At 38.2% G+C, this 288358-nt stretch overlaps 1 protein-coding gene and 1 pseudogene across 2 annotated transcripts in view; both read right to left on the bottom strand.

Moving 5' to 3' along the window:
• The window catches only part of LOC306654757 (large ribosomal subunit protein eL32-like), a 465-nt gene extending 105 nt beyond the window's left edge, over positions 1–360 (bottom strand). The window contains exon 1 of the mRNA XM_079128616.1: positions 1–360. This exon is cut by the window's left edge and continues 105 nt beyond it. Coding sequence (XP_078984742.1) covers positions 1–345 — 345 coding nt within the window. The 5' untranslated portion in view covers positions 346–360.
• A 140849-nt stretch (positions 361–141209) lies between these two features.
• On the bottom strand, positions 141210–142130 carry LOC306651753 (olfactory receptor 7D4-like; annotated as a pseudogene). The gene has a single exon. The product of its transcript is annotated as an olfactory receptor 7D4-like (transcript).
• Positions 142131–288358: the final 146228 nt, after the last annotated feature.

The raw sequence follows: 288358 nt of genomic DNA, 5'->3' as shown, positions 1-288358 counted from the left end.
TGTTCTTTCCACGATGGCTTTGCAATTCTTGGAGAAAACGTTGTGAGCAATCTCAGCACAGTAAGATTTGTTGCACATGAGCAGCACTTCCAGCTCCTTGACGTTATGGACCAGGAACTTCCAGAAGCCACTGGGCAGCATATGCTTTGTCTTCTTGTTGCTCCCATAACCAATGCTGGGCATCAAGATCTGACCCTTGAATCTTCTCCGCACCCTGTTGTCAATACCTCTGGGTTTCTGCCAGTTGCACTTAATTTTGATGTATCGGTCTGACTGGTGCCGGATGAACTTCTTGGTCCTCTTTTTGACGATTTTGGGCTTCACGAGAGGTCTGAGAGCAGCCATGATGCTGAATACTGATGGCTGCCACCTCCGTAGGCAGCACCGAGGAAGAGAGCGCAATATTTTTCATTTTATGCACTTATTCATCCAATCAGCAAAGATTATTGAACCCTTATGAGGCATATGGACAGCCCAGAGCAAACACTCTGTGGTGGGTGTGGTGGCCAAAGCCATAAAGTCACCCATCGCCTGCTTATGCTTCAGGGTTGGGGAGGACGGGGGATGCACAGTTTGCTATGTGGGGCCATTCGTGTGCTAACCCTAAGAAGCACTTTTCCCCTCAGGCATGTCCCAGGTTCTCATCCTTGTTTTTTGTTTCTCTGTTGTCCTAGAAATGGCTTTACAAAGGGCATGTGAGCCTTGTGCTCCTCAGGGAAGTCCCAACGTTGCTTTACTTTTGGGAAGATTTACCCAGCTGATCCCAATTTGGGCATTGGTTTGTTTGTTTTTTACCTTAGAGTTTATTTTTTGTTTTAGGTATATATGTCTCACTATAAACTAGATCAAGACTTCCCAATCGTTTCCTTGTCCTGGCACATATGGATAATAGATTAGAAGTATGAAAGAGGGAACAAAGGGAAATCATTTAAAAATGTTCCCCTTCCCTGACAGTCAATCAGAAGCCATGGAATAAATTTGAACTTGTTGATTCTCTCCTGCACCTTGGGTGGGAGCTCCTGGGACATAATGATAAAAACCAAACCAAACTGTCTTTGCAAAATCAGAACATTTGGTTGTTTACATGCCCAGCATCTTCTGCTCTTGGTTCAAAGCTCTTTTTTGATCATTCTCATTTTTGTGAAATGGTGATGTTCCTGCATCAACTGTTGTCACTGTCATGGCTACATACCATTAAGCTGGACCAGAAAACCTGCTGATGTGACTGTGTTGGTGAAATAAAATGCTCTCAGCAGAACATCTGTGGGGAGAAGCATCTGTGGATTTCAGTCTTCAAGTTTGGAAGCTAAAGTACTTTGCGATCCAGGGGTTAAAACAACACAGTTGATGGCTACAAGTATGATGGTAGGGACTCAGGAACCTGCTCAGTGAAGACCAGACAGAGAAGCAGCTGAGGTCTGAGTTTGCCTGATGATGCTGATAAATGAGTGTCTTACTTGATCTCAGTGAAGATGAAATATGGCATATAGCTATAGGAATATGGTTTTGAAAAGCCTTAAGATTATTTAAACAAGAGGGACCATTTTTAGTTACTTTTCCCTTTTTATTGGTGCATATGAATTATACAGAATAGCGAACAGCGGGTTTCACTGTGGCATATTCATACGTGCACATAACAGTTTGATCAGTTTCACTCCCCAGTACTTCCCCTGGGACTCTCCTCCTCACTCCCCTAGCTCCTTTTCTCTACCCTAGGGTCTGCCTTCGATTTTCATGGGGACCCTTATTTTGAGGGGCCACTTTTTGAAACATCAGGGTTGAGTGTTCCCTGGAGAGAGCTGGTACACTGTTGTGAGCTCTAGGGGAGAGGATAGCATTTAATGACTATTTAGAAATCATCAGCACATAGGCAGAAAATGAAGATATAAACATGAGTATAATCATCCAGAGAAGGTGAGAGGTATGAGAGATTTTCAACGTCTGTCTTAGGTTGGGTTCCCCAGGAATAGTTATGGAGACAAGGTTTTATTATGTAAAAGTGAGTTAATTGCAAGACAAGTAAAGAAGGTGGAAAGTGGGTCAGGAAAAGGGAGGAAGTCAAACAAAGAGTGTAATATTAATCAGGGTTCCAAGGAGGTTCACCTTCTTGACGCAGACCTCAGGAGAGCTCTGGAGACAGGGTGTGTTCCACTTAAGCTCTGTCCTGGGTGCAACCAAGGGATTGGCGTATGTACGATCCTGCACGGCCTGATTTTAGGAGGTGTGAATTGCCAAGCACTTCCAGGTGTTACTACAGACAAGGCAAAGGGGACTTGTGCCCTCGGCAGTCCCCTGTCAAAGAGAAGCAGAGCACTTGTTGGGAGTGTGCATGGAAATAGCAGAGCGAATGTGGTGGGTCACTGTTTCAGTCAGCTTTGTTGTGCTGTGTCTAAAAGATACGACTGGCACAATTGTAGAGGAGGAAAAGTTTATTTGAGGGCTCATGGTTACAGAAGTCTTAGTCCATAGAAGACCGACTCCATTCCTCAGGGCTCGAGTTGAGGCAGAACATTATGTAAAAGAGTGTGGCAGAGGGAAGCATCTCAAATCATCAGGAAGCAGAGAGAGACTGCACTCTCCAGATACAAAATACATACCCCAAAGCCACGCCCCAATTCCAATCTCCTCCAGTCACACATTATGGGCCTCCAGTTACCACTAAGTCAATCCCATCAGGGATCAATTCACTGATTAGGTTAAGACTTTCAAAATCCAATTATTTCTCCTCTGAACATTTCACATGTGAGCTTTTGTAGACACCTCACATCCAAACTGTCACAGTCACCAAGGAAACACAGGAAGAGTCACCATTTAATGCAGGTCAGAGGCAGGGGAGTTGAGGCAGCAAATGAAATTGAGAAGGATCAGTTAGCAAAATGGAAGGAGAAAGCAGAGACAGAGGATTCATAAGAACTGCAAGTAAAATGAGGTATCTAGTGGGTGGCATCATGTGCAGCAAAGAGGTCCAGAATCTTAGCATGTCAGGAGATTTGACATGGGGGCCACCAGTGGCCTTTGCTGAGTGATGTGGAAGTGTCAGGGATGGGGTATTTAAAGTCTTGGTGTAGTGAGTTTCAGAGCGAATTGGCATAAGAAAGTAGAGATAATTTAATTCTTTTAAAGTTGGCAGTGATAGGGTGGAGCTATAGGGAGGTAGCCTGAGAGGGTTACATGGCTCAAGGAGAGGTTTTTTTTTTTTTTTTTTTTTTTTTTTAAAGACTTGAAAGAGATAAGAGGAAAGATAACTAAGAAAATGGAAAATGGAGGATAATTCATAAAGTCAAGTTGCAGTCTTACAGAAAAAGCAAAATATGGGAAGAGAGCCAACTTCCATTGGCAGTGAGGGAAGGCTGGGGAGTGGAGCCGATGCTGGTACCTCTGCAGCTATAGGGACAAGAAGATGAAGGAATTCATTTCTTGCATTTCAATTTTTCTCTGTGTCTTCTGCTGGCATTTGAGTTATGCTGTTTGGGGCTTTATTTTTCACACCATGGATTTTTGTTGTACTTGAGTTGGGATTATGATTTAGGAAACAGAGTGTTTCCAAAAATTTTATTTTGTGTAATGATCTTCTGGTAAAAATTCAATAAATGTCAGAAGAAGCATAGAGTTGTAACACTCAATTATTATTAATGGGGTTCATTATATGGTGCAAGATTGTTTTACTAAAACATTTTCATTTCAAGGCCCTTTCTATTTGATTTGTAAAGGTATTCATACACTTGCAAAAATAAATGACAACCTGCAATATTATTTCAATAAAAGTTTAAATTTTGAATCCTTGGTATTAGAAAACATCATAAATCCAACTAGTAGGCTCTGATCATACAGCATTTACTGTGCTAAGTGTGGTGTGAGGTGCTTTAAATAACTTGCATAATTTTCCTCATAAACTGTGTGTATGTACCCTTTCCACCCCCTGGGAAGAAAATTGCCATAGATGATGTGCTAGCAAGGCTCAGAAACAGATTTTTAAAAATTTCTTTAGCGGTGCTGGGGATTGAACCCAGGGCCTTATGATGTTATGCAAATGCTCTACCACTGAGCTGCACCCCAACCCTACAATGCAGATTTTAAAAGAAGTATTCTCATTGGTTTGAAAATTGAAAACAACAACAATACTGCTTATTTTTTAAAAAGGCATAAAATACAAGCAATGTGGGTGTACACAGTTGAGGTGACCTTATACGTTTAGTAAGGCCTGGTGCAGGGGTGCACACCTGTAATTCCAGCGGCTCAGGAGGCTAAGGCAGGAGGATAGTGAGTTCAAAGCCAGCCTCAGCAATATAGCAAGTTCTTAGGCAACTCAGTGAGACCCTTTCTCTAAATAAAGTATAAAAAAGGTCTGGGGATATAACTCAGTGGTTAAGTGCCCTTGGGTTCAATCTCTGGTACCAAAAAAAAATTTAGTAAGTATTTTTCCAGGCAATTATCGGTCTCTCTCTTTCTCCGTGCATGTGCGCATACACACACACACACACACACACACACACACACACAGATATGTGTCTTTGAGGAGTCCAGGTTCAAGGGCAATAGCCTGGTGTTTGGAGGCATTGTCCAGGCATGGTTTACATCGTCCAGGTGGCCTCGTCCTGGATGGAGCTGGAGAGGCTGCTCTTGGCCTTGTCAGGTGTTGTCAGGTTGCTCAGCACAAGTGCCTTTGCTCCCTTTGCCTTCTACACAGGCCTCTTGATACCTGTTTCTGCAGAGTTAGTCAATTCCAGAGTGGGGCTGGCCTGGCTGGCGGTGGGCAGCACCTGCCTCTTCATCCCTGGCTCCTTGTGTCAGAGATCTTCCCTCTGCTGCTGTGGCTACTGGCATCTGCATTCTGGCTCATGGCCTTTCTGATGACAAGAGTTCAGCAGCCTCCTGGGGTCCTCAGACCCTGGGAAGCTTTCTGGTTGCCTCTGCTTCTATATCTTCAGCGTCCTTTTCACTTTGTTCTGTGCTTGAAACCAAAGAAAGAATTTGGAATGGATCACAGCCCATTTAAGGGGTGATGAAAGCCCCTTTATGTGAGTGGTTGCCCCTTCTAGCTGGGTTGGCTTAGGGATTTGGAAGGGAGATCTATGTATATATGTGTATATTTTTTATATATATATATGTTATATACATATTATATATATACATTATGCTATAATAGTATGATTTTACATTATAGTGTATAATTATATAATTTTATGTAATCAATATATTATATATCCTATATAATATTATATATTATAATTTATAATATAATATATTTATATATAAATTATTAATATATTGACATATATTATGTCAATTATATATGATGTATTGATTATATATAAACTTATTAAACAGTAATCTCACTGTATATTCAATTCTGCAATTTGCTCACCCAGACAATATTAATAATCTTTTCCCTTTTTTCTACTTGGACAGTTTAAAATAGAAAATAATTTTACCTATTACTATTCCCTCCAATCAGTCCCTTATCTTTTTGTGCATAGGTCAATTAACAGGATCAAGGACCAACTTCATAAAATATTTTAATAATAAACTGGTGCTTTGATAAACAATATTTGTTATTGGGAGCAGTGAGGTTTTTGTCACCTTTTTTGAGTGCTATTCCAGAGTTGAGTTTCAGCTCTTAAGTAACCAGGTATGTCAAACTTGCCTTTGCCCAAATTGAAACCATAATGGAGAGGTGCCTAGGAGATGATCTAAAAATAAAATAGTGTATGTAGAAGTAGTCCCTTGGTTTTGTTCTGAAGGCCATAAATTTTCATAACTTCGTGCTTTTTCACTGTTCATAGCTCCCTGGCCTGTGATTTATACTCTGTTTAGTAGACAAGGTAAGGGTGGTCAGATGTCCCAGATTTAGATGTAGATAAATGGTAAGGTTTGCCCATCATCATAACAAAGAACTACTCTATGATGTGCAAAATAATTATCGGGGTCATGAGATTAGAGATTTTTCTGTAGTGCAGTCAGAAACATGTCTCTCCTACTGGCCACATTGATCAGCCTCAGAGATGTTATTTGTTTGAATACTGTCAACAGCTTTGAGCTAACATTTCCTTATGGCTTATTTTTAATGGATAAGGAACAGCTGATAAATGGCAAAAAGTGTGATCTAATGGTTCATTTGAATTTTAGGAGGAAAGGATGACAAGTATTCAGAATCTTCATAGAGTATCACAGTTGTTTGCTTATATTCTAGAATTTACAATTTACTTTCTAAAGATCTTTGCCTTTGTATCTATCTTATTTTCTCTTCTTCCACTAAACATTCTGCAAGTTGTTATTTTTTACTTCTCTGCTTTTGCCTCTTAGGACTCTTGTTTCTTTGCTCTTTCTGTTCTCACCATGGAAGGTCATCCATACTTTTCCCTCTGGTTTTGTGGCCTGGTGTGAAAAAGTTTTCTTTCACATTTCTTTTCTCTCCCTTTTTGAACCTGAAAGCCTCGTCCTGGGGAAATGCCCTAATGCTTGATCATTTACCATGGAAGAACATTTGAGAATTTCTCACTCTGATGCCTGAGGAGGAAGAAGCAGGCTCTTCCCTGGAGCCTGTGGAGGAGCTCAATGTCTGGGGACCTTGGCCAAATGGGAGACCAACTTTCTTTACCTGGGCTTGCTATGCCCATTCTGTACTTGTTTTGGTTTCTGCCACCTCCTCTTATATCCATTTTCTATGTATTGAGGTGGTCATGAGCACCATTAAGTTAGACAAGTGACAGTTTAAATCTTTTTTTTTTAAATATATTTTTTAGTTGTAGGTGGATACAACACCTTTATTTTTTTATTTTTATGTGGTGCTGAGGATTGACTCAGGGTCTCACAGGCTAGGTGAGCACACTACCACTGAGCCACAACCCCAGCCTCTTAAATCTCTCTTTAACATCAAAAAGAAAGTGGAATTTAGAAAATTTAGAGTTGAAACTCAGCTACCCTCCATAATATTTTGATAGCAATTATTTCTGTAATTTTTAGAAGTGCAGGAGAATGTCAGTGTGAATTTTGAGGTTGATATGTAACTGGTAAATTGAACTGGCATGATGTGTGGGATGCAGCCTATGACTGACACACCTTTACTGTAGTCTCCCATCTTACTTATAAAAGGTACCAAGTGGGAGTAATCTTTGCTGCTGCTGGATGAAAACTCTGGCCGACCCATGACTCGGTCATGGTAATAACAGGTAATAACGGTGGCACAGTTGCTACCACATTCTCAATTCAGCAGTTAAAATGCTTAGTGCGAGGCAATAAATCAAAACTCTGACAAATTAAAATATAAAATAATTTTACTAGAACCATTGCATTATTGCTAGCGCATTACATTTTCTCTTCCTGCTTGGCTACTTGTCGAGGGAAACGTGGATAGGGCTCTTCACTTTTCTTCTGCTTTGCATTTCCCCCTAGCCGTAGCTTACTAAGTGAGTTTTCTGATCTCTCCTAGATGAGATATGGAGGTGGGGTGGGGTGGAAAAGAGACTCAGGGACTGTAGTCATCTTGGGCTGAACTGTTTGGTGCCAGGTGTTTAAACCCTGGGGCCTCTGAGGGTCCTTTCACTGGATTCAGCCTACTGTTGTTTTCAGCCCTTGGACCCATCCAGACATCTCTAGTTCCTTCTTCCAATTCCTTTAAGAAATCCATATGCATTCTGGCTTCTGGCTGCACAGTTTCCTCTGCCACTCTTGTGACATGACCCAAGATGGAGCCATCTCTGCTCTCTTCCACACACGAACTACCCCGGCCCATGGGATATAGTAATTTATTTTTGGGGGTGTACACATTCAATTAGCAAAGAAACATCACCTTGTGTCTTGTTTAGGTTTCCAGGTAGGAGTCAGACCCTTCTTTGTTCTGCTGTTTCTCAGCAGGGAACACATGCAGATCTTCAAGTGGTCCTGTGAAACCTTCTGCTTTAACACGTCTGTGGTTAGCTGACCACTAGCACCCTACTTGCTAGGGTGGAGGAAAGGGTTTTATAGGATAGTTTTCTCTTACCAAACCTTTACTTATAATGCTGCCTGTATTTTTAAACTCTGCTAAAATGAATATCAGAACTTTTGAATTGGCTTTCCATTGTTTTCTTTGGAAAATCTGCCTTTTGGTGTTTTCTTCACTTTGATACATTTTGGTGCCTCTTTAAAAACATAAATGTAAAATTTGATTACAAATACCTTCAAATAGACTGTTGATTATCCATGGACTATTTCCCAAAGCTCTTGCTTACTTGTGCTATTTCACTAATGTAAAACCTGTAAGTATTCCTGTAGTTGATGTTTTGAGGTGTGTATTGATATATGGTGTGATCTACTTTAACTTCATGGTAAGATTTCAAAACAAAATAAACTAACAAACACAGCAGCCCAATACCTAGCCCCACAAAGGTGAGGGGTGAACTTTGTGCCTAGTGTTTTTTGTGTCCATGACTCATGACACAAGTTTATTTTCTGGGAAATCTATTTATTTCTTGCTCCTGTAGAGGTAGAATAGTTGTAGTCTGGTTAAGAATATGGACACCAGTGTTCCATTTGGGATTAAGTTACTAATTTGGAGAAGTTCCCCCCTTCAAAACTGCAATTTCTCATGTGTTGGGCAGAAATAATTCACAGAATTGTTGTGAAGATTAAATGAGTTATTGAGTGAGACCAGCTAAGTAGGGAATTTATAGATATTATTCACTCAGTGAGTGTTCACTATATGGCGATTCTTAGTGTTCCACACCCCAAACTCTTTCTGATGTGGTAAGCATTTCTAATTCTTGCTCATATACGTTTCTCCTTTTCTTCTGGGGCTCTTGGCATTATTAGTCTGGGAGGATGATTCCTGTCAGGCCTAAATTGGAGCAGCTGGCTAGAGGCAGATCTCATCAGGGCCTACCCATGTTCACGGGCACGTCTCATTTCCATGTACTCCAGTCCAACTCTCAACCACCAACTCCATGACTCTGCCTGAAGATGTTTTCTGGCAGTTTCAGCCTGCTCTGCCTGTGCCTGGCTATGAGCCAACTGTGCAAAGTAATTATGTCTGTAATGGATCAATAGCTCTGCATCTTTACCCTTGGTGTAGGATAATTCTGAGGCACATGTTCTACTTGATTTCTCAAAGCTTACTGGCGGAACTGAGTGTCAGTTACCCATAGTGGTAAGTTGCTTAGTAACACCCTGTGTTTGCTTCTTTCTCTTCCCTGTTGTTGCCGGAAGGGTTTACCAGGAGGCAATATGCAGGATATTTATCCAGGTGCTCTCTTGGGATCAATACCTGTGAAGGAAGAGGGAGGAAGCAGAGTGGGAGGGAGAAGGTGACCTGCAACGTGGTCCAAACAATGACCTTGGCTAACCTAGGTAGCTCCAGAGCTGAAGTGGCCCTTCAGAGTGGCCCTGAGCTGGGGTGAGAGTGGTGGGTGTTTATAATCCCACAATGAGTAGTCGCTGCATGTGGACTGTACCTGAAGGGAGGCTTGACTATGGGAGAGGCAGTAGTCTTCAGCCAAGGTGGTTTCCGAAGAAGGTTGACAGCTGAGGCCCTTCTGTAACACTCTAGCCTTCCTTCCCAAGGAGCCTGGGCAGATCATCACAGCTTTTACCATACCCGGGCTTCGCTTCCCACTCTTCCCCCAGTGTTCCTGAGATCATCCCCTAAATCAGCTTGCCTTTGAGTCTGTATCAACATCTGCATCTAGGGGAAAAAAGCTAAAGCCAAACTTTAACTGCCCAACTTGGGAGCTTGCTTTGTGCTCCCTCATACTGCCAGGTGTAAGAGACAGGGATGTGACGCCTGCCAGGGAATCTGAAAAGAGACTGGAGGCAGCAGAGGGATTACTCATTGCCTAGGGATGAGTCTGTACCTCAGAGACTTTTGGGGCAAAGGAGAGATCTGTCTTGGGTGAGAGAAGTCTATATGGGCTTTGCCCAGCTGGTAAAGGAACCCTGCATCAAGAAGCTGGGAATGGACACCAGTTAACTGGGGGCTATGGAAGAACGCACATGTGAATACTCACTTTAATAAATCCAAGAAGATTTTGTTTTAAAAGGCCAAATTCAATTCTTCCTACCTATATTAATTATAGAAAATCTAATTTATTCGCACTATAAACTAACAGTGACCAGGGGTTTATCTGGACTGCTAATGTTTTTCACATACTAGCTCTTTGTATTGTACCAGCCAAACCAGACTTGTTATGGGGAGGATTAGCTCTTCCCTTTCAGAGTTACGCTTCTTCCTAATTTTACACTCTTTTGATTGAATCTACCATAGAGAATAATAGGATAATCAAAGCTGTGCTACCTCTGGTCATGATTGTACTATAATCTTAAATCAGGGCATCACAAAAGTCCATGTTAATAACTTATGTTCTCTACCGTCAATATCACCAAACAACAAATTCCCTAATAATTCAGTATCTCTAATTATATGATGTTCAATCAGATATTTGGCAGGTTATCACTTGACTTGGTCAAGTCAGCTTAATTGGATCCTCAATGTATTCAACCCTTGTGCACCAGTATCTAAGCTGGTTGGGATGCCATTTGCCAAGAGTGCAAATATTGTGTCAATTTGGGACATCATATACAAAATAAATTCAGTAATGCCACAGAAAGAGTTTTTTTAAAATAAAGATTTATTTCCCATCTGTACAACTTTGGTAGTAATAGTAATGATTTCTAGAGATTTTAATTTCTATGTAAAGTTATTAGTAATCTCCAAATGTATCATAAATTTTTAAATAATTTAAAAGATTCAGTTTAACCCGAATTTTCCATTATATTTTTAATGAATGAATTAAATTTTGGTGAGTTACTAAGGAAATGAATTCAGATGTCTGATTATACAATACCTTTAACACAAAACAAAAAGGGTTGAAGTGCTTCTCAGATTTGAGTGTTTATATTACCTAGGGGTCGTGTGATAATGAGGGTTCTGATATGAGAGGTCTGGGGTGGGGACTGGAATTTTGCATTTCTAATGAGCTCCCAGGTGATGCTGAGGTTGCAGATTTGTGGACTGTATTAAGTAGTAAGAACTCAGAAGACTTTTTGAAATTCATGTGATTGCAAGCAAAACATACACTTTAACGTGTCTTCATAAGCCAATTTGTATAAAGCCCGGCCATTTAGTTGCTCCAGGCTAGGGACTAGCTCATTAACCTAAGATGTCGTTATTGTTAGATGAGTCATTGTTTTATGCTACTAAGAAGGGAAAACTATGATGCAACCTGATTTCAGAAACGTTAAAATAAGAGTTTTAGGATGGAGAAATAAGGTGCTTTCTCAGATTTCTTCCCAGTTTCTACGCTGAGTATTTACTCTATGCTAGGTACTTTTTCTACAAGGTAGGTACTATGATTGTCCCATTTTACAGAGGCTTGGAGTTACCTTCAGTGACACCGTTGAACTTTGAACCCCATGTCCAAGACTGGAAGGGCCCACTCTGCCAGGGGAAGGGCTCTCACCTCTCAGGAGTGTGCTCCCCTGTGCCTTCTCCCCTGGTGTCCATTTAAACTAAGTGCATATAATAGTATCTGTGCTTGCTGTGTTATTTCCTTTCAACACCTATTTTCTTTCAGTCTGGCTTTTTGTATTTGTCACTGTATTGAAGTGGCTGTCTTGATTCAGTGTGACCTTTCTACTGCCAAATGCAGCCGTCTAGTGGTCTGAATTTTCCTTGACCTCACCTCTCTCTGACATATCTACTATGCTCTTTTTGAAAGTCCCTCTGTGTTTCTGAGTAGACTTTTATATTCAATGCTTGTTTGATTGTAAATCATGCTTTAGTTAGGAAATTTATCACCAGCTCTGTCCTTCCCAACCAAGTATCAGAAGCGTATTAGAGGAATCCAGGCAGTATCTAAATTCTCACTGAATGAAAGTGAGGAATTTGGGAGTGCAATGCAAATGACTGCTTTGGAATCAAGGGTCTTGCTAGAATCTTCACTGCTCCCACTCTGCATATTTTTATCATTGAGTTTACAGCATTATATTCTAATTTTGTTCACTTGTCTTTGTGTCCTATTAGACTGAATATCTTGTGGAAAGGGACCGTGTTTTTTATTTTTGTTCCTCCAACTCCTGTCCAATGCCTTGCACATAAATGATTCAGCACATCTGAGGCAAGACCACGAGTCACTATTTTGGTGCTGTGAGGAGTCATTTTCTGATATTTGTCTTGTGTTACTGAGGAATCTCACCTACAAAGTCTCTAGCCCGAGGAGCGGACCAGTGGGAAGAGGGGTGGGGAGGCTGTGGTGATGGGTGGTGCTCTTTGTCTGTTTTACATGGAGACTAACCTGGTCCCGGACTGAAGTTACTCTTGAATTATTTACTTATTTTTTCTTGCAGAAAATTTGTAAATTCTGATTTTTCATGTGTTAGATGTCTATTTCCATGACAAAGCTCCTGAGATAAAAACTAGAAAGGAGGAAAAGTTTATTTTGGCTCAGGGTTTCAGAGGTTTCAATCCATGATCACAGGGCCCTGTTGCCTTTGGGCCTGTGGCAAGACAGCATACGCTGGTGGGAAACATGTCCACTGGTAGAGGAGAAGATTCACCTCATGGTGGCCCAGATGCATGTTTATATAGAGAGGGGTGGGGGTCCCCATGTCCCCTTTAAAGGGGACAGGAACTTTCCTTCAGCTAGTCCCCACTTATCCTAAAGACTCCACACCTGCCAATAGTGCCATAGGCTGGTGACCATGCTTTCAACAGTAGGGCTTTGGGGGACATTTAAAATCTAAATCATAACATCACTTGGGGGTAAAATGAACCTTTGTATGGAGGACTATGTCTTATATTAAAAAAACATAAAATCCAACAAGAATTATCCTATATTGTCATATAAAAAACAATCCTAATGGCCTAGGACTGATGGGTTAGAGGTTCTCTAACCAGTTGAACCAGTTTACCTCTGAAATGCCCTCTTGTTCTCCTTGAGGAGCTTTCCCCCTTGCCCAGTGACAACTCAGCCTGTTCTCAATCAGCCCTCAGGGACATAAGCCTGGAGAGTTAGGTTTTCCCCTTGTTGGCTAGCGTGACTATCTCCCATCCAGAGTCTGTGGTCGCTTCCCTGTTTGCTGGATCATTTTGCCTAGAATTGAGTCAGTGTACATTCTGTTCCTGAAGGAATTCATGAGAAGTCACAGTGATGGTTAATTCAGCCATGCAGCAAAGCAGTTTTTAAGAAAAATCAAATCGAAAGAACAAAATGACATAGTCATTGACCCAGCCATAAGTAACATTACTGCTTGATTTTAGAGTTCATTATACCTGTTTTTCCTTTTGTTTATCAAATGATTTGTGTTCAATGAAAACAGCACTTTTCTTAAGCCACTAATTTATCACTTTGGCAGAGCTGTGGCTGCAGAATGTTTGAAAGAACCCAGGTGGCTGCAGAGGCCACCGGGAGGCAGTGTGGCAGGAAGGCCGGCAGAGGGCACTGGGCTATTTGGGATAGATTTGAAAGGGCTAGAGAAGCCTGTTTACCACCCTTTAGGTGGAAAAAATAAGTAAATAAAACTGCAAATGAGCACAGCATTTTTTATCTCACTAATTCTGTTAGAGGCACAATGAAATTTTAAAGAATGAAAATGGAAAAAATTCATCAGCTTTCTCTTTAGGCCTGAATTCTATGCAAAGACAGTTTTCTGCATTGGCTGTTGATCATTTACAAAGGGCTCATACAGCCTAATGCGCATGCACTCTCCATCTTCCTGATGTATTTCAGCTAGCCCCTGGGGGGAATGGTGAAAGTACTTAAATTATCCAAAGACTGGGTTTGAAAGTGATATGGCTCTTTTAACTCTGTGGAAGACTTCAAAAATAAAAGAACTGCTGATGATACCAAATCTAGTTTCTAATGAACATTTTGATTTTCCCTCTGGATTTCTGATTCACTCTTTCCCTCCTTCCTTCTTCACTCCCCATCTTCCATCTCTCTCTTATACTTCCTGGGTTCCTCCATGCTTGGTTTTTAGTCCTTCAGTATTGTGTTGTCTCCTGAAATTGTTTCAGATTTATCTCCGCAGGTTCTGCCTCACTTTTATGGCTGGCTGTAAGAAGGTAATTTTTGTTGTTACAGGTATAAACAATCTCATAAGAACAACTTATATTATTTAAGAGAAGCAAAAACTAGCAGTTATCTCAGGGCTTTCAAATTTGCAATAGCAATATTAAAGTACTCTTAAACACAGTGCTCAAACTTTTCCCTCTGAATTAATTTTTGTTTTATTTTTATTAAACCAAACTCACCGGTTTTAATAGTCAAGAGCATTTTAAACCCTTCCTCAAATTATTACTCTAGTGGATCCTGAACTTTTTAGAGTAATAACTTGTCTGTAATTTTGAAAAGGTTCACATGACTTAAAACAGGGAGGTTGTTAATTTATTCATGTGAAACTGGTGGCAGAAACAGGGTAAGCCAGCGGAAACAGGCAAAGGATTTCGGTGAAGGAAAGGTTGAGGAAGGCGAGACTCACAGAGGAACAGGCAGAAAGAAGGCACAAGAATGGGGGAAGCAAATAAAACAGATTTGTTTGTTTTAAAGAATTTATCCTAGTGCATAGTGAAATCATTAAAAGAAAGATCATTTGTACAATGTGTAAATGAATTTAAAAGGTCAAGGAAAGATGGTGATTATTTTTCCTTAAGGGAATAAGGTAGTGTTAAACTTAGACCTCTTTGTAATTGCCTTCACTCCTAAAGCACACCTGCACTTTGATCTGAAAACCTAACATGTTTCAACTCTCTGTCTATAAATGCATTAATATAGATTGTTTTATTATTATTTTTAAATCTTTGGTACTGGGAATTGAATCCAGGGTTGTTTAACCATTGAGTCACATCTCCAGCCCTTTTTAAAATGTTTTTTAATTTTTTAAAATTTTGAGACAGGGCTTCCCTAAGTCTACTTAGGGGCTTGCTAAGTTGCTGAGGCTGGCTTTGAACTTGTGAACCTCCTGCCTTAGCTCCGGAATCAGTGGGATATCCGGAATCACTGTGCCCAGTCGGATTGTTTTATAATGAATTTCCAAAAGATGCCCTTTACTAGGCTTCATAGAGCGGCTGCATTCAATAGACAATCAGATCATCGCTGGTTAAGGTCAACGTACAGAAGAGACTCTCCCTAATGGATTACATGTGATTGAGGTTTGTTATAAATTCTTAAACTGTGCCTGCTCTTCTTCAATAGAAGTCCATTTTGTTACCTTTGTACTATTAATCACCGGGTGTGGGTTGAGTCAGAGTTTGGTATGTGACCTAGTCTATGCAGTAGAAGGACAGCCATAGAAAGGACAGGGAGCCTCAGGATGCCCTGCTGCCTTATCGTGGGGCCCCTATGCCTGTCTTAGACATGGTTATTGCAGATGTTAGTGTCTTACAGATAGATGGCAGGGGAGGAGTACTGCCCTGTACATAGTGGCCCGTGGTAAGAGCTGTGTCCTAGGATGTGTATGCTCACTGAGAGCCATACCACTGTTTAGAGCCTTAGGAGAACCGACCCAAAGCCACGGTAGTTGCCATCGGTAAGTGGCTCAGGGAAGCTGTGTATTTTCTTTAGGAGGCTGAAATACAGAGCAGTGGTTGAAAGGTAGAGACAGCGGAATGATCATTATAAAGTCAGAGAGAGGGACTTTCCCTCCTGATAGCAGCCTGAAAGATTTGGAGGATACGGCAGATGGCAGATGCTGTAGTTTTAGAAATAAGGCCTTTGGTCTCGTTGGAGTTGACTGTAATCCTTCTATTATGAAAGCTGAGCTCTGAGGATGAGGGTCATTTAGGTGGTATTTTTACAGGAGTGCAGGGAAAGGAAGGGCAGGAACATTAATAATTTTGTTCTTTAGCTCTTTCCTTCTCCTCAAGTTTGAGGAGGGATGCCTTCAAAGTGTGCCAAAAGATGAGTAGAGCCGACAGTTCTTCTGCCACAGGTGGGAAAGAAGTCTTGCTGAGGAGTTACCACCATTTCCAGGGCATTCATGAGTGGCAGAAGGATAGTTGTGGTGTGGGGCCCTCTAGGGAAACAGAATCAATAGAATATTTCTAAGAGGGAATTTATTGGATTGCTTACGTGATCAGAGGCTGGTCACAGTGGCCATCAGCTTGCTGGAGAGTTGGGAAAACTAGTGGCTGCTCAGTCCAAGAAACTGAAGCCTCAGAACAAGAGATGGACCAGTGGGGCAGCCCCAGGACCCTGGAAAGCCACTAATGCAACGTAGTATCCTAAAAAGAACCTGGATTCTACCAACCACAGGTAACAGGGGCAGGAAAAGGAGCCTGCTCAGGAAGGGTTGAGCAAAGGGGAGCAAACTTCTTCCTTTTTGCTCCACTTGGGCCCTTGGGCTCTTGGATAGTGCCATCCACGTTCAGGTCTTCCCCACACAGTGTGTTGAATCACGCGCTGATCATCTCAGGAAGAATCCTCACTGACACTCCCAGAAATTTACTAATTTTCTAGGCATCCCTCAATCCAGTCAAATTGACAACCAAAATTAACCATCACAGTAGTGAAATGCATGAGACTAGGACTGCCAGAAGATGCCCGAAAATAGTGATGGATGTCTTTGGGGGGCCGCTGTTATTGGTGGTGGTGACCCCTACCCTTTGGCAGAGTGTGTCTGACTTTGGTTGGTTGCAGCCCTGACTAGTGGACAGTGAAGAAGCCCTAGAACATCCCTGGGCAACTCTGGCAAGAAACAACTTTTTCAGCTGGAGACCCTGACCTTTAATTATTCTTGGGTGCTTAACTTCCAGCCAGATGGCGAAGCCACTTTACGATGACCTCTGCATAAGTGTGATACTATGGTACATATTTTAAGGATTTTTAAGGGATTTCATAATCAAAATACATAAATCTATTTCTATCTGCTAAGTACCCAAACTATTTGGTATATGGAATGAAAGATAAATTTGACACAATCAAAAGAAATGCATATTTGATTTCAGATTAATTGAATGGAAGGTAGAAAAATGAAAATGCTCTAATAGTAGCTTTAAACAGAATAAACTATGGACTTTTCAAAGGCTTATGATTATCCTTAATCGTGCCAAAATGAAGCTTGAAGCAATTATGGGTAATACAGATGTATGATTAATACCAGCTGTACCCTGGTTTTGATTATATAAGAAAACAGGCTTAAACTTTTGGCAGATGGTGAACCTAAAAGTTCAAGTAAATCCAAGTTTTTAAATACTCAAGATGTAGGGAGCACTTCTATTTGAAGAATTTATACTTTCTCTCTCTACAGGGAATGCATTGAAACTGGCAATCTCCAATTGTGCCTTTGTTTTTCTGAATCCTCGAGCTTATCATTTCCCCAGTGCATTGAGTTTGTCAAACTGTGACCTGAAAGCCATTTTTTTTGATATGTACAGACTTCCATTAGCTTTTCTTCACTTTCCTCAAGCTTTCTTGACTCTCCTGTGGGAAGTTTTTCAGTTGCTATAGTGCAAAAGGGCAGCATGGTTGGTGGGAGACTCCTTGGTACAGAAATGTGATCTCTCTCTTGATCCATCAGGGGTACAGAAGCAAGGGGCAAATTAAAATGCTGTCATTTCCAGGCATAGTGGTGCTTGCCTGTTATCCCAGCTATCTGGGAGGCTGAAGTGGGAGGATTACAAGTTTGAGGCCAGCCTCAGCAGCTTGGTGAAACTGTATCAAAATAAAAAGTAAAAAGGGCTAGGTGTGTAGTGCTGGGGGTGTAGTGCCCAATTCCCAGACCCAGGGTGGGGTGGTGGTGGTTGAAGTAGACAGGGCTGAGAGAATTGTTACTTATAGCTTCAATAAGGGAAATAAGGCTTGTCAAAATCTCTCAGCAGGACTGTAGACAAGGTCAAGGACATCAGCACTGCTGTCTCACCACCAGCCCCAGAATTCCAGGGCAGGGTTCCACAGTGCTTGGTTTCATTCCCTGATAAAAGCAGCAGCTTCTCTCCTCTTCAGGAGGTGGGTGGGGGAGATACCAGGGCCCTTACCTCATTATCCTTCATCAGTTAGGCATTTGTGTTTTATGGGAGAATGTGATTTGGGTTTCAGGAGACCACCCCCAAACCAGTGGAAATGGTTTGGCTGTAAATCTCCAAGGTAACTTTTGGAGTAGGGGAAACGAAATCAGAGATGTTAGCAAGGTGGAGAAAAATAGAGAGACGAATGTTAGGGATCAGAATATTACCCGAAAACACATGCGGGTGCACACTCAACCACCTGCAGCCCACGAGTCCTTTCTGGTGGTGCTGCAACTGGACGTCCAGAGAATGCTAAGTGGAGATTACCAACCACAGATGGGCAGAATGGCTTGAAGGGAGTACCCTTTTCAGAACATTCTGTTAGTTAAAAGGAATCATTATCAAGGAAAGTAAAGACATGGTTTCTTCCTTTAAGGGATTTCTCTTGTCAAAGGATCAAAAAGGACAAATGCAAATAAATCAGGAAAACTGTACATTCATTAAACACATCATTCGCTAGGAATTATATTGAATACTTTGTGTCATATTCATTTCATCACTATGAGCGAGGTGTTCTTATACATATTTTTCTGATAAAAATAAAAATTTCAGAGATTCAATAGCAGAGTCAAAGTCACACAGAAATTAAAAAAACAGATCCCAGATCTGAATCCTGGGATCTGACTTCAGATCACCAGCTCTTAGCCACTGTGCTTTGCCAGCTCATGGATACCCTCAGTGCCCCTCTGTTCATGAGGCAGTAAACCCGTCTCCACAGGTACCTAATGGTTGAACAGCTGGAACACCAAGGCTAGGCAGCATGGCTTGTCTGATAAGATATTTAAAAGATATTTAAAGAGGAGGGGAGAAAATATGCATTCATCCTATGCAAAGGCAGTTGAATAATTTCCTGGATAGATTCCACCTCTTTATTTCCTCTTTTAAAACAAGCAATTTTCTTAATTTGCTAGACCATCTCTAATTATGGGGCTCAAAGACATTTATTCATTATATTAAAAATGCAAGTTCTAATGGTGCACTCTTAAGAGGCTCAAACAACAAGAAACAATTAGCTCTGTGGCTCTTGGCCAAGCAATGCTAAGGCCTAATTTCATCTAATATTTCATTTGGCCATAATGTAGGATGGAGTTCTCTTAGAGTAATTTTCCTTGCTTTTTGACTCTCAGCAGTAAATCGTTCTACCAAGGAAATGAGCAACTATCTGGGCCTCTTCTTCCTCGCACCAGTTGGTTTTAATGACACTTGCAGTCTTCCCATAAATTCCCAAGGTGACAGGTTGCATCTGTAGAGCCTGTTCATCTATCCACTCTTCACTTAGTTTTTCGTTTTCCCTCCTTCCTCTCTCCTTTCCTTCCACTCATCCTCTTTTCTTCCTCTTTCATTCTCTATTACCTCTTTTCCTTTCCTCCCTTCAAGCAAATAATTGCTAGGTTCTCAAAAATGCCAGGCTCCATACTACGTACTGTGGGGATACATGCACAGATGGATGAATAAATACATTTTTTTTTTTTTTGGCAGTTGAAAAACAAAATTTAATTTTAAGAAGACAGATTCTTACGTTCTTCCATGGAATGGCACTTCTTCTGGGAAAATAAGTTCACTAAACATTAAATACTGTCATCAGCCTGCACTGTTCATTCAATGTTTCAATGAATAGAGTTGAAAGGCCTCAAGGGAAGTTCCTCTTCAATAAAATAACTCTTTTTTTTTTTTGTATTTTTTTTTTGTATTTTTTTTTTTTATTGTAAACAAATGGGATACATGTTGTTTCTCTGTACATGGCGTAAAGGCATACCATTTGTGTAATCATAAATTTACATAGAGTAATGTTGTTTGATTCATTCTGTTATTTTTTCCCTTCCCCCCACCCCTCCCACCCCTCTTTACCCTCTATACAGTACTTCCTTCCTCCATTCTTGCCCCCCTCCCTAACCCTAACTCTAACCCTAACACTAACCCTTCCCTCCCCCCCAATTATGTGTCATCCTCCACTTATCAGCGATATCATTCGTCCTTTGGCTTTTTGAGATTGGCTTATCTCACTTAGCATGATAGTCTCCAATTTCATCCATTTGCCTGCAAATGCCATAATTTTATCATTCTTCATGGCTGAGTAATATTCCATTGTATATATATACCACAGTTTCTTTATCCACTCATCAATTGAAGGGCATCTAGGTTGGTTCCACAGTCTGGCTATTGTGAATTGAGCAGCTATGAACATTGATGTGGCTGTATCTCTGTAGTATGCTGATTTTAAGTCCTTTGGGTATAGGCCAAGGAGTGGGATAGCTGGGTCAAATGGAGGGTCCATTCCAAGTTTTCTAAGGAATCTCCACACTGCTTTCCAGAGTGGCTGCACTAATTTGCAGCCCCACCAGCAGTGTATGAGTGTACCTTTCTCCCCACATCCTCGCCAACACCTGTTGTTGCTCGTATTCTTGATAATTGCCATTCTAATTGGGGTGAGATGGAATATTAGGGTGGTTTTGATTTGCATTTCTCTTATTACTAGAGATAATGAGCATTTTTCCATATGTTTGTTGATTGCTTGTAGATCTTCTTCTGTGAAGTGTCTGTTCATTTCCTTAGCCCATTTGTTGACTGGATTATTTGAATTCTTGGAGTAGAGTTTTTTGAGTTCTTTATAGATTCTGGAGATTAGTGCTCTATCTGAAGTATGATTGGCAAAGATATTCTCCCACTCTGTAGGCTCTTTCTTCGCATTGCTGATAGTTTCCTTTGCTGAGAGAAAGCTTTTTAGTTTGAATCTATCCCAGTGGTTGATTCTAGCTTTTATTTCTTGTGCTATGGGAGTCCTGTTAAGGAAGTCTGGTCCTAGACCAACAAGGTGAAGATTTGGACCTACTTTTTCTTCTATAATCTGCAGGGTCTCTGGTCTGATTCCGAGGTCCTTAATCCATTTTGAGTTTAGTTTCGTGCATGGTGAGAGATATGGGTTTAGTTTCATTCTGTTGCATATGGATTTCCAATTCTCCCAGCACCATTTGTTGAAGAGGCTATCTTTTCTCCATTGCATATTTTTGGCACCTTTGTCTAGTATGAGAAAATTGTATTTATTTGGGTTTGTGTCCGTGTCCTCTATTCTGTACCATTGATCTACCTTTCTATTTTGGTACCAATACCATGCCGTTTTTGTTACTATTGCTTTGTAGTAGAGTTGAAGATCTGGTATTGCAATACCCCCTGTTTCACTCTTCCTGCTAAGGATTGCTTTAGCTATTCTGGGTTTCTTATTCTTCCAGATGAATTTCATAATTGCTTGCTCTATTTCTGTAAGGTACACAATTGGGATTTTAATTGGAATTGCATTGAATTTGTATAGCACTTTAGGTAGTATGGCCATTTTGACAATATTAATTCTTCCTATCCAAGAACATGGAAGATCTTTCCATCTTCTAAGGTGTTCTTTAATTTCTTTCTTTAGTGTTGTATAGTTCTCATTGTAGAGGTCTTTCACCTCTTTTGTGAGATTGATTCCCAAGTATTTTATTTTTTTCGAGGCTATTGTGAATGGGGTAGTTTTCCTAATTTCTCTTTCTGAAGATTCATCACTTATGTATAAAAATGCGTTGGATTTATGGGCATTGATCTTGTAACCTGCTACTTTACTGAATTCACTTATGAGTTCTAAGAGTTTTCCAGTGGAATTTCCAGGTTCCTCTAAATATATAATCATGTCATCAGCGAACAGGGATAGTTTGAGTTCTTCTTTTCCAATTCGTATCCCTTTAATTTCTTTGGTTTGTCTAATTGCTCTGGCCAGAGTCTCAAGAACAATGTTGAATAGAAGTGGTGAAAGAGGGCATCCCTGCCTTGTTCCAGTTTTTAGGGGGAATGCTTTCAGTTTTTCACCATTTAGAATGATATTAGCCATGGGCTTAGCATAAATGGCCTTTACAATATTAAGGAATGTTCCCACTATCCCTATTTTTTCTAGTGTTCTGAGCATGAAGGGGTGCTGTATTTTATCAAATGCTTTTTCTGCATCTATTGAAATAATCATGTGATTCTTGACTTTAAGTCTATTAATATGGTGAATTACGTTTATTGATTTCCTGATGTTGAACCAACCTTGCATCCCTGGGATGAAACCCACTTGATCATGGTGCACTATCTTTTTAATATGTTTTTGTATGCGATTTGCTAAAATTTTGTTGAGAATTTTTGCGTCGATGTTCATTAAGGATATTGGTCTGAAATTTTCTTTCCTTGATGAGTCTCTGTCTGGTTTAGGTATCAGTGTGATATTGGCTTCATAGAATGAGTTTGGGAGGGTTCCCTCCTCTTCTATTTTATGGAATACTTTGAGAAGTATTGGAATGAGCTCTTCTTTAAAGGTTTTGTAGAACTCGGCTGAGAACCCATCTGGTCCCGGACTTTTCTTTGTTGGTAGGCTTTTGATGACTTCTTCTATTTCAGTACTTGAAATTGGTCTATTTAAATTGTTTATGTCCTCCTCGTTCAGTTTAGGAAATTCATATGTCTCTAGAAACCTGTTGATGTCTTCGAAATTTTCTATTTTGTTGGAGTATAGATTTTCAAAATAGCTTCTAATTATGTTTTGTATTTCAATCGTGTCTGTTGTGATATTTCCTTGTTCATTCCGAATTTTGGTGATTTGGGTTTTCTCTCGTCTTCTCTTTGTTAGTGTGCCTAAAGGTTTATCAATTTTGTTTATTTTTTCAAAGAACCAACTATTTATTTTGTCAATTTTTTGTATTGTTTCTTTTGTTTCAATTTCATTGATTTCAGCTCTGAGTTTAACTATTTCCTGTCTTCTACTACTTTTGGTGCTGTTCTGTTCTTCTTTTTCTAGGGCTTTGAGCTGTAGTGTTAGGTTGTTTATTTGTTGAGTTTTACTTCTTTTATTAAATGCGCTCCATGAAATAAATTTCCCTCTAAGTACTGCTTTCATAGTGTCCCAGAGATTTTGATATGATGTTTCTTTGTTCTCATTGACCTCTAAGAATTTTTTAATTTCCTTCCTAATATCTTCTGTTATCCATTCATCATATAATAGCATATTGTTTAATCTCCAGATGTTGGAATAGTTTCTGTGTTTTACTCTTTCATTTATTTCTAACTTCAATCCATTATGATCTGATAGAATACATGGTAGTGTCTCTATCTTCTTGTATTTGCTAACATTAGCTTTGTGGCATAATATATGGTCTATTTTAGAGAAGGATCCATGTGCTGCTGAGAAGAAAGTGTATTCACTCTTGGTTGGATGGTATATTCTATAAATGTCCGTTAAGTCTAAATTATTGATTGTGTTATTGAGATCTATGGTTTCTTTGTTCAATTTTTGTTTGGAAGATCTGTCCAGTGGTGAGAGAGGCGTGTTAAAATCACCTAGTATTATTGTGTTGTGGTCTATTTGGTTTCTGAAATTGAGAAGGATTTGTTTGACATACATGGATGAGCCACTGTTTGGGGCATAGATGTTTATGATTGTTATATCTTGCTGATTTATGCTTCCCTTAAGCAGTATGAAATGACCTTCTTTATCCCTTCTGACTAACTTTGGCTTGAAGTCCACATTATCGGAAATGAGGATGGATACTCCAGCTTTTTTGCTGAGTCCATGTGCATGGTATGTTTTTCCCCATCCTTTCACCTTTAGTCTATGGGTATCTTTTTCTATGAGGTGAGTCTCTTGCAGGCAACATATTGTTGGATCTTTCTTTTTAATCCAGTCTGCCAGTCTATGTCTTTTGATTGATGAATTCAGGCCATTAACATTCAGGGTTATTATAGAGAAATGATTTGGTTTCCCGGTCATTTGGTTCATTTTTAAAATTTTGTTTATTTATTTTTTTGACACAACTTGTTTCCTCCTTTATTTGACAATTCCTTTAGGATAATTCCTCCCTTTGCTGATTTGCTTCTTTGTTTTTCATCTCTTCCTCATGGAATATTTTGTTGAGAATGTTCTGTAATGCTGGCTTTCTTTTTGTAAATTCTTTTAGCTTTTGTTTATCATGGAAGGATTTTATTTCATCGTCAAATTTGAAGGTAAGTTTTGCTGGGTATAAGATGGTTGGCATCCATTTTCTTTCAGGGCTTGAAAAATGTTGTTCCAGGACCTTCTAGCTTTTAGAGTCTGGATTGAAAAATCTGCTGATATGCGTATTGGTTTCCCCCTGAATGTAATTTGATTCTTTTCTCTCACAGCCTTTAAAATTCTGTCTTTATTTTGTATGTTAGGTATTTTCATTATAATGTGCCTTGGTGTGGGTCTGTTGTAATTTTGTGTATTTGGAGTCCTATAAGCCTCTTGAACTTGATTTTCCATTTCATTCTTCAGATTTGGGAAATTTTCTGATATTATTTCATTGAATAAATTGTTCATTCCTTTGGCTTGTTTCTCTAGGCCTTCCTCAATCCCAATAATTCTTAAATTTGGCCTTTTCATGATATCCCATAGTTCTTGTAGATTCTGTTCATGATTTCTTACCATCTTCTCTGTTTGTTTAACTTTGTTTTCAAGGTTAAATATTTTGTCTTCAATGTCTGAGGTTCTGTCTTCCAGGTGTTCTATCCTATTGGATATGCTTTCTATGGAGTTCTTAATTTGGTTTATTGTTTCCTTCATGTCAAGGATTTCTGTTTGGTTTTTTTTCAATATCTCTAACTCTTTATTGAAATGATCTTTTGCTTCCTGTATTTGCTCTTTTAACTGTCGATTGGTACGATCATTCAATGCTTGCATTTGCTCTTTCATCTCATCGTTTGCTTCTCTGATCATTTTAATTATGTACATTCTGAACTCCTTTTCTGTCATTTCTTCTGCCATGCTGTCATTGGGTTTTATTGATGTAACATCTAGATTTGTTTGCAGCATTTTCTTTCCTTGTTTTCTCATATTGTTCAGGTATCAGTGGACCGCTGAGATATTGCAGATTTCCTCTATTGACTTACAATGTCCCTGAAGATTTCTATATATATCCCCCCTTTGCCTTCAGTAGGCTGAAGTCATGGAGGAAGTTGATAATGCGGTGCTCCACAAGGAAGCTGCCTCTCTAGGAGTGGTGGCCTTCAGGTGGGGTATAATCCCTGCTAGTGGGCAGAGGTGCCTCCACTTGTTTACCAATGGTCATCCAAAGGGGACCTAGGCTGCCGGCTGAGGCAAGGCCTGTTTGGGCCTGAGTCTCTGGTTTTACCGTCCTTGTGGGGAAACCTCACCCAGCAGGGAAGACTCACCCGGTGGGGAGGTCTCACTGGTCAGTTCCCTCCTAGAGGTTCCCCTCAATTTACAGCTACCGCCTGGGCTGGGCTGCCTTCCTCTGCAAAGTTCCCAGGGGCCCGGCCCTACCTCCTGGGCCTGGGAGCCTCACCCTTCGCAGATGAATCTCCTTAGGCTGCCCCTCCTCAGAGAATTTGCCCGCAGGCCTGGAACCTTCCCTCCGCCCTAAGCCTGTCTCTGTGCGGCTCTTCCACCCAGAAGCCTCCTAGATCCTGGGACCCTGCTCTGCACCTAATCGCCTGGCTGTGTGGCCCCTCCTCTGAGCCGCCACCTGGGGCCCCGAACAATCGCTCTGAGTCTCAGAGACCCGCCACAGGCCTCTTCCTCCAGACAGCCGCCCAGTATTCTGGTGCGGTCACTAGGAGTCCAAGAAACTCACTTCGTGCCTCCTCCTCCCACCAACCACCCGTAGCCCTGGGCAATCAATCACTCCGAGTCGAAGTGACCCTCCCCGTTCCTCCTCCTTCTCCAGATAACCCCCCGGGTGTTCAGGAGCGGTCGCTCTGAGTGGCTCTGAATCCACGTGACCCGCTGCACGGGTCCTCTGGGCAACTGCCCGGAGCTCTGGTGCGGCCACTTAAGACCAAGCGTCCCACCACGCTTCTCCTCCAGGCAGCCCCCCTGTGTTCAGGAGCTGTCACTTTAAGTCCAAACAACTCACCACTTGCCTTCTCCTCTGAGCAGCCGCCTGGAGTGCTAATGCAGTCACTGCAAGTCCAAACGACCCGCTGCGCTCCTCGTCCTCCTCCTCCTACTCCTCTGGGCAGGCCCCGGGGTTCAGACGTGGTCAGAGTCCAAACAGCTTGCCACGCAGCCCCTTCTCTGGCAACCGCCTGTAGCTCTGGTGTAGTCACCCGAATCAAAGCGGCCGCACTCCTCTTCCTCCTCCTTGTCCTCAGGGCAGGCCCCGGTGTTCAGAAGCGTCGTTCTGAGTCCAAACAGCTCGCCGCACAGCTTCTCCTCTGGCAACCGCCTGCAGCTCTGTTGCAGTCACTCTGAATCCAAGTGGCCACGTTCCTCCTCCTCCTCCTCAGGGCAGGCCCCGGTGTTCTGAGTCCACACAGCTCTCCTCGCCACTCCTCCCCTGGGCAGCCGCCGGAGCCCCAGTGGTTGCTCTGAGTCCCAGCGCTGTGCCGAGCGGCCTCCTAAAATAACTCTTGACCAACAGCCCTTGTATGGTCCTCAAATGTCTTCTCATATAATATGATTTTTTTTTCATGTAAATGTCACAATTTTTGGTGACTATTTTTGTCTTATAACAAAACTTAATAACAAATGTATGTGCCATATTCAAATCACTGTATTATTGAAACACAAGATGCTGAACACTTCTTAGTGAATAAATGTTATAATTGATTTGTTTCATTCATTGAGTGAACATTTATTGAGTACTGTGTTCCAAGCTTTAATTTGCAAGACAGAAACCAAGTAGGGTACTGAATAAAGTCTCTTTTCTCAGGGAATTGTATTCTTGGGTATGCACTGGGGAGGCATTAAAAAAGAATCCCAACCCAAACAAATAAATACATGTCAAGCAGTAGTAAGGGCTAGGAATGAAACCAAAGCAAGGAGTGGGAAGAAGTGCTGGGGAGAGAGAGTGTATTGCTTTTATATAGGCTGGTTAGGGAAGGCCTCTCTCGGAAGATGACATTTGAGCAGAGAGACATTTATCTGAGGGATAAATGTATCAGGTACCAAGGGAACTCACTTCTAACAAAGTGTGGACAGGTAAATAACTAAGGGTAGAAAGAGGTAAAATATGGAAGTAAGGTAAAGATGAAGAGCTCTGGGTGAGTTTAGAGGAAGAGTCTTTCCTTCTTCTGTCTCCTAGGGATGGGATACTATGCAGAGCGAGCTCTACTTCTTAGGGGTAGCCTGCACACTTTGTCACCTCATAGCAAAGCCGGTCCCTTCAGACCCTCTTCTGAAGAGCAATTGATCTCCTCCATTATGAGATAGTTGGAAAGCATGCCTTAATCATGAGGCTGAGATTCTAACAGAATGGGAAATAGTTCAGACCATGCACCTATTTGTTCTTCTGGTGTTAGACTCCTCTAAATCATATTTTGTATTTAGAAAAAGAGCAACTTTCTGGTCTTACCCAATGTTGAGCACCAAAGACAGGGAGGAAAAGCGAGTGCTCTTGTTATTAGGTAAGTGGGCCTCCTGCTCAGGTGTGGGGTGCCTCCATTTTTACGGGGTTTGGTCAGTGTGTCAGGGCCCTTGCTCTTCCTCTAGAGTGCAGTACCCCAGGGGAAAAGGAAATGCCTCAACACAGTGTTGGTTTACATTTGACTGTTAGCCAGAAAGCAAGCAAGGCACCATGAAGATGAAACATAAAAGATCACATAATTATTTTTAAATGGGATGATGACAAGGAGGGGTTATAGGACAGTAAATGGAGAGGTAACCAATGGAAAGAGTACATGCAGGGCAGAGGAAAGGATGAAAAAAAAAAAGGAGGATATTATTTAATTTCACGGAAGAAATGCATCCAAATCTTAAAATGGATTCAAGGGTGATCTCTTGAGATATGGCTGTAGATATGTTTAGAAAGAGAAGAAATATGTAGATAGCTGCTGGAAGCAGAGAGAGGTGCATGGGAGTCGGTAGGAGCTGAATCAAACTCATGACAGTGGAGCTAGTGTGCTCTGGAGACAAGCATGATTTAAAGGAGACTGAAGGTGGAGGGAGATTCAAAACAGAAGGGGGAAAGAGGAGAGAGGCAAATCAATAACAGGAGGAAGATGGGTGCCCACGTTGAGGAAATGGCCAAGGGACCTTCAGCGATACAAATGTTTGTTGTTGAATTTTAAATTATTTAGGTTGCTGCAACGTAGATTTTTCTTTTCAAAATCTTCAGTAATATTTTCTGTTCCCTTATGTGTCTTGATTGGAAGTTGTTTTGGATAGAAGTTAGAGATAAGAATAACCCAGGAAAGAGCAGGGTTGAGACAGATGGAAGTGGGTGGTGAGAAGATCCCGGATGTCAAGCATTTATTCAGCAGAGGCAGAAGTAGAGGCAGCCATTAGGGAGACCGAAATGGGCAGAGATCCTGAGGATGCCACTGTTCTTTCCTAAGATCCATAAAACAGAGACTTTAATCTACCTCTATCTAGATACCAGGGGATAGGTCAATGCCAGCTGATATTTGAATTACATGTATTTAAAAAACTATTATGAATTTTCATTAGGTGAACCAGAACTTTAGAAGTGGGGATGAAAGCTGGAACTCCTGTGTTCAACATGAAGGGGAAGTCATTGTTTGAAGTACTGCACTAAAGCGGCTCATCCTTTTAATAGATGGGAATAAAGTTGTCTTTAGTTGAGAATTATCTTATTTTTCTGTATCTCAGGAGGGTCTTTTATAAAATTGGGTCTTTGCTATGGGGACTCTGGAAGTGGAGGGATTCTATGCTATTATTTCTTTTCATAGCTTCGAGTGTACATTTGCCACCTTTAAATGTCCTTCTCAATTTCCCTGCTTTTGAAGCAATGGAAAACCCCAACTATCAACAGAAGAAAACTTGTGTGAGACTGAGCCAGGAGATAACTACTTTTTACAATGCTTGCCCTTTGATTTTAATACCGACTGACTAAGAACAGTGTGTGTTCAGAAACTCCCTAGTTTCATTTGGAGACTTCTGATTTTTGATAAGATGATTAACTGAGCTAGTTTGCTGTTTTTCTCTAATCCAATACTAAAATGCTGCCGAAGTGAGAAGAAAGTCAGTGGGGCTGGGAGACCACAAAAACAAAAAATCAAGCAAACAAGCAAACTCTTAGGGGACCCAGGCAAAGAGCAGGTCTGGGTTCCAGGATCTGGGAAATGGCAGCCTGCTTTGGAAGAGGGCTGGATGCCAAATCACCTCTGTGCACTATGTTGCCAGTAGCCTCAGAGGTTTATCATGCTCTCACAGAATGGCTCATCCAAATTCAGATGTTCTGTAAGTGTACAATACATTCCCTCATTTTGAAGACTTAATCTAAAAAAGGAAGATTAAATATCTCAATGTGATATTGCTTACATATTAAAATGATATCGTCTTGGTTATATTGGCCTAAATAAAGCATATTATATGGTTTAGCTCACTAGGGCTGTCATAACAAAGCACCATTAAGTTTCTCAGAATTCTGGAGGCCAGAAGTCCAAGATCTAGGTGTCAGGAGGGTTGGTTTCTTCTGAGGCCTCCTTACTTGGCTTGTTGATGACCGTCTATTGCCTGTCTTCATATAGCCTTCCTCTGTACATGTCTGTGTTCCAAATTTTTCTTATAAGGACACCATTCATATTGGAGGAAGTCTTACCCCAGTGACATCATTTTGACTTAATTACCTCCTTACCTGCCTTCCTTCTTTCTTTTCTTCCTTCTCTCTCTATTTTTACAGTACTAGGGGTTGAACAATGGCTACTCTATCACTGAGTTATATCCCCAGTCCTTAAAAAAAAAATTTTTTTTTAAACAGGGTCTGATTAAGTTGCCAAGGCTGACCTGGAACTTGTGATACTCCTGCCTCAGACTCTCAAGTAGCTGGGATTACAGGCATGCGCCATAGCATCGAGTCTTAAAGGCCCTCTATCTAAATATGATTGGTCTTTCATATCCATGGGTTTCTATTTATGGATTCATCCAACTGAGACCAGAAAATATTTGCAAAAAGTATGTTTGTACTGGAAATGTACAGGCTTTTTTTTTTTTTTTTGGCAATTATTCCCTAAACAATACAGAATGACAAGTACTTATGTAGTATTTATATTGTAGTATAAGTAATCTAAAGATGATTTAAAGTATAAGCAAGGATATGTGTTGATCTTATGCAAATAATTACCAACTTGACACCATTTTGTTAAAGGGACTTAAGCCTCTGTGTGTTTTGGCACTTGAGGGGGATCATGGAGCCAATCCTCCACAGACACCAAGGGACAACTGTGCAGTCATGTTGTGGGTTAGAACTTCAACCTATGAATTTTGGGGGAACATAATTCGTAGAATTACTAAAATTAATTTCATCTGTTTCAGTTTATTTTTTAACACATGATTACCAGAAAATTTAAGATTACATGTGTGGCTTGCATTTTATTTCTATTAGGGCTGCACTTGACCATAACTCCAAAAGGTCATGTTCCTTTGGATGTTGTCCATGGCTAGATTTCCTGGTACTTTGAACAGTGCCTGCCATAGATGCATGCTCAACATTATTTGTTGAATGTAGAAGTAATGGACACTATGGGCAGTAGGTGTTCTAGGAGAGAATTTTAGGTGTGAGTCGTTAGGTATGATTCCTTGCCCTGGTGTTAACCTGAGTGGCTCATTGTTGGCCCTATTGCCACTAAGAAGAAAAAAAACAGTAGCCATCTTGGCAGCTGCATAACATCTGTGGAGGTGAGTCTGGCCAGGCCCTGTGGAGTTCACAATAGGTGGGACACATCCACACTGGTCTTCAGGCCCTTGCTCCCTCCTAAGCACCTACTCTGTCTTGATGGGTAGGTGCTAGACAGGCAGGTCTGGGAGAAGATTCATGCCAAGAGGGGCATAGACTATCATCCAAGGACTTCTGAAGGTCCCTGGAGAGCTGTAACTTAAGTCTTTACAAAATGATTTTAAAAGATGATTAACATATATCTTGAAAAATTAGATGAGTTAGAGTTCTTGAGATATATAAAATTATAAAATTAGTAAAAGAAGAAAGATAACATTTGAATTTGGAATGGTAATCAAAGATCCTCACTTCTATCCCCACTCCCTCAAAGCCCTGGACAAAGATGGCTTTATGGGAAAGTTCTACCACATTTTCAAGAAAAGAAAATTACCATTTTATGTAAATTTTAGAAATAAAAAAAGAGAGAAAGTTTCCCAACTCATCTTATAAAGAAGAATTACCTTAAAGCCAGATAAAGATGGCCCAAGGAAAGGTAATTACAGGCTCATTTTACTTATGAACTGCCTGCAAAAATCCTAAATAACATATTATATAACTAAATCCATTAGTGTATTACAAATAAGTAAGAATGATTTAGCTTCAGAATTTTATCAATGTAATTTACTATATTAATTGACTAAAAATTAAACTTTCCATGTCTTGATAAATGCAGTGAAAGCTTTTGATAAATTTCAACCTCTATTGATTAAAAAAAACACTGTATACTCATTCCTGCTAGTTGGGTTATATGCTTCCCAGGACTTGGCTGTGTTTGTTCCCAGAGCTCTTTTCATCAATTGTACTTGCTGTTGTGATTATGTAATTTAGTTAAATATCATGTGAACTAAAGAATCCTAAGTGTGAGAAAAGAATTATTTCTCCAAGAGTTCAATTGAACGTTCTGAAAATACTTGCTAAAGGCAATCCACTAATAAATACTGCTATTGGTTCAGTAGAGATGCCCATCATATTAAAAGCAAAGACCTTTGTCCTGTATAAAAAGATTGGTGAATGATTACAGATACATGTATTCCAGTTAAGATAAATTTTAATGATTGCATCCCTTTATGTGATTCCCTTTTTTACTGACTTTTGTTGTGTTAATTTGCCAATTGGTTCCAGTTATGTCAGATAAGAAATCTCCCATTATATGTTTTGAAAAAATTCCCAGGGCCCTTTTATTATTTTTAACCTCTCATTTGATTGTGAAGAGGACTTGTAAGTCCTCCTCACAGTTGTATCACAGGTTGGAGGAGAAATGGGCTAGGCTGCCTGTGGAAGTCTTGGCCTCTGTCTCTCTTGCCCTCTTATGCTATCTGCCTCAATTTTGCTTAATCACCCTTCTCCCTCCCTCGATTAATTAAATCTACAAAAGTTCGTAGATTTAGGGATCCTAAACCAATTCCCTTGTGGACACATAATGTTGGAGTCCTTCTGCCTATTCCCTGTTTTTGTGGATTTATGTGAAAATTTGTACATTTTCACCCCTTACAGTATAAATCAGAAGTAGAGAGTTAAAGTAGAAAATGGAGAAAATCAGAAATGGAGAGTCAAAGATGGTCTTACAGGGTCTTTCCTGTTTCCTCTTAATATAAAAAATATGCTAAGAAATTACTATATATATAATAAAAATTTTATGCAGGGTTATTTTCATTTTAGAGTTGAGCATAATATATGTACAACAAATATCACTATGCTTAATGTATAGTTTAATGAGTTTTACCAAATTTATGTTGTCATGTAACAATCACCATAATGAAAACAGAAAACATTTCTACTCTATCACAAAGTTTTCTCTTGCTCCTTTGCGATCAAGCCTCCCTCTCTCCTAGTTCCCATCAACCACCGGTCTGATTTCTGTCCCTAAAACTATACAGGTTTTTGTGTGAACAAATATTTTTCTTGTTTTTTTTTTAGGGATAAATAATATTTCACTTTGTACATATACCATACTTTATAATCCATTCATCTGTTAGAGGTGTGTTGATTGATTCCATCTCTTGACTATTACAAATAATGCTGCAATGAACAAGGGAGTCTGGACATATTTGTAACATACCGATTTTAATTCCTTCAAATATATGCCTAGTAGTATAAATGCTGGATCATATGAAAATTCTATTTTTAGTTTTCTGAGAAAACTCCATATATTTTAGAATGGTGATACCAATTTATAAGACTAGGAGTATATAAGAATTTTTCCCTCTCCATATCCTCACCAACACTTGCTAACTTTCACCTGTTTGGTAATGGCTATTTTAATAGGTGTGAAGTGATATCTCAATGTGATTTTACTTTTCATCCTTTTCACTGCTGTGACCAAAAGACCTGGCAAAACAATTAGAGGAGGAAAAGTTTATTTTGGGCCCGATGGTTTGGAAGGTCTCAGTCCATAGATGGCTGACTCCATTGCTCTGTGCCTGAGGTGAGGCTGAACATCAACGTGGAAGAGTGCAATGGAGGATAGTGGCTCAGGAAATCACACTAGGAAGGAGAGAGAGAGGGAGGGAGGGGGAGAAGGAGGGAGAGAGAGAGAGAGGGAGGGGGAGAGGGAGAGGGAGGGAGGGGGAGAGGGAGAGGGAAGGAGGGAGAGAGAGGGAGGGGGAGAGGGAGGGAGGGAGGGAGAGAAAGAGATATTAAGCTCAGCTAAAAAAATATACACTTCCAAAAGGCACACCTGCCCCCCATGGCCCACTTCCTCCAGCCACACTGTACCTGCCTATAGTCTTCACTCAATCCCCTGATAGGGATTAACACACTGATTAGGTTAAGATTCTCACAACCCAATAATTTCACCTCTAAACCTTGTATTGTCACACACATGAGCTTTTGGGGAACACCTCACATCTAAACCATTACGAGTAGTTTGAGTGGCTTAAGTATTTTGAATATTATTAGCCCTTTAATGGATGTTTAATTTGCAAATATTTTCTTCCAGTCTTTGGGATGTCTCTCTTTTGTTTCCTTTGCTGTGCAGAAGCCTTTCATTTTGGTGCCATCCTTTAGTCTCTTCTGGCTTTTGTTGCCTGTGCTCTTGGAGTCATATTCAAGAGAATTGCCTAGTCCAAGGTCATGGAGTTTCCCCCTATATTTTCTTCTAGTAGTTTCACAGTTTTAGGTCTTATGTTTAAGATTTTAATTCACTTGAGTTAATTTTATATGTGATATGAGATGTATTCTCCTGCATGTGGAACCAGTTTTCCTAGCACCATTTATAGAAGAGACTGTCCTTTCCCCCTTTTGGGTCCTTGGCTCCTTTGTTGAAAATCAGTTGACTGCAGGTATGGCTTTATTTGTGGATCTCTATGCTGTCCCACTGGTACATGAGTACTGTACCAGTGCTGTACCAGTGCTGTTTTGATTAGCATAGGTTCATATTGTGATGCCTGCACCTTTGTTCTATTTGCTCAGGGGTGCTTTGGCTATTTGAAATTCCGTGTGAATTAGGATTTTTTTTTTTTTTTTTGTTTCTGCAAAGAATGTCTCGCTAGGACTTGATTTTTATAATATGGATGTTTTCATAATACTAATTCTTCTGATCCATGAACACAGGATATATTTCCATTTATTTGTATCTTCTTCAATTTCTGTCACCAGTGTTTTATTCTTTTCAGTATTCAACTCTTTAATTCCTTTGGTTAATATATTCCTAAGTGTTTTGTTTATTTACTGCAGTTATTGTAAATAGAATTGCTTTCCTAATTTTTTTTCAGAAGGCTCACTGTTAGAATATGGACACGTTATTGATTTTTTTTTTTTTATTTTATTGTAAACAAATGGGATACATGTTGCCTCTCTCTTTGTACATGGCGCAAAGGCATACCATTTGTGTAATCATAAATCCACATACAATAATGTTGTTTGATTCATTCTGTTATTTTTTCCCCTTCCCCCCACCCCTCCCATCCCTCTTTACCCTCTATACAGTACTTTCTTCCTCCATACTTGCCCCCCTCCCTAACCCTAACTCTAACCCTAACACTAACCCTCCCCTCCCCCCCATTATGTGTCATCCTCCACTTATTAGCGATATCATTCGTCCCTTGTCTTTTTGAGATTGGCTTATCTCACTTAGCATGATATTCTCCAATTTCATCCATTTGCCTGCAAATGCCATAATTTTGTCATTCTTTATGGCTGAGTAATATTCCATTGTGTATATATACCACAGTTTCTTTATCCACTCATCAATTGAAGGGCATCTAGGTTGGTTCCATAGTCTGGCTATTGTGAATTGAGCAGCTATGAACATTGATGTGGCTGTATCTCTGTAGTATGCTGATTTTAGATCCTTTGGGTATAGGCCAAGGAGTGGGATAGCTGGGTCAAATGGAGGGTCCATTCCAAGTTTTCTAAGGAATCTCCACACTGCTTTCCAGAGTGGCTGCACTAATTTGCAGCCCCACCAGCAATGTATGAGTGTACCTTTCTCCCCACATCCTCGCCAACACCTGTTGCTTGTATTTTTGATAATCGCCATTCTAATTGGGGTGAGATGGAATCTTAGGGTGGTTTTGATTTGCATTTCTCTTATTACTAGAGATGTTGAACATTTTTTCATATGTTTATTGATTGCTTGTACATCTTCTTCTGTGAAGTGTCTGTTCATTTCCTTAGCCCATTTGTCGATTGGATTATTTGTATTCTTGGTGTAGAGTTTTTTGAGTTCTTTATAGATTCTGGAGATTAGTGCTCCAGAAGTATGATTGGCAAAGATATTCTCCCACTCTGTAGGCTCTTTCTTCACATTACTGATAGTTTCCTTTGCTGAGAGAAAGCTTTTTAGTTTGAATCTATCCCAGTTATTGATTCTTGCTTTTATTTCTTGTGCTATGGGAGTCCTGTTGAGGAAGTCTGGTCCTAGGCCGACATGTTGAAGATCGGGACCTACTTTTTCTTCTATAATCTGCAGAGTCTCTGGTCTGATTCCAAGGTCCTTAATCCATTTTGAGTTGAGTTTTGTGCAGGGTGAGAGATATGGGTTTAGTTTCATTCTGTTGCATATGGATTTCCAATTCTCCCAGCACCATTTGTTGAAGAGGCTATCTTTTCTACATTGCATATTTTTGGCACCTTTGTCTAGTATTAGAAAGTTGTATTTATTTGGGTTTGTGTCCGTGTCCTCTATTCTGTACCATTGATCTACCTGTCTATTTTGGTACCAGTACCATGCCGTCTTTGTTACTATTGCTTTGTAATAAAGTTGAAGTTCGGGTATTGCGATACCCCCTGCTTCATTTTTCCTGCAAAGGATTGCTTTAGCTATTCTGGGTTTCTTATTCTTCCAGATGAATTTCATGATTGCTTGCTCTATTTCTGTAAGGTACGTCATTGGGATTTTAATTGGGATTGCATTGAATCTGTATAGCACTTTTGGAAGTATGGCCATTTTGACAATATTAATTCGGCCTATCCAAGAACATGGGAGATCTTTCCATCTTCTAAGGTTTTCTTCGATTTCTTTCTTTAGTGTTCTGTAGTTCTCATTGTAGAGGTCTTTTACCTCTTTTGTGAGATTGATTCCCAAGTATTTTATTTTTTTCGATGCTATGGTGAATGGGGTGGTTTTCATAATTTCTCTTTCTGAGGATTCCTCACTTATGTATAAAAATGCATTGGATTTATGAGCATTGATCTTGTAACCTGCCACTTTACTGAATTCACTTATGAGTTCTAACAGTTTTCTGGTGGAATTTCCTGGTTCCTCTAAATATATAATCATATCATCCGCAAATAGGGATAGTTTGAGTTCTTCTTTTCCTATTCGTATTCCTTTAATTTCCTTGGTCTGTCTAATTGCTCTGGCTAGAGTCTCAAGAACGATATTGAATAGAAGTGGTGAAAGAGGGCATCCCTGTCTTGTTCCAGTTTTTAGGGGGAATGCTTTCAGTTTTTCACCGTTTAGAATGATATTAGCCATGGGCTTAGCATAGATGGCCTTTACAATGTTAAGGAATGTTCCCACTATCCCTATTTTTTCTAGTGTTTTGAGCATGAAGGGGTGTTGTATTTTATCAAATGCTTTTTCTGCATCTATTGAAATAATCATGTGGTTCTTGACTTTAAGTCTATTAATACGGTGAATTACATTTATTGATTTCCTGATGTTGAACCAACCTTGCATCCCTGGGATAAAACCCACTTGATCGTGGTGCACTATCTTTTTAATATATTTTTGTATGTGATTTGCTAAAATTTTATTGAGAATTTTTGCGTCAATGTTCATTAATGATATTGGTCTGAAATTTTCTTTCCTCGATTTATCTCTGTCTGGCTTGGGTATCAAGGTAATATTGGTTTCATAGAATGAGTTTGGGAGGGTACCCTCCTCTTCTATTTCATGGAATACTTTGAGAAGTATTGGAATGAGCTCTTCTTTAAAGATTTTGTAGAACTCAGCTGAGAACCCGTCTGGTCCTGGACTTTTCTTTGGTGGTAGGCTTTTGATGACCTCTTCTACTTCATTACTTGAAATTGATCTATTTAAATTTTGTATGTCCTCCTCGCTCAATTTAGGCAATTCATATGTCTCTAGAAACCTGTTGATGTCTTCGAAATTTTCTATTTGTTTAGAATATAGATTTTCAAAATAGCTTCTAATTATGTTTTGTATTTCACTCGTGTCTGTTGTGATATTTCCTTGTTCATTCTGAATTTTGGTGATTTGGGTTTTCTCTCGTCTTCTCTTTGTTAGAGTGGCTAAGGGTTTATCAATTTTGTTTATTTTTTCAAAGAACCAACTATTTATTTTGTCAATTTTTTGTATAGTTTCTTTTGTTTCAATTTCGTTGATTTCAGCTCTGAGTTTAACTATTTCCTGTCTTCTACTACTTTTGGTGTTGGTCTGTTCTTCTTTTTCTAGGGCTTTGAGCTGAAGTGTTAGGTTGTTTATTTGTTGATTTTTACTTCTTTTATTGAATGCGCTCCATGAAATAAATTTTCCTCTAAGTACTGCTTTCATAGTGTGTCCCAAAGATTTTGATATGATGTTTCTTTGTTCTCATTTATCTCTAGGAATTTTTTAATTTCCTTCCTAATATCTTCTGTTATCCATTCATCATGTAATAGCATATTGTTTAATCTCCAGGTGTTGGAGTAGCTTCTGTTTTTTACTCTTTCATTTATTTCTAACTTCAAACCATTATGATCTGATAGAATACAAGGTAGTGTCTCTATCTTCTTGTATTTGCTTACATTAGCTTTGTGGCCTAATATATGGTCTATTTTAGAGAAGGATCCATGTGCTGCTGAGAAGAAAGTGTATTCGCTCTTGGTTGGATGGTATATTCTATAAATGTCCGTTAATTCTAAATTATTGATTGTGTTGTTGAGATCTATGGTTTCTTTGTTCAATTTTTGTTTGGAAGATCTGTCCAGTGGTGAGAGAGGCGTGTTAAAATCACCTAGTATTATTGTGTTATGGTCTATTTGGTTTCTGAAATTGAGAAGGATTTGTTTGACATACATGGATGAGCCACTGTTTGGGGCATAGATGTTTATGATTGTTATGTCTTGCTGATTTATGGTTCCCTTAAGCAGTATGTAATGTCCTTCTTTATCCCTTTTGACTAGTTTTGACTTGAAGTCCACCTCATCTGTAATGAGGATGGATACCCCAGCTTTTTTGCTGAGTCCATGTGCATGATATGTTTTCCCCCATCCTTTCACCTTTAGTCTATGTGTATCTCTTTCTACGAGGTGAGTCTCTTGCAGGCAACATATTGTTGGATCTTTCTTTTTGATCCAATCTGCCAGTCTATGTCTTTTGATTGATGAGTTCAGGCCATTAATATTCAGGGTTATTATTGAGATATGATTAGTATTCCCGGTCATTTGGTTCATTTTATTTATTTATTTATTTATTTATTTATTTATTTATTTATTTTGAGACGACTTGGTTCTTCCTTTATTTGACAATTCCTTTAGGATGGTTCCTCCCATTGCTGATTTGTTTCTTTGTTTTTCATCTCTTCCTCATGGAATATTTTGCTGAGAATGTTCTGTAATGCTGGCTTTCTTTTTGTAAATTCTTTTAGCTTTTGTTTATCATGGAAGGATTTTATTTCATCATCAAATTTGAAGGTAAGTTTTGCTGGGTATAAGATTCTTGGTTGGCATCCATTTTCTTTCAGGGCTTGAAAAATGTTGTTCCAGGCCCTTCTAGCTTTTAGGGTCTGGATTGAAAAATCTGCTGATATCCGTATTGGTTTCCCCCTGAATGTAATTTGATTCCTCTCTCTTGCGGCCTTTAAAATTCTGTCTTTATTTTGTATGTTGTGCATTTTCATTATAATGTGCCTTGGTGTGGGTCTGTTGTAATTTTGTATATTTGGAGTCCTATAAGCCTCTTGTACTTGATCTTCCATTTCATTCTTCAGATTTGGGAAATTTTCTGATAGTATTTCATTGAATAGATTGTTCATTCCTTTGGTCTGTTTCTCTAAGCCTTGCTCAATTCCAATAATTCTCAAATTTGGTCTCTTCATGATATCCCATAGTTCTTGGAGATTCTGTTCATGATTTCTTACCATCTTCTCTGTTTGTTCAACTTTGTTTTCAAGGTTAAATATTTTATCTTCAATGTCTGATGTTCTGTCTTCCAGGTGTTCTATTCTATTGGTTATGCTTTCTATGGAGTTCTTAATTTGGTTTATTGTTTCCTTCATTTCAAGGATTTCTGTTTGGTTTTTTTTCAATATCTCTAACTCTTTATTGAAGTGATCTTTTGCTTCCTGTATTTGCTCTTTTAACTGTCGATTGGTGCAATCATTCAGTGCCTGCATTTGCTCTTGCATCTCGTCATTTGCTTCCCTGAGCATTTTAATTATGTACATTCTGAACTCCCTTTCTGTCATTTCTTCTGCCATGCTGTCGTTGGGTTTCATTGATGTAACATCTAGATTTGTTTGCAGCATTTTCTTTCCTTGTTTTCTCATATTGTTCAGGTATCAGTTGACCGCTGTGATATTGCAGATTTCCTCTATTGTCTTATAATATCCCTGAAGATTTCTATTATATCCCCTCTTAGTCTTCAGTAGCCTGAAATCTTGGAGGAAGTTGATAATGCAGTGCTCCACAAGGGAGCTGACTCCCTAGGGGTGGTGGCCTTCTGGTGGGGTATATTCCCTGCTAGTGGGCAGAGGTACCTTCACTTGCTGATGAATGGTCATCCAGAAGGGAAGTAGGTTGTGGGCTGATGCAAGACCAGTTTGGGCCTGTGTCTCTGATTTTATGGTCCTTTTGGGAGAACCTCACCCAATAGGGAGGAGTCACCCGGTGGGGAGGTCTCGCTGGTCGGTTTTCCTCCCAGAGGTTCCGTTCAATTCACAACTACCGCCTGGGCTGGGCAGCCTTCTTCTGCAATGATCCCAGGGACCCGGACCTACCTCCTGGGCCTGGAAGCCTCACCCTTCACAAACGAATCTCCTTCGGCTGCCTCTCCTCAGAGAAGCTGCCTGCAGTCCTGGAGCCTTCGCTCCGCCCCTCAGTTTGTCTGTGGGGCCCTTCCACCAAGAAGCCGTCTAGGACCCTGCTCTGCACTTTTCCCCTGGCTATGCGGCCCCTCCTCTGAGCAGCCACCTGGAGCCCCTTACAATCGCTCAGAGTCCCAGTGACCCGCCACACGCCTTTTCCTCCGGCAGCCACCTGTTGTTCCGTGCCGTCGCTCTAAGACCAAGTGACCCACCACGCACCACTTTCTCCACCAGGCAGTTACCCAGAGATCTGGTGCGTCACGAGTCCCAAGAACTCACTGTGCACCTTCTTGTCCCGACTGCCTCCTGTAGCCCTGGTGCAGTCACTTCGAGCCCAAGCACCCCGCCGCGCTCCTCCTCCTTCTCCAGACAACCCCCCTATGTTCAGGAGCGGATGCTCTGGGACCAAACCACTCACCACGCTGTTCCACCGGATAGCCGCCCAGAGCCCTGGCGCAGCTGTTCCAATTCCAAGCGATGTGCCGAGCCCGTATTTCTCCTTCTCCTCTGGGCAGCCCCCTGTGTTCAGGGGTGGTCACGTTCAGTCCAAACAGCTCACCAAGCACCTTCTCCTTTGGGCAGCCTCCCAGAGCGCGGGTGGGTTGCGCTGAGTCTAAGCGCTGTGGTGAACAGCCACCTCTCCAATGCTCCCAGCTGTCTGCGGTCACCGGCTTCTTTGAGTTGGTCCCAAGTCTCTCAATATCTCCTTTTCTTGAGTCCTGAACCCACGCTGCTCCTCCGGATAGCCGCCCGGAGCCCTGGCGCAGCTGATCCAATTCCAAGCGACGTGCCGAGCCCGTATTTCTCCTTCTCCTCTGGGCAGCCCCCTCTTCAATGCTCCCAGCTGTCTGCGATCACTGCTCCGGCGGGGGGAGGGGCGCCTCGCCTGCCGGCAGTTCTACTTTGCAAAGATCCCTGCTTTTGGGGCTACCGCCCCGTCCAGGACTCCTGCCCCGTCCGGGACGCCTGCCCAGTGGGAGACTCTCGCCCGGCTGCTTTGAGTTGGTCCCAAGGCTCTCTATATCTCCTCTTCTTGAGTCCTGAGTCCTGGAGCAACACGAAACGCAGCCACCCTCTAGTCCGCCATCTTGAATCCTCCACGTTATTGATTTTTGTATGGTGATCCTGTATCCTGAAACTTTACTGAATTCATTTATTAGTTTTCTGGTTGGGTTTTTAGGGGTTTCTGTATATAAAATCATGTCATCTGCAAACAGGAGCAATTTTAACTCCTTCCTTTACAATTTGGATATACTGTCTTTCTTTCTTTTGTCTAATTACTCTAGCTAAGAGTTCCAGTACTACTTTGAGTAGAAGTGGTGACAGTGTGAGTCCATGTATTGCTCTTGATCTTAGAAGAAAAGCTTTGAACTCCCTGTCTCCCTTGAATATGTTGTTAGCTGGGGGTTTGTCCTATGTGGTCATCATTGGGCTAAGGTTCATTCCTTCTATATCTATTTTTTTTTTTTTTTTGATGACTGTTCTTATTTATTTGGTACTGGGAATTGAACCCTGGGTTCTTTACCACTGAATTACATTCCCAATCCATTTATTTTATTTTATTTTTAAATTTATTTTTATTGTAAACAAATGGGATACATGTTGTTTCTGTTTGTACATGGAGTAACAGCATACCATTTGCATATTCATAAATTTACATTATATCTATTTTTATAGAATATTTTTTATCATGAGAAGGAGGTAGAACATTTCCTGCATCTATTAGGTGATCATATGGATTTTGGTATCAATTCTGTGGTGTTTCACATTTATAGATTTGCATATGTTGAGCCATGCTTGTATCTCTGGGATAAATCCCACTTGATCATCATGGTAAATGATCTTTTTAATGTGCTGTTGAATTTGATTTTAGTATTAGTATTAGTATTAGTATTAGTATTTTGTTGAGGATTTTTGCATCTATACTTTTCATCTGTTGCTGAGACTGTCCCTTTCCCTTTATGTGTCCTATGCACCTATGCTTTGTTGAAAATTAGTTCGGCATTATAGATTTTGCATATCTCTGCAATTTTCTTTTTGTAGTGTTCTTGTCTGGCTATGGTATTAGGGTAATTCAGGCTTTACAAAATGAGTTATGAAGTATTCCCACTTTAATTTTGGAAAGAGTTTGAGAAGGAATAGTATTAGTTCTTTAAATGTTTGGTAGAATTCTCTGTGGACATGTGTTTTCAGTTTCTTGCTTAATATCCAAGAGTGGAATTTTCTGGACTGCATGGTAAGCATATATTTAACTTTACAAGAACTACCAAACTATTTTCCAAAGTTCTATCATCTTGTACTCCTGTTGGCAATGCATAAGAATTTTAAATTTGTGCTATTTTGGTGCCTGTGTTCACGAGGGATATTTGTAGCTACTTTTCTTATGTCATTGTCTGATTTTTGCTATAAAGGTAACACTGGGTTCATAAAATGTTTTGGGAAGGAGTTCCTTTTCTTCTATGTTATGAAAGAAACTTTTCTTCTTTTTGGGGTAAAATTATAAACTATGAATTTAAACTCAACCAAAGGATTTAAAACTATCAAAATAATCTATTTGTTTTTGAGTGGGCTTGAGTGATTTGTAGGTTTCAAGAGATTTTTTACCATTTTATTGAATTTGTCAATTTTTTGGCATGAAGTTCTTCATTTCATCCTCCCGTTTTCATTTTACCATTTGTAGAATCTTTTAAAATTTTTTTATTTGTTCTAATTTTTTGTACAGTAGAATACATTATGATAGATACATTTATACATTTTGATAGATATACATAAATGGAGTGTAATCTTTCCTCTGATTATACATATCATAGGATCACATTGGTCATGCAGTCATATAGGGACATGGATAATAATGTCTGTTTCACTCTACTACCCTTCCTACCCTATACCCCTTCCCCTCCCTTCACTCTTCCTCTCTAATATAAAGTAACTCTATTCTTCCCTACTGGTGCCCCTGCCCATTGTGAATTAGCATCCACATACCAGAGAAAACATTCAGCCTTTGGTTTTTTTGTGTTTGGCTTATTTTTCTTAGCATGATATTCTCTAACTCCATCCATTTACCAACAAATGCCATCATCTCATTCTTCTTTAGAGCTAAGTAATATTCCATTGTGTGTGTGTATATATATATATGTTATATGCGTGTGTGTGTGTGTGTGTGTGTGTATACCACATTTTCTTCATCCATTCCTCTGTTGAAAGGCATCTAGTTTGATTCCATTGTTTAGCTATGGTGAATTGAGCTACTAAAGACATTGATGTGACAGCATCACTGTAGTATGCTGATTTTAAGTCCTTTGAGTAAAACTGAGGAGTGGGATAGCTGAATCAAATGGTGGTTTCATTCCAAGTTTTCTGTGGAATCTCACTGCTTTCCATAGTGGTTGCACCAATTTGCATCCCCACCAGCAATGTATGAGTGTACCTTTTCCCCCACATGCTCGTCCACATTTATTGTTGCTTGTATTCTTGATAATTGCTATTCTGATTGGCATGAGATAAAATCTTAGTGCAAATTTGATTTGCATTTCTCTAATTGCTAGAGATATTGAACATTTTTTTATATATCTGTTGATTGATTGTATATCTTCTTCTGTGAAGAGGCTCTTTAGTTCCTAAGCCCATTTATTGATTGGGTTATTTGTTTTTTTTGGTGTTAAGTTTTTTGAGTTCTTTATATATGCTAGAGATTAATGCTTTATCTGAGGTACATGTGGTAAAGTTTTTCTCCCAATATTTAGGCTCTCTCTTCACATTATTTATTGTTTCTTTTGCTGAGAAGAAGCTTTTTAGTTTGAATTCAGCCATTTATTGATTCTTGATTTATCTTCTTGTGCTTTAGGGGTCTTGTTAATTAAACAAGTCAGTCAGATCCTAGACTGACAGGTTGAAGATTTGGGCCTACTTTTTTCTTCTAGTAGGCACAGGGTCTTTGTTCTAGTGTCTAAGTCTTTGATCCACTCTGAGTTGAGTTTCATGCAGGGTGAGAGATAGAGGTTTAATTTTATTTTGTTACATGTTGCTTTCCATTTTTCCCAGCATCATTGGTTGAGTAGGCTATCTGTTCTTCAGTGAATGTTCTTGGCTCCTTTGTCTAGTATGAGACAACCATATTTATGTGGGTTTGTTTCTGTGTCTTCTGTTCTGTACCACTGGTCTGTGTGCCTGTTTTGGTGCCAAGACCATGCTGTTTTTATTACTATAACTCTGTAGTATAGTTTGAAGTCTGGTATTGTGATACTTCCTGCTTCATTATTCTTAGTAAGAATTGCATTGTCTATTCTGGGTCTCTTATTTTTCCAAATGAATTTTCATGATTGCTTTTTTCTAGTTCTATAAAGAATGTCATTGGGATTTTAATAGGAATTGCATTAAATTTGTATAACACCTTTGGTAGTATGGCCATTTTGACAATATTAATTCTGCCTATCAAAGAGCATGGGAGGTCTTTCCATTTTCTAAGGTCTTTTTCAATTTCTTTCTTTAGTGTCCTGTAGTTTTCATTGTAGAGGTCTTTATCTCTTTTGTTAGATTGATTCCCAAGTACTTTAATTTTTTTTGAGGCAATTGTGAATGCAGTAGTGTTCTTCATTCCTCTTTTAGTTGATTCATTACTGATCTATAGGAATGCATTTGTTTTATGGGAATTGATTTAATATCCTGCTACTTTATTGAATTCATTTATTAGTTCTAGAAGTCTTTGGGTGAAACTTTTTGTATCTTCTAAATATAAATCATGTCATTGGTAAATAGTGACAGTTTGAGGAAATAAAGAATTAAATAATATAGTCAATAATTTAGACTTAACAGACATATATAGAATATTTCATCTATCAACAAGTGAATACACTTTTTTTTCAGCAGCACATGAATCCTTCTCTAAAGTAGATCATATCTGATGCCACAAAGCAACTCTTAGTAAATACAAAAAAAAAAAAAAAAAAATGGAGATAATACCCTGCATTCTCTCAGATCATAATGGACTGAAATTAGAAATCAATGATAAAATAAAAAATAGAGATATTCTAACACATGGAGACTAAATAATACATTCTTAAATGATGAATGGATAGTAGAAGAAATCAAGGATGAAATGAAAAAACATTTAGAGATAAATGAGAATACTGATACAGCATACCAAAATCTCTGGGACACTGTGAAAGCAGTACTAAGAGGAAGGTTAATTGCATTGAGCCATTTATTAAAAGAATAAAAAATCAACAAATAAATGACCCAAAATTACATCTGAAAGCCCTAGAAAAAGAAGAACAAATCATCACCACAAACAGAAGACAGGAAATAATTAAAATCAGTGCCAAAATCAATGAAATTGAAACCAAAGAAACAACTGAAAAAATTGTTAAAATAAAAAGTTGTTTCTTTGACAAAATAAATAAAATTGATAAATCCCTGGCCACACTAAGGAAGAGAAAAAGAGAGAAAACCCAAATTACTAAAATATATGATGAAAAAGGAAAAATCACAATGGACACAACTGAAATACTGAAGATAATTAGAAGCTGTTTTGAAAATTTATATTCTAACAAAATAGAAAATACTGAAGACATTGACAAATTTCTAGATACATATGAACTACCTAAACTGAATCAGGAGGTCATACATGATTTAAATAGAACAATTTCAAGTAATGAAATAGAAAATGCCATTAAAACCTACCAATTAAGAAAAGCCCAGGACCAGATGGATTCTCAGCTGAGTTCTACAAGACCTTCAAAGAAGAATTAACACCAATACTTCTCAAATTATTCTATGAAAATAGAAAAGGAGGGAACCCTTCCAAACTCATTCTGTGAGGCTAATATCACTCTGATACCAAAACCACAGAATGACACATCTAGGAAAGAAAATTTCAGACCAATATCCCTGATGAATGTAGATGCAAAAATTCTCAATAAAATGCTTGCAAATCAACCAAAGGCCGGATGTTTTTCCTGATAAGTGGATGATGATATATAATGGGAGTGTGTGCGTGGGGGTGGGGAGTGAGAGAAGAATGAAGGAACTTTAGATTATGTAGAAGGAAATGAGGGGGGGTATGAAAAATCATGGAATGAGGCAGACATCATTACCCTATGTACATGTATGATTACACGAATGGTATAAATCTACATCGTACAACGATAAAAACGAAATGATGTACCCCATTTGTGTACAATGAATCAAAATGCAGTCTGTAAAAATTTAAAAAATAAATAAATAATTAGAAAAAAAGAAGAAAAAAATTCTTGCAAATCACATACAAAAACATATTAAAAAGCTAGTGCACCATGATCAAGTGGGGTTCATCTAAGGGATTCAGGGTTGGTTTGACATATGAGAAACAATAAACATAATTCATCATATCAATAGCTTAAAGACTAGAATCATGGTCATCTCAATAGATGCATAGAGGGAAGTGAGAGGAAGGAGGCGGGTATGAAAAATGGTGGAATGGGACAGACATCACTACTCTATGTATATGTATGATTACACAAATGGTATGGATCTATATCATGCACAACCACAGAAATGAAAAGATGTACCCCATTTGTGTACAATGAATCAAAATGCAGTCTGTAAAAATTAAAAAAAATTTTAAAAATAGAATGATGTTGGCTTTGGGCTTAACATATATAGCTTTGACAATGTTGAGGTATGTTCCTACTATTCCTAGTTTTTCTAGTGTTTCGAACATGAAGGGATGCTGTATTTTGTCAAATGCTTTTTCTGTATCAGGAGAAGCAAATAAAATTTTAATTCAGAAGAACAACATACTTTTTCCAGGCCTGCTACTTTCTAAGTCATTCTTTCTCCCAAGGTCTGTCACTCTCAAATTTCTGAGGAATCTTTAAGTCTACCTGTGAACTATTAATTAGCTCTCAATAAACAGATTAAGTAGAGAAATGTGATATTTTAAGAAACCTACAACTTAGGAGGACTTTCCAGTGCTGTCTCTTGATTAGATAACGAAGAATACATCAGTCTAAAGATCTTGAGATTGACCAGACCACCATAGACCATCTTGTAATCACCACACTGATGTTATTCCTACATCTCTTCTCATATCTACCTCTCTGCAAGTTTCCTTAAATAGAGGAAATCCCCCAAATATGTTTCTTAACTCCAGATGGCCTAAATTCCCCCTTGAATATTCCTTGCTTTACCCCCAAAGGCATCTCTCCCTGGAGATGGCTGGTATTTTCCCTTGAATGTGCACCTACTTTCCCAAGTAAGCCTTTGTCCATGCCTCAGACTGGCTCTTGCTGAAATTCTTTTTCATCACATAAGTTAAGGTCCCCACTGGTTATGAGTGTCATTCCCTCTTTTCTCTGGGAATTTCTTGGACCCTTCTCTAGAGACACCTCTTCTCCCATGACAAGAACATTACCCATCTCCTTCCCAGGAGAAGGGGGAAGAAATACACAATTGTACCTCTTTTTCAGCAAAGCCTTGGTTACAGATCTTGAAGAGAGGTGGAATTTTTGGCCTTGGTCTCATATGCATAAAGGGTTTCATATGTAGACTTTTGATGGTATTTTCAAATAAATTTATTCTTTTAGTTTCAAAAACATTTGGAGAGGATTGAACCAAGATGCTCATCCGTGTGTGGCTTTAAACATGTGGGATCACATTTTTTTTTAAAGTTTAAAGTGTACATTTTATTTTAAAATTTTGATTCGTTGTACACAAATGGGGTATAACTTTTCATTTCTATGGTTGTGCATGATGCAGATTCATACCATTCATGTAATCATACATGTACATAGGGTAATGATGTCTGTCTCATTCCACCATCTTTCATACCCCTGCCCCCTCCCCCATCTCATTTCCCTCTACATAATCTAAATCCTCCATTCTTCTCTTACCCCCAACTCCCCCACCCCCCATTATGTATCATCATCCACTTATGGGGAAAACATTCAGCCTTTGGTTTTTTGGGATTGGCTTATTTCACTTAGCATGATATTCTTCAGTTCCATCCATTTACCTGCAAATGCCATAATATTATTCTTCTTTGTGGCTGAATAATATTCCATTGTGTATATATACCACAGTTTCTTTATCCACTCAGCTTTTGAAGGGCATCAAGGTTTGTTCCACAATCTAGTTATTGTGAATTGAGCTGCTATAATAATAGATGTTGGTGTGGATGTGAGGAAAAAGGCACACTTGTACATTGCTGGTGGAATTGCAAATTGGTGCAGCCACTCTGGAAAGCAGTATGGAGATTCCTCAGAAAAATCAGAATGGACCCACCATTTGACCCAGCTATCCCACTCCTTGGTTTATACCAAAGGACTTAAAATTAGCATACTACAGTAACGCAGCCACATCAATGTTTACAGCAGCTCAATTCACAATAGCTAGAGTGTGGAACCAAACTAGATGCCCTTTAACAGAAGAATGGATAAAGAAACTGTGGTATATATGCACAATTTGTATTATACACTACCAAGTGACCTTTAAAAAATACTTCTGTAACTCTATGAATTGCATTTTTGTCATTGATGCCTTCAGTTTAAACATTTAATATATGACTGTTTTTATAATTTGTTTTACAACTTATTCATTTTGTAATAAATCTCAAAAATATAAGTGGCCAGGCCTGGCTTGACTTTTAAGAGCATCTCCTTTCCCTGGTATTTGAGGAGGAAAAAGAGGGAGGGAGGAAGAAATATAAAGAGCCTGCCTGCAGTGAATGTCTGAGGGAGAAAGCTGTCAGCATAAGGTGACCTTGAACTCACAGGAGTGTACCTCACAGCTGCTTCTGAAATCAGAGGTTGGCTAAGGGACCGTGATGCTGATACCCGAGTAGCAGCTATGATATTACCTCCAAGGGTTAGAGGGGCTTAGCATTTTGCCTAAGATCACACAGTAAATACGCATAGAGAAATCTTTGTATATCATTTGCTGCAGTCAAAAGGCTTGACGCAGTCCTAACTAGTAGTTAGCTATGTGATCCTGTACAAGTCATTTAAGCCCTGCAAATCTTTATTTGTAAAATGTGAAGTGGGGATCTTCAGGGTCCTTTGCATGAGACACATGCATTTCATATTAAAAGTAGCAGAATCCAGAAAACTAAATAAGCAGATGAGACGCTTGTTTCTTACTTGAATAGAAAGAATATTTTCTCTTCTCGTAGAGTCCAAATGATTTTCCATTTTAAATAGAGAAAGAAGATCTTATTAAGTATTTATAGCAACTGCAAATTGCTTAGATACAATTCAATATCTCATTTGATTCTGGCAAGAGGCAAATGATGCCTCAAAATTTAACAAATGCTTTAGCCAGTTCAATGAACAAAGGGATATCTGATAGCAGTTCAAGATTAAAGAAAACTGTACATTTCTTAAATGTTATAGCTTTGAGGTCTACTTGAGAAAATTTGTACATTTTCCTAAAATCTTCATAGTTAGGCTCTAAACCATGCATCTTTCTAAAGTAATTTTTCTTAGTCATCAGTGCTGCATCTTGGATTTATAACAACTACAGAAGGAAGAGAAATAGTCACCTGGGTATTGTTGCTATTACCCCTTGGTGAGGACACATGGTGAGCATCATGGAGGCCCATTTCTTTATTTTGAAAAATTTCAAACACAGAAAGGTTGTAAGACTAGTGCAGGAATATCTGTATATCTTCCACCTGTATTTAACAATTTTCTTTGCCATAGCTGTTTTATCTTTGTGTCTAATATTTGGTAGAACCATTTGAAAGTAAGATTCCTATATGCATCAGAGTGTGTCATTCTCCTACACACATATAATACTTTTAACTAAAGTAGCAGTAGGTCTACAATTTGATGTTCAAATTTGTTACTATCCATTCCATACTCAAATGTCTGTAGTTGTTAAAGGTATTTAGTGTCTCTTAATCTAGAATATTAACACTCCCCCCTTGCCCCTGGCATTGGCTTTGAAACAGTTCTAGGCAGTTGACAGGTAAAATGTACCCAATTCTGAATTTTTCTGATTGCTTCCTCATTGTGTTATTGAACTTGTACTGCTATTTCCTTGTTGCCTGTAAATCAAAAGTTAGGTTAAGATGCTTGATTAGATTCAGGTTAAACCTTTTAGCAAAAACATTTCATACTCAGTCATGCATCAGGTATGAGAAACATAAGTTTAGGTTTGTCCAACTCAAAGTTGGACACTTGATTATTAAGGTGGTGACTACCATATTGCTCCATTAGAAAGGTATATTTTTCCCTTTGTGAAGTTTGTAAGTAATCTTGGCATAGAGTGAGGCTAAAATGTTCTCCATTTCAGCTGAGAGTCCTGCGACTTGGGTTCCTCAGGGACTCTAAGGTTTGGACACACAAACAATCAACCAACTTGAGTGGACTCTGCTGTTTACCTGGCGACTTCACAGCAGCTGATGTAGCTCGAATGAAAACTATTTTTCACCCAATGATTTTAGCATCCACTAAGGATCCTTGTCTAAATAGGTGTTAATAGTAAGGTAGCAATGTGGTGATTTTCTAATATCCATTTTTACTTTTGCATTAACTTTGAAATAAGAGTTGCTTTTTTTCCCCTTTCCTCTCCTCTGTTTATTTTTCTTTTTTGAATTTAATTTTGGGTTCATGGATATTTGTTTGTTCAGTTCATTGCAACGATTATAGTCATTTTTCTTTTTGATACTCGCATTTGCTTCAAAGGTCAGTTGAAGCCCCTGCAATCTAGCTTCTGGTTCTTTGGATATGACACTATTAGTTTTTGAGTGCTTTCTTGTTTTTGGCATAACAAAATATCCTTGGTGCATCTTGTACTTTTCCTAAAATTTACTTTTTTTTTTTTAAAGGGACCTCAGTATATATATTAGTGGGGACTAAATTAGGATCCAGGGACTAGATGTCCTTGTTCTTACTGGACTGTTAATCCTTTTTGACACTATTCAGTGGACACAGATAAGAACATATATATTAGAATCACAAGTTCATATTGATGTTTATAATTAAAATACAACATTGATGCATTTTTATTTATTTCTTTTATCATGTTTTTGTCTTTGAAAATTCTCATTCCTAATAACATTAACATTTTCTTGTTTGGTTTACTTAAAACATACATAAAATAGTTTCAAGATTACAATTCAAATATATTTACTAACAATAAGTCTACTTGACTTATTAACAATAAGATACTTGAAATAACTATTTTCTCAGGGTAGAAATTTTATCAACTTGAAATAAAAGTCAGATCATTTGTTTCCACTTGAGTTCTGTTTTAGGGAGTGCCTTGTTCTTTTTAATTTATTTTGAAAATGTAAAACACATTTTTTTCCCCTGGTGCTGGGGATTGAAACCAGGGCTTCATGCATGCTAGGCAAGTAAGTACTCTACCTCTGAACTACATCCCTAGATCAAACATTTACATGTCTTAAAAGTAAAAACTGGGTAAGTTATACTCAGAAATATTATTCCCCCCTCTCTCTCTTCTTTCTCTGTATTTTAATTCTTTTCTTTCTCCTTATTTTTATTCTTTTCTTTTTATAAAAATAAGGAGTATATATTTATTTATGTATTATAAGATCTTAGTGTGTAATATGTGCATATGTGTGTATATATGTACATATATTTATATAATCTACCTTTCTTTTTTCACACAAAACATGGCACAGAGTAAGGCTAGAATGTTCTTTATTTCAGCGGAGAGCCCTGCTGCTTGGGTTCCTCGAGGACTGAAAGTTTTGGACACACAGACCATTAGCCAACTTGGGTGAACTCTGCTTTTCTCCTGGGTCACTTCATAGAAGCTGATGTAGCTCAAAGTTGGCCCCAAATGTCTCAGGAGCTGGAGCCCCAAACTTGACTGTGAAGTCTTGAAGGGAGCTATTATCTGGCCCTGAGGCCAGTGATTAAACTCTACAAAGACAGAAACTATGTTTTGTTTGCTTCTCTATCCCCAGCTCTCAGTATAGAGCATCTGTCAAACGAATAAAACAATAAAAACAGGCATATGGTGTAATTTTTGTGATACAAAAAGGGAGTGTAAATTTATTTTGTGATCTATAAGCTACTGAGACCTGGGACATTTAGGGTACAACTGTCTTAAGTCAGGTTCCCTAGAAGCTGATTCAGGAATCAAGTTTGCTTGCAAGGGAAGATTGACAAAGGAGTGGGGAAAGGACAGGGAAGTGGGGAGCCAAATGAGGGCATGATTTTTGCAAAGTCTACAGAGGGAAGCATCTGTCTAATCCTGCAGGGGTCTCTGGAGGTTAAGTTAATCCTGAGGTGGGCTGTGATCAGCTCGTATTCACATACCCAGGCACAGGAGCTAGACTCTTATACGTTACACTTGCCAGTTATTGGACAAGGGCCATGCCACAGAAAAGTAAATTTTTGGGTGCATCTGGCTTTCTCTGAGTGCAAGTTGAGTGATATCATCTGCTACAAATTACAGCTCTGGTTTAAATAGGAGTTATTTGCTGACAAACATTTTATAAAATTGACCATAGACATTGACTATAATCAATTAACATGGTATCTCTATATTAAATACAACTTTCTAAAATGTGTTTGAACCAAATCATCAAGTAATCACACGACTGTGTATTTTCAGATGCTGTCCATCATTGTGTGCGATATACAGTGCTTCTTTCTATTCCTGCTTTATTGTTACCACAACACATCAGAATTCACTTCCAATGAGGTAATGATATTCATACGGGCTTCTCTCTAAGCAGAATTCTTTTTTTGGCAGGAGTTGGGTAGATTAGGTGTGGTCTGAAAACAGATTTAGAAATTTGTTTGGTTGTCCTATTCTCATTGTTGATTTCCCTATAGAAGAGATGCAGCTAATGTCACTCACTGGTTTTTCTACATTGCCCTGAAAATAGGATCTGCATTTCCTTGAAATGCCCTCTTATCCGCGATGGCAGCTTTACCTCCTTCCTTGAGATGGTACAAGAGATCCATCTTCAATTTGCATGAGTTGAATGATTTGCATTGATTTTTCTTATTCTTTGCTCCTACCATAAACTTATGGCAAATTTAGCTCATAAGTCTCCGAATCAAAACCTTTCCTTTTCAACTGCAAATTATGTCTGTTGCCCAAACAGAAGATTGGCATCAATTCTTTAAAAGACTAAAATGCCTAAAATATTGAAGCTTTGTTCTTTTTTCTCTCAAATGACATAAATAGGGCTTTCTTATCCTAGTAAGCCATTTTCTTCTAAACAGACCTTTTGTGAGGCCATTTATTCCAAATAATTTAGGGATGGACCTTCTTGAAAATTGTCATATAAAATGTCTCAGTTGGGTTCTCTGTGAGCAGATGCTTCTGGCACAGTTTTGGGCAGCAGATGTTCATTAGGGCTCACCCAGGAAACGGGTATGCAGGTTTGGGCAAAGGGAGAAGTTGAACAGGGATGCAGTCCTGATAAAGCCTCCACCAACCTGGGGTGGGCAGCCGTGGGAAAATAAGGCTCTTTAGGGTGCTCTGCTTCACAGTGGCTGTGCCTGAATAGCCCTCCGTGCTCCTTCACGAGAAGCTCGCTGTCCCTGGAAGGACATGACCTTGAGTGAGGCAGCTCTCTGCAGCTGAACTGGACCTGAAGCAGCTGGCAGCTAGAAGCTGTCCTGCTGGTCACAGTCCCCAGGCTGGATGGCAAGTCCTTCCATGAAAGGGAGGGTGTGGGTGGGGGATGTGTCTTCATGCCTAGCACATAGAACCAAGGGAAAACCATCTTACACATCATGGCTATGTGGCATGGTCAGCTTTACAGAGTATTAGGACTGGGAGATTTATAGAGATTTTGTTCGACCCCTCCCCTCAAAAACATCTTTTACAGATGTCTGATCATGCCCACCTGAACCACTGCAGGGAAAGACAGAAGGTGGCTGACGTTTTCCCCATCTCCCTCTCCCACCAACCACAACACCTCCTACATTCCTCCAAAGAACAGAAATGGCTTCACTGTCTCACAGGTTTCTCTCACTTAGTCTGAATAAGAAAGGACAATAATTTGAGGAAAAGAAAGAAGAAGGATGGTGAAAAATCTGGAGGAAAAGCCTTCCCTAGGTTGGTAACTATGATGTGTGAGAACAGTCCAGAAAAGGCTGATCATCCCTACATAGCTGCTGAGTAGAGGGAAAGGTCTATTGAAAAGTCCCCTGCAATCTTTCCCTGGTGAAACTCTTGCAAGGGTCATGTAGAGACTTGATTGGGAGACCAAGGGAAAATGTCTTAAAGGGCCTCCTTAACTCATCTTTATGGCCAGATGTGTGAGTAGGCCGTTTCCAGTACCATTCCCCCAACAGTGTCTGTGTGACAACTCATTCATTCATTCATCATTTTAATTATTATTATTATTGTTTTGGGTATGTTCAACCCCAGGACTGCAAAGACCCCAATGGACTGTTTACTATTCCCAAAGAAAGAACTTGGATGACTCAGTGGAGAGGATTTGGGTATTTTATTGCTCATGTGTGCCTTGGTGGCAGGTCAGGAAAAAATGGAGGGTTGATCATCACCTACAAGCAGGGGAAATATATAGGATGGCTTGGATGCCTGCTGCATAGATGGATTTCCTCAGATGTTTTCTGAGTGTATTCTTTTACTTTACAGGCAAGGTCACACTGGTTTGGTCCCCATCTCAAGATTGGAGACAAGGGAAATGGCCAGTGTCCCTCCTCCTTACCTATGTTCTCAACCCTTCCTATCTCACTGCTAGGAATGAGTCTTCCTAGGCACTTCCTGGGTGAAATGTGACAAGCCCCATGCCTGGCATGGGGTGGGCAAAAGGGAACTGTAACATGGCATGAAGTACTTTACAGTAAAAGCTGGCCGAAGACTTCAGCCACTGCTCCTTGCTATTTCCCTCTGATTTTGACATCTCTTTCTAGATCATGCTAAACTTATTAATTCACATAAAGGTGTTCTAAAGCCTAATGTGGTGGTTTATTTTCTTTTTTAAACATTTTGCTTTTCCTACTCCAACATCTCTCCTTCTGGGTCTGAGGAAAGCTAAGGATTGGCTTCCACTGTTGATTTTCTTTCTTTCTTTTTTTTTTTTTTCTTCCCTGTCTGATCCTCTCTCCTTCCTTTGCTGTTTGGGCTCCGAAGCCAGGATTCATAGGAGGGACTGCAGGATGTGTGCTCTGTAGAAGGTGAGTGGTGGGGAAGGAAGGGAGCCTTCCATTAGGAAGCTGGTGGACTGATGAAGCCCATCAGGTCCATTCATCATAATTGCTAATGTTTGTGTAGCACCGACCACATGCCCAGCACTTACATCCAACCTCAGGCCAGCTTGCTGTCAGGAGAGGCACTTAGGGCGGGTTTGTGTTGATACAGGCTGAGGGTTAACCAAAGTTTGGTTAACAAGCATTTTGTTCTGATTGCTCAGTGGGGATGAACAGTTCACGTAATCATTCTTTTTGAGGCAAAGGATGGAAAATTTGAGGGTCTCTGTCTGGCCTTGTCATGGCCGGATGAGGGAGTACTCTTATGTTTTATCTCAAGCATTTGGGGAAGGTTGTTTCTTTGCAGTAAGATATTTTCAGAACACAAAAGAGTGGGGGATATAATCCTTAATTGCCTCTGTTTTCTAGGAGCACAGAGCTCAGATAAAAATTAGCATTACAATTTTAGTAGACATTGGAACTGTGTTATATAGTAACAGTATTTATTTTAACTAACAATCCCTAGACAGGTCATGCACATTTAAAGTTTATTTCTCATGTATAAAGTCCAAATTAGTGTTTCCAATTGATCGTTCTCCAAATGCTAATTCAGAAATTCATTTAGAAATTCAGGATTCTTCTCTCTCTCTTTCTCTCCTCTCTCTTTCTCTCTGTCTCTCTTTCTCTTGTGGTGCTGGGGATTTAGCTCACAGCATCATGCGTGCTAGGCAATCACTTTACCACTGAACCATATCCCCAACCTAGGATTCTTATGTCTTGTGGTTCTATCCTCTTCTGCATGAACTGTCTAGGCTTATCCTGCTCATTTGCATACAATTGGTAGAAGGGACAAGAGCATGAAGAATCAGGTGTTCATGGATCAGGCGTGGAAAAGGCATCCATCATTTCTATTCTCATTTGACTGGTCACTGGAAATCCAGGCCCATGGTTACACCTATGTGTCCAGGAAGCTGGGAAATGAGGTCTAACTTTGTGACCAGGAAGAGGAAATAGTTTTGGTGAACAGAGGGTCAATTCAGGACACAACCTTAAAGTCTATCATTTATAGTACAAAGTTAACAGTTAAATAAAAATGGATGAACATGTAGCATTTAAAAAATATTTTTGTACTAATATACAATAATTTCTAAGTGTTTTAAATATGAATGAATTATCACAGTGTAGGTTCCTTAGGATCTGGCCCCTGTACCCCTCGCACACACACACACACACACAAAAAAAAAAAACCAAAAAACTAAAAAAAACAAAAAATAAAAAAAACCAAAAAAACCCCCAGACATTCCAAGCATCCATCTCATACACAGAATATCCCTGGAAGCACACCCCGAAACTTGCACCAGTGATTGCTTGTTCACTTGTGCAGGGTTAAACACACCCCGAAACTTGCACCAGTGATTGCCTGTTTACTTGTGCAGGGTTAAGTGTTCATTCTTCTGGAACTGTTTCCTGTGTTCTCCCAAGAATAATGAGTGGGCATATTCTCCATTGTGAAGTTTTTTTTTTTTTTTTTTTTTTTAAATCTCTGTGATTCAGCCATGTGAGTTCACATAGCTTTATATTAATATCAAGGTATTTTTCTAACTCCCTTTTGATTTTTAATAGCAAATGCTTTTAATCATGTTATTAAGTTTTTTGCTAAATATTCTTCAGTCTTTGTGAGATGCCCTTTGGTAAGCAGCATTGAAATGGACAAAATCAGTACTCAAATTCTATTCTTTGGCACTAGATTCTTCCTGACCATACAGCCTAAAATAGCTCTTACCACATTACCTTGTTTTGTTTTCATTATGGTACTTACCACTACCTGATATTTAAAAGTACATTTGATAATCTTCTGTCTCCCCCAGGGGAATGTAAGATACCTGTGCAAATGGCCAAAGATTCCATCTATTCTGATGGTGTTTTGTGCCTAAGATATTGCCTTGCATCTAATGGGAGATCAATAAAAGTTTTCTGCATGTGTGTGAATCCTCATAGCTTGACGCTTATTTGATATTTACCTTCCTTCTTTGCTAAACTCATAGCCCTTTGTATTTCAAATGCTCAGGTTTCCTAACAAGAATTTCAAGGTACTTTTCCCACAACTGAACAATGGGCAATGACCACTTTGTACTGAAATTGATAGCGGGCACTTTGGTCCCTTAGATGTGAGCATCTCCAGGGCAGAGATCATCTGATCAATCATTATATCTCCAGTTCTTTGTACCCAATAGACAAATGAAAATTCTGAAGAAATGTTGCAGATTTATTGGTAAAATTATAAGAAATGATGACCCTGAAGAATCTCCATGCTTTATACAGTTCAAAAGACAATCTTTATTACTTGTTAATTTGTTATTCAGCTTTAAATCAAGGAACAAGGGTTACTCTTCAAGGCTACAGAGATAGTGAAGATGCAGATATGGTCAGTGACAAACCAGAGAGAAAGAAAAACTTCAGAGAATCAAGGAAGTGGGATTAAGGGGAATTTTTTTTTTTTAAATTGAACCAAGAAGAGGGAGTTCTAGGTCATAATTGGAATCGAAGAAGAACACAGACCTAGTTGGTGAGTGGAAAAACTTTTGAATAGGCTACAACAAATTCCAGTATTAAAAATTCATTATTAGGCCCTCTGCCTAGCAAATGTGAACACAGGTGAACTCAACTCTTGCTGCAATGTAAGATGACCATCAGGATGTAACTCCAGAAGAATTTATAATGCTTTGATAAAAAACCTACTTACAGAGAAGGAAGATTTTTAGTTTTTAGTTTGATCTTATCTCTAAAAGCTTAGCTGGGGAGGTCAACTAAAAGCAATTCCAGCATTTCTTTGGGAAATTTTTTTTTTTTTTTAGCTTTGCCCAGCTATCCTGTGGCACTGAAGTTGTTTAAAAACAACAACAACAACAACAACAACAACAACAACAACAACAAAAACCAAAAAAACAAAACTCAGTGATTCACTTAGGAGAAAGTATAGGTATAATGATTATATTCTAGATTCGTAGCATTTCTCAGAATGATAGAACATCAGCTAATTGAATTTAATTTTATTGCCTTTAAATTTTATCCAATTAGGTAAGACAACAAAGGAGGAAATTGATTTTGAAAACCCTTCATCAACTAAAAACAATGCTAAGTCCAGCAGTTTTTGTAATTATGATTACTGTTGTTCTGCTGGTGAACTTAGGGAAGGCAGTAGGGAGCCTGGAAAAACAAACTTTTCTTTGAAATCAAGTTGACTGACTTGTCTCAAGTTCATGTCCAACTAAACCTGGTTGGTCCCTGGATTAGTGGAGCCTGGCCCTGAGATCACCCCTGAAGAGACTCCTGCAGAGCCTATGGACTGTCACACCATGGATGACAGTCAGGCTGCTGGATCCATTTCAAAGTGACTCAGCACGTAGGGAACTATTAATACATTTATCACCACAGGTTTTAGTTTTATGTCATTATTGAGAAACTGCTACAGAGCATTTGTCCTTTTCTTTGTTTAATCATATATAGCCTATAAAAATTTTATTTGTATTCATGTGTTTGTTTTGATCATAGATGTTTTTATATCTGAGAATCTTCCAAATTTGACAATTTGGAAAATAGGTAGTAAGAAAAAATTCAATTAGAAAATAAGTGAAAGATACAAAGAGACATTTCACCAAAGAGTATGGATATAAGCTTGCAAGTAAGCACGTGAGATTTTCAACATCATTAGTCCCAAGGGAAATAACTATTAAAGCCATAGTGAGCTATTACTATACACCTCTTCAAGTGGTGAAAATAAAAAAAATAGTGACAACTCTAAAATGCAGGAGAAGATGCAGAGAAATTGGATTATTTATTGCTGGTAGGAATATAAAAGGGTACAGGAAATTGAACTTACAGTGCTACAGAAACCTATATAATAGATACCCAACAGACATGAATGGTGGAAACAGCAGATTAAAGGGATAATTCTATAGATTGACCTACTGTGATGACCCCTACATGCTTTCTTTTGAAGGGCAATTTGCCTGAGGCTGCTCTGGCCTTGCCTAACTTAAGTCAATAGAATATGTTATATTTCCCAGCAAACAACCTGTTATCTGCAAGAGAAATGCAGACCTAAAAGGCTTCTCCCTGCTGCTAGGAAAGGAAGTTACCTGGGGAGAGGGTAAGGTTTGTGACCTTTACACAGACCAGATTCCAGAACTCAGGGATACAGGATAATTAAAAGTAACTCCCATAAAATCTGGAAGAACATGTTCCAATTAGAACTGGTTAGTGTGGGCCAAGGTGATTCAGAATTATCTTGGATCTTTATCATGTAATTATAGTAGCAAAATTTCCCCTACATGGGTAAGACCACGTGTAGTGGGGACTTGGAAGTCTGATGCAATCCTACTGTCAGTCAAAAGTCAAAAGATGGGCCTGGACAGGACTCCCTGGAAATTTCCCTGGAAACTTCCCCGGGATCCCCAAGGGCCGGAGAGATATGTTGTCCACTCTCTACCTTTTTCCCTCGAGAGTGTTCCCTTTTTCTCTTTTCCTATCCCTTCTAATAAATTCATGCCTGCTACCATATGTGGCTTATCTGAAATCCTTCTGGTGTGGTTGCAAGAACTGGTGACTGAGGACATCTGCTGTTGCTTCTGCTCTGAGGATGGCTTTGCTCTGCCACACTTTATGTGAATGTTTATGGCAGCCATCAGTTAAAATAAAAAAAAAAATTGTGGTAAAAATACACATAACAGAATTTACACCTTAACCACTTTTAAATGTGAGGTTCAGTAGTGTTAAGTATATTTGAATTAATTTTGCCTTTCTATTCTGTTTCATTGATCATTTTGTCTGTGACACTAAGACCACACTGTCTTGATTATTATAGGTCCATAATAAGTCTTAAAGACAAGTAATGGAAGTTTACCAACTTTGTTCTTTTTCTCTTTTTTTTTCACTTTTTAAAAATTTTTATTTATTGTACACAAATGGGGTATGACTATCATTTCTCTGGTTGTACACAAAGTAGAGTCACACTATTTGCATAATCATACATGTACATAGGGTAGAATGTTAGTCTCATCCTATTATTTTCCCCTTTTTATTTTTCTACAGTAGCAATTAAGTTGATCTTAAAATTTGCATTATAAAGGACAAGAATAGCAAAAATAATTGAAAATGAGCAGAGTAGGAGGATGTCTTAACAATATTTAATTTTTCATACTTGATCACAGAGTATCTTTCAGTTTATTTTGTTCTCTAGTTTCTCTCAGCAAAATTTTGTAATTTGTCTAGGATTTATTCATGATTTGTCAAATTTGTCCTATTCCATATTTTTGGTGCTATTTTATTTATTTGTTTATTTTTTCCAGTAGAATGAGGATTATTTTAAAATTTATTTATTTTTAAATTTTTTACAGACTGCATTTTGATTCATTGTACACAAATGGGGTACATCATTTTGTTTCTATGGTTGTACACGATGTAGATTCATATCATTCGTGTAATCATATGTGTACATAGGGTAATGATGTCTGTCTCATTCTGCCATTTTTTCATACCCCACCTCCCTCTCATTTCCTTCTACATAATCTAAAGTTCCTCCATTTTTCTGGAGGATTTTTTAATTTGTTCTAATTAGTTATACATGATGGTAGTTTGGTGCTATTTTAAATGGTATTGCTTTTTAAAATTTCAACTTCCAATTATATTACTTATAATTATTATAACAATAATATAATGTCATTGATTTTTGTTTGTGTTCTTCAATATTGACAAATTCCTTTTTAGCAATATTGAGCTACAGATTCCTTCCTTCTTTCCTTCTCTCCTTCCTGCTGGGGATTGAACCCAGGGCCTCATGCATGCTTAGCATGTTTTCTATCACTGAGCTACACACCCAGCCCCTCTCCCCTCTTTCCTTCCTTCCTTTTTTCTTTTCTTTTCTTCTTTTTTTTTTTGTATACCTTTGTCTCATTTTTTCATCAGAGTAAAAATTCTTCTATTTGTCTGAAAATATCATTCTCCTTCATCTCTGAAAGATAATTTTGCAAAGCAAAGAATTCTAGGTTAATAACTTCTTTCAGTTACTTTAAATAAGTTATTCTACTATCTCGTAGGTTGTAGTTATTGCAATGAGAACTCTGCTGTTACTTTTTTGTTCATTTGTACATACTTATCTTTTTTCTCTTTTTTTTCTGGATACTTTAAAGTCTTTCTTTTTATGGTAGTTTTAAGCAATTTGAGTAAGACTTACCATGGTACAATTTTTCTCTTTTTTTTTTTGTTGCTTATATTTTTTTAAACTTACTGAATCCATGGATGTTTGTTTTATTTTAAATTTGGAAACTTTTGGCTATAATTTCTCCAAATATTCTGTCTCCCTTCTCTCTTTTGTTGATGTTAGTTTTGGTTTATTCACCTTTTTTTTTTTTCTCATTATAGGAGTGCATTTTCTCCTTCCTTCCTTCCTTCCTTCCTTCCTTCCTTCCTTCCTTCCTTCCTTCCTTCCTTCCTTCCTTCCCCTCTCTCTCTCTCTCTCTCTTTCTTTCTTTCTTTCTGATGCCAGACATTATGAATGCTAACTTTTCAGTGATGGATATTTTTGTACTTTTATAAATATTCCTGTGCTTTTTTTTCCCTAGGGGGCGAATCAGTCATTTGGAAGTAGTTTGATATTCTTGGGACTTTAAAACAAGTTTTGTTAGGTAAAACCAGGACTGCATCAGTCTTGGATTAATATTCTCTCCATGGAAGTGACACTTTTCTTTGTATCCTGTCTGATGCAATGTAGATTAGGAAACATGCTCACTCCAGGTTCGTGAGCAGACATTTTTCCATCTCTCTCTGAACCACAGAGCACTGTATCCTCTACTCTGCTCATGTGACTCTTTGCCCAGTAGTTCACCTGTGGGCTTGTTGGCAGGCAGGTGATGTGTTGGATGACACCCTCTGCGTATTTCTGGTCTCGATTTTCTGTGCAATTCTCTCTTTTATGATAGTCTGTCCTGTGAACGCTAGTTGTTGTGAGTTCCCCAGACTTCCAGCTTTGTCTCCTCAATTCAGTGAGACTTCTGATTCACTTCTGAGTGAATCTCCTCTCCCTGTGCCATTATCTGGAAACGTTCCCCAGGCAGTCAAGATGGGGCAGTGGTATTTCTCACCATGTTTATTTCCTGTCTCTTTGAAATCATGGTGTTTTGCTCTCTGGTATCAGTGTCTTGACATTTGCTTCATATATTTTGTCTATTTTTTAATTGTCCAGCAATAGGGTAAATTCACTCCTGCTACTCCTTCTGAGTTGGAACCAGAAGTTCTTCTGTTTCACTTTATGCAACAGTTTTATAAACATTGCCTGGCAAACTGAGCACAGTGGTACATATATATAATCCCAGTTACTTGGGAGGCTGAGGCAGGAGTTCTCTGCCTGGACAACTTAGGGAAACCCTATTTCAAAATAAAAAGAAAAAGGGATAGGGAAATAGCCCAGTGATAGAGCAACAAAACCCTGTTTAAAGCTCATCCTGTTGACCTCATACACTATTTTACTGATAAGCATTGAATTCTTTGGTTAATGCACAGGCTTCATTCACATTCAGTATCTTACACAGATTTTCCTGGAAGCCCTGTGAGGCTGGTTGGGACAAGTAGGGGTGATTTCTTTGATAGATGAGGAGACTAAGGCACAGCTAAATTAAGTGAATTGCTCAAAAATTTACAATTACTTTAAGAATTGAGATTAGATCCTCAAAATCCAAAATCAGAGTCTCTGGACTTTGTACTTTATCAGGCTGTTGCAGTGATATTTTAAGAATAGAGTTAGGTTCTGGATCATTTAGTTCTTTAATTTTTTTAAAATTTATTGTAGTCATTTAAATCTTTTACTTCATTAGTATATAAATCTTCTGTGGGTAGGGTTGAGTCATCAAGTGGGGTCAATCAGTTCCATTCTGTGGAGAATTCATTCATTCATTTATTCAATAAAGATGTACAAAGCACTGTGATATGCAGCCATTTGAGAAACTGGCCAGCCTGACATAAGTTGGAGAAAACTTCTGTTTTCGTTTCCTGTTTCCCCTCTCAATTCTCACTCCATTCAGCTCTAGAAATAGTTCAAGTTTAAATCTATTGGACATATATGGCCTCTTGTTACTCTATTTAAAGGTTGTAAGGAAATGCATTTCTGACATGCATAAGGAAAGACATGAAACCTTAAAAATCCCTCTCTAAATGTCTATGGAAACATTATTTGAGAATGATTTAGATTCTGTCCTTCCCAGAGGGGATGTAAAACAGAAGGAAGAGCAGGTTCTTTCTATATTTTGAATTCTATTTGTGTCCATTTTATAATCTATTTTTATGGCAGCCATCCAATTTTTGTCTCTCTAGTTTAGGTTGTACCTAATAGTATCTTGGCTTCGAGTCAGGCAGGGTAGGAAGAGCTTGCTGTGGGATGAACTGACCTGGCCAAACACAGACTCCTCTGCCATTTAAGACATTGTGAGGAAGGGATGAGGGGATTTTGTACTGGTGTTGCATACGTGGAACGTATGCGTGTGCACACACACATGTGCACACACACAGAATAAATTCTAACCCATCAGTTGGAGTCCTGGGGCATGTAAACAGGCATAAGGAAATCTCCCATAGGCTTATGGGGTGGGGAGAGCTACCCGTCTCCCATGTATTAGCAGAAGTGACAGATGGCAGCTTTCGCCCTTAATAATCACCAGATGGCATGAAGTTATGTCCTGTGGTGCAGTAAGGAGGAAACTGGGTTGATCATGTATTTTCTACACTTAAGCACTTCTTACTTGATTGAGATTTGTCTGTGCTATTGGTCATATGTTTACATTAGAAGAATTTAAAGAAAGGTACTAGAACTCTACTGTGGCTGCAGAGGGCATTAATTTGAATTTTATGAAGTTTAGTACATTTTACCACCTCGTAAAGCAGATTCACAGATTTCTATTCACTTGTCTCCTGACCAATAAATGATCTGTTTGTACTTTGCTCTAATCCATTCTAAGCCTTCTTGTCCTATCATTTTTCAGGACTTCTACATTGTCTGAAGAATTGAAGTTTAATCTTTTGTGTAGCAGAAGCTTTATTGTAGAATTGAAAATAAACCATTCTGGCTGGGTGTGGTGACAGGCTGCAGGCCGAGGCAGGAGGATCGCCTGCAGTTATGGTGCAGCTGCAGCTGATATAGAAACAAATGAGATTAGAAGTAGAATGGCTGTTAATCTTAGGGTTGTAGTTTGGATCTTCAATGTCCCCCAAAGCTTATGTGTTGAAGTGGTGGGAACTTTAGGCGGGGTCTATTTGAAGGAAGTAGGTCAAATTGGGAGTGTGTCCTTGAAAGGGTATATTGGGACCCTGGCGCCTTCTCTTTCTGCTTCCCTGCTGCCCAGAAACAATGAAGCCAAGTATCCACAGACTGAAATCTCTGAAAACATGGCCAAATTAAATCTTTTCTCTTCTAAGTTGTTTTTCTTGGATATTTGTCACAGTGACAGAGAGCTAACAGAGTTGTCATTCCAGAACAAAAGTTCCCTGCAATTATTAAAGAAGTTGTAAGTAGGTAGTCTTTTAACCAACATACTATAATGATATATTAGGAATGAGGCACCTAACTAAACCAAAACCAAACTATAAAAATATGTATCTGATGTTTCAGTGGGTTCCAAAATCATTGAGGTCCTCAATGATAATTAGACATCAAGACACATCTTTTCTTGTCTTTATTTGACTGGAGGGTTTAATCTCCCTTTGACTAATATATAGTGTTTTTAACATATAGAGATGAAATATGGGATAGTGAGAGATCACTGTGTGACTGGCAAGTCTTTTTGAGCTGCTTTTATGTAAAGACTGACCTTTTATTCTGTGGTTACATTTCCTGATTAGCATATTTGCCTTGTGGGCTGGCCCCAGCTTTTTCTTCTCATTAGGAACTCATTTGTCTTATAGCTGCATCATCTTGATTTTTTAATGGTTATGTATTTTAATGCACATCAAGGTGCTTTTTATCTTTGTATGTCAGGTAGGTTACATAGGCAAAAAATGGCATGTAAATGAAATACTGGAATGTTCAACAAGTAGGAAAACTGGATACAAATATGCAAAAGAGTGCAGTTGGACCCTTAGCTTATACTACATGTAAAAATTAACTGAAAATGAATAAAAGACCTAAAACTATGAAAATCTTGGAGGAAATCATAGGCAAAATTTCATAACATTGGATTTGCAATGAATTCTTGGACAGCACACCAATAGCAGAGGCAATAAAAGTAAAAATAGATAAACTGGATGTGTTAGTCATTCTGTCACTATGACAAAACTGCTCAATTTAAAAGGAGTTGAGTAGACATTTCTTCAAAGATGATATACAGAGTCAACAAGCACACGAAAAGATGCTCAGCAGCAATCATCACTAGGGAAATGTAAACCAAAACCACTGAGATCTCCTCACAACCCACTTCAGGATGAGTGGCCACTATCCAAAATGTATAAAGAAATAAAACAAAGGAAAATAATAAGTGTTGGAAAAGATATGGAGAAGAATCAGAGAGAAAAGGATAATAAACCCCTAATTATTTTAGGTTGCAAAAGCAAGGAACTGAATAAATCTGTATATGTAAAGACTGTGCAACCCACGTTTACCTCTTGCTTTTTATATTGGTTAAACTTTCCTCAATTCATTCTATCATCACCCTTTCATCAGTTGGTAGTGTGAACTGTGATTCTTGAAATATCCCTGATTGTTCACAGTCTCTCCACTGGTGGGACCTCACACACCAGTCCTTGCCAGGCCATGAAGTATCTGAAGAGTTCCTATTGCCTGCCTTCCTTTCACCACCCGACTTTTGGAAAGAGTAATCACTTAGCAATCTCAGAGGTAGCAATCTCTGTTTAGCTAGCTACCATTCACAGTTCTACCTGGGGAAGGCCAGCTCTTCTCTGGGCCTGATCCAGGTTCCTTATTCTTGAGATACCTTCCCCCAGTTTTAAAATCCCTTGACTCCATGCTACTTCTTCTCCTCAATCAGGCAGCATCCTGAGTGGGCTGATTCCCTCGAATCTCAGTCTGTAATCAATTACATTTTTTCCTAGCATCCTAAACAAAACTCTCAGTCTAGTCATTGTGTTGTGACAAAAAAATTCCAGTAAAACCTTTTTATGTTGCTATTATAGAATTCAATTAAGAAACAATTTAAGCTGGGAATGAAGGCTGCCTCTGCATCCCAGGGTGACTTGTCTCCCAATGTTGGACTGCATACCGATACTCTTCTGACTAGAGGTTGCTCCATACTAATGGAGTAAATGTTACCCCCTCAGGATGGAAGGTGATAGGAACCCCAGAACAGATGTGCTCATGGCATTCTAACTTCTCAGGGTTTCAAGTTGTGAATAACTTTCACTCTTAGTTATGTATTTATATATTATTTTCATATCGATTACCTCTTTTGAACTGAAGAGAAACCACACATCATATAACCAGACAAGCCTATTAAATATTTGAATTACTTTGTAAAATATTTCAGGCAAGATTTTCTATAATTTAATGTATAAAAACCACTGAGGGGATGGGACTACAGTAGATTGGGCTCCAAAATCTTTTCCTGACTATTTCAGAAAGACCTGCTTATCTCCTGTTCTGGGGGAGAAGGTTTAATGGAAGAATGCTAAAATAAGGTATGCACAGGGAAGGGTTGCCTAAGGTCTTGTATTAACTGGTAATAAGTGAACAGCTAATACAACTTTATTTATTTCTGCATTTCCCAATATTTTGTACCAGTGTCTGCACCAATCTCTCAGTAGGGATATAAATTAAATACAACTTTGTTTTCAAAGGGCTTCAAGTCTAGGAGCATAGAAAGATGTGTAAATATCATGTAAACTAATAGTGTATGTGTAACAGAGAGTCATGGATGCTGTCTAATCTGTTTGTGTTACTGTAAGAGAGTACTTGTGAATGGGTAATTTATAAAGAAAAAAATTCAAGATCAAGTTGCTGACATCTGGCAAGGGCCTTATATGGCAGAAGTCAACAGATCTGAAAGCTGCACAAAGTTCTTTTATAAGGGCTTTAATTCCACTCACGAGGGGAGGAATAACCTCTTAAAAGCTCCACCTTCTAATATTATCACATTCCTAACCTGTTTTGAAGGGGATTCATGCAAACCATAGCAGATCCTATTGAAGCACCTACCTGGTACACAATAAGGGGCAAATCCATGATTTCATCATCAGGAAATGAAAGCATGACTTGTCCTTGTAAGTTCTCACCCAGGGTAGCAGAAGTATGGATGAAAGGCATTCTGAAGAAGGTCTGGTATTATCCAGACATTGACTCAACAACCCCCAAAGTATTTAGAGAGTAACTACCATCAGCTAAGAACTTCTTGATGGTCAAGAATTGATGATAGAATGATCGAACAAAGATGAGAGCAATTAGAGACCTGAAGAATAGTTTTCTTTCTAAAAGAAGAAAGAATAGGGATATGAAGAAGTAGTAGAAATCCAAGGGAGTTTACTTTAATATTAAATATTATGGGCTGAAAAATTTTCCATACTCTGGTCCAACTTATCAAGTTTGAAACAGTAACTAGATAAATGCAAAAGTGTACAATATTTTTTGTGGTCTTTTTTTGTGGTGGTGAAAATAGGATGTGTGACTTTATTTTTTATAATAGAGGCTTTAGAAATCCATGGGGAAAAACTTGAATTCTCAAGTGGTTCCTATATCTCCTGCAAAAGAAATTTTTTTCTATTAGTCATTTCAAGCCAAAACAGCATCTGATGATTTAATAAGGGGAAAACGACAACTCAGTAGAAATACAGGCAAAGGAATAGAAACAAGCAGTTCACAGGGAAAGAAATATAAAATGGATTATACAAATGTAAAAAATATTCAAGAGTATGTAAAGACTTGCAAATCCAAACAAGGAGCTACCAATCAGATTTTTGATATTCATATGTCTCAGAATATCCAGCTTTGGAAGGGAAAGAAATTGTTAATTTCAAACAATATGAATGAGAGAATAATGGGTGCATCTGTTTTGGAGAGGAAATGGATGCTTTTTAACAAAACCAAAAATGCATGTGTCTCTGGACCTAGTGACTCCATACCTGGAAATTTATCCTAAGATAAGCAATTAGAGAAATCATATACAAAGATGTTTCTGAAGCTTTATTTCAAAGAGCAATAGCAAATTTGTCTATCAACTGGAGACCGATTAAGTAAGTTATAGTGGATTTATAATTTCAATCATATTTAAATACAGTTGATTTTATGGAATTCTATGTTACTGTTAAAGAGAAAGATAAAAATACATTTATGCTAACAGAGTTCTGTCATTAAGAAGCACAATACACAAGAGTGTGTATTATGCTTATAAATAGAAAATGTTTTAAAATGTATACCTACAAGGAGCTTCTAATAGTGGTTTTCTGGGCAGTGGAATTGGAAGGATTTGGAGTAAGAAAGAGTTTTAAATTTTATTGTATACATTGAGTTGTTTTACAAAGTACATGTGTTAATTTTTCCAATTAAAAACTGAAACTAGTATCCAAAAATCAGAGAAAACCTCATGTACATATAGACTGCATGACTAATGGGATATTATAATACATACGATCAGAAAAATTAGAAATTATACTCCATTCATGTATAATTTATCAAAATGTATAAATGCATTCTACTATCTTGTAAACTAATTAGAATACATAAAAAATTTTAAAAAAACCAATACCCGCCCCCCCCCAAACTGAAACTAGATAGCAAGGTAGAGGAACTCGGTGGCCTGCTAATACTGCATCAGAAGCCTCTTTGTAGTCCTGAAATAGCAAAAACAATTCTTACTTTGGGAATCTTCAGCTCCATCAATATTTCTAGTTCTTTCTCTGGAGCTGCCAGTGAATGAGGGAGAATTTACCAATGTCTACCATATTCCAACCATGGCCAGGATGGGAATGTTTTGTTGAGTGACTAAATGAAAAGCTAGGGTGGGGTTCCAAGATGGGGAGGGATAGATTAGGATCACCTAGTTAGTGGTGGAAAATTCAGTCATGAGGACACAATCGTGCAAATCTGAATTGAGGGTTACTCTGAGTAACAACAGACCTGGCCTCTTAAAAAACATGAGTGTCATGATAGTGAAAAAAGACAAAAGAGGGGACAGAACAATAAGGCAACTAAATGTAGTGTGTGATGCTTGATTGAGTCTTGATTTGAAAAAAGCCAGCTTTAATAACTTTTTGGGACAATTTTTTGGGGGTACTAGGAATTCAACACAGGGGCACTGTACCATTGAGTTACATACTCAGCCCTTTTTAGTTTTTATTTCAAGACAAAAATCTCACTAAATTGCCCAGACTGGACTTGAACTTGCAGTTCTGCAAGGGATTACAGGTGGGTGCCATTGCGCCTGGCCAATTGACTAAATATATGGATTATATATGAGATAATCATGTTGTACTTATAAAAATTTCTTGAGTCTGACTGTTATATTCTAGTTATGTAGGAGAATGCCTTATTCACAGGAGATACATATTTAATTATTTATGGGTAAAAAATGAGGTCTGCAATTTACTCAAGTGAGTTAACAAGAAGTGTATACGCATGTACATCTATGCAAATAGCAAAAGGGGGGAGCTGAAGGAAATGTGGCAAAATGTTAAGAATAAGAGGATCTAGATTAGGGAAATGTGGATGTTCGTTATTTTTCATTAATTTTCTGTAGATGTGAGAAATTGCAAAATAAAAAGTTGGGGGAAAAGAGAAGCAACCAGATAAATGTAAATGTTTATGATTTAAATGACAGAGGAGGTAGAAACACACTTTTTCATTCATTCCCTTAACACTCATTTCCAATGAGATGAGTCATTGGAAGACTGAGTGAAGTCACTGGATCTGAGACTTTAAAAGGATCATTCTGATTACCATGTTGAGAATTGACCTTAGGTGGCCAAGGGTGGATGTAGCCAGCCCAATTAGGAGGTGACTACATCTAAGCAAGAGATCAGCATAGTGGTTCACACCAAGGAAGTAGAAGTGGAGATGGCAAAAGTCACATGATTCTGGAAATATCTTAAAGTTAGAAACAACAGAATTTACTAATTGATTAGGTTAAGGATAAGAAATAAATGAATGATGACTCCAATGTTTTCGTCTTGAGCAAACAGAAGGATAAAAATATCTTCAATTGAATTTGGAAATATTCTGAAAGTCTAGGTTTCATAGGATAGGGGGAAACTCAGGAGTCATTTTTGGATATGCTAGATTTGAACTGTTAAACCTCTGCGTAGATATGTAAAGTGGGCCGTTGTATGTTTTGGTCTAGAATCCATTGGTATTGAGGTACAGGTTAGAGAGGTAAATTGGAGGTTGTCATTGAGGGAGTGAATCTACTTAGGGAAGAGAGCTGAGCTCTGGGGATTTCAGCACTAAGAAATCAAGGGGCTGAGGAGGAACCAACATGGGAGACTGAGAATGAGCAGCCAGTGAGCTGGTGGGAAACCAGGAGAGTGTTTTCTCCCAGAAGCCAAGTGAAGAGAGTATTCCAAAGAGGAGGAAGGATTTCACTATGCTGAATGCTGCTGTTGGCCAATGAAGATAAGGCTTCAGAACTGACTATTGTATTTAGCAACACGGAAGTCATTGGTGACCTCACCCTGCAAGCAGAGTCACCATGTTTGGAAGATTTTGGCTGTAAATACAGAATCATTCAACCAAATAATGTTGATTTTAACAGAGAGGAATTTTTTTTCCACATAAGAAGAAATCTAGGATACTTGTTGCTGGAATATTTTAATCAAATTAATGATGTCAGAGCCATCCTCTCTAATTCTCTTGGCCTTTTCTCATGGTTTCAGAAAAATTGTTTGCATTCCCACTCAGGGAAGGAAGAGAGAAGAATAATATCATAAAGAATGTAATTTTCTCAAAAAAATTGGAAATGAAACTGCCATTTGGTTCAGCAATCCCACTATTAGGCAAATATCTAAAGAAAATGAAACCAGTATGTCTAAGAGACATCTGCACTTACATACTAAATCATAATAACCAAGATAAGGAATCAACCCACATGTCCATTGATGGACGATTGGATAAAGAAAATGTGGTATACATATAAAATGGAATATTATTCAGTCATAAATAGAATGGCATTTGCAGCAACATGGATAGAACTGGAAGACATTACGTTAAGTGAAATAAGATAGGCACAGGACGACAAATATTGTATGTTATTGCTTACATACAATATAATATATTGTATACAATATAATATACAAGCTAAATGTTGATCTCATAGAAGTAGAGAATATAATAATGACTACCAGAGGCTGGGAAGGGTCTGGGAGAGTCAGGAATGGAGAGATGATGGTCAGTGGGCACAGGTGTGCAACTGGATAGGTGAAATAACTTCTAATGTTCTATAGTGCAGTAGAATCACTATGGTTGACAACAATTAATTGAATATTTCAAAAGAGGAGAATCAGGGATTCTAAGGACATATTGCCCTTAGAAGCATGAGCTCTGGTAGGAAGCTCTGAAGTGAACTTGAGCTCTTTCTTTGGGTGGATGTTTCATTAATGGTGCAAAGCAATATCAAGTAAGCAAACATTTCTAATTAAAGTGACTTAGTCTGTGGCTGTAAGGCCATTACTAAATCAAAGTGGAAATAAAATTAGTCAGTCTAAATTGCCATAAGCCCTTTTAATAATGACAGGATTGGTGCTTCTGAGTATCTCAAGCGTGGTTTGGCTGTATTTATGAGCCAGTCTCTTTCAAAGCAGCGTAATTTTACTTTATTCCAATTAGCATAAAATTTAGAATAGAATTGGAATACCCAGTCACCTACTCCTCTTTTCCTCAAGTGTGGCCAACTGACAGGGATCCTACAAGGTGTGTGAAGTAAGTTCAAGGGATGAACTTATCTACAGGTCAGAACAAAGCATGGATATTTACTGGAGCTACTCCTGTGCTCACAGCATGGGGAAGCCAGAGAATGAGTTCAGAAGGAAGTTAGGAGGACTGACTTTATTGAGTTCGGCAGTACTCTGAATATCAGAATAAGGGACTGAAGGTCAAATGGAAGTTTTGGATGGGATAATTTTAAACATCTAATCCAACATTGGCATTTTGTTTCTGAAGGAACATGAAAAGAATTTCCTGGAGGAACACATCATCTTTTTGTACCACTGCCAGTGGCTTTGTGGTTGTTTTGCTGTAGGCAAGACATTTTATTTTTGTATCTATTAGTTCTTTTGATCTTCTCAAGAATTCTTTGAGACAGACATTTTTACCTCCATTTTACTGATAAGGAAACTGAGTCTCAGACAGAGGAAATGATTTGCACATGTTCCCACAGGGATGTGTGGAAGAGCCAACATTTAACATAGTTTGGAAAAACAAACACAATTTAGAAAAAGAACTTGCTGGACATAGTTATTCATAGATATCCATTGCATAATGTTAAAGTCTGTTAGTGATCTGAAGTAGTTATTGTAAAATGCTATGGCTGATGTGAAAAAAACCTGCTTTTACCCCCTTGCCCCAGCTATCAGAGCTGGCTGACCCAGGGAACTAGTGATCTCTATCAAAATTTATTTACCTAGGTCACTCATTTGAATTTCTTTTTTTCAGCACTCCAGTTTGAACCAAGAGATTCACACAAGCTTGCCAGTGTTCTACCACTGAGCTACATTTCCAGCCCTGAAGGAAGATACTTTATTGTGAAATTGCTAAGCAGGTTGCTTGTTTTCTGTAGTGTTAGAGAGCAAACCCAGGGTGCCTCGGTATATGCTAGGTACTTGCTCTACCTTTCATCTGAGTCTTTTTGAGAAAACTGGATTCATTAAATCCTTATGATTGATTAGATCTTGAATATCCATGACTCAGATTGCTTTTCCTTTTAATTAACTGATGAGACATTTTTTCAATCTTCCTGGAACTCAATAGTTCTCTTGAACTGGGGGAATAATATGTTCATCTGGAAGTTTAATCTCCTTGATTTAGGGATCTTTGTAATAGGAAAAGGAGTTTCCTGACCCTCTGGGTATCTCTGTATCTATCTTTGTATCATATGTTAGGCAGACAAATGAGCAATTCTGGATGAATCAAACTAAAGTAAGTCTTAACTGACTTAGGTAAATAATTAACCATCAGGTATAGACATCTGTGAGGCTAAAGAGATCACTGTCAGATGTGCAATGCAATTCATAGAGGAACTAAGGGAATCGTAATGTTTTGGGAGTGGTGTTATGTTTGGATGTGAGGTGTCCCCCCAAAGCTCCTGTATTAATGCAGAGTGTTCAGAGGTGAAGTGATTGGATTGTAAGAGCTATAACCTAATCAGTCTATACTCCTTTGAATGGATAACTGAGTGGTAACTGTAGGCAGGTGGGGTGTGGCTGGAGAAGGTAGGTTACCTGGGTTGTGTGCTCTGGAGGGGTTCATCTTCCTGGAAGCCTCTTCCCTTTCCTCTTTCTCTGCTTCCTAGTTGCCATGAGCTGAACAACTTTCCTCTGCCAGGCCCTTCTACCACGATTTTCTGTCTCACCTTGGGCCCAGAGCAAAGGAGTTAGACGACCATGGACTTAACTGCTGAAAACATGGGCCAAAATAAACATTTCTTCCTCTGAGTAGTTCTTGTTGGATATTTTAGTCACACCTAACTACCACAGTAATTGCTACAGAGAGTGGGGTTGTCACTGTACCTGAACTGATCATGTGGTTCAAAGGCTTTTGAAACTGGCTTGTGGAGGAGTTTGGAAGAGTTTGGAGATTCAGTCTGAGAGAGGTTGTGTGGACTGTAACCAGCAAGGTCACAGGGGTCTGAGATGCTGAAGTCCTTTGGAGAGCACATCTCATGAACAGCTCTCTGGGTGCTGGATGTGAAGTTACAGAATCTAATGTTTGCCCAGTTGAGTATCAGCCTTTCTTTGATCCCATCCCTTCTTTCTAGGTTCCTACTCCTCCGTTTTGGAATGGGACTGTTTATTCCTTCTGAAATGAAAACTAAGTGTATAGAATGTATAGAGATATTCAACTCATTAAAATGGATATATTGTGAGTTCTAGCAACGGGTGCTGTAATACAAGGAAGGTCAGAGCCTGATGAGTAGGGATGGGCTTGTCTGCTTCACATTTGATGGGCAGGGAGAGGTAAGATCCTTTAGGGCCTTTGGACTTTAATAAAGACTTTTCATTTGTGAAATAAATAGGAAGCATTGAGGGTTGTAAAGTAAAATTCTGAGATGATATTTACAATAAAAAAGATTGCTTTGGTTGATGAACTGAGAATGTTTTGAAGGGCAGCATAAGTTGAAATGCAGAAGCCAGTTTGAAAGCAATTGCAGTGTCCAGGCAAGATATAATGAAAGCTGCTTGTATTTGGTGAGGATAGAGGTGGTTAAAGATAGATGGATTTGAAATATGTTTTGGAACTGAAATCACCAAGACATGATGAAGGGTAGGTATGGGACATCTATGCAAATATCAAGGGTGATTCCCAAATTTGTGGGTTGAGGAGCCAATGCCATTAACCGAGTTGGAGAAGAAAGGAGGGTAAGCAGATTGGGAATGCTTCCAATATATACTGTGGATCATTATAATCTTGTCCAAGAGTTACCTCCTTCTTAGAGCTCAGAATACAAAGTGGATTCTTTTGCTACTGCATGAGTAACACAGGTAAACCCCACTCTAGTTGCAGACATTCAGGATGATTCTGTTGAACTATGTTACATAAAATATTGTACAGGCTAAATTAAATTCATTTAATTACATTTGGTTTTGTGTTTCTTTTTGGCTGGACTGAGCTCTTTGAAGACTGCATCTCTTTACTCCTTATCTTTGAGATCCTAATGCATAGTGTGGAATTTGAAAACAAACAAATGACTTATGTGTCGAATGAATGCATGGAGAGGATATATAGCAAAATGTCAAAGCTTGTATGTTGATGTGGAAAAGGAAGGGGGGGGATTTATGGGCAACAACTCAGAGGTGCAGGGGGAGGACGGGATCAAAGTATAGGTCAAAAGAATGGTAATGGGTAAAAGAAGGACTCCCTCTTCTTTTGAGGAAGGATGAAGGACTGCAAAGGTGAGGCATGGACACAGGTGTTCTTGGAGGTGCATAGTTCTGCAAGGTGAAGGCTTGTGGGTTGGATATGGAAGTTGTTACAGAAGGTAGCAGACTTTGAGATGCAGGGAATTATTGGGAGAGCACAAGTAATCGTTCAATCGAAAGGTCAGTAGCCTTCCCAGGCCCAAGAATGAAAGGCCCTTTATGAGAAAGACCCTGCCCGTATTTCAGCTCAATGTTTCACCATTTTCAGTTCCCTAAGCATTTCATGTTACCTTCGACTTCACGTACTTGATGGTGCTATTCCCTTTGCCTGGAATTCCTTTTTCATTTAGTCCTTTTAGAAAATTCTTACTCATTATTCTGGACTCATCTCCCATCTCATATCTATTTGAAAACCTGTCTGCTCTGCAAACATAGCTTAATGTTCTTTCTGTGAGATCCAACGGATCCCAAATTTATCTTTATTATAGGCTTAGTCAACTTCTACTGCATTTTCTTTCTAACCAATTCCATTTTCTTCTGTAGACTTTGAGTTCTTTGAGGGCAGGACCTGTGCTTTTCTCACCCCTCTGCTTTTAACACCTAACCTTATACAGTAGGTACTCAACAAATATTTGATGAGTGAATTGTAGGCATCTACTCTTATGCAGGAAATATGCATAGAACATTTCCAAAAGAGTTAATTTGTGCATTGGTCATCTCCCTATACCATCATTTGGACATATGATTCAGTGTTCGTTAGCTTTATAAGTGACTCTAATATTTCAGGAGAAGCGGGGGTAGAAAAGGACACATGTTCTTTATTTAAAAGAAACAAGAGCAGCCTATAGTTTGGTCTGGTTAAATTCTTTCAAAAAAGAGCAACATACGCAAAAACACACAAGGTCTCTCCCATGTGAAGAGTTAATTGGTATGTGGGGAGACAACATTCATCTTCAGAGTTTCATGTACTCTTTTTTTAAATTTTAAAATTAGAGCTTTATGGTTATACATAATAGTTGGGTTTCTTCTGACAAACTCATAACATGCATGGAATTTGATTTCAGTTCATGTCTTCCCCTCCCCATTATGTACTCTTAAGGTTGTATGTGACTTGGGAGGACACAGTGGTAAGATTTTGAACTCTTCTCTGCTATGTTATACAGAAATCTTTTAATGGGATTTTACCAGTGTCTCTAAAATATTGATGAATGTATTAAAAAATCATTTATAGCTCTAAACTACTTGGTAATCCCGAACTGTGGGAGGCAGCATGAATAGGAAGCTCCCAGTTTTGCCTCCAACTGGATCTGTGACTGCAGGCAAGACTCTGAATCTGTTTAACCATCTATGAGTCATAAAGGATTTGGAGTGGATGCTCCCTAAGAGGTTTCATCAGCAGAAGCCTGCAGTGACTGGCACTGGCTATTTGCTTCTGTGTGTGTTTCTGCAATAGAAAAAAGATCTCTGTAAACGACAAAGGTTTACATTTCTTTACAGATTAGAGTTATAAATTATCAATTCAAGATCCAGTTATTCCGATTCTGAAAAATATGAATGTGAATCAGTCCTCAGCAGAATAGCTATTCATTTGAGCTTCTAAACATGAAGAGGAATAAAATTGAATAGTGGGCTCTGGAACCAGCCAGATCTGGGTTGAATCTAGGTTCTGTCACCTACTGTGCCATCTTGGGAAATTTTCTAATCTCTTTGAATCTGATTCCTCATCTGCAAATGGGATCAATCAGAGTTATCTGTCCCTATAGGTGATGAAATGTTAAAAAATATTTAAAAATACTAGCACAGTTCCTGGTCCATTATAAATTATTAGTAATGCTAATACTTATACTTTAGTTTGGTCTTGTAAATGTGAAATATAGTTATAACTGGTTTGCATTGCCATAATTTGGATCAGGAGGGAATCTTTAGAGGATATATGAGGATATAAGAAGGGATTATATATAAATTCAGATTCAGAATAATCCAAGTTTTTCGTTTTTACAGATGAGGAAAGACCATCCCAGGGTAGTTTCGACACATCCAGGGTCACAGAGATAAAGTTACAGCAAAAGTGCAATAGAAAATAAAAGCATGGTATGAATCTACATGAGGCCACCCCTGTCACATCACAGTGTCTGGGGCTGAGATCCTTCCTACCCCTACCTGAGTTTGGGAATCTTAGCTGGAGAGTGGTGGCTGCAGAGAAGTTTCTGGATTGTGTTGTTTTTTAGAAGCGGGGTACTGAAGAGCTTACTCATCTCATGCTCTGGGGCAGCAGCTACAAAAGGCTAAGACTCTCAACCTAGATGGGCGTTGGGATTGCCTGGGAAGGCTTAAAAAGTACCAAATTAATAGAGATCATTAATAGAGTCCCTGATATTTAGGTTGGGGGAGAAGATGGGGTGTCAGCACATTTTTTTGGTCTCACATTTTCTTAAAAGTTATACATGTGAAAAATAGGTTGAATAAAAATTAGCATTTAAAAATGATTCTATAAAATTTCAGGACTGGACTTCAAACCCTCTGTATTACATTTTTTGAATAAAAATTCCCTAGTTAGAGGACAGTTCTTGATAAAACCAAAACAAAACAAAGCCCCCCAAACAAAAACTATTAATGTATTCTAATATCTTAAGAGATACTTGTATGATGTCAAATTCCCTAACTCAGAGAATAAAATGCCTTCTTTTTAGTCCCCTGTGGGTGACAATTGTGAGTGAATGACTGACTGTCCAGGGGAGGTGATATGGTATTAAACTTGGAGTCAGGAGGTCAGGAGCCCTGGGATCTGATTCCACTCCTGTTGCTCAATGAACTCTGTGATCTTTTCAATTTATTTTAATTTGTTTTCTGTTCCCTCATTTACAAATTGAGGGGGACTTGAACTAGATTATTTCCCAGATTCAATCAATCAAAATTCTATTTATTTAATGACAAATTTTGGTAGGTGCAACTGAAAGCTTAAGTTCTTATTTTGCACTTTAGAATCAGGTTCCTGAATACTTGAGAGTAAAACGGTTGCACAGATTGATCAGGGCATGGTGTAGGCAGTAAGTCTGTTAACCATGTCATTCTTAGGACAGTTCATGCCCAGTGGGGTCCAGCCTGAGTAGTGTAGTCTCTGAATCTAGATGGTTGTTAGTTGGGAAAAACTGAAGGGTTCAATGTAGTAGATTGTGGTACAGTTGAAAATAAGTGTGATAGGGGAAAAGGTGATAAGACATTGGAGAGGAGCAGAGGTTTTGGTTGGAGAATGGAATAAAGGAGTCTGATTTTAGAAGTAGAACAATAATAAATGATGACCAGGAAGGCCCAGGGTTGGCTACAGGAATGAGTTCTGGTGTAGAAATGAGGTCAATATCATTGGTACTGGGGAGAACAAGGAACTGTGTGACTAAGACCTGGATAGGTCTATACCAATTTTGGGATGTACCAGAATGGTGGTATTATTAGGAGTGGAGAAGAAACTTGTAAGCCAGATGGCAAAATTCTCAGTGAAGGCAATGTCATAATCAGAGGGTCTCAGTCCATTCAAACTGTGTAACGAAATGCAGTAGACCCTTTCCCACTGTTTCACTTTCCATAGTTTTAGTTATCTCTGATCAAGAAGAAGCAGAGTGAGTACCATATAATATATTTAGTGACAATGTAAGCAAGAAAGACTTATGCATAATTTTTATAATATATTGTTATATTTGTTTTATTATTATTGTTGCTATTCTCTTATGGTGCTTAATTTACAAATTAAACTTGATCATAGGTGTGTATGTATAGAGAAAACAATATTAGAATATATAGAATTTGGTACTATCTGGTTTAAGGCATCTACTGGGGTTCCTGGGATGTATCCCCCATGGATGAAGGTGTTGTGAGATAGGGAAGGAATATTCAGAGGCAAAATGTTTAGGTTACAAAAGCCTTAATTAATCTACTGATAGGATTAACTTGGGTGGTAACTCTGGGCAGGTAGGTGTGGCTGCAGGAAGTAGGTCACTGGGAGTGTGTGAGGTTTACATTTGGTCCCTGGTGCATGAAGGTCTCTCTGTTTCCTGGTTGTCATGTCCTGGGCTGCTTTCCTTCCTTGTGCCCTTCTGCCATAATGTTCTGCTTGGCCTCAGACCCAGAGCTAAGGAGTTGGCCAATGGTGACTGGATTTATGACATTGTGAACCAAAATAAACTTTTTCTTCTCTACATTGTTTTTTTCAGGTCTTTTGGTCACAGTGGCAATATAGCTAACTAAAACAACTGGGTAACTAATAGACAACAGAAATGTATTACTCACATTTTATTACTCACATTGGCCAGGTATACCAAGATCGAGGCACTGAAAGATTCAGAGTCTGATGAGGTCTTTGAATGTTAAAGATGGTGACTTGTGGCTAAATCCTCCCATGGCCTGTGGGCAAAAAGTTTTATCAAGCTTCCTCAGACCTCTTTTATGAGAGTATTAATCTTGTCTATGAGGATAGAGCCCTCCTGGTCTAATTACCAGGAGCACATTAAGGGCACATTTCTTAATACCATCACATTGGGGATTACGTTTCAATGTATGGATTTTGTGGGACACAAATATTCAGACCATTGCAGGACAGTGATGCTTCTTAGGGGAAGAATGAGATGATCTGAAGGATTTTTACATGAGAATGGAAGAGTAAGTCTAGAAGTGAAAGGGAAATGAGGTGGTACTTATATTACATTCCCACTGGGTAGTAGTTTGGGAGAAAAGCAGCTCCCAATTGAGAGCTGGTTTTACACTGTGATGTGGTTCTATCAGAGACCATCACTTCCACTTAGGGGTCTGCCAGCACAGGTAGAATTTACTTTGAATTTTTCAAATACCTTGGTTGCCCCACTTTTAAAGAATCTTTTTTCAACCTAATTTCCCCAACATTGACTTCCTTTGAGACTTGCATAGCCTCTCCAATCCTCAAACTTTTTTTGGAGAGTGGTAGATATTTGGTTCCTTAGTCTAAATAGAAGCTGATTTCTTAGAATGGGAAGTTCAGCAAATCATTGCAGTAATGTGTATTGATTCCTTCTGCTTCAGCAGCTAGATCAATGTGAGGAGTGAATGTCATTATATTTTGTGCTGTCTACAGTCTCAGATGTATTCATGGAGAAGTCACTGGAAAAAACTCTGAAATTTTACTTGGAATAATTGTGAAAAACTCTGTATTACTTCTGGAAAACTCAGGGAAGTAATCTGGTTATGCCCATTTGTATGCAATATCAGAAAGTCTAGGGTCTTTGATTCTATTTGGGGAATAAGAATTGGTGGCTTTTGGTTCTTTTTCCTTAGTGCTGCTGGATTACGGGCCAAAATTCTAAAAAAAAAAAAAAAAAAAATCTAGGCCCCTTAAGTAGTTTATCTGTGAATATGCAGAATCAATCCCTATGTTTCCTGAAGAGACTATAACCACCTTACATTGGGAAAGAGGTAAATATTAACAAAGTGCTTAGTTTTGTAGTAAATAATATACTACAGAAACAAAGCAGTTGAAATCTTAGTTTAGCCTCAATATTTTACAACTAAGTAAATAGCTCAGAGAAGTAAAGAGGCTTCCCCTAAATTATCATCCAGTTAGAGCTCAGCCGAGCACAGGACCCAGGAATACAAGCTTTGGTTGTTAATGATTCTCAGTGGGGTGTGTATCTGTCAGTGGAAAATGTGTAGTTTAAAAACCAAGTAGTGCTTTGTACTGTGTTTCAATCTTTCTTTAAACATGGGTTTTGATCTCTTTTGAATTTTAGATAATATTTAAGGAAGACTCAAAAATGTTCAAAAGATACAATTTTTTCAGGGAAGACTTCAAACTTATTTTGGTAAGGGTGAAGGTATTGATAACAGAGGCCTTGCTCTGGGAGACTAAACAGACATGATCATTTCCAACCCAGGAAAATGTTGTTGGAAGATGAAATTGAGAAAGTATGCTAAATTGAGAAACAGAGTCTAAGGGTGGGGTTTCCAAAGTGTCTTGGGCTTCCTTGACATGATGATGTAATGTCATGAAATTTCTGATTAGGCCTAACAACTGTCATATGGAATTTTTACTTCCTTTTGTGCACATTTTTAAAAAGAGAAAATTGCCAAGGAATTTGGGGAGAGGGCTAGAATTAACTTTCTCAGTATTTTTAAATGGTGTCACTAAAATGTGGTTTGTTTTGCCCAAAGAGCTAGTATGATGTTGATGGAAAGAGTCTTCCAATCATCCTCTCAGGGAAAAGGTTACTGTTCAAAATTCTGCACATTTTTCATATCATGGGGAAATTACATTTTCAGTGACCAACTATATTTTAGGGATATGTATTTTCTTAGTGCTGTTTGAAAAATAAAAAAATAATTGGAGGAATATGTTGGTCATAAACTGTGGAATCAATGAACTTATTTTTACTGATTTTCCCCCACGTTGAGTTGACTGATTTCAGAACAGAAGTGGTCAGCTACTTTGGCACCATTTGCTCAGTCACAGGCCTTTCCAGCTTCGTAGTCCATTTTCTGTTGATAATCACATACTGCCACAGACTGGGTAAGTCATAGAGAAAAGAGGTTCATTTTGGCTCCTGGTTCTGTTGCAAGGTGGAGGGGCCACATCTGGTGAAGTCCTGCCAGCAGGAAGGTGGTACATGGCATCGGGTGTGAGAGAGGAGAGTGAGAGACCCAGTAATTCTCCATTAATCCATTAATCACACTGAATTAACCAATTCATGAGGGCAGAACCTAAACACCTCTTAAAGTTTCCTCTGCTTAATATAATAATGAGGATTGAATTTCAACAGGAGTTTCAAAGGGGACAAACTATAGTCAAACAATAAGCACCAACACAAAGTAAATTAGAATAAATTCTTACTTTATTTGAAATTATTCAGGAATGCTATATTCTTGTGAGCTATGAGTTATTACTGAGATCATAAAAAGATAATCTCCTTTGAGGAAAAATCAGACATTGGAATTTACCTGGCATAAACTTTATGTTGATAGTAGTGTAACTTTTCTAGGTTCAGGTACTGGTTCAGTCTGTCAAGGTGCTTGGAAGCATGCACCGGAAGCTGAGGCTGACTAAGCAGAAAAAGAGTATTAAAAAGGTTAATGGGAATCTCATAGAATTATTGGCCTGAAGGGAGAAGCTGTGCTGAGGTTAACTATGTGCAAAACCATACCTGTAGGACCACTGGTACTTTCCTGAGTACCAGCCCTACTTATGCGCTAGAAATTTGGCATGGCAATAGTTCCCAACACCCAAATCTGGACACCTCTGCTGTGCTCCATGAAATAAGAAATAGGTTCCTCACAGAGTATCCTTTATATCAAGTTTCTCACTTTGAATCTTTGAATTTCACATGGAGTCCAGGGCATATATCCACATGTTAGTTTCAAAGGACATTGGAGTGGTGTAGAAATCTAGGAAGATTCTACCTTGGGAGTTATGACTTCGAAGATTTTCTAAACACAGCAAATGTGTTCAAAATGTGCTGGGTTCTGGAAAACATTTAAAATACCTACTATTTGTATGTTCTTGAGCAGATCATATAATCTCATTAATCCTCAGTTTTTCCACCGTAGGCTGGATTTCATTATTCTTCCACTAAGCAGGCAAATGAACTATTACACAAATGAAATTCCAGGGTCCAAAGTATGTTCTTACTTCTGGGAACTAATGAATAGCCATGACAGATCCAATTCTCATATGGACTTCCAAACTTTTGGGAAGGTAGCAATGATATCTGTGGGGAAATTTATAACTTATTCTGTGCCCCACTTATCATCAGGGTTCCCCCTGTAGAGCAGTAACCTACTAGAACAAAGGACCTGGATAATTCCTCTTTGTTTATTATAGTGAGGTTCTTTCAAAAGAGTATGTCTTCCCCAACTTAGAAGTATTCTGTAGATACGAGTCCCACTTCATGAATACTGGGAAGTGGAAGTTTTAGCTAGTCACATTATAGAGCTTCATGTAAAATAAATAGATTCTCCCAAACTGTTTGAGGGAAATTTAATTCTGAGTGTGGGGAAATGTAATCAGTAAGGCTTGGGATATTTTATAGCTGTATTGAGCATTTACTGTATGCTAGAAACTGTGCTTCCCATGCAGTCTCATTAAATTCTTACTATAATTCCTTGATGTATACGCTATTGTTATCTCCATTTCATAGATGAGGAAATTGAAACTCATAAAGTAATTATTCAGAAGTGACAGGATGTAAGGGTACATCTAGGATTGATACTGTCACTGGTGCTCTTAACCATTATATCTAGTGTGCTATGAAGTACTTCATTCACACAAAGGTCTGGTCTGCCCTGGAGTGCAAAGCATCACTATACATTTCATCTCCAACAGTGTTTGGTTCCAGTAGCCTCGACCCCAATCTTTACTTTTTGGGGTCTTCTGTTTTAAGGGTCATCTTTATTTCACATTTGACTTTTCCTGTGACTTAATTCAGACTTGGGGCATATTCTTCTTCCTCCCTTTCTTCTTCTCTCCTTTCTGGCGCTTGTCTTGGGTTGAGATTTTTTTCTCACACCTCATTAACTTTTGACCATGAGTCTACTGGGACTGCACTCACGTAACTTCAGGAACTGACCTGGTAGGAGTTCTTTGTAACTTATGTATGAATAGGTAATGATAATCCCATAAAAAAAGAATTAGGTGGGTGAAGCAGAACATTCCTCAGTCATGGGAAACACTGTCTCTGCTTCATCAGCATCATGGCAGCATGAGCTCCCCTCTCTCCACCTCCTACCTGCATTCTCCATGGCCCAATTGAAGATCTCATATTCTTTATATTATATCATCTCTGCACAGGAAATACTATTCATTCTTAGGACTTCAAGCAGTCTATACAGAGGACTTTCAAATCAGGACTTTTGGTTTCAGTCTCTTTTGCAAACCCTATTCATATATTTCCAGTTGCTAGTGGATATTTTCTTTTTCGCATTTTTATTGGTTCTTTTTAGTTGTACACGACAGTAGAATCTGATTTGACATAATAATAAAAGCATGGAATATATCATATTCTATCCAATTCATATCATATCCAATACCTCTCCTTCCCAGATATTTTCAGTTCTCTCATGCAGCATGATGGAAGCAAAACTCTGTATCTTTTCTTTCCCTTCTACTTCATTTTCTCTTTTCCAATTAATTTTCAACTACCTTTACCAATTATTGGAACATCTATTATTTCTATTAGCATGTTAGGTACAGATATTTTGAACCTGAATAGTTAAGTATTTTTCACAAAAGGATAATAAATTCCTATCTAATAAGTTCCATTTCCATCCTTTTCTTTTAAATTTTAGTAAACAAGGGAGTTTACAAACAAAGGTAGAGTTTATCTTGGGCAATGTTGATAGGTGAAATCTGAAGTTTTCATCACATCCATGAAACACACTAGGGTGGAACAACAAGATAACAATGCAGAACATTATTGGTATTATTTAAGGTGTGCTGATGATATAATTCCCCTGAATTGATATAAATGAAATGATGTACCCCATTTGTGTACAATGAATCAAAATGCAATCTGTAAAAAAAGTAATAATAATTTAAAAAAATCCTCCTGAAATGACTTTGGCCAATGCATTTGGTCCATTCTTATCATCCCATGTGATTAAAGAGCATACTTTTCTCTTGTCTCCCCAATTCTGTTTTCTTTCATTTTAATGTATCTTTCATCCAGAAAGTAAACATGCAGGGCCATTTCTGGTAGAAGCTATAGAGGTTACATCAACTCGTTAGCTATAAAAACTACTGAATTGACTGTTAGATTTTAAATGAATTTGTCACCCACCTTGACAGATCCAAAAGCAGACTTTATGACTTGCTTTAAAATAAAGTTAAACTTAATTCTTTCATCATATCCCAAGAGACTTGTCCTTCAGAATTATTTAAGTCTTGCTAACAATCCCATGACATATTATCCCTTAGTTGTAATGGATTGAGATAGAATAGATCTGCTCTTAGTGCCAAAGAATCCTCAAGACACCGCTTTAGATCAAGTTCATGAATTATTTTCTCCTCTTTGAGTCCATCATATTATTAATTAGAATCAGAAATAATTCAGCTATCTATTCTGAAATCAAGAGTTGTCTCCTCTATGTTGAGAATTATTATATATATATATGCATATATATATATATGTGATCATATTGTGTGATATAGGGTCAAGTGTTTATGGTAATATAAATACGTGGGAGTTGTATTTCTAATGTTTAGAGCTGTTCAAATCTCTAAGAATCCTTACTGAGTGTGGAAAGGACACATTTTGTTATTCTTATAGGTGAAAATTACCAGGGTATACCCAAAATTTGTGTGTAACTTGAATATTCATGTCCTTATGTGATGACAAAATGAGATCATATTTGTATTTATATTGCATATGCATAATGTATTATATAACGTATAGTATAATTTGCAATTATAATTAAGTACAATTAATATAAGTATACATTTACATTAATTCCCAAATCACAATGACTTTTGAAAATTTTCCTGACATTAACTTAAACCCTTCAAGTGATCCCACAGATATTTATGACTCCCAAAGACATATCACACATGCACACACAAACTAGTCCATCAAATGCAGTGACCAGCTGATAATTGCTCCAGTCCCCTCTACTGATCATACATGCAAAGTTGCTTGAGAAAACTTTGCCATTCTCCATGTTGCTAGTGCCATAGTGAACAAGCCATTGTCCCCTCCAAAGATGTTTACTCCTTATGCTACCCAAAATATCGGTGCTCAGAATACCATATTGTTGTCACTTCCCCTACACCATCTTCAGGTTATTTTGCTTATGTTCTGTCTCTCCAAATACACTTGTTTCTGATCATCAGTCCTTGAACAGAGTCTCATAAAGATCCTCATGAAAAGCAGTTGCATCAGTTACAGGGATTTACCCCTGTAATTATAGGATTCAAATGCAGTAGAAGTGCTTTCCAGTTAGAAATCCTGAGATTTTATATGTGTGTGTGTGTGTGTGTGTGTGTGTGTGTGTGTGTGTGATACACCATAAACTTTAACCCAATTGGAGAGGTTGCATGCTCAAGAAATATGTGCAACCATAATAAATATGAATATAAATATATTTCCTGAGCTGTGAATCTCTCCAAGGGGTTATATTTAATGGTAGAAACAGTGTGAGCTTCAGGAAGAGAGAGGGTTGACATCTCTTATTCCTATGCAGCACTGTCTAACTTGAAAGGATCAGGAGAGATTGTGCCATGGAGAAGGAACCCAAGAAGGCTGGAAAACCCTACATGCTCCCGAGAAATCCAAAGTCTAAATATAAGCAATTCAGTGGATTTCTTTTTGGTCAACTTGATGCTTTCAGATGTCTATATATTGGAATGTTTCTTTGCAGGTTTAAGTATTTCTTGGGCAAGAAAAAGTCTGACATACGTTGAAATAAATGCAAATTTCTTAAGTGCTCTTGAATGATGAAATCCTGCAAGGCTCATGGACCTGGCCACTGTTTTGAAATAAGAAGTGGGACTTGGAGGAATAGAGGTTCACTCTCCCCTTCATGTCCTGGGTCTCCCTGACATTCTCTGGGCATGTCTACTGGCTGGGAACATGTAGGCTGGAACCAAAGGATGCTAGTGCCTAGACATGTTCCCCAAGGAGGCAATGGGAGCCCAGCAGAGTTTGGGAAGTGACTATTTCTGAAACTAATGAAGGTAGAGATGATTGCTTTCCTGGCTTGCTGTCTTAGAGCATTCCATACCCCATTCCTGCACATTTAAGCCAGGTTGTTTTTAGGATATGAAATGTGTATTTTTAACTTCTTTGTTAAATGTCAAGATATTCCCTTTTTTCCCTTCATGTAGGTACAGGAATGCATTTCTGCTTGGGAACCTGGATCAGGTTTATAATTCATCTAAATATGATTTGGTTCTCTGGATGAGAAATGTTGAAAATGTATTGTTCCTTCCAGAGTAACTTTTCAAAGACTAGTTCCCCAGAATTGAATTGAGAAGGAAAGGCAATACATTCATTGCAACAGAAAGTTGATGCAGTTAAAAGCATAATATATTGGACATCTGACTGGTAGTGGAAAGAGAAATTTAATTCTTCCACAATTAAAAATAAGTCATTGTGGATACTGGTTTGATGCATGTAATTCATTTCTTCTACCATTTTCTTATGCACAATTGATTTGAAGGAAAAAATGAAGTCACCACAAATATCCAACAATTTTCTCACTAGAAATAAAGCCACCAAACTATTGCATTTCAGTGACAAAGAATGTTCAGACATGCTAACAGGAAACTAATGGAAAATAAATGGCTTCTTTTCCAATTGAAGTTGAGTTCTGATAGTGTTTGCATTCATTCCTCATATACCATATACTGGGTACATCTCAATTATTCCAGGTGATTCCACTAGCAAAGGTTACAACACGTTGACTATCATAGCTGAGAAGCAGAGCAGCCAAAGATTTAATTCAAAATGAACAAGTTTGGAAAGGTCAAAGTCTGCATCATGCTTTAGAAATGGTGGTTCTTTCTGTCCAGATTAATCCAAAGAACATTTTTTTGAGTTCCTCTTGTATGCTACATCCTGTGCCAGGCACTGGGGAAATGAAAACAAATGAGAATATTCTCAGAAAATATTCCTTTGAGAAACACCAAGTGTTAGCAGAGAAACATACATGGATAGTAAAGATTGTATTAGTAAGGATAAACATAATGCTAGGTAGTAACTATATGACTTACCATATCTCAGCACTATTCTAAGAACTTTATATATATATCTTTTTATGTATCAATTTTTACTTTATTTTAGTTTGCTTGATTTTTAAAAATTTGAGTGTATTTATGTGTGTGGAGGTTGTGTTACAATAAACATATCAAAAGGAAAAAATATTGAAGTTTTTTTAACATACATTGTATATTTGTTTTTTTAATTACTTATTTTTAAAAATTTTTATAGACTGCATTTTGATTCATTGTACACAAATGGGGTACACTATTTGGTTTCTATGGTTGTACACAATGTAGATTCATACCATTCGTGTAATCATACATGTACATAGGGTAATGATGTCTGTCTCATTCCACCATTTTTTCATACCCCCTTTATATATATTAACTTATCTAATTTAAACAATCAGCAAACATTCAGTGTAATAAATAGAGGAATATATAAAGCATGGGGGTGCAAAAGTGAAGGATCAATTACTGCTGTCTGTGTGGATGAGAAGATGAGGCAAAACTGCATAGCAGTTGAGCTGGGCTTTGATGAGTGGCTGAGAGAGCTGGTTGATAAAAGGTGAAGTGGATGTGTGGGATGAGGACTTTCAAACCAAGGCAGAACTCAAGAAAAGGCTTGAGGTTACGTGGGGATTGAGAGGGAGGTTAGGATATGGTAGACCTGTTGCCTAGTGTTGTAAATAATTGTTAGGAAACTTTTCAAGGAAGTACTCTGTATGATTTATAATACTGAGACTGGAGTGGGTGGGGCAAGAGGGGAAGGAAGGGTATATCTCTCCCGCCACTCAGTAATGGCATAAGTTCTAGAATTCTGAGCATTTCAGAAAGTGAGTTCTCCTTCCCTCATTAGCCACAGCATGATCACATTCTTAGCAGGGAGGGATGCTATTTCTAAAGCCCTCTTTCATTGGTGACAGTTGTTCTTTGTAAGCAGCAGGTTCTCTTGCAGCTCTGGTTCCAGAGCCATAGAAACCAGTTTTCCTCAGGTGAATACGGTCCTGGAGTGCTCTCCTATTTCTATAATACTTGTTTGACTGACTCAGACCACAGGATCCTGATATATAAAACCCACTACTCTGACAACAGAAGAGAGCACATGCTATCAGATGGCAAGAGTTTCCTCTGTGACATTGATCCTACTCTGCCACACCCTTGGTTTCTCTTGGCCGGCTATGGGATGATCATTCTAACTTATTTATATATCAAAAATTACTCTCTCTTGCAAATAATGAGCTTTGTTAGTTTATCAGATATTCGAAAAGCACACTAGAGGAATATATTATTAAATCCTTTTTTTTAGGTATGGTTTCTTTTATTTTTAAATTTTAGCATCCAATTTTTATTAACATATATTTTAATTGACACATAATAATTGTACCCAGCACAACATACACAGTATCCAATTTGTATATACACAATTGTGTACATATCCAAAGGAAATGGTGACCTAACCACCATCGTTACAGTAATACAGAGTTTTTTTTTAAACTCAAAGCATCATACTTGAGGTCCAAAAATTAAAAATACCACAGTTTTAACAGTATACCTTTGTGGTTTTAGTTTCCTACTTTAGACATTTTTTTAGACCCTTCATAAGATGCAGGAATACATATAATAGATTGATTCAGATGGTGGAGTTTTGTGGATGGGTAGAATATTTTATTATATTTAAGCATTTTCCAATTTTTCTCAATATTTTCTTGGCCTTTTTATCAAGACAACTTTATTGAATTGCTGTTCTTAGAAATATTTTTTGTCTGTAATGATTCTGGGAATTTTTTCTTATCTAGCCACAACTTGGAGTTCATCAACTTATAGTCACATTTTCTTTAAACAAATATCTTTAATACTGATCTGTATTGAAGTTCACATGTCAATTTTCATCCAGCTCACACAATTTATTGCTGTTGGCTTAGCATTTTACTACCTGGAAGAACTTAATATCATCTGCAAATTTTTCTAAATTGCCTTTCTGAATTCCTTATAAAAATGCTAAATAATACCATTTCATGGGAACTCTATTGTTAATTTTCCTCTCTAGAGAAGTGTCTATTTTTTCTCTTTCCTTCTTTTTAATGTTCTGTTCAAGTAGAGTCTGCCAGAAAACATTCCTCTGTCTATCCTGCCTGGACTCATGGTATATTTTGTTGTTGCTTTATGTAGTCTGTGCTATTGAGCCCTTTCAGATTTATCTTTAAAACTAAATAAGGCAGACTCAGGAAGCCAAAGGTCGAATATTTTCTCTGCTATGTGGAAGTTATTTCAGAAGAAGAACGAGGGAGGAGGAGAAGGGAAAAAAGTGGGGTGGGATTCCATCCAAGTAAAAGTAAGACTGGTGGACTAGATCAAGGAGACTAAGGTGGCAGGGTGGGGGCCGGGGAGAAGAGACTGGGTAAGGGAAGAAAAGAATAAATCTAACTTGATTTTCTAGGTACATATTCAAATATAGCGTAGTGAATCTCACCATTGTGTATATCCATAAGACACTAAACAAAGAGAAAAAATATATAAAAGCAAATAGCAGAAAAATCAGTAGAGTAGAGGGAAGGGAACAGGAAGAGGGTAGTGGGGAGGGAAAGGGGAAATACTGAGCAAATATTGAGCAAATTATATTACACACACGCACACATCTTTTTAAATTATGTCAAAATGAATTCTAATATTACATGTAACTAAAAAGTACTTCTGTTAAAAAAAAAAAAAACTAAGCTTCAGTTGTTGCTTTCTTTGGGGTTTGTGGATATTTACTCATTCAAGGGAACCTTGGTAGACATTTTAAAAATAACTGTGTTAGTTCTTGTTTCTCTCTAGCCCCTATGATGCTTCACTGTGTTTACCATCAGTTTAAGTTTCTTATATAATTTGCATGTGAAAACAGCGTGGCTTAACGTCAGTGGTCACTTTCAGATTGCAAAGCTGATACCTTAACCAGTGTACCAGCATCATATGTCATTATGACTGTGTCTGAGCTGATTGGTCAGGGCCTGAGCCTGCTGGTGGGTTATTATTTCGAATATTGCCCGGGCATATACAAATATACCTTATCTTGTGAGGGAGACCAGCTGAAGAAGTAGAAATTTAATGGCAAAACAATGATAATAGTATTAATAGTACTGAATACTTATTGAGTGACCCTTGCTAAATGAGATGTGCACTCACATCCTTAAAGCAACATTATGAATAGACAGCGGGGATGTGAGACTCACCCGGCTTCACATAGCAGGTAAATGGTAGAGAGCAGATAGGAATCCAGACTCTTTGGAGCCTGAGTCTGTGCTCTTAAACTACAGGCTGTACTGCCAGTTATCCCACATGCCCTGCTCCAGTTAAAGAAATGAAGGCACAAAGAGTTGGGAAGTGAATGTTCCCCCTCTCTTAGAGAGATCAGAACAGAAAAATTCTCTCCACTTTGGCTGACTGGGGAGTCATGTTCTGATTTTTTCCAGAATGCAAACAAAGGAGAAGAGATCTAATCTTAACCTACATCTCACCTTAACCTCTATTTCAACCTACTTCCCACTTCCTGCATGCCCCATGCTGTTACCAAACTGATTTTTTGTGTTCCACATCCATATTGTGCTTTAGCTTTTATGCACTGTTGTTTATGCTTCTGCCTAGAATGTCTTCCTGGCCTATAAAAGCTCCTAATTCATCCTTCAAGGTCCAGGTCAAGTTGCTTCCCCTATGACAATTTTTCAGATTGCCCAACTAGAAGTAATCTCTTTCTTTCTCAAATGGCACAAGAAACTTACAAGTACCTCTCTAAGCATGCATCTTATTTTCCTTGGGTCACTGATACATATGCTTAGTGCACAGTCAATGGAGTTTAACCACCTATATTCAAACCCTGGCTCATACTTTCTAACTGGACAAAGATACTTACCTTTCTGTACCTCAGTTTGTTTATCTATAAAATTGGTACATACCTTACAGACCTGCTAGGAGGATTAAACAAGTTTAACACATGGGTACTTGAAGTGCTCAGAACAGTGCCTGACACAATAAGTGCTCTGAGTGTTGGCTATAATTGTCAGTCTCCTCAGCTTATTGTTAGCATATTTTTCCTACTAAATTTTAAGAAGACCTGTGACTGATCTTTTTTTAAAATATTTTTTTATTTTAGTTGTAGACAGACCCAGTACCTTTATTTACTTTTACTGAGGATCGAACCCAGGGCCTCAGAGTGCTAAGTAAGCACTCTGCAACTGAGCCACAACCCCAGCCCTGATCTATCTATACATGCTTTAATTTGCTTAAAACAGTGCTTGGCACGTGAGAGGCATTTAATAGGGTTTTGTTGATGGAATGAAGAGGCAGTAGAACACATTGATTACAAGTGTGGGTTTTTGTGCTGACTTTAAGTTCTAGTGCTACTTTTACCCCATTTTGTTGCTTTGGACCACTTGTTTAATGCCTCTAAACCTCAGCTTCCCAAATAAGGAATATAAATATAAAAAATGGTGAAAATGATAACATCTAACAGGGTTGTTGAGAGGATTGAATAGATTATGTGTGAAATGCTTGCTCAACAATTGCGTGTGGTAAGTATCTAATGAAGTAACCTCTTGCTTTTACTAAGCTTTCAGTTAAAAGGTGGCAGAAGGAGGTGAGTGAGCCTTTGGACTGGCTGTCTGGGAAGCAGTGGATTTGAGCTTGCACAGAGACAGGCAAGCCAGCTCTCTGAATGTTGGAAGCTGATGGAGGGGGATGAACATCTCTGACTTGATGCCAAGATTCAGAGTGACTTGTAAAGTTTAACATTCCCAATTTCTAAATATTAGATTTAGAAAAGTGAAGGAATCTGTGTGCAGGCTTCACATTTTTCTTGGTTGTGAAGAAATCTGTATGACAGGTCTTAGATTTTACTCTGGTGTAACCTGTTTTGATATCCTCTTACGTGTGACTAATTATTTCCAGTGCAGTCTCTGCTGAAATGCCGTTGTATTTCACTGGGTTCTTGAGAAAAGTGCATCCTCCTAGGTCTGAGTGGAAGGGAAATCACATCTGTCAGGCACCTCCTTTGTGCTTTTCAGAATCCTCTCATTTAATCCTCTTAAGTCTCTTGTGCACATTTAATGGGCAAAGAAAGCAAACCTGGCCAAGCCCACAGGCCTGTAAGGATGGCAGGGATTTGAACAAGTTCTCTGTCTCTCTACTTTGCCATGTGCTTCCTGGACACCTGCTCTACATGACCTGGCTGTGCTTTCATCTCTCTTGCCTCCATTTCAGTCTTCAGAATAACTTTGCAACCAGGATGAAGAAAACAGTGCCCTGACTGGTCTCTGGCTGTGATGATGTGCTTGGGTGTTTCTTGCCAAAGCCTGAATTCAGGTTCTCTTTCTGCCTCTGACCTGTCTGCTTCTTTCTTTGTCCTTGTTATAAACCTTTCACATGGGAAAATCATGACTACTATGCTGGGGAAGTGTCATTTTCCATAAGGAAATTATTCAAAAACATAAACTGGATCTATCACTGGCAGCAAAATGATCTAGAAATTTCTAAATATTGGTGAATAGACAGGGGTCATGGAAATTACATGAAGGGAGTTTCTTAAGTACAACATCTCTGCTCCTGGAAAGATTAATTAAGGAGGTCAGGGGCTGGGGAGATAGCTCAGTTGGTAGAGTGCTTGTCTTGCAAGCACAAGGCCCTGGGTTTGATCCCCAGCACTGCACTTCCAAAAAAAAAAAAAAAAAAAAAGAGGTCAGTGATGAGGCCAGAGAATATGAATTTTAAAAAGACTTACCCTGATAATTCTGCCACACAACCAGGTGAACTTGTGGTGTAGATAAAACTTACGAACTAGTATTGGGAAGGAATGGATTTCTTCATCGCAACTCCAGAGCAAAGAAAGCCTTGCTACTACTTAGAATATGCACACCAGGATCCAGAGTGTAAGACTCCTCTGTGCCCACAATGCCCATGACTGGCTAATGAAAACAGTAGGAAGTATTCTGAGAGGCTCTTGGTGTGAGCCAGGCTTTACCCTAGATGATTAAAAAGGGAAATAAATCATTATTTGTGTCTTCAAGGAGTTTGCAATCTTGCTTAGGGAATATGCTCAGCACACAGGATAAGACTAGTGATTTGTAAATAATTTAAAGTTCAACTTACAAGACCCAGACAGTAAGAGTGGGAATTCAGGTGCACAAAAGTAATTAAAATTAAATTGTGGGTGCTTTTATATAGGGGGAGAACAAAACTGGCTTTGACACCTGCAAGATTTTGGGTACTTTCTGGAGCGAGGAACAGTCTCAAGGGAACTGGGAAGTGAAGGAATGTGAAGCCCTGTGGTTGGAATGTGTAGTCTGGAAAGGTGACTACTTTCATGCGAAGAGGGATTTTCACCTGTCAGTGGACCCCCAAGGCTGTGAACGAGGGCCTGTGGGTGAAAGATTCAGGAAGCACATACTTGCTTTAAAAGAGAAAGGAATTTCTAACTCCTGTCTGGACAACCATTTGGAGGGGATGTTATAGAGAGGATTTAAAGATTTCATGGTGCTTTACATAGGTTCCAATTCTGTAGTGCCATGACTTTATAAAGGAAGTGATGAGAAAGATGAAGCATGTTAGTTACCTTTTTGTTGCTGTGACAAACACCTGAGGAAAAACAACTTAGAGGAGAAAAGATTTGTTTTGGCTCATGATTTCAGAGATTTTCTGCCCTCATTGACCAGCTCCAAGGCAGAAACATCATGGCGGGAAGGGGTGATATGAAAGAAAACTGTCAGCTCATGGCAGCTAGGAAGTTGAGAATGAGAGGAGTCAGGGACAAGATAGAGTCCCCATGGACATGCTCCCAGTAAACTACTTCCTCCAGCAATGCCTCACCTGCTAACAGTTTCCACCATCTCCGTGTAGTCCACTCAGCTATCAATAGATTAATCCACTGGTGAGATCTGAGCCTCATGAGCCAACCACTTCCCAGAGGCCCTCCTCTGGACATTGCTGCAATAGGGATCAAGCCTTCCACACATGAGCCTTCGGGGATATTCTAGATCCCAACTACAACAGGAAGGAAGGAGAGGGAGTGAGAGGGGGATAAAAGGAAGATGTACAGAGAACCGGTGAGGGGAGACCATCAGAGGGGAGACAGAGAGGCTGAGAATGGACGTGTTCAAAGGCAGCAAAGGGAGCAAGGGTAAGGTGTTTGGGCAGCTTCGTAGTAGCCATTGCAGTTTAGACTGAGGGTGGGGTTATGACCAGGTGGGAATCTATGCAACCAGAAGTGGGTTCATGGACCAGGGAAGTGAGAGGTGTGCTTCTTTGATGGGGTTTTCTATTGAATTTCATCCTTTTGGTGAGTGTCAAATTATATGTTTCTGCTCAACCTTTCCTTAGTATGTAATCACTGCTGCTCTTTGTGTCAGGAAGGAACATGATTGCTGAATTTAAATTGACTGTTACAAAAAACTTCAGGAAGCACTTACCTGAAAGGAGAGAATAAGGAGAAAGATTTATAAGGAACTTGCCTTTTTACTGTCAACCTGTAACATTCTTAAGCAAAACCTGAGGGCATATGAATGTGAGAGGTTATTTCAAATGACTAGATGTTTATTTAAATACAATTTTTCTCTTTTAGCAGAAATAGTGAAAAGGGTAAAGTGCATCCTTAAACTGTTGTAAGGTATTTGATTGTGAAAGAGCTGTGTGTACAGTGCAGGGAATTAACTGCTCAGGGAATGGCTTTGGAGACTTTCTTCTTTAATTATAGATTAAAGCAGACCTTGACAGTGTCCTTTTGGATCAATATGAAATACAGCACATAAATCAATACCACTACACAGCACAGTGTAAGAAATTCCTAAAAAGAAAATAGAAATTACAAATTGTCTTGGACAACAAGTGATTTTCACTTGACAATAAATTCATTTTGACAAAATTATAAATCTTACTACATAGATGAATCTGTACTTAGATTTCTGGTTCATTTTGCAGAATGTGGTCATTTTCCTCTTTGTTAAAATGGCCCAGGAGTAGAAATCAGTGTTCACTTCCAGTTCTTCCATTAATCAATAGGAAAATTATTTTAATTTTGTTACCTTTAAGTAAGTGGACTAAATGATCAGAAAGATCCCCAGTGTCTTAAATATGTTATGATTCCATTATCAAAAGGGCTTTCGAAATTTGCTGAGTCCAAAGAGTTTGAGGAAATATTAGTATACGTGAAAGCCCTAGGCTGAAAAGAAGGAAATTTGGTAAAAAAGAATGAAAGTGTTTATGTTCCTAGAGCAGAGGAAAAATTGGGAGTGTAGGGAAATATCACCTCAACTGGTGGAGACTCTGAACCTTCCCTGTATTAAATCCATACTTCGCAAAGATGTTTGGTGTGTTCTCACTTTGGACACTCTTGATAAGGAGCTTCCAACTCAAAAGGCAACTGGGAGCATCACAGGAATCTCAGGAAGATGATGTGTTTGAAAGGATGCTTGAGCAATTCTGTGACTTCTAAAGGTAGCCTCTTAAAGCACTTAGAATACTACCTGGCATTCACAAGTGTCTGTGAAATAAAGCAAACTGTGTGCCCTGGGAGGAAAAGGGAGGGTGGCCAGGAAGAGAAAGCAAGTGAGACCTATTTTCTGACGTTTGCCCAACAGTTTTCATTTCTTAGTTCTTCTCCTTGAGCTCTTGTTTCCTCTTTTTAAAAATTTTTAGTAGACTATAGGTATTATTTATCCTTTGTGAACATGGTTGCCTAACTGAACCCATATAGCCATTCATTTTTTTCCTTTCCTGAATTTCTTTTTTAACTATACAGGAACTATTGCAGAAAGCACAAAGACTAGGCAAACTTTTGTATCAAATAAATTGACTTATCAGGAATAATTTTGATAAAAAATAAGTATAGTTTGCAGAAAGGTTGGATAATAAGAAATGTGACCATGAATTTGGAGCCTTTGTACTTGTCCTTGCTTTGACAGCAAATGACTTAGTGTGAACTGGGAAAATTATTGGGTTTTTCTGAGCCTGAATGAAATCATCTGTGAAGAATTGATAATCCCTAGTTTCCTATCACATGGGACAGGTAGCACCATGTGCTTAGCATAGTCTAAACACCTGATGAAAATTTCTTCAATGGAAAAGTGGACATTAAATTTAGATAATGCGGGATTATAAATACTAATTTATAAATAAAAGTTTTTGTTAATGTAACAGATTCCCTAGAACTTGGAGAGTCTGGAATCTCATGCATGTAATAACCCCCTAGGTTTTTGTCATTTCATTCTACCTTTTTCCAGAACCTGATTTCCGGATAACATGAGGCATTGACTTCTCTGAAAAGCTGCCAGCTGCCTTGAGCAAGGTGGTAGTTACCAAAGACTTTGTTGGGACCAAGAAGAGACATTTAGCTTTGGGAGAAAGGAGAGGATAAGCGATTAGAAGAAAAAAAAAAAATCAAAGGTATACAAATAGGTAAAGAAGAACTCAAACTCTGTTTGCCAATAACATGATTCTATATTCAGAAGATCCAAAAAATTTCACTAAAAAACTTCTAGAACTAATAAATGAATCCAGCAATGAAGCAGGATATAAAATCAATACCCATAAATCAAACACATTCCTGTACATCAGTAATGAATCCACTGACAGAGAAATTGAGAAAACTACCATATTCACAGTAACCTCAAAAAAAAAAAAAAAAAAAACAACTTGGGAATCAATCTAACAAAAGAGGTGAAAGATCTCTACAGTGAAAACTACAGAACACTGAAGAAAGAAATTGAAAAAGACCTTAGAAGATGGAAAGACCTCCCACGCTCTCATATAGGCAGAATTAATATTGTCAAAATGGCCATACTACCAAAAGTGTTATACAGATTTAATGCAATTCCTATTAAAATACCAAAGACATAGTTCTTCATAGGACTAGAAAAAGCAATCATGAAATTCATTTGGAAAAATAAGAGACCCAGAACAGAAAAAGCAATCCTTAGCAAGAAGAGTGAAGCAGGAGGCATCACAATACCAGACTTCAAACTATACTTCAGAGCTATAGTGATAAAAACATCATGGTATTGGCAATAAAACAGACACACAGACCAATGGTACAGTAGAATAGAAGACACAGAGACAAACTCACACAAATACAGTTATCTCATACTCTACAAAGGTGCCAAAAACATTCACTGGAGAAAAGATAGTCTATTCAACAAATGTTGCTGAGAAAAATGGATGGCCACATGTAAAAAAATGAAATTAAACCTTTATGTCTCATCCTGCATGAAACTCAACTCACCGTGAATCAAAGACTTAGGCACAAGAATAGAGATCTTGTGACTACCTGAAGAAAAAGTAGGCTCAAATCTTCAACCTGTAGGTCTAGGATCTGACTTCCTTAACAGGACCCCTAATATGCAAGCAGTTAAATCAAGAATCCATAAATGCTGGTGGGGCTGCAAATTAGTGCAGCCACTCTGGAAAGCAGTGTGGAGATTCCTTAGAAAACTTGGAATGGAACCACCATTTGACCCAGCTATCCCACTCCTTGGCCTATACCCAAAGGACTTAAAATCTGCATACTACAGAAATACAGCCACATCAATGTTCATAGCTGCTCAATTCACAATAGCCAGACTGTGGAACCAACCTAGATGCCCTTCAATTGATGAGTGGATAAAGAAACTGTGGTATATATATACTATGGAATATTACTCAGCCATAAAGAATGATAAAATTATGACATTTGCAGGCAAATGGATGAAATTGGAGAATATCATGCTAAGTGAGATAAGCCAATCTCAAAAAGTCAAAGGACGAATGATATCGCTAATAAGTGGAGGTTGACACATAATGGGGGGGAGGGAAGGGTTAGAGTTAGGGTTAGGGAGGGGGGCAAGTATGGAGGAAGGAACTACTGTATAGAGGGTAAAGAGGGGTGGGAGGGGTGGGGGGAAGGGAAAAAATAACAGAATGAATCAAACAACATTGCTCTATGTAAATTTATGATTACACAAATGGTATGCCTTTACGCCATGTACAAACAGAGAAACAACATGTATCCCATTTGTTTAGGAAAAAAAAAAAAAAAAAAGAATCCATAAATGAGATGAATTCAAACTAAAAAGCTTCTTCTCAGCAAAAGAATCAATCATATAAAGAGAGACTCTCAGATTGGGAGAAAATCTTTACCACACGCACCTCAGATAAAGCATTAATCTCTAGCATATATAAAGAATTCAAAAAACTTAACACCAAAAAAACAAATAACCCAAATCCACAAATAGGCTAAGGAACTGAACAGCCTCTTCACAGAAGAAGATACACAATTGATCAACAAATATATGAAAAAATGTTCAGCATCTCTAGCAATTAGAGAAATGCAAATCAAAACTACTCTAAAATTTCATCTCACTCTAATCAGAATGGCAATTATCAAGAATACAAGCAATAATAAATATTGACGAAGATGTGGGGAAAAAGGTACACTCATACTTTGCTGGTGGGGATGGAAATTGGGGCAAATGTTATGGAAAGCAGTATGGAGAGTCCTTAGAAAACTTGGGATGGACCCACCATTTGACTCAGCTATCCCAATCCTCAGTTTATACTCAAAGGACTTAAAATCAGCTTACTGTAGTGATACAGCCACATCAGTGTCTATAGCAGCTCAATAATAGCTAAACTATGAAACCAACTTAGATGCCCTTCAACCGATGAATGGATACACACACACACACACACACACACACACACACACACACACACATATATATATATGATGGAATATTACTCAGTTTTAAAGAAGAATGAAATTCTGGTATTCGAAGGTAAATGGATGGAGTTGGAGAACAACATGCTAAGCAAAATAAGCCAAATCCCCCAAACCAAAGGCCAAATGTTTTCTCTGATATGCAGATGCTAATTCATAATAGGGGTGAGGGGAACTAGGGAAGAATAGTGTTACTTTATATTAGGTAGAAGGGAGTAAAGGAAGGGGAAGAGGTATAGGGATAGGAAGGACAGTAGAGTGAAACAGACATTATTACCTCATGTAGATATATGACTGCATAACTGACGTGATCCTACAATATGTACAATCAGAAAAATGAGAAATTATGCTCCATTTATGTATAATTTATCAAAATGCATGAATGCATTCTACTGTTATATATAACTAATTAGAACAAATAAAAAATTAAAAAATTAGTAAACAGGATGTGAAAGTGAAATAGAGTAGTTTGGACATTACTCTTGGCTTAACCATTCTTACCTGTTGTAGGAATTTAGGAAAGTCCTTAAACTCCCATACCTGGGATTTCTCATCTGTAAAAAGAAATAGAATGCATTAATGTTTTTGTGATACAAAGTACTTATGAAATTACCTGACATCTAGTAAAGGTTCAGTACATGTTAGATATTTTCATTATCTAAAAGAAAGATAAATAACATTATAGACTCAAGGTACCTGAATAAAGTTGTCTTAATATCTAGCATTGAAAGAAGGGGACAAGGACATATAAGTTGGGGACATTCCAAGTTTGGGACATATACATGTCTCAGGAGAAGCTCAATTAGCAGAGGAAGAGTTTGGACTGACTAATCAAGGATCTGCTTCTGTATTTGGGGCCTTATTAAATTTAATGTAGCTTCTTCCCATTAGTCAGGTAATTGATATGGGAAGGACAAAGAGAATGATATTGGGTCTGAAACTTCTGGATACTTTGGTGCATGCAGATCTCACAGGGAGATGATTATGAGAGAAAAGCCTGGTAAGAGTTACAATTAATTTTAATGGTTTTGTTTAGGGCATGAATGAAACGTAGAGTAACCATGAAATAGAATTTTAAAGCTCTGTTTGTGGGCTCTTCTTTCTAATCTTGCCTCCCCTTACTCCCCAGAAATGAATAAATATCTCTATCTTATATATAATTAAAGCATTTGCTCAATCAACCATTATAAATTGAGCATTTGTACTAGGCATAGTATATATAGGCGTTTGGGTCACATCAGTGAGCAAAACTATAAACAATGTTTTTTCCTTATAGAATTAACCACTTAGTGCAGTGGGGAGTGGGTGGGGAGATAGGCAATAAATAATCATAATAGAATGGTAAATTATATAACATGTTAGAAGGTGGTAAATAGTATGGGGCAGAAGAACACTAGAGTAGGGTAAGGGGGACTGGAAAAGTAGGAGCAGTGTGCAATTTTAAATAGGATAGTCAGGGTGGACCTCATGAGCAGGTGACACTGAAAGGACTTGGCATGTTTGAGGAAGAACAAGGAGAGCAGAGTGACTGGAACAGAATGACTTAGTGGGGACTCATAGGGATGAGGTCAAAGAGGTACAGGGAGGGGGTACAGATCATGGAGAGCCTTGCAAGGATGTAGGGATTTGGGTTTTAATTTCACTAAACTGGGAAGGAAAGTGATTGGACTTATGTTTCCAAAGGATCTTAACAGCTGTTGTGTTGTACATAGATGGTGGGAAAGAAGGGCAGAAGCAGGGATTCCAGTGAGGTATGATTGCATACTCCTGGCACAGTCGATGATGTTTTAAGGGCGATGATGTGGTAACTTTCTGGATGTGTTTGGAAGATAGAGCTAACAGAATTTGCTGACAGATTTGATGTGGCATGTGAGAAATGAGGAATTGAGGATATATCTGATCTGAGCAAATAAGATGGAAGGTTGAAGATGAAGCAGGCAATCTGGCAGAATAGCAGGAGTTTAGTTTTGAATCTGGTGAGTTTGAGAAGTCAGTTTCTGTGGTAGTTTGACTTCTACAAGTGCTCTGCTCCCCTAGATTTTCTGCTCTCATCCTGGAATTATGAATAAGATGAGATATCGTATCTGTAAATACGTTATGTTACAGTCAAAGGAATGTCACAAATGTAATTGAGGTTTTTGTTTGGCTAATAGGGAGTTTGTCTTGGGTTATGTCTCAGTGTTATCACATGACCAATTTAGATTCACAGTATTTTCTCTGGATGTGTTATGGTTTGGATATGAGGTGTCCCTCAAAAGCTCACGTGTGAGACAATGCAAGAAGGTTCAGAGAAGAAATGATTGTGTTAGGAAAGTTAACCCAATCAGCAAGTTAATCCCCTGGTAGGGATTAATGAGTGGTAACTGAAGTGGAAGGGTGTGGCTGGAGGAGGTGGGAATTGGGACGTGGCTTTGGGTACATATTTTGTATCTGGCGAGTGGAGTCTTTCTCTCTGCTTTCTGATTATGATGTGAGCTGCTTCCCTCAGCCACACTTTTCCACCATGATGTTCAACCTCACCTCAAGCCCTGAGAAATGGAGCTGGCCTTCTATGGAGTAAGACCTCTGAAACCATGAGCCCTCATATAAACTTTGCCTCCTCGATAATTGTGCTGGTCAGATTCTTTTAGTCGCCGTGGTGAAAAAGTTGACTAAAACAGGCTGGTAGTAGAATAAAACAGAAGGGGAGTCAGACAGACTTGGAGCATGGTGATGTTTTGACATGCTGTTGCTGGCTTGACAATTAAGGGGGCCTGCAACAAGGAACATGAGTGCTGTGTAAAAGCTGAGAGCAGCCCCTGGATAACAGCCAGCAAGGAAGCAGGGATGTTGGTCTTACAGCTGCAAAGAGCTGAATTCTTTCAGCAACCTGCATGAGTTGGAAGTAAATTTTCCCCCAGAACCTCTAGATAAGTCCAGCAGACTCCCTGGTTTTGACCCTGTCAGTTTACAAGCAGAGAACTCAGTCCATTCCACCCAGACTTCAAACCTACAAAACTCTGAGATAATAAATGGCTGTTGTTTGAAGATACTGCCTATGGTAATTTGTCCTAAAGCAATAATAAAAGAAGCACAGACAAATATATGGAAGTGTCAAGAAAGTAGCTGGATATATAAAGACTGGAATTCAGAACAAAGATTTGGTTTACAGATATTCATTCAAGTGATATTGATATAAAGATGGTATTCCAAAACTGTATAACTTTGATGGTCACTAAAAGGAGGAAGTAAGGATGAAGTCGAGGCTTCTGCCAAAGAGTTAAAACTGGGGCCCTCCAAGATTAACAGGTTGGGAAAAAAGGAGAAGACAGGAAAGGAGATCAAGAAGGAGGGAGTAGAAGTTGGAGAACTAAGAGCCTGAAATCAAGTGAAGAAAGTGTCAAGGAAGAAAGAGTGATGCACATGATGAAAGCTGATTAAGTTAAATAAGATGGTGTCTAAAGAGTTGAATTGACCGTTAGATTTACAACATGGAGGTCTCAGTGATCCAGAATGGCTGTTGAGTGATAGAGACAAACAAGACCTGACTAGAGTGGGTTTAAGAATGGAAGGAGAAAAAAAAAAAAAAAAAAAAAAAGAATGGAAGGAGAGGAATTAGAGACATAAATTTGAGAGCATTGCTTTGAAGGATTTTATTGCAAAAGGGTGAAAAGAAATTGGGCAATAACTGGTGGGGAACATGTGCATGATAGAGATCTTTTTAAGATGGGAAAAATAATGGCATATTCATGTTAGGAAAGATTCAGCATAGATGGAACAATTAAGGAGGGTGAAATTTTTTGGAGAAGTCCTTAGGTAAGCTAAGGTGGTAAAATTTAGTTGATATTGGAGGTATTAGCTTTCAATAGTAATATGCTCACCTGTCTTAACAGGTGAGAAGGTAGAGTATGTAGAGATGATGCTGTCAGGTGTGTTGATAAGCTAATTGGAATCTGACATTTCAGTAAAACATAATGACAAAGTCCAGCATATGAACAAGGAGTCAGTGGCCAAGGTAAGACAGAGAACAAGATTATAAGGAAGAGGAAGTTAAGAAAAATACTAGAAGGATAGTGGAAGGATCACTTATATGTGTGTTGAAATTAATAAAATTTAAAACAGAAGTAGTATTAGAAAGATAGTGAATGAAGAGTGAGAAAGAGTGGGAAGTTGCTGAATGATAGTAAGGATGAGGAGGTAAAGTCTGGACTTGAGATTCAAAGATGGAAATTTTGGGGGAAGAGAGAGGCAGACTAAAAGTGGTAATGAAGAACAAGGAGAACATTTTCCCACCCCAAGCCCAGTGGTTGATGACTGTGGAAGAAGAAACAGGCTCCACTGTGAGGATTTCAGGGAAGTGGAGGTCTTGTGGGAGACAGGTTTTAGTTAGACTAGGATAAAGGGGCCCTTAAAGAGATAGAGTTAGACTTTGCGATTGGCTGAATTCCAGATAGTGGAGTGAACTGGTCTCAGAAGTTGGGGAGAGCTGGAAAAGGGAAATGAATAGGGAGTGTGTACAGCCTTAGATGATTAGAGTGTGGCCAATGAGGAGTGTTCTTGGATTCTGGAGTTTCTTTTGGTGGTTGATATAATTGGGGATGAGGAATTTAATGAGATTAGTACTGGTAGATTCAAATAGATAGCAGCAAGACTATGAGAATTGGAGAGTAGGGAAACCAACTATTAACATATTTTTGTTCATATTGGTATACCCTTTAGTCAAGTTAAACATGATCTAGTCTATTACAAACAAGCCTACTTGCACAATTAAGACCCTATTAGAAATGCCAGTTCCCCAGTGGAACATCACCAGCAGCTCAGGTCCCAAGCAAAATGTCAGATACTTGGTTAGTTTTTACCTAAGAAAAAAAACAGGGGAATGAAGTTTCCTCTTGAGTCATTTGTTCCTTGGCCAGGCAAGGAACAAATCTCAGGTTTAGGTAAGAGATGATTGGAGAGAAATAGGTCCTGTGGGTTGTCTACATGCTATAATGCCCATCTAAGTCTAAGCTGTTGCAATAAGCCCAGATGAGTACATTTCTACTTTTCTGGAAAACCTTCTAATTTTAGCAGTTTCTGTTAACTTCCTTGAAAAGTCTTGTCACACCTTATATCGGAAACCATGGAAAAATTTCTTGAGTGTGAACACTCACAAAAGTGTGGGTAGAAGCTCCAAATTTGAGAACTGAGAAGAGCCTTGAAGATAACTGCAGATCTTCAAGTCTGGTAGTTTCCAAAGTTTTACATTTTTTAGGGGAAATTTTACCATATTCTATCTTATTTTTTAGAAACATGAGAAACCACAATGTACATAAAACAGAGAGAAATGAAAGTGCTTTGGGTTTTTTGATGAATTTTCCTGCTTTGTTTCTTCTATTTTTTGTGAGCTCCTAATCAACTCGTTGGAGACTTGGGGGCTGCATAACACATGGTCTTGGCAACCATTGATCCAAATGCCTTGTTTTACTTGGGTTCTCCCCAAAAGCATGGTCTGTGACAAAGATTTGCATGTAAATTGTGTTTGGCTGGTGATTCCAGGGAGGAAAGCAAGAATGAGACAGGAGAGGGAGGAAGCCAATCCAAGATATACCAATGAGTAGGCTACCATTGTGGGCAATAGAGAAGACAGTGTAGAAACATGCCTCAGAATTGCCTTACCTGAGACTAGAGGAAACCAGGTATTTACCAATGTCTTTGTGACATTGAGAACTACTGTGGGGAACTAATTCCTTGGCAATTTTGTACACTCTGTGTAGCAGAATTTCACCTCTGTGACCAGGAAAAGACTTCAGGCAAAGTCTCAGGTGATTGAGTGAGAAGCTGTGGGTGTGCACTGGATGGTATGTATGAACCATGGGTGTGTACCAAATGTCAAATGGGTGTGCACTGAATGTCAAATGGGTGTGCATCCACAATGTCTGCAACATCCATCTTCTGAAAGGTGGAAAAGGGAATGTTCGGAAGAGGTGGGAAACAATGATAGAAGATCTTGGATGCTGATTTTGACTGTGCCATAAATACTACCTGGCCTCTCAAAAAAGCACACATATCAAAATGTATGTGAAGTTGTTCAACAAATACTTATTATGCACCTAGTATGTGCCAGGCACTATTTTAGGTACCTGAGAAATAGCAGTGAGCAAAACAGAAAAAAATCCTGGTCATTATCCATGTGCATTCTAGTAGGAAAAAACCAGGAAACAAACAATAAGTGTAAGAAATAAGTTAAAATAGTGAGTTAGAAGATGGTAAGTGTTGCAAGGTAAAGGTAAGGGAAAGAACAGAAATGCAGGGGTGGTTGCTGAGTGGGACAGAACTAGATTCTGGATGTAGTTTGAGGGCAGAGGCAAGAAGGTGTGGGAACAGTAGATGAATGAGAGAGGATTTTAAATAGGGCTGGACAAAGGAGATCTCAGTGAGGGATGACTTTCATGAGGGGTGAAGGAGATAGCTGTGTGGGTATATGTGGGAAAAGTATTCCAAGCAGAGGGACAGTCAGCCCAAAGAGAAGGAGCTTGCTGGATCTCTTGGTAGCAGTGGGGAAACCAGAGTGTCTACCTGGAGCAGAGTGAGAGGCAGGCAGTGTGAGATGAGATCTGAAAAGAGCAGGGAGGCTGGGTAATGTGAGACTTTATAAGATTTTAAAGTTTGCTTTGAGTGGAGTGGGAAGCATGAGAGAGTTTTGAGCAGAGAAGTGACATCATTCAGTTTAGATTTTACAAGGATCACTCTGGTTTTACTTTGAGGGTACACCTTAGGGGCCATGGGTGAAAGCAAGGGAGCTCTATTAGGAGACTTCACTGTAATCCAGGTAAAAGATAAGGATGCCCTGAACTAGGGTCACAGCAGTGAAAGTGATGAGAAGTGGAGTGATTTGGCACATATTGATGGTAGAGTCAGCTATTGCAGATAGTTTTGGATGTAGGGTATGAGAGAGAGGAAGGAATTAATGATTATGCTGATTTGGTTTTGGTCTGAACAAATACTGTCATTGAATGAGATGGTGAAGACTATCAATGGAGTAGGTTTCTGGAGGAGCATTGGGAATTTGGTTTTGTACTTTTTGAGTTTAAGATGTCAAATAGACATCAAGTAGACACACTGAGTAGTTAGATGCATTGTGAAAGAGACGTCTTGGGTCTGGTCTCAAGTTGAGAGATTATATATGGTCTTGAGAGCCCCAGACTGGATAAGATTCCCTAATGAACATGGAGAGCTAACAAAGAATTCTGAGGGCTCTATGAAATGAAGAGGACTGTGGTGAGAGAAGGATCTACAAGGAAACTAAGGAGGAGGGACTTGTGAGGCAGGAGGAAACCCAGGAGAGGGTGTGTTATGGAAGTAGAGGGAAGACAATTTATCAAGAAAGACAAGTGATCAACACTGTGCAACACTGATAGATCAAAAAGATGAAGACCAAGGCACACTTCCATTTGTGTTAGCATCATGGAAGTCACCTGTAACCTTGGCCATTAACCTTGATCCGCAGGACCAATTAACCTTGGGGTTGCACAGGCAAACATCTAATTCTAACTGAAAGTGGGAAGAGAGATTTATGAGAAGAAGCAGAGACAACTCTTTTGGGAAGTTTTGCTCCAAAAGAGAGCAGATAACTGGGCATAATCTATCAGGAAAAGTGAGTTCAAAGAGGATTAATTCTCCAAGGTAGAAGAAATAAAGCACGTTTTTGATGGGAAAGATTCACTAGATTGGGAAAATTGATAAAGGAGGGGATAGTGAAAACAGCTGGAGTGATGTCTGCGATTGGACTTGGAAGGGCAGCATCTATGGATAAGGGGAAATGCTGACTTTTAAGACAGGGTCATAGTTGAGCTTTGGAACATACAGGAAGATGAATTATGTGAGTAAAGATACTGCAGATGGGTAAAGAACCAGCTTAATGAGATACAAAGATCACTAGTCAATAATGAGGATTCCAAGTATAGAGTTTGGAAGTTGAGAAGAGTAGACATAAGACAATCATGTAGGTTTAAAAAAGAGAGAATTGATTAAGAAAATAAAGTGTGATTGTTGGGCAGCATTGAAAGACTATCTGAAGTTCATGCTTATAGATTTTCAGTGATTATGGAATGAATGCTTTCCTCTAATTATATTTGGCTACATGGAAACAGACCTTGTCTAAGGGAAAGTTGGATTTAATTAGTGTTGTGATTTAGCCTCAACAAACATAATGAAGCAAGAGAAGGGCAAGGGAGATGAGGGAATATGCAAGCAAATTAATCTTGTCATTTACCATGGAGTAAGATGAGTAAGGAGAGGAGATATCAATGGATGAGGGACAATTAGAAGTTTGTAGGGGCAATGAATTGGAGGTCTTGTTTGGGTCTTAGTATTGATACAGTCTGGGTAGCAGAGAATGTGAAGTGGAAATGTGGCTGTTAGCCAGGGAGAGGGATGCATGGAGAAGAATTCACAGAGGGATTGCACTTATTGGTAATGACAAGGTCATTGTGGATGTGGCTATGAGACCAAGTGGCTGAGGTAAAGTAGGGGACAAGTTCATTGGAGAAGATGAATCCTAGAGTCTCAGAACCATCTATATTTATATTATAATTGTCATGAATTAGAAAAGAAACAATGTTGTGTAGGAAAGAGGGTAGAATAAGATATATCGATATGTGTATGAAGTAATACCTAAGTGGTGTGTTATAGTTGCTTTAAATTTACTTCTTACATTTCATGTATTACTTTTATAATCTGAAGTGATTTTATCTATTATATAGTGATTATGATTAAAAAGGTTAATTTGTATCACCTGGGGTTCAGTCAGGAAAACAGGAATTTTACATAATTTTTATATAAAATTTTGTGCAGGGATTTTGGGTGCGTACAGACCTCTGTGAATCCAGAAAGAGTGACAGAGGCTTGGCCATCAGTTTCCAGGTTTGTCACACTCCTGTGGTCCAGGGTCAGAGCAGAGTCATCTACAGGTCAGGAACCTGTAGAAAATTTCTGGTGACTTCACAGCTTCTTGGCATCCTGACATGACTGAATGACAGGGGAATGCAGACTGCTGAGAAAACTCATTTGTGCAGGGCCCATCTGTCTGGTACCACTGCTGGAGGGAGAAGAAAATGGCTTCCACCTCCTTCCAGGTCTTATGCGTATGTATTGCAGTGACAGAAGGTGAATCACATCGAATCCTTTGCAAGCAGGGGAATCTGGGAACTGTAGTGCTACGTGTTTAGCCCCTGTGACACAGGGGAGAGCATAGAAGAGGAGAGGGAGTGGATGCTGATTCAACAATCAGTAAAAGCAGGGACTAGCAAAACTCTGTCCAGCCTAGCAAACACAAGGTCAAGTGTTTTCCATGCCTCAGTTGGTACTCTCCGAAGTATGGGATTATGCCTTCTTAAATTCTCCCTCTTTTGTGTTCTGAGTTCTCTTTCCAGCATCTCGTTTTGAAGCTGCAGAGTCCAGCATCAGTAGAGAAGTCACTTAAAGACTGCCTGACGTGTGTGTGTTCAGTGCACAGGTGTGTTCATAAATATTACCTAGACCAAAAGGAGGGAAGAGTCTGGGTTTCATCTGAGGGCAGTTGAAGTAGCCGGATGGAGCTGAAAGCATCAGAAAAGTGGAGTAAATGGAGAGAGGAAAGTAGGCCAGGATGGTGAGAGACAGTTTAGAGAAGAAGCTGGAACCAGATGCAGTCCTCAAAGGACAGGGAAGTAGAGAAACACATCTACAAGGTGTTTTAGTTTTGGCGCTGCCCTTAACTAGCTGTGACTCAACTTCTACTCTTGGCTCTGTTCTTAACTAGTTATATGACTCTGGTTGTCATTAGTGCTGTTCACAAGCATTGCCACTCTCTCTGTTTTGGTTAGGTACCAAGGTTGCACTTCTCTAGCTTCTTGAAGTCAGCTGTGGCCGCATGACTTTCTTTGGCTGATGAAACATGACTGGAATAGGCATGTGTCACTTGTGGGTAGAAGTAGTGACTTGTCTGAGGCCTACTTTCCTTTTCTTTGCTGTGGAAACCAGGCAAGTGTATTTTAAGATCTATCTATCTCTGTCAGTGTGGGTCCCTCAGGGATTATGAGGAGATGTATTGGGCATGTGGTGTGAAAAAGAAATAAATATTTGGTGTGTAAAGATGTTGGGGCATAATCCTACCTATCTTCACTATTAGAGTGACCTTGGGTGAGCCCTTTCATGGGGGGATACCCCAGTTTTCTCCAGGTAAAATTAAAGATTTAGAATGAAAAGATAATTTACAAGAATTTTTCTTTTTCTGCAGTTGATTTCAAAAGAAATCCATCAGGAAACCTAAAGTGTAAATGGATGCAGAGATCTGGGGTCCCCTGGGTCAAAATTTTGTCTAGAGACTGTTAATGTTTCTATCATTCTCAGAGCAATAGTTGTTTCTCTGATGATCCAGATCTGACTAGTATGAATTTTGGTAGCAAAATCCCATTTTCCTGGGATTTTAATTCCTAGGTTAGGTGAATGTTGTGATTCTGCATTTCAGTACAATCTGTGGGCCTGACTTAAATGCTGTCTGTTTTCCCTTTGACATACGTGATGAAGGCAGCTAAGATGACTTACTTGTTGCTAGGAAATGAGGCATGGATGGGACTGGCAGGTGATGCTGGGGATCTACTGCTGAATTTTATCCCTATGGCTATAAATTGAATTTTATCAATTTATATCAATATATTGAATTTTATCAATTTTATCCCTATGGCTAATATTGACTAAAATGATACTAGCAGAGGAGATACTGAAAAGTTTTGTATTGAGCATGTTGATGTTTCATAAGTTGGGAAAAGCAGCATTAAATAGTCATCATATGGCCATTAGAATTATCATTGGTTTGACTGGGGGAAATGGACAATGAATTGTGAGCCTTTTTTACCTTTTGTAAAAGAAGGAACCTGTATGTTTCTTAACATCTCTCTCCTTTTCTCCTACTCCTCAGTGGTAAAATGATCGCTTTATTCAGACCTGATTTGAATCCCAATTTATATATTAGATGATCCTGAGCATGTATCCTAATAACTTTGTGCCTAAGTTTCTTCAGTTGTAAAATGGGACACGAGTAACTATCGGCTAGGTGGTGTGTGAGCTATGTGTAACACTTCCACACTCCTAACCTCCTGTTCCCTTTTACTTTACACCTCTTTGTTAATTCCTATAATACATCTTTTCTGCTTAATATACTGGTTATATCCTCAGAAGGGTTAAATGTTTATTTATTTGAAGTTTTTTTGCATATAACTTGGCAATCATAGGTACAGAGGACTTTGGAAAGCCCTGTCTGGGAGGGAATGTCCAGATTTAGTTGTGTTTGCACTTCATTTGTTATGGGGTAAAAATGGCACCAAGAGAGTGGCTCAGAGATCACAGAAGACCCTAAGTTTGTGATGACATGGGAAAGGTACTTCAATTTAAAGCAATAGAGCCACAGCTAAAGGAAGGGCCTGATGGTCTTAGGAGTGGGACGGAGGGAAATGCAATGAAAACAGAGCAGGATTGTGCCCTTATTATTACATCTGTTCTTATTTTTAGAATCAGTCATTGACTAATATGGTGAGAAGGGCAGGGAGATTTCATAAAATCAATGGGAAAGACAAGGAAGGTACTGATCTATGTATGCATGCTTTTGCACTTGTACTAGAAAGATGATATTGAGCTGTGGTCATGAGGTATAGGGCTAACTCAAAGGTTCTAGGTCTAATTCAACAGATGAAATTTTTTCTCCAGTCCTGAGGCTTTGCTTTTGCTAGGCAAGAACTCTGCCACTGAGCTACATTTCCAGACCCCAGATCAAAATTTCCCAGACTATGTTTTATAGAATATTAGTCTAGGAGAACATTAACTCACAAATGGAGGCCATATTTAAAAAATTCACAAGAAATGTTCTTCTTTGGAGACATTTGCAATAAAGGACTTCATAATCTGTGGTTAAAGGTGTTTACTATGTGTTTTCTTTCTTTTTCCTTCCTTCCTTCCTTCCTTCCTTCCTTCCTTCCTTCCTTCCTTCCTTCCTTCCTTCCTTCCTCCCTCCCTCCCTCCCTCCCTTCCTCCCTCCCTCCCTTCTTTCTTTTCTTTTCTTTCTTTTGGTACTGGGGATTGAACTCAGGAGCACTCAAACACTGAGTCATATCCCCAGACCTATATTTTGTATTTTATTTAGAGACAGGGTCTCACTGATTTGCTTAGTGCCTTCTTGTCATTGCTGAGGCTGGCTTTGAATTTACTTCAGCTTCCCAAACCACCAGGATCCCAGGGGTGTGCCACTATGCCCAGCTAAGAGGTTGATTTTTGATGAAACATAGAGTTTGTGTGTTTATGTATGCATATTAATATTTCATGGGACTAACATTGATTGGAGCAAACATTCAGGAGTATCTAAATGGAATCAAAACTGTGCCAGAGATGGCTGTGGAGTGACATGCTAGTGTTATTTTGTTGCTCCATACTTCTACCAGCAGGACCATTTGCAGGACTGTGGAGACCCCAATGTTTAATGAGTGACTTCTCGGAGACAGATGATGTGGTAGGAGTTTTATCTATATCTCGGTGTTGTCTTTGCCCAGAGGTGTTACACTTTCCATTTTTCTGATATATCTACTGAGTCTCAGAAAGTTTAAATCACTTTCTTGAATGACTTGGCCGGAAGATGACTCAACTGAATTCAGACTTTATAGGTGATGTTATTTACCCTTCACTGGCTGCTACCCAAAGCTGGCACTTATTCTACCACTTGCAGGTCACAGTGCTTCAGAAGGACTGTTATAAAAGAAAAGACAATCAGCAAAAATTATATCTCTTCTAATAGACAAACTATAGGATTCCATAGTCCCATGGCAGCAATTATCCAATGTTCCTTTCAGTCTGTGGACATTAATGAGGAACGATTTCCCTCTTGGACAGCCTAGATTTGCTATTGTTGGCATGGGTGTGAACCTTTTTCCTGGCTTGCCTCTGCTGATCTGATGGTCCCCTTTCTGTAATGGTATCCTTCCCCATCCATCTGACACTACCCTTCCTGGCGAACATAGGAAGCCTTGAGATTTTCCAGCCTCATCAGGGACAACAACTGTTTCTCAATGTTCATGTCCCAGAACTGTGAGGTCACATTAGGGACCTGTTTCTTGAGGTCTATCCTCTCAACTTATGGGTCAAGTCTACTTGTTTGCTATAGTGGATCAGAATAAATAAGGAGAGCTTGTTACTCTGCAGAGATATACGTATGCCTCTTTTTTTTTTAATATGATAAAAAACACCACATAAAAGTATCGTAGCCATTTTTAAGTATACAGTTTAGTAGTAAGTATATTCACAGGTTGATCTGTAGTTCTCCAGAACTTTTTCATTTTGCAAAACTGAAACTCTATATCCATTGAACAGTAACTTCGTGTTTCTCCTTCCCTCAGCCTCTGGCAGCTTGTTTCTATGAATTTAAATACTTTACATACTATATGTAAGTAAAAGTGCACAGTATTTGTCTTTTTGTAACTGGCTTATTTCATAACGTCCTTAATGTTCAGCCTTGTTGTAGAATGTGGCAAAAATTTCTTCTTTTTAGAGGGTGGATAATTTCCTATTATTTGTATAGACTACATTTTGTTTATCCATTCATCTGCTGATCAATACTTGAATTACTTCCATCTGTTGGCTTTTGTAGATAGAGTTGCTATGAACATAGGTGAGCAGATATCTCTTTGACACCCTGCTTTCAATCCTTCTGGAAATATGTTGAGAAGTTGGATTGTTGGATCATATAATAATCCTATTTTTTATTTTATAAGAAGCCTCTATACTGTTTTTATAATGACTATAGTATTTTATATTCCCATCAAGAGTGCACAAAGGTTACAATTTCTCCACATTCTCCCAAATGCTTTTTACTTTTTTTCTTTTTCTTTTCTAAAAATAGTAGCCACCTTAAAGAGTGTGAGGTGATCCCTCATTGTGGTTTTGATTTACATTTCTCTAATGATTAGTGATGTTGAGCTTCTTTCCATATGCCTCTTGGCCATTTATGTAACCATCTTTGGAGAAATGTCTATTAAAATCCTTTGCTGGAGAAGCTGCCTGTCTGCTCTCTTGGTTTCATGCCATGGAGCAGCCAGGAATGGAACCTCCTTTGTTCTGCCATATTGCTACTTACTGTCATGTATTTAGAACAAATAAAAAAAATCCTTTGCCTATTAAAAAAGTTTTATATTATTAAAAATTTTTCTGTAGTTGTATATGGATGGCATGCCTTTATTTATTTATTTTTATGCAGTGCTAAGGATGGAACCCAGTGCCTTACACATACTAAGCAAGCACTCTGCCACTGAGCTACAGCCCCAGCCCAAGTTTTATATTATTTTTAAATGACAAATAATAATTATATATGTTTTTGGAATAAATGTGATATTTGTATGTACAAATGGTTCCCCTGACTTTTGATGGTTCAACATACATTTTTTTTTCTTTATGATGGTGCAAAAGTGATATGAATTAAGTAGAAACGGAACTTTGAATTTTGATTTTTTCCAGGGTTGGCAATATGTGGTATTATACTTTCTGGAGATGCTGTGCAGTGACAGTGAGTCACAGCTCACTGTCAGCCATGTGATCATGAGAGTAAACAGCTGATATTTCACTGTGTACTATGATCTTAAGCAATCATGTGCAGTAGATTAGGTGTATTAAGTATGTTTTCTAATTACAATAATTTTAACTTATGATGGGTTTATCAGAAACCATAGACCCACTGAAAGTCAAGGAGTATCTGTGTACATTGTGGAATGATCAAAGGAGGCTAGTTAGCACATATATCACGTCAGAAATGTATCATTTCTTTATAGTGAAAACACTTAAAATTTTCTCTAAGCAGTTTTGAAATTTACAGTGCATTATTGTCAACTCTAGCCATCATGATGTGCAATAGGATGCCTGACCTTATTCCTTTCTTTTTTAAAAACGTTTTTAGTTGTCAATGGACCTTTACTTTATTTATTTATATGTGGTGCTGAGGATTGTACCCAGTGCCTCACACATGCTAGGCAAGCGATCTACCATTGAGCTACAACCCCAGCTCCCTTATTCCTCCTTTCTAACTGTACTTTTGTACCTGTATCCAACTTCCCCTATCTACCTCTGTCCCCACCACTAGTAACCATCATTATACTCTCTACTTGCATGAGTTTAAGTTTTTTCTATAACACATGTCCATGAAATCATACCTTTGCTTAAACTTAAAATATTTTTTATTGTTGAGTTACAGGAATTTCTTATATCTTCATAATATTAACCCTTTATCAGCTATTTGCAATTTTTAAAATTCTGTAGAGTGATTATTTTATTCTGTTGATTATGTCCTTTGATGCACACTTACCTCTTTTTGAAGATCAACTTAAGTGCTCGGCAGTAGAAAATCTTCAATTGCTCATTAACTACCTTTGGAATATACAGCACCTACTACATTTAACTATTTATCATTTAATCAAGATTTATAGGGCTGGGGAGATAGCTCAGTTGGAAGAGTGCTTGCCTTGTAAGCACAAGGACCTGGGTTCAATCCCCAGTACTGCAAAAAAATAAAAAAGATTTATAAAGGTAGGGACTGTGTACTCTTTAACTTAGTATTCCTAGTACCTAGGTCAATAAGAGAAAGAAAATAAAGTGAAATTAGTCCTTATTTCCTCCTATTTATAGACTTGACCTTTGTATACCCAGAGACAACTCCCTCTCCATGCTGAAGCTACCAGAACAACTCTTCAGTCAGGCCTTGAGGGGAAAGTTTGGCAAGGAGGATTCTACTCACCATCCAGGTCCATTGGTGAAGCAGTTTCTAAAGCTTGCAGATTCTGGTGATCTGACTTCAATTCTCTATGGATAATAGAAATGTCATAGTTCAGAGTTATTTCTCTAAGAATGTCTATACTAGCAGAGAGAGGTCTACTAAATTCTTGGTTGACCATCATTGGGTTAAATGCATTTTTGTGGTTATTTACAGCACACAGCATAGAATCAGGTATAGAGAGTGCCAAGATAGCCCAGGAAGTAGCAAGAAGTCAGAAGATTTGAATTTGAGAGATGCCCCTTTCTTGGCTTGTGATCTTAGGCAAGTCATTTAACTTCTCAGGCAAATCATTTCCTTATGTATAAAATAACCAATGAGCTCTAGGTCTCTGAATTTTTATGATTATTCCATGATTCTTATAGGTGTTTTCTAATTATTCATTATTGTTTTGCATTGTTTAATTGAATTTCTGGCTTGCTTTTTTTTCTTTATTCACATTTGACATTCTTGGAGTTCCTGAACTTGTCTGTAATCTTTATTACGTTTTCTAAAGAGGAAATAGCTAGAGTTGCTAGGGTGACTATTATCTCTTAGTAATCGTAGTATGATTTTTTAAAGTATAATACTTAGTAATCTAAATATATATATGTATATATATATCTGTGATACAGCATTCCTTTATAAAGGAAATTAATATTATTTAACTTATTTAATAGCTGCCTGTCCTATAGCTTTAAAATGAGCCTAGAGGCTAATAAATTCATTCCAGCTACAGCATAATTTTCATTTTTTTTTCTTATTGACTCTGGAAAACACTAATGATGGTTTGGTCTAGGCTGGCATTTGTTTACTTAGTTCTCAGACTTTAAGGTGTCTGGAAAGACTGGCTAAAAGTCCCCATGTTAGTGATGATATATTGAGTCTCTTTTTCTTTTGCCCCTCAGATTCTGGAATATAGTAGTGTTTGAAATGTCTCAGAGGTCTAGAAATACTTCATTAGTCTTTCAAAAGGACTATAGACGGTATGATCTGGAAAGCAGAGAGTCCTTAGCTGTAGTCGCTGTTCTCAATGGGATCTTGCTGCTAGAATTCTTTTAGGGAAGAGTGCAAAGTCATGGTGCATCACTGCTAAAAATAGACCAGACAGTGGATCAGCTCCAAGTCACTGCTGATGCTGCAGCTGCATACCCAGGCTTTTCCTGCTCCATCTGAACCTAGGAAATCCTGAAGCTAGGTATTTGGTCACAAGACCCCTTTCCCCACATACAACACACATATACACATGAACTCTCTCTCTCTCTCTCTCTCTCTCTCTCTCTCTCTCTCTCTCTCACACACACACACACACACACACACACACACACACACACACACCACATACAAAGCACAAAAATCGCACTGCATGCCACATACACACAGAGTGAGAAATTGAAAGATGTGATGTTCCACAGAACACCTGGGTGTGAAATAGGTGGCTCATGAGCAAAGGCAGCTAATTAATGCAGCCAAGTTGCTGCTAGGGACCTGTGGGTTCCTCTCCCTGCCCTCTCCCTTCATCTTTCTGTGTGTACTTGTACTCTGTTCTTAAGGTCTTTGTCATTACAGTGATCAGAGTCTATAACTGAATTTCCTTTCAGAATTAAAGAGTCTTTATGCTCGAAAACATGCGACTGCAACCTGGTGTGAATTATGATGTGTACAGGGGTCAGCTAGAAGCCAGCTGGGGTCCAGTCTTCTTCTATTATCCTCTGAATGCTGTGTCTGGCTACAGCAGTGCTGCCTGATAAACAATTTAGTTTTCCTTGAATGACTGACACTCTTCCTATGAGCTTCATTAGCAAGGCCTTTTATTGTGCTTAAGGGAAATATTTTCTGAAGTCTTGAGAAGAAGGATCTTTTCTTAGGAATTAAAGCTCCTTGTCAATTTGGTCCAATCTCCTAGTTGTCCATTTTCCTGGGTTTTTGACTGGTGGGTTGGTGGTGGGTGAGAACTTACATGTCATCTAGAGCATGAAGATGGTCTCATTCTGCATGGATTCACCTGTCAGATGGTGAGTGATGGGAGGTGGGATTGAGGATTAAAGCTCATTAAGCAAGTTTCACTTTCCAATTACATTTTATACTTCAAGGTGAGTGAGTGTGTGGTGGGCAGAGTCCTGAATAGCTTTGGCTGATTTTTTTTTTTCTAACAAGTTTAATGAAAATGAATGTATATTTTCATATTTTTTAAAATTATTTTTAAATGTTTACAGACTGTATTTTGATTCATTGTACACAAATGGGGTACATCTTTTTGTTTCTATGGTTGTGCATGATGTAGATTCATTCCATTCGTGTAATCATACATGTACATAGGGTAATGATGTCTGTCTCATTCCACCATTTTTCATAGCCCCCCACTCATTCCCCTCTATGTAATTTAAAATTCTTCCATTCTTCTCTCACCCTGCACCCCCTCCCCCATTATATATCATCATCCACTTATCAGGGAAAACATTCGGCCTTTGGTTTTTTGGGATTGGCTTATTTCACTTAGCATGATATTCTCCAATTTCATCCATTTATCTAGAAATGCCATAATGAGCACTTAAGAATTAGACCAGAAACCCTTCACCAAATAGAAGACAAAGTAGGCCAGAATCTTCATCTTGTTGGCTTAGAATCAGATTTCCTTAATAAGACTCCCAAAGCACAAGATATGAAAGCAAGAATCAAACTAAAAAGCTTTTTCTCAGCAAACAATATAATCAATAATGTGAAAAGAGTCTACAGAGTGGGAGAAAAATCTTTTCCACAAGCACTTCAGATAGAGCACTAATCTCCATTTATAAAATTTATAAAGAACTTACAAAACTTTACAACAAAAATACAAAGAACCCAATCAATAAATGGGCCAAGGAAGTGGACAGACACTTTACAGAAGAAAATATATAGGCAATTAATAAGTACATGAAAAAGTGTTCAACAGCTCTAGTAATTAAGGAAATGCAAATTAAAACAGCTCTAAGATTTCATCTTACTCCAATTAGAATGGCTATATCAAGAACACAAACAATAATAATAATAGATGTTGGTGTGGATGTGGGGAAAAAGATGCACTTTTACGTTGCTGGTGGAGTTGCAAATTGGAGCAGCCACTCCGGAAAGCAGTGTGGAGATTCCTCAGAAAACTTGGAATGGACCCACCTTTTGACTCAGTTATCCCACTCCTTGGTTTATACCCAAAGGACTTAAAATCAGCAGCTACAGTAATACAGCCACATCAATGTTTATAGCAGCTCAATTCACAATAGCTAGATTGTGGAACCAACCTAGATGCCCTTCAAAAGGTGAATGGATAAAGAAACTGTGATATATATACACAATGGTATATTATTCAGCCATAAAGAATAATAATATTATGGCATTTGCAGATAAATGGATGGAATTAGAGAATATAATGCTAACCTATCCTTCATAGGTTCTGCATAGATGGTGTATTAGTTTTATAGGGTTGCTGTAACAAATTGTCACAAACAGGGTTTCTTAAAGCAATATAAATTTATTCTCTCGCATTTGTGGAAATCAGAAGTCCAAGAACAAAGTGTTGACAGGTTAATGTTCTCTCTGGAGGCTCAAGGGGGGATTCTGTTGTGTGACTTTTTCTCTTAGTATCTGGTGTTGCTAGCAATTCTTGGCATTTCTTGACTGAAGATGTGCCACTTGTTTTTATCTCTGTCCTCACATGTGCTTCCTCTTGTGTGTTTATGTCTTCAGCAATCTTTTCTCTTATAAGGACACAAGTCATGGGATAATACCCTGATTAAATATGACCTCATTTTAGTATGATCACATGTGAAAGACCCTGTTTCCTAAAAAGGTCATATTTACAGGTACTGAGTGTTGGTTCTTCAATGCACCTTTTAGAGAACACAATTTAACCTACAATGGATGGATTGGCAGGTGTGGCAGGCACATACAGTCTTGGAGCTTCTGTCAATACCTAGGCAGAAATAATTGCATTTTCTTTATCTTGAAAGATAAAGATCTTTATCTGATGCTTGAGAGCATCAGATTTATCAGATCTATGAATTTATAGCTTTCATCAAACATGGAAAAATTTTGGCCTTTATTTCTTAAAATATTTTTTCTATTCATCCCTCTCTCTTCTCTTCTTCAGGTACTCCAATTACATGTGTATTAGGCCACCTGAAATTGTTCCACAGCTCACTGATGCTTTGTTACTTTCTCCCCCTTTTTTGGAATTCTGTATTTCATTTGTGAATACTCTATCAATGCATCTTCAAGTTTACTAATATTTTCATTTGCAATTGTCTAGTCTGTTGTTAATTGTCTATTTGTCATCCTAGATATTATAGTTTTCATCCCTAGAAATTCTGTTTACATCTTTTAAAATATATCTCCTGTGCCTTTAACACCCTCAATCTATCCTCCAGCTTTTTCAGCATATGGAATACAGTTATAAAACTTTTAATACCTTTATCTACTAATTTATTTATTTTTAATTGGTTTTGAATACTTGATTTTTTAGTTCATCATGAATTCTGTTTTTCAGCTTATTTGTATTCCTGAGGCTCTTTGATTAAATGTCAGACACTGTGAATTTTGAATTTGAGGTTATTGGATGCTTTTGTATTCTTATAAATGTTCTTGAGATTTGTTATGGTATGCAAATAACTTATTTCAAAATGGTGTGATCCATTTGGTTCTTGCTTTTAAACGTTTTTATGTGAGACTAGAGCAGCATTTAGTTTGGGGTGGAGTCCCTCAACCTTATCGCTATTGACATGTTTGAGTTAGATAATTCTTTGTTGTGTGGAAGGGATATCCTATGTATTGTAGGATGTTTAGCTGAATCTCTGAGCTCTACCCAGTAGATGGTAGTAGTATCTCCCTAGTTATGACAACTGAAAATATCTCCAGACATTGCCAAATATCCTCTGGGTACACAATGGCCCCTGACTGGGAAGAATTGGTCTAGGGCTAATTTTTTCCATTATTGAGGATAAACTCAGATAGAACTATACCTGATGCTTCAGTAATTATGAGGTTTCCCACTCTAGTTTCTGGGAATAGGACCTATTTCTGGCTCTGTATGAACCCAAATATTTATAAAAATTTTAATTTTTTTTAGTTATATAGGACAGTAGAGTAAATAAATTTACAAATTTATACAAACATGGAGTAATCTTATTCCAATTAGGATCCCAGTCTTGTGGTTGTATGTGATGTGGAGATTCACTGTGGTATATCTGTATGTACACAGGAAAGTTAACTCAGATCCATTAGAGTGTCTCCCTTGAGTTTCAGGCTGAATACTAATTGGCACATACATGTAAAGAAACTTCCTGGTCTAGAATAAAAAATCAAGGGTTAGAGGGAATAATTTTGTGGGTTTAAAGGTCAAATGTTCTCTCTGATATGTGGAAGCTAACACACAACAAGGAAAGGGGAAGAATAGAAGTTCAGCAGGTTAGACAAAGGGGAATGAAGGGAAGGAGTGGGGACAGGAAAAGGAAAGACAGTGGAATGGATGCTCTCGCTCTCTGTCTCTGTCTCGGTAGTCGGTCCTGTAAATTTTAGATGCCCACCTTCCCAGTTGTGTCTCATAAATGAAGGGCATCAACCAGGCTCATCATGTGTTTCCCTTTTCACCTGGAGACTATCTGCAAGTAATAAGTTGGGGCTATCACAGAGCGAACTTTGTTTTGTTTCTTAGGGGTCACTGTCCCTCAGTAGCTGAAGTCCAATATCTTGAAAAATGTTAAAGTTGTTTTTAAAATTGCTCCATGTGGGAGGTATCATCAGAGAAATAACCGTCCTGTTGGCTCTATATTGTACATATAATCCTAGGATTTCCCAGCCTCCATAATCATGTGAGCCAGTATCATAATAAATATTTTTATATACTCATGGTTGTATATTCACAACCTACCATCTGAAAGCTTCAGATCCAGGAAAGCTGGTGATGTAGTTTGAAGACCTAAGCTGAAAGCTGATGACATAGGTTCTAGTCTGAGTCTGAGGCCTGAGAACCAGGGGTGCTTAGGGCAGAAATCAGTGTCCCAGCCCAAGAAGTTGGGCAGAGTTAATTCAACTTTACTCCACATTTTTGTTCTATTCAGCCCTCAGTGGATTGAATGATGCCTACCCATATTGGGAAGCATGATCTGCTTTACTTAGAACACAAAGGTAAATGCTCATCTCTTCCAGAGCAGCTCCAACAGAGGCAACCAGAAATAACTTAAACCAGCGATATGGGTATCTTATGGCCCAGTCAAGTTGATGCATAATATTAATCATCACCAAAGGGTGATTCTGGTCTCTGTTACTCTATCTAGGCTGAAAGCAGAAGTCAAGACTTACATTTTAACAGATGTATTCACAGTGTAAATATGCATATACATAGGTACACATATATAAAGTGCACATGATAGTATTTCTTAAGGTTCCAATCATGATTTATGCCTTTTTTTACTCAAGAATCATCCTGTCCAATATAGTAGCCACTAACAACATGTGGACATCTAAATTTAAGGAAGTCAAAATTAAATAAGATAGAAAATTCAGCTCCTGAGTTGTTTTAGTCACATTTCGAATGCTCAAGAGTCACATGTGTGTAATGGCTTTGTAATGGACCAGGCAGGATAAAAATCATTTCTATCATCACAGAAATTTCTACTGGTCAATGATTTTTTTTAGTCTCTCTTTGAAAGAAATACTTTAAACTATAACTACAGTTATTACTTATTTTCAAAATAACCCTGACTCTATATTTTAAATGTAGGCTCTCCAGAGTTCCAGACTTGTACATTCAATTGCCTTTTATACATCTCTATGTGGCACCTCAAACACATCTTGTCTCAAATTAAACTCACCAGGGTCCTTCTCCTGCCCAATTATGCTCCTGTTCTTTCTCTCAGTGAATGGCACTGTCCACCTCCACCCAATTACTGAGGCCAGAAACCTGAACACAATGTCTCATGCTATTATGAGCACAAAGTTCTCTAGAAGCCATGTGCTCTACTACATTACTCCTGTTTCTGCTTCAGTTAAAGTTTTCCTTTCTTCATACTTTAATTGTGCATATGCCTGCTAACTGGTTTCCCCCTTTCCAATTTCCTGTCGCTTGTGAAAGTGCTGTGTGTTTCCTACGATCCAGGATGTGCAGGAGCACAGTCCCACCAAGCTCCTGGAGAAAAGAGAGCCAGACTTCTTCCTAAGTATGACTAATTACCTCTGAAGAGTTTGAGAAGATACCTACTGATTCTTTGCTATCCTGGACTTTGAGTTGGTTTTATTTCTAGATCTAAGAAATGGATTATCTTTGATTATTTCTTAGTTCTCCTAGTGTTTAATGTCACCCATCCTTGGTTTGGCTTGCTGGTGTTTGTAATCAACTTGTCATCACTTTGTTAAGTGTGGCAGGGCTCTTTATTCTATGAAAAGAAACAACTGATATTATCTGATTTTCAGGCATTTGCCTTAGAGAATTTTACATTGATTCTTCAGCACTTAGTACAATGCTTGAAACATAGAGGTATTTAAAAAAAATTTCTTGAGTGGATTAATATGCTGTGCACTTTAAGTACTAAATATTTTCTTCTGTCAATCTTATTGCAATAATAGAGATTTTAAAGAAAGTCACAACTAGAGAAATGTGTAAGGATTGAAATATTGATGCTGATTACTTCAAGAGGTAGAATGAAGGGAAGGGGGAGATTGTTAACTCTTTTTTTTTTTCTGTTTTTGGTACTGTAACCAGTTTATTTTATTTTTTTTGCCACGTTTTCTTCTGATAGTTTTAACAAAAATATTAGTAAATTCGACAGAGATATGAATTACACTAAGGTTATTCACTGACTGAGAAAATTGTCAAGGAGTTCACATTCAAAAGAAGTAACTGAAATAATTCTAATATATATGGAAGTCAAAATGTTGGCTGGAAAAATACCATTTCTTATGTTAACTCTTTTTCAGACACCCTGGTATCACTGGACTTTCTACCAAAAGCAGTGTTTTTTAATTTAATAGATCCAATGAGATGAAAACAATATCAACAAAAATTCCTCAGATTCCAAAAGAAAACTAGAATGAATCACTTGTGGCTGCTGGGTCTGAACTGCCTGTTGAGATGGGGACCCAGACAATTTCTGGAGTTAAGACTGTCGCTGGATATTATCTCTGAAACTGGAGTGGGGAAGGCAGGAAGGAGAAGATGTGAGTGATGGGGATGGTGCTGATGCTACAGCTGTTCACCTTGATCATCATAGTGAGTAAGTAGCCAGCATGATATGTAGACAGAGGGGTGTCACTGTACACCCATCAAGCTCTACTTACAAAATCAGGCAGTTGGCTGGCTTTGGCCCACATGCCATCACTGGTGGTTTGCCAACCCTTGTTTTAAAGGAAGAGAGGATTGAAGTAAAATTAGCTGCAAGCTAGGACTTTACCAATCAGGCCTGTCTGGAACAGAGAAGTTCTCTGCATTCAGGTGCTCTCTGTGATGTGCTCTTGGCTCCGTGCGATGGCTCCAGCATAGGAAACAGCAGCTGTGCGTTTCCATCAGACACAGAGGACCAAGTAGACCTCTTCTTTGGGGAGAGAAATGTGACTAATAAATTCTGTCAATTAACTATCTCAACTAATACACCTGACTTTGGACATGTTAAACAAAGGTGAATTCAATGTTTACTACCTCTTCACACAGAGCTGATAGGGAGCTCAGGTCAGGCCAGGGCAGGCCAGCATCTGTCTAGCTGCCTTGAGGTTTACTTTTCTGTCATTTTCCTGTTTGTTTTGCAATGAGTTTTTAGCATCTTTCTGTAATGTCTTTGTGTCTGTGATTTTGCCCAAATCCCTGCAAACCTCATTGTGTAGATTTGATCTTTTCTTTTGGGAAGTTTCTGACCTGTACTGTCTTAGGATCAGGGTCTCTCTCCTGTTCTCAATTTCTTCTCCTTCCCATTATTGTGACTTTAAGTTGTTGGACTATAAGTGACTCTTATCATCCATACTCTGATGTTATTTCTGTCATGGATGCTTTCTCATGGCACTCATATCAGATAGTCTTTCTTTTTTGCTTCTAGGGACTTGTAAGCTTACAGAGGATGGCTCAGGGGCCAACTTCTTAACAAACTGCACAAAAAAGCAATGGCCATTTATTTCCTTCAATATAACCTGCAAGTTTGGAGTAAAATGTCTGGGCTCCTATTAATGTTCTGCAAAGGCAAAAGAAAGATTTTCCCCACTGTCCTAATTTCTATGACATTTCCTAGTCTCTTGATTTCAACCTTGAAAGATGAGAAAGATCAAAGAGTTTATCAGCCTCCTGGCTGTTAGCAGCTGTAGAAGAGCTCCTTCCTTGTAATTCTTTATTGTGTTACTAGAGCTGCTTCTACTCTTTCATAGGGTAGACTTAGGAAAAGAAGATGTTCTGATGCTGTGATGTTAAAACCTGTTAAAGGACCCCCAGATCTTGGTTTGTTGCATCCTGGAGAATACCAAACTGTGAGTATGCCTTTTATAGGTTCTGAAAAGGTCTAACAGAGGTTGAGGAAACTTTGTTCTCTGGAACGGTGTGTCATGAGATCTCAAAAGTTTTCACCTTCCAAGAAAATCTCCATTTCTGATACTATTTATGTGGGTATAAGTGTCATTATATATACCCATATTGTAGAGTTTTTTTAGCTGCCAATATAAGCTGAGATATAATTAAAATATTGATCAGCATTTTCAAGCTTATGTTCTATAATGTTCTAAATATGGGCAATGGTTGGTAAGAGATCCATTAGCATTGTCTTAGATAAACTTGGAGGAGAATCAATATTGTGCAAATGTAAAGTGTCAGAAGATTTATGAAATAGTCTCTCTGGGACTGATTCCAGAACATGACTAGAGAGGAATGGTGTGGACTGAAACTGTTCGCTCATCACAAAGTTTAGAAGTGAGTTCTAGAGCACAAAGCCCCTCTAGTCCTCTACCTCCTGAGGAGCTGTGATTGGTGTAAGAAGAGTTTTTGAAACTACCCAGAATTTCCATCAGTCTTGGGGAAGGAGTAAGGCTATGCTGGTTTCCAGTGTTGACCACAAAACTCCATTTCACCAACTTGAGCTTGGTGTCATGAGCGTTTAATTTAGTCCACTGAGAGTGATGAGGAAGCAGTGGCCAGCAGCCTGTGTGAGGCTGGAGGCCAAGTGGAGCATGTGCAAGCTCTACGATGCCTGGTAAGGAAGGTGCCAGGCACTGTGCCCTTATTCTACCTAGATATCTCTGTGAAAGAGGGATGGGATAAAGTGTGAGAACCATTTATGAAGAACACCACATCACAGACCCCCAGGGTGGTAGATCTTCTCATCATCAAGGGAAAGATAGAACTGGAGGAAACAAAGTGTGAAAGCAGTGGACACATGTTGTATGGCTCTTCCATGAAACAGAAGCTGCCAGGTGGAAGGGTTTTCTTTTCAAGTTCTGAGTTGGGTGTGACCCATGAAGCTATTCAATGGAAAGGTATGTATTGGTGTTTAATTATTTTAGAATACAAATAAACTCTCATGATGGTCACTTAAAAGGAAAGAGTAAATAGGAAACTGAATCATAATAGGTCATGAGAGTACTGTATTTTCTCTATGTTCTGGAGCACTCAGGATATAAGATGAGGACTCATGAGAAATTAAATCTGAGTCTGGAGAACTTAAAACCTCAAGGAATAGGGAGATGGTCTGGGGGGAACCTACAGTTTATGGGTTTGGCATCACATGGCAGATTTGGGGTAGAGCCTTATCTCATAATGGGAGCCTTGTCTAGTCTTCTGCTGGGACTGTATCTATGAGGAGCACTTGGGAGATGACAGATACCTGATTTTTATATGCATCACAGAGGAGTTAGCCATAGTGGCATGTGTATGAATCCCAGCTTTTTGGTAGGATGAGGCAGGAGGACCACAAGTTCCACGTCAGTCAAATTGGCGGGAACCTGTATCAAATAAATAAGAAGGCTGGAGTTGTAGCTCAGTGGTAGAGCACCCCTGGATTCAATCCTCAATCACAGAAGAAACCCTGAGGGTTCAGCCAGTTAGGTCCTTATGCTCACATCTGTCCATTTAAGACATGCTTCCAAGTTCAGGAGTAGAGCCCTGGTGGGGCCCTTCCTGCAGTGAGGATTTACCTGAGAGAGCAGCTCCACATTGAATGGTAAGGCAAGGAAGGTAAGTATCACAGAACAGTGAAATGAAAAGAGCTCCAGTTTCTCCTGGCCCTGGGGCTCTTAGACCTGGCTCTGCCACTTAGTAGCTGTGGGGCTTCTGTGCCTCACCTTTCTTCTTTTCCTGGAAGTGGTTTGGCAGTTTCCAAGATGTCTTCCAGGTCTAGAAATCAAACAGGAAGATGGGGTTTGAAGGGAAGAATAAAAACTAACCAGCAAGGAGATATGATGCTTCAAAAATGTCCAAATGATCACTGGTTATCATGCATCATGCTCCCTAATCGTTTCTTCCTTCCTTCCTTCCTTCCTTCCTTCCTTCCTTCCTTCCTTCCTTCCTTCCTTCCTTCCTTCCTTCCTTCCTTCCTTCTTTCCTTCCTTCCTTCCTTCATGTAGTTGATCACATGTTGTTTTCCTGTTTAAGCCCTTCAAATATTAAACTTGAAGAACTATTGAAAAAATGTCCCCTTTTCAGTCCTCTCAAATTATGGCTTCATGTTTGTTGGGTTCTTAGGGTCAAAACACCATTCTTCATGCAGTAGCTTATATCGGTGTTTTATATCTAACCAGGTGTGGTGCAGTCATTTCTTGGCTTTCTCTTGTAGATGAAGCCGTCTATACTCTGTCAATAGGTCTAACCAAACATGACATATACAAGGAGATTTAGATTAGGAAGATCAAATTCGGGGTCCGCGGGCTGCTCTTCTCTGCTTCTATGCTCATGACATGACTTCAGAATCTTCCTCAACACAGCACTTCAGTCACTCCTAAATGAATTTGGCTTTAAACTCATGTACCACTTGTATTTTCTGACTTAACATCGAACAACATCTCTGGAAATTCTTTATGGGAAAAACATACTGGTTATTGACCACAGGGAACTTAGCTTTCCATAACTCTCAGTAAGATTTCTTGTATATTCATCACCACATGGCCATCTTTGTTTGCTATTGTGTATGTATCAGAATGCTGACTCCAATATGATGGTTAGTCTCTACCTCTCAGGGAGAAACATTACCTCTACCAACAAATAAATATCTGTCAAAGGACAATTACTATTGATGTGTAATAGCTGGGGGAAGAAAATACATTGCCAAATAGTTTCCATGATTTCAATGACCTTTAATGAAATGTTTTGTTAAAAAGAATGATGATTTCAGTAGAGCACAATGATTGTTCCGTTATGTAGACTATAACTGTTTAACTTTCAGATGTACCAGTGAAAATACCTGAAATGCTATTTTTTTTTCTTTTGGAAAAAATTTCAGATATCATTCCAACATTCTTAAAAAGATCACCATTTTTTTTTTTTCAAAAGGAAGAAACTCAACTTAAGGCCAATTCTGACCTTTACTTACTTGGAGTCAAATAACAACAACAAAAACCCCTATTCTCAAAAATTTTAGTCGATCACTTCCAAATACAGCATTGAAAATGTCAGCTGCTTAGATTTGCTAACACAATTCTCCCAAGTAAGCTTGTCTGAAGCATTCTGTCACAAAGTGTGCTTTGTAGTGTTTTGAAGTTTGAAGATGTTAATTTCCAATGAGTCAGCAAAAAAAGAATATTGGCACCAGTTGGAGAAATATATTAAAAACAAAATTTTCTCCCAACCTAGCAATCTTATCCCTAAAGGTAATAGAGAAAGAAAACACTTTTGTTATTGAATAAATATTAAACTGGAATGTATTTTGTATCATAGGTAATTCACTAAGAGATTTCAAAGACAGAAGAAAATCTCAGTCTTATGTAGCCAAGCAGATACAACCCATTGCAAACGTGTTTTCAAGATTAGCAATAACTTGTCCTCAAATATGAAGACTTGACAACACCATTTGCGCACAGTTCTTCCAGACTTTACCTGGTAATAATGAGTGAGCGTCTGTGTTAGCTAATTAACTTTATGTGGAGAATAAATCAACTCATCTTTTTATAGTAGGAGGTAATTTTGTAACTTGGAGCCAGGAGCTCACTGACGTTGGCCTCCTACTCTGCAATAGAAACCCGGATATAGGTATGCTATTTCTCTTGATGCTTTCATTTCAGAGATGCCTCCCAGCTTCTTGAAAGACATTCCTGGGTCATAAAGTAGACAAAAGGCCAACTGACAAGAGGCCAATCTAGTTTTCCAATGGATTTATATACTTTTCAAAGAGAAGAGATAGTATTTTGCAATCACAATTTTTCTAAGAGAAATGCTTTGAGAAAAAGGAAGGGAAGAAAATCTTTCCTGTTATTTAAACAGGCAGGAGTTCAGTCTTAGTTAAATTTCTATTTGTCCTTTCACACCTAAACATGTTAGTGGTAGAGGGCTCTAAGAAGCTTGACGGAGCTATAGGAGCTGGGGTGGTAAAAGAAAAGAATTTGTCTAGGTAACATGAGTCTTGGGAAGAAGTGGTGCCCAGGTATGTGGATCACGCACATACAGATCCAAACACACTCCCATAAAGTACTCTGCAGGATGGGACAGGAAACTGAAACTCAAGGAATGAGAGGTGGCAGTGTCAGGATGAGGCTGTCATTGAAACCCAGCCCACTACAATTTTCACTCTTGCTCCCTTGTCTGTGAGTATCAGCTGATATATTTAAATTAATGTCTTCCTTTCGATGTTGAAGACATTTCAATATGCACCTTCCTTCCATCCTTTCTATATTTATTCTTCATCTGTTTGTCCCAATTTTCTTCAATTCTTGGTTTTCTGCAGGACTTCAGCCAAACTTACTTTCTCCCCTAATTTGGATACTTCCTGTTTATAATTGATTATGCATCTTATTTTCAACTTTTGTACATTTTAAACAATTCTGAGTTCACTAGGGAACCTTCATGGAAGTCTCTATTGATGTAGTCTTCTCACATACTTATTCACATTTCAAAAAAAATTTCATAGAATACTAATTTGAATATATTTCTTATCCTTTTAACCAAGATTTAATGTTACATAATAAAAATTATTTTTAAAATCTTCCAACTTGGTGAGTCACTTTCATTTATAAACACTGGAGTATGGAATTGATCTTTTCTTTCTTTTTAATGTCTTGGAATCTGGCTTCTCAGATGCACATACTTGACTGGGTCAACTTCCCCTTTTCTCATCTATTGCAAATGCAAGGTTATGTTGTTAGCTTTCTCCAAGGTTTTCACATTTTCATTTAATCAATTCTTTATTTCATATATTAGAGTAGCAGTTTCCATAGACTACTTTCCATATTTTCAAAGAGAAACTCATTTTGGAAGGGAAGTCCTGGGTTTCTCTCCCACTTGTGTAACTTATGCCCATAAAGTTCAAAATTTGTGTCAAAATTCAATTACACATTTTCTCAATATGGCAATTTGTCTGCTATGTAGATTTTTTCAAGCAGTCAGTCATCTTTCCCCTCCCCAGTTTTTCCAAAATCAAATGCTCTACAGCATCTTTTCATTCCCCAGTTTATATGTTTTTCTCAACAGTAAAATTTATCCAACAGTAAAATTTACTACATCATCTTTCCTAGGGAGCTATTTCTCTTGAGTCTGTTTCTTCTACTCTGTTCCAGCTAGGTCATCCGACAGATAATGATGAAATTCATGGAGTAGCTATACCACTTTCTGTCTCGTACGACGTGTGTTTTAATACATTTGTTAACATTCTGCAAATGAAATAATGAATAGGCGTGTCTTCATTTTAAGTTCTCCCTGATGATGCCTCCTATAAGGTCTGATACATACGTGTTGGAGAGAGAACTATAAGTAGGAGAATGAAACAAACCCTGATAATCTTATTACGAATTAACACAGCACTAACATTAAGTCATTTCTTGACTTTCCTCTTGATAAGACTTAATAGGGCAATCAGGAAGAAAAGAAAACATTAATTAATTTAATAACTTAATAGCAAAAATGGGGCAAGCAGTTCAAAGTCAATCGACAAATCAGAGACAAAGATCAAAACAGGACTAACGTATCATGTTAAGGGAATTAGGAACAAATAAAAATGGAAGTAAATTTAGGTCAGAGTGGTTTTAAAAACCAAAAACTAGTTTTAAAATCTTTTATAATTGGTTATTCTGTCTATAAATCAATACATGAATGATAATACAGAAATAGCGAGTGGAGTTAGTGTCCTACTCACTTATAATCCTGAATAGAATATCATCTGATGGCCCTGTGCTTTGGGCTTTCTACCTTCTAACCCTGTAGTTACTTATTGTGGTTTATTTACATGTTAAATGGAAAAGACACTTGGTACATTTTTCTTTGTTCTTAGAAAATGAGCTCATTCATCAGACCTACCTGGCCTCGGTAAAGAGGTTTTTCTTTTTCTTTTTTTTTCCCCCAAGCCAAACTGTATCCAGCTTTATTAAAGATCCTTTTCATAAACAATCATGGTATTTCAGGCAGGACATGGGCAGACAATCTTTAACAGTATACAACTTTCAAACTCCCTTCTTTGCAAAGCCAGAGCCCAAGCCTAAAAAGGCATCTGCAAAGAAGGGAGAGAAGGTACCCAAAGGGAAAAAGGGAAAAGCCAGTGCTGGCAAGGATGGGAATAACCCTACAGAAAATGGAGATGCCAAAACAGACCAGGCACAGAAAGCTGACAGTGCTGGAGATGCCAAGTGAAGTGTGTGCATTTTTGATAACTGTGTACTTCTGGTGACTGTACAGTTTGAAATACTATTTTTTTTATCAAGTTTTATAAAAATGAAGAATTTTGTTTTACTTTGTTTTCCTTTTTCCTTTTTTTTTTTAAGCTATGTTGTTAGCACACAGAACACTTCATTATTGTTTTCAGGGGAAGGAGCATACGTCAGTAGTAGAATTTCTCCAAAGCTTCCCCAATGAAATCTTCATTTGATGCTCTGAATAGGGAAAGTTCAGAGTGAGGGTTGACATTTCACATTTAGCATGTTGTTTAACAACTTTTCACAAGCCGACCCTGACTTTTAGGAAATGAAATGAAAATGGCAAAAATTATTAATCTGAAGATCCACAATCTAGAAAAGGAACCGTTGCTCTTCTGAGGGACAATGTTTCAACGATGTCACTGGGAAGTCCAGATTGCCGACACACTGGTAAAACCAATTGTTGGGAATCATGTCCCAACAGGTCTGAGTTTAGGGGAGTTAAGTCTATGCCGATGGCAGAGAGGGAGAGGAGGACATAAGATGAATTTGAGTTTTTCCATTCCACAAGGCGTTTGTGGCAAGGTGGCTAAGTGTGCCAACATTAGGGAATCCCTCCTCTTGGGAGACAAGAGGAAGTCTCTCAAAACTAGCAGGGGAAGGTATTTTCCCCCACAGCAAACCCCCCCGGAGCCTGAGCAGTGTGAAGAAGAAGAGGTGAGAACCATCCCCAGACCCACCAAAGCCGCGCACCTGCTGCATCCCCGCGTCCAGTGCCTGCGTCCCACCGCCATCGCCACCATGCCCAAGAGAAAGACTGAAGGGGATGCTAAAGGAGATAAAGCCAAGGTGAAAGACGAACCACAGAGAAGATCAGCAAGGTTGTCTGCTAAACCTGCTCCTCCAAAGCAAGAGGTTTTTCTTATTGCAAAGAATAAGAGCACAAGATGGGGAAAGACCGTCTGTCTGGCCTATGTAATGATGTTTCAGAGGGAGGCCAGGAAAGGGCTTCCTGTAAGTGGAGTCAGCAGAGACAATCAAGAGAGCAGGAACTTACAGATGTTGGAGAAAGAGATGAACTCCCCCACTGCTTGGCTCCATATGGTCTTGGGGTTGCCATTGGGATGGAGTTTTTTCCTGAAGAACGAATGGGAAACATGCTCCTCAGCATTCCTTGCCCACACTCCTACGTCTGACTGTTGAGAACAGGGTGATATCTGTGCAGCTAACTGTCTTAATTACCAGGATGCAGGCAGTTGCGACTGCACCCTCAAAAGCCAATACAGCGCAAACAGGACTGCTGGGCCCCCGTGCTTACCGAGGTTGTTAAGAAATATTTGTCTGAGAAATGTGCAGCTGCCTAGAAACCTTATCTATCAAGGACAGGGGGGCCTAACTGCAACTCATCTCCTGCACAGTTCACCCCTTCCCTCCTCCCTTCTTCCTCTAGGACCGTTCAGTTCTGGTGGGACCCAATGAGAATCAAATAGATTGGCAGGACCCAACCAGAGGAGGACTAATGTTTAGCTGTTCAAATGTTAACCAATTAAAAAGAACACTGTAAAACTGTTTGCCTTTCATTACAAAAGCCTGCTGAACAAAGGCTCAGGGCCTCTTAGCGTCAATGGTTACCGAGTGCGTGGAGGACCAGGCTCGAGCTTGCTAATAAATGACTCTTTGTTGCTTGCATTGATCGTGGTCTCTGGTGGTCTTTGTGGGGTCTCGAGCCGCTGGGCACAACATGACCTCTTCTATGAAACTTACTGGACCTGCTGGGCCAGGTTAAGTGAATGCTCAGTGATTCCAACCCTTGACTTATAATAAAGCATACATCACTATTTAAAAATACAAACACATGAAATAATCCTTCGTATTGCTTTACTAACAAGAATCTCCCTTGCCCAGGACAGCAGATTTTTTCTGCCTTGAGCACTTTTGACTTGGAAAATTGCCACTTTTGTTGTTGTTTTGGCATTGCTATAGCCTGGTGTGTGGATCTATGGGCAACTGCCTTTGCACACCAGAAGTTTTGGTGGCTGTTGGCATAATCTTGTACTGAGGATGCACTATGTGTAGCTACATTATCTGGTCTCCATATGTTTGAAGTAATAAGTAAACATATTCTCTCAATAATCCTGAAATTTTCATATTTGGACAAAAATCCATGGTTATTCTAAAATGAATATATATTAGCTTTTTAAAGATAATTAATTTATAAAATACTATGAAGCACAGCATTTCTAGGCACTCAAGATATGGAAACTAATATGACAAAAAGATGGTCACATTTCTCATAGTAGAAAGAGATGGTTGTTGTGGAAGTTAAAAATAAATGTGCCATAAACATGCTGTGTACATTTAGATGTAAATTTTCAGGAGAAAATAAAGTAGAATAAAAAGATAAAGAGTGTGGAAAATGCCCCTTTGGATTGGGTGATCTGGGAAGATATCTTTGAAGAGGTAACATTTGAACTAAGATCCCAGTAACAAGAAGAAGCCAAGCACGGGGAGATCTGCAGAGAAAAGGTCCAGGCAAGAGGCTATCACTGGCCAATCATGATGCAGGATGAGCTCTGTAGCTCTGAGAAACTGAAAGACAGATGACTGGAACTAGTAAATGACCGGGTGAGTGAAGGGGTTGGAATCTAACATGTAGTCTTGGGAGGATCTTTACTATAAGAAACTGAGAACTATGACCCAAATTGGCATAGATGATAAGGAAATATTTTATCTCACATAGGAGTTTTGGAGGTAAGGTGGGCTCTGGAGTTGGTTGAATCAGTAGTTCAAAGACATGATCAAAGATGCAGGTTTTTTCCACCTCTCTGCTCTGCCATCTTTTGGTAGCTTTCTTCATGGTCTCAGATTGGTTGCAATTGGTTTAAATATTGTATGCCGGGGTCCGGCCCTAGCAGGAGTCCATGGGTTCCACACAGGTAAATGGGGTGTTGGGAGACAGCGTCGGCGATGAATGGAGAATGAAAGACACAGACTCTAGTTCTGGTGCAATCACTCCCACTTTATTCTGGGGAAGGCTGTGTTTATATACATTTTTCTTCAGGCTATAATGGCAGTCTTGTGGTTAATGAAATTAAAGAAGTTTCCAAAGCATAGGCAGAAAACAGTAACCTTACAGATTATCCTTACCTAATCACAATTGTTTTAAGACTATCTAACTACGTCAATGAGCTAATACAATGTTTATTTCCTTAATATCTAAACTCTATGTGACCTAAGACTATTCTTATTACTCTTGCGGTTAAAGCGATAGACAAGTAATCTCATGTGACCATCTCTACTAGGTCCATCTGGTTAATATCTAAATTGCTGAGTTAAAGGCTACAGGAGGGCAGCGGTTGCAGTGGTTCTCGTGGCCAAGTTTTTTTTACTGAATAGATTACCTTGTCTTACGTAGCTCTTTTTTCCAGAACAGGGCATTGTGCACCAACGTTTATTATAGGGTTGACCTATTCTTTGTAGGAAGGAAGGAATGTTGTGAAACCTTATTCTTTTACCCCACCACCATCGTTAGAATTTAACCAGCCTGTTGGAGACAAAGGCAGATCTATATCTATTTTCTCCAGAGGCTTTCAGGGACTCATTGCACGGTTGCAAAATTGTTTTTAACTTTGTTAGTGGTAAAGACCCATTGTTTTTCAGATTGTAGGTAATATTTTCTGGAATTTTTGTTGTATTCCCCTCATCCCCTTAAGCAATCTGTTCAGACTGAAATGAGTAATATATTATCAGAAAAACACAGCAGAGAAAACACCATGCTCTGGAGCAAAACATCCGGCAATTCCTTTTAGGATGAGCCTTTGCAAACATCCTCCAGAGGATCTTTGTCAAGCACTGGATGGAATTCCGGACGCCCCCGCAATTGTACTCAAACTCAGATCATGCAGGGGAAGAAAGGGATCTGTGCCTTCTTTTAAGAATTGGTAAATTTGATGGACATGGTTCACATATGTATAATCCCAGTGACTGTGGAGGCTGAGTCAGGAGGATTTCAAATTCAAGGCCAACCTCAGTAACTTAGTGGGGCTTGAAGCAACTTAATGAGACCGTGCCTCAAAATTAAAAACAAAAAGGGCTGTGGATGTAGCTCAGTGGTAAAGTACCCCTGGGTTCAATCCCCAGTGTGAAAAAACATCAAAGCTTCATAATAACCATCTTTCTAACTCTAATCCCCCACCACCAACAAAAGAAAAAAAGAATGGGTAAGTCTTTTCCAAATCCAGCTCATGTAACTTCATCTCACATATCATTGTCCATGTTTGTATTTCCTTTCCATTCCTAAAAAAAATTTGTAGGAATGCAGTGCTATGCTCCGTTTTGCTCTTGGGTTCTCAAAGTATGGTCCTTGGAATGACAGTGTGTAAGTATTAGGTGGGAACTTGTTAGAAATGCAAGACCAAAGGTATCAGACTTGAGTCCAGTCATCAATGATTTCAGAAGCCCTCCAGATAATTCTGATGTACAGCCAATTTTTAAAAAACTTCAGTATATATTAAAAGCAGAAAAAGGTATAAACTCATGATTTCTATTGAAAATTATGACTAAGCCCTAGGTAAACATAGGATGGAAACTATCAGACCAATTTTACCATGTTTTTAGAGAGAAGGAGAGAGAAAAGCAGAGTTTTACTTAGACCTGGAGCTTTAAAGCAGTGCTTAGTTTTAGTAGTTTATGGTGTGTAAATGGAAGCCACCTAGGATTTGGATGAGTGACTCCCATTTCAAGTCCTGGAGCAGTCCAGTGTCTTTCCAGTAACCCTGTAACTTCCTCATAGAGTTTGTCTTTATTATTTATGTTTTTTTTTTAACTTAAAAATAGATGTTTAAAGAATGCTTTTAGATTTATAGAAACATTGAACAAATAGAGTTCCTCTAAACCATTCCTCGGACTTCCCATATTAACATTTTACATTAGTATGCTACATGTGTTACAACTAATGAAACAATTTTGATATGTTATTGACAGTCTATAGTATATTCACATTTCCTTTTTTTTTCTTACCCAATTTGCTCTTTCTGATCCAGAATTCCATCCAGGATACCATATTATATGATAGTTAGGCTCTCCTTAGGCTCCTCTTGGATGTGATAGTCTCTCAGATTTTCTTGTTTTGATAACAGTTTATTCATTTTTATATTTTGGTGATTCTGGGGATTGAACCTAGGTTCTTGCATATGCTTAACACATGCTCTATCATTGAGCTACCCACCAACAACAATTTTGAGGGGTAATCATCAGGCATATTGTAGGATGCCCTGCTAATAGATTCGTGTAACATTTTTCTAGAGATTAGGCTGGGGTTATGCATTCTTATGAGGAAGACCATAGAACTGAAGTGTCACTTTTATCAACAGTACATGTTATCACCATGATTTCTGACTAGTGGTGATGACCTTGATCACCTGGTTTAAGTAGTGTTTGTCAGAGTTCTTTCAGGCAGCTTATCTATATCATTTATTTGGAATTCTTCTGAATGAGACATTTGTCTTTTCTCCTCATTTATTAACCTATGCAATCATTTATTTTTATCAGTATGAACTCATGGATTTTATATTTTGGGTTATAGTCTAGCATTATTTTGTTGTTCAAATGATTCTAACTTTGGTCACTGGAAATTCTTTCAGTTGGCTGTGGTGCTCTAGGCTCATCTTGCATATTTCTTGTCCCAGTCCTAGAAACAGCCATTTGGCACTCAAGTTTGAGGACAAATAGTGTAGGCTAATAATTGGAAGAAATTATATATATGTATATACATATATATAATATAAAGGTCATCACAGGGATTAGACCATTGGCAATGTAGGGAAAGTGGAGTTAGATGCTATTTCAAGTATAATTAAATGCCATGGAAGATAGGGGAGAGAGATTCTTTGATCTACCTATCTTTGATCTATTGACTGAATAGAGAATAGATCGTAAGCAAAAACAAGGCTGAAAGAAGAGGCAACCTAGGAGGCCATTATACTTAACCTAGAGAAAACAGACAATGCTCTGGAAAAAAGTGGTAATAATGGAAACGATGATGGCTGGTTTCTGTTCCAGAGCTAGAATGCAAAGTATCAGCTGATGGATTGGTGAATGGCATGAGTTAGAGGGAGATGAAGGGATGAAGGGAACAAATCAAGGATTAAAATGAACTGGAGAGGCAAGAAATCAAGAGCAATGGTTAAGTGCATTGGGAAGCTCTTAGAGGATCAAGTGTTCTGTTTTGGACGACATGTTAAGTTCGAGATGCCCATTAAACATACAACCAAACACATAATGCACATGGTTTCAGGTTTTTAAGTAGACATGCAGGCTTGAATTTGGAGAGAGGTTAGGGCTTAGAGATATGAGTTTGGGAATGCTTATCACCTAGTTGATGTTGAGGATCTTGTGACTGTATGGTGTTATTACATTTGGGAGAGGATTTTAATAATGTAGACAAATAGGTGAGGAATAACACTCAGAAGTTAGGCAGAGGAAGAAAATCCAAGAACTGAGACTAGGAAGGAGCAACCAATGGAGGAAAAATATGGAGCCTAGTATCACAGAAGCCAAGGTAAGAACACGTTTCAGGAAGGAGGTAGTAACAGCACTGTAGGATGCTGTGAGAGTCTGAAGAAGAAGATGGCAGAGATTGCCCTTTGACCCTGGCAAGGAAGAAGTAGTTGGTAATTTTGACAAGAGCTGTTTCAGTGGTATAGTGGGGGTAAAAGTTGATTTGGAGTGGTTCCTAAACAATTAGATGGTGAGGGGGTAGACAACTATTGACAACTCTTTAGATTAAGTGGTGTGCAAAATAATCAGATAATAATTTTATGGTAATGTGGGTTCAAGGAAAACTTTGATGTGAAATATTTGAACGTACTTGTGTGACAGTGGAAATGATCCTGCTGAAGGGCTAAAATGATAACGCAGGATAGGGAGGAGATTATTGTTATTTAGCAAAGAACCAAGCACTTAGTATGGAATGGTTACATTTTCATAGGGGATGGAGGAAGATGAAAAGTTCTCAACAGTGAGTCCTGAAGACCTCCGAGAATAAGTGTGTTATGACACAGGCAAACTTTAGCGATTACTAAACTTACGCTTAGTTGTTGGACTCGTCTGATTCTGACTCATTAATCATATCTATGTCTTGGTGCATATCTTTTCTATAAGTGTCTCAAGCTGAAGGATGAGTTGTTGAAGAAATGCAAAAGGGTATGAGTGAAATTTAGTTAAATTGAAAACCATCCTGGTTAATGAATTAATCAAGGGAGCTTACAGGAATTAACTACAAGATAGCAGAAGTAGTATAAACAAGAAAAGAGATACATCTGAGAAATCAGGTGACAATTGTAATTGGTTCCTTTAGGAGAGATAACTTGGATCAAATTGAAAGACAGGGAAGGTAGAGGAAGGTTAATTGGAAATGGTTATTTATAGGTTTCTCTTACATTCTGTAGTCTATGAAAGCACAGACTATGTACTGCTTATGTAGGTGAGAATTATACATTAAAAAAACAAGCACATTCTGGTGATTTTTCAGAAATGCCTTGACAGTATCACCTTTGAAAAATTTCATTGTGACTCTTTTGGACAAGACTGCCAGCCACAGTTGACAACTTAGCCTAAGGGAAGAGAAAAAGCAGGATAACTACTAGGATGCCACAGCCATGTGCCATACCACATCACGAAAGACACTCTTTCCCAGTGCCTCATTTCTACCTCGTGTGCACTTTTGTCATTCAGGACAGGGAAGAAAGTAGCTATTTTAGAGAGGATGTCAAATAGGATGGTTAACAATTTGGGGTTCAGGGTTGGATAGCCTGTGTTTGAATCTGAGCTTTGTTTCTCATTATTTGGCTTAAAACAGGTTTCAGTTTTATTATCTGTCAGATTGGAATAATAGCACTGCTGCCCCATGGGATTGGTAGGAGGTTTAAATCTGATAATACCCCAAATCACTATATTAGTCTATTTTCTGTTGCTAAAACAGAATATCATGGACTATTTAATTTATAAAGAATAAAGGCTTATCTAGCTTGCAGGAGTGTGGTGCTGTTATCTGCTTGACTTCAGAAGGGGGCCTTTTTGCTGCATCATGTCCTGGCACAGAGCATCATATAAGAGACAGAGCAAGTGTTCTAGCTCAGTTCTCTTCCTCTTATAAAGCTACTGATGCCATCAGGGAGGCCCCAACCTCATGACCTCATCTAATCCTAATTATGTCCCAAAGTCTCCACCTTCAAATACATTACAGTATTAATTTGGAAATGAAGTTTCTAACACACGAAATTTGGGGGACACATTCAAACCACAATATATACTTAAAAGCAAGCAAATAACATTGCTTTCTACATTGTTCCTAAAAGAACAATGTCTAAGGTACATTTGCTCACCACCAATATTTTAGGCACATTATAAATTTATTATCCTTCTAACCCTTTGAGTTAATTTGTTTCCATCTTATGGATAAGGACTGGAATTTATCAAGATGAATGCTTTCCATGTCCATGTAGCCATTAAGTTAAAACTCCAGTCTGTTTGATTAAAAACCTATACTTTTTTTGCTTATATGATGCTTTGGTTCTCTCAACTGAGTTTGGGATCGAGGCCAAAAATAAATATTCATAACTGTAAAGCCAACACAATTGTGACTTGTATTTGTTGGGGATACTATTATTCTTACATGTCCACTGCTGTGCTCACCATTTATTTAGAAGTGGTTTTGAATGCTGGCTGCAGATTGGAATCATCTGAGCAGATTAACATACCATTGCCTGGGTCCAGCTCAGAGACTATGAATTAATTGTCCATAGGATTTAGGCATTGATGCTTTTAAAGCTCCCCAGAAAATTCTAATGTGTAAGACTGAGAAGCCTTACATGAAGGATACTTCATTCCCCATAGTCTTTCTAAGTAGCAGTGGTTGTATTTTGGGTCTCTCTCTTTCAGTCAACCCTTAGAATAAAGGCTCAAGGAATATCTTTATATAAAAAGATACAAATGGATAACAAAATTTTCTTTTTGAAACTTGTGAAATACCAAGAAAGATGGTAAGCTAGTAGTTCCCATTCTTTTTTTGACAGTAGATTCACCTGGAAGCTTTCAAGCCTTCTAAAGGCCTAGGTTGCCTTGTATAATTCAAACCAGAATGTCTCAGGTGGGAGTCAGGCAAATTTTGATTCAGTAAGTCCAGGGTGGTATCCAGAGATCTGCATTTCTAATGAGTTCTCCATTTCTGATGAATTCTCAGGTGATGCTGATGATGCTGTCCACAGATCACATTATGAATAGCAATGAGAGAATTTGAGAAACCCTGAAAGGAAGCACAAACCATAATAAAGAACCAGACATTTGGAGATCAAGTAAAAGATATGGAAAAGAGCAAGATCAGGCTAGTTTATAGGAAGAAGAGAGCGGAGTAGATGATTGTTGAGTTAGCCTGATGGAGAAGCACTGCAGTAAAGATCCCTGAGCCTTTGAAGCTGAGATTCCTACAGGTTCTTTGGATATAGAAAGACCTTTCAGTTCTTGCTGTTCTTTAAAATTTAGTTTGGATTTCTTAGGTTCCTGGACACGTGTTCTTTTTTTTTTTTTAACTTTGATAATTTAAATTTAACTTCTAGGGAAAAAGGAATACATTGATGTTGAGGTGAAGAACTCCAACATTAAAGCAGTACTTTATGAGGAATACGTATCAGCACTACATGTAAGTTCTTTATGTTGAGTTGGAAGTCTCAGGTATTGCTGTAAGAAAACAATCTTCACCTTTATGGACCACAAACAGGGAGGACAATTGAAATGGTATTAGTAAAGGAGTGGATAGGGAAAAAATTATACAAAAGTATACACAAACAAAGTTAAAAGGAATAGAAGGAAATGTTCCTGTGTTCTAGGGAAAGAACCTAGATATTCAAGTTCATGTTTGTATTATGGGACAGATTTTTCACTTAGTTTGGGAGACAGTAATCTATCAAGGGCCAGAGGCTGCTCTGCTGAGGAGTCTCCCTAGGGCCCCCTTCACATCCTTGTTCCTCAGGCTGTAGATGAAGGGGTTCAGCTTGGGGGTGACCACAGTGTACATCACTGAGGCAATCATGGTTCTCTGGGAAGAAATGGTCACAGCAGAACTGAGGTAAACCCCAAGTCCTGTTCCATAGAATAAGGCGACCACACAGAGGTGGGACCCGCAGGTGGAAAATGCTTTATACTTGCCCACAGAGGAGGACATCTTCAATAAGGAAGAGACAATCTGAAAGTAAGAGAAGAGGATCCCAGTCATAGGAAACACACCAGCACAGTGGTGCCCATATAGAGAACAATACTGGAGAAAAGCATACCAGAAGTCGCCACCTGGAAGAGAGCCATTCCACAGAAGAAGTGTGGGATTTCAGCACTAGTGGAGAAGGTCAGTCTCTTCAACAGTAGGATATCCATCAAAGAGACCCAGAACATGACAAGCCAAGACAGCAGAACCAGGAGGACACAGAACAGGGGATTCATGATGACTGACTGTGTAGTTGAGGGGGTGGTAGATGGCCACAAAATGGTCATAGGCCATCATGGCCAGTAGGAACTTATCCATTCCAGCAAAAGTATTTAAAAAATATGCCTGAGTCAGTCAATCTACGTAGGAGATGTCTTTCTTCTCTGCCTGGATGTTCACCAGCGTCTTTGGGACTGTGTTGGAGATGAAGCAGATGTCAAACAAAGACAGGTTGGAGAGGAAGAAGTACATGGGAGTGTGGAGGTGGGAGTCAGAGCTGACAGCCAGGATGATGAGCAGGTTCCCAAGCACTGTGAGCAGGTACATGGACAGGAACAGTCCAAAGAGTAGGGGCTACACTTCTGGATCATCTGAGAGGCTGAGGAGAAGGAATTCTGATTCACTTGTGCAGTTTCCCACTTCCAAGAGCTGGTGTATCTTGCATGTGCAGGACCTTTGCCTTCCCAGACTGACCACACTGGGCTGTCCCAGGGTTCTTATCTTGCAAGCTGACTGATGAACCAATAGCTAGCTAGGATGTTCACAGATTGGCAAGTGTTTGGGAGGCGGGGAAAATGGCTGCACCAGAAAGGTCAGGGGGAGCAGCTTTGTGCATTACATTCCCCCGTTTCTGTTTTTATAAGAAAATCTTTTGCTCTCCAGTTCTTTCCAAAGCCTTCTCTCTCCTTTCTGCCTAAGTGACTGGGGCTGGTTTTGCAGGTGAGATATAAAAAGTCCATTTTCCTTCCAGACTTCCAAAGGCAGATGGTTTTCATGGACTTCATTTCCTCGATTTGACTGATCCCCCATCTCTACACTAACTGCCTGTCCCCAATTCTGGCTTCACTCACCCCTCTAATTTTAGGAACTCCTTTGCTGTAGGGAAAGGGGGGTCAATGACTGCTCTGACTTCTTCGAGCTGGAAGGGGGCAGCGTGGGGCAAGCAGTTTGGAGTTCCCTTTTTAGAAATTGGGTCAATTGAGGGGTCCAAGGTAGAAGTCGGGTTGGGGAAGAGCAGGTTGTAAAGGCATCTGGGGATGGGTGCTTCATTACAGACAAGTTTAATTTGGAGAATAGCAGCTTGATAAATTTTCTGCTTTAAAGGCTTGTATACCTGGAAAATATGAACACATTTAATATACAAAGAATAATGTTTTTAAGTATGTTACTCCATGGAATAACTTTGTAAATTAATTAGATGTCTCTAACAAACACATTTGAATAATCCCATACACTCATCTTATTGTAAAAACAACCAGGATATCAGACAAGTGTATCAATAGTATTTGCCATCTCTTTCCTGTTGAAGAAAAGTCCTAGAAAAATTGATGTTAGACATTTTATAAACATCAACATTTTATTAATGTGACCACCTAGAGACTTGTGAGTTAATTTTAAAGACATTTTACTTCTATTAGTTTACCCAATTTAAATTGAACCTCTTTAAATCACGTGAATTAAAAATATTTGGATCCACTTTAAAAATTTTAATTTTTATGTGCACTTATATTTAACACAAAAGTAAAGGCCTTGTAATATTTATCTCCATTGCAATGTAACAGATGTTTAAACATAACTCTAGAGTTGGATTAAAAAGAACTGATCAAAAATCATTAAGCTAGGTATGTAGGATCAAAATTGTGAGCTCAAAAATATAGCATTTAAGAAAAACAAAAGTCCTAGAAGAAGAATGATAATGGTCATTAATGAAAGCATGAGAAAATGAGAAGCAGAGAAAAGGTGAAAGGGAGAAAAGTATTCTGAGTTGTAGCCCAGGAGAAATTTAAAATGGACACTTTTTTCCTTGGGTTTGAGACTGGTCTCCCACTGAACATTTTGGCTTCCTCTATTTACATTCCAATGTAAGCCTTGACTCAGATCTGAAAGCAGCTAACAGGTCATACTCCTTACTGGGACATGTCACTGTGGTTGGGCTGGTTACTCCCTCCACACCGGCGGACGTGGGACCTCGTGGCAGGAGGACTAGATGGGCTGGGTGGGGGAATGGAAGACGAAACAGAACGGGGCAAAGGAGATGGAGAAGCCGGGGAAGACGGAGAAGCAGGGTCTGGAGGCGCCCAAGCCTGTAGGAAGAGCCAAGAAGCACGAAAGAAGAGACTTGAAGATAAGGAATCCCTTTCCATCTGCCCGCTCGCTCACGGAAGCTGTGTGCCATTACACAAATGAATTTTGATGGCTTTAAGTCTGGGGTCGGGTGAAGGGTTCCCAGGGTGGAATCTGCCAGATTGGAGGACCCAGATTCCATGGTGGGGATTGATACAGCCGAGTCTGTGCCCCAGTGTCCCAAGGCCACAGAGCAGTTGACTGGAGACGAGAAGGAGGCACACAGATGGTGTCGTCACACAAACATCAATGTGGGGCCAGGCAAAAGCCGGGAAGAGTTGAGGACCTGTTATCAGGGTTTTTGAGTGCGAGTGGGCGAGCACGAGATGAGCCTCAACCCTGAGAGAGAATCTCCACCATAAAATCAGGAATCCACCTGGCAGATAAGACCGACTATAGGGGCCTGCTGAAACTATAAAAGTTGTGGCTGGGGGTGCCCCCACCCCTCAGCCACCTCGAGGGTATAAATTGGCCTAGGGGAACCGGCCTAGAGGACTCACCAATTTGAAGTCCGGTGATGAATGCAGAGCAGAGTGTCCGGGTGAGGGGGTGTGTTCCACTAGCTTAAGAGACAGTGGAAGATCCCATCCCGAGTCGCGGCACCAATATAAGGAATCCCACGAAAACCACGCTGGACACGGGAAGTCACATAAGGGAGTTTATTATGCAAACAGAGTGTCTCCCTGCAGGGTAAGAGAGAAAATGAGAGGAAAAGAGAACGGAAAGAGAAAGGGTGCGCGCTAGAGAGGGTGGAAAGCGAGGAGGAGAAAGAAAGCAAGTCAGCGGGAGAGAAAAGCAAGAGCCACAAGTGTTCTTATACCAAACTTTCATTAACTGAGGCAAGTGGTGCCAGGCACTGTTGATTACTCAAGATGTTTTCTTTCAAATTTAATTTGATATTAAATTATTTATCTATTGCAGCATAACAAATTAACCTCAAAATTTATTGTTTTAAAACAACAAACATTTATAATCTTAGGTGGTCAGTAATTCAGGGGCAACTGAGTTGGGAGTTTCTGACTCAGTATCTCTCAGGAGTTTGCCATCAGGCTGGACTGGCAAGGACTCCAGAGCAGAGTACTGATGACCTGACTGGTACTGGAGGATTTGCTTCCAAGAGAGCTTGCTCACCTGGCTGTTGCCTGGGGTTTCAGTTCTTTGCCATATGGGACTCTCCCTGGAGTGTCCTTATAATGTGGCCGTTGGTTTTTCCCTAGAGTGAGAGATTCAAGAAAGAGAGGGACTGAGCTGGAAGCTGCATATAGCCTACTGATCAAGTCATACACCATCAGTTTCCACTTCATTCTCTTTGTTAGAAGTGAGCCGTAAGTCCAGCCTGCATTCAAGGGAAGGGGAATGAGGTCACATTTTAGAAGAGTGTCAAAGAATTTGTAGGCCTTTTTAGATGTTAACAGGCATTTCCCCCTTTTTTGCACAGTTATGTGCTTTAGAGAAAACAACATATTCTCAGCAAGTGAATCCTCATTGGTTGAAATCAGCAGCTCTCAAAGTATATCAGCATCAGCTGGGAGCTGAGTATGCAATTACTTGGGCCTTCCTGCAGGGTTACTAAGTAAGAAACAGGGTCATAGGGCTCAGTGGCCTTTTAACATGCTCTCCTGGTAATTTTAGAGCACACTTGTATTTGAGAATGACCAGCCTCAGTTGAATTGGTATTCAATTGCCTTTGCTTGCTTGGAACCCAGTTCTGGGTGAATATGAGCTGTGAGTGAATATCCACTGGGGGTTTCTGGGAGAGAATTAATTGCTATAAAAGCAGTGCTACCATATATGCTCAGATGTGAGATATAGAAATGGCTTCAAGTTATCTTGTCACCAGCCTGAAGTTGAAGGCATCAGAGCCAAAGTGAAAGAAATTTGGTGATGTGTGATTGGGACTTGGATGTATCTGTATGGAAACCACTGTGGAACCTGGACTTGTGATTAGGTGAGCTTTCAAATTCTCTTGTTTATGCCAGTTTGAGGCAGTTTTCTGATATTTGCTGACATGACAAATGAGTCCTTGTAACCAAAGTGTTTAACACAGTGTGTCCATGTCCGTCAGCACCTTTGGGGTATGTGTGAAACTTTACACTAATCTTGTGCTGATACCTAGAGATTCTGCTCTAAGTAGGCCACCATGGAGCTGTGGCTTGGGAAATTTTCAACAGATGATTCTAAGATGCAGGTGGTGCTGAGAACTGTTGATGAATACAACTACTGTCTGTTCTTCTCAAAGCATTGAAAACAGTTTTTTCTTCTCTGATACCATCCCCAAACTATTCTAGAATGAGAACTATATAAAGTACAAGAAGCAGATGGGCAGTGTCCTGGGAAGTGGGATGAAGTTTACCTCATACAATTGATACTAAAATAGCATTTGTTAGGTCAACATGACTACTTCTCTATATCTATAAATGAATTCCTTCTAATTAACTCTGATACTTCTAGTGTCTTCTCAGTCTGAAGATTCTGAGTGGGGTGTATCTGTGAACATCACTTCCTACCAGTTTTGTGAAGAACTCACTTTTGTAGCTCTTTCTTTGCTTACATTGAGAAGGTGAGGTGATTCCAGCAACATTTTCTCTAACACCATTGAGATATGATTCATTGATGTGTAGGTTTGAGTTTTTGTTTTTTTTTTTTTTTTTTTTTTTTTATTGTAAACAAATGGGATACATGTTGTTTCTCTGTTTGTACATGGCGTAAAGGCATACCATTTGTGTAATCATAAATTTACATAGAGCAATGTTGTTTGATTCATTCTGTTATTTTTTTCCCTTCCCCCCACCCCTCCCACCCCTCTTTACCCTCTATACAGTAGTTCCTTCCTCTATACTTGCCCCCCTCCCTAACCCTAACTCTAACCCTTCCCTCCCCCCCCATTATGTGTCAACCTCCACTTATTAGCGATATCATTCGTCCTTTGGCTTTTTGAGATTGGCTTATCTCACTTAGCATGATATTCTCCAATTTCATCCATTTGCCTGCAAATGTCATAATTTTATCATTCTTTATGGCTGAGTAATATTCCATAGTATATATATACCACAGTTTCTTTATCCACTCATCAATTGAAGGGCATCTAGGTTGGTTCCACAGTCTGGCTATTGTGAATTGAGCAGCTATGAACATTGATGTGGCTGTATTTCTGTAGTATGCAGATTTTAAGTCCTTTGGGTATAGGCCAAGGAGTGGGATAGCTGGGTCAAATGGTGGTTCCATTCCAAGTTTTCTAAGGAATCTCCACACTGCTTTCCATAGCGGCTGCACTAATTTGCAGCCCCACCAGCAGTGTATGAGTGTACCTTTCTCCCCACATCCTCGCCAACACCTGTTGTTGCTCGTATTCTTGATAATCGCCATTCTAATTGGGGTGAGATGGAACCTTAGGGTGGTTTTGATTTGCATTTCTCTTATTACTAGAGATGTTGAACATTTTTCCATATGTTTGTTGATTGCTTGTAGATCTTCTTCTGTGAAGTGTCTATTCATTTCCTTAGCCCATTTGTTGACTGGACTGTTTGAATTCTTGGAGTAGAGTTTTTTGAGTTCTTTATAGATTCTGGAGATTAGTGCTCTATCTGAAGTATGATTGGCAAAGATATTCTCCCACTCTGTAGGCTCTTTCTTCGCATTGCTGATAGTTTCCTTTGCTGAGAGAAAGCTTTTTAGTTTGAATCTATCCCAGTGGTTGATTCTAGCTTTTATTTCTTGTGCTATGGGAGTCCTGTTAAGGAAGTCTGGTCCTAGACCAACAAGATGAAGATTTGGACCTACTTTTTCTTCTATAATCTGCAGGGTCTCTGGTCTGATTCCGAGGTCCTTAATCCATTTTGAGTTTAGTTTCGTGCATGGTGAGAGATATGGGTTTAGTTTCATTCTGTTGCATATGGATTTCCAATTCTCCCAGCACCATTTGTTGAAGAGGCTATCTTTTCTCCATTGCATATTTTTGGCCCCTTTGTCTAGTATGAGAAAATTGTATTTATTTGGGTTTGTGTCCGTGTCCTCTATTCTGTACCATTGATCTACCTTTCTATTTTGGTACCAATACCATGCCGTTTTTGTTACTATAGCTTTGTAGTAGAGTTGAAGATCTGGTATTGCAATACCCCCTGTTTCACTCTTCCTGCTAAGGATTGCTTTAGCTATTCTGGGTTTCTTATTCTTCCAGATGAATTTCATAATTGCCTGCTCTATTTCTGTAAGGTACGTCATTGGGATTTTAATTGGAATTGCATTGAATTTGTATAGCACTTTAGGTAGTATGGCCATTTTGACAATATTAATTCTTCCTATCCAAGAACATGGAAGATCTTTCCATCTTCTAAGGTGTTCTTTAATTTCTTTCTTTAGTGTTGTATAGTTCTCATTGTAGAGGTCTTTCACCTCTTTTGTGAGATTGATTCCCAAGTATTTTATTTTTTTCGAGGCTATTGTGAATGGGGTAGTTTTCCTAATTTCTCTTTCTGAAGATTCATCACTTATGTATAAAAATGCGTTGGATTTATGGGCATTGATCTTGTAACCTGCTACTTTACTGAAATCACTTATGAGTTCTAAGAGTTTTCTGGTGGAATTTCCAGGTTCCTCTAAATATATAATCATGTCATCAGCGAACAGGGATAGTTTGAGTTCTTCTTTTCCAATTCGTATCCCTTTAATTTCTTTGGTTTGTCTAATTGCTCTGGCCAGAGTCTCAAGAACGATGTTGAATAGAAGTGGTGAAAGAGGGCATCCCTGCCTTGTTCCAGTTTTTAGGGGGAATGCTTTCAGCTTTTCACCATTTAGAATGATATTAGCCATGGGCTTAGCATAAATGGCCTTTACAATATTAAGGAATGTTCCCACTATCCCTATTTGTTCTAGTGTTTTGAGCATGAAGGGGTGCTGTATTTTATCAAATGCTTTTTCTGCGTCTATTGAAATAATCATGTGATTCTTGACTTTAAGTCTATTAATATGGTGAATTACGTTTATTGATTTCCTGATGTTGAACCAACCTTGCATCCCTGGGATGAAACCCACTTGATCATGGTGCACTATCTTTTTAATATGTTTTTGTATGCGATTTGCTAAAATTTTGTTGAGAATTTTTGCGTCGATGTTCATTAAGGATATTGGTCTGAAATTTTCTTTCCTTGATGAGTCTCTGTCTGGTTTAGGTATCAGTGTGATATTGGCTTCATAGAATGAGTTTGGGAGGGTTCCCTCCTCTTCTATTTTATGGAATACTTTGAGAAGTATTGGAATGAGCTCTTCCTTAAAGGTTTTGTAGAACTCGGCTGAGAACCCATCTGGTCCCGGACTTTTCTTTGTTGGTAGGCTTTTGATGACTTCTTCTATTTCAGTACTTGAAATTGGTCTATTTAAATTGTTTATGTCCTCCTCATTCAGTTTAGGCAATTCATATGTGTCTAGAAACCTGTTGATGTCTTCGAAATTTTCTATTTTGTTGGAGTATAGATTTTCAAAATAGCTTCTAATTATGTTTTGTATTTCCATCCTGTCTGTAGTGATATTTCCTTGTTCATTCCGAATTTTAGTGATTTGGGTTTTCTCTCGTCTTCTCTTTGTTAGTGTGGCTAAAGGTTTATCAATTTTGTTTATTTTTTCGAAGAACCAACTATTTATTTTGTCAATTTTTTGTATTGTTTCTTTTGTTTCAATTTCATTGATTTCAGCTCTGAGTTTAACAATTTCCTGTCTTCTACTACTTTTGGTGCTGTTCTGTTCTTCTTTTTCTAAGGCTTTGAGCTGTAGTGTTAGGTTGTTTATTTGTTGAGTTTTACTTCTTTTATTAAATGCGCTCCATGAAATAAATTTCCCTCTAAGTACTGCTTTCATAGTGTCCCAGAGGTTTTGATATGATGTTTCTTTGTTCTCATTTACCTCTAAGAATTTTTTAATTTCCTTCTTAATATCTTCTGTTATCCATTCATCATATAATAGCATATTGTTTAACCTCCAGATGTTGGAATAGTTTCTGTGTTTTACTCTTTCATTTATTTCTAACTTCAATCCATTATGATCTGATAGAATACATGCTAGTGTCTCTATCTTCTTGTATTTGCTAACATTAGCTTTGTGGCATAATATATGGTCTATTTTAGAGAAGGATCCATGTGCTGCTGAGAAGAAAGTGTATTCACTCTTGGTTGGATGGAATATTCTATAAATGTCCGTTAAGTCTAAATTATTGATTGTGTTGTTGAGATCTATGGTTTCTTTGCTCAATTTTTGTCTGGAAGATCTGTCCAGTGGTGAGAGCGGCGTGTTAAAATCACCTAGTATTATTGTGTTGTGGTCTATTTGGTTTCTGAAATTGAGAAGGATTTGTTTGACATACATAGATGAGCCACTGTTTGGGGCATAGATGTTTATGATTGTTATATCTTGCTGATTTATGCTTCCCTTAAGCAGTATGAAATAACCTTCTTTATCCCTTCTGACTAACTTTGGCTTGAAGTCCACATTATCGGAAATGAGGATGGATACTCCAGCTTTTTTGCTGAGTCCATGTGCATGGTATGTTTTTCCCCATCCTTTCACCTTTAATCTATGGGTATCTTTTTCTATGAGGTGAGTCTCTTGCAGGCAACATATTGTTGGATCTTTCTTTTTAATCCAGTCTGCCAGTCTATGTCTTTTGATTGATGAATTCAGGCCATTAACGTTCAGGGTTATTATAGAGAAATGATTTGGTTTCCCGGTCATTTGGTTCATTTTTAAAATTTTGTTTATTTATTTGTTTGACACAACTTGTTTCCTCCTTTATTTGACAATTCCTTTAGGATAATTCCTCCCTTTGCTGATTTGCTTCTTTGTTTTTCATCTCTTCCTCATGGAATATTTTGTTGAGAATGTTCTGTAATGCTGGCTTTCTTTTTGTAAATTCTTTTAGCTTTTGTTTATCATGGAAGGATTTTATTTCATCGTCAAATTTGAAGGTAAGTTTTGCTGGGTATAAGATTCTTGGTTGGCATCCATTTTCTTTCAGGGCTTGAAAAATGTTGTTCCAGGACCTTCTAGCTTTTAGGGTCTGGATTGAAAAATCTGCTGATATGCGTATTGGTTTCCCCCTGAATGTAATTTGGTTCTTTTCTCTCACAGCCTTTAAAATTCTGTCTTTATTTTGTATGTTAGGTATTTTCATTATAATGTGCCTTGGTGTGGGTCTGTTGTAATTTTGTGTATTTGGAGTCCTGTAAGCCTCTTGAACTTGATTTTCCATTTCATTCTTCAGATTTGGGAAATTTTCTGATATTATTTCATTGAATAGGTTGTTCATTCCTTTGGCTTGTTTCTCTAGGCCTTCCTCAATCCCAATAATTCTTAAATTTGGCCTTTTCATGATATCCCATAGTTCTTGTAGATTCTGTTCATGATTTCTTACCATCTTCTCTGTTTGTTCAGCTTTGTTTTCAAGGTTAAATATTTTGTCTTCAATGTCTGAGGTTCTGTCTTCCAGGTGTTCTATCCTATTGGATATGCTTTCTATGGAGTTCTTAATTTGGTTTATTGTTTCCTTCATGTCAAGGATTTCTGTTTGGTTTTTTTTCAATATCTCTAACTCTTTATTGAAATGATCTTTTGCTTCCTGTATTTGCTCTTTTAACTGTCGATTGGTGCGATCAATCAATGCTTGCATTTGCTCTTTCATCTCATCATTCAATGCTTGCATTTGCTCTTTCATCTCCTCGTTTGCTTCTCTGATCATTTTAATTATGTACATTCTGAACTCCTTTTCTGTCATTTCTTCTGCCATGCTGTCATTGGGTTTTATTGATGTAACATCTAGATTTGTTTGCAGCATTTTCTTTCCTTGTTTTCTCATGTTGTTCAGATATCAGTGGACCGCTGAGATATTGCAGATTTCCTCTGTTGATTTACAATGACCCTGAAGATTTCTATATATATCCCCTCTTAGCCTTCAGTAGGCTGAAGTCTTGGAGGAGGTTGATAATGCGGTGCTCCACAAGGAAGCTGCCTCTCTAGGAGTGGTGGCCTTCAGGTGGGGTATATTCCCTGCTAGTGGGCAGAGGTGCCTCCACTTGTTGACCAATGGTCATCCAAAGGGGACCTAGGCTGTGGGCTGAGGCAAGGCCTGTTTGGGCCTGAGCCTCTGGTTTTACCGTCCTTGTGGGAAACCTCACCCAGCAGGGAAGACTCACCCGGTGGGGAGGTCTCGCTGGTCAGTTTCCTCCTAGAGGTTCCCCTCAATTTACATCTACTGCCTGGGCTGGGCTGCCTTCCTCTGCAAAGTTTCCAGGGGCCCGGCCCTACCTCCTGGGCCTGGGAGCCTCACCCTTCGCAGATGAATCTCCTTAGGCTGCCCCTCCTCAGAGAATTTGCCCATAGGCCTGGAACCTTCGCTCCGCCCTAAGCCTGTCTCTGTGCGGCTCTTCCACCCAGAAGCCTCCTAGATCCTGGGACCCTGTTCTGCACCTAATCGCCTGGCTGCGTGGCCCCTCCTCTGAGCAGCCACCTGTGGCCCCGAACAATCGCTCTGAGTCCCAGAGACCCGCCACAGGCCTCTTCCTCCAGACAGCTGCCCAGTATCCCGGTGCGGTCACTAGGAGTCCAAGAAACTCACTTCGTGCCTCCTCCTCCCACCAACCACCCGTAGCCCGGGGCAATCAATCACTCCGAGTCGAAGTGACCCTGCCCGTTCCTCCTCCTTCTCCAGATAACCCCCCGGGTGTTCAGGAGCAGTCCCTCTGAGTGGCTCTGAATCCACGTGACCCGCTGCACGGGTCCTCTGGGCCACCGCCCGGAGCTCTGGTGTGGTCCCTCAAGACCAAGCGTCCCACCACGCTTCTCCTCCAGGCAGCCCCCCTGTGTTCAGGAGCTGTCACTTTAAGACCAAATAACTCACCACTCGCCTTCTCCTCTGAGCAGCCGCCTGGAGCGCTAATGCAGTCACTGCGAGTCCAAAGGACCCGCCGCGCTCCTTCTCCTCCTTCTCCTACTCCTCCGGGCAGGCCCCGGGGTTCAGAAGTGGTCAGGGTCCAAACAGCTCGCCACGCAGCCCCTTCTCTGGCAACCGCCTGTAGTTCCCGTATAGTCGCCTGAATCCAAGCGGCCGCTCCTCTTCCTCCTCGTCCTCAGGGCAGGCCCCGGGGTTCAGAAGCGTCGTTCTGATTCCAAACAGCTCGCCGCGCGGCTTCTCCTCTGGCAACCGCCTGCAGCTCTGGCGCAGTCTCTCCAAATCCAAGTGGCCACGCTCCTCTCCTCCTCCTCAGGGCAGGCCCTGGTGTCCTGAGTCCACACAGTTCTCCCCGCCTCTCCTCCCCCGGGCAGCCGCCGGAGCCCCAGTGGCTGCTCCGAGTCCCAGCGCTGTGCCGCCGGCCTCCTCTATGGCGCTCCAGCGGGGGGAGGGGCGTCTCGCCGGCAGTTCTACTTCACAAAGTTTCCTGCGTTCCGGGACCCCCGTCCCATCCGGGATGCCCCCCCAGGGGGTGAGAGTCACCCGGCTACTTTGAGTTGGTCCCAAGCGTCTCAATATCTCCTCTCTTGAATCCTGAGTTCTGGAGCAACGCGTAATGCAGCCACCCTCTAGGCCGCCATCTTGAAAACCTCTGAGTTTTTGTTTTTTCCATCTACTTCCTACTGCCACTTCTCATTGTATAATTTCAGTTGAAGTAACCCAGTAGGATATATGTGTCAGGATTTTCATTATAATACTGGGCATCAATGATAACCTAAGAATTCATCATTAGGGGATTGGAAAAACAATGGTGTGGATGCACTCCAAGGAATACCTTGTTAGAGTTAGACACAAAGGATTAGAAGTGCATTCAACTAAATAGTTAGAACTTCAAGCAGTGCTAAGTGAAAAACACAAGAATCGGAGCAAAATTTGTAGCATAATGTGAGTTTTGCAAATTAAATGCACATTGACCTCAAGATACATGAGTCCCTTTGTTCAAAGAATTCTATTAGTGTTTGTTGTAGCATGCATATGCATTTGAATATATACGCATATACATGTGTATGTATTTGAGTGTATATGTGTGTGTGTGTGTGTGTATGTGTATGTAAGCCCCCCCCCCCGCCACATGCACAAGATCTAGCCCTTGCCTTATAAAGCCCTCTAAAAATTTGAAATACATTGTGGGATTTGAATATGTATGATGGAGAGTCTGAGAATTGCATATTATGCAACTAAGGTTAAGATGAAGCTTAACCTAAAGGCTAATTTAAACACAAGAGTTTCAGGGTGACCATTTGTGTAGGTTTATAGTAATACAAGGATCCAACCCGGTATCATGGAGGAGTCAAAAATCCAGCCAGTTTTCCACTTGTTTTATGGGTAAGTTTTCTAATTTACAAATGGGCACATATGGACTAGTGGAGACCCCTTGTGACTTCCATTTGGGGAGCTTAGTGACTCTTGATTAGAGAACGTATGCTCCAGGAGGATGGAAACTGTCTTTTCTTCTCCCTCTGTCCCAGTACTTAGCACACTGATGGGTTATATGGTTGGTCCCTCATTCATTGGAAGAATGAATTTAAAATGTTGGGCACAATATTTGGGTGAATTGAACTTTCTGGTGCTACAGTGAGTGGAATATTAGTGAATCTTGTTAGAGGAAGTCTTTCCTCACAAATACACATATAAATCAAACGTGTGTTTGGTAGTTTAAAAAAGATGCCTTAATAAAATTTCATCTTAGTATGGTAGGCAGTATGCTCTAGTGGTCAAGAGTTTGGGACTTGGACATAGGTAGGGGCAGTTTGAGAGTCAGCCTTGTATCATCATCACCACCACCTGTGAGCACCTTAGAAAAGCTTTTTTCAGACTCTCACCCAGACACACTAAATCAAACTCAGCAGGCGGGCTCTCGAACTCTGTGACTTATGCCCTACAGGTGATTCTGATTCAGCTCTCCCAGATTCCCTAGCTTGGGCCATGTACTCATTCCCTTCACCTTTTCCTCTCCTTTTGTTTTATTTAAACATCAGCCTGGGGTCTCTAACTGCTGTATTCTAACTGTATCTATCTTTCCATTCATAGATATGTAGACATAGACCTTCTAGTGGCATACCCTATTTAAGTTGGTCTAGTATTTGGGGTATCCAGACGTGCTGTTCAGAATAACATATGTGTCCTAAAGACTTAAAAAGGCATTTTAGAAGATGAAACAAAAATAGTAAATATTTTGTTGTATTAAGTAGTTCTTATATTCCATTATTCTAATGTTCAAGTTGGCCATAGGTATTGCTTTTAAAATATACAAAATATGAGTTACATAGGAAGAAAGGGTAGATAATGTTAGGGTATGAAAATATGTGTAAGAAAAATTCAATTTTTTGAAAAAAATAAATAATTAAATAGTAATAGTAAAAGAATTGTGAAATATGTGCCAAGGGAGACACTTTGGAAATAGTCTTGTGGGGAAGGTCATGGTACTGAATTGATTTTTTTTTTTTTTTAAAGTTAAGGAACATTAAGTTTCAATTTAATTTGTTTTGACAAATGAAAGCTGTGACTACCAATTAAAATGACACACAATGAAAATTACCTCTCACTACCACAAAGCCACAAACTTCTCTGAAGTGAAAATTTGTTTGGTTTTTATGGATGCTTACACCTCAGTGTTGCTTATATTCCGTACTGACTGTTGCATAGCCCCACCTAACTCCCCTGCTCCCACCTAACTCTCTGAATAGTCAGTATTGGCTTTGGAATTTAGCTGCCAGCATTAAATAAAACCAGTTTTATTAACTGGTGTGCTATCATCATTGGCCCACATAGTCCTCTTCTATTATTTTTTCTTTTATATCTATTCCCAACCCTCCCTTCCAGTCTTAGGCAAACATTCTAGTGTGTTTTATGTATACAGTTTTTCTTTTCCTTTTTTTTTTTTTTTTGGTAAAATTTTTATCTTGTATACATTTATTTTAAAACATTATGCAAAAATTTGCATATGAAAGTAGAGATGATAAGAAACTTTCTCAAACTCATTATTAACCTCAATAGTAAACCAGTTCATGGCCCAAGTTATTTTGTCTATAATTTATCCCAATTTCCCACTCATCTTTACCCAGATTATTTTGAAGTAATTTTCAGACATCTTATGCACTAATGTTATAGCATTTTGCTTATTTCATGACTTAATACTTTCCTGGTGATCTGATCCTATGGTTTGGGTTCATCTAGCCATTACTTCTATCTACTATGTGGTTCTAATGGTTGTTTTACATGCTGCACATTCACTTGCCCAGGGAATGAGGGTGGGATGCTTGGCTTGCCTTCATCTTTATCCTGCCAAAACCAGAACTGCAGTAGATATCTTTATACACACCTCCTGATGGACTCGTGTGAGGAATTCTTAGCAATGTATGCTCAGGTGCAGAATTCAGATTATATCACTGCTGTATTGAGTGCTGCCAGGTTACTGTGGGCATTCTAGAGGGCATTCCACACACGCAGCACAAACACCTGATGTTCCCCAGCAATTTTCTTCCCAGAAAATTTTTATAGACCTAGAACAATATTGCATTATTGTTTTCATGCACATTGTGATGGGCTGACAGATCTGGCTCCATGAGAATGTTATAGGCCAGACTATAAGGGAAATGACTAAACACTCCATTTTGCTCTGAGACTCCATGTTATGTAGGAAATAAGCTTCTCCCATGGGAACATCCCACCTCTGTGCCCATCCTCAGTTACTTAGTGTGACATGTTTAGCAATACAGAATGACAATTCTTTTTTTTTTAACTTTAGTTTCCCTTTTCTATTTTTATTTATTTTTTCAAATTTATTTTTATTGTAAACAAAATGCGATACATGTTGTTTCTCTATTTGTACATGGAGTAAAGACATACCATTTGTGTAATCATACATTTACATAGGGTAATGTTTGATTCATTGTTATTTTTCCCTCCCCCAACCCCTCCCAGCCCTCTTTTCCCTCTGTACAGTCCCTCCTTCCTCCATTCTTGCCCCTTCCCTTCCCCATTATGTGTCATCATCTACTTATCAGTGAGATCATTCTTCCTTTGGTTTTTTGAGATTGGCTTATCTCACTTAGCATGATATTCTCCAATTTCATCCATTTGCCTGCAAATGCCATAATTTTCTTCTTCTTTATGGCTGAGTAATATTCCATTGCACATATATATATATATATATATATATATATATATATATATATATATATATACCACAGTTTCTTTATTCATTCATCAATTGAAGGACATCTAGGTTGGTTCCACAATCTGGCTATTGTGAATTGAGCAGCTATGAACATTGATGTGGCTACAGCTCTGTAGTATGCTGATTTTAAGTCCTTTGGGTAGAGGCCAAGGAGTGGGATAGCTGGGTCAAATGGTGGGTCCATTTCAAGTTTTCTAAGGAATCTCCACACTGCTTTCCAGAGTGACTGCACTAATTTGCAACCCCACCAGCAATGTATGAGTGTACCTTTTTCCCCACATCCTCGCCAACACCTATTGTTGCTTGCATTCTTGATAATCGCCATTCTAATTGGGGTGAGATGAAATCTTAGGGTAGTTTTGATTTGCATTTCTCGTATTACTAGAGAAGTTAAACATTTTTTTTATATATCTGTTGATTGCTTTAGATGATCTTCTGTGAAATGTCTGTTCATTTCCTTAGCCCATTTGTTGATTGGATTATTTGTATTCTTGGTGTAGAGATTTTTTTTTTCTTTTTTTATTTATTGTAAACAAATGGGATATATGTTGTTTGTCTGTTTGTACGTGGGTTGAAGGCATACCATTGTATAATCATAAATTTACATATGATAATGTTGTTTGATTCATTCTATTATTTTTTCCCTTCCCCCCACCCCTCCCACCCTTCTTTTCCCTCTAAACAGTCCTTTCTTCCTCCATTCTTGTCCCCCTCTCTAACTCTAACCCTAACCCTAACCCTAACACTAACTCCCCCCACCCTCCCCCTTATGTGTCATCATCCACTTATCAGCGAGATCATTCGTCCTTTAATTTTTTGAGATTGGCTTATCTCACTTAGCATGATGGTCTCCAATTTCATCCATTTGCCTGTAAATGCCATAATTTTATCATTCTTTATGGCAGAGTAATATTCCATTGTATATATATACCACAGTTTCTTTATCCACTCATCAATTGAAGGGCATCTAGGTTGGTTCCACAATCTGGCTATTGTGTATTGAGCAGCTATGAACATTGATGTGGCTGTATCTCTGTAGTATGCTGATTTTAAGTCCTTTGGGTATAGACCAAGGAGTGGGATAGCTGGGTCAAATGGTGGTTCCATTCCAAGTTTTCTAAGGAATCTCCACACTGCTTTCCAGAGTGGCTGCACTAATTTGCAGCCCCACCAGCAATGTATGAGTGTACCTTTCTCCCCACATCCTCGCCAACACCTGTTGCTTGTATTTTTGATAATCGCCATTCTAATTGGGGTGAGATGGAATCTTAGGGTGGTTTTGATTTGCATTTCTCTCATTACTAGAGATGTTGAACATTTTTTCATATGTTTGTTGATTGCTTGTACATCTTCTTCTGTGAAGTGCCTGTTCATTTCCTTAGCCCATTTGTCGATTGGATTATTTGTATTGTTGGTGTAGAGTTTTTTGAGTTCTTTATAGATTCTGGAGATTAGTGCTCTATCTGAAGTATGATTGGCAAAGATATTCTCCCACTCTGTGGTGTAGAGATTTTTGAGTTCTTTATATATTCTGGAAATCAGTGCTCTATCTGATATGAGTGGAAAAGATTTTCTCCCACTCTGTAGGCTCTCTCTTCACATTGCTGATAGTTTCCTTCACTGAGAGAAAGCTTGTTAGTTTGAATCTATCCCAGTTATTGAATCTTGCTTTTATTTCTTATGCTATGCGAGTCATGTTAAGGAAGTCTATGGCCATACTACCAAAAGTGCTATACAGATTCAATGCAATTCCAATTAAAATCCCAATTGACATACCTCACAGAAATAGAGCAAGAAAACATGAAATTCATCTGGAAGAATAAGAAACCCAGAATAGCTAAAGCAATCCTTAGCAGGAACAGTGAATGTGGGGATATCACAATACCAGACCTTCAACTATACTACAAAGCAATAGTAACAAAAATAGCATGGTATTGGCACCAAAATAGACAGGTAGATCAATGGTACAGAATAGAGGACATGGACACAAACCCAAATAAATACAATTTTCTCATACTAGACAAAGGGGCCAAAAATATGCAATGGAGAAAAAATAGCCTCTTCAACAAATGGTGCTGGGAAAACTGGAAATCCATATGCAGCAGAATGAACCTAAACCTCTATCTCTCACCCTGCACAAAACTCAACTCAAAATGGATCAAGGACCTCAAAATTAGACCAGAGACCCTTCATCTTATACAAGAAAATGTAGGTCCAAATCTTCAACATGTTGGTCCAGGATCAATCTTCCCGTTTTTATTAATGAGAAGGTTCTGTGGTTTCAAGTCTTGATGCAACACCATTCTTCTGTGGCAATAAGTAAATCCATGTAGAATTTGGTATAGAAGCATCAGATACTCAAGGACCAGAGTCAAATATTTATCATTTAGTCTTGTAAGTTACTATGTTTGCATGTTTTAAATCCTTTAAGAGTGAAACTCCATTGAGATCCATCTATGTTTACAATTTCTGAGACAAACACCTGTTGGTGACTGGCCTTCATCAGATGACTTCCAGAAGATTGGTCAATCTCAACATCTGATTCCATTTTTAGATATTTGTGATCAATATCTCTTTGGGGATGGCCAAATCCACAGCCGAAGAGGTCGCATCGCCAGCCTCTGACTCCATGTCCCAGTTGAACAGAGCCTGGCCCTGCTCTGCACCGCTACCGCCGCTCAGCCGACAATTCTTATGTAATGAAAAATTGCTCTCTTTTCATCTCTTTATTGCTCTTAACCAATGTACCATGTAAACGGTGATTGTGTGGATGTTAGTAACCATTCTTTAGTTTGTACCTAGGTAAGGGTCATTTTGACCCACTTCCCCCTCTGTTGATGATCTCATGATGTTAGTTTGTAATTTCAAATCATAGCAACAGACACTTATGATTGATGTGATTTTTGGTATAAGAACCCCTACAATCCCGTGGTCGGGGCTGTTCTCCCAATAGCCATTTTTGGGGACATTGTGTGAGACAGTCAGCTGCCGGCTTAATAAAGACTCTTAAATTTGGACTTCTCAGTGGTGATCGGTCTGTTCTTAAGTTGCGCCCCATAACAACATTTTCTGATTACTAACAAATAAGACCATCTTTTAATGTGTTTATTAATTTTTGGTTTCACTCTTTAAATTGTCAATAAACTCTGCTCTTTTCTGAAATTTTTGATATCCTTTTCCATTGGGGCTTTTCAGTGATTTATAAGAAAATTATTATTTCATGTTATAACATTGTTATTTTGGATTTTGCTAATGTCTTCTTTAAAATTCATCATCTGTTTAACTCTTTCCAAAGTGTTTTTTGTATAGAAATTCTTGATTTTGATACAAATTCATAGTGGCTTTTTTTTTTTAAATTATGGTTTGTGTTTTAAGAAATTTCTTTCTCACTTGTGTCTGAGAATATCCTTCCATAATTTATTTTCTTGACTTTTTGGTTTACCTTTCATGTTTTAATCTACTGTTTGGAGCCCATCCTCTGCATCTGGAATTAAATATGAATCCATTTTTTTCTAATTCAGCAGGCCAGTTTCCTCAGCATTATTTAAATAACCATCCTTTTACCATTGATTCCTGGTGCTGTTTTTATTATACATGAAGTTCTTATATGTAAATGAGTCCATCTCTGAACTCCCCCACTCTCTTCCATTAGTCCTTTTGTCTGTTTGGAGTCTAGTTTTAGTATTTCTTATGGTATATCATATCATTTTCTTAGTTCTTTTTGAGGCTGGGTTTGTTATTCATGTCCTTTTATTTTCACATATATTTTACAGTAAATGAGTTGTTTAAATTAGGGTTACATTTAATTCATTACTCTGGGGGTGATAGTATTTCATAAAGATTCCTCTCACCTGAGATAGTCTCCGTTTTTTTATATTAGTCATTTTCTGTATCCTTTACTGATTTAAAATTACTCCACAGAGGTCTTCATTTCCTTAGCTAATGTCCAGGTAGTTTGTTTTCATAGATATGGAAAAGTGGTTATTTCTAAAATGTTTTCTACTTGATATTGCAATTTAGAGAAATGCTATTTTTTCCCAATAGGAATTGAATGGGGAGTGGGGGGTGCTTAACACTGAACCACATTTCTAGCCCTTTTTATATTTTATTTAGAGACAGGGCCTCACTAAGTTGCTTAGGGCCTTGCTAAGTTGCTGAGGCTGGCTTCGAATTTGCAATTTCTCCCACCTCAGCCTCCTGAGCAATTGGGATTATAGGCATGTGCCACCATGCCTGGCTTTTAAAAATATTTTTAATAAATGGAAATTGTATTTTTATAGCACACAATATGATATGATATGTGTATACTCTGGCATGGCTAAATCAAGCTAGTTAATGTATGCAATAGTACATTTCTTTTTGTGGTGAGAACACTTAAGATTACTCTTAGCAATTTTCAAGTATATAATACATTGTAATTAACTGCAATTGCATGTTGTACAACAAATTTCTTGAACTCATTCTTCCTAACAGAAATTTGATGTTCTTTACCAACATTTCCCCAATTCCCTCTCCTCCTTACCCCAAACTCCAAACTTATATTTATTCAGCTTTTGCCTTAATAGATTGCAAATATTCTGATTCTTAATATTGTAACCTACTTCTGTTATTTATTTTCAACCCTAGGGATTGAACCCATGGCTTTCCACATGCTAGGCAAGTGCTCTACCACTGAGCTATGCCACTACCCCTTTAAAACTCTTTAAAAAATTGCTAAGAATACTTAACACAAGATGTACCCTATTGACAAAATTCTAAGCGCACAAGATAGTATTGTTAATTATAGGCACAATGTTATACAGAAATTCTCTAGAACTTGTTATACCCTTTCAACAGCATCTTCTCATTTTTCTTTTCCCTAAACTCCTGGTAATCACTGCTCTACTGTCTTTGAGTTTGACTATATTAGACACCTCATAAGTGATATCATGAAGTATTCTTCTCTGACTGGCTTACATCACTTAGCATATGCTCATCCATGCTGTCACATATGACATAATTTCCTTTTACTAGATTTAACAATCCATTATCTATGTGATGGTTAATTTGATATATCATTTTGACTGGGTTAAGGGATACCCAGACAGTTGAGTATGTCTGCAAGGGTGTTTCCTGAAGAAATTAGCATTTAGAAGATCTGCCCTCACCAATGGGAACAAAAATTATCTAATCCATTGAAGACCTAGATAGAACAAGAGGAGGAGGAAGGGTCAACTCTATTTAGTTGGGACATCCATCTTTCCCTGCTCTCAGACATGGGAACTGTTGCTTCAGGGTTCTTCAGACTCTGGGATTTACTCCAGTGCTGTGCCTCCTTTTCCCACCCCGATTCTCAGGCCTTCAGATTCAGACTGAATTACAGCATCAACTTTCCTGGTTATTCAGCTTGTACAAAGAGTTATCATGAGACTTTCTGGCCTCCATAATTGACTGAGATAAATATCAAAGTAAGTCACCTCTTATATTTCTGCATATATTATGTCAGTTCTGTTTCATTGGAAAAGTATATATTACACAGCACATTTTCTTTATGCATTCATCTGTCAATTAGATTCTCTATCTCAGTTATTGTGAATAATGCTGCAATGAATGGGAGTGCAGATATTACTTTGAGATCCTGATTTCAATTCTTTTGAATATATACCCAGAAATTTGATTGCTAGATCATGTAATAGTAATATTTTTAATTTTTTTGAGGCACCTCCATACCATTTGCATGGTGGTTTCACCATTTTCCACTCCTAACAACAGCATAGAAGGGTTTCATTTTCTCCACTTCCTGGCCAACACTTTTTCTCTCTTTCTCTGGCATTAGCATACTAAGGGGAATAACTTGGTATATCTTGAGTGACATTTCTGATTAGTGATGTTGAACATCTTTCATACACCTGTTGGCCATTCATCTTGTGAAAAATGTCTAATTTCTTTATTTTTATTTGTTATGGATAGCATAGATTTTACCATAGTTATATTACCAGCCCCTTTGCCAAATTTTAAATGGATGAATTTTATTATTTACTGTTAATTTGTGGGAGTTCTTTATATCTTGACTGTTAACTTCCATAAGATATGTGGTTTATAAATATTTTTCTTTCTCTTTTTCAGTGCTAGGGATTGAACCCAGGACCTTGCACATGCTTGACCACAGAGCTACACCCCCAACTTTACAAATCTTTGTCTTATGTTTAGGTCTCTAATACATTTTAAATTGTGTGTGTGTGTGTGTGTGTGTGTGTGTGTGTGTGTGTGTGTGTATTCTTAAGGATCCAATTTCATTTTCACATGTAAATGGCCAGACTATCCTCTTCCATTATGCATTCTTGGTATCCTTATCAAAGATCAGCTGACTCTATATAGGTGAGTTTACTGCTGGGCTCTTTGGTTCTGTTGATCTATATGTGTATTTTTAATGCCGGTACCTTACTCTTTTAAATACTGTAGCTTTGTTGTATATTTTGAAATTTGAAAGATTGATGCCTCCATTTGGCTTTGTTCAAGATTTGTTTTTGGTGGTTTGGAATCTTTTATGGTTCTAAATGAATTTGAGAATTTTTTTTTCTATTTCTGTTAAAAAAAAAATTCCACTGGAATTTCCATAGAGATTCCATTGAACCAATAGATAACTTTGGGTACTATGGCATTCTAACAATCTTGCCTCAGGTAGTTTCTTCCTTATCACCTTAACATATTTAACAGGCATATTTCAATTCTATTTCAGATGGTGTATATAGGTTAAGCATCTCTAATCTGGGAATCTGAAATCCAAAGTTCTTAAATTAAAAACTTTTTGAGCACTTACATTATGCTACAGGTAGAATATTCCACACTGTGAAACCTTGTTTCATGCATAAAGCTAAAAACATTCTAAACCTTTAGTCTGTGTCTAAAGTACATATAAAACAAAATGAGTTTCATGTTTAGATTTGGGTCTCATCATATTATGTATATGAAAATATTCTAAATTCTTAAAAGAAATCAAAATCCAAAATGTGGTTCCAAGCATTTCAGATAACCTGTATTATTTGGTTTCTTTAATTTTTAAAGTTAGCCTCTTCAGCTGTATCATTATTTGTATTTTCTTCACCTAGTCATGTTCCTTTGCAGGTACCTAGTTTTCTACTGAAGTATTATTGGGGAAGGGCCAAAGTCCAAGTTCTACTCTGTATTCCTTTCAGTGACTTTTCCCCCTGTAGTTCTGGGGATAGAGCCCAGGGCCTTGCACATGCTAAGCAAATGCTCTACCACTGAGCAGACAGGAGGAGGGGGTCAGAGTCAAAGTACTACAAAACCACTGTTTGCTTCCCCCATCCTTCTCTGCTAAGCCCTGGTCAGGTTTTTGCCTGGAGACAATGAAATTGGGATGTAGGGTATTGAAATGTGACTACCATCTTAGGGTTTTAGACAAGTAGTAAGTGATGAGCAAATGCTTAAGGATGGCTGGCTTATTTCCTTCTTTAGGAGGATGCAATTTCTTACCTCAAGAGAGTGTTATGGTTCTGTATTGTCCTTGGTGGCCTCTGTGACATGATTATGATGTCTAGTAATTTTTCCAATGCACTATCAGGAGAGGGATGAGCAGAACTTAATTCCAACCTATCCTCCTACTGCTACCCTCATTATGACACTCATCCTTCAGAGAATTTTATCTTGTGGGTACATAATTATGTGAGAGAAAAAAAAAGTTGATGGTAGTCCAAGGGTAACAATATGTTTCACGATTCCAATGGTGAAAAATTCAGGGTGGCTATGAGTTAAGCTTAAGGAATTATATTTGTTTCCTTCAGGAATTACAATATCAATAATGGGACATAAGCATAATTTCTGTTTTTGTGGCTAAAAACCCAAGAACAATATATTCAGCAAATATTGCAGAATCCGATTATAATGTTCTGACTCTGAACGCATTTTTGGGTGACATGAGATTTGGTGAAATTGATTTTTGAGAGGGATCCATGAATGGAAAACAGAACTGGCAGGCATGCTAAATCTAGGGGGACAATGAGGAGTTAGCACAGGAAAATTGTAGGCTTGGGGGAGCAGTGCAGTGTGTGGGAGCATAAGAGCAGTGTGTAGCACATACATAGACTAACAAAACCATAGAGTGTGGCTGGGTAAGAAACCACATTGGGGAATAAAGTTGAAGTTGAATTAGGATGTACTTAGCATAACAAGCTAGAGAATGGTGCTGTATTGTAAAGACAAGAGTTTGGGTGATATTGATTAAAACATATCGTAGACAAGTGGAATTTATTAGGTTAGTATATATGGGTAATTTACCTTGTAAATGGCTTGAACTTAAAACAGTGTATGACTAATTCTTTATTATTTCTATAGGTAGGTATGTTTTTAGCAGTTAGGTATGTTCCAAATATTAAATGCAGTGTATTAATACTAAAAGTATCTGATTCATATTTAGACATTTTGATTTGTCAACTCTGGCAAGTCTATTAATAGATTATATGAAGTGAATGGAATTAGGTGAACCTGACTCAATTAGGAAGCATATCTTTTTCAGCAAGATATTAGAGATGATTGTTTGAAGAAATGGCCCATGGTACTTTGGACTACAGAAGAGGGAGGGCTTAGAGTTTGGAGAAAAATTTGTGCAGAAGACGGTGACCAAATACATCAATGCTCTCAATGCTCTTGCACTGCAGCTTGAGGCTAAGGGGAGGTAGAATTCAGTGGATAAGTGTTCCCCCATTTCTTGCTCAGGGCAGGTATTCTTGATATACATTCTGTGAGTGTCACGGGATGGAGCTGCTGGTCACTCAGTGGCAGCCAGTTCTACATACCCTTGTCTTTTACTTAAACTGTTTGTTGCCTGGGGGCATGTTCACAAATAAAGTGCTCACACACAAGAGATAGTGAAATGAGGGGCAAAAACTCTCTTCAAATAGAGCACAGTGTAATATGGTAGGAATGAATCCAAATATTCAACCAGTAATATATGTAAATAGAGTGAGCCCATGTTGAAGAGACAGATGGTTAGACTAGATTAAAACAAATCTCTATTCTGTCCAGGAGGGATAAGATATGCCAGATGTAGACCAATGAATCTATGATAACAATATACCAGACCAAAAGTGGGCTTAAGGATATACAGGATTCCTATAATTTTAAACTTGGGAGAACCCTGTAGCTCTAAATATTAAAATTAAAAGTGGGTACAACTAGAGAGACTGTGATCAGCATCACAGTCAATTGGGTTGAGATCATATCAAAATGAACATGCCTTTATTTGGCTCTAACTGAATCTCATTCCTTAAGGCTGACCAGGAAAGGTGAGCTCATCTGAAGTTTCAGGTAGGGAGGGTAGGTATCAATAGTCAAATGTTGAGGAGCATTCAAAATAGGATGAGTGCTTAAAAATGAATAAAAATAGATGATTGCAGACACCTGCAAAATTAATTAATTTATTTTTTGGCATTACTGGGAATTGAACCCAGGGGCTTACACATGCTAGGTAAGCTTTCTGCCCCCACAGTGACAACCTCTGCCCTTCCATATAATTTTATTTATTTATTCATTTATTTATAGTTTTTAAAATATTTTATTTGTTCTAATTAGTTGCACACAACAGTAGAATACATTCATGCATTTTGATAAATCATACATAAATGGGGTGTAATTTCTCATTTCTCTGATTGTACATATTGTAGGATCACATCAGTCATGCAGTCATATATGTATGTGAGGTAATAATGTCTGTTTCACTCTACTATCCTTTCTATCCCCAAACCCCTTCCCTTCCCTTCACTCCCCTCTATCTAATATTAAGTAACTCTATTCTTCCCTATCCCCCTCTTATTGTGAATTAACATCCACATATAAGAGAAAACATTTGGCCTTTGTTTTTTGGGGTATGGCTTATTTCACTTAGCATGATGTTTTCTAACTCCATTTACCACCAAATACCAGAATTTCATTCTTCTTTAAAGCTGAGTAATACTTCATTGTAAATATATATATATACCACATTTTCTTCATTCATTTATCTGTTGAAGGGCTTCTAGATTGGTTCCATGGTTTAGTTATGGTGAATTGAGAGACTATAAACATTGATGTGACTGTGTCACTGTAGTGCACTGATTTTTAAGTCCTTTGGGTATAAACTGAGGAGTGGGATAACTGGGTCAAATGATGGTTCCATTCAAGTTAATGCTTTATCTGAGGTGCTTGAAGTAAAGATTTCTCCTGGTCTGTAGACTCTCTTCACATTATTGATTGCTTCTTTTGTGGAGAAGAAGCTTTTTAGATTGAATCCATCCCATTTATTGATTCTTGATATAACTTCTTGCACTTTAGGAGTCTTGTTAAAGAAGTCAGAACCTAGGTCAACATGGTGAAAATTTGAGCCTACTTTTTCTTCTGGTAGTCACAGGTTGTCTGTTCTAGTGCCTAAGTCTTTGCTCCACTGTGAGTTGAGTTTCATGCAGGGTGAGAGATAAAGATTTAATTTCACTGTTACATATGAATTTCCAGTTTCCCTAGGACTATTTGTTGAATATGCTATCTTCTTTCCAGTGAATGTTTTTGACACCTTTGTCTAGTATAAGATACCTGTATTTATGTGGGTTTGTCTCTGTGTCTTCTGTTCTGTACCATTGGTCTGTGTGTCCGTTTTGGTGCCAAGACCATGATGTTTTTATTACTATAGCTCTGTAGTATAGTTTGAGTCTGGTATTATGATACCTCCTGCTTTACTTTTCTCAGTAAGGATTGCTTTGGCTATTCTGGATCCCTTATTTTTCCAAATGAATTTCATGACTGCTTTTTCTAGTCCTATGAAGAATGTGATTGAGATTTTAAATAGGAATTGCATTAAATTTGTATAACACTTTTGGTAGTATGGCTATTTTGACAATATTAATTCTGCCTATCCAGGAGCCTGGGTGGTCTTTCCATCTTCTAAGGTCTTCTTCAATTTCTTTCTTCAGTGTTCTGTAGTTTTCATTGTAGAGGTCTTTTACCTCTCTTGTTAGATTGATTCCCAAATATTTTATTTTTTTTGAGGCTACTGTGAATGGGTAGTTTTCTTTATTTCCCTTTCAATGGATTCATCACTTATGTATAGGAATGCATTTGTTTTATGGACATTGACTTTATATCCTGCTGCTTTGCTGAATTCATTTATGAGTTCTAGAAGTTTTCTGGTGAAATTTTTTGGATCTTCTAAATATTGAATCATGTCATTGGCAAGTAGTGATGATTTGAGTTCTTCCTTTCCTATTAATTTACCTTTAATATCTTTCTTCTAATTGCTTCGGCTAGAGGTTCAAGGACAATGTTGAAAAAAAGTGGTGAAAGAGGGCATCCCTGTCTTGTTTCTATTTTTAGAGGGAATGCTTTCAGTTTTTCTCTTTAGAATGATGTTGGCCTTGGGTTAAAAATATAGGACTTTTATGATGTTGAACTATGTTGCTACTATCCCTAGTTTTTCTAGCGTTTTGAACATGAAGAGGTGCTGTATTTTGTCATATGCTTTTTCTGCATCTATTGAAATGATCATATGACTCTTGTTTTTAAGTCTATTGATATGATGAATTACATTTATTGATTTCCATATGTGGAAACAAGCTTGCATCCCTGGGATGAACCCCACTTTATCATGGTGCACTATCTTTATAATATGCTTTTGCATGTGATTTACAAGGATTTTATTAAAAATTTTTGCCTCAATGTTTATTAGTGATATTGATCTAAAGTTTTCTTTCCTTGATGTGTCTTTGGTTTGGTATCAGGTTGATATAAGGCTCCTAGAATGCGTTTGGAAGGGTTCCCTCCTTTTCTATTTCATGGAATAATTTGAGGAGTATTGGTGTTAATTCTTCTTTGAAAGTCTTGTAGAACGTGGCTAAGAATCCATCTGGTCCTGGGCTTTTCTTGGTTGGTAGGCTTTTGATGGCATCTTCTACTTCATTACTTGAAATTGTTCTGTTTAAATCATGTATGACCTCCTGATTCAGTTTAGGTAGGTCATATTCTCTAGAAATTTGATGTTTTAAATATTTTCTATTTTATTGGAGTATAAATTTTCATAATCGTTTCTAATTATCTTCTGTATTTCAGTTGTGTTGTGATACTTCCTTTTTCATCACACATTTTAGTAATTTGGGTTTTCTCTCTTTTTCTCTTTGTTAGTGTGACTAGGGGTTTATCAATTTTATTGATTTTTTTCCCCCCAAATAACCTACTTTTTGTTTTGTCAGTTTTTAAAATTTTTTCTTTTGCTTCAATTTCATTGATTTCAGTTCTGATTTTGATTTATTTCCTGTCTTCTGTTGTTGGTAGTCTTCTTTTTCTTGTAGGGCTTTGAGATGTAATGTTAGGTCACTTGTTTTTTGACTTTTAATTCTTTTAATAAGTGAACTCAATACAATGAACTTTCCTCTTAGTATTACCTTCATGGTGTCCCAGAGATTTTGGTATGTTGTATAGGTATTCTCATTTACCTCTAAGTATTTCTTCATTTTATCTTTAATTTCTTCTATGCGTTTGTCATTCAGTAGTGTATTATTTAGTCTTCATGTGTGAGAGTAACTTCTATTTTTTATTTTATCAAAATTGATTTAAAATTTAAGTCTATTATGATCTGATAGAATGCAGGGTATTATCTCCATTTTTTGTATGTACTAAGAGTTGCTTTGTGGCATAATGTATGGTCTATTTTAGAGAAGGTCCCATGTGCTACTGAGAAAAAATTGTATTCACTTGTTGATGGATGAAATATTCTACATATAACTCTTAAGTCTAAATTATTCATTGTTTTATTCAGTTCTATAGTTTCTTTAGTTTTTGTTTAGAAGATCTGTCCAGTAGTGAGAGAGGTACGTTAAAGTCACCCAGTATTATTGTGTTGTAGTTTATTTGATTCTTGAAATTGAGAAGAGGTTTTTGATGAACCTAGATGCTCCACTGTTTGGGGGCATAAATATTTACAATGGTTATATCTTGCTGATGTATACTTTCAGTAGAATGAAATGACCTTCTTTGTCCTTTCTGATTCATTTTGGCTTGAAGTCCATTTTATCTGATATGAGGATGGAGACACCTGCTTTCTTACACAGACTATGAGAGTGATTTTTTATTCCCATTCTTTTACCTTCAGTCAGTGGATGTCTTTGCTTATAAGGTGAGTCTCTGGGAGACAGCATATTGTTGGATCTTGTTTTTCAATCCAATATGCTGGTCTATGTCTTTTTTTGTGTGTGTGTGTGTGGCAAAGGATAAAGTAGTACTTTGCAAAAAAATTTTTTTTGTGTGATACATGTTGTTTCTCTATTTGTACATGGAGTCAAGGCATACCATTTGTGTAATCATAAATTTACATAGGGTAATGTTGTTTGATTCATTCTGTTATTTTTTTCCCTTCCCCCCACCCCTCCCACATCTCTCACCCCTCTTTTCCCTCTATAGAGTCCTTCCTTCCTCCATTCTTGCCACCCTCATTATCCCTAACCCTAAATCAAACCCTAACCCTAATGCTAACCCCTCCCACCCCCAATTATATGTCCTCATCTGCTTATCAGCGAGATCATTCGTCCTTTAGTTTTTTGAGATTGGCTTATCTCACTTAGCATGATATTCTCTAATTTCATCCATTTGCCTACAAATGCCATAATTTTATCATTCTTCTTGGTGGAGTAATATTCCATTGTATATATGCCACAGTTTCTTTATCCATTCATCAACTGAAGGGCATCTAGGTTGGTTCCACAATCTGGCTATGGTGAATAGAGCAGCTATGAACATTGATGTGGCTGTATCTCTGTAGTATGCTGATTTTAAGTCATTTGGGTATATGCCAAGGAGTGGCATAGCTGGGTCAAATGGTGGTTCCATTCCAAGATTTCTGAGGAATCTCCATACTGCTTTCCAGAGTGGCTGCACTAATTTGCAGCCCCACCAGCAATGTATGAGTGTACCTTTTTCCCCACATCCTCGCCAACACCTATTGTTGCTTGTGTTCTTGATAATCGCCATTCTAATTGGGGTGAGATGGGATATTAGGGTAGTTTTGATTTGCATTTCTCTTATTACTAGAGATGTTGAACATTTTTTCATATATCTGTTGATTGCTTGTACATCGCCTTCTGTGAAGTGTCTGTTCACTTCCTTAGCCCATTTGTTGATTGGATTATTTATATTCTTGGTGCAGAGTTTTTTGAGTTCTTTATAGAGTCTGGAAATTAGTGCTCTATCTGAATTATGAGTGGCAAAGATATTCTCCCACCTTGTAGGCTCTCTCTTCACATTCCTGATAGTTTCCTTTGCTGAGTGAAAGCTTTTAGTTTGAATCAATCCCAGTTATTGATTCTTGCTTTTATTTCTTGTGCTATGGGAGTCCTGTTAAGGAAGTCTGATCCTAAGCCAACAAGGTGAGGATTTGGACCTACTTTTTCTTCTATAAGATGCAGGGTCTCTGGTCTGATTCAAAGGTCCGTGATCCATTTTGAGTTTAGTTTTGTGCAGGGTGACAGATATGGGTTTAGTTTCATTCTGCTGCATATGGTTTCCAGTTTTCCCAGCACCATTTGTTGAAGAGGCTATCTTTTCTCCATTGCATATTTTTGGTCCCTTTGTCTAGTATGAGAAAATTGTATTTATTTGAGTTTGTGTCCATGTCCTCTATTCTGTACATTGATCTAACTGTCCATTTTGGTACCAATACCATGCCATTTTTGTTACTATTGCTTTGTAATAGAATTGAAGATGTGGTATTGCAATACCCCCTGCTTCACTCTTTCTACTGAGGATTGCATTAGCTATTCTAGTTTTTTTATTCTTCCAGGTGAATTTCATAATTGCTGGCTCTATTTCTGTAAGGTTCATCATTGGGATTTTAATTGGAATTGCATTGAATGTGTATAGCACTTTAGGTAGTATGGCCATTTTGACAATATTAATTCTGCCTATCCAAGAACATGGGAGATCTTTTCATCTTCTAAGGTTTTCTTTAATTTCTTTCTTTAGTGTTCTGTAGTTCTCATTGTAGAGGTCTTTCGCCTCTTTTGTGAGATTGATTCCCAAGTATTTTATTTTTTTCGATGCTATTGTGAATGGGGTAGTTTCCTAATTTCTCTTTCTGAAGATTCATCACTTATGTATAAAAATGCATTGGATTCATGAGCATTGATCTTGTAACCTGCTACTTTACTGAAGTCACTTATGAGTTCTTATGACTCTGAGTCACTTATGAGTTTGTTTTGAGTTTTCTGGTGGAATTTCCAGGTTCCTCTAAATATATAATCATGTCATCAACGAACAGGGATAGTTTGAGTTCTTCTTTTCCAATTCGTATCCCTTTAATTTCTTTGGTTTGTCTAATTGCTCTGGCTAGAGTCTCAAGGACAATGTTGAATAGAAGTGGTGAAAGAGGGCATCCCTGCCTTGTTCCAGTTTTTAGGGGGAATGCTTTCAATTTTTCACCATTTAGAATGATATTGGACATGGGCTTAGCATAGATGGCCTTTACAATGTTAAGGAATGTTCCCACTACCCCGATTTTTTCTAGTGTTTTGAGCATGAAGGGATGCTGTATTTTATTGAATGCTTTTTCTGCATCTATTGAAATAATCATGTGATTCTTAACTTTTAGTCGGTTGACATGGTGAATGACACCATGTTTATTGATTTTCAGATGTTGAACCAACCTTACCCCCTGGGATGAAACCCACTTGATCATGGTGCACTATTTTTTAATATATTTTTGTATGTGATCTGCTAAAATTTTGTTGAGAATTTTTACATCGATGTTCATTAAGGATATGGGTCTGAAATTTTTCTTTCCTCGATGTGTATCTGTCTGGTTTAGGTATCAGGGTGATATTGGCTTCATAGAATGAGTTGGGAGGGTTCCCTCCTCTTCTATTTAATGGAATACTTTGAGGAGTATTGAATGAGCTCTTCTTTTATAGGTTTTGTGGAACTTGGCTGAGAACCCATCTGGTCCCGGACTTTTCTTTGTTGGTAGGCTTTTGATGACCTCTTCTATTTCATTGCTTGAAACTGATTTATTTAAGTTGTGTATGTCCTCCTCGTTCAGTTTAGGTAATTCATATGTCTCTAGAAACTTGTTGATGTCTTCGAGGTTTTCTGTTTTGTTGGAGTATAGATTTTCAGAATAGCTTCTAATTATGTTTTGTATTTCACTCGTGTCTGTTGTGATATTTCCTTGTTCATTCCGAATTTTAGTAATTTGAGTTTTCTCCCTCTTTCTCTTTGTTAGTGTGGCTAAGGGTTTATCAATTTTGTTTATTTTTTCAAAGAACCAACTATTTATTTTGTTAATTTTTCTGATTGTTTCTTTTGTTTCAAGTTCATTGATTTCGGCTCTGTTTTTAACTATTTCCTGTCTTCTACTGCTTTTGGTGTTGGTCTGCTCTTCTTTTTCTAGGACTTTGAGCTGTAGTGTTAAGTTGTTTATTTGTTGATTTCTACTTCTTTTGTTAAATGTGCCCCATGAAATAAATCTTCCTCTAAGTATTGCTTTCATAGTGTCCCAGAGATTTTGACATGATGTGTCTTTGTTCTCGTTTACTTCTAAGAATTTTTTAATTTCCCTCCTGATGTCTTCTGTTATCCATTCATCGTATAATAGTGTATTATTTAATCTCAAGGTATTGGAGAAGTTTCTGTTTTTTATTCTGTCATTTATTTCTAATTTCAATCCATTATGATCTGATAGATTACAAGGTAGTATCTCTATCTTCTTGTATTTGCTAACAGTAGGTTTGTGGCATATAACATGGTCTATTTTAGAGAAGGATCCATGTACTGCTGAGAAGAATGTGTATTCATTCTTTGTTGGATGGTATATTCTGTATAAGTCAGTTAAGTCTAAATTGTTGATTGTGTTATTGAGATCTATGGTTTCTTTATTCAATTTGTGTTTGGAAGATCTATCCAACGGTGAGAGAGGTGTGTTAAAATCGCCTAGTATTATTGTGTTGTGGTCTATTTGATTTCTGGAATTGAGAAGGATTTGTTTGACGTACATGGATGAGCCAATGTTCGGGGCATAGATATTTATGATTGTTATGTCTTGCTGATTTATGCTTCCCTTAAGCAGTATGTAATGTCCTTCTTTATTCCTTCTGACTAGTTTTGGCTTGAAGTCCACATTCTCTGAAATGAGGATGGATACTCTAGCTTTTTGCTGTGTCCATGGGCATCATATGTTTTTTCCCATCCTTTCACCTTTAGTCTATGGGTATCTCTTTCTATGAGATGGGTCTCTTGCAGGCAGCATATTGTTGGATTTTCTTTTAATCCAATCTGCCAGTCTATATCTTTTGATTGATGAGTTCAGGCCATTAACATTCAGGGTTATTATTTGATATGATTTGTATTCCCAGTCATTTGACTCATTTTTGTTTTTTGACATGATTTGGTTTCTCCTTTATTTGGCTATTCCTTTAGGCTCGTTCCTCCCGTTGCTGATTTGCATTGTTGTTTTTCATCTCTTCCTCATGGAATATTTTGCTGAGAATGTTCTGTAATGCCGGCTTTCTTTTTGTAAATTCCTTTAGCTTTTGTTTATCATGGAAGGTCTTATTTCGTCGCCAAATCTGAAAGTAAGTTTTGCTGGGTATAAGATTCTTGGTTGGCAACCATTTTCTTTCAGGGCTTGGTAAATGTTGTTCCAGGCCCTTCTAGCTTTTAGGGTCTGGATTCAGAAATCTGCTGATATTCTTATTGGTTTCCCCCTGAATGGAATTTGATTCTTTCTCTCGCAGCCTTTAAAATTCTGTCTTTATTTTATATGTTAGGTATTTTCATAATAATGTGCCTTGGCATGGGACTGTTGTAATTTTGTTTATTTTGAGTCCTATAAGCCTCTTGTACTTGGTTTTTCCATTTCATTCTTTGAATTTGGGAAATTTTCTGATATTAATTTCATTGAATAGATTGTTCATTCCTTTGTTTTGTTTCTCTAAGCCTTCCTCAATCCCAATAATTCTTAAATTTGGCCTTTTCATGATATCCCATAATTCTTGTAGATTCTGTTCATGATTTCTTACCATCTTCTCTGTTTGTTCAACTTTGTTTTCAAGATTAAATATTTTGTCTTCAATGTCTGAGGTTCTGTCTTCCAGGTGTTCTATCCTATTGGTTATGCTTCTATGGAGTTTTTAACTTGGTTTATTGTTTCCTTCATTTCAAGGATTTCTGTTTTTTTTTTTTTTCAGTATCTCTAACTCTTTATTGAAATGACCTCTTGCTTCCCGTTATTTGCTCTTTTAACTGTCGATTGGTGCGATCATTCAATGCCTGCATTTGCTCTTTCATCTCCTCTTTTGCTTCCCTGATTGTTTTAATTATGTACATTCTGAACTCCCTTTCTGACATTTCTTCTGCTGTGCTGTCATTGGGTTTTATTGATATAGTATCTATGTTTGTTTGGGGCATTTTCTTCCCTTGTTTTCTCATATTGGTCAGATGTCAGTGGGACTCTGTGATATTGCAGATTTCCTCTATTGGCTTATAGTGTCCCTGTAGATTTCCAGTATATCACCTCCCAGCCTTCAGTAGCCTGAAGTCTTGGTGGAACTTGATAATGCAGTGCTTCCGAAGGAAGCTGCCCCTAGCCTGCTACTGGCTCTAGGGCTTGGAGCTGGCTCTGTGCGGAAAGGCTCTCACTGGGTTTCCCTCTCCGAGAAGCTGGCTGTGTGGAAGGAGCCAGTCACTGGAGGGAGCAGAGCTACCTGGGGAAGTCTCTAGCTTCTCTGCCCTGCTCTGAAAAGCCGCCCCTGACTGGGCCTGCCGCCTGGGCTGATCTTCACCCTTTGGGGGAGGCTCACCCCATGGCTCTATTTTAGTCTGAGTCTCTCAATGCCTCCCCTTCTTGAATCCTGGGTTCTGGAGCAACTTGAGATGCAGTCACCCTCTAGTCTGCCATCTTGGATCACCTGGTCTATGTCTTTTGATTGATGAGTTTAGGCCATTAACATTCAGGGTTATTATTGAGATATTATTTGTATTCATGGCCATTTTGGTATAATTGTCTTTTAATTTGATTTAGTTTCTCCTTTGACTATTCCTTTAGTGTAGTTCCTCCCTTTTCTGGTTTTTACTTTTTTTTTCCCCTTCATCCTCATGGAATATTTTGTTGAGAATGTTCTGTAGTGAAGACTTTCTAATTGTGAATTCTTTTAACTTGTTTGTCATGGAGGGTTTTTATTTAATCTTCAAATATGAAACCTAATTTTGTTTGATGTAAAATTCTTGGTTGTCATCCATTTTCTTTCAGACCTTGAAATATGTTGTTCCATGATCTCCTAGCTTTGGTATTCTGGATCGAGAAATCAGTTGTGATATGAATTGTTTTCCCCCATATGAATTTGCTTTTTTTTTTTCTCATGGCCTTTAAGATTTTATCCTTATTCTGTATTTTAGCCATTCTCATTATAATGTTTTGGTGTGGGTCTACTGCAGTTTTGTACACTTGGGGCCCTGTAAGCCTCTTGTATTTGATTTCCCATTTCATTCTTTATGTTTGGGAAATTTTCTGATATTATGTCATTGAAAAGACTGTGCATTCCTTTGGTTTGTCTCTCTGGTCCTTCACCTATCCAAATAACTCTTAAATTTGTTCTTTTCATGTTATCTCATAATTCTTGGAATTTCTGTTCCTGGATTCTTACCAACTTCTCTGCATGGTTAACTTTATTTCAATATTAAATATTTTGTCTTCATTGTCTGAGGGTCTGGTCTAGTCTGTTGGTGATGTTTTCCATTTGATTTATAATTTGGTTTATTGGTTCCTTGCTTTAGAGGATTTCTGCTTGTTTTTTTCACAATCTGTATTGATCTTTTACTTCCTGTATTTTCTCTTTATTTTCACTCTTATACCATCCTTTACTTCACAGATGAGTTTAACTTTGTATATTCTAACTCCTTCTCAGACGTTTCTTTCTACTATGTTGTCAGTGGATTCTCTTATTGGGGCATCTTGGTTTTTTGGGGGCACTTTGTTCCCTTGTTTTTCATGTTGCCTGTGTGTTTTCTCATCTAGTTGTGTGGATCAGACGCAGTATAGATTCTACCTTGTAGACCTAGATTGTCCCTGAAGATTTCCAGTATTCACCTTAAAGAGGGAGACCAATATCAACAGCACCCAGTGCAATAAACATACAGTCTCAACATATAATAGCTCCCACCAAGGATTCCACTGCCCTCTCACTATAAACAGCAATGATGAGTTCAATCACTGTCTACATATATAACAAAATTTGCAAAAAGGATTACAGTCCTCAAATAGTGGACAAAGAGAACAGAAATAGTGCAGGACATGATGTTTATGAGGGAGAAAGAGAAAAAACCCAGAAGCAAAAATCCACAGGAAAAGCAGAAGAGGAAACCAACAGAGATTGGCTGTTAGGTGGAGAGAAAGGGTAGAAAGGGAATCCAGGAAAACAGATAAGCAAGAGGAGGAATACATATAAAGAGAAAGAAATTAAAAATATAAGAATAGACAACAGAACTGCAAAACACTATCATGTATCACTGTCCTCAACAAACTGATGCATGAAAAATACCCTGCTCCAAATATGGTAGAGATGCCAGAGAAGAAAAAAATAAAATAAATCTTGGTAGAAAATTGAACAACTGTCTCTGCCAGCATTGAAAGCTTCTCAGCCCTGTCTGACTTCCCACAAGACTGCCTGGCCCAGACTGTCCCTAGCAGACCCAGTCACTCTCCCACCAGTCTGGACTTCAGATGTCCTGGGTTTAGCCATATTGCAGTCCCAAGATCTCAATGCCATTGGAATTTGGAGAGAGTCCACCAGGGATGAGCAATCCGGAGACACAGCAACTAGACAGCAGCAACAAGCACTCCCAGAAGGAAGACCCCAGGTGCATCCAAACCTGCAGGCACCCCAGCACTGAACCTGGATAGTTCCTGGATAGTGTTCCCAGACAGGGGTGGCTGCACCCCAAGATGGTGGTGGCAGCAAAACTTCTGGCACCCCCAAACAAACCCCAGGCTCTGACCAGCATTTCAAATGGATGTGTCTGCATGCACCAACTTGGGAATCTCCTGGCAGCAGATCTCTGGGCAGTGGTGGAAGTGGTAGTGGCAGGGGTCAGTGCAGCAGTGGCACCTGTAGTTGTGCTGCAGCTAAGGTGGCACCCAGAGAAAGACCTCCAGGGTGACCTTTGTCGGGCAGTGGGTAGCAGCAGCTTTGGCGGCAGTGGCATCAGAACAGCTGAGACCGGAGTGAAAACCTCTGTGTGATGTTAGCAGCACCTGCAGCAGCAGGGCCAGGAGGAAAAGACCTCAGGCATCCATGGTAGTGGCCTGGGCACCGCAGCACTGGGAGAAAACACCTCTGGGTGTTGTAGGCAGTGGCCTCAGGGGTAGCTGCACCCTGGGAGAAGACCTCTGGGCAACAGCAGGTCAAATCTGCTGCAGCAGTGTCCCCTTTATGTAGTTTTAAAGAACAAAAGTCAGACTTCAGAAGGCCCAAGAGTAGAAAGTGCAGGTGAGGTGGCACACTCCTGTAATCCCAGCAGCTCAAAGGCTAAAGCAGGAGGATTTCAAGTTCAAAGTCATCTTTAGGAACTTAGCAAGACCTCAGCAACTAGTGAAATGTGTCAAAAAAAAGGTCTGGGGATGTAGCTCAGTAGAAAAGTGTCTCTGGGTTTAACCCTAGCACCACCCCCCTCCCAGAATAATAAAAAAAAAATAAAGAGCAACAGGAAACACTTCATCTTTTCATGCCACTGGCAGTTCAGGAATCCAGGAATGGTGATGTGCTTCATGGGCCTGGATTACCAGACTGCTGTTCACCATGTTTAGATGGGGGCTTGGCTGGGTAGCAGCTCTGGAATTCCAAGCCATCATTAAATTACGTATACACCCTGGGTTCGATCCCCAGCACTGCAAAAAAAAAAAAAAAAAAAAAAAAAGTACGTATATACTCAGCTCTCAAATTTCCAAAAGTAGAGGGCAATGTCTTTTTCTTTAAATTGTCCTCCCTCAGTCATCACTTGGGTAGGTGACAGTAATTGAACAGGGAAATATATCATTAAGTATGAAGGAAAGCAAAAATTCACACCAGAGAAGTCAATGGAAACAACTTAATATAAGAAATTGGCTACATAGACGACAATAGTGCTAAAGGAGCAACCAGGGAATGGCATAGAAATTCAGGGCTGTTGGGAGGTGGGCGGGATGTCTAGAACCATGAGGGCTGCCTAGTGGGACCCGGGACTGCAGAAAGAAGAACTAGCAGTCCAGTGGTGGTTGAAACCATGGAATAGGCAAAAATCATTAAAGCAGCACTGAGTTTGAAGAGGAGGCAGAAATTTCTAGCTCCCTGCTAACTTCCCTATCTTTCCATCAGTGCTTCCTGACTGACAGTATGTGAAGACAGTTGGCAAGGGAGCCTGAAGGATGGAGAATGGATCTGACAACAGACAGGCAAATGAACAGCCAGGAAGGAGTCCAGAGCATGCTCCTCCTGCCCTTCTCTCTTGCTTCTGCTTTATGATCTCTCTCTTCCTCCCCAGGTAACTAGAGCAGGAAGAAACACTCTCTCCTTATTTGTCAGATACAAATCCTTTCCATCTCTTACAGCTTTGAACTTTGGAGCTAGGAATGCAGCATTTTTTTTTTCTTTGTAGTTGATCCCATCCCACTAAACTGTTACTTTACTTCCCAGAGAGAATAAAAATGTAGGGCTACCTAAAGATATTATTGATCTCAGAGCCTAGGCATGGCTTGAAATTAAAGGTGGGGTTTAGATGATTTAAATCACAAATCCAGCCCACAAAACTACACAGCTCTCCAGTTGTAGATCACCTGTTTTGGGATGTCTGGTAGTTCTATTAAAGCTATCTTCCAGGAACTCTAGTTCCATCAGAATAGGTTCTTTTGTTAATTGGCCTGGGTTTGTACTAGCATTTTTAGGAATTTCAACAGAATTACTTTGAGTTTGTGGTAAGAACTAGTATTAAGCTTGACTTCATAATGTATTTTGGATATTTATTCTTAGTGTCAAAGCAAGTTTCTTTCAATTACTATCTTTGAGATTGTTTTGAATCTTTCATATAATTAACTATTCCTTGTGTCTGCAAAACTGATGAACATAGCTTCTTAAAAACCTTTTTCTAGTATGTTTTAAAATATTGATGCTATTGGATTTTCTAAATATCTCTTCATTAACCAGCACTCTTTTGGGCATAGTGTTCAAATCTGCCCACCTATATTATTGCTAATCCATATTTTTCCATCTTACCCAGGGATGAAATCTGCAACCTGTTTACAATCTATCAATGTCACAGACCTACTTGTTAGGTAAAGTCATTAGTTTGACAAAATTCTTTTTAATGAATTCATACTGCTTTATAGTGATGATGACTTTCTGCAAGTACCCACAAATAATTTGTTTCATAGCCTATTAATAGAAATCATGAAAGAATGTAGTAAACACCAGTGTGCAGCTTTCAGAGACATTAAACATTTTCTTTTGTCTTTTTAGAACCATTTTCATCCTCTATATTCTTCCATTAAATTCTTCTGGAAATCAAAGATAGGGTCTTTTAAATTATTTTATGGGTAAATTTGTTCCCTAAAATGCTAGTATGTGTATGACTATACCATAATGAATACATATATATATATATAATTTATAATGTGCTATTAATACAGTGAGATCAGTAGAGTAGAGCAAGAAGATCAGGGTGAGGGAGAAGGAGAGAAAGGGAATGTGCTGGAGAATGTGATCCAATAAGTTATATGCATGCACTAATATGGCATATTAATCCAACTATTACATATAATTATAATGCACCAATAAAAACAAAATTAAAAGTAGTGGGACTTGAACCCAGGGGCACTGTACCACTGAACTAAACCCAGCCCTCTTTATTTTTAAGAAAGGGTCTTGCTATTTGCCCAATTTGGCCTTGAACCTGTCTTCCTCCTGACTTGACCTTCTGAAGAGCTGGGATTACATGCATGGAACACCACACATGGCAAAGTCTTTAATATTATGGATTAATAATATAATTACTAATATCAATATCCAGGGGTGGAAATAAATGATTACCCTTTACATACAGGCTTTTGTTTGGTGGTTTTGCAGAAGAACAGAGGGCTGGGGACTCGAACCTGGGCCTCCAGCACGAGAGTCAGGCACTCATACAGGGCTTTTTGAAATTTGGAAAAGTAGCAGACAAAGCAATCACATTATTGGGTAGTGATCTTTTAGTGGTAAGTAACAAAAACCTGAAAAATTATAACTGAAGTTTGGGTAGTTAGTTAGGTACTTATTTTTAGTGAACCTCTGAAGATGTGTAGCCAGAGCTGATATCACATCCATGACGCTGCCAGGGACCAAGGCTTGTTCTATTGTTCTGATCATTTCATAGTTGCCAGATGACTGCTCCAGTGTTAGCTTTGTGTACACTTTTCAGGCAAGAAAAAATAGGATATGTGTTCACTTTTCTGGCACGAGTGGAAATACATAAATACATAGGTTCATCTTGGACAGGATTGTAGGCATTATACTTCACACTTAAAAAAATGAAATAAAATGGGGCTCACTTCCCCAAGATACACAGCTGGTGAACCAGGAAGTCTGAGGTTCAATTTATACATCTCTCTAACTCCAGTTTCATGCTCTTTCTAATATATTTTCTACCATTTTGCTGGTAATAGTTAAAATTGTATATGTGTTTTACTTTAAAATGCTATCAAAGTTCTTGGGTTTTGTCTTATTTTACCCCAAAGCAAAATTTTGTATTACATGCAACCCTCATCTCTCATTCATAACAGAATTGGTCTTCCCTGGAGCAACAATTCACAAGGTGCGGTCTGGAACCACCTCCATCAGGTCTCCTGGATTTGGTGATGGTAAAAACTTGATAACAATTCCTGGACTCAAATCTAGTGATATGGGGACTAGGTCCTTAGAAATATATTTTTAATAGTTTGAAGAGAAAACATCACGACCATTAAACATTCAGAACCACTGTACTAGGAGGGTAATTTTTCACTGAGAACAAATTTGTTCTCTGAGCTGTAGCTGTTTCCAGGTCATATGGTATTTTGTGTGAAATTAAGCAAACACCTCATCCTGTCTTGCAGCAACGGGTTTCTTATCACTCCTCTGAAAATCCCACACCTCTGGAAGTCATGAGAGAGTGATTTGTTTGGCAAATGTAGTTGGTGAGGCCTTTTGTTTTTTGAGGTAATACAGTGCCCTGACTGAAATTGTGGACTCTGAACTCAGAGTGACTAGGTTCAAATTGACTGCCCTCCTGAACTAATGGTAAAACCTTGAGCAGATAACTTCCCTCTCTGTATATTATTCTCTTTTTCTATAAAATGGGAATAATAATCATGCCTACCTAATATGATTATGGTAGAGATTCAAAGAATTGATACATGCAAAGCATTTGGAGGAGCATCTGGTGTAAGTTCTCAGTAAATATTAGCCATATGCTCTTATTAGTCATATGCTATTATGATGGTCAGTTTTAATACCTGTGGAATATTTCATAAAGATTCTCTCACCTGAGATAGTCTCTCGTTTTTTTATATTAGTCATTTTCTGTATCCTTTACTGATTTAAAATTACTCCACAGAGGTCTTCATTTCCTTAGCTAATGTCCAGGTAGTTTGTTTTCATAGATATGGAAAAGTGGTTATTTCTAAAATGTTTCTACTTGATATTGCAATTAGAGAAATGCTATTTTTTCCCAATAGGAATTGAATGGGGAGTGGGGGGTGCTTAACACTGAACCACATTTCTAGCCCTTTTATATTTATTTAGAGACAGGGCCTCACTAAGTTGCTTAGGGGCCTTGCTAAGTTGCTGAGGCTGGCTTCGAATTTGCAATTTCTCCCACCTCAGCCTCCTGAGCAATTGGGATTATAGGCATGTGCCACCATGCCTGGCTTTTAAAAATATTTTAATAATGGAAATTGTATTTTTATAGCACACAATATGATATGATATGTGTATACTCTGGCATGGCTAAATCAAGCTAGTTAATGTATGCAATAGTACATTTCTTTTTGTGGTGAGAACACTTAAGATTACTCTTAGCAATTTTCAAGTATATAATACATTGTAATTAACTGCAATTGCATGTTGTACAACAAATTTCTTGAACTCATTCTTCCTAACAGAAATTTGATGTTCTTTACCAACATTTCCCCAATTCCCTCTCCTCCTTACCCCAAACTCCAAACTTATATTTATTCAGCTTTTGCCTTAATAGATTGCAAATATTCTGATTCTTAATATTGTAACCTACTTCTGTTATTTATTTTCAACCCTAGGGATTGAACCCATGGCTTTCCACATGCTAGGCAAGTGCTCTACCACTGAGCTATGCCACTACCCCTTTAAAACTCTTTAAAAAATTGCTAAGAATACTTAACACAAGATGTACCCTATTGACAAAATTCTAAGCGCACAAGATAGTATTGTTAATTATAGGCACAATGTTATACAGAAATTCTCTAGAACTTGTTATACCCTTTCAACAGCATCTTCTCATTTTTCTTTTCCCTAAACTCCTGGTAATCACTGCTCTACTGTCTTTGAGTTTGACTATATTAGACACCTCATAAGTGATATCATGAAGTATTCTTCTCTGACTGGCTTACATCACTTAGCATATGCTCATCCATGCTGTCACATATGACATAATTTCCTTTTACTAGATTTAACAATCCATTATCTATGGGATGGTTAATTTGATATATCATTTTGACTGGGTTAAGGGATACCCAGACAGTTGAGTATGTCTGCAAGGGTGTTTCCTGAAGAAATTAGCATTTAGAAGATCTGCCCTCACCAATGGGAACAAAAATTATCTAATCCATTGAAGACCTAGATAGAACAAGAGGAGGAGGAAGGGTCAACTCTATTTAGTTGGGACATCCATCTTTCCTGCTCTCAGACATGGGAACTGTTGCTTCAGGGTTCTTCAGACTCTGGGATTTACTCCAGTGCTGTGCCTCCTTTTCCCACCCCGATTCTCAGGCCTTCAGATTCAGACTGAATTACAGCATCAACTTTCCTGGTTATTCAGCTTGTACAAAGAGTTATCATGAGACTTTCTGGCCTCCATAATTGACTGAGATAAATATCAAAGTAAGTCACCTCTTATATTTCTGCATATATTATGTCAGTTCTGTTTCATTGGAAAAGTATATATTACACAGCACATTTTCTTTATGCATTCATCTGTCAATTAGATTCTCTATCTCAGTTATTGTGAATAATGCTGCAATGAATGGGAGTGCAGATATTACTTTGAGATCCTGATTTCAATTCTTTTGAATATATACCCAGAAATTTGATTGCTAGATCATGTAATAGTAATATTTTTAATTTTTTGAGGCACCTCCATACCATTTGCATGGTGGTTTCACCATTTTCCACTCCTAACAACAGCATAGAAGGGTTTCATTTTTCTCCACTTCCTGGCCAACACTTTTTCTCTCTTTCTCTGGCATTAGCATACTAAGGGGAATAACTTGGTATATCTTGAGTGACATTTCTGATTAGTGATGTTGAACATCTTTCATACACCTGTTGGCCATTCATCTTGTGAAAAATGTCTAATTTCTTTATTTTTATTTGTTATGGATAGCATAGATTTTACCATAGTTATATTACCAGCCCCTTTGCCAAATTTTAAATGGATGAATTTATTATTTACTGTTAATTTGTGGAGTTCTTTATATCTTGACTGTTAACTTCCATAAGATATGTGGTTTATAAATATTTTTCTTTCTCTTTTTCAGTGCTAGGGATTGAACCCAGGACCTTGCACATGCTTGACCACAGAGCTACACCCCCAACTTTACAAATCTTTGTCTTATGTTTAGGTCTCTAATACATTTTAAATTGTGTGTGTGTGTGGTGTGTGTGTGTGTGTGTGTGTGTGTGTGTATTCTTAAGGATCCAATTTCATTTTCACATGTAAATGGCCAGACTATCCTCTTCCATTATGCATTCTTGGTATCCTTATCAAAGATCAGCTGACTCTATATAGGTGAGTTTACTGCTGGGCTCTTTGGTTCTGTTGATCTATATGTGTATTTTTAATGCCGGTACCTTACTCTTTTAAATACTGTAGCTTTGTTGTATATTTTGAAATTTGAAAGATTGATGCCTCCATTTGGCTTTGTTCAAGATTTGTTTTTGGTGGTTTGGAATCTTTTATGGTTCTAAATGAATTTGAGAATTTTTTTTTCTATTTCTGTTAAAAAAAAAATTCCACTGGAATTTCCATAGAGATTCCATTGAACCAATAGATAACTTTGGGTACTATGGCATTCTAACAATCTTGCCTCAGGTAGTTTCTTCCTTATCACCTTAACATATTTAACAGGCATATTTCAATTCTATTTCAGATGGTGTATATAGGTTAAGCATCTCTAATCTGGGAATCTGAAATCCAAAGTTCTTAAATTAAAAACTTTTTGAGCACTTACATTATGCTACAGGTAGAATATTCCACACTGTGAAACCTTGTTTCATGCATAAAGCTAAAAACATTCTAAACCTTTAGTCTGTGTCTAAAGTACATATAAAACAAAATGAGTTTCATGTTTAGATTTGGGTCTCATCATATTATGTATATGAAAATATTCTAAATTCTTAAAAGAAATCAAAATCCAAAATGTGGTTCCAAGCATTTCAGATAACCTGTATTATTTGGTTTCTTTAATTTTTAAAGTTAGCCTCTTCAGCTGTATCATTATTTGTATTTTCTTCACCTAGTCATGTTCCTTTGCAGGTACCTAGTTTTCTACTGAAGTATTATTGGGGAAGGGCCAAAGTCCAAGTTCTACTCTGTATTCCTTTCAGTGACTTTTCCCCCTGTAGTTCTGGGGATAGAGCCCAGGGCCTTGCACATGCTAAGCAAATGCTCTACCACTGAGCAGAACAGGAGGAGGGGGTCAGAGTCAAAGTACTACAAAACCACTGTTTGCTTCCCCCATCCTTCTCTGCTAAGCCCTGGTCAGGTTTTTGCCTGGAGACAATGAAATTGGGATGTAGGGTATTGAAATGTGACTACCATCTTAGGGTTTTTAGACAAGTAGTAAGTGATGAGCAAATGCTTAAGGATGGCTGGCTTATTTCCTTCTTTAGGAGGATGCAATTTCTTACCTCAAGAGAGTGTTATGGTTCTGTATTGTCCTTGGTGGCCTCTGTGACATGATTATGATGTCTAGTAATTTTTCCAATGCACTATCAGGAGAGGGATGAGCAGAACTTAATTCCAACCTATCCTCCTACTGCTACCCTCATTATGACACTCATCCTTCAGAGAATTTTATCTTGTGGGTACATAATTATGTGAGAGAAAAAAAAAGTTGATGGTAGTCCAAGGGTAACAATATGTTTCACGATTCCAATGGTGAAAAATTCAGGGTGGCTATGAGTTAAGCTTAAGGAATTATATTTGTTTCCTTCAGGAATTACAATATCAATAATGGGACATAAGCATAATTTCTGTTTTTGTGGCTAAAAACCCAAGAACAATATATTCAGCAAATATTGCAGAATCCGATTATAATGTTCTGACTCTGAACGCATTTTTGGGTGACATGAGATTTGGTGAAATTGATTTTTGAGAGGGATCCATGAATGGAAAACAGAACTGGCAGGCATGCTAAATCTAGGGGGACAATGAGGAGTTAGCACAGGAAAATTGTAGGCTTGGGGGAGCAGTGCAGTGTGTGGGAGCATAAGAGCAGTGTGTAGCACATACATAGACTAACAAAACCATAGAGTGTGGCTGGTAAGAAACCACATTGGGGAATAAAGTTGAAGTTGAATTAGGATGTACTTAGCATAACAAGCTAGAGAATGGTGCTGTATTGTAAAGACAAGAGTTGGGTGATATTGATTAAAACATATCGTAGACAAGTGGAATTTATTAGGTTAGTATATATGGGTAATTTACCTTGTAAATGGCTTGAACTTAAAACAGTGTATGACTAATTCTTTATTATTTCTATAGGTAGGTATGTTTTTAGCAGTTAGGTATGTTCCAAATATTAAATGCAGTGTATTAATACTAAAAGTATCTGATTCATATTTAGACATTTTGATTTGTCAACTCTGGCAAGTCTATTAATAGATTATATGAAGTGAATGGAATTAGGTGAACCTGACTCAATTAGGAAGCATATCTTTTTCAGCAAGATATTAGAGATGATTGTTTGAAGAAATGGCCCATGGTACTTTGGACTACAGAAGAGGGAGGGCTTAGAGTTTGGAGAAAAATTTGTGCAGAAGACGGTGACCAAATACATCAATGCTCTCAATGCTCTTGCACTGCAGCTTGAGGCTAAGGGGAGGTAGAATTCAGTGGATAAGTGTTCCCCCATTTCTTGCTCAGGGCAGGTATTCTTGATATACATTCTGTGAGTGTCACGGGATGGAGCTGCTGGTCACTCAGTGGCAGCCAGTTCTACATACCCTTGTCTTTTACTTAAACTGTTTGTTGCCTGGGGGCATGTTCACAAATAAAGTGCTCACACACAAGAGATAGTGAAATGAGGGGCAAAAACTCTCTTCAAATAGAGCACAGTGTAATATGGTAGGAATGAATCCAAATATTCAACCAGTAATATATGTAAATAGAGTGAGCCCATGTTGAAGAGACAGATGGTTAGACTAGATTAAAACAAATCTCTATTCTGTCCAGGAGGGATAAGATATGCCAGATGTAGACCAATGAATCTATGATAACAATATACCAGACCAAAAGTGGGCTTAAGGATATACAGGATTCCTATAATTTTAAACTTGGGAGAACCCTGTAGCTCTAAATATTAAAATTAAAAGTGGGTACAACTAGAGAGACTGTGATCAGCATCACAGTCAATTGGGTTGAGATCATATCAAAATGAACATGCCTTTATTTGGCTCTAACTGAATCTCATTCCTTAAGGCTGACCAGGAAAGGTGAGCTCATCTGAAGTTTCAGGTAGGGAGGGTAGGTATCAATAGTCAAATGTTGAGGAGCATTCAAAATAGGATGAGTGCTTAAAAATGAATAAAAATAGATGATTGCAGACACCTGCAAAATTAATTAATTTATTTTTTGGCATTACTGGGAATTGAACCCAGGGGCTTACACATGCTAGGTAAGCTTTCTGCCCCCACAGTGACAACCTCTGCCCTTCCATATAATTTTATTTATTTATTCATTTATTTATAGTTTTTAAAATATTTTATTTGTTCTAATTAGTTGCACACAACAGTAGAATACATTCATGCATTTTGATAAATCATACATAAATGGGGTGTAATTTCTCATTTCTCTGATTGTACATATTGTAGGATCACATCAGTCATGCAGTCATATATGTATGTGAGGTAATAATGTCTGTTTCACTCTACTATCCTTTCTATCCCCAAACCCCTTCCCTTCCCTTCACTCCCCTCTATCTAATATTAAGTAACTCTATTCTTCCCTATCCCCCTCTTATTGTGAATTAACATCCACATATAAGAGAAAACATTTGGCCTTTGTTTTTTGGGGTATGGCTTATTTCACTTAGCATGATGTTTTCTAACTCCATTTACCACCAAATACCAGAATTTCATTCTTCTTTAAAGCTGAGTAATACTTCATTGTAAATATATATATATACCACATTTTCTTCATTCATTTATCTGTTGAAGGGCTTCTAGATTGGTTCCATGGTTTAGTTATGGTGAATTGAGAGACTATAAACATTGATGTGACTGTGTCACTGTAGTGCACTGATTTTTAAGTCCTTTGGGTATAAACTGAGGAGTGGGATAACTGGGTCAAATGATGGTTCCATTCAAGTTAATGCTTTATCTGAGGTGCTTGAAGTAAAGATTTCTCCTGGTCTGTAGACTCTCTTCACATTATTGATTGCTTCTTTTGTGGAGAAGAAGCTTTTAGATTGAATCCATCCCATTTATTGATTCTTGATATAACTTCTTGCACTTTAGGAGTCTTGTTAAAGAAGTCAGAACCTAGGTCAACATGGTGAAAATTTGAGCCTACTTTTTCTTCTGGTAGTCACAGGTTGTCTGTTCTAGTGCCTAAGTCTTTGCTCCACTGTGAGTTGAGTTTCATGCAGGGTGAGAGATAAAGATTTAATTTCACTGTTACATATGAATTTCCAGTTTCCCTAGGACTATTTGTTGAATATGCTATCTTCTTTCCAGTGAATGTTTTTGACACCTTTGTCTAGTATAAGATACCTGTATTTATGTGGGTTTGTCTCTGTGTCTTCTGTTCTGTACCATTGGTCTGTGTGTCCGTTTTGGTGCCAAGACCATGATGTTTTTATTACTATAGCTCTGTAGTATAGTTTGAGTCTGGTATTATGATACCTCCTGCTTTACTTTTCTCAGTAAGGATTGCTTTGGCTATTCTGGATCCCTTATTTTTCCAAATGAATTTCATGACTGCTTTTTCTAGTCCTATGAAGAATGTGATTGAGATTTTAAATAGGAATTGCATTAAATTTGTATAACACTTTTGGTAGTATGGCTATTTTGACAATATTAATTCTGCCTATCCAGGAGCCTGGGTGGTCTTTCCATCTTCTAAGGTCTTCTTCAATTTCTTTCTTCAGTGTTCTGTAGTTTTCATTGTAGAGGTCTTTTACCTCTCTTGTTAGATTGATTCCCAAATATTTTATTTTTTTTGAGGCTACTGTGAATGGGTAGTTTTCTTTATTTCCCTTTCAATGGATTCATCACTTATGTATAGGAATGCATTTGTTTTATGGACATTGACTTTATATCCTGCTGCTTTGCTGAATTCATTTATGAGTTCTAGAAGTTTTCTGGTGAAATTTTTTGGATCTTCTAAATATTGAATCATGTCATTGGCAAGTAGTGATGATTTGAGTTCTTCCTTTCCTATTAATTTACCTTTAATATCTTTCTTCTAATTGCTTCGGCTAGAGGTTCAAGGACAATGTTGAAAAAAAGTGGTGAAAGAGGGCATCCCTGTCTTGTTTCTATTTTTAGAGGGAATGCTTTCAGTTTTTCTCTTTAGAATGATGTTGGCCTTGGGTTAAAAATATAGGACTTTTATGATGTTGAACTATGTTGCTACTATCCCTAGTTTTTCTAGCGTTTTGAACATGAAGAGGTGCTGTATTTTGTCATATGCTTTTTCTGCATCTATTGAAATGATCATATGACTCTTGTTTTTAAGTCTATTGATATGATGAATTACATTTATTGATTTCCATATGTGGAAACAAGCTTGCATCCCTGGGATGAACCCCACTTTATCATGGTGCACTATCTTTATAATATGCTTTTGCATGTGATTTACAAGGATTTTATTAAAAATTTTTGCCTCAATGTTTATTAGTGATATTGATCTAAAGTTTTCTTTCCTTGATGTGTCTTTGGTTTGGTATCAGGTTGATATAAGGCTCCTAGAATGCGTTTGGAAGGGTTCCCTCCTTTTCTATTTCATGGAATAATTTGAGGAGTATTGGTGTTAATTCTTCTTTGAAAGTCTTGTAGAACGTGGCTAAGAATCCATCTGGTCCTGGGCTTTTCTTGGTTGGTAGGCTTTTGATGGCATCTTCTACTTCATTACTTGAAATTGTTCTGTTTAAATCATGTATGACCTCCTGATTCAGTTTAGGTAGGTCATATTCTCTAGAAATTTGATGTTTTAAATATTTTCTATTTTATTGGAGTATAAATTTTCATAATCGTTTCTAATTATCTTCTGTATTTCAGTTGTGTTGTGATACTTCCTTTTTCATCACACATTTTAGTAATTTGGGTTTTCTCTCTTTTTCTCTTTGTTAGTGTGACTAGGGGTTTATCAATTTTATTGATTTTTTTCCCCCCAAATAACCTACTTTTTGTTTTGTCAGTTTTTAAAATTTTTTCTTTTGCTTCAATTTCATTGATTTCAGTTCTGATTTTGATTTATTTCCTGTCTTCTGTTGTTGGTAGTCTTCTTTTTCTTGTAGGGCTTTGAGATGTAATGTTAGGTCACTTGTTTTTTGACTTTTAATTCTTTTAATAAGTGAACTCAATACAATGAACTTTCCTCTTAGTATTACCTTCATGGTGTCCCAGAGATTTTGGTATGTTGTATAGGTATTCTCATTTACCTCTAAGTATTTCTTCATTTTATCTTTAATTTCTTCTATGCGTTTGTCATTCAGTAGTGTATTATTTAGTCTTCATGTGTGAGAGTAACTTCTATTTTTTATTTTATCAAAATTGATTTAAAATTTAAGTCTATTATGATCTGATAGAATGCAGGGTATTATCTCCATTTTTTGTATGTACTAAGAGTTGCTTTGTGGCATAATGTATGGTCTATTTTAGAGAAGGTCCCATGTGCTACTGAGAAAAAATTGTATTCACTTGTTGATGGATGAAATATTCTACATATAACTCTTAAGTCTAAATTATTCATTGTTTTATTCAGTTCTATAGTTTCTTTAGTTTTTGTTTAGAAGATCTGTCCAGTAGTGAGAGAGGTACGTTAAAGTCACCCAGTATTATTGTGTTGTAGTTTATTTGATTCTTGAAATTGAGAAGAGGTTTTTGATGAACCTAGATGCTCCACTGTTTGGGGGCATAAATATTTACAATGGTTATATCTTGCTGATGTATACTTTCAGTAGAATGAAATGACCTTCTTTGTCCTTTCTGATTCATTTTGGCTTGAAGTCCATTTTATCTGATATGAGGATGGAGACACCTGCTTTCTTACACAGACTATGAGAGTGATTTTTTATTCCCATTCTTTTACCTTCAGTCAGTGGATGTCTTTGCTTATAAGGTGAGTCTCTGGGAGACAGCATATTGTTGGATCTTGTTTTTCAATCCAATATGCTGGTCTATGTCTTTTTTTGTGTGTGTGTGTGTGGCAAAGGATAAAGTAGTACTTTGCAAAAAAATTTTTTTTGTGTGATACATGTTGTTTCTCTATTTGTACATGGAGTCAAGGCATACCATTTGTGTAATCATAAATTTACATAGAGTAATGTTGTTTGATTCATTCTGTTATTTTTTTCCCTTCCCCCACCCCTCCCACATCTCTCACCCCTCTTTTCCCTCTATAGAGTCCTTCCTTCCTCCATTCTTGCCACCCTCATTATCCCTAACCCTAAATCAAACCCTAACCCTAATGCTAACCCCTCCCACCCCCAATTATATGTCCTCATCTGCTTATCAGCGAGATCATTCGTCCTTTAGTTTTTTGAGATTGGCTTATCTCACTTAGCATGATATTCTCTAATTTCATCCATTTGCCTACAAATGCCATAATTTTATCATTCTTCTTGGTGGAGTAATATTCCATTGTATATATGCCACAGTTTCTTTATCCATTCATCAACTGAAGGGCATCTAGGTTGGTTCCACAATCTGGCTATGGTGAATAGAGCAGCTATGAACATTGATGTGGCTGTATCTCTGTAGTATGCTGATTTTAAGTCATTTGGGTATATGCCAAGGAGTGGCATAGCTGGGTCAAATGGTGGTTCCATTCCAAGATTTCTGAGGAATCTCCATACTGCTTTCCAGAGTGGCTGCACTAATTTGCAGCCCCACCAGCAATGTATGAGTGTACCTTTTCCCCACATCCTCGCCAACACCTATTGTTGCTTGTGTTCTTGATAATCGCCATTCTAATTGGGGTGAGATGGGATATTAGGGTAGTTTTGATTTGCATTTCTCTTATTACTAGAGATGTTGAACATTTTTTCATATATCTGTTGATTGCTTGTACATCGCCTTCTGTGAAGTGTCTGTTCACTTCCTTAGCCCATTTGTTGATTGGATTATTTATATTCTTGGTGCAGAGTTTTTTGAGTTCTTTATAGAGTCTGGAAATTAGTGCTCTATCTGAATTATGAGTGGCAAAGATATTCTCCCACCTTGTAGGCTCTCTCTTCACATTCCTGATAGTTTCCTTTGCTGAGTGAAAGCTTTTTAGTTTGAATCAATCCCAGTTATTGATTCTTGCTTTTATTTCTTGTGCTATGGGAGTCCTGTTAAGGAAGTCTGATCCTAAGCCAACAAGGTGAGGATTTGGACCTACTTTTTCTTCTATAAGATGCAGGGTCTCTGGTCTGATTCAAAGGTCCGTGATCCATTTTGAGTTTAGTTTTGTGCAGGGTGACAGATATGGGTTTAGTTTCATTCTGCTGCATATGGTTTTCCAGTTTTCCCAGCACCATTTGTTGAAGAGGCTATCTTTTCTCCATTGCATATTTTTGGTCCCTTTGTCTAGTATGAGAAAATTGTATTTATTTGAGTTTGTGTCCATGTCCTCTATTCTGTACATTGATCTAACTGTCCATTTTGGTACCAATACCATGCCATTTTTGTTACTATTGCTTTGTAATAGAATTGAAGATGTGGTATTGCAATACCCCCTGCTTCACTCTTTCTACTGAGGATTGCATTAGCTATTCTAGTTTTTTTATTCTTCCAGGTGAATTTCATAATTGCTGGCTCTATTTCTGTAAGGTTCATCATTGGGATTTTAATTGGAATTGCATTGAATGTGTATAGCACTTTAGGTAGTATGGCCATTTTGACAATATTAATTCTGCCTATCCAAGAACATGGGAGATCTTTTCATCTTCTAAGGTTTTCTTTAATTTCTTTCTTTAGTGTTCTGTAGTTCTCATTGTAGAGGTCTTTCGCCTCTTTTGTGAGATTGATTCCCAAGTATTTTATTTTTTTCGATGCTATTGTGAATGGGGTAGTTTTCCTAATTTCTCTTTCTGAAGATTCATCACTTATGTATAAAAATGCATTGGATTCATGAGCATTGATCTTGTAACCTGCTACTTTACTGAAGTCACTTATGAGTTCTTATGACTCTGAGTCACTTATGAGTTTGTTTTGAGTTTTCTGGTGGAATTTCCAGGTTCCTCTAAATATATAATCATGTCATCAACGAACAGGGATAGTTTGAGTTCTTCTTTTCCAATTCGTATCCCTTTAATTTCTTTGGTTTGTCTAATTGCTCTGGCTAGAGTCTCAAGGACAATGTTTGAATAGAAGTGGTGAAAGAGGGCATCCCTGCCTTGTTCCAGTTTTTAGGGGGAATGCTTTCAATTTTTCACCATTTAGAATGATATTGGACATGGGCTTAGCATAGATGGCCTTTACAATGTTAAGGAATGTTCCCACTACCCCGATTTTTTCTAGTGTTTTGAGCATGAAGGGATGCTGTATTTTATTGAATGCTTTTTCTGCATCTATTGAAATAATCATGTGATTCTTAACTTTTAGTCGGTTGACATGGTGAATGACACCATGTTTATTGATTTTCAGATGTTGAACCAACCTTACCCCCTGGGATGAAACCCACTTGATCATGGTGCACTATTTTTTAATATATTTTTGTATGTGATCTGCTAAAATTTTGTTGAGAATTTTTACATCGATGTTCATTAAGGATATGGGTCTGAAATTTTCTTTCCTCGATGTGTATCTGTCTGGTTTAGGTATCAGGGTGATATTGGCTTCATAGAATGAGTTGGGAGGGTTCCCTCCTCTTCTATTTAATGGAATACTTTGAGGAGTATTGAATGAGCTCTTCTTTTATAGGTTTTGTGGAACTTGGCTGAGAACCCATCTGGTCCCGGACTTTTCTTTGTTGGTAGGCTTTTGATGACCTCTTCTATTTCATTGCTTGAAACTGATTTATTTAAGTTGTGTATGTCCTCCTCGTTCAGTTTAGGTAATTCATATGTCTCTAGAAACTTGTTGATGTCTTCGAGGTTTTCTGTTTTGTTGGAGTATAGATTTTCAGAATAGCTTCTAATTATGTTTTGTATTTCACTCGTGTCTGTTGTGATATTTCCTTGTTCATTCCGAATTTTAGTAATTTGAGTTTTCTCCCTCTTTCTCTTTGTTAGTGTGGCTAAGGGTTTATCAATTTTGTTTATTTTTTCAAAGAACCAACTATTTATTTTGTTAATTTTTCTGATTGTTTCTTTTGTTTCAAGTTCATTGATTTCGGCTCTGTTTTTAACTATTTCCTGTCTTCTACTGCTTTTGGTGTTGGTCTGCTCTTCTTTTTCTAGGACTTTGAGCTGTAGTGTTAAGTTGTTTATTTGTTGATTTCTACTTCTTTTGTTAAATGTGCCCCATGAAATAAATCTTCCTCTAAGTATTGCTTTCATAGTGTCCCAGAGATTTTGACATGATGTGTCTTTGTTCTCGTTTACTTCTAAGAATTTTTTAATTTCCCTCCTGATGTCTTCTGTTATCCATTCATCGTATAATAGTGTATTATTTAATCTCAAGGTATTGGAGAAGTTTCTGTTTTTTATTCTGTCATTTATTTCTAATTTCAATCCATTATGATCTGATAGATTACAAGGTAGTATCTCTATCTTCTTGTATTTGCTAACAGTAGGTTTGTGGCATATAACATGGTCTATTTTAGAGAAGGATCCATGTACTGCTGAGAAGAATGTGTATTCATTCTTTGTTGGATGGTATATTCTGTATAAGTCAGTTAAGTCTAAATTGTTGATTGTGTTATTGAGATCTATGGTTTCTTTATTCAATTTGTGTTTGGAAGATCTATCCAACGGTGAGAGAGGTGTGTTAAAATCGCCTAGTATTATTGTGTTGTGGTCTATTTGATTTCTGGAATTGAGAAGGATTTGTTTGACGTACATGGATGAGCCAATGTTCGGGGCATAGATATTTATGATTGTTATGTCTTGCTGATTTATGCTTCCCTTAAGCAGTATGTAATGTCCTTCTTTATTCCTTCTGACTAGTTTTGGCTTGAAGTCCACATTCTCTGAAATGAGGATGGATACTCTAGCTTTTTTGCTGTGTCCATGGGCATCATATGTTTTTTCCCATCCTTTCACCTTTAGTCTATGGGTATCTCTTTCTATGAGATGGGTCTCTTGCAGGCAGCATATTGTTGGATTTTTCTTTTTAATCCAATCTGCCAGTCTATATCTTTTGATTGATGAGTTCAGGCCATTAACATTCAGGGTTATTATTTTGATATGATTTGTATTCCCAGTCATTTGACTCATTTTTGTTTTTTGACATGATTTGGTTTCTCCTTTATTTGGCTATTCCTTTAGGCTCGTTCCTCCCGTTGCTGATTTGCATTGTTGTTTTTCATCTCTTCCTCATGGAATATTTTGCTGAGAATGTTCTGTAATGCCGGCTTTCTTTTTGTAAATTCCTTTAGCTTTTGTTTATCATGGAAGGTCTTATTTCGTCGCCAAATCTGAAAGTAAGTTTTGCTGGGTATAAGATTCTTGGTTGGCAACCATTTTCTTTCAGGGCTTGGTAAATGTTGTTCCAGGCCCTTCTAGCTTTTAGGGTCTGGATTCAGAAATCTGCTGATATTCTTATTGGTTTCCCCCTGAATGGAATTTGATTCTTTTCTCTCGCAGCCTTTAAAATTCTGTCTTTATTTTATATGTTAGGTATTTTCATAATAATGTGCCTTGGCATGGGACTGTTGTAATTTTGTTTATTTTGAGTCCTATAAGCCTCTTGTACTTGGTTTTCCATTTCATTCTTTGAATTTGGGAAATTTTCTGATATTAATTTCATTGAATAGATTGTTCATTCCTTTGTTTTGTTTCTCTAAGCCTTCCTCAATCCCAATAATTCTTAAATTTGGCCTTTTCATGATATCCCATAATTCTTGTAGATTCTGTTCATGATTTCTTACCATCTTCTCTGTTTGTTCAACTTTGTTTTCAAGATTAAATATTTTGTCTTCAATGTCTGAGGTTCTGTCTTCCAGGTGTTCTATCCTATTGGTTATGCTTTCTATGGAGTTTTTAACTTGGTTTATTGTTTCCTTCATTTCAAGGATTTCTGTTTTTTTTTTTTTTTCAGTATCTCTAACTCTTTATTGAAATGACCTCTTGCTTCCCGTTATTTGCTCTTTTAACTGTCGATTGGTGCGATCATTCAATGCCTGCATTTGCTCTTTCATCTCCTCTTTTGCTTCCCTGATTGTTTTAATTATGTACATTCTGAACTCCCTTTCTGACATTTCTTCTGCTGTGCTGTCATTGGGTTTTATTGATATAGTATCTATGTTTGTTTGGGGCATTTTCTTCCCTTGTTTTCTCATATTGGTCAGATGTCAGTGGGACTCTGTGATATTGCAGATTTCCTCTATTGGCTTATAGTGTCCCTGTAGATTTCCAGTATATCACCTCCAGCCTTCAGTAGCCTGAAGTCTTGGTGAACTTGATAATGCAGTGCTTCCGAAGGGAAGCTGCCCCTAGCCTGCTACTGGCTCTAGGGCTTGGAGCTGGCTCTGTGCGGAAAGGCTCTCACTGGTTTCCCTCTCCGAGAAGCTGGCTGTGTGGAAGGAGCCAGTCACTGGAGGGAGCAGAGCTACCTGGGGAAGTCTCTAGCTTCTCTGCCCTGCTCTGAAAAGCCGCCCCTGACTGGGCCTGCCGCCCTGGGCTGATCTTCACCCTTTGGGGGAGGCTCACCCCATGGCTCTATTTTAGTCTGAGTCTCTCAATGCCTCCCCTTCTTGAATCCGGGTTCTGGAGCAACTTGAGATGCAGTCACCCTCTAGTCTGCCATCTTGGATCACCTGGTCTATGTCTTTTGATTGATGAGTTTAGGCCATTAACATTCAGGGTTATTATTGAGATATTATTTGTATTCATGGCCATTTTGGTATAATTGTCTTTTAATTTGATTTAGTTTCTCCTTTGACTATTCCTTTAGTGTAGTTCCTCCTTTTCTGGTTTTTACTTTTTTTTTTCCCCTTCATCCTCATGGAATATTTTGTTGAGAATGTTCTGTAGTGAAGACTTTCTAATGTGAATTCTTTTAACTTGTTTGTCATGGAGGGTTTTTATTAATCTTCAAATATGAAACCTAATTTTGTTTGTTGATGTAAAATTCTTGGTTGTCATCCATTTTCTTTCAGACCTTGAAATATGTTGTTCCATGATCTCCTAGCTTTGGTATTTCTGGATCGGAGAAATCAGTTTGTATATGAATTGTTTTTCCCCCATATGAATTTGCTTTTTTTTTTCTCATGGCCTTTAAGATTTTATCCTTATCTGTATTTTAGCCATTCTCATTATAATGTTTTGGTGTGGGTCTACTGCAGTTTTGTACACTTGGGGACCTGTAAGCCTCTTGTATTTGATTTCCCATTTCATTCTTTATGTTTGGGAAATTTTCTGATATTATGTCATTGAAAAGACTGTGCATTCCTTTGGTTTGTCTCTCTGGTCCTTCACCTATCCAAATAACTCTTAAATTTGTTCTTTTCATGTTATCTCATAATTCTTGGAATTTCTGTTCCTGGATTCTTACCAACTTCTCTGCATGGTTAACTTTATTTCAATATTAAATATTTTGTCTTCATTGTCTGAGGGTCTGGTCTAGTCTGTTGGTGATGTTTTCCATTTGATTTATAATTTGGTTTATTGGTTCCTTGCTTTAGAGGATTTCTGCTTGTTTTTTTCACAATCTGTATTGATCTTTTACTTCCTGTATTTTCTCTTTATTTTCACTCTTTATACCATCCTTTACTTCACAGATGAGTTTAACTTTGTATATTCTAAACTCCTTCTCAGACGTTTCTTCTACTATGTTGTCAGTGGATTCTCTTATTGGGGCATCTTGGTTTTTTGGGGGCACTTTGTTCCCTTGTTTTTCATGTTGCCTGTGTGTTTTCTCATCTAGTTGTGTGGATCAGACGCAGTATAGATTCTACCTTGTAGACCTAGATTGTCCCTGAAGATTTCCAGTATTCCACCTTAAAGAGGGAGACCAATATCAACAGCACCCAGTGCAATAAACATACAGTCTCAAATATAATAGCTCCCACCAAGGATTCCACTGCCCTCTCACTATAAACAGCAATGATGAGTTCAATCACTGTCTACAATATAACAAAATTTGCAAAAAGGATTTACAGTCTCAAATAGTGGACAAAGAGAGAACAGAAATAGTGCAGGACATGATGTTTATGAGGGAGAAAGAGAAAACCCAGAAGCAAAAATCCACAGGAAAAGCAGAAGAGGAACCAACAGAGATTGGCTGTTAGGTGGAGAAAGGGTAGAAAGGGAATCCAGGAAAACAGATAAGCAAGAGGAGGAATACATATAAAGAGAAAGAAAATTAAAAATATAAGAATAGACAACAGAACTGCAAAACACTATCATGTATCACTGTCCTCAACAAACTGATGCATGAAAAATACCCTGCTCCAAATATGGTAGAGATGCCAGAGAAGAAAAAAATAAAATAAATCTTGGTAGAAAATTGAACAACTGTCTCTGCCAGCATTGAAAGCTTCTCAGCCCTGTCTGACTTCCCACAAGACTGCCTGGCCCAGACTGTCCCTAGCAGACCCAGTCACTCTCCCACCAGTCTGGACTTCAGATGTCCTGGGTTTAGCCATATTGCAGTCCCAAGATCTCAATGCCATTGGAATTTGGAGAGAGTCCACCAGGGATGAGCAATCCGGAGACACAGCAACTAGACAGCAGCAACAAGCACTCCCAGAAGGAAGACCCCAGGTGCATCCAAACCTGCAGGCACCCCAGCACTGAACCTGGATAGTTCCTGGATAGTGTTCCCAGACAGGGGTGGCTGCACCCCAAGATGGTGGTGGCAGCAAAACTTCTGGCACCCCCAAACAAACCCCAGGCTCTGACCAGCATTTCAAAATGGATGTGTCTGCATGCAACCAAACTTGGAATCTCCCTGGCAGCAGATCTCTGGGCAGTGGTGGAAGTGGTAGTGGCAGGGGTCAGTGCAGCAGTGGCACCTGTAGTTGTGGCTGCAGCTAAGGTGGCACCCAGAGAAAAGACCTCCAGGTGACCTTTGTCGGGCAGTGGGTAGCAGCAGCTTTGGCGGCAGTGGCATCAGAACAGCTGAGACCTGAGTGAAAACCTCTGTGTGATGTTAGCAGCACCTGCAGCAGCAGGGCCAGGAGAAAAGACCTCCAGGCATCCATGGTAGTGGCCTGGGCAACAGCAGCACTGGGAGAAAACACCTCTGGGTGTTGTAGCAGTGGCCTCAGGGGCAGCTGCACCCTGGGAGAAGACCTCTGGGCAACAGCAGTCAAATCTGCTGCAGCAGTGTCCCCTTTTATGTAGTTTTAAAGAACAAAAGTCAGACTTCAGAAGGCCCAAGAGTAGAAAGTGCAGGTGAGGTGGCACACTCCTGTAATCCCAGCAGCTCAAAGGCTAAAGCAGGAGGATTTCAAGTTCAAAGTCATCTTTAGGAACTTAGCAAGACCTTCAGCAACTTAGTGAAATGTGTCAAAAAAAAAGGTCTGGGGATGTAGCTCAGTAGAAAAGTGTCTCTGGGTTTAATCCCTAGCACCACCCCCCTCCCAGAATAAATAAAAAAAAAATAAAGAGCAACAGGAAACACTTCATCTTTTTCATGCCACTGGCAGTTCAGGAATCCAGGGAATGGTGATGTGCTTCATGGGCCTGGATGTACCAGACTGCTGTTCACCATGTTTAGATGGGGGGCTTGGCTCTGGGTAGCAGCTCTGGAATTCCAAGCCATCATTAAATTACGTATACACCCTGGGTTCGATCCCCAGCACTGCAAAAAAAAAAAAAAAAAAAAAAAGTACGTATATACTCAGCTCTCAAATTTCCAAACGTAGAGGGCAATGTCTTTTTCTTTTAAATTGTCCTCCCTCAGTCATCACTTGGGTAGGTGACAGTAATTGAACAGGGAAATATATCATTAAGTTATGAAGGAAAGCAAAAATTCACACCAGAGAAGTCAATGGAAACAACTTAATATAAGAAATTGGCTACATAGACGACAAGAGTGCTAAAGGAGCAACCAGGGAATGGCATAGAAATTCAGGGCTGTTGGGAGGTGGGCGGGATGTCTAGAACCATGAGGGCTGCCTAGTGGGACCCGGGACTGCAGAAAGAAGAACTAGCAGTCCAGTGGTGGTTGAAACCATGGAATAGGCAAAAATCATTAAAGCAGCACTGAGTTTGAAGAGGAGGCAGAAATATTCTAGCTCCCGCTGCTAACTTCCCTATCTTTCCATCAGTGCTTCCACTGACTGACAGTATGTGAAGACAGTTGGCAAGGGAGCCTGAAGGATGGAGAATGGATCTGACAACAGACAGGCAAATGAACAGCCAGGAAGGAGTCCAGAGCATGCTCCTCCTGCCCTTCTCTCTTGCTTCTGCTTTATGATCTCTCTCTTCCTCCCCAGGTAACTAGAGCAGGAAGAAACACTCTCTCCTTATTTGTCAGATACAAATCCTTTCCATCTCTTACAGCTTTGAAACTTTGGAGCTAGGAATGCAGCATTTTTTTTTTCTTTGTAGTTGATCCCATCCCACTAAACTGTTACTTTACTTTCCCAGAGAGAATAAAAATGTAGGGCTACCTAAAGATATTATTGATCTCAGAGCCTAGGCATGGCTTGAAATTAAAGGTGGGGTTTAGATGATTTAAATCACAAATCCAGCCCACAAAACTACACAGCTCTCCAGTTGTAGATCACCTGTTTTGGGATGTCTGGTAGTTCTATTAAAGCTATCTTCCAGGAACTCTAGTTCCATCAGAATATGGTTCTTTTGTTAAATTGGCCTGGGTTGTACTAGCATTTTTAGGAATTTCAACAGAATTACTTTGAGTTTGTGGTAAGAACTAGTATTAAGCTTGACTTCATAATGTATTTTTGGATATTTTATTCTTAGTTGTCAAAGCAAGTTTCTTTCAATTACTATCTTTGAGATTGTTTTGAATCTTTCATATAATTAACTATTCCTTGTGTCTGCAAAACTGATGAACATAGCTTCTTAAAAACCTTTTTCTAGTATGTTGTTAAAATATTGATGCTATTGGATTTTCTAAATATCTCTTCATTAACCAGCACTCTTTGGGCATAGTTGTTCAAATCTGCCCACCTATATTTATTGCTAATCCATATTTTTCCATCTTACCCAGGGATGAAATCTGCAACCTGTTTACAATCTATCAATGTCACAGACCTACTTGTTAGGTAAAGTCATTAGTTTGACAAAATTTCTTTTTAATGAATTCATACTGCTTTATAGTGATGATGACTTTCTGCAAGTACCCACAAATAATTTGTTTCATAGCCTATTAATAGAATATCATGAAAGAATGTAGTAAACACCAGTGTGCAGCTTTCAGAAGACATTAAACATTTTTCTTTTGTCTTTTAGAACCATTTTCATCCTCTATATTCTTCCATTAAAATTCTTCTGGAAATCCAAAGATAGGGTCTTTTTAAATTTATTTTATGGGTAAATTTTGTTCCCTAAAATGCTATGTATGTGTATGACTATACCATAATGAATACATATATATATATATATAATTTATAATGTGCTAATTAATACAAGTGAGATCAGTAGAGTAGAGCAAGAAGATCAGGGTGAGGGAGAAGGAGAGAAAGGGAATGTGCTGGAGAATGTGATCCAAATAAGTTATATGCATGCACTAATATGGCATAATTAATCCAACTATTACATATAATTATAATGCACCAATAAAAACAAATTAAAAGTAGTGGGACTTGAACCCAGGGGCACTGTACCACTGAACTAAACCCCAGCCCTCTTTATTTTTTAAGAAAGGGTCTTGCTAATTTGCCCAATTTGGCCTTGAACCTGTCTTCCTCCTGACTTGACCTTCTGAAGAGCTGGGATTACATGCATGGAACACCACACATGGCAAAGTCTTTAAGATTATGGATTAATAATATAAATTACTAATATCAATTATCCAGGGGTGGAAATAAATGATTACCCTTTACATACAGGGCTTTTTGTTTGGTGTTTGCAGAAGAACAGAGGGCTGGGGACTCGAACCTGGGCCTCCAGCACGAGAGTCAGGCACTCATACAGGGCTTTTTGAAATTTGGAAAAGTAGCAGACAAAGCAAATCACATTATTGGGTAGTGATCTTATTTAGTGGTAAGTAACAAAAACCTGAAAAATTATAACTGAAGTTTGGGTAGTTAGTTAGGTACTTATTTTTAGTAGAACCTCTGAAGATGTGTAGCCCAGAGCTGATATCACATCCATGACGCTGCCAGGGACCAAGGCTTGTTCTATTGTTCTGATCATTTCATAGTTGCCAGATGACTGCTCCAGTGTTAGCTTTGTGTACACTTTTCAGGCAAGAAAAATAGGTATGTGTTCACTTTTCTGGCACAGAGTGGAAATACATAAATATACATAGGTTCATCTTGGAACAGGATTGTAGGCATTATTACTTCACACTTAAAAAAATGAAATAAAATGGAGGCTCACTTCCCCAAGATACACAGCTGGTGAACCAGGAAGTCTGAGGTTCAATTTATACATCTCTCTAACTCCCAGTTTCATGCTCTTTCTAATATATTTTACTACCATTTTGCTGGTAATAGTTAAAATTGTATATGTGTTTTACTTTAAAATGCTATCAAAGTTCTTGGTTTTTGTCTTATTTTACCCCAAAGCAAAATTTTGTTATTACATGCAACCCTCATCTCTCATTCATAACAGAATTGGTCTTCCCTGGAGCAACAATTCACAAGGTGCGGTCTGGAACCACCTCCATCAGGTCTCCTGGATTTGGTGATGGTAAAACTTGATAACAATTCCTGGACTCAAATCTAGTGAATATGGGGACTAGGTCCTTAGAAAATATATTTTTAATAAGTTTGAAGAGAAAACATCACGACCATTAAACATTCAGAACCACTGTACTAGGAGGGTAATTTTTCACTGAGAACAAATTTGTTCTCTGAGCTGTAGCTGTTTCCAGGTCATATGGTATTTTGTGTGAAATTAAGCAAACACCTCATCCTGTCTTGCAGCAACGGGTTTCTTATCACTCCTCTGAAAATCCCACACCTCCTGGAAGTCATGAGAGAGTGATTTGTGTTGGCAAATGTAGTTGGTGAGGCCGTTTTGTTTTTTGAGGTAATACAGTGCCCTGACTGAAATTGTGGACTCTGAACTCAGAGTGACTAGGTTCAAATTGACTGCCCTCCTGAACTAATGGTAAAACCTTGAGCAGATAACTTCCCTCTCTGTATATTATTCTCTTTTTCTATAAAATGGGAATAATAATCATGCCTACCTAATATGATTATGGTAGAGATTCAAAGAATTGATACATGCAAAGCATTTGGAGGAGCATCTGGTGTAAGTTCTCAGTAAATATTAGCCATATGCTCTTATTAGTCATATGCTATTATGATGGTCAGTTTTAATACCTGTGTGGATACTGTGTCAACACCTTATTGTAAGTTCACATAGCGTCCTTGTATCTGGTATTCTATTTTTTTTTTTTTTTCCTAATAAGATGTGTTTTGGGATGGTGACAAAAAGGATGGATCTGCTTGATTATCTTTATTACTGCATAACAGCTTAGGGTATAGACACCTTTGAGGAACTGAGCCTGCTGAGATTCTTGTGCAGAGTGCCCTGTAGAAGATTTCAGTGTAGATGAGTTGGGTGATTCTTTAGCTGCCACCTCAGAGCAAGTGGGAGGTTGAAGAGTGGGTCACAACTTCTCTGATTGTCAATACTTAATTGAGGAATACTTGATAGCACCCCAGCCTATCTCAGAGGAAAGCCAAGAAAAGACTTAAGCTTTTTCTGTGGTTTAGCATTTTTAGCTCTTAGGGGAAACGAACTAAAACATGACCACTGCAGCCTGTGGTTTATGTAAGTTCAATCCCTGGAGCTCTTCCTGCTTCCAGTTGGAACACGTACTGTCATCCAAAATGCATGAAGTGGGTTAATTGTCAGGTGGCTAGTCACTATTAGGCATGGGCAGAAGTGGTACACTCAGATTCAGGTCTAAGGATTTGGTTGGGCAGAAGGAAGAATCCTAGGGCTTAGTTTTAATAGCGATTTAGATGTGTTAAAAGACACTGTTCTTAGTGTGATGCTGTGGACAGCTGAACACCATAAGGGAGGCATGACAGGTGGATGCCTGGTTTGTGAGGGGGAGAGACTTTTCAGGTATATTATGTCCCCCGCGCCCCAAAGCCATCTGTTCGATGCATTACTTTCATAACACCTTGACCTTTCGTATAGCTACTGAACAACCCTAGGAGTTGCTCTGTGATGGTTATATAAACCTCTGTGCTGCTCTGAAGATTGGTGTAAGAAGCACCATATGGCAGTCACGTCTACCCTGCTCTCCAGCGGCTTCCCTTCATCTCCTCTCACACTCACGATCTCCAAATTTTGGAGTTGTGGTCAGCATTGTCCTTGTTTACTGACGCTGCTTCTCAACCAGGGGTCCTATTTCCCTCACATCCCCTGGTCCCAGGTCTTTTGAAGCACCTCATGATCAATTCTTTGTAGTCATTTAGAAATCTGTCAGTTTTGCTGATGTTTTGATTTTTTAGCATTTGGTTTACTGTCTTGTTTACCACTATCTCTGCTATTCCGGAGCATTTCAACATCCCCTGGGGCAATTCATGCAACATCTGGGCCTTCGAGTTCCTTGAAGGCCTCACTTGTATTGCTTTTGTCCTCCACCCCACCTCCACACTCATCTTATTATCATATGAATTTAAAGTATCCACTTGGACATCCCATCCTACTCTTCTGCTTTGCTGTGTAGGATGAGCCCTCCAATAACCTCACTACCTAGAGCATCCTACATCAGCTCTCACAGGGACTTGCTTCCCTTTCTATTCAGTTCAGATTCCATCCTCCATTACTATCCTTCCTTTGTGTCTGTACTTCATTTCCTTGACCATCCTTACACCAGCCTAATTTTACCCTTGCACCCAAACACCTAAAGCAGGCTAGAAGAGCAACCCGTGATAAAGCCGACTCATCTGATGTTGAATTCGTATATATCAAAGTGCCAGACAATCCTATTGCATTTTCTCTGCCGATTCACCATTATGTTACTACACTTAAATTATCACATGCCTTTTCTGTCTTCAGTATCCCTTCCCTGTCCTCATTCTCAGCTGATGATCTTTTTTTACTATAAGAAGTACCAAAAGGGAATACTTGATCTTCCTAAGCACAATCTACCAGTATATATGATTTGCATCCTTGTATTGTGCTTCCACCCAGCCCCCTGTCCAAAGCCAGCTTCTCAGCTGCTGGATCTCATTTTCCTTACCTGAAGGACATGTTCTGTTGTGTCATCTTCCCTTGAACATGAGCACAATATATTACCTATGTTAAAACATCTCCTATTTGATCTCTGCACACTATTCTTAGTAACTACCCCGTTTCTCTGGTCCTTGTACAAATGTTACAAAGAACTGTTTATACTAATGATTTTTATCTTCTATTCTTTCTTGAGTACATCAGTTAAATTGGATTTTAACTGTACTGAAACTTTATTTCAAAGTTACTAATCATCTCTTTATTATCAAATCAAATCATCAGTTCTCAGTTCTCATTTTAAATTATTCTTTCAGCATTGTCAGAAACTGCTGATTGCCCTTCTCTAGAACAAAAAACTTTCCTTCTCTTGGCTTCTTGCATCTCATCCTATCTTAGAAATCCACCTTCCTCACTGGCTACTTCTCAGTCACCATTTACTGAAGCCTCCTTTTTTTCCCCTAACCTCCAAATTAGAAATGTCTTTGGTAGAAATTGTACAGCCATTAAGGAAAACAGTAAGGAGATCCCTTGGAAATAATTAAAAACAGAACTTCCTTATAATTATTATAATCCAACAATCCAACTTCTAAATATATATTCAAAGGAAATTAAATCAATATGTTAAAAAGCGATCTGTTCTTCCATATGCATTGCATTAGTATTCACAATAGCCAAGACATAGAAACAACTTAATAGTCCTTTGATAGATGACTGGGTTAAGAAAATGTGGGTATATATACACAATGGAATATTATTTGACCTTGAAGAAGAAATCCTGTCATTTTTAACATGAATGAACTTGAAGGACATCATGATAAGCAAAATGAGCCAGACACATCAGAACAAATGATTCATGATCCCAATTGTATGTAGAGTATAAAAGAGTACTAGAAGCAGATAATGAAATGTTGGTGACCAGGAGCAGGGAAGAGGTAGAAATGGGTAGATATTAGTTAAAAGATACAAAGTTTCAGCTATACACAAAAGTCCTTCAGATATAATGTGCAGTAACGTGACTAGAATTAACAATGTTGTATTGCACACTTGAAATTTACTAAGAGGGTAGATCTTAAGGAGTCTCACTGAATACACTAAAATGGTAATTATGTGAGATAATGAGCATTATTAACTTGATTGTAGTGATAATTTCACAATGTGTACATATAAAAAAACACGAATTTGTATACCTTAAGCGTTTGCTGTTTTTTTCAATTATACCTCAATAAAGTTAGAAGATACTTGAGTGTCCTTAGACTTTTCTATTTATACACATGGATGATCTCAAGGTCTTAAAATTTTAAATATCATCTGTAAGCTGATGAATTAAAAATTTATAGCCCCAATCCTCCACCTGAACTTCAGAAGTTGGATGGCTAATTGTACCTTGCTTATGATGGCTAAAATGGATTCTCACTATGCATAGCTCATTTTTCATTCTTTCTGCCTGTTTGAATGACAGTTCCATTTAGTCTTTGTTCAGGTTAAAAAGCCTGTGGAGTTATCCTCATGCTTCTCTCATGCCTGCCCACAACCTACCAGTTTAACCCGAGTGGTCAACATTCAAAACAAGAGCCAAATTCAGTCACTTCTCCACCTTCTAATATCACTTCAGAAACAGGTCACCTGCATCCTTGCATGGATGACTACAAAAGTTTCCTGACTGGTCCTTTTGAGTCTCATCTTGTCCTAAGAGCAACCACTTTTTCTAGATTTTTTCCCATAGTGAGCAGAGTGAACTTTTAAAAAAATACTCTTGAGATAGTCATAGATTGATTCACAGGAATTCATAAAGTTAGTACAGAGAGGTCTTACGTATACTTTGTCTGGTTCCCTCAAGGTTACTTATTCTATAATTATACTTCTATATATTCTATTATTATAATTCTATAATTATAAAATGTCAAAACCAGGAATTTGACAGTGTTACAATGTGCATAGTTCTGTCATTTCTTCACAGGTGTAGATTCAAGTAACTGCCACTGCTTTCAAGAGATAGAACAGTCCCATTATCTGAGATCTCCTTCACACTACCTCCACACAGCCACACTAGCCTTCAGCATGCCTAAGCCCCACAACTGCTCATCTGTGTTCAGTCTCTATAATTCGATCGTTTCAAGAATGACAAGACATGGAATTGTGAGATGTCACCATTTGATAGTTTTTGTTTTGCTTTATTTGAAAAATGTTCTTGAGAGAAATCTAGTGTTCTGAGTATGAGTCACCAATTTCTTTTTATTGCTGATGAGTTACATAGTGTGGATGGTACCCCCAATTGCCTATTGAGGGACTTTTCTCCTGGTTTATGGCTGCTCTAAGTAAAGCTCCTCTCAACGTTCACATGCAGATTTATGTAAGTGCATAAATTTTTATTTCTAAGATAAATGCCCCAAAGCACAAGTACTGAGTTGCAGATAAGTATATGTTTATTTATTTATTTTAACATCTAAGTCATTTTATATGTACACTGGCAGTGCAGAGCATTCTAGTTTCTCCACACCTTCACCAGCATTCGATAGTGTCCTTTTAAAACTTTTCAGCTGTTCTCATTGGTATATGATGATAGGTCATCATGGTCTTAATTTCTATTTCTACAATGCCTAGTGGTGAACATCCTTTCATATGCTTATATGTAATTTATAAATCCTTCTCAATGAAATATTTCTTTGTCTTTTCTCTTTTATAATTGCACTGTTTTCTTTTTTTACTGTTAAATTTTAAGCATTCCACACTAATATGTACAATTACTATATGTAAATGAAAGAAAAAATAAAAAATTCAAGGGAAATACTTGTTTTTCCTGAGGAACTGGTGTATTGGTCAGGGTCCCATCAATAACTGAAAATTTGAGAAGAGTTTAATATGTGAATTATTTACAGAGATGTGGGCAGGTTCTGAGAAACCACAGGAGTGTGCCAAGCTGCAGGTGAGTGACCTCTGAGAGCTACTGCTCCTGAGCTTGAAGGCTGGGCAGGAAGTATGGACAGATATGCCATGACAGGAACTAAGATGTTGAGAGCCTGAGATGAAATCCTCTACCCCCATCCCTGCCCAGGGATCCAAGAGTGGCCTCCCCGTTCTTCATGTCCATCATCTGTCACCAACTCTTCAGGACCAAACCACCAGAAGGTTGAGTGAAAGAAACCTCCCGGTGAAGTACACACAGGCCAATCTCTAAGCACAGAGCAGGATGGAAAATGACAGAGAATTCTGGAGGGGCAAATGGAAGATGTGCAGCTTAACTAGGATGTTCTTTTTTTTTTTCTTTTCTTTTTTTTCTGGTGCTGGGCATTGAACCCAGGGCCTTCTGCTTGCAAGGCATGCACTCTACCAACTGAGCCATCTCCCCAGCTCAGGATGTCACTTTCTATCTTGTGTCTCATTATTCTTCTGGCTGGAACTGCCTTAGGTGTGTCATATTTATAACTGTATGACAAGTTTCAGTATTCTGAGAAATCTCACTTGATGAACAAGAATCCAGTCTTGTCTTCCAGAAGTCATTGGTGTGTACAGAATGTGACCTGGGCTGATAGCTGATGGGGGTTCTCCCTTTGCTCTATACCTGTTAAGCACATTTTGTGGCCTTGGGCTGCACCTGGTTCTTCACTTTGTGGCTTGTAAGTGTCTCCTGAATCCCTAGTTCCACCTAGCAGGAAGGCTGGCTCAACTCTGCAGCCAGCTTTTCCTGAAGAGTACCTCAGCAGAGCTGGTGGACCCAGGTGGTATGGTCTCTCTCTTCCTATTTCTCTCTCTTTCTTTGGTTGAAGGTTGGTAAGGTTTAGTCGAAGGTTGGTTCAGGGGAGAGGTTTTTAGAGGTGCTTATGCACAGCCTCACATTGGACCTGGAACTCTATTTCCTTGAATGTGCAGGTCTTCTTTCCCTGCATCTTCCACTCAACACAGGCTTCAGTTTTCAAGTTGGTTTTCTTTCTGGGGCTCAGGTGTCTTCCCTTTTCTCCAAGTATTCTCCAAAAACCTTTTACTTGCTGGACCTCAGTATAGAGTGAGGAACAAAGAATAATCTCTCTCAATGATCTGAGATCAAAAATGCTACAAGAGAATGGGTGAGTGGGCTAAACAGGGAGTATTCCATTTCATGTTCCGTTTAATACAGATTTGCAGGTTTCATAGTGGCATGTTTGGACATGCGTAAATCATCATTTGATCAATTTCTCTCCTCATTAACTCCCCTTACATTCCCCTCCTTCTTCCCTCAATCCCCTTCCTCTACCCTAAGGGTCACCTTCCATTTTCAGGGCATACATTTTTCTTTTTCTGTTTTTTAATTCTTTTAGTTTCCACATGTGAGGAAAAACATGATACTCGTCTTTCTGAGTTTGGTTTATTTCACTAAATGTGATGCTCTCTAGTTCCAGTTATTTTCCTGCAAAAGACATAATTTTTTAAAAAATTATTTATTTTTTACTTTTTTACAGACTGCATTTTGATTCATTGTACACACATGGGTTCATCATTTTGTTTCTGTGGTTGTACACAATGTAGATTCATACCATTCATGTAATAAATGTACATAGGGTAATGATGTCTGTCTCATTCCATGATTTTTCATACTCCTCCCTCTCATTTCCTTCTACATAATCTAAAGTTCCTTCGTTCTTCTCTCACTCCCCATTCCCCCACCCCATTATATATTATTCTTCACTTATCAGGGAAAACATTTGGCATTTGGTTTTATGGGATTGGCTTATTTCACTTAGCATGATATTCTCCAATTCCATTCATTTGCTTGCAAATGCCATAATATTATTATTCTTTATGACTGAATAATATTCCATTGTGTATATATACCACAGTTTCTTCATCCATTCAACTGTTGAAGGGCATCTAGCTATTGTGAACTGAGCTGCTATAAACATTGATGTGGCTGTGTTACTGTAGTATGCTGATTTTAAGTCCTTTGGGTATAAACTGAGGAGTAGGATAACTGGGTCAAAAGCTGGGTTCATTCCAAGTGTTCTGAGGATTTTCCACACTGTTCCCAGAGTGGTTGCACCAATTTGCAACTCCACCAGAAAAGTAAAAGTGTGCTTTTTGCTGCACATCCATGCCAACATCTGTGATTATTTGTGTTCTTGATAATAGCCATTCTAATTGGAGTAAGATGAAATCTTAGAGCTGTTTTAATTTGCATTTCTCTAATTACTAGAGCTGTTGAACACTTTTTCATATATTTACTAATTGCCTGTACAATCTTCTTCTGTAAAGTGTCTGTCCAGTTCCTTGGCCCATTTATTGATTGGGTTCTTTGTGTTTTTAGGGTAAAGTATTGTAAGTTCTTTATAAATTTTGGAGATTAGTGCTCTATTTGAAATGCATGTGGAAAAGATTTTCTCCCACTTGGTAGGCTCTCTCTTCACATTCTTGATTGTTTCCTTTACTGAGAAAAAGCTTTTTATTTTGAGTCCATTCCATTTATTGATTCTTGCTTTGATTTCCTGTGCTTAGGGAGTCTTGTTAAGGAAGTCTGATCCTAAGCCAACATGATGAATATTTGGGCCTACTTTGTCTTCTATTAGGTGCAGGGTCTCTGGTCTAATTCCTAGGTCCTTGATCCATTTTGAGTTGAGATTTGTGCAGAGTGAGAGATAGAGGTTGAATTTCATTTTACTACATATGGATTTCCAGTTTTGCTAGCACCATTTGTTGAAGAGGCTATCTTTTCTCCATTGCACATTTTTAGCTCCTTTTTCTAGAGTGAGGTGACTGTATTTATGTGGGTTCATCTCTGTGTCTTCTATTCTGTACCATTGGTCTGCCTATCTATTTTGGTGCCAATACCATGCTGTTTTTGTTACTATTGCTCTGTAGTATAGTTTATGGTCTGGTATTGTGATACCTCCTGCTTCACTTTTTCTACTCAGGGTTGTTTTGGCTATTCCAGGTCTCTTATTCTTCCAGATGAATTTCATGATTGCTTTCTCTATTTCCATGAGGAATGTCATTGGGATTTTAATTGGAATTGCATTGAATCTGTATAGTGCCTTTGGTAGAATGGCCATTTTGACAATGTTAATTCTGCCTATCCAAGAACATGGGGGATCTTTCCATCTTCAAAGGTTTTCTTCAATTTCTTTCTTTAGTGTTCTGTAGTTTTCATTGTAGAGGTCTTTCACCTCTTTTGTTAGATTGATTGCAAATTTTTTTTGAGGCTATTGTGAATGGAGTGGTTTTCCTAATTTCTCTTTCAGAGGATTCATCACTTATGAATGGAAATGCATTAGACTTATGCATATTGATTGTATATCCTGCTACTTTGCTGAATTCATTTATTAGTTCTAGAAGTTTTCTAGTGGAGTTTTTTGGGTCCTCTAAATATAGAATAATGTCATTGGCAAATAGTGACAGCTTGAGTTCTTCTTTTCCTATTTGTATCCCTTTAATTTCTTTGGTCTGTCTAATTGCTCTGGCTAGTGTTTTAAGGATGATGTTGAATAGAAGTGGTGAAAGAGGGCATTCCTGTATTGTTCCAGTTTTTACAGAGAATGCTTTCAGTTTTTCTCCATTAGGAATGATGTTGGCATGGGCTTAGCATAAATAGCCTTTACAGTGTTGAGGTGTGTTCCTACTAATCCTATTTTTTCTAGTGTTTTAAGCATGAAATGGTGCTGTATTTTATCAAATGCTTTCTCAGCATCTATTGAAATAATCATATTATTCTTTTTTTTTTTTTTTTTTTTGGCTGTGCTGGGGATTGAACCTAGGGCTTTGTATTATTCTTAACTTTAAGTCTCTTTATGTGATTATATTTATTGATTTCTGGATGTTGAAACAACCTTGCATCCCTGGGATAAACCCCACTTGATCATGGTGCACTATCTTTTTAATTTGTTTTTTGTGTGTGATTTGCCAGCATTTTGTTAAGGATTTTTACATCTATGTTCATAGATATTGGTCTAGAGTTTTCTTTCCTTGTTGTGTCTTTGTCTGGTTTTGGTATCAGAGTGATACTAGCCTCATAGAATGAATTTGGAAGGGTTCCCTTCATTTCTATTTCATGGAATACTTTGTGGAGTATTGTATTAGTTCTTCTTTAAAGGTCTTGTAGAACTTGGCTGAGAATCCATCTGTCCTGGGCTTTTCTTGGTTGGTAGGCTTTTGATGACTTCTTCTATTCCGGTGCTTGAAATTGATCTGTTTAAATTGTGTACGCCTTCCTGATTCAGTTTGGGAGGATCATATGTCTCTAAAAGTTTGTTAATGTCTTTGATATTTTCTATTTTGTTGAAGAATAGATTTTTCAAAGTAGCTTCTAATTATGTTATGCATTTCAATAGTGTGTCATGATCTTTCCTTTTTCATCACGAATTCTGGTAATTTGAGTTTTTTCTCTCTTCATTAGTGTGGCTAAGGGTTTATCAATTTTGTTTACTTTTTCAAAGAACCAACTTTTTGTTTTGTCAATTTTTTGAATTGTTTCTCTTGTTTCAATTTCATTGATTTCCGCTCTGATTTTAATTATTTCCTGTCTTCTACTTTTTTGATGTTGATCTGTTCTTCTTTTTCTAGGGCTTTGAGATGTAATGTTAGGTCATTTAGTTGTTGACTTTTATTTTTTTAATGTATGAGCTCAATGCAATGAACTTTCCTCTTAGTACTGATGTCAGAGTGTCCCAGAGATTTTGATATGTTGTGTTGTTGTTCTCATTTACCTCTAAGAATTTTTTAATTTCTTCCCTGATGTCTTCTATTATCATTGCATCATTCAATACCATATTATTTAGTCTCCAGGTATAGGAGTCATTTTTGTTTGTTATTTTATTGTTGATTTCTAATTGCATTCCATTATTGTCTGACAGGATAGAAGGTAGTATCTATTTTGTTGTATTTACTAATGGCTTCTTTGTGGCATTGTATGTGGTCTCCTTTGGAGGATTCTTGAGCTGTTCAGAAGAAAGTATATTTGCTTGATGATGGATGAGATACTCTGTAAATGTCTATTGAGTCTATATCATTGATTGTATTATTTAGTTCTTTAGTTTCTTTGTTCAGTTTTTGTTTGGAGGATCTATCTAGTGGTGAGAGCCACGTGTTAAATTCTCCCACTATTATTGTGTATTTGTCTGTTTGATTCTTAAAATTGAGAAGGGTTTGTTTGATGTACATAGATGCTGCATTGTTTGGGGCATAAATATTTAAAATCATTATGTCTTGTTGTTTTATGCTTTCCTTAAGCAGTATGAAATGTCCTTCTTTACCCCTTCTGACTAACTTAGGTTTGAAGTCCACTTTATCTGATATGAGGATGGAGACCTCTGCTTTTTACTGGATCCATGTGCATGGTATGTTTTCCCCCATTCTTTCACCTTTAGTCTGTGGATGTCATTTTCTTTTCTTTTAATTTTTATTGTAAACAAATGGGATACATCTTGTTTCTCTGTTTGTACATGAAGTAGAGGCATACCATTTGCATAATCATATACTTACATAGGGTAATAGTTTTTGATTCATTCTGTTATTTTTTTGATTCATTCTGTTATTTTTTCCTTCCCCCATCCCTCCCACCCCTCTTATCACTCTATACAGTCCCTCCTTCCTCCATTCTTGACCCCCTCCCTCCCCCCATTATGTGTCATCGTCCACTTATCAGTGAGATCATTTGTCCTTTGGTTTTTTGAGATTGGCTTATCTCACTTAGCATGATATTCTCCAATTTCATCCATTTGCCTGCAAATGCCATAATTTTATTATTCTTTATGGCTGAGTAATATTCCATTGTATATATATATACCACAGTTTCTTTATCCATTCATCAATTGAAGGACATCTAGGTTGGTTCCACAATCTGGCTATTGTGAATTGAGCAGCTATGAACATGGATGTGGCTGTAACTCTGTAGTATGCTGATTTTAAGTCCTTTGGGTATAGGCCAAGGAGTGGGATAGCTGGGTCAACTGGTGGATGTCATTTTCTATGAGACGAATCTCTTAAAGGAAGCATATTATTGTGTCTTTATTTTTAATCCAATCTGCAAGTCTATGTCTTTTGATTATTGAGTTTAGGCTATTGACATTCAGGGTTATTATTGTGATATGATTTGTGTTCCTGGTCATTTTGGCTTATTTTTGGTTTTTAGCTTGCCTTGGTTTCTCCTTTGATTGACTTTTCCTTTAGGGTAGTTCCTCCCTTTGCTGATTTGCATTGTTGTTTTTCACTTCCTCCTCATGGAATATTTTGCTGCTAATATTCCATAGTACAGGCTTTCTACTTGTAAATTCTTTTAACTTTTGTTTATCATGGAAAGATTTTATTTCATCATCAAATCTGAAGGTTAGTTTTGCTGGGTATAGGATTCTTGGTTGGCAGCCATGTTATTTCAGAGCTTGAAATATATTGTTCCAGGTTCCTCTTGCTTTTAGAGTCTGGGCTGAGAAAACTGCTAATATCCATAGTGGTTTTCCCTTATAAGTAATCTGACACTTTTCTCTTTTAACCTTTAAAATCCTATCTTGTATGTGAGGTATTTTCATTATAATGTGTCTTGGTGTGGATCTGTTGCAATTTTGTGTACCTGGTATTCTGTAAGCCTCTTGTATTTGATTTTCTATTTCATTTTTGAGTTTTGGGAGGTTTTCTGATATGATTTCATTGAATAGGTTGTTCATTCCTTTGGTTTGTATCTCTGTGCCTTCCTCAATCCCAATAATTCTTAAATTCGATCTTTTCATGATATCCCATAATTCTTGGAGGTACCATTCATGATTTCTTACCATCTTCTCAGTTTGTTCAACTTTATTTTCAAGATTAAATATTTTGTCTTCATTGTCTGAGATTCTGTCTTCCAAGAGATCTATTCTGTTGGTGATACTTTCTATTGAGTTTTTAATTTGGTTTATTGTTTCTTTCATTTTAAGTATTTCTGTTTTTTTTTTTTTCAGAATCTCTATCTCTTTATTGGAGTGTTTGCTTCCTGCATTTGCTCTTTTAACTGTTTATTGGAGTGATCATGCATTGCCTGCATTTGCTCTCTTATATTGTCTTTTGCTTCATGGATCATTTTAATTATGCAGAATATAAACTCGTTTTCTCTCATTTCTACTGCCATGCTGTCATTGAATTCTATCAAAATAAGACCTTGGTTTGTTAGGGACACTTTCTACCCTTGTTTTTTCATATTGTTTCTGTATATTTCCCTCTAGCAGTGAAGATCAGAGGTATTGAAGTTTCCCCCCTGCAGGCTTATTATGACCCTGCAGGTTTCCAGTACCTCTCCTTTGAGGGGGAGATCAATACTAGTAGCACCCAATACCGAGAAAATGCAGCCCTGAATCAGATAGTCCCTATAAAGACTTTAACATAATTGTAATGAACAGGATGAGTTCGATTACTATTTACAGTATTTCTATTTGTGAACAAGAGGATGGGAAAGGGTATAGGATGTAAGTGAGTAAATAGAGGTACCTGTCAAAGGGCCTCCAGTCTCCTGTAGGTGTCTCAGGAAGGGAGCTGCTCTTCCAATGATGATTGCCACGCCCTCGGGAATAATTAAAAATGCCTGCACCAGCCTCCAAAGAAGCTGGGAAGCCTCAGCGACCGTGTACTGAGTCAGTGCAGGGGGCAGCCACCATGTCTGGTGTTCCTCTGTGGTGGTGATGGGAGGCGGGTGGGCTTGGTGACTGAAGTCTGGCCGCGTTGGGGGGTGTGGGCCAAATCACATAATTCTGTGCTTTATAGCTGAATAAAACTCTGTGTGTGTGCACGTGTGTTTGTGTGTGACATTTACTTTATTCATCCATCTGTTGATGGACTCATAGGCTAATTCTATAACTTGGCTATTGTGAATTGTGCTGCAATAAACATTGGTTCACATGTATCTCAGAAGTATACTTACTTTAATTCTTTTGGATAAATTCCAAGGATTGGTATATTTGGATGATATGAGAGTTCCATTTTTTGTTCTTTGAGGAAACTTCATACTGATTTCCATAGTGGCTTTTCCAATTTACAGTCCCACAAACATTGATTAAAAGTTCTTCATTATTGCCAGAATTTATTATTTGTATTCTTGTTTGCTATTCTGACTGGGGTGAGAAGAAATCTCAGTGTATTTTGATTTGCATTTTCCTGATGGTTAAAGATAATCTATATATATATTTTGCATATAATTGGACACTTGTGCTACTTCTTTTGAGAAATGTCTGTTCAGTTCATTTGCCCATTTATTGCATGGATTATTTATTTGGTGGTGAATTTCGAGTTCTTTGCATATTTTTTATATTAATCCTCTGTCAGAAGAATAGCTCCCAAAGACTTTTCTCCTGTTTTACAGACTCTATCTTCTTGCTCTTGTTTTCCCTATGTTTTCTTCTAGTAGTTGCTAAGTCTCTGACCTAATTCCTAGGTCTTTGATCCATTTTGAGCTGACTTTGTGTAGGGTGAGAGATAAGGGTCTAGTTTCATTTCTCTGCATGTGGTTGTTCACATTTCCTAGCACCATTTGATAAAGAGGCTCTTTTCTCCAGTATGTTTTTGGCACTTTTGTCAAGAATAAGATGACTGTTAACTATTTGGGGAACCAATTAAAAAAATAAGATGACTGTATCTGTGTGGGTTTTTCTCTGTTCCTACTATTCCATTGGTCTACTTGACTGTTTTTGTAATATGCTGTTTTTGTTATAGCTCTGTAGTATAATTTGAGTTCAGATACTATGATGCCACCAGCATTGCTCTTTTTGCTCAGAATTGCTTTGGCTATTCTGGGTCTTTTTTTTTTTTTTTTTCTCTTCCATATGAATTATAGAATTGCTTTTGTTTTCTGTTAGGAAAATGATTGATATTTTGGTATGGATTGTCTTTATTATATGAATTGCTATTTTGCCGAGTTTGTTGATCAGCTCTAGAAGTCTTCTGGTGGAACAATTACGATCATCTAATATATAATCATATAATCTTTTAACAATTTTTATTTGTTTTAATTGGTTATACATGACAGTAGAATGCATTTTGACACATTGCACACAAATGGAGCACAAATTCTTCCTCTGGCTGTACATGGTGCTGAGTCACATCAGTAGTGTAATCATACATGTATATAGGGTAATAATGTCTGTCTCCTTCTACTGTCTTTCCAATCCCCACAGCCCCACCCCTCCCCTCATTCCCCTCTACACAAGCCAAAGTTCTTTCTTCCCTACTCTTCACTCCAAGTATGGCTCAGCATCCGCTTATCAGAGAAAATGAAAATGGCTTTGGTTTTTTGGGATTGGCTTATTTCACTTAGAATGATATTCTGTAATTCTATTCATTTACCTGCAAATGCCATAATTTCATTCTTCTTTAAGACTGAGTAATATTCCATTGTGTATATGTTCCACATTTTCTTTATCCATTCATCTGTTGAAGGGCATCTAGGCTGGTTTCATAGTTTAGTTTAGCTATTGTGAATTGAGCTGCTAAAAACATTGATGTGGCTATGTACTATGCTGATTTTAAGTCCTATGGGTATAAATTGAGGAGTGGGATAGCTGGGTCAAATGGTGGTTCCATTCCAAGTTTTCTGAGGAATCTCCATACTGCTTTCCAGAGTGGTTGCACCCATTTGCAATCCCACCAGCAATGTATGAGTGTACCTTTCCCTGCACATCCTTGCCTACAGTTATTATTGCTTGTATTCTTTTTTTTTTTTTTTTTAATTGTAAACAAATGGGATACATGTTGTTTCTCTGTTTGTACATGGCGTAAAGGCATACCATTTGTGTAATCATAAATTTACATAGAGCAATGTTGTTTGATTCATTCTGTTATTTTTTTCCCTTCCCCCCACCCCTCCCACCCCTCTTTACCCTCTATACAGTAGTTCCTTCCTCCATACTTGCCCCCCTCCCTAACCCTAACTCTAACCCTTCCCTCCCCCCCATTATGTGTCAACCTCCACTTATTAGCGATATCATTCGTCCTTTGGCTTTTTGAGATTGGCTTATCTCACTTAGCATGATATTCTCCAATTCCATCCATTTGCCTGCAAATGTCATAATTTTATCATTCTTTATGGCTGAGTAATATTCCATAGTATATATATACCACAGTTTCTTTATCCACTCATCAATTGAAGGGCATCTAGGTTGGTTCCACAGTCTGGCTATTGTGAATTGAGCAGCTATGAACATTGATGTGGCTGTATTTCTGTAGTATGCAGATTTTAAGTCCTTTGGGTATAGGCCAAGGAGTGGGATAGCTGGGTCAAATGGTGGTTCCATTCCAAGTTTTCTAAGGAATCTCCACACTGCTTTCCATAGTGGCTGCACTAATTTGCAGCCCCACCAGCAGTGTATGAGTGTACCTTTCTCCCCACATCCTCGCCAACACCTGTTGTTGCTCGTATTCTTGATAATCGCCATTCTAATTGGGGTGAGATGGAACCTTAGGGTGGTTTTGATTTGCATTTCTCTTATTACTAGAGATGTTGAACATTTTTCCATATGTTTGTTGATTGCTTGTAGATCTTCTTCTGTGAAGTGTCTATTCATTTCCTTAGCCCATTTGTTGACTGGACTGTTTGAATTCTTGGAGTAGAGTTTTTTGAGTTCTTTATAGATTCTGGAGATTAGTGCTCTATCTGAAGTATGATTGGCAAAGATATTCTCCCACTCTGTAGGCTCTTTCTTCGCATTGCTGATAGTTTCCTTTGCTGAGAGAAAGCTTTTTAGTTTGAATCTATCCCAGTGGTTGATTCTAGCTTTTATTTCTTGTGCTATGGGAGTCCTGTTAAGGAAGTCTGGTCCTAGACCAACAAGATGAAGATTTGGACCTACTTTTTCTTCTATAATCTGCAGGGTCTCTGGTCTGATTCCGAGGTCCTTAATCCATTTTGAGTTTAGTTTCGTGCATGGTGAGAGATATGGGTTTAGTTTCATTCTGTTGCATATGGATTTCCAATTCTCCCAGCACCATTTGTTGAAGAGGCTATCTTCTCTCCATTGCATATTTTTGGCCCCTTTGTCTAGTATGAGAAAATTGTATTTATTTGGGTTTGTGTCCGTGTCCTCTATTCTGTACCATTGATCTACCTTTCTATTTTGGTACCAATACCATGCCGTTTTTGTTACTATTGCTTTGTAGTAGAGTTGAAGATCTGGTATTGCAATACCCCCTGTTTCACTCTTCCTGCTAAGGATTGCTTTAGCTATTCTGGGTTTCTTATTCTTCCAGATGAATTTCATAATTGCCTGCTCTATTTCTGTAAGGTACATCATTGGGATTTTAATTGGAATTGCATTGAATTTGTATAGCACTTTAGGTAGTATGGCCATTTTGACAATATTAATTCTTCCTATCCAAGAACATGGAAGATCTTTCCATCTTCTAAGGTGTTCTTTAATTTCTTTCTTTAGTGTTGTATAGTTCTCATTGTAGAGGTCTTTCACCTCTTTTGTGAGATTGATTCCCAAGTATTTTATTTTTTTCGAGGCTATTGTGAATGGGGTAGTTTTCCTAATTTCTCTTTCTGAAGATTCATCACTTATGTATAAAAATGCGTTGGATTTATGGGCATTGATCTTGTAACCTGCTACTTTACTGAATTCACTTATGAGTTCTAAGAGTTTTCTGGTGGAATTTCCAGGTTCCTCTAAATATATAATCATGTCATCAGCGAACAGGGATAGTTTGAGTTCTTCTTTTCCAATTCGTATCCCTTTAATTTCTTTGGTTTGTCTAATTGCTCTGGCCAGAGTCTCAAGAACGATGTTGAATAGAAGTGGTGAAAGAGGGCATCCCTGCCTTGTTCCAGTTTTTAGGGGGAATGCTTTCAGTTTTTCACCATTTAGAATGATATTAGCCATGGGCTTAGCATAAATGGCCTTTACAATGTTAAGGAATGTTCCCACTATCCCTATTTTTTCTAGTGTTTTGAGCATGAAGGGGTGCTGTATTTTATCAAATGCTTTTTCTGCATCTATTGAAATAATCATGTGATTCTTGACTTTAAGTCTATTAATATGGTGAATTACGTTTATTGATTTCCTGATGTTGAACCAACCTTGCATCCCTGGGATGAAACCCACTTGATCATGGTGCACTATCTTTTTAATATGTTTTTGTATGCGATTTGCTAAAATTTTGTTGAGAATTTTTGCGTCGATGTTCATTAAGGATATTGGTCTCAAATTTTCTTTCCTTGATGAGTCTCTGTCTGGTTTAGGTATCAGTGTGATATTGGCTTCATAGAATGAGTTTGGGAGGGTTCCCTCCTTTTCTATTTTATGGAATACTTTGAGAAGTATTGGAATGAGCTCTTCCTTAAACGTTTTGTAGAACTCGGCTGAGAACCCATCTGGTCCCGGACTTTTCTTTGTTGGTAGGCTTTTGATGACTTCTTCTATTTCAGTACTTGAAATTGGTCTATTTAAATTGTTTATGTCCTCCTCGTTCAGTTTAGGCAATTCATATGTCTCTAGAAACCTGTTGATGTCTTCGAAATTTTCTATTTTGTTGGAGTATAGATTTTCAAAATAGCTTCTAATTATGTTTTGTATTTCCATCCTGTCTGTTGTGATATTTCCTTGTTCATTCCGAATTTTAGTGATTTGGGTTTTCTCTCGTCTTCTCTTTGTTAGTGTGGCTAAAGGTTTATCAATTTTGTTTATTTTTTCGAAGAACCAACTATTTATTTTGTCAATTTTTTGTATTGTTTCTTTTGTTTCAATTTCATTGATTTCAGCTCTGAGTTTAACTATTTCCTGTCTTCTACTACTTTTGGTGCTGTTCTGTTCTTCTTTTTCTAAGGCTTTGAGCTGTAGTGTTAGGTTGTTTATTTGTTGAGTTTTACTTCTTTTATTAAATGCGCTCCATGAAATAAATTTCCCTCTAAGTACTGCTTTCATAGTGTCCCAGAGGTTTTGATATGATGTTTCTTTGTTCTCATTTACCTCTAAGAATTTTTTAATTTCCTTCCTAATATCTTCTGTTATCCATTCATCATATAATAGCATATTGTTTAATCTCCAGATGTTGGAATAGTTTCTGTGTTTTACTCTTTCATTTATTTCTAACTTCAATCCATTATGATCTGATAGAATACATGCTAGTGTCTCTATCTTCTTGTATTTGCTAACATTAGCTTTGTGGCATAATATATGGTCTATTTTAGAGAAGGATCCATGTGCTGCTGAGAAGAAAGTGTATTCACTCTTGGTTGGATGGAATATTCTATAAATGTCCGTTAAGTCTAAATTATTGATTGTGTTGTTGAGATCTATGGTTTCTTTGCTCAATTTTTGTCTGGAAGATCTGTCCAGTGGTGAGAGCGGCGTGTTAAAATCACCTAGTATTATTGTGTTGTGGTCTATTTGGTTTCTGAAATTGAGAAGGATTTGTTTGACATACATAGATGAGCCACTGTTTGGGGCATAGATGTTTATGATTGTTATATCTTGCTGATTTATGCTTCCCTTAAGCAGTATGAAATGACCTTCTTTATCCCTTCTGACTAACTTTGGCTTGAAGTCCACATTATCTGAAATGAGGATGGATACTCCAGCTTTTTTGCTGAGTCCATGTGCATGGTATGTTTTTCCCCATCCTTTCACCTTTAATCTATGGGTATCTTTTTCTATGAGGTGAGTCTCTTGCAGGCAACATATTGTTGGATCTTTCTTTTTAATCCAGTCTGCCAGTCTATGTCTTTTGATTGATGAATTCAGGCCATTAACGTTCAGGGTTATTATAGAGAAATGATTTGGTTTCCCGGTCATTTGGTTCATTTTTAAAATTTTGTTTATTTATTTGTTTGACACAACTTGTTTCCTCCTTTATTTGACAATTCCTTTAGGATAATTCCTCCCTTTGCTGATTTGCTTCTTTGTTTTTCATCTCTTCCTCATGGAATATTTTGTTGAGAATGTTCTGTAATGCTGGCTTTCTTTTTGTAAATTCTTTTAGCTTTTGTTTATCATGGAAGGATTTTATTTCATCGTCAAATTTGAAGGTAAGTTTTGCTGGGTATAAGATTCTTGGTTGGCACCCATTTTCTTTCAGGGCTTGAAAAATGTGGTTCCAGGACCTTCTAGCTTTTAGGGTCTGGATTGAAAAATCTGCTGATATGCGTATTGGTTTCCCCCTGAATGTAATTTGGTTCTTTTCTCTCACAGCCTTTAAAATTCTGTCTTTATTTTGTATGTTAGGTATTTTCATTATAATGTGCCTTGGTGTGGGTCTGTTGTAATTTTGTGTATTTGGAGTCCTGTAAGCCTCTTGAACTTGATTTTCCATTTCATTCTTCAGATTTGGGAAATTTTCTGATATTATTTCATTGAATAGGTTGTTCATTCCTTTGGCTTGTTTCTCTAGGCCTTCCTCAATCCCAATAATTCTTAAATTTGGCCTTTTCATGATATCCCATAGTTCTTGTAGATTCTGTTCATGATTTCTTACCATCTTCTCTGTTTGTTCAGCTTTGTTTTCAAGGTTAAATATTTTGTCTTCAATGTCTGAGGTTCTGTCTTCCAGGTGTTCTATCCTATTGGATATGCTTTCTATGGAGTTCTTAATTTGGTTTATTGTTTCCTTCATGTCAAGGATTTCTGTTTGGTTTTTTTTCAATATCTCTAACTCTTTATTGAAATGATCTTTTGCTTCCTGTATTTGCTCTTTTAACTGTCGATTGGTGCGATCAATCAATGCTTGCATTTGCTCTTTCATCTCATCATTCAATGCTTGCATTTGCTCTTTCATCTCCTCGTTTGCTTCTCTGATCATTTTAATTCTGTACATTCTGAACTCCTTTTCTGTCATTTCTTCTGCCATGCTGTCATTGGGTTTTATTGATGTAACATCTAGATTTGTTTGCAGCATTTTCTTTCCTTGTTTTCTCATGTTGTTCAGATATCAGTGGACCGCTGAGATATTGCAGATTTCCTCTGTTGATTTACAATGACCCTGAAGATTTCTATATATATCCCCTCTTAGCCTTCAGTGGGCTGAAGTCTTGGAGGAGGTTGATAATGCGGTGCTCCACAAGGAAGCTGCCTCTCTAGGAGTGGTGGCCTTCAGGTGGGGTATATTCCCTGCTAGTGGGCAGAGGTGCCTCCACTTGTTGACCAATGGTCATCCAAAGGGGACCTAGGCTGTGGGCTGAGGCAAGGCCTGTTTGGGCCTGAGTCTCTGGTTTTACCGTCCTTGTGGGAAACCTCACCCAGCAGGGAAGACTCACCCGGTGGGGAGGTCTCGCTGGTCAGTTTCCTCCTAGAGGTTCCCCTCAATTTACAGCTACTGCCTGGGCTGGGCTGCCTTCCTCTGCAAAGTTTCCAGGGGCCCGGCCCTACCTCCTGGGCCTGGGAGCCTCACCCTTCGCAGATGAATCTCCTTAGGCTGCCCCTCCTCAGAGAATTTGCCCATAGGCCTGGAACCTTCGCTCCGCCCTAAGCCTGTCTCTGTGCGGCTCTTCCACCCAGAAGCCTCCTAGATCCTGGGACCCTGTTCTGCACCTAATCGCCTGGCTACGTGGCCCCTCCTCTGAGCAGCCACCTGTGGCCCCGAACAATCGCTCTGAGTCCCAGAGACCCGCCACAGGCCTCTTCCTCCAGACAGCCGCCCAGTATGCCGGTGCGGTCACTAGGAGTCCAAGAAACTCACTTCGTGCCTCCTCCTCCCACCAACCACCCGTAGCCCGGGGCAATCAATCACTCCGAGTCGAAGTGACCCTGCCCGTTCCTCCTCCTTCTCCAGATAACCCCCCGGGTGTTCAGGAGCAGTCCCTCTGAGTGGCTCTGAATCCACGTGACCCGCTGCACGGGTCCTCTGGGCAACCGCCCGGAGCTCTGGTGTGGTCCCTCAAGACCAAGCGTCCCACCACGCTTCTCCTCCAGGCAGCCCCCTTGTGTTCAGGAGCTGTCACTTTAAGACCAAACCACTCACCACTCGCCTTCTCCTCTGAGCAGCCGCCTGGAGCGCTAATGCAGTCACTGCGAGTCCAAAGGACCCGCCGCGCTCCTTCTCCTCCTTCTCCTACTCCTCCGGGCAGGCCCCGGGGTTCAGAAGTGGTCAGGGTCCAAACAGCTCGCCACGCAGCCCCTTCTCTGGCAACCGCCTGTAGTTCCCGTATAGTCACCCGAATCCAAGCGGCTGCTCCTCTTCCTCCTCGTCCTCAGGGCAGGCCCCGGGGTTCAGAAGCGTCGTTCTGATTCCAAACAGCTCGCCGCGCGGCTTCTCCTCTGGCAACCGCCTGCAGCTCTGGCGCAGTCTCTCCGAATCCAAGTGGCCACGCTCCTCTCCTCCTCCTCAGGCTTTGCTTGTATTCTTGATAATTGCCATTCTGATTAGAGTGAGATGAAATCTTAGTTTTGATTTGCATTTCTCTAATTGCTAGAGATGATGAACATTTTTTTCATATGTTTGTTGATCAGTTGTATTTTTTCTTCTGTGAAGCATCTGTTCAGATCCTTAGCCCATTTATTGATTGGGTTTTTTTTTTTATGTTAGTTTTCTGAGTTCTTTATATATCCTGGAATTAGTGCTCTATCTGAGGTACTTGTGGTAAAGATTTCTTCCCTTCTGTAGGCTCTCTTCATGTTTTTGATTGTTTCCTTTGCTGAGAAGAAGTTTTTTAGTTTGAATTCATCCCATTTATTGATTCTTAATTTTACTTCTTGCACTTTAGGAGTCTTAAGGAAGTCAGGTCCTAAGCCAACAGGATGAAGATTTGGGCCTACTTTTTTTCTTCTAGTAGGTGAAGAGTCTCTGTTCTAGGGCTTAAGTCTCTGATCTGCTTTGAGTTGATTTTTGTGCAAGGTTAGAGATAAAAAGATTCATTTCATTTTGTTACATATGGGTTTCCAGTTTTCTCAGAACCATTTGTTGGAGAGGCCATCTTTTCTCCAATGTATGTTTTTGGTGCCTTTGTCTAGTATGAGATAACCATATTTATGTAGGTTTGTCTCTGTGTCTTCTATTTTGTACCATTGGTCTATATGTCTGTTTTGGTGCCAATACCATGCTGTTTTATTACTATTGCTCTGTAGTATAGTTTAAGGTCTGGTATTGTGATGCCTCCTGACTCACTGTTCATGCTAAGGATTGCCTTGGCTATTCTGGGTCTCTTATTTTTCCAAATGAATTTCATGATTGCTTTTTTCTAGTTCTATGAATAATGTCATTGGGATTTTAATAGAAATTGCATTGACTCTATATAACATTTTTGGTAGGATGGTCATTTTGATAATATTAATTCTGCTTATAGAAGAGCATGGGAGATCATTCCATCTTCTAAGGTCTTCTTCAATTTTTTTCTGTAGTGTTCTGTAGTTTCCATTGTAGAGGTCTTTCACCTCTTTTGTTAGATTGATTCCCAAGTATTTTATTTTCCTTTGAGGCTATTGTGAATGGGGTAGTTTTCTTAATTTCTCTTGCAGTGGATTCATCACATACGTATAGGAATGCATTTGATTTATGGCTATTGACTTTATATCCTGCTACTTTGCTGAATTTGTTTCTGAGTTTGAGAAGTTTTCTGGTGGAATTTTTTTGATCTTCTAAATATAGAATCATGTCCTTAGTAAATAGTGATAGTTTGAGTTTTTCTTTTCATATTTGTAGCCCTTTAATTTCTTTCATCTGTCTGAGGTTCTGGCTTGAGATTCAAGGATGATGCTGAATAGAAGTGGTGAAGGGGGCATCCCTGTCTTTTTCCAGTCTTTAGAGGGAAGGCTTTCAATTTTTCTCCATTTAGAATGATGTTGGCTCCTATTAAGTCATCTATAGTTTTGTCACAATAAACAGAAATGAAGTGTTCTATTATCTACGGTATAAATAGTAAGTTTGCTAAAAGGGTTTATCATTTCAATTGGTGGGCAATGAGGGAATAGAAGTAGTGTCAGATGTGATGTTTATGAGGGATGAGAGAAGATAGTTGTAAAAATTTATAGTAACAGGAAGGAATTAATAGAAGTTTGTTGTTAGTATGAGAGAAATGAGAATAGAATTCAAGGAGGCAGGTGAGAGAAAAAATGTATACCTATTAAAAAAAAAGTAAAAATATAAGAATAAGAAGGAAGGTCCTAATGATTGATTGCTTCCATTGGCTTTCAGAAATGTTCTCAGCTTCCCTTCTCTGACAGTTGGGGTTGTCTGAAGTTTGATGTTAGCTCCAGTTCAGTGGGAGCAGGACTGGTTGGGTGGGTGAGTCAATAGCAAGATGCCCTCACACCCTCTTTCATTCTTCCCACTGGTTGTATCTGGTCTCTTCCGTCCCTGTGCATTCCAGGACTTACTGAGTTGGAGAGAGTCTGGTTTTCTCCAGTTTCTCCATCCTGTGCCCCTTACAGGGAACTGCCCCTAGTGTCTGGCTTTCCATATGCTTGCCAGTCCCAAACTGGCCCACACAAACCCAGCTGCAATCTTATGGACCTGGGCTTAAGCTTCCCCAGGTTCTGCCTTGCTGCAGTCCCAAGATCTCAATGCCCTTTCAACTTGCAGAGGGACCACCAGGCATGCACTCACACAAAGGAGCAATCCTGCAAGGAGGCAGCCAGATGGTGGACACTAGCACATCTAACAGAAAGACCTCACGTGCAACCAGACCTGTAGGTGCCCCAAGATATCTCCAGGCCCTTGCCAGTGTCCCCAGACTAAGGCTGCTATGCCTCAAGGTGGTGGCTTGCAAACCTGCAGGCCCTGGTCAGTGTCCCAAGATGGCAGTGGCCTTGTATAACCAAACCTGTGGGTACTGTGACAATGGACTTCCAGGCAACAGTGGGCATCAGGCGATCTGCTGGCAGTCTGCAAGTGGTCTGTAGGCTACCAGCAAGTGATTGGCAGGTGGACATCAGGTGGTGAAAGATGGGTAGGTGAAAGGTGGGTGTTGGTGGGCAAATGGGCAAATGACAGATGATAGACCGTGGTCAGAGAGTGATCTGTGTTCAAAAGACAGGCCATATGCTGGCAGAGGGTGGGCGATTGCAGCAGACCAATGTGGGGTAAACAGCAGGGAGTTGGTGGGCAGGATGGCTGTCTTGCAGAGAAAGAGTATTTCCTTTGCTTGAATCCTGAGTCATGGAATGACAAGGAATGCAGCCTTCCTCTAGTATGCTGTCTTGGATCTCCCCTCATATGATCTTTAAATGGGGAAAATTTAACTTCTTGCTTTGCTATTTTTATTCTTTTTATTTTTCTCTTGCTTAGTTACACTGGCTAAAATTTCAAGTACTATATTGAAAAAGAGCACTGAAAATGGACATCTTCTTTTCTTTCTGATTTGAGGGAAAATACTGTTTTCCCCCATTTAATGATTTTGGTTTGGAGTTTGTCATATATGTCCTTTATGACGTTCTTCTATCCCTAGTTTCCTCAGATTTTTTTCTTTTTTTCATGAAATATTGAATTTTGTCAAAGGCTTTTTCTGCATCTATTGATTGTATGATTTTTGTCCTTGGTTCTATTTATGTAGTGTACAACATTTACTGATTTGCAAGTTGAATTATCCTTGCATCCTTGGAATAAAACTAACTTGAACATGGTCTATATTTTAAAGTGTTGTTGAATTCAGTTTGCAAGTACTTTACTAAGGATTTTTGCATGTATTTTCATTCAGGATATTGGTCTGTAATTTTTTCCCTTGATGGCATCCTTCTCTGGTTTTGGTATTAGGGTGATAATGGCCTCATAAAATGAGTTTGGAAGCAGTCACTCCTTTTCTATTTCATATTTCACAGAAAAATTACAGGATTATTGGTGTTAGATCTTTAAGGCCTGGTAGAATTTGGCATTGAATCTGTCTGGTCCTGGGTTTTTCCTTTTTGAAGGCTTTTTATTACTGCTTCAATCTCATTGCTTGTTATCAGTCTGTTTAGGTTTCCTATATCTACTTGGTTCAGTTTAGGTAGGTTTTTCTAGAAATTTATCCATTTCTTCTAGATTTTCCAACTTATTGAAATATGGTTTTCTCTTTTTAAATTTGCTCTAATTGGTTGTATGTGACAATAGAATGTGTTTTGACACATCATACATAATTGCAGTATAACTTCTCATTGGTCTGGTTGTATGTGATATAGAATCATACCAGTTGTGTAATTATATATGTACACAGGGTAGTAATGTCTGATTCATTCTATTATCTTTCCTACCCCTATTCTCCCTCCCTTCCCTTCACTCCCCTGTACCTAATCCAGAGTACCTCAAGTTTCCCTCAGCTTTGCCCCTGCCCCTTATTGTGAATTGGCATCTATATATTAGAGAAAACATTTGGTCTTTGGTTTTTTGGGATTGGCTTATTTTGCTTAGGATGATATTCTCCAGTTCCATCCATTTACCTGAAAATGCCATAATTTCATTCTTCTTTAAGGCTGAGTAATATTCCATTGTGTATATATATACCACATTTTCTTTATCCATTCATCTGTTGAAGGGCATCTAGGTTGGTTCCAGAGTTTGGCTGTTGTGAACTGAGCTGTTAAACATTGATATAGCTGTGTTACTGTAGTGTGCTGATTTGAAGCCCTTTGGGTATAGACTGAGGAGTGGGATAGCTGGGTCAAATGAAGACACTAGAAAAACTAGGAATTGTGGAATATAAATTTTTAAATTAGTTCCCCAATAATCCTCTGCAGGAAGCCATTCATGACTGGTGTAAGGACTGGGTACTGTTCGAGTCATTCAACAGGAATGCCTGGTCTTAGGAACTTAGTTGGATATTCACTGTTTAAGAATGCCTGAGTCACATGGTATCCTGTGCTAGTTCACTGCTCAGGTTCAAGTACAAGCACCGAAGATGCTAGAGTCAAATGACCTACCTACCCCCACCCCAATCCTGTTTTGTTCTCAAAGAAGCTTCTACTAGTCCCTTTTGATTTGTACCATTATAAATAAAGCAAGCATGGGTTCCTTCCTTTGTTAGAGCCAGATCCTTCTGGATGGCTCAACTGGTCATGCCCCTGCTCTTAAGATATTCTTACCTTTTGTCTTTATTTCTGGTATATAAATTTCATAGCTTTTATTTTGCAGCCAGCCCAGCCCTCTGACGGGATATGAGCGAGAATCCTCTGAATTTTCATGGTGTCTGTTCTATCTATAGTTTGATCTCTAATTTTATTGATTTGGGTCTTCTCTTTCTCTTTTTGGTTAGTTTTGCTAAGGGTTTATCAATCTATATTTTTCAAAGAACCAGCTTTTTGTTTCATTGACCTTTTGTATTCTTTTAATCTCTATTTCATTAATTTTGATTCCAATGTTTATTATTTCCTTCTGTTAATTGTGAAATTGGTTTGTTCTTGTTTTTATAAGACCGTGAGATGGATCATTAAGCTATTTGTCTGAGATCTCTAATTTTTTAAAAACATAGCTAAAAGTTTCCTCTTAGAAAAGTCTTTATCTCAAAAATCTGATGTTCTGATTCTAAAATTTTTTAAATTTCCCCACTTATTTCTTCAATGATTTACTCATCGTTTAAAGGTATATTTTCAATGTCCATATTTCATATAATTTCTATAGTTTTTCTTACTGTTGATTTATAATTTCATTCCATTATGATTTTAAAAGATGCCAGAGTTTTTAAGAAATTTTTTTATTTGCTAACACTTGTGGCCTAACATAAGGCCAATTTTGGAGAAATGTCCATGAACAGGTACAAAGAAAGTGTATTCAGCTGCTATAATATCCTGTAAATATCTAAGTCCATTTGATCTTAAATTGGATTCCCTTTACTACTATGTAACAATCTTCTTTGTCTCCTATGACTAATTTTGACTCAAAGTCTGCTTTGTCAGATATGAGAATAGATGCTTCTGCTTACTTTTAGGTATCATTTGTATGGAATATAATTTTCTGTCTTTTTAACTTTCAGTCAGTGAAAGTCTTTGCCTGTGAGTTATTACTTGGAGACAACATACAGTTGGGTTTTGTTTTTCAATCCAAGCAGTGAATCTATCTTTTAAGTGAGGAATTAAGACCATTTATATTCAGTTTTATTAAAGAGAGGCATATATTACTTCCTGTCACTTTGTTGTCTTTCTAATATATGAATCATTCCTGATTTTCATTTGTTTATATATTTCTGAGATTTATTACTTTTTATTCCCTTATTTTTATCTTCCTTTCCTGTATATAAGATTCCTTTAAGTATCTTCAGCAACATTGGATTAGTGATAACAAATTCCTTTAGTCTATGCTTATCTAGAAAGTTTTTTATTTCTTTTTCAATTATGAAGAATAACTTTAGATCTAGCAATCTAGGTTGGTAGTCATTTTATTTCAGGGCTCAAAATACTTCATTGCATGTTTTTCTGGCTTTTCAAATTTCTGCTGAAAAGTCTGTCATTATGTATGTGCTTTTATAAGTGATTTGGAACTTCTTGCATCTTTTCAAATTCTTCTGAATTTTGAGATTTGAACAATATGTCATGGAGAGGCTCTATTCTGGTCCTATGTAGAGTTCTAAATGGCTCTAATACTTGCACATTCATCTTATTCTAAAGATGAATAGATAAAGAAACTGTGGTATATACACACAATGGAATATTACTCAGTCTTAAAGAAGAATGAAATTATGGCACTTGCTGGTAAATGGATGGAAATGGAGAATATTACTGCTGAGCAAAATAAGCCAATCCCAAAGAAACAAAGGCCTCTGATATGCATATGCTAATTCACTATAATGATGCAGCAGGAAGAATAGAGCTAATTTGGATTAGATAGAGGGGAGTAAGGGAGGGAAGGAAGCATGGGGTTGAGGATAGTAGAATGAATCAGACGTTATTACCCAATGTGCATGTATGATTACATGACCTGTGTAACTCTACATCCTGTACAACCAGATGAGTGAGAAGTTATACTCCATTTATGTATGATGTTTCAAAATGCATTCTGTCATGTATAACTAATTAGAACAAATAAAAAAATAAAAAGACTGGGAAAGTTTTCTGCTATTATTTTACTAATTAAGTTCTTTATGCCATTAATCTGTATCTCCTCTTTAAGTTTGACCTTTTAATGCTCTCAGATTTCTTGCATCTTCTGATCATAGTTTTTATTTTTTCCAGTTCATCTACCTTGTCTTTGAACCTCAGTACTCTTCCATCTGCTTGATCCAGTCTATTGGCAAAACACCTTGATTTGATTTTATTGTTTTTCATTTCCAAGATTTCTGTTTGGTTCTTTTTCAGAATTTTGACTTTAGTGGCATGATCTTTCATTCTGGCATTGTCTTCTGTTTTCATTCCTTATTTCACCTTTTAATTCATTGATTATTTTAACCATCAACTTTTAAGATTTTTGTCTGGCATTTCCTTCACTTGATATCTATGGGTTCAGTTATTGGATATTTATGAAATTTTGAGGGTGTTTCCTCTATATCTATTTTGAGATTTGTGCATTTACCCTGAGAGTAGATGTTATCTCTTCTACTCTCAGGGTCTTTTTTCTTTTTTAGTGAGTGACTTTCTCTTTACTATGTTCTCTGAACTGGGGTTATATCTCAATGTCAAAGCACACACTCAACATGATCACAGTGCTGTGATTGATCCCTAGCACAACTTTGAAAGGAGGTACTATTGACCACTTGAGAGCAAAGAATATACTAACCATAAAGAGTTATTGAAGGTGTTTCCTACAATTCCACTAATGTAAAGTGGGAGAGGGGAATAATATTATAGAATAGTTGAAAAAGTAGGTATTAAAGAAAGTAAAACAAATTAAGCTGTATATGGCATGAAAAAAAAATAAAATAAATAAATAAATAAATAAATAATAAATAAAAAGGACTGGGGATGTGGCTCAGTGGTTAAGTGCCCCTGGGTTTGATCCTTGGTACCCCACACCAAAAAAGGGTGGGGGCAAAAAATAAGAACAACAAGAAGGGGAAGTAAGAAAAAGTGCGACTGGGTGGGGGGGAGAAAAAAGTATAAAGATGAGAAAGAAGAAAATAGAATAAATGCAATTAACACATTAGAATACATAAACCTGATTAAGGCATACAATACCAAATGACAGGCAACTAATCAAACTAATACAGAAAACAGGTGAAATCAACCATCATTGGACTGAAATTCCCTCTCGTTGAGGACGTTGAGATGGGGGGAATTCCCAATTTGAATTATACCAGGTACTGGGGTCTGATAAATGCCCAAGGCTTGGTATTGTATCTGCTGAGTGTGCCTGGACATGCAGGTGGCCACCAGCCATCTCCGTGCTGGGTTGGAGAGCTGTGTGTTCACACCCGGTCTAGATGCGCGCTCTGCTTTAAGACTGCGTGGAACTCAGGCTCTGGCGCCTCTCCGCACAGACCTCAACCCGCCTCCGGTGCGAACCGAGGCAGCTCTGGGTGTTCCAGGCCGGAGTGCCTGTGTGTTCTTTCAGGCATAGCCCCGGCATGGAATCTCAGACAGTGAGGCTGATTCCTGCCGTGGTGAGGGCTGGTTTTGTGTGCTGGAGGGAGACATGCCACGCCTGGGCGGTCCTGGGGAGCTTCCAGCAGGGTGACTGTGGCTCCGAAAGCTCCCTGACGGATGCCTGTGCTTGACGGCCCCCTGCTCCTGCAGAGTGACCCCAGCTGGGCTGTGGCAGGATTGTGCCCCCTATCATAGTTCTTGGTGTGTAGCAAAGTGCTGCCTGCTTGGACCATCACGTTCACCCCACCTGTTCTGCTGCTGGGCACTGGGGCTGCAGTGGATACCAGCTCTCAGCTACCTTTGTATGAATTACTTAGATGGTTCGCCTCAAAGGTGTTCCCTGGGCCAGTAGCTATCTCCAGACATGATAAAACTGTAGGAATCTAATCTGTCCCCAGACTGCAAGCTTAGGCATGAGTTTTTCAAAATAATGGCTCAGCCCAACTCCGAGAAAAGCAGAGCACTTCTCACACACCAGCCCACTATGAGGCTCAACCAAGTTCAGACTTTCTCTTCTACTGCAGTTTCTGAGGAGATATTACCAATTTTGCCACCCCCCCCCCCCCCTTTTGTTAATCCATCTCCCAGCCCTGCCTCAAGAGTACAGGTGCTAGTTTGAATCTGAGCTCTTTCTTGCTTTTTGTTCCACTAACCAGAATTCAAGTCTCTCCAAGTCTGACAGTTCATAATGAGCCTCACTGAATTTCTCCTATCATCCACCTCACTGAGTAGCTGTTCTCTTGCTGCTTTGATTCCAACCTGTGGAGGAGCTGGGGCATGCATCCCACACTGATGTCTTGATCCCTTTCTAGGAGTATCCCAATTTATATAGATATATTCCAATATATGTGTCTCAGTCCATTTTGTGTTGCTAAAACAAAATACCTGAGACCGGATGGTTTGTGAAGAAAGGAGGTTTATTTGCCTAAGTTTTGAAAGTTGAAAGTCTAATAGGTGGATGTGGTGGTGGGTCATTTGAAAGTGATCATGTGGTGAGAAAGGAAGCAAGAGTAAACTGTGGAAGCCAAACTTGCTTTATAAAAAAAAACCATTATCAAGGGAATGAATCCAGTTCCACCAGATGTGACCTGCTTCATTCATTCATGAAGTGGGGGGGCCTCATGACCTAATTACACTTGCTAGGCCCACCACCTTGATACCCCCACTCTGGGGACCAAGCTTCCAGCACATGTACTATTAGGGTACAAGCCATATTCAAACCATAACAATATGGAAATACCATTGTCTCTTATTTTAAATAGACTATAAAAGTAATTCTAATTCTGTCATTAAAATAATATTGTGAATATGCTTTTACACATCTGTGCATATGTGAATATATTATAGAAAAATTATTGAAGGTGGTATTGCTGAGTCAATCACATGTACATTTGTACTTTTGATAAATTATTTTCACATTTAATATATGTAAGGCTGTCCCAATCCTTACCTCTTCCCTGGACTACTTAGCTTAATAGAGTTTAGAGTTTATATTTACATGCTGCTCAGAAGCATTTGGTACCTCCAGATCTTGCTTCTAGTTCCTACGACTATTGAGGGTTCTGGAATGTGAAGTGGCTTTCTGATGTTTGGCTTTTCAAGTTTGTCCCATTTTCAGTTCAGCTGATTAAGCATTATTTATCCACTTTTTATTTTCTAAAACTTTTGTTGGCAATTCTCATTATTCTACTTTTTCTTCATGTGGGTGATAAATTTTTATTTCTTTATAGTTATTTCAGTTATTTTGGAAGATTCAGAGTGAAATGTGACAAATGCATTTAATACACCATGTTTAACTAGATGTGCACATACTTGTTTATTCCCAAGTATTTTCTTTTTTCTTGTAAAAATCATTTAAAATTTGAAGTTGTTACTTTCATGTATAAAGTATTTTTGATTTTTTATGACAATACTTTCAAGATATTTAATTCTAATCTTTTCATTTTCTACTTGTCATTTGAATGTTATGAGATCTAGTATAAAAGAAGCTTTCCAGGTTATCATGAAAGTTGTCCAGGTTGGAGACCATTGACTTAACAGCCTTCTCCCTACATATGGACAAATTGAGGTTTCTTATTCTTAGTATGGATTATGTTAATGTAAGCTAAGGACTGAGGTCATATTTGAACTTCTTGTATATTCCCAGTGAGTACTCAGCTTGATTTATCCTTCATCCATTTTATCTGTATGACACATAAGTCCTCTGAAAATAAATGAACAAAAGGACTTTCACACATTAAAGGACTATTAAAATCGATAGCATGTGCAAAGTAAACTTTATTAAGCTGAGAAGTCAGGAATATTTATATTCAGGTAGGACACTCAACAAATAGACACAAAGGATGGACTTGTATCACTGTTTTTGCAGAACCCTCTAGATCTCCTCAAATCACTCCATGTCCCTGGCCATCTGGACAGGAGATTTGGTAACCGTTTCTGTACAGATGACCATTGGGCTCTGCCCATTGGCCCTTGGTGGGTATTTTACTCTTGATCCACTTTGAATAGATAAAGGACTCATAGCTGTACTGGTGATGCTATGACTGAGGAGCTGGCAATGGAGGGACCTTTGTCATGTGGAGGAAGCACAGCATCAGAAGTTGGATCTGGTTTAATTTGTACTTTTGCTAATTGCTGACAGTAGAAACTTGGGTCACTTGACCTCTGTGAAACTTGTTTCTCTTGCTAGCAAAGTGGGGATTATAATTGTTGTGCCCACTTTATTATAATAATTGAGTTGAAGTTCTAACCGCTGGTCCTCTGGATATGGTCTTATCTGGAGGAATCTTTGGGTATATCAAGATGAGGTCATTGTGTTGAGCCCTAATCCAATATGATGGGTGTCCTTAGAAGAAGAGAACACCATGAGAGACGGGGTCCTGTAGGAGAACACCATGCTGTGAAGATGGTGTCAGACAGAAGGGATACAGCCATAGCCATGGAATACCTGGGGCTACCAGAAACTGGAAGAGGCAAGGAGGACTCCTCTAGGGATTTTGAGGGAACACAGCTCTGCTAACACCTTTCTTTCGGATTGTTAGCTTCTAAATGTGTGAAAGGAAAAACGTGTTGCTCTAAGCCATCCAGTTTGTGGTAATTTGTTATAGTAGACCAGGGAAATGGATATGATGATCACTTGCTTCTCACCATGTTTTTGCGAAGAGTGAATGACGGTGTATGTGAAAGCTGTCACATACTGTAAAGTTAAGAACAGGAATTTACTGTCATTCTCAGCAGGGAGAGAGGGTTCATGTTTCCAACTCTGCTCAGTGCATCTTAGCATCGCCTCTCGTCTGCCTCCTCTGTTTTGAGTTCCTGGCCATCGCTGGCCATTCTGATCAACCCCTTCCTCTTGGTGCAGGTGAATCACGAAATTATTATGTCTGTTTAATTCTCACAACATTCTTGCCCTCTGGTCTTTACTCTGAACTAGTTTTTTTTTTTTTCTCTCTCCAGCTACATGCATCCTGACAGCTGTCTAGAAGAAATTTTTACCTTCCATCTTATGCAGTAAGGAATGAAAATAGCTTCTTGAAAAGATAAGACCTATGGGTGATCCCTACTTTCAATATTTGTGCAAGAAAAATTGTGTGAAGCATTTCAAGGAAGTAGGATTGAGCTGGGTTGACTTGAGTGATGCTGATAAATGAGGTTTATCCTGGAGACTTTCTCTTGGAGTGTCCTGCTGTACTTGGCAAATTCTTTCAACTCATCTTGCTGATTTTGCCGTTAGAGACCTAATAACAAGGCACAAATCTGCATGAGTATTTAAGGTATTTCCTTAGAAATTTGTCAATCAAATTACCCTCCTGTGCCTTCTTACTCTTGGTTAGCACATGGGTAATAGCTCGATGTCTAATTCTTTTTCCCAACTGCTGCTATCATGTGGTTTCTCCTTGGTTTTCAGTGTTGTTTGCTACTAGCAAAGACAGTAGATGTAATGAGGGGACAAATCTGTTTCATTCAGTTTATAAGTGTATATGTAATACTGTCTTGTCATTGGGAGGAGCATTATGGAATGTTCAAGAAGAAACTGGAAAATGTAAAAGCAATGTCTGTTGTATTTGGAGGTGAAATACATTGAAAGGAATGGTAAAAATGACATTTCTTCAAATAGAGCTTTTTTTCTTGTTCTCTTTGTAGTAGAGGGTGTTCTATGCTAAGCGCCCCCACCAAAGTAATTCGAAGCTGGGTTTCTTTAAGGTTTTAGGGGAAAATGATAGGTAGAATTTTTTCTTTTTTTTTTTGGAGATTTTTCTTACCTACATCAGCTTAGAGTTCAGGAAACCAGATAAGAATATGGAGAAGCTTAAATCATGAATAAAATTTTTTATGTGTGCATATGAATCAACTCTTGATACTTATTAATTACCAATTCATTAATTTTACCAAAATTACTTTCTCACTTATGGGGTTTGTAGGTCTTATTATAGCTTTCCTGAGAATGGCTTCCAGTGACAGACCTTGGCTTTAAACAATGATTTGGGTTCAGATCTTTTCCATGTATCTTTTTATTCTGGTCTCAGTAGTTATCTAAGGCAATTTTTTCCCTCATGGTGGATGGTAGAAGGTCTAAGAAGGCTTAAGAAACCCTGGCAGGCCTTCTTAAAGACTGAACTTGAAATCGGTCTGCTGTCCCTTCTGATCATGTCTCGTTGGTTGAAACCAGTTCATAGACAACTCGATCAATGGGGTAAGGAAGTATTTGCCATTTACACTAATGGGAGGCACATGTAAAATCATATGGCAAAGAGCATGGATTATGTGTTTATGATTAGGAGGAACTGAAGACCTGAGAATAATGAACATTTTAGGCTGTTTCTGAAGAATTTTGGGGGTGAGGCATGGGTCCAGTGAAAGTAAAGGGCCTTCAGTCACTGACATTATAGCCCCCTATGTTACATTCCTAGGGCTGCCCAGTAAATTACCATAAACATAAAATTAACCATCACACATATAATAAAGAATTTGGTTTCCAGAGAGTTCTGGCCTTCTCCCTGGTCCCTGGTTTGAGGTCACCTCTGAGCCCTTGGATTTTCTGAGTAATAATAGTATCTTTTGTTATCCTGATGAGCCTCTTCAAGATATTTGATATCAGCCTGACCTCTTGGGGGAAAGTGGTAATTCATCCATGGGGACAAGTAATCACTCCTGCCTGTGTAATGAAGCTCTAATAAAAACTCTAGACCCTGAGCCCAAGTGAGTTTCCTGAGTTGGCTGTAGTCCATGGGTATTGTCACAGATGCTGTGAGGGCTGCTTGTACTGAGGACAAACAGAACTTTGTTTGGAGTCCTCCTGGCTTCTTCCTAGCCCTCTCTCTTCCCTTAGCTGGTTCTAATTCATGTAGTTTCTCAGTAATAAGTGTAACCATGTATATAATAAGGGCCAATGAGTTTTCTTGGGAATTATTAAAACAGAGTATTTTGAAGAAACTCCCAAATTTGGAGTTGGTGGTCGAGGTGTGGGGCCTTGACTCTTGTCCTGTACTTTGTGTGTATGTGGACTCTAACACCTTGCATAGGGAGAGCAGAAGTCTTGGGCCAATTTGTTGGTCAGGAGGACTGTATTTTTCACCTTGCAGTTTGGCGACCTCTGCATAGATGATGTAATAAGAGCTCTGTTAAGAAACATGGAAGTTTTGATATAAGAACAGTTGAGAATGAAGATGGGGGAATGGATTAGAGGCACAATTTAGGATATAAGTAAAAAGATTGGGTAACTGATTACAGTAGATGTGTGATCATAGAATATTGGGGTGTAAAATATAGAGGCGTGAAAGGGAAAGATACTGAGTTCTGCTCTTCAGGATACGTATCAGCATTTGAATTATATCTTTCATTAAAAACAAACAGCAAAACCCCCCTTGAAGCCATATTACTCCTCCACAAACTGGCCTGTGTCTCTATGCTTTATAACTTTGCTTTCTAAGAGTTATTCATAGTACCACCTTCATTTTCCATTTTTAGTCATTCTTGAAATCTGTCCAGTCTGGAATTCACTCTTCACACTCCACCTAACTGCCCTTGCTAAAGTCAGAAGTGACCTGTTTGTCACATGTAGTGAACCATTCTGAGTCCTCATTTAAATAGCTGACGATTTCTAAACTTTTTCCTCATTGAAATATTGGCCTCTTGTGTTCTGTTTCTCCCAGTCCCCCCACCTGCCATCTTTCTGACAACTTCTTAATCTTACTTGTCAGCTCCTCTTCCACCACAAACTTGTGACTGGTGGCATCCTTAAACATTGTTTTTTCATCTTACTGTCTTTTCTTTTTCTTTCTTTTCTTTTCTTTCTTTTTTTTTTTTTTTTTGTGTGTGTGCAGTACTGGGGATTGAACCCAGGGGAGCTCTACCACTGAGCTATATCCCCAGCTCTGCCCCACTCCCCCTGCCTTTTTTTTCCTTTTAATATAGGGTCTCACTACGTTGCTGAGACTGGCCTTGAACTTGTGATCCTCCTGCCCCAGCTTCCTCTGTCACTGGGATTGCGAATGTTCCTCACCAGGCCCAGGTGTCTTCTCCTTACTTAAGATTATTTGATTCCAGATACCTATGATTGCTGAATTTATTTCGAAGCCATAATAGTCTCTGCTTTAGATTCATGTATCCAATTTGTCATTTGGATGTTCTATAGGTCTACCAAATATAACATGTCCAAAAGAGTGCTGTCTCCACCGGTCCTTGTCCCTGCTCACCATTTTTCCCATTAACTGTCCTGTTTCAGGAGTCAGTCACTTGATGGTCAATTTTAGGTTTGTGCTTTCTTGTTATCTCGGCATTCTACCAATTATCATAATTGTTAAGCCTGGACCCCAAATCCATCTTTCTATTTCCACCGTGATTTCTTTTTGCATGCCATTGAAGTTTCTGTTAACTACTAAGACAGCCTCTAAGTGGGTCTGCTTGCTTCCATTCTTTCTCTCCTCATCCATCTTCCCCACAGAATCCAGAAGGATCAAATTGGAACATAAACATATTTCCACTGGTTAATGGCTTTCAAGAGCATTCTGTTGTATTTAGAACACAATTCAAAATATTGAACGTAGTCTCTGGGGCCCTGAAAGCTCTTCACCTTCATCTCAGTGCTTTGTCCATCATTTCCTATGGCACATCCTCCTGGCTTTCTTTCCTAAAATGAATCAATGTCTTCCCTGCTTCAAAGCTTTGGAATGTGCTGTTCCTTCTGCCTAGAATACATTTCCCTCATTTTTCACCTATGTCCTATTTATCTTTTGAATCTTAGCCTAAAAATTCTTCTATATTTTCTGTATCAGTCAGGATAGATTAGATCATTCTGGGTTAACACTGAAATATCAGTAGCTTAAAACACAGGGTATTTTTTTTACATCACATATCCAGTATAAATTGGCAGGGTGTTCTGCTCATCTGTCACTCAGGGATTCTGTCTGAAAGACTTCACTGTCCTGTGATGCTGTTTTAACATGAGGCTTCTTACTGCTGAGACAGGAAGAGCATGTGAAGGACCTTGAACTTGTTCTTAAATGCCTCTTGCTAGAAGTAATGCATCATTCTGGCCTGCATTTCACTGGCCAAAGCACTGGTAACAGCAGTGGTCACATGCAATTTTAAGTGGGCAGGAAAATATCATTATCCCATAGGCCTGGAAGAATAAAATTGGCAATACTGATAATTTGAACCCTGGTTTTGTCTATTATACACACTATACCTGTTCTTTATGAGGTCTTGTAGCACTCCGTCCGTGGACATAATCTTTAGTACTACTTCTCACTATTTAAAATTATTTATTTGTGGGAATATTTAACATCTTCCCTTTGGACTGTAAACTTGAGGGCAAGATCCACACCTAGTTATTAACCACAATTTTACTTAGTACCTAGCACAATGCCTAGAATCCATTAACTGTTTAGTGAATACTTGGTTGATGGTGAATGACTATTTTAGATATTTAGAGCTTTCTCTGATCTATAGTAGAAAACTAAGCATAATCCTATTGATCCCAAATCCTCATCTTCAATTCTATTGTCATATATTTGACACTGTTTCATAGCTAACATATAGTGAATTTATATTTGCAGTAATCAAGATAATGTGGCATTGGTGAAAAGATAGACATGCAAATCAGTGGACTAGAATAGAAAATCCAAAATAGATTCACACAAATATGGTCAATTGAATTTTGACAGAGGCAACAAGGTAATTCAATGGGGAAAGGAAAATCCCCTATAAATGGTATGAGAATTGGACATCCATTTATAAAATAGTGAACCTGATCATTATTTGATAACATACAAAATTGACATTAAATACATTACAGACCTGAACATGAAACCAAAAACTATTAGATTTTTTAAAAACATTGGAGAAAAATCTTTGATTTTGAATTAGACAAAGTTTTCTTAGAAAATATGAAAAGCATAAACAAAAATTAGAAATTTGAGTTAATCAAAATTAAACACTTTTGCTCTGGTTTGGAAGTTGAATGTCCCCCAAAGGCCCATGTATTAAAGGCTTTGTCCTTAGGGTGGTGCTTCTGGGGGATGGGATGGTGTGATTTTTGAGAAGTGAGGCCTGAGCAGGAGGTCTTCAGGTTGTTGGAGACATGCCCTGCAGGGAGTTGTGGGATCCTGGTCTCCTCTTCTTGTGTCAATGAGGCAACAAGCATTGTTTTCCCCTCAGTCATGTGCTCCCACCATGATGTGCTGCCTAGTCATGGTTTTAGATTTCAGTCCACAATTACGGGACAAATCGATTATTGACAGGAAGCTCTAAAATCATAAACAAAAATAAATCTTTTCTCTTGGTGAGTTGATTGTCTCAGGCATTTGTCACAGTGAAAGAAAGATGAACACAACTGCTTCTTTGAAAGGCATTGAACAAACAAACCATAGACTGTAAAAAAAAAAATTCACAAAACATTTAATAAGATATACACAGATATGCATAGAATTCATACAACTGAATAAAACAATACCAATTGCAGAAATTTGAACAACAAAGAGATGAATGGCAAATAAACACATTAAATGATGCCGAATGTGACTGGTCAATAAGAGCTTAAACTACAGCGAGTTGCTACTACATACTGATCAGTGGCTTAAATTAAAAGAGGATACTGAAAAACTGGAAGTCTTAGAGTTCTTTGATGTTGGTAATTCAAAATGGTACTCCAAAAAACAGTTTGGCAATTTATTATAATATTTAACATATTAAGTCATTTAATAATTACTCTCCCGGGTATTTGTCCAAGAGAAATGAAAACGTATGTCATCAGAAGCACTTGGTAGATAGATGTTCACAGGAGCTTGATGAATGATTGCTAGAAAGCAAGTTGTCCAAATTCTCAGCCAGCAAATAGATAAACAAATTGATTCATCATACAGTGAAATACTGTTCAATAAAAGATTAATAGTATATATAACATGCATGGATACTATATGTATTATGCTAAAAGAGAAACTGAATACAACAGACTACATAAAGTGTACAAGAGACTTAATATTTATATCTACCACTACAAATTCATATGTTGAAATAATTCCCATTGTGACAGTACTGGAGGTGAGAATCCCGTAGGAGTCTCAGGTCATGAACATGGAGCTCTCATGCATGGGATTGGTGTCCTTATAAAAGAGATGAGAACTCCCTTGCCTCTTCTACCTTAAGAGCTAGGATGGGAAAAGACACTGATCTTTAAGAAGCAGGCCCTTATCAGACACTTATTCCTCCAGCATTTTGATCTTAGACTTCCTTGTTTCAGATAACTGAAAAATCAATTTCCACAGTCTATCAGCCATCCAGTATGTGGTATTTCGTTAACAGCCTGAATGAACTAAGACACTATGATTCTACTTATATGACACCCCATAAAGGTCAGACTGTAGGGATAGAAATCAGACCATGTTGCTCCATTCCTGATGGAACATTAGTGAGAATGGTGATTGAGTACAAAGGGGCATGTGGGAGATTTTTGGGAGTGATGGCATTTTGAATGTAGTGATGGTAACTTCTCAGCTCATCGAACTCTATACCTAATACAGGATAAGTGAACTTCACTCTATGTAAATTATACCTGAATAAGTCTGACTCTTAAAAACTGATTCTGTTGTGATATAAATATGCCACATATATCTGAGCATGCAAACGTGTATACATGTCATTTTTACTATAATACTTCCCCATTTATTTCCACTGCCTTCTGACCTCCATTGTTTTTGATGAGAATTTTATTTTTATTGTCTAAATAGTCTGCCTTCATGTTAGTGTGTCTGTATATGTGTGCCCCTCTGACCCCCATAACAGTTTTTTTTAAATAAAATTTCTTTTGGTACTGGGGATTGAACTTGAGGACACTTGACCACTGAGCCACATCCCCAGCCCTATTTTTTGTATTTTACTTAGAGACAGAGTCTCACTGTGTTGCTTAGCACCTCACTTTTGCTGAGGCTGGCTTTGAACTCTTGATTTTTCTGTCTCAGTCTCCTGAGCCCCTGGGATTATAGCTTGTGCCATCACTCCTGGTTCAGTCAATTTTCTTTAAAATATATTTTGGTCCTACTTTGTCCATTGCATTTGAGATTCTGGCTGTGTGTATGCTGCTTTCTCGATTATCCCACACGTCTTTTTATCTCTCTGCTTTAGCTTGGATAACTATAATTGATCTACTGTTAAGTTCACTGATCTTTTCTTGTGCAGTTATCTCTTACTGCTACAAATCTGACCAAAACTTAGTGACTTAAAACCAGGAATGTTATTCTTTGTCATTTTGTCGTATTTTTTGCTGTTGGGAATTCAGCAATTGTGGGTTGACTGTACAGATTCTTGCTGGTTGCACCTAAGTTCACACATGCCACTGTCTTCAGGAGGTAAGCTGGTTGGAAGCTCACTGGGGACAGCTGAGGTGGTTGAGCCACACTCTGCTCCATGTTTCACGTTGAACTTCTTCATGACACAGAATCTCAAGGTATCATTTCAAGAAGGGTCAAGCAAAAACTTCAGTCTCTTTAGGCCTAGGCTCAGATCAAGGCATAGCCTCACACTAAAGGCTTACATAACCACTGCTGCAATTTCTTAGTCAAAACAAGTTGCAAAGTCAATTAATATGTAAGGGGTGCTGTTGTTTAGATATGAGGCATTCCCCCAAAGTTCCTGTATTAATGCAGTGATATTTAGAGGTGAAATGATTAGCGTATGAGAGTTGGAACCTGATCTGTCCATCCTAGTTTTAACAGACTGACTGGGTGGCAACTGTACATAGGTGGTTATGGATGGAGAAGATGGGTCTCTGGGGGCATTCCCTGGAAAGGTATATCCTCCATGGTTTCCCTTAGCCCTTCTTTCTCTCTGCTCCCTTGCTGCCAAGGGGGAGCAGCTGCCCTTCTTCTATGATGTTCTGCTTCAACTTTGGCCCAGAGCAATTCAACTGATTACCTATAAACTGAGACCTGTGATACCATAAGCCCAAATAAACTTTTCCTTCTCTAAGTTGTTCTTGTAAGGTATTTTGGTCACAGGGTCAAAAGAAAAAACTGACTAAAACAAGGGGTATAGAAGTCATCTCCTCCTCTGTATGAGCAGAATGGCAAGGTCACGCTACCAAGGACAGTGCCTACTAGACTGGGAATAATTTCTGACCATTGTACAACCTTGTAGATACAGTGTTCTTGGGACCTTTAAACTGTTGAATGAAGGTTTATTTCAGATTTTATTTTTCAGCTCTGGAATTCTAATTTTTAAGTTTCCATTTCTCTTCTAAAATTAATACCCTGAATTCACATTTTATATCCACATTTTCCTATAAATTGTTTAATATACTTATAGTTGATTTAAAGTTCTTTGCTTCTAATTCCAATGACTGGGTCATCTATAGATCAGTATTTACTTCCTGTTTTCTTTGATTATAGGTCACATATTTTACTTTCCACGTCACATACCATTTTATTGTATATTAGAGATTGTGTATAATACAACAGTAGTGATTATATATACATGTGTGTGTGTGTGTATGATATATTTATTTATTTTTTTGTCTCTAGGGAGTATAGGCCTTTCCCCAGGATGTAGTCAGGGTGAGTGGCTAATCATTTTGATTCTTTCTACAGTTCAGTTGAGTTGGAGCTGGTACCATCGTTGAGTAATTTATATCTGAAGAAGATCCCAAACCTCCTATACCATTGCTACTACTTTCATCTGATCAGTAGTTAGACTGGGAAGGGATCAGAGTTTTCTGTCAGGTATCCTTGGTTTACCTTTATATGCAAAGTCTAGAATCCATGTGTAAGATCATACTGTTTCTCTCTGCTTTGCAACCCTTTGAGAGAAAGAGATTTTGTTAAGTGATTTTTTTTTTTTTTTTCCCCATTTTAGGCCGTACCAGATTGTTGGGGGCCGCTGCCCTGTAGGGCCGCAGTGGTGGCTGGCCTCGCCCTATGGTGCTGAGAAGCCCAGCTGCAAGTGCTTTCTATTGGCTGACTGATCTCCTCCGCGTCTGTGCTTAGCTCGTGATCAGTACATGTCCTCATTACCCACCATTAAGTCTCCACGAGCCAAACCCCTGACTTATTAAGGTGATTGGCTATTATATCCCATAAAGCTGGGTACTTTGGGCAGGCAAAAAGAGCAAGCAAGGCAGAGCAAGCAAGGCAAGGAGGGCAGGCAGCAGCTACGGGAGGAGAAAAGAGGAGAGGCGGCCCCGGCAAGACAAGAGAGGAAGAAGAGAGAAGTGACAGTTGCACGAGAGAAAAGAAGGAGAGAGAAAACTGCACGACAAGAGAAGAAGGAGAGAGAGAGCTGCGCGACAAGAGAAGAAAAAGAAGACGGCGGCGGTGGAGGAGGAGGAAGAACCAGGCACTCGGCTCAGAAGCTCTCCCATAAAAATAAAGACCTTAAAACTTCATTTGAGAGCCGAGTCTTCATTGTACTCGCTGGACGAGGCACCAGATGCCCATCAATGTTGCCATCTAGATGTACTATATTTGTGCAAAATCACCCATGTTACAGCAGACCTGTCCTCCAATTATTCTACCTGGATGAGATGTGTTTTCCCAGGTAGGGAAGCTGTTTCTGTTCCCTGCTCACTTAGGAAAACATCTTTTATTTCTGGAATTTGGTTCATCAGTATTTCTTTGTTTCCATTCCATTTTTAGAGTCCTGTAGAAAAACAGAACTCTATTTTATCTGGGTTTATCTTGTTACCACAGTAGCAAGGTTCTTATCCTCTACCACAACTGGAAGTGAAATGGTTGATTTTGACATGACTTTATGGGTAGAAATAGCTATTAAACTATAAACGTAATGATCAAAATCCTGGAGGGTCTCTAGTTTCAATGTTAATGATTACTGAATTTCTTTTAAATTCTGTAGTTTAATACTGTAGCATGTTTAGGTGGAGTTAGCAAGAAGTTTTTGAGGCAATAACGAAAATTGTTTTCCCTTTATGGGCCTGTGAGTTTCAAAAACAGTGCAAGAAAGTAAAAGAAAGATGAAGAAAAGAAAGCAGAAATTACAAATACCTATGTCTAAGTGACATAGGAGCTAATATTATTTTTTGGTAAAATTTTCATGAACACAAAGCTAGAGGAACTGAGCTGCAGCTATGTATTATAATGATAAGAAATGATCCCTAACATATTCAGAACAGATATTTTTTACCCTTGACCCTGAGAGGTAACTCTGGAAGATGTTCTTGTCTAATACCTTTATTAGTACCTTTATTTCACACCTGGCATAAGCACTTGGCTGAAGGTTCCCATAATTATCCATGTGGTTGTTGGAATGAGTTAGAGATGGAAAGCTATAGGATGTATCCAGAGGGGGGAGGCACTGGGCACCAGAGTGTATGGCAAGGGGATAGCCTCGTTGTCAGAGTCATCTTTGGAGAAAGATGCTGGAATAAGTAATTCCAGAATGTGTAGAGATAGTCTTTTCAGAACACATGGCAGCCCCACTGCTAATCTTTGTTACTGGCTCTGAGATGTGCTGAACTCTGCTACCTGAAAATAGGCTTAAGTTTGGTTATAAATGGTCCTCCCTAAAGAGCATATCTACTGGCACCTTACACTTTCCAATTGCCTGCCATTACTTTTCATCGCTTAAAAAATGAAATTGGGGTCTTAGTAGTATGAATCACTCATCCCTCCCCTCACCTTCCCTAAGTAGGATCACTTGTATGGACTTGCTTCTGGGAGGTCATCTTCTAGGCCTTCTTCTTCCCTGTCCTTACCGGCAATATTAATTTTACTTTGGACCAGGGCTCCCTCTTCTTCTGTCTTCCCATTTCTTGCCATTATTTTAATGGAAATTTCATCCTACCTGCCTGGTTATTGTTCTTTTGTTATGCCAATCATGCAGATGGGTAGAAAGAGCTAGAAACTTGAAGTAAAGCAAGGAATTTCAAGCAGAGGAAAGGAAAGACTCCTAGAGGGCCAAAGGGGCCAGCGAATCCATGTTCTAAAGTTTTATTTTGTTTGGGATTGAGAATTTTGAAGGAAGCATTGCCATTATAAGGAGATAATGGCCAAATGGTTTAAATCATATGAATCTCTTAATTATTTATTATATTTAAAGCATTTAACTTTCTTAATTATTAGTTATGCCTCTTGCTGCAAATTAAATATATTTTCATTTTTTAAAAACTGGGAATGAAAAATTTTTATAACTTCCAATTGAAACCATTCCATGTGATCCCAGTCATATTTGGCTTTATACTTTTAGTTGCTATACTGCCTGTGTGCTACAATTGATAAAAATTGACTTAAACTTTTCTTTCTACCTCTTTCTTTAAAAAAAAAATTCCTCTCACACCCCTTTACCTAAGGAAATGAATTTCTACTTTAAGAACTTAATTCCTATATTTCAAGCCTTTGCTTTATTTCAGAATGTAGTCTTCACAAGACTTTAAACTAGTGTGAGCTAGTTATACTTCAGGTTAAAGGATGTCTTTTAAAAATTTATTTAATTATACATATTTATGGGATACAGTGTGATATTTCAATACATGCATATAATATGTACTTAAGTCAGGGTAATTAACCTTTCCATCTTATCATTACTTTGGGCCTGAAATCTGAGTTCCTCTCTTCTAGATCTTCATAAAATATGATAGTTTATTGTGAACTATAGTCACCCCTCTGTGATTCAGAACACTAAGATTTATCCTCTTTAACTGTGTTCTGGTTCCTGTTATCCAGCTTCCCTCTATCCCCACCCCACCCTTCTCAGTCTCCATTAACCACTATTCAATGATCAGATTGAGTGCATTTAGCATTCATATCTACAAGAGAACATGCAGTTATTTGTCTATGGGCTTAATTCACTTAACATCCTCCAGTTTAATCCATGTTTCTTCAAATGATAGACTAATATTCTTTTTTATGGCTGAATAATATTATGTGTGAATATATAATCTATCCATAACATTTTCTCTATCCATTAATCCATTGATGGGCATCTAGGCTGATTCCATTTTAAAAAACATTATCAGTGGTAGAGCAATAAAACATGGGAGTGCAGGTATCTTATCTAATTTCCTTTGGATATATATGCAGAAGTAGCATCTCTCCATCATAAAGTAGTTTGATTTCTAATTATTTTTGAGGAGCCTCTGTACTGTTCTCCATAATGCCCATACTACTTTACATTCCCAATGACAGTGGGTAGGGTTCCCCTTTTTCTATATCCTTGACAGCATGTGTTACTTTTTGTCTTTTTGGTAATACCCATTCTGAATGAGGTGAGTAGTTTTCTTATTGTGGCTTTATTTAAAATTTTTTTTTTCAGATATTTCAAATCGCTTTTATTTTTTAGAAGTTAATGTGTGCATTACAGGAAAAATCAAGCAAAGAACAATGTCATCTAGTCACAAGCATGTGGTTTTAATTTGTGTTTTCCTGATGGATATGTTGAACACTTTTTAAAATAAATTTTCTGGTGTTTTGAATTTCTTCTGTTGAGAACTACTGTCTATTCATGTCATTCACTCATTTTTAAATTGGATTTTTTTGATTATTAAGTTTTTTGAGTTACTGACATATTCTGGATATTAATCCTTTGTCAGGTGAATAGTTTGCAAACATTCTCTCATTCTGTATGGTGTCTCTTCCCTCACTGAATGTTTCCTTTACTGTGCAAAAGCTTCTTAGGATGATATAACAACAATTGTCTATTCTTGCTTTGCTTTTCCATGCTTTGGGGCCTTATGAAAAATCATTGACTATGCTAATGTCTTGAATTGTTTCCCCATGCTTTCTTTTAGTAGTTTCATAGTCTTACATTTAAATCTTTAATGCATTTTGAATTGATTTTTGAATAGGGTGGAGATAGGGTCTAATTTTAGTCTTTTCCATGTGAATATCCAATTTTCCTGGTACCTCTCATTGAGGAGGCTGCCCTTTCTCAATGCATGTTTTTGGTACTTTCATTGAAAGTAAAGTTGTCTATAAATGCATGGAGTTATTTTGGGGACTGTTCCATAGGTTTGTGTGACCTCTATAGTAAAAATTACAAAACTGAAAAAAGACACACACACACACACACACACACACACATAATGGAAAGACCTCCCATGTTTATAGATTAGAAGAATTAATATGTTAACATGTTGAAATGTCTAAATTATCCAGAAGTTTACAGAGGCATTGCAACCTCCATCAAAATACAGTGGCATTCTTTACAGATCAAAAAAACCTAAAATTCACACAGAAGCACAAAAGACCCCAAATACCAAAGCAGTCTTGAACCAATAAATAAATAAGCAAGATGAAGGCATCATATTAGCTGACTTCAAAATATAGTACAAAGCTGTAGTAATCAAATCAGCATGATATTAGCATAAAAAAGAAATGTCTTTTATATTGGTGGTGTAGGACGGGGTTCAAGGTGCACTGTAGATGGGACTATATAATGCAGGAGAAAAGAGGAAGAAAAAGGTTGCCAGGGAAAAAATGAGAAATCTTGCCAATTTCATGGTGTTGCCAAGAGCTGGTTATATTACCAATGTGTAGATTGAGTCTAAGACTCTGAAACTCCATTAGATTTTTATTGTTCTGTAAAGTTAGAGGGCATGTTGGACCAAAAAGGAAATGAGAAGGAAAGGAATGGGTAGGACAGATGTTCCCACAGGGACAAGTTTGACTGTTTTGGGAGCCACTTAGAGAAGAAACTAACTTTGGGCTACAGAAACAAATAATTACAATAGCATAAACACTGATCACTGGACCTTGAGTTTCCAGTGCCCTGCATTGTTAAGCATCAGGCTTCCTGCCACAGCGTTGAAATTCAGCAATTTAAATATGTATAAAGATGGGCTTCCCTGCAGTGCCAGAGAATCCAGGTTAAAACAATCACCTATTTTTATATTCCCTCGGCCTTATTTTTTCTTTTGTAAGATTATTTAAACTTGCTATGTTGTACAACTTTTTGTAAACTGCCTTAAACCTTTTTTTTTTTTTTAATAAAGTCAAGATATAAATAAATAAAATAACCTACATACAAACTAGGAAAGTTACTGATGTGTGGGTATTCAGACTCGCTGTTCTCTGCAGTTCCGCTTACCAGCTCTGACTAGAGCTTGCCTTCATAGTTCCTCTGACCACGAAGGAGGAGAGTCTTCTGGTGTGTCCTCCAGGCCATGTTCCTCACTCCTCCAAACCCCGAATCACTGCTGCTGGCCTTTTCGGCAATGTTTCTTTGATTATTGCTAACCACCTCTTGATCCCTGAGGTCTCTTGACTAAAATACTATGCTACTCCTAATATTGGCCCTGAAACTATTGTCCTTGGTGGTCAGCTTTTTTCCAAATACTTAGAAAATGCCCAGGAAGGTTACCAGGAAGGTAGTGATGAACTGTAAAATAAAAACTTTGAGTCAAGCATTAACTTCTTCTAATTCTCTACCTATTTTTTAAGGACTCCTCTAAATACTGTTATCTCCTTGGCTTCCTATTTATGTGCATTTGTTTTTATAATACAAAATTCTCTCGGCTTCTACTTTTAAAATTAGTTGGTGGAAGGAGGTCATGAGTCACCAGGAAGCAGGAAAATTCTTCATGGGAAACGAGGTGTTAGATATTGTAGATGCTTAGGATATAGCTAGAGTCAAACCAAATCTTTACTTTTTATAGTAAGGAAACTGAGGCACCCCATGTGTCGATGACACAGAGCTGCATGAGAGATGGGAAATTTTGGACTGGCCTCGAAGTCTCTCCCTCCTGTAATGTGTGGCCTTAAGGGAATCTGTTTCCTACATAGCAGTATCACCAGAGGCAGCTCTGTGGAATAGTCCCTAGGTCACAAAATTAGAAAAAAGTTTGTGATCTGTTCGCTAGTGAAGATAAGTTCTGCATAAGTACAAAATGTTATTATTGTGACTTGAGGTGCTTGAGAGCACATATGACTGCTCACAAATGAAACCTAAAAATACTCCAGCATGTGGGATGTAACTTTGTAGGTGTCTATGACTATAAACGCAGAGCCAGAAATAGACCTGGGGGTACATGGTGTTGCTTAGCAATGCAAATGGAAGTGGGATGAAAATAGAGTCCTTTGCAGAGAAAAGTTGTTTACTAGAAGTGAAGACGCACTGGTGGCTGATTTTTTTTTTTTTTTTTTTTTAACTTGATCTGCAGTGGAGTAGGCCTGTTGTTCTCTGAAGTTTTGGGTTTATTGTTGACCCTAGTGACATCTGAAGAAATGTTTTTTCTCTTTTTGATTTTTTTTTCTTCCCCTGAGGGTGGGTGTGTGTGTGTGTGTGTGTGTGTGTGTGTGTGAATGGAGTTGGCTATAGGTACTTTGGAGATTTTGAGAGATGGTTTCTTTCTTAATGGATATAGCATCTACTGGAAAACAGAACCACAACATGTAACACACAGCTTTTGAAGGTGTACACATCTCAGCATGAGGGAAAATGAATGGTTATAAAAATCTTCTTTGTGCTGGTTATATGAATGTTAGTTTATTTGTCTTAAAATAATTTTGTGTGGCAAACATTATCCTGGGGAGACAAGTTTTTCTGACTGAAGAAAAAATTGTGTTCTGGAAAACTATTGTCTTGGTATTGGAATGAAATCTTTCATTGTCACTTGGATTTCCCCTAGTTAGTAGATCATAAATATGGTGGGTGCAAGGATCTCTTCTTAAAATTTACAGTGTTTTTCTGCTAGGTGCTTGTTATGTTTGAGGTGCCACCTAGAATTTCAGGGAAAGCCGGAGTGTGTGAGCATTTGCCATGGCCATCTTCTAGTCAGGGAATGAGCTTGACAAAGAGTAGAGATGACAGAAGTGGCCTTCTGCAATCCAGCTTGATTTGATGTGTAAATAGTAAAAAGGGACAGGTCAAAAAGCAAGAAGAAAAATTCCATTCCAGGAAAGAATGAAGTATTGCTCGGTGGAAGGGCATTCCTTTGTCATTGAAGACAATATCAATGTTCAAACCATGAATAAAGTTGTCTATTACTAAAATTTGTGCAGGACTCTAGCTTTCTCTATGGCTTAGAGATGGGTTTATGAAGACATTTGTTCATTCAACCAAGAAGTGACATCTGAGCGTCAGGCACTGGAGCTGTGGAAAAGAGCAAGATAAATACCCCTAACTCCTAGGACACAAGTGTTGTAAACAAGTAGGTATACACTGTGTCAGGTGTTAGTGGTATTAGAAATGCGTAGTATGAAAAGTTAATTGAGATGTCACAAAGGACCCTTGGAGGGTCTTGGTAGAAAATGATGGAGATAAGAGAATGCTTTTCTGTGCCTTACATGAGAAACAAAACCTAAAGTTAGCTGCCATCTGTATATATGCTTTCTGCCTTTGGAAAACTCACCAGAAGACATCAAAATACCTGTTCCCTTTGATATAGGTACAAATGGAACCCTTGAATGTTGACTTTGGGGAAATTGTCCTAGTTTTTGCTCTATTAGGTATTCCCAATAGCTTGACTTTTGAAAAAGGGAATAAATATCAGCCCAGTCAAAGCTGAGTAACAGTGTGGATAATAATTAGTTTTTATTATTTTAAATAGAGAGTAAATATGCTTTGTTTCATGTAGTTTAAAATGTTTCCTTTCAATTTTGTACCAAAACCCAGATAGACCTAATGAACAAAAGAAAGTCATTTGTGCTCTTGAAAAATAGCCTGAAACAACAGAGGCAGGAATAGTTTGAAGGATGAGGGTGAGGGATATGGTTTTCAGAGAACCTGTTCGGAGAGAGGTATTTTAAGGGTCAGATAACTGTGTCTTCTTGGGTTTCATTGGTATCAAGTTTCAGATATAATCAATAACTAAGCCACAAAATATGTAATCCTATTATTCTACAATGAAAGTAGAGCAAAACACAAAAGGGTTGCAATATTGTTTTCCTAGGGCTACTGTAACTGTACTGAAAAATACTTTATTCTCAGATCCAAAGGTCAGACTTTTGAAATGAAAGTGTCAGCAGAACTGTACACCCTCTGAAGGCTCTTCATTACATTTTTTGGGGGAACACAGTTTAACCCATACAGCAGGTGAACTGGGGTATTAAATAAGGATACACCAGTGTCTTCGTCACAGCATCTACAAGAGAATTCATCTCTTAAGAATATGAATATTCATGTTGTCAAGAATATCCCTACAGAAAGGAAGCGTGGTTCACAAGACTGTTTCTGCTGGATGGAAGGATGTACCTTAATTGTTATCCAGTGCCTTCTGCTATGTTGCTGTATTTTCCAAGCAAATATTGAATTAGATTGATATATTTCAAACTCAGGAAGGGTATGTCCTGCCCAGTGGTCACAAGCTTGCTAATTTTTAGACAAGTCACACACACTTTGGTTAGAGCAGGTGACTGTAAGCATTATTTTAAAAAACGTGTTCTAATTAGTTATACATGACAGTAGAATGCATTTTGACACACTGTACATAAATGGAGTATAACCTCTCATTCTTCATTCATGTGGTTGCACATGATGTAGGATCACACTGCTCATGTAGTCATATATGCATATAGGGTATTAATGTCCAACTCATTCTACTATTCTTCCTACCGCCATACTCCCTCCCCTCCCTCCACTCCCCCTCTGCCTAATACAAAGTACCTCTATTCTTCCTAACACCCACCACCCCCATTGTGAAGTAGCATCTGTAGTGTGGCTTGGTGTAGAACTCTTGCCTAGCATGTGTGAGGCACTGGGTATGATCCTCAGCACCACATAAATATAAAATAAAGGTATTGTGTCCATCTACAACTAAATATTTGTGTGTGTGTATGTATGTGTGTATGTAAACACACACATATGCTGAATGTAACTATAAGCATTCTTTAAATTGATTTGGCTAAGGCCCTTTTTTATTAAATTTTTTTTATTTTTATAGACTGCATTTTAATTCATTGTACACAAATGGGGTACAACTTTTCATTTCTATGGTTGTACACAATGTAGATTCACACCATTCATGTAACCATACATGTACATGTAATACTATCTGTTTCATTCTTTCTGTCCCCTATCCCCTCCCACCACATTTTCCTGTACACCATCCAAAGTTCCTTCATTCTTCTCTTCCTCCCCATCCCCCCTCATTATATATCGTCATCTAGTTATCAGAAAAAACATTTGGCCTTTGGTTTTTTGGGCTTGGCCTATTTCACTTAGCATAATATTTTCCAACATCATCCATTTACTTGCAAATGATATAATTTTATTCTTCTTTATGGCCAAGTAATATCCCATTGGTGTATATATACCACAGTTTCTTTATCCAGTCATCAATAGAAGGGCATCTCGGTTGGTTTCACAATCTAGCTATTGTGAATTGAGCAGCTATGAACACTGATGTGGCTGTATCTCTGTAGTATGCTGATTTTAAGTCCTTTGGGTATAAACCGAGGAGTTGGGCAGCTGGGTCAAATGGTGGGTCCATTCCAAGTTTTCTGAGGATTCTCCATACTGCTTTCCAGAGTGGCTGCACCAATTTGCAACCCCACCAGCAATGTATGAATGCACCCTTTTCCCTACATCCACACCAACACTTATTGCTTGTGTTCTTTATAATAGCCATTCTAATTGGAGTTAGATGAAATCTTAGGGTGGTTTTAATTTGCATTTCTCTAAGCCTCCTGAAAAATTGTAAGTTGGTGTCAATTTTTTTGTTTGTATGAACTTGAATTATAGGGACCTTCAGAGGGAATAGGATCCTGCTGACACCTTGACTTCAGATGTCCAAAGGGCTTAACACCTGGAGAAACTGATCACCAAGATTAGATCCCTAGGTCTATGAGATCCCTAGGACTTGATTTCTTTCCAGCTGTATTTTCTTGGGTGGTGTGAAAGGTTTAATTGTGCACACAGGAATTATATTGTGGTATCTACCATGTGCCAGACAATGTGTCAGGCTCTGAGAAGAGAGGGGTAAACAAGATCCCTGTGGTCCCTGCCCTCAGTGGTACTAGTAGGAGCCAGTAATGAACAGAACCCAGCTCCTGGACATAAGCATCAGGAACATATAGGTTGAGCAAGTTTGTTCTCTTCTAACTTATTTGCATGTGAATATTTTTCAAAAATATTTTTAGTTATAGATGGACATGATACCTTTATTTTGTTTATTTTATTTATTTTTAATGTGCTGGGGATTGAACCCAGTGCCTCACGCGTGCTAGGCAAATGCTCTACCCCTGAACCACAACCCCAGCCCTGTATGTGAATATTTTAAGCTGATTCACTGACATCTTACAAGGTCACTGGGAATTTTGCAAGAAGAAAGTTACTTCAGAATGCATTGGGCATCAGCAAAGTGTGACTTACTGTGTAAGCACAATGAAAAATAAATGCAGTCAACAAGGTGCTGGGACAGAATCAAACCTTGGAGAATCTATCAAGGTTCTTAGCTTCAGACAGTTTCTATTACAATAAAACAAGATCAAGACAACTTTGGGGAGAAAAATGAGTTCACTTAATTAATCATCTCTAATTATGCAATTAAAATTAATATGCATGATAAATGACTCCACAGAAATATTGAGGAGCTGTAAGTATTCAGGGGCTGATTGCCTTATTTTGGGTAGTTTACATGACTGATACCCTCTTAACTGTAAACCCTCTTAACTGTAAACACTCCAGGAGAAGGATCCTAGAACCCCATAGAATGACTTTTTAAGTTTTTGCTATATAAACTACACATTAAAAACGTGTCAAGAACATAAATGTTGTGGTGTTTAAAAAGAACAACAACCAACCAAACCAAAAAAAAAAAAACATAAAAGGAAACTGCAATCTCCATCTAGAGATAAATATTAATACATCCAATTAAGCTAAAATTGTTCAGGTCCTGCCTAATAACTTTATTTAAAAAGAAACTGGAGGAAGGAAGGACTGTATAGAGGAAAAAGAGGGGTGGGAGGGGTGGGGGGGAAGGGCAAAAATAACAGAATGAATCAAACAACATTGCCCTATGTAAATTTATGATTTTTAATAAAAAAAAAATATATGAAAAAAAAAGAGAGAAATGATGAATATCCAACCCATAAAACAAGATGTTTAAAACTCAAGAGGAAAAGAGAATGTCTTCTACAGATTTTTCACAGAGTCAACAATACAGATATTTATACTTCCAAGATAAAACAATCCTTGGTACACGTAAGTTACAAATGACAAACTAGATAGTTTTTCTTCTTGTAAAAGCAACACATAACTTACCATAAGGACTGGCGAAATAATTGATCTACATGAAGTAACCCAACAAACAGCAGTAATATATCCTAAATCTAATAAACCACTGGATTTCTTTCCATACGGGAAATTGACATGAATCTCTGTAATACTTTTCTATGTCTGCCATAATAAATTCCCACAAACTTGTTACCTAAAAAAAAAAAAAAAAAAAAAAAAAAAAAAAGACATTGGAATTTGAACATATCTTGACTGATGAAAAAATGATTCTGACAAAACCAGTTTGTAATTGTCTTTATTTTAAAAGGCAAAAATACTTAAATGATTTTAATTTTGTGTGTACCATGATAAAGTTTACAGTTTCCACTGATATATTAGACAAGATTTTAGTTCTGCAAGTATAGGTTTGTCTTGTAGAATCATACATCTAACTAGTTTACAAAATGTCAACTGCCATCCAGTGCTACTAATAGTAACAACCATTATGTCACTAGATTTATTAGATGATTCTGTTTTAGAAGTTCCTTTCATCCCCACAAATTCAGAACGTCCAGTTGGACATCATTATAATACCTTATCAAGTTAGTTTCTACCTGTTATTTGAAGTGGTTTAAGATTAAGTAACCAATTTCTGATTTTCACATAAAATGTACAACATTTTCCTCAATGAATATGTATGACACCTGCATAACCTGCTTGCCTGTCTCTTTTCCTTCTTTTATTGATTTTAAGAACGAATGTCATAGGATATCTTGTCTAACCAATCCGCACAGTCTTAGTTTTTTCCTGTGTGTTTTTTCTGCCAAAATCCATGGTGAGTAACCAGAGAGATGAAAACAAACTGCAAGATCACCACAGATTGGTTTGTTGTTGTTGGGTGATACTGAGTTTGAAACAGAGTTCTCAGAACCTAGGTCCTTGTTCTTGGCAGCTGATAAAAATAAATGCTCCCAAATGCATATGTTCCTGTAAACCTTTCTGGCGATGAAATTTCACTTTGTGAGATGTGTTTTTACTCAAGACTTCCTGCAAAAGTTTTTCTCAATAGTTCATCTTCTCTGTCCAATATGCATCCTCAGTTTATTTCCATGTCTTTGAAATGCAAACAACTTTCAAACTTCAGCCATTCTCCATTTTGGGTTTTTTTTTTTTTTTTTTTTTTTGTCATAGTGGCTGGGCTGAACTCTTTTACTGGAACTCTTCACCCTCCTCTGTAGCTATCATGCAGACAGTGTGTCCCAGTAGTTATGGTGATGCATGAACTTGGGCTAGTCCATGGGTGATACTGATAAAATTTCACAGTTCTCTTTCAAGTCCATTTTATTTGTCTGAATTGTTTCGAAGAGTTAATTTTATTTGAATAACCCTTTACTGCCTTAAAATTGCATATCTCATTAATAAAAGAGGTTGAAGGAGAAGTTGTTTCCTGAGTAGAGCTGCATTCTGAGGAAGATTAGGAAAGTACCAAGTTTCAAACATGAACTTGGTCTTTCATTTCACTGGAAGGCCTGAAAAAACAACAGGAAATGTCTCTGCTGGGAGTGCTTCTGTTGCTAACATTGGTCGACCCACTGATATCTTAATGTTTCTACAACTCTCATTAATCTGTTTCCTGGCATCACTATGTATTTTCCTGACAGGCACATCACTTACTCTGAGAGAAGGTGAAGGTCAGGGATTCATCCAGTTTCTGTACTTTGTTTAGGCTTTTTTTCCCCCAGTGTTGTCATGACAGATATGGAGCTAGGAGTCCCTGAAACTTCATTATTTTCCTTTTTTGGGGAAAAAAAAAATTACCAGTGACGGATTCAGAGCAATGGTAAAAAATGACTCCAAGAGTTTCATCATAGAATCCAAACTCTTCCAGTCACTTGGCTTTTGATCTTGTTGAAGGGCTACCGAAGATTCTTTGTGCCATTTTTCTTTCCCAGTGGTATCAAAAGAAGTTCCCTTGGAAATTCAGTTTTTAGTCTTAGTGTTGGACACTGCAGCTTCTCCTTTACTTGTGAGTGTAGTGTTTATTTTCTGATTAGAAATATTTAGGTTATTTCATTTTGTCATCCTAATCTAAGGGGGTCATACTTTGAATCCCCTTTCATTAAGTGAGATGACATCTGCCTTGCTGATTGTAGTTGAAGTAATGTTGTGTATGTATTATGGTTCAGATAGGAGATGTCCCCCAAAGCTTATGTGTGAGACAGTGCAAGAAAACTTAGAGGTAAAATGATTGGGTTATGAGAACTTTAATCAGTGCATTAATCCTCTGATAGGTATTAACTAGGTACTAATTTTAGGCAGGTAGGGAATGGCTGGAGGAGGTAGGTCATTGGGGGAGTGACTTTAGGGTATATAATTTGTCCTTGGTGAAAGGAAAACTCTCTTTGCTTCCTGGTGCCATGTTCCCTGATACTTTGCTTCATGACACTCTTCCTCCATGATGTTCTCTCACACTTTGGGCCCAGAGCAATGGAGTCAGCCATCTATAGAAGACCTCTGAAGCCATGAGCCCCCAAATAAACTTGTCCTCCTCTCATTGTTCTTGTCAGGTCTTTTGGTCACAGCAGCTAAAAAGCTCACTGAAACAACATGTCTGTCTTGTTCAAGTGGCTTTTCAGAGTAACAGGATCTCTAAGGGTTGCTAGGTAGTAACATTCCTAAGATAATGTTTGGGGTAATCTATTCATTTTTAAATTAATCTTATTATATTCTTTGAAACAACAATTCAGCTTGGAGATCCTGTTTTAAGTCTTACTTATGGAATATTTGGCCTTGGTTGTGTTCAAAGGAATTAAGTTTTGGCACTTTTAAGTACAAACTTAGGACAGTTCCCACAGAAGGCCTTTCTTTGGCCTTTATCTCAGTATTGCCAGCTTTGATCTTAATCCTTGCATATCAATGGCAATCTTCCTTCAAAAATTAAAAGCATTTATCTTTTTTTTCTTTTAATTTTATTAAGCCCATATTCCAGGTTGGCTACTTCACAAAAGCAGCAAGACAGAGCTCACATCTCAGGCTTATGATTATAGGATTTATTTGGGAGCTCATGCAGAGAACAAGGAAATGAACATGGGTCTGGTCATGGTGAATTACTTACCACTGCATAATTGTCAGGCATCTTGCTTTGATGATGATCCTGTTAAAATGACATTTTGAATTTCTGGTCATGGTGACTAGGGGGTGCTTCATTAAAACTGTAGGGCCATGGCTATAGAACACCACTATATCATGCCCCCTGATTGCCACATAAAAGTCATCGCTTCTGTTCTTTGATTTCTTTAAACAGATTCCCCTCATGAAAGACTATAATGAGAACCTTGCTATTTAAAGCATGTCTATGGACCAGTATTACTCAGGAGACTGTTAGAAGTGTGTAGTTCAAGCTCCACTCCAGAACTTCTCATTTAGTGTCTGTATGTAAATATTAAGGTTTACACTGATTTCAGAGAAAACCATTTTCTTTTCCCCTGTATTACTTGTAGATACAAAATTGATGGATTCAGTTGGGATCAGAGCTGAATTTTCTGTTCAGCAGCTGACCAGAAAATTTCAGGGTTCCATTTGTGTTTCGTTTTTGGTGCTCTGTGCCTGAAGTGACTTGTTTCTTTAAAGCTCTTAAATCAGTGAACTATGCAGCAGGTGGCCCATAGAAACCTTATCATGGCATCTGCAGTATGTATAGTCCTAAAAGGGGTCTTTTGGGAATTTGAAGTAGAATAAGAACTAGATTTCTTCTGTTCGATTCTCTTAAAACCTGAAAGTAACCTTGCTATGTTAGGCATTTGATTTATTTTGTCAAAATGTCTGGGGAAACTTCATAAATGATTTTGACTTGGGAGATTTTCCACTTGGAAGTTAGTATGGCATTCATTGGTATCTGGGCTGTAGGCCAGCCTGCTACCACCCTGAAGACCTGAGCACCCGGACCACCTGGGGATGTGCCTCAAACTGAGGTTCTGATTAAGTAACCGTTCTTGTGAAGCTGCTGGTTGCCTGGAGACAGCTGGGCTGAAGATGAGAAAGCCTTCCTGACTAGCAACTTCTAAAAGGCACCTATCTTCTTGCTCACTAATGTAGAACAGCAGGCAGAGTAGCAGCTTGCACACCTGAGTTCTAGTTTAATACTAGGTGTTCTTGAGAGTTTGAATAAGTCCTGTAAACTCTCTGGGCTTCAGTATCTTTTTCCTCTAATGAGGGAATGGAACTCTGTTGTTTCCATCTGAGATTCTAAAAGTCTCCTTGTGATACTCCATGGAGACATCAGAATTTGAAGCCACTCTGTGCCTTTAATTAAAAAAAAATAATCCTACCCTTCAACAAGTTATTGGACACATATTTCAGATTTTCACATGGACAAGTTTAAACTGACCTGCACATATCTTGCTTTCCCAAAGATATTCAATTGATTGATGTAAGCATGATATCAGGGGACTTTAGAAGTGTCAAGAGTAGACAAAATAATGGAGAGAGGAAATGAATAAAGAACCCTTGAAACACAAGAATTAGGCATTGACTCCTCTGAAAAGGTCTTTTCAAAATGGTTTTAAAGGGAACCTCACCTTTTTTTTTTTTTGGATCTGAAAGAGCCCCTCTCTGGCCTAATAGGCAAGTTGAGGAAAGTTGAAATGTTATATGAGATAGTGAGATTATGGTTGCCTAGTTTTTATAATTGTTTTGGATATATAATTGTACCTATTTAGCATGGAGGCATCACACCCATAAATATTAGATGATGACTGCCTGTTCCTAAATAAAATAACTTTATAGTTCCTGATCCACGTTCCAAAGGCATCAAAACAATGCTGATTGAGGTCTTTCTTGAGGTCAGTTTCAGGTGCTAAGCATCAGCCTGTGAGAATAGGTGTTGAAATAATCAACATAGACTAATGTGTGTGTGGAGAAGGCTGGAGTAGGGAGGAAGAGGCGATTCATCCGCTGTCCAGTTCCACCCTCTATCATTCCACGTCAGATCATCCCATATACAGAATATTGGGCACAAAGGCAGAAAGCCTGGGTTGTGTGCACTGGGTAGTGCTGGTCATAAGAAAATCCACTGTACCATGAGAACAAAATGATTTAGGCTTAGAAGGAGATCATGTTGTGAAGAGAGACTCAGTCACTGGTAGGACCTGTGGGTCATAATGACAATGATATGCTCTTTCTCCTTGCGTGGATGAACAGTGGAGTCCTGTAATGTCCAGTGTCAGTGGTAGGATTCTCAGGACCCCTTGGTGTCATGGGTGATAATGATGCATGGAGCATGCACTCTGGGAAGAAATCTGGGAGCAAAACTCGGTGCACTAAAACAGATGTGTTTTGCTTGAGGAATGGGGAGGGAAAAGAAGGTGAGACTGCATGGATTGATAACAAACGAATTCACCACTCAGGAGTCAAAGAATTTAGGAAGCAAAACATCGACTCAGTGGACTCAGGGGCTGTTATCTTTTAGCAAAATATTGGGAGTCTCTGGTGAGATGAGGAAGGGGAAGCCACAAAGGTGACCTGAAAAAATTAGAATCCAACCAAGTGGACCAGAGGCTTCACCTGACTGAACTGCATGGGTTAATACTTCAGTGGCCTCAGTTATCATGCCCTTTTCTCTTGCTGGTGATTTTATAAAGTGACAAGCCACATGAACGTCAAATAAACACTAGTTAGGGAAGAGCGTTAATTAGCTCCATCTTTGTCAAGATTGTGTACATCAGGCAAAGAATGAGATCACAGGGATAAGAGCGCTGTGAGCCAGCAGGCACACATTTTCCTAGGTTCTGCAGACTTCCCATCTCCTAGTTGTGGTGGCTGCAGTGTAAACAGACCAAGTGCTCAAGAATGCACAGCACCTCACTTATTATTTTGCTCCATGGAAGGAAGGCCTCAGGAATGGAGGGACTACCTGTCTTATGCAGATTATCTTGGGAAACCATTACTCTGGCTACCCTCTGCTGTCACCAAGCAGGCTTCATTCACCCAAAGAGGTTAGGAGAGAGAGACAGGGGAATCAAGAGCTCTCTTATGTATTTTCTTCATTATAGAACTCATATACAAAATTTTTGGTGTTTAAAATTTTAGAAAGTAATAACCATTTCATGTGTATTCTATCGCTGCTAGTATTTGTTCTTGACTGTTTTTCACATGCAAGATATTCTACTTTTTCACTTTATATTAAATCATCTGTGATTTTACATTTTCAACTGTTAATGGCATCAATATAAGCAGGAGCATATTGTTCCAAAAAGACTTGATTTTTGAGATCTAGAGTGGCTGCTTTACAATGGTGTGATCTTGGGCAAGTCATTTGCAATCCCAGGACTTGGCTTTCCACATTTGCAAGATGAGAAAGTTGGACTAGAAGAAAGTCTGTTCAAATTAATGTTCTGTCATCATATTTCTGAAGTTGGGACTAAACTCGGTTTTTCTTTTCTTATGTCACATAACTGTAGCATGGAAAAAGATTTCAAAAGCAATTGAATTCAAATACCCTAGCCATTTAGGAATTCCTTTACAATATACTTGACAGGTGGTCCTTCCAGACTCTGCCCTGGTATTTCGCCAGGGGACCTTGGTCCTTATGAAGCAGTCCATTACTTGGTATGGAAGCCCAAACCGTGAACTCATGCTTCCCTACTTTGAATTGAAATTGGCTTCCATGTAATTTCTTTCTCTGGTCCTACCTTTGTGTTGCAACAGCAGAGTTGGCCTAACTCATCTTACACTGAACCATATTTCTGATATGTCTCTTCTCCAGGAAAATGTCCCTGCTTCCCTAAAAAGATCTCTAAATGATGTCTTATAGATTTGTTGGTCATTCAGGATTTATTCTTTGCTTCATCTCCAGTTGTGGTCAATCCTCTGAAATTGAACCCTGTTGAAAACATATGTAGTCTGATCATCACAAAGCACTTTGCAATCATTTCCTTTTTTCATCTGGATATCACAATTTCAATGATGCAGCACAGTCACATAAAATTTTCACAGCTGCATTCTGTTGTCTCATATGAAGCTTCCAGTCAAAACTTTCTCAATGTGATTCATGTGCTCTTACTCTCTCACTCTCTAAACATGAACAGCTGTACATAATTTTTTTCTTTTTAGCCCAAATAGAAAAAGGTACACACATCACTGCAAAATTTCTGGCTGTTCATTTTGGTCCATACTTCCAGCCTAACGAGGGAGATTTTCAAATTTGGATTCTACTTTCATCTGTGTTATTTGCAAATTAAATCGGCATGCTATCTAAGCCTGTATCCAAATTGTTTGACAGTGGTAGCAAGTTAGGACCAAGGATACAGGCTTGTGATTCTTTCCCCATCAGAGGGAACAGGTACCATCTTGAGATGATTTCCTGGTTGTATTGTCCTATTGAAAGTAGTTCAAGCCAGGCACCATAGCACATATCTGTAATCCCAGTGACTTAGAAGGCTGAGGCAGAAGGATCATGAGTTCAAAACCAGTCTTGGCAAAAGTGAGTCACTAAGCAACTTGGTGAGACCCTGTCTCTAAATAAAATAGAAAATACAGCTGGGGTTGTGGCCCAGTGGTTGAGTGCCCCTGAGTTCAATCCCCAGTTACCCCTCCCCCCCAAAAAAGGGTTCAAAGAATCAGAAAGAAAAAGGTTGCATTTAAGCTAAGGATCCTCTAGGCAGTTGATGGGTACCTCCATATGAAGTTAATGCCAATTTGTTACTCGTCAAGGGGGAAGAAAAGAGTAGGTACTACTGAGTCAAGCCAGTGTGGCTTCAGGAGTAGCTAGTTTTGTGTGTGTGTGTGTGTGTGTGTGTGTGTGTGTGTGTGTGTGTGTTTTGTTTCATTTTGTTTTTTGTTTTTTGATCTGGGGACCAGTAATATAGAAAATTGAAAGGAGAAAAATTTCCTAAAAATTCAGGGGAAGCACATTTTCCAAAGCCAAGAGAAAGTTACTTCATTGCCATGATCCAGAACTTCATGTTTAGTGGAAATGAGATTGGAAAAGTACTGGTTAGTAAGGTTGTGCAGATCTTTCTTGGAGAATAATCATTTGCTCTGCCAAGCAGGGTCTCCCAAACATTTCTGTCAGAGGTGCTATCTCTTCTGAAGAAAAAAATTAATTTATAGAGGTAGAGCTATGGTCTCCAGGATAGGAGTCACCTTATCTGGAGAGTTTAAGAAGGGATATATTTTGCTTGATAAGCAACCTACTAGTTTCCTTGTACTTTCCTCTTAACTACAACTTTAGTTCTGTATAGTGGAGAGAAAGAGTCTTATTGTAGATTGGGGTATTTTATGTAATCTTCATGTGTGTTGGGGATATTTTATCCTGAGAAAATCCACAAGATCTGGGAGTGTTTAGGGCTATATGGATGCCTTTTATGAAAGCATTAAGGGGAATTTACACTGCAACTTTTGTTAGTAGATATTTTGTTCCCCTAATGTTAGCAGTAAAAAGTAAAAGGATTTGAATGTTTTGGGAGGGGGTGGCAGGAAATTCAATGAGAGGACTGCATATACTCTATTACTCTTTAGCCAGTTTTCACATAGAGAAATCTTAACCTTTGAAAATGATAATGCTGGAAAGAATAGGAAAGTTGCTGACCATCTGGGATCTTTAGGGAATAATAAATGGAGACTCTTTCATAGAAAGAAGTGTTAGAGTTTGGAGGTTCTGAAAAATAAATTGGAGGTTGCCTTACATTTTTTTTAACCCCTTTAGTTTATCAGATATTAGATTTTAGACATCATCAGCTTAATCCTTCTTATAGGTGAGAGATTGAAGCCTAAAGAGATGAAGTAACTTTGCCAATGTGATGAAGCTGCATTGTCTCACATGTGAGCTTTTGGGGGAAACCTCATATCCAAACCATAACAGAAGAAATGTAATCCAGAGCCCAGTTTTCCAAGTTTTTAGACTGGTCCTATTCGTACCTGCTAGACTGCACCATACCATTTTCCATGTCTTCCTTTCCTGTTCTATGCTTATAGCTCCCCTTAAGCCAGAGCCACAGTAGAACAGAAAGGAATGGAATCTTTTCTTGTGCTAGCGGGTGGCATCACACATAGGCCTCAGCCCGTGAGGGCCACCCTTTGATCACCCTTACTCTATTCTCTTCAGTTCTCACCCCTGCCAGTCCTGGCCCTCCACTTAGACAAGACTTGGACTGAATGACAGAAGTTCAAAATAGAAACTTTTAATTTCAAGGTCTGCCCATCCCTTTTTTTTGCACATTTGAAAAGAATTTTCTATAAGTTTTTGGAATGTATACAGTCCTTGGAATATATACCCTTGGTAGCAAAACCTATAGCTGTGGGGAGAAATGTGAAACAACAAAGGACTGTGGGTTATTCTAGAATAAATGCTAAGCAGATGGTGGGTCAAGCTAAGAATCTGCATGTTTACTGCTACTTGATTAACTTTATTGTGCCACACATTGCTTAGATAATAAAGCACCTTATGTGTTCTGTAGTTTTCTTTCCAAATTAAAAAAAAAGTCTGAGTGTTGCTTCTACAGTGGACAGTTTTGACCTTCTTTCACTCATTTTGGGCTATGTAACATTTGTCACATCTTGCAGGATCAGTTCTGTTGGTACATATATTGGAAAGGGTGAACATTTTGGAAAATATCTTCCCATTGATGCTCTGTAGTTATGACTTACCTCCTGTTACTGGATGTGAGGTGTCCCTCAAAAGCTCACATGTGAGACAATGCAGGAAGTTTCAGAGGAGGAATGATTAGGTTGTGAGAGACTTAACCCAATCAGTGAATTAAATCCTGATGGGATTAATTGAAGTGGTAGGGGAGGAGATTGTAATTGGGGCATGGCTTTTGGGATACATATTTTGTATCTGGAGAGTCGAGTCTCCCTCTCTCTGCTTCCTGATGATGTGAGCTGCTTCCCTCTGCAACACTCTTCTGCCATGATGTTCAGTTTCACCTTGAGCCCTGAGGAATGGAGCCAGCCTTCTATGTACTAAGACCTCTGAATTCGTGAGCCCTCAAATAAGCTTTTCCTCCTCTGTAATTGTACTGGTCAGATCATTTAGTCACAGCAGTGAAAAAGCTGACTAAAACACCACCCTTTTGGAATTGGTCATAAATGGGCTTCCTGAAGTCCACAACTTCAAGGGTACATAGTGATCATCAAATTCCACACCTTCACTTTACAGATGGGAAAGTAAGACCTGAAGATGGTCTCAGGTGATTCACATTTATTGGTGTAAGGGAGACAAATTTTGTTCCACAAAGTTCTGATGAATTCCATCTTTTTATTCTAGGTTGCTCCCATTTATGGCCATTAGGGAAAGATTCCTGAAAAGACCATGGTCACTTAGAGTAAAGGCAGGAGAACCCCTAGGGTTGACACGTCTTTCCCATCTACTCAAGAGTTGGTTGTGGTTTCTAGTTCCACCACTTTCTACAAGAGGGTCCCTGAGAAAGTTTCTGAATGCACTGGGAAGTCAACTCTTTGCATGTAGATTGAACTAACAGTTTTGCAAGGTTGTTTTGACAAACTAAACAATATAAGTGGAAAGACCTCTTATCAACAGACATTTAATTCATGGCAGCTGCCTGATAGGTCTCCCTATAATCATTATGCACTGGATGATTGTGGTTCTGTTGGAGGTTTGTGCTCTCCAGAAGCACCTTGGGGCCAGAGCAGATGGCAGCAGGGGTTTGGTCCCCCAGGAGACTTCTAGGCTGAAAAGAAACTGAAAAAAGTTTCTTTTTTTCAGTGAACCCAGTTTCTCTTATGGTTGGAATAGTCTCTGAAGAGGATCCTTCGAAGGTAAATATTGTGATCTGGTCTTACTGGATTATTAATTACCTTTCACTTTGCTTCCAAGAAGTGGTGGCAACAATACCGTTCATTAACTTTCAGTTTATTAGTAGCCTCTCACATATATGAACAGCCCCTACCTTCTGTTAATTTTTCTGTGGATCAATGTACTCTTGGCATTTATAATCTGTTCAGTTTTATGTGCTATTATTGAGGCTTAATTTTTTTCAAGCTTTCTGTTTCTTCTTTCTTGAGCAAAATTTTAGAAAATAACTTTTTTATATTTCATTTTATATTTACCTGCCTTGAGGAAACACAGAGTATCATATATTTTAATTAAAAATATTTTCTACATGATATCTACAAAAAGACACTGTGGGTTCTGAAAAAAAAAAATTATGACAAGATGGTTCCTAGCAGTTTAGTTAGAGTCCCATTTAAGCTTTGTACTGAACTAGGTTCCTTTGAACACACTTGATGGTGGAATTTTCTCTAGTAGGAGATGGAAAATGTAGTCCGTAATATAGAGTAAGTCAAGGGCTAAGATTCCAAGGCCAGAGAATGAAACCATATGGCATAAACATGAGAAATATTCATTTGTTATCATTCTTTTAGGAATGGACCCATTTACTTGCTCATTTCTTTTAGTTTTACTGAACCAGAACCAGGCCTGTATTTTCCCATTGCACAGTATGCTAATCACTGATACAGTGGTTACTAAAATAGTTTATTTGCAGGGTGGCCAAGTATGGGATTGGGAGACCCAAGTCCCAAATCTGCCTCCCTAAGGATGGTGTTTGGGATCTTAATTGGATAAAGAAGCACAGTGATTTAAAGCACGAGGAAAGGTGATTGAGGTGAAGTAATCAGTCATCTGCACATGTATAATCAATCTTAATGGCTCCTTATGGGTTGCATATTTAGAAAATGGCTATGTTAGCATAATGTGAGGGTGGAGTTTTCAGCCTGCTAATGTCAAAACGTCCCCATTGAACACCTGCACAGGCCTAAGTGAAGTTTCTGGTTCTGACAGAATCACTTTCAATTTTCTGCAAAGTAAACCATGGCAACCATTCTCAATACTCTCACATCAGAAGTGTTATCTAGATAAAGTTAGTAGTAGACTAATGATATAGCTCAGTATGTGACCTACAGAATTAGTGATTTTTTTTTCAAGGCCAACTAAAAGCAAATAACTAAGGGGGAACCTCAGAGATTCAGTCAGAGAAGTCGTACATACAAAGAGTTGATTAGTATAACTGGGACGAGGCTAGCTCTGTTGGCTGATAATTATGAATTAGAATTCTGTTCTCCCATGGAGTCTTGGAGACAGAGGTCATGTTCTTTGGATGGTTACATTCTTAAGAATGGCTCTCAGGTCCTTGAGAGATGCTCTGAGCTACAAAAGATACATATTTATAAATGTAAGTTCTTTTGTTAGTAAATGCCCAGGGGATGGCTGAGGTCCATTGAGTTGGGGCTTCGTTTTACTGCCTTAATGAAATATTCAAGGGCTTCTATATGAAAAGTGCCATGTGTGGGTAGTTGGAAAACAGGCGAGTCAATCATGAATGTTATGTTTCTTTATAGGGGGCTGAGAGTCTGGCCATTTCTGTATTTTTGTTTGTCAAAAACAAATACAAGGTGGGCTCTGTGGCACCTGCCTGTAATCCCAGCGGCTTGGGTGGCCAAGGCAGGAGGATCACAAGTTCAAAGTCAGCCTCAGCAAGGCGCTAAGCAACTTGGTGAGATCCTGTCTCTAAATAAAATACAAAATAGGGCTGGGGATATGGCTCAGTGGTAAGTGCCCTGAGTTCAATCCTTGGTACCCCAAACGAAAACAACAACCCCCCCCCCCCACAAAAATACAATACCTTATACCTTGTCTTGGGAATACTGTTCCCACATAGACGGGCTCATAAAGGAAGAATACCCTTACCTGCCAGTGTGTGGCTTAATCCTCACTAAGAAGTAACTCATTCGGTACATTGACTTTTTAACAAGAAAATCCTTTATCCTTTCCCTGACATTATGCACTAGGTGTGTATACTGGAAATGGTACTGGTAAACTGGTTACAGATCATGGAATGGCAACATAGAAGTTGTAGTTCTATTGGCCAGAAACAGAAAAATAACATTGGTAGAGGGAATGGTCAATAAGTTTATTATCAGTGTCTTAAAATGATTATTAGCACTCAACTTTTGATGATGATAATTTAATATTTAGTTTATTTGTAAAATGTGGCCAAATGCAAAAGTAATACAAGACTATTGGAAAAATTAAAAATAGGCAAAAGCTAAAAACACTTACTATTCCATAACTTGAAGATCAAAAAACGATTTGGTTTAGCATCTATAAAATCGTACCCATACTATGAATACACATTTGTTCATAAATATGCAGCACCGTTATTTAATTTTTTATTAGAGCATTATAGTTACACATAGTAGTTGGGTGCCTTTTGACAAAATCATACATTGCTAGGAATTTGATTTCACTCTCCATTTCCCCTCCTTTCACTTCCTTCTTCCCTCCCCCTAATCTTCCTCTTCTTTACTGATCTTCCTTTTGCTTCTTTATTTTCAGTTGGTACTTTCTACATATACATAAAGATGAAATTTCCTATGGTACATTTATGTGTGCGTATAACATGATTTTGTTCAATTCATTCTGTATTTCCTCCCCTTCCCCACCTGTCTTCCCTCCCTCTGATCTTTCCTGTATATTTATGGTATCTGTTGCTCCCCTTGCTTTCTTTCCCTTATTTTGGTCTAGCCTCCACATATGAGAGAACACATTTGACCCTTGATTTTCCCAAATCTGGCTTAACTCACTTAGCATACATGTTCTCCAGTTCCATTCATTTACCAGCAAAGGCTATCATTTCATTCTTTTTGATTGAGTAAAACTCCATTGTGAACATGTATCACATTTTTGTGATCCATTCATATATTGACAGGCATCTGGGTTGATTCCATAATTTGGCTATTGTGAATTGTGCTGCTATAAATATGGAATTGTCTGTCACTATAGCATGGTGATTTTTATATCTTTTGGGTAAGCACCAAGGTGGGGAATAACTGGGTCATATGGTGGTTCCATTCCTAGTTTTTTGAGGCATCTCCACATTGCTGTCCAGAGTGGTTGTACTGTTTGCAGTCCCACCAGCAATGTATGGGTGTACTTTCCCCCACTTCCTCACCAGCATTTATTAGTGTGCTCTTGATAATTGCTGTTCTGACTGGAGTGAGATAAAATATCAGTGTAGTTTTGATTTGCATTTCCTTGATTGCTAGAGATGGTGAACAGTTTTTCATATATTTGTTGCCCATTCTTTTGAGAAATGTCTGTTTAGTTCTTTTGCCCTTTTATTGATTGGGTCATTTGTTTTCTGATGTTGAGTTTTTGAGTTCTTATGTAGTCTGGAGGTTAATCCCCTGTCAGCATAGCAGCTAGCTGACAAAGATTTTTTTTCCCATTCTGTAGGCTCTTCACACTCTTGTTTCCTTTGCTGTGAGGAAGTTCCATTTGATGATATTCCACAAATGGAATTGGATTTTTTGGTTTTATTTCTTGAACTTTAAGGGTCTTGTTTAGGAAGTAGGTGCTAGCACCTATAAAATGGAGTGTTGACCCTATGTTTTCTTATTGCAGTTGCAAGATTTCTAGTCTAATTCCTAAGTATTCGATCAATTTTGATTTGACTCTTTTGCAGGGTGAGAGAGAGATAGGGATCTAATTTAGTTCTTCTATATATGGATATTCAGTTTTCCCTACACCTTGCTAAAAAGACTGTCTTTTCTCCAACAAATATTTTTAGCACCTTTGTCAAATATCGGATGACAATAAGTATGTGGGTTTGCATCTGTTTCTTCTATTCCATTGGTCTTCATGTCTACTTTAATGCCAATACCATTCTGTTATTGCTATTTTGGCCTTTGTAGTATAATTTGAACTCAGATATTGTGATGCCTCCTGCATTACTCTTCTTGTTCAGAATTGTTTGGACTATTCTGGGTCTCTTATGCTTACCAAATGAATTTAAGGACTTTTTTTTTTAGTTCTGTGAAGAATGTCCTAGATATTTTTATGGGGATTACATTGAATCTGTATAATGTGTTTTGGTAGTATGACCAGTTGGGAAAGAGAGAGCAGCTGTAGTTCTTGTGAGGATTTTTACTGGGGATGCCAAGTGGTAAAGCACTACAGTGGTTTGAATTTGTTTCCTCAGTGACTAATGATGTTAAATATTGTTTTACGTATTTGATATTTTCTCATAAAGTCTTTAGTGAAGTGTCAAAATCTTCATCCCCTCCCCTTTTTGGTGGAGGTTGTTTTCTTATTTAATGAGTTTTGAGTGGTCTTTTTGTATTTTAGATACAAGTTCTTCACCAGAAATGTGATTTGTAAATATTTATAAACATTTTCTTCCAGTTTGTGACTTTTTTTCTTTTCTTAAAATGTCTTTTGAAGGTCAGAAGTTCTTGGTTTTGATGAAGTCCCAGTTTATCCATTTTTTTCTTTCCTGTGAGGATCATGTTTTTGTTGTTGGAAGTCATTTCTGTACATAGTCTAGGTATAGAATTGAAGTTTTAAAAAAGAACATGACATTGTTTTAGCACCAATTATTGAAAAGACTATTCTTTCTTGGTGTCTTAATTGAAAATCGATCATATTTGTCTATCTATTTCTGCGCTCTGTTTATAGGTCCATCTTTTTCAGCCCTTATTCCCATATCACACTGGTACTGTTATAAATGATACTTAAAACATTCTCATTGTTTATTAACAGTACATAGGTATGACTAATCCAGGTAAGGTAAGGTATTCAGTCTTACGTCATTAAGTAGATGTTAGCTGCTAATTAGCTATTAGTAGAATTTCTGTAATGCATTTTATCATTTTGAGAAAATTCCCTTATTCTATTCTTGTTTTCTGAGTATTTTTTTCCTGCACAGTCTTAAATTTTGTCCAATGCATTTTCTGCATCCATTGAGATGATCATATTGTTTTTCTCCTTTAAACTTTTGATATTGCAGATTACATTATTTTTAATGTTTAATCACCCTTGCTTTTCCTTGGTATACCAGGCTTGGTCAAGAAAATTTATAATTTTTATAAATTATTGAATTGATATGCTAAAAATTTGTTAATCTAATTTTTATGATCATAGAGAATTTCTGTAGCTTCCTTTCATTATTAAAATGATGCATCCTAGAAGGAATTGGGAAGTATGCCTCGTTTTCAGTTTTGTGGAAGAGTTTATATAGATTTGGTATGTGGTATTTCTTCCTTCAGTGTTTGGTAGAATCTGTTAATGAAACCACAGGGGCCTAGAGTTTTCTTTTTAGGAAAGTTTTAAAATATTTCCATTTCTGCATTAGATGTAGGACTGTATGGGTTAATTATTTCTTCAGTGCATTTCTGTAATTTGCATCTTGAATTAAATATATTATTTAAGTTATTAAAATTTTTGGCGTAGAGATTTCATAATAGTCCCCTTTGTTGTGATGTCTGTGGACTCTGTGGTACCCCCTTCCTAATTCATGACATTGGTAATTTGTGGTTTTTTTTTTTCCTTACTAGATTCATCTAGCTAGAGTTTTATAAAACTATCATTTATTCTTAAAGAATGTCTCTGGTTTCATTAATTTTCTATATATTTTTGTTCTACATCATTGATTTCTCTTTATTTCCTTCTGGTTAACTTGCATTTACTTTAGCAATTAAGTTACCAAGTAATTACTAAGTAATTTTGTTACAAAATAGTTGGACTTTAGTCTAACTTTGAAAATTATCCTAAAATTACATACTACTTTGACCAACTTTCCCAATTTTTTTGTTTCCCAGTTTTTTATTGTGAATACAGATACAATAAAATTTACTATCTTAATCGTTTTTAGAAATACTCAAAATGTTGGGCAACCATCACCACATCCATTTCCACACATTTTCATTCTGTTATTATTTTTTTCACTTCCCCCCCACTACTCCCACCCCTCTTTTCCCTCTATACAGTCTTTCCTTCCTCCATTCTTACCACCCTTCTTATCCCTAACCCTAAACCTAACCCCTCCCACCCCCCATTATATGTCTTCATCCACTTATCAGCGAGATCATTCGTCCTTTAGTTTTTTGAGATTGGCTTATCTCACTTAGCATGATATTCCCAATTTCATCCATTTGCCTGCAAATGCCATAATTTTATCATTCTTCATGGCAGAATAATATTCCATTGTGTGTGTGTGTATATATATATATATATATATATATATATATATATATATATATGCGCCACAGTTTCTTTATCCATTCATCAACTGAAGGGCATCTAGGTTGGTTCCACAATCTGGCTATGGTGAATTGAGCAGCTATGAACATTGATGTGGCTGTATCTCTGTATTATGCTGATTTTAAGTCCTTTGGGTATAGGCCAAGGAGTGGGATGGCTGGGTCAAATGGTGGTTCCATTCCAAGCTTTCTGAGGAATCTCCATACTGCTTTTCAGAGTGGCTGCACTAATTTGCAACCCCACCAGCAATGTATGAGTGTATCTTTTTCCTCACATCCTCGCCAACACCTATTGTTGCTTGTGTTCTTGATAATCGCCATTCTAATTGGGGTGAGATGGAATCTTAGGGTAGTTTTGATTTGCATTACTAGAGATGTTGAACATTTTTTCACATATCTGTTGATTGCTTGTACATCTTCTGTGAAGCCTCTGTTCATTTCCTTAGCCCATTTGTTGATTGGATTATTTGTATTCATGGTGTAGAGTTTTTTGAGTTCTTTATAGAGTCTGGAAATTAGCACTCTATCTGAAGTATGAGTGGCAAAGATATTCTCCCACTCTGTAGGCTCTCTCTTCACATTTCTGATAGTTTCCTTTGCTGAGAGAAAGCTTTTTAGTTTGAATCTATCCCAGTGGTTGATTCTTGCTTTTATTTCTTGGGCTATGGGAGTCCTGTTAAGGAAGTCTGATCCTAAGCCATAGTTGAAGGTTTGGACCTACTTTTTCTTCTGTAAGATGCAGGGTCTCTGGTCTGATTTCGAGGTCTTTGATCCATTTTGAGTGGAGTTTTGTGCAGGGTGAGAGATAGGGGTTTAATTTCATTCTGTTGCATATGGATTTCCAATTTTCCCAGCACCATTTGTTGAAGAGGCTATCTTTTCTCCATTGCATGTTTTTGGCACCTTTGTCTAGTATGAGAAAATTGTATTTATTTGGGTTTGTGTCCATGTCCTCTATTCTGTACCATTGATCTACCTGTCTATTTTGGTACCAATACCATGCCGTTTTTGTTACTATTGCTTTGTAGTAGAGTTGAAGATCTGGTATTGCAATACTCCCTGATCGCTCTTTCTACTGAGGATTGCTTTAGCTACTCTGGGTTTTTTATTCTTCCAGATGAATTTCATAATTGCTTGCTCTATTTCTGTAAGGTACATCATTGGGATTTTAATTGGAATTGCATTGCATCTGTATAGCACTTTAGGTAGTATGGCCATTTTGACAATATTAATTCTGCCTATCCAAGAACATAGGAGATCTTTCCATCTTCTAAGGTTTTCTTTAATTTCTTTCTTTAGTGTTCTGTAGTTCTCATTGTAGAGGTCTTTCACCTCTTTTGTGTGATTGATTCCCAAGTATTTTATTTTTTTTGATGCTATTGTGAATGGGATAGTTTTCCTAATTTCTCTTTCTTAAGATTCATCACTTATGTATAAAAATGCATTGGATTCATGAGCATTGATCTTGTAACCTGCTACTTTACTGAATTCACTTATGAGTTCTAAGAGTTTTCTGGTGGAATTTTCAGGTTCCTCTAAATATATAATCATGTCATCAGTGAACAGGGATAGTTTGAGTTCTTCTTTTCCAATTCGTATCCCTTTAATTTCTTTGGTTTGTCTAATTGCTCTGGCTAGAGTCTCAAGGACAATGTTGAATAGAAGTGGTGAAAGAGGGCATCCCTGCCTTGTTTCAGATTTTAGGGGGAATGCTTTCAGTTTTTCACCATTTAGAATGATATTGGCCGTGGGCTTAGCGTAGATGGCCTTTACAATGTTAAGGATGTTCCTACTACCCCAATTTTTTCTAGTGTTTTGAGCATGAAGGGATGCTGTATTTTATTGAATGCTTTTTCTGCATCTATTGAAATAATCATGTGATTCTTAACTTTAAGTCTGTTGACATGGTGAATGACATTTATTGATTTCCGTATGTTGAACCAAACTTGCATCCCTGGGATGAAACCCACTTGATCGTGGTGCACTATCTTTTTAATATATTTTTGTATGCGATTTGCTAAAATTTTGTTGAGAATTTTTGCATCGATGTTCATTAAGGATATTGGTCTGAAATGTTCTTTCCTTGATGTGTCTCTGTCTGGTTTAGGTATCAGAGTGATATTGACTTCATAGAATGAGTTTGGGAGGGTTCCCTCCTCTTCTATTTCATGGAATACTTTGAGAAGTATTGGAATGAGCTCTTCTTTAAAGGTTTTGTAGAACTCAGCTGAGAACCCATCTGGTCCTGGACTTTTCTTTGTTGGTAGGCTTTTGATGACCTCTTCTATTTCATTGCTTGAAATTGATTTATTTAAGTTGTGTATGTCCTCCTCGTTCAGTTTAGGTAATTCATATGTCTCTAGAAACTTGTTGATGTCTTCGAGGTTTTCTGTTTTGTTGGAGTATAGATTTTCAAAATAGCTTCTAATTATGTTTTGTATTTCACTCGTGTCTGTTGTGATATTTCCTTGTTCATTCCGAATTTTAGTAATTTGAGTTTTCTCCCTCTTTCTCTTTGTTAGTGTGGCTAAGGGTTTATCAATTTTGTTTATTTTTTCAAAGAACCAACTATTTATTTTGTTAATTTTTCCGATTGTTTCTTTTGTTTCAATTTCATTGATTTCGGCTCTGTTTTTAACTATTTCCTGTCTTCTACTGCTTTTGGTGTTGGTCTGCTCTTCTTTTTCTAGGGCTTTGAGCTGTAGTGTTAAGTTGTTTCTTTGTTGATTTCTACTTCTTTTGTTGAATGTGCCCCATGAAATAAATCTTCCTCTAAGTACTGCTTTCATAGTGTCCCAGAGATTTTGACATGATGTGTCTTTGTTCTCGTTTACTTCTAAGAATTTTTTAGTTTCCCTCCTGATGTCTTCTGTTATCCATTCATCATATAATAGTGTATTATTTAATCTCGAGGTATTGGAGAAGTTTCTGTTTTTTATTCTGTCATTTATTTCTAATTTCAATCCATTATGATCTGATAGAGTACAAGGCAGTATCTTTATCTTCTTGTATTTGCTAACAGTAGCTTTGTGGCATAAAACATGGTCTATTTTAGAGAAGGGTCCATGTGCTGCTGAGAAGAAAGTGTATTCATTCTTTGTTGGATGGTATATTCTATATATGTTGGTTAAGTCTAAATTGTTGATTGTGTTATTGAGATCTATGGTTTCTTTATTCAATTTGTGTTTGGAAGATCTACCCAGCGGTGAGAGAGGTGTGTTAAAATCGCCTAGTATTACTGTGTTATGGTCCATTTGATTTCTGGAATTGAGAAGGATTTGTTTGACGTACATGGATGAGCCAATGTTCAGGGCATAGATATTTATGATTGTTATGTCTTGCTGATTTATGCTTCCCTTAAGCAGTATGTAATGTCCTTCTTTATCCCTTCTGACTAATTTTGGCTTGAAGTCCACATTCTCTGAAATGAGGATGGATACTCCAGCTTTTTTGCTGTGTCCATGTTCATGGTATGTTTTCTCCCATCCTTTCACCTTTAGTCTATGAGTATCTCTTTCTATGAGATGAGTCTCTTGCAGGCAGCATATTGTTGGATTTTTCTTTTTAATCCAATCTGCCAGTCTATGTCTTTTGATTGATGAGTTGAGACCATTAATATTCAGGGTTATTATTGTGATATGATTTCCCAGTCATTTGACTCATTTGTTTTTTGACATGATTTGGTTTCTCCTTTATTTGGCTATTCCTTTAGGCTAGTTCCTCCTGTTGCTGATTTGCATCGTTGTTTTTCATCTCTTCCTCATGGAATATTTTGCTGAGAATGTTCTGTAATGCTGGCTTTCTTTTTGTAAATTCCTTTAGCTTTTTTTTTTTTTTATCATGGAAGGATCTTATTTCATCGTCAAACCTGAAAGTAAGTTTTGCTGGGTATAAGATTCACATTTTCATCAACTCAAACTGAAACTATGCACATTAAATAATAGTTGCCCCCCTCCATCAGTTCCCAGTAACCATTGTTCTACATTTGGTCTCTGAATTTGACTCTAAGTACCTCATATACGTGGAAACATTGGGATCTTTCTGTGACTTGACTAGTTTCATCTGTGTTGTAGCATGTGTCAGCATTTCCTTTCTTTGTAAATTTGGACAATATTCCATTTATTACATAACACATTTTGCCTATTCACATTTGTCAGTAGATATTTAGAGTGCTTCCATATTTTAGCCTTTGTGAATATCAGTCCTATGAATATGGTTGTACACATATTTCTTTGAAACCTGCTTTAATTTTTTGCCCAAAGTTGAATTTCTCTATCATATGGTAATTCCTTTTTTAATATTTTGAGAAAGCACTACACTCTCTTCCACAGCAGCTGAACCATTTTATATTTCCACCAATAGTGCATGAGGCTTACAGTTTTTCCATGTCCAAGTCAGTTTTCTGACTTCCTGTTCTGGTCTAGACTGATTGGATATAGATTTCTAGGTCTGCAGTTCTGTTTTTCTCATGATTTATGATGTTTCTGACCTTCTCTCCCCCTTTGATTCTGTCTGTGCCTTCTTGGATACCATGTATCCTTGATTTTAAAATTCATATTTTGTTTTTGGAATAGGTCCTTAAGTAATCTTGTTAGAAAATATGTATGAGAAGCAGCTGGGTGGACACACCTATAAAACCAGTAATTAGGAGGCTGAGGCAAGAGGATTGCAAGTTTGAGGCCAGCCTTGGCAACTTGGACTCTGTCTCAAAATAAAAATAATAATAAAGAAAGCTGTGAAAGAGCTAATGGTGGAGCACCCCTGGGTTCAATACCTAGTGTACATGGGGTGGAAAGTAGAGAAGAAAAAGTGGGTAGGCGATAATGTTGAGTCCTTAGATATTGTTTTTCCTCTATTCTGATTTCAGTTACATCAGGAGAGTACACTCTGGCGTGCTAACTAACCCATTTCAAAGGCCTAATTATTCCTAGTGGTCAGCATATTTTTTAAAAGCACTTGTGTTTTAGCCTGGGCATGGTTACACTGCTGCTGCTTTCCTTAAGCAACATGGCCATGGGCCATTATTTTTAGTGACTTCCTAGTAGACCGTTAAGTTTATCTACTTAAAGGTTATCAATGGAATCTAAATTTTAGTAAAATTTCTTCCTATCAGAAACTGTGCAATGATGAGCATTCTTATCCTTAAATAATTTAATTACTAACTTTTCTGTTGAGATTTCTATGTGCCAGGATCCATGTATTTTGTATGTATGTATTACATTTCATGTAAGAACCCTGGGATGATGTTTACTATTTCTATGTTCATTTTATAGATGAGGAAACTGAGGCACAGGGAGGATACATGGCTTATACAGGAGATGCAACTTGTAAATAGCAAAGTTAGGATGTGAATTGAAGCAGTTTGACTCCAGAGTCCCTGATCTTAACCCCTTTGCTGTATTTCTTTAACATAAATTCCTGTAAATGGAATTGAGGGGTCACAGAGATAGAGTTCTATTTTTATTTTTTTGCAATTATGTGTCAATCAAAAATAAAAAGGACAGAAGTACTGGTAATTATTTACTAGCACATAAGCAATAGAACTTTAGTGATAAGGTAATCTGGAGTTTTGAGTTTTATCATGAAAAATCCAGAGTCTGGTTCAAAGATAGCTCAGAGGGATTCAAGGTGCTAAAGGACCTAGCTCTAAGAGTTCAAGGAATCCTGTCCACTTACAGTTCTGTAGAGGAAAATTGCTCTCTGTTAGCAAAAGTCAATTTATCCTGTCTGACTTGTGAGCTTTATGCTGTCCTGTCTGTTTCCTAGAGTGGGAGGTAAAATAGGCAGAATAGAAAATGAGAACTATAACCTTGCAATCACACCACGTTCAAGAAACAATGGGAACATCTCATCTGAGCTCATGCTTGTAGCTGCCACTTTAAAAGTATGATCTACACACACACACACACACACACACACACACACACACATATATATATATATATATATATAAAACTAATGTCTTGTAGAACCCAAGGCAGAGAAATGGTATTAACAAAGGCCATGAGAACACATCACTCAGTGATCTGATGTATATACTGAGATTATGCAGTCATTTAAGAAAGTTCATAGCTGAATTTACTTTTTCTTTTTCTTTCTTTTTTTTTGGAGAGGGAATGAAGGAGGATTTGAATGATTATTATTTATTTATTGGAGTTTCTGCTGCCATATTTCTGCATGCCAGGAGATGAAACTTTCAGAGGCTTATGCTATAAGACTTTGCAATTCTTAAATAATTTCTGCTATTTCTATTTATTTGTTATCAGCCATTTGGTAGCAGTAGAATGCTATTGAAACTGAAGGAAAAGGAAATCCCATTATATACCATCTAATTAAAAAGTCATTTGGAAGGGTTAGTGTTCAAAAATGTGCAAATTAAGATTCCCCAGGAAAGTATATTTCCAGGGAAGCAGTCATGACCAAGAATACCATCACCAATCCCCACCTTTTCCTTTTTTTTTCTTATTTAAATCAGTGGATTAAAAAGTCATTTTATTTTATCTTATTTTATTTTTGTTTTCAGGCTTATTTTTATTTTTAAATATTTGTTCTAATTAGTTATACATAACGGTAGAACACATTTTGACACATTGTACACAAATGGAGTACAACTTCTCATTCCTCTGACTATACATGGTGCAGAGTCACAGCAGTCATGTGATCATACATGTGTATAGGGTCGTAATGTCCAACTCATTCCACCATCCTTCCCACTCCACACCCCCTCCCATCATTCCCCTCTGCCCAATCCAAAGTTCCTTCATTCTTCCCTACCTTCCCCCTGACCACCACCATTATGGATCAGCATCCACTATCAGAGAAAACATTTGACTTTTTTTTTTTTTAATTTGGCTTATTTTGCTTAGCATAATATTCTCCAGCTCCATCCATTTACCTGCAAATGTCATAATTTCATTCTTCTTTAAGGTTGAGTAATATTCCATTGTGTATATATACCACATTTTCTTTATTCATTTATCTGCTGAAGGGCACCTAGGTTGGTTCCATATTTGAGCTATTGTGAATTGAGCTGCTATAAACATTGATGTGGCTGTGTCACTGTAATATACTGATTTTAAGTCCTTTGGGTATAAACTGAGGAGTGGGATAGCTGGGTCAAATGGTGGTGCATTCCAGGTTTTCTAAGGAATCTCCATACTGCTTTCCATAGTGGTTGCACCAATTTGCAGTCCCACCGGCAATGTATGAGTGTACCTTTTCCCCCACATCCTCACCAACATTTATTGTTACTTGTGTTCTTGATAGTTGCCATTCTGTTTGTCACTGATTTGAAGCTGGATTTTAGTTGCATGTACTGAACGAAGTTTTTGTTGTTTTTGAGAGAATAATTTGAGAGATATGCATAGGAATATAGAGAAAAGAGAATTGATGTGCTCATGAAGAATTGAAGGATGGAGATGAGCTTTGTTTTGTTGGACCAGGCTCACCAAGTGATAACAGAGGAGAAAGGGCCCAGGGGGATTTTCAGTTTTTCCCCTGCCCTCCCCCCAGCTTTTTTTTGGAACTCCTATCTCCATTCTCACTTGTGTACATAGTAGTGCACTGTTCTCTGTCTAAATAATTTTGGCTGGAAGTGTGCTCCCCTAAGTTGTAAAATAAAGCCTGGTATATTCTTTCTTTGATATATTTTAGTGCCCCCAAAACAAGTATTAATTTAAAAAGGAGTTGAAGGCAAGAAAATTTTGGAAAAAAGTTAAGTGACTTGACCTATTTCTAGTATTATAAGGCATTTGGATATTGGAGTAGGTATAGGCAACTAGATCAGAGGACTTGAATAAATCTATGAATAGATGTGTACATATATATATGGAAACTTGATATATAAAAAAATGGCATTGTAAGGATATATATGCCAGACATAAGAACTGATTGAAAATTTAATTTGGAAAGCAGAGGTTAGAATAAAATAGAAGACTATCTTTATGACTTTAGAATAGAGGTTTTTTAAAAACACAAAAATATAATTCAGAAGGGAAAATATTAATGACTTTAGACATATTAAAATGAAAAATTGTTTTCTTGTAAAAAAAACCCATCAAAATCAAAGATAAGATACTTTGTCTATATAATGCATATAATTTATAAAAATAATATCCATAATATATTAAAGAATTCTTACAAATTATTAAGACTAATGACACATTAGAAAAGTGAGCAAAGATATAAATAGGTAATTCTCAGGATCAGAAAGCCAAATGATGAATCACCTGTGACCAAGGCCTTAATGTTTTGCTCTGCGTGACTGAACTCTGGGCTGGCTTCTTTCTGATCTTAAGACCCAACCTCCCTTTTCTTGGAGAAATTACTTTGGAAGGCATTTAATTATAAATCCTTTCTCTCCTCCTTTGAGTTACACATCTTTTAAAAACTCTTTCACCAGTTTTACAGTCTAGGAACATCTCTTTTAAGGACCTGAGAGTGATTGCTTTGATGTGTAACCATGGAGGAATATGGTGCTCCATCTCCCCATCTTCCTGCAGGGCAGGCACATGACTTCTATGGGTACCAGTTAGCAAACCTAGTGACCTGGTCATAGAGAGAAAAAGTTTGCAAACTTGGGAATAAATCAGTATCTTTGACATATTCTATCAATCAACCCCTCTAACATTCTCAAGTACTCTTTCACTAGCTCACTCCATCATTTAAAAATCCGTGTGCCCTTTGTTTTATTGGAATTGAGTTCAGACTTCATTTTTGTCTCTCCACTATTTCAATAACCTTGAAAAATGTCTTCCTTAATTCAATGCTGCCCATTCAATTTTTTCTTTGACACTTCTGATAAGGAAAATTCAAAATAAAACTATACATGCATTCCATTTCATAGTCATCAGAATGGCAAATGTTAGAATGGAGAGCAGCAGTAAGAGCTTTTCTGTAATCCTGATGCAAGTATAAACTGTCATGAACCTTTTATGGTGCAATCTGGCAATCTTTAGAAAGACTGAAGCTGTGGCCATACTCTGATGGAGCAACCTCATTTCTAGAGACACATTCCAAATAAACCCTCGTTCAGGTTCACAAGAAGATGCATAGGGTAGTATTTGTAGCAGCTATGTATGTAATAACAAAAAGTGAAAACAACGCATCAATTGGAGAATGTTCATTAACTGGAGAATGGAGAAATTATGGTGTGCCTATAGAACAAGCAAACAATAGAACAGTGGATAAAGTTCACACGTATGTAGTAGACCAAAGAAATTAAATTGCATAAGAATGCATGTAGCACCATAGCACGAGTATAGAATTTTAAAAGGTTGACATTGCCTATGGACCCAGACATACCACAACATATTTATATTTTTGCTGTATGATAAACATCCAATTCTGAGAGTAGTTACCTCCAAGAACAGAGGTGGGGAGGGAAAGGCTGATCAATCAGGGAGAAACAAGGGGAATTTCACATAGATTGACAAAGCTTAATTTTTTGAGCTGAATGATTACAATATAGAGTTATAATATGCTTTACACATTTTATGTATAAAATTTTATAATAAATACAAAAAGTGATTCTTGGGGAAAAGAGTTGAAGCACTTATGTTTCATTATTTCAACATGTAGACATCATTTGATTTTTTTTTTTTTTTAAACTGGGGATTTAACCCAGGGGTGCTTAACCAGAGCTATATCCCCAGAACTTTTTATTTTTTATTTATAGACAGTCTTGCTAAGTTGCTAAGGCTGGCTATGAACTTGCATTTCTTCTGCCTCAGTGTCCCCAGCTGCTGGGATTACAGGCATTGCGCCACCGCAGCCAGCTCATTTGAATTTTTCACTGTGTTCTTAAGGTAGCACATTCTTACATGTGTAAATGGGATTCAACTACATTTGAGGCAACATTTGGATGTAACTCCTGTCCCTCCTCTGCTTCTGGAACACAGAATGATGTGAGTTACTTTCTGGACATTTGGATTTCTTTCAGAGAGAAATGAAAATGCAAATATTTGGCACACAAATCTTGGGAATAATATTTGATTCTGTGGAAAAAAAATAGACTTCTTTACCTCAAAAGACAGATGAGCCAGAGACAATCACATTGAAGATTCTAAGGAACAATAATTGAGATAAAAAGGTAGATAGAGGACTGTAGTTGGAGAAAAGTTCCATGTAGGATTTTTACTCCTTCCTCCTCCTCCCTAATATAATTTTAATGAAAAGGAGCCACTTTCCCTACAAATTTGAACCTTCCTGGAAACACTGGTGGTATCTGGCAGCACTTGGCACTTCTGCTGGTGAAGACCAAGGTCAGGAGGGTACTTGAAATGCCCTGAGAGGAGGTGGATGGAAGTTTGTTAGTGTTGGTGGGGGGATGATGCTGTCATTCATTATCTACTCATTGTTAAACATTAAGACAAACCATGCAGAGTGATTTGGGATGAACAGAGAGGTGTAGCATCAATGCTTATTTTAGAAACCTATCAGAAAAAGCTTTCAGAAATTATTAGAGTGAAACATAAAAGATGAAAATTAATAGATATAAAGAGAAATCCTCACATTTGTTTGAAAACAAATACTATAATGTGTTGAGAAGACTGGCTCATCAACAGTCACAAGAAAGATTTGGTAGTTTTTAATTGATGAAAAAGCTCAAAGTAAACCAAGAAGGTAGCTTCACCAAGGCTCATTCTATTTTAGACGGCACTGATAGAAGTGTGACAGGTAAAGTGAGAGGTGAGAGTCCCTATTGGACTGTGAGATACGGAGAAATGTTCAGGTCCAGGTAACATATTTTAGGATGTATATTAATAAACTGAGGAGTCTCCAGAAAGGCACTTCCCAAGCTAGTTAATGGACTGCTTGCATCCCCAATAAAATGTTAATAAGTGTTCGGAGTTGGGGGAAAATTCTCATTGACATGGTCCCTAGCTGCTGAGCCACACAGCCAGCCCAATAATCCCTACCGAGAAGCAGCATGGGGTGGTGGAGGGGCAGAGTGGTGGTCCCTCACCCTGATGGGCCAGGCTGGCTCTAGCCTGAGGCATAGTGGGCCAGCAAGCAGGTGAACAACTATCACCCCACAGTGGCCAGGCCTGGGCATGGTGTGGATGTCTGCTGCAGAAGCCCACTCTACAAAGTGTTGCAACTCTGGAAACTTTAAGCATGCATGATCTGCTGACCTAACCTCCAGCTTCCTGAAGAGCAGCAGAAAAACAGAAGTGGGGCAGATCTGAATGGAATCACAGGGCTAACCAATACTTCTGGTGCCTTTCCAAACCCTAAGCATAATTTTGGACCAATGGTGTTAGTACTTTTCCAAACCTTAATTAGCATAATTTTGAATCAATAGCATTTATAATTTTTTCAAACCCTCATTAGCATAAGTTTGGGCCAATCGTGTTGGCCCAAGGGCTATATAATAAATCCCTAGACTAGCACACAGACAGCAAAGCCACTATTGGGTTGCATTTTGCAGAGTTCTGTTCCTGTTTCTGTTCTTCAATAAATCTTACTCTTACACTCACTTAGCCTGTCTGTGGATTTCATTCTTTAAATTTGTCAGAGAAGACCCCAGAAAGAAGAAATCGAGGGTGAGCTGTTGGGGTTTGCTACAGTACTGGAGGGCAGAGCCTGCCATTAACAGTTGAAGCACTTCTCAGCTGCAGAGGCCACAGCTTGTGCAGATACCTCCTAATAGCAGAAGCAGAGAAACTTTGGTTTCACTATATGACAAAAGACTATGTAATAGAACTTTCCCCTACATATTCATAATTACCATCCACATATAAAGGAATTAATTTGGTTCTGCTTTTAAAAACTCACTTATTTGGTCCTACTTTAAAAATTCATTTGACAGTTAAGCTACCCAAACATTTTCTGAAAATAAAATCTGAAATTGTTTCAGATGTTTAAGAATCTTAACATATTATAAGGATCCTCTTTCAGGACAGTTATATAAATCCCCAAAGGAGAAGAGAAGCAATGTGTGCGGAGTGCTCTTACTTGGTCATATCATTTTTTTCTTTTATATTTATATTATAGAATGGCTTTTTATTATCAAGAGAAATTAAAGACAGGCTTATCCAAGTCTCTGTAGCTCACTCACAGCTCCAATTGAGCAAACAGCAGACAATGAAGAATAGAAAAAATTTTAAGAAGTTTTATGTCTATAGTAGGCAAGTGTAAATGTGACCCTGATCATACTTATTCCAGCACTTGAACTCTTGGTCTATAACTGTGCTTGTCAAAAGGTGAATCTCTATGTAAATTATACCTCACATCTTGTAGAAAAATTAAGATATGGATAAAGAAATCCCAGAAAAGCATCAACACAAATAATATGAGAAAAACATAAGTATCAAACAAATTTAGTGTCAAACTTATTAAACAGGGTAGAAAGGGATAATTATCAATACCAGACAATACTTAAGAAGATGTGATGGTCATGAAATGAAAGAACCTGACAGTGTAGTAACTAAAAGTACAAACTCTTAGTTATGTCAGAAGAACTTGATGAAATACAATTTTAATGTAGGAGATTTTTCTATACTTTTTAAAGTATCAAATATAGTAAAAAAAAAGTACAGCAATGGAATAATATAAACAATTTAATATTTTACATATATGCGTTATTTTTACATATGCATGGAATATTTTAAAAAGTCCACATACTTGACCAAACTGAAAACGTTAACTGTTAATTTTATGAAACAAATTGGGGCTGGGTGATCAGTTCATCTTTTCCTATTGTCTGGTATATGCATAAATCAATTAGAAAAATGAGTATGACACATTTTTGGTTTGACCAGAAATCCAGAAATACTCATGACATACTATTAAGAGAGAAAGGGATGGTACTGAGTATTGGGAAGAATTTGATTCTATTTTGGTTAAAACAAAGCAAAGAAACATCAAATTTTTCAAACATGCTAACATTTGTCCTAGGAGAGAATGCGGAAGAATTCAGATTGTTATTGATGACCCCAAATGTGGGATGGAATAAGGGGAAGAGGATTAGCATTTTATTCATACATTTCCCCAATGTTTCATGTTACACTGATTTATTAAAAATCAGTAAAAAGCCTTGAAAATAGCAAATAATATGATGGATGTAAAACTTTGATACTTCATAGACTGTCCTCATTTACTATTCTTTGTTCTTGGTTGAAACCTCCATCACCTTTGTCTCTTCCTATTCCCTACCAGAGTTCTGTATAAATGGGAATGTTCTGTTACATTGGAATTAGAGATTCCTACACAGTCCTGATCTTAAGTTTCAGATTAGATCCTTATTATAACATGCGATCTTTAATAGAGCTCTGTCCTGATGGATATATATAACCACAGAGGACAGGAGTGGTTCCAAGAAGAGACATTCAAATTATTGCCTAAAAGGGAACCTGCAAACACCCTAGATGAAGTTCTGAAAACCTAACAGAAGCCTAATATTTAACAGAAGCGTTTATGCTAAGAAAAAATATTTGTAAGCTGATAAACTTCTTTCTCATACTAACTGAAGCAGAAGCCCCATTCAATCTCATCAAAGAATTCAGTGCTTAGATTTAATTTGGAGAATGAGGTTAATATTCTATCATTGGCAACAAATGGCAACCATCATTATTCAACGTGAGCACTTAATTGGAACTTTCAACACCAGGAGCAATGCATATGGGGTTTCTGCTTCAGTCAAGTGGGAGGCCATGCAGCATATGCAGTCTCTCTGGGATCCTGGGAACCCACAAAGGAAGTGACAGTTGCTTTATGAAACTTCCCTGTTCTCATCAAGTGCATTCTACTGCAAGAACTTCATTCAGCCCATGTTAGAACTTCTTTTAGGTCAGGAGATGTCAATGGTCCTAAAATACAGCCCCCCACCTTTTATGCTTCTATTCAAAGTCCCTTGTGGCCACATACATTAGTTGTATCCAGATTACTAGAAATACTCCAAGGGAGTCTGGTACAATATGCAAACTTGGAACAAGTTGGGATGTTTAACTCAGATATCTGAAGTTACCCTGCTATCTCAAGGGACCTGAGAAAATAATCATTTGGGGAGAAATCAAACTGTAGCCCAGAAAAAGATTTGACTCATGTTAGTACTATGGGTATATTGAAGAAGGTTGGAAGGGAAACCCATCTGCTTCATGTAAATAAGCCATTCAGAAAATAAGGTTCCTAGTTGCACAGATTTTATACAACTTGAAGATTATTGAAGCTCTGCATTTAAGTTTTTCCCATTCCCCAATTGTGATTTTTTTCCCTATTGGATCCAAAAGTTTTGAATTTAAAAGAAAC

Source organism: Sciurus vulgaris (assembly GCF_902686455.1).
Source record: "Sciurus vulgaris genome assembly, chromosome: 2".
Lineage (NCBI taxonomy): Eukaryota > Metazoa > Chordata > Mammalia > Rodentia > Sciuridae > Sciurus > Sciurus vulgaris.
The sequence above is the reverse complement of the archived record's forward strand: the minus strand, read 5'-3'. Positions and strand labels throughout refer to the sequence as shown.